The 225507-nt window shown below is 31.4% G+C and overlaps 1 protein-coding gene across 3 annotated transcripts; it reads right to left on the minus strand.

The window, feature by feature from the left end:
• Positions 1-9302: 9302 nt before the first annotated feature.
• On the minus strand, positions 9303-172233 carry LOC125067158 (homeotic protein antennapedia-like). 3 transcript variants are annotated; one of them, XM_047675548.1, is made up of 3 exons: positions 171898-172233; positions 26933-27790; positions 9303-11838 (listed from the first exon to the last, which is right to left on the minus strand). In XM_047675548.1, the coding sequence occupies exons 2-3, from the start codon at positions 27591-27593 to the stop codon at positions 11588-11590; spliced, it is 912 nt and encodes a 303-aa protein (XP_047531504.1). In that variant the 5' UTR covers positions 27594-27790; positions 171898-172233; the 3' UTR covers positions 9303-11587. The 3 variants fall into 3 exon arrangements, with proteins under 3 accessions (XP_047531504.1, XP_047531506.1, XP_047531505.1); XM_047675550.1 differs by lacking the exon at positions 171898-172233 and adding an exon at positions 76113-76558; XM_047675549.1 differs by lacking the exon at positions 171898-172233 and adding an exon at positions 47660-48381.
• Positions 172234-225507: the final 53274 nt, after the last annotated feature.

Here is a 225507-nt window from a genome sequence, read left to right on the forward strand (position 1 = left end):
ATTGTTAGTTTTTATATTGGCTTTTAATGACTGTCATTCAACGGTTAATATAGTTATGAGATAGGATATTTAAATTAACAAACATTAAATGCATGCGCGGCGTATTGCTATTCGAAAGTGAGACATTAGGGTACCAGTGGTACGGCGTGACATAAGTAAATAAACGTGACTTTAATCACGACGCCGTCATGCAAATGATGTGAACCGACCTTCGTTTGACAAAGGAAAGCGTAGCAGTAACGTCTTTCAGCGACGTCCCCGTTTCAGATATTATTTATAATTCTATTTCGCTAATCTTGTATTGTTTATATTAAGCAAGAAGTGCTTTAAATAAACAGTTCTTCAAATCCTTCAATAAAAAGAAGCGCTTTCTGCTTAATTTAACCAAGATAAGATTTGTTTTGGCAAACACATAGTTATATATTTTATGAGGAGGACACAATCTAAACTTTTGATGTGATAATGATAGATAAGAGTTTTGAAGACTATAAGCATACCTTGTTTTATTTTTAAGAAACCTACAATTTCCGACAGCAAAGTGAGGTATCGGTACTTAAAAACAAATTATTATATATCATAGTAAAACATACTTATTTATTATTTAGAACAGTAATAGATAACCCGGTACTGTTTTATTATACTGTTACTATAACAGTTCTGTTATTTGTAAACTTAATATAAGTAATTGGAATTCCGTGGGTTCTTTCTCTCGTGGTTTGGAATACTTATTGTTTCGAACAAGTTCTTTTTTCAAATAATATTCGTGGAATATTTCTGGCCAATTATAATTATAAACCGAATCTGTAAGATTATTTGACCGATTTAATTAGACGAAAACCTTACTCTTACAAGTTAATTAGACAAATTATTTCAAAAATGTTTCAACTTTTTATAATTAATGATTAACTCGTAACAAAGGTATGATTTAAAAAAATGATACTATATTTGGACACAAAATTACACTTTTTAATATAATTTTGAAATAAAAATAGCTCTATATGTATGTGTTATAAATCTTTGAAGGTATACAATATATTTAAAAAAGTAATTTTATAATTATAAAAATAAGATAAATTTGGCTGTTTCAATGAGTCCCTTTGTTAATGATGTTAAAGCATATTTATGTAACGAACATTTATTAAAAATGGTGCAGAAACTAAATTACTTTCGTGCTATTGTGAGCGATGTTACTCAAAGTCAGAAACAATATAAATTAATATTTAACTATGTTTTTTTTATAGAAGACAGTTAAATGAAACAGATATTGATTTGTATATTTTATCAGATGATATTATATTTGTTTTTGTTTAAGAATTTTAATATAGAACAAAATGTATACCTACTTATTATCGTTACAATTTATTGCGCTACCAAAATAAAACTTTATTTAAATGTTGTTTTAATACATACAATATTTCCATCCTTGTTCCTTCTTGTTACGAAGAATAAAATTGATATCTATTTCCGGGAAATTGATATGCAATAACTTTAGGACTATCACTATTTAGTTGATAAACAGATAACGTCTTTAGTTATATTTAAATATACCTTTAACATATGTTTGTAAGTCCTCTCATTGTCAATGTGTGTGAATGAATGTAATTTGACCCTCTGTGAGGGTCGTTTTGTAAATTTCTATTATGTACCTAATTATTTTTTAATTTATCTTTCATTTAATAAATACTTTTTGTTAAGCAGCACGATGGTTATTGTAAACCTTGAGTGGATAATTTGAAATATCTGATTAAATAAATTTATTTGCTTTTAGCTTAACGAGCATAATATAATGTTTTTACAAAATATTTTTTTCTCTAAATTTAAACACGGAAAGTATACCTCCTACATAAAAAAAATGTGTCGTAGTTATAAATTATTTGATTGAAAAGTATTCTTATCTGCAAAATTTTGACTGATATGTGCTGTCTCTAGTGTAGTAAGTATCGGACACGAGTTACGTTGAAGATGTATTTGTACAGCAGTTTCCATTCAAATTTCCAAGTCTAGTCGAAATGAAGAAGATTTTTTGTGACTTTTATGAGTTTTTGAAATCTCGACTCTTTGGATATTATTCAGAAGTTACAGGCTAGAATTCGTAACATTCAAATCAAATATGTTTTACTAGTTCTAAGCTGTCCAGCATTCCTAATGCTTTCAGAACGTGACTCTAACCTCAAAAACGTTTTTTTTTTTACACGGATGTACAGAGAAAAATGACTTTGTTAACTAAACTATATTTAACCGTATTTCAGGAGTTAATTTGACAAGGTTGCATATTGACAACTCTTTAACGAGAAAAACTCCCAAAATTCCGTCTGAGTAAGGTGCCTTAAAATTTCATTTGTACATATTACAGTTTAAGAAGTTGAATAATCAGTCAGTCGGAACATTGCGTTTTACATTGTTATATGGTAATTTAATCCATCCAAGTACACTCTATTTGCTCACTCAGCACTCAATCCAATAGAACGACAATCTCACTCGAACGAAAAGAGTTCAAGGACTAATGAGTTTTCATGTATTCTAAGGTACGGTAATGTAAACACTGCGAACTTCCAAATTCAGAACTGCTACTGAGAAATTATTGACAGAAAAACCCAATCACTTTTTCAGCTCGATCCGATTCGAACGCAGCTATCATCTCTACAGCTATAGACTAACAAGGCAATTATAATGATACCCTAATTATATAAATTTCAATGCAAAGTAGGTATCTCTTAATCTGTTAGCATAAAAAACGTTTATACCCTGAAACATTTTTGAAATTGGAAGCTTCATTTTGCTACCACATATTATTTTCGATTTTGAATGCAACGTTTCCTTGTAACGTTTCTGATAAAGATACATTTTAGTATTTTAATTAGGTGCATCAGTTGCACGCGTTATATTTTTTGATTTATAGATATTTCATGACGAGCGTCACCTTAAGACCTTTGCTGCCAAGTGATTAAGCCGTTACAATATGAGAACATAAATAACGCACAATGTTGTACTGTACTCTTTCAGCAACGGAGTCGACGGTCTATTCCCGACGGCGGCTATTTGCGGACTTCCGACGGTTAAATGTCGAATACCTTCGATATTTTTTTTTAAATATTACTAATTAGTAGCTAATGAAAATTTGGTACTTCCTTTGGTTTTTGGAATCTAGTAATTGTTAAAGATTTTAAGGTTAGTTATAAAAAAAAGCTTACTAAAATAGCTTTAGGTACCTACTATTTTTAGGAAGCTTTTCATTAAAAGCTTCCTAAAAAGCTTCATTAAAGAAATTTGAATTCGAATGATCTATCTTAAAATAAAATAAAAAGTAAAGCAAAGTAAGTAATGTGTGTCATCAAAAATTTTGATGTTTTCAACGCTTTTCATATTCATATCATTTTTCAAACATAATGATAACCTTTTCACACTTTGTCGGCTAGAGCTGAGCCATAATCATTAAAGTATCATTAATCGACACTTATTATCTTAGCTGATGATGTTTTAATTGCCTTGATGTAGCGACACCGTTGAAGGGCATTAAGTTTATTTTTCTGCAACAATAAATACTTTTTGTTCTGAGTATCTAATAATGATATTATCATTAAGTCGCTACAATAATAAAAACTTCAGGTATCTAAAGAATTAACTTTTTTTCTAATCGCTTTTTAATCTGTGCTTTGTTTTACAAACACATTTTGATGTTATTACATGCTTTTATATAGATAAAAACATATGTATTACGAGTTTCTATAGAAGGATCCACACGCTAAATGAGGATTAGGAGCGAGTGATGTTAAGAAAAAAATATGAATCTACCCTCCAAAATATAAATTTCTCTATCTATTGTTGAAATTTCGGGTAAAAACGATAGTTTAGTGTTCACTAGCCAGCTTTTAATATATCGTTATTAATTGAAATTTGGGGATTTAATTGCACTCTTAACAAACATTTGTATTCGCCATACAAATTGTTCGTTCAGTCAGTGGTCTCGTCACAAATGTTGAGAGTGTGTTGATCCATCGTTTTCGATTGCTTGTATCGGTAGTAATTTGAAAACGAGTTGAAAATATATTGTCTTGTAAAAAATTGTGCTCAATTTAATAATGTAAATAAATTATGGTATTCTTGGATATGTATCCATTTGCACCAATCACTCGTTGGGTTATATTTGTATGAATTGGGTCAATAAGAAATATACAGTTTTATTTTATTTTTGTTTTCTTTTTACACCCTGATTTAACAGTGACTGCCTCAAAATGCACGTAAAGCTGAATGAAGAAGAAAAGAAGCATGATCTCATACTGAAATGCAGTGATATTATGAGAGTGATGTAATTAAAACGTTCCCTCATTTGCGTAGACGCCTGTGTACCTACCTACTATAAAATCTTATAGTTTTACACCCTTTATCGTTGCCTCGATAAAAGCAACCAGAGGAACACAATTTGTAATAACATGACAATAAAAAAAACATACTTCTAAAATTAAATTCGATATTTTTATCTGAATGTGTAGGTAGTTAGTACGACAATACCTACAGATATTTCACGTGCTTATGCTCTAGGAACGAATATGTTTTTTTAGATTATATTGTATTCAGAATATAGTTATGTAGTACCGTATCTAATATGCGGATTTCCGTAAAAACTGTATTTATATATAAATTATGAAGATACACCAAATGTATGTTATTACTGATTTTAATGTTATAGAGTACATTTTCAGACCTGATAACAGGGTATATCTATATTTAAATCTGCGTAAGTGTATATTACTTGTAGTCACCTACTTCGTTCGTAGATAGGTGCTCCATACGTCCCTCTCGTTAAACTCAGTCACCCCCTCTGCCGTTTCATTTTGAGATGAAAGTAGGAAAAAAATTAACAACAAGGATAGAAATATATTACTTACCATATATGGAAAGGAGACAGACACACCTCAGTCGATGTCATCTTTAAATGCGCTTGATCTGTATCCAGCGCTGTCAAGTTTCTCAATTCATTTATTATTAGGTGTACTTTCTTCAGTATCCCATACATATTTAAATTATTTTACTCAAATGGAATAATTACATTTTTGATAGAGAATATAATGGAAAATACATAGGTAGCTTAGAATCATTGGTGTACCTAGGTCTTACACATGACACAACAATGACACAATGAAAATTATTCTTCACGACAATAGTAATATTTGGTAAAGTTGGTATATAAGCAGAGCATATTATTCTCACTACTTAATACCAACACTGTGAGAATTGTTTGATAAACGCAATCAAAGATGCATTTTTAAATGACATTTTATGTATAGGTAAGTTTAAATGTATTTGGGTTATGGAACGGTTGTTTGAAGGATTTGTTATGTCATAGCTATGACAAAAGAATTTTTAGATGTTCAAATAATTCTCAAATACATAACTAATGAAGTTGGAAAGGTACCTATTAAATTATTTTGGATAATAGCAACATTGTGTGTTAATTTTACGTTTTTAAATATTTGATTACAGATTTTTCTATTTATATACACGAAATTATATAAATTTTTCTTCTGATGTGGCCTGTATTGTGAAGTGCAATAAAAAAATTAAACAATATAATAAAAAAATCATGTTCTCAACATTAGCTCGTCTGTTCAATAGACGATAATGTTTTATTAATATTAATATGGTTTTCTATCCATAACCTTTGCTGCCTAGTGTACATTATAACAAATGAGTTGGGCTGCGTCCGAGTTGCCGCCGCTGGGGTGTGGTGGGAGCGGGGCGGGGCGTGCAGGGGAACCGCCCAAAACAAAATGGCTGGCAAACGCGCCAATTTTTGAATTTGGAATACCATGGTAGAGTCCTAATAATGAAAAATCAGTGACATTTAAAATTTTTAACTTGTGATAAATACGAAGATGAATTAAATCAATTTACCTATTTTATACAATAATTAGGTAAATACGCAATATGCAACAATTTGCAACACATCATACAAATATATTACAGTTTCAATATTATTAATAATATACAACTTAAACTAAATAGTGTAAAAAAATCTGATTAATAAATTAATAATGTGAATAATTATTGAAGTCACACTCCATTTAAAAATATATTTTATAAATTTAAATTCAATAAATTCCGTTATATCAATTTATCCTCCATTCACACACCGATAATAAATGTCATAACATAATGTCATAAATTAAAATCTTACAAATGTTCGCCGACTTCACACAGGCATCTATAAACAAATCGTTATTGCGATTTAAGGACCTATTTAAAACCTATAAATCGAATAAAATAATCAACATCGAACCTTATTGCCACCCACTTAGAGTCTTTAATTAAATAAAAGTCAAGAAGCACAGCTCTCATAAACAATTTTCTGTACAAGCGAAATGAAGAGACGACACCTCTGTCCTTTTTTGACCTAAAGTTTATTACATTTGCGAGAAAGGGAGAGAAGATATTTACGAGGTGTTTATCGATACAGCGGCGTTGATTTAACCATTGCTTTGGTTTATTGCAGTCAATAAAATTGAATGTTATGAGGCAAGGTCGTACGTGAAAGATCGCTTGTGATTTATGTCTTCATCAGAATCTATACTTTTAATATGATGTTTGGGGACCGGTTGTTTAGTGATTTTAAAGCGCCTGAAGCGACATATGAGCAAGAATTTTAGAATAACCGTTATTAATTTTTTTTAGGGATTTACTTGGGATACTTAAGATGTAATACCTATTAACGCTTTTATTGTCAGGATAGGCTGTTTTTTTTTTAGTAAAAATCGTGTAAGTAATTTAAATATATCAACCAATTACCATTCTTAGGTACCATTCTTTTTAAAAATGAGTGAGATTTTTGAAATTTAATAATCGATGTTTTATAGAGTTCCTATAAGTGTTAAAGCCCCTGTTAAGTAAAGTAACTTAAGCCTTATTACATAATAGTGGGTTTAAATCAAACCTACATTTAACAAGGTCGTTTTAGGTTAACCAATGAGCTATTGGAGTATTATAACAATACTTTTGTAAATATTTTTTTGTGAATAAAATATAAAAAGAGTTGTGAGATTTTCCGATTAGAAAATTTACCCCTAAACATAACACAACCTAATTTATAAATGAATTATAAAAGACACAGAGATAGACAGTTTACATATTAAAATAAGTACAGTTTTGTGTATTTAAAATATAAATAAAAATTATGTATAATATTCATGACAGCTTAACAAAGCATCTATCAAGTTCAACTGTACATAGTATTACATATAATTAGTAGAATAGTTTGATATTTGAATAACTGTTTTATTATTTTTTTAATTTTGTTAAACGTACTATTAATAATATATTTGTATTTATTACATGACAATTTCTATTGATAGTTATTTAATGTTTAATATATTAGAGTCATATTTTAGATGTTCAATTATGTTAATTTTCAACAAAGTTCCCATCACACAAATGTATATCTTAATTATTATTTTTTTATTAAGGCGTGCCAACATAATTACCTAGTAATTATTTTCATATCAGGGCCCCTCATTGAGAGCATTCGCTTGTGCTGTAACAATTCAGATGCGAGTATTGCATAAGGGAGTAAGAAGAACTGAGCATTACAGTGCGCAACTTGTAATGATACAATTCGTCCGACATAGTAAAATCAACCTACTTGTCTGCAAGCGAATGCTCAAAATTGAATCTGGATTTGTTATATTACAGACGAATGCTCGTTAGTCAGACGGTACCTACTGAAAGATTATGTTCAAAATCGAATCTCAGTTTCTTCAGTATTACAGACGATAGTTGGCGAGGAATCGGTCTAATATCAAATGCTGTTTCAAACTTTACAATATAACACAATTCAATTTGACAAAGTCATAAGAAAAAAAAATTAAACTCAAACACCTTATAAATATTATTTTTTACTTATTTTTAATAAATAATATATCTTATAAAATAACTTCGAATAATCATACAAGTACAAAATTCACCAGGAATAATGAATGTAAATAATAGTTAAAATTAAGTAAAAATTATCATGACGTAATTCAGATTGATGAGTTAAAATTAAGATTATAATAGATAATAAAAATAAATAGATAGATTCAATGAAAATATTTCATAGTGAACTAGTTCCTAAGTGTGTACATATGAACAACGCTATCTCAGTATGGCCGTGAACCCAATTTGAATCAAGTGCAATGGCACATCTGAGGGGCCATAAATCACACTTGGCTATCATTTGTAAGATGACTGACTGACCAATTTACTCTGACCTTTCAACTCACAGATATATTCGCGATGCAACAAGACAAATGTGTAGAGACACTTTTGATACTTTAATTATGATAGAGCATTTCTGAATAATTATTTTGATAATTTATTAGATCAAAATTATTTCGTTGTTGTACAATATTATTATTATTTTTTAAAAATCGAATGTTTACCTATTTATCTTTTAGATTTATTATTTATAATTGAATGTTAGAAAAAAACGTTGATGTCGGCACGGCGTAAATACAATTACGCAATAACATAATTTCCCTTTAATTCTAAGAATCAAACTAAAAAATCACCATCATTCAAACTACTTCCGCCACATAAATCTTATATGAAACGTCATACAGACAAATACATGGCTATTTAAAACCCTGCAAAACCATAATTGCCTCAATTTCGAACTTGTCAAAATCGCATTAGTTCACCTTACATAATGGTTCGCCTTCAGCGTAGGAAGGGAGATTATTAAATAGTCATTAGCGTCAGCCACACCTAGACAGTAATACATAAGGTTCGTGTCGAAACAAAAAAGCAATTTTAACATTCGGGCCGCCCAATCGGTCGTGACTGACACGGCAAGAGCGGAGCCTACACGCGATTCATTATTTCGTCGTTAAATCGCTACATTTATGAAATTTCCTACACGTTATACGAAATTCTGATTCGATGTAACATTAGCTTTCTATAACATGATATTTACTCGGAACTCGAATACGAAACATTTATAAGATAAACTTATCGCAACTAGTAGCGACATCTAATGGTTAATTTTGAAAACTTCCTCGGATCTTTGATGATACATTTTCGTATTCAATATTTAATGTTTTGCACATATTTTTTTTACATATATTTAAAAAAAAAATGATATTGTTTAAAGTACAGTTATATAATCCAAATTATATATATATATATATTAATGATACATTATTTAAGTAGTTTTTTTATAATAAAAGTTGTCGTAATATCTTTATGTAATATGGTCTGCGGGTGTTTTTTTTTTTAAATTGATTGGTGAAAATTGAGTAAAACAAGGTAATGGTACAATAAAAATCTGTAATTACAATCATTATGCTTTATTAATTTCATGTATTTATATATTTATGACAATATCGTCTCGCCTAACCTTATTAAGTTACTAATTATAGTTATATTTCATAAATTTTGAATTGATAGGAAATTATGGTAAATAAAATCGATCCAATTAGGCTCCCAGTAACTTTTCTACGGACCTAATTTTTTTTTTTTTAATTCAAGAACAGTCAGTAGACTTAACATTCGAAACTTAATTTAAATTTTATAAAACTAATATTATTTCTTTTTTTTTTTAATTTTACAAACCAAATATATTCCATCTGGCAAGGGATTTATTCAGATTGCACTTAGTGAAAACGTTTGTTATATTTCTGGTACAATGTCCCATAAAATGTTATAAAACGATAAACGCAAGCGAACATTGTTCAACTATATAAATACAATATAAAATGAAAATATTTGAGCAAATTTTAAATCATATTAACAAAATGCATCCCAGCCAGACAGCCATCGACACTGTCCAATTCATAATAAAGACGTGAATTAGCGAACCTAAAGCAAAATCAATAAATAAATATAATGTAAATATCGACAATATACAATTATTAATTTACATTACTTAACGAACACAGCACAAATAAAAATTATGTGTAAGAAGAAACGGGCTCACTGAGTTCTTATTAAAAACTTTCTCTAGTTAAGATCTATGTGAAAAATAAAACAATTTACAATAAATAGTTTACAATATATCGACAAACGTATAACGGATCCCGATTCCCACATCTCAGACAACACTCTGTTTCAACAGTACTTATTCGTAAGACTATCAAGTTACAAGTAAATAATTAATGTTCGATATTTACGTATATTGGTTTCGTTAGGCAATGATTTTATAAAAATACCATTCTAGTCTCCGAGACTCGTATAATTTGAAATGGCCGAATAAAATTCGCCTCTCTGTGTCCGAGGCTTTATATCACTGATCAATCAGTTTATTTTCTAACTTTGGTATACTGTGTACACTTCCCTCCCGTACCTACTTAGATTCATCTCATATAGGTTCAAATGAAGATAAAAAGTAAATTCCACCGCACCTACGAATCGAAGGTAACTTTTGTTTCACTATAATAATTACAATTATAAGTGAATTTCTCTGTATACATGATACTCGAATTTTTGTGTGTTTTTTTTTGTTAAATTTTTCATCATCGTATTGCTGCAAACTCTCGTCCGTATACAATAAAGTACGTTAAGTTTCTCAAGCTTCACCCTTTCAACTTTTAATAATAATATTAAATAGACTTCCTATGAATTTATTATCAGTTATAATTACGTATATGTGTCATCGAAAAATCGTATACATTGCACTTGTAGAACTGGCCTTTCCAACTACGAAGTAAAAGTTAAAATCAGAGAAGATTCACAAAATAAAAACACTAGTTCCTGTAAGATCGATTAGAGAACTAGTTGATTTCAAGTTCATATCAATAATATTATTCACACTAAAACAATTGTACATAATCATAAAATCTAAAAATTATCATTTTTTTTATATGTACAAAATAGCATTTCGATAGCTTAATTAGAAATAAAACATCAAATATATTAAATAATAACAATATCGTTACTAATTGCCTTCTTATCAATGGTTAATTATAAGAGGTCCTTATGGTTTTGTAATTCAATATTAATAGATTTTTTTTTTATCAATTTGTTACAAAGTGCTCGAGCCGGATAAATCAATAGTATTAAAGAGATTTTTTTTTCCGTAACTGATAAGTACATTTTACATCATGAAATCTGTTAAAATGTATAGAGAAAAAAAAACCAAGCACTTTGTTTTAACGTCAAGGAAATAATACGTCAGAGAAACATGTTTAACTGCAGTTTTTTAAATAACATCCAAACTAGGTACATAATGTTGACAATCACATCAGCGTTGATGCAGTCTTACTAATCATAGACACTGCTTTTTTGGTAATTATTGGTATTGAGATTGTTCTATAAATTAATTTATACTTAACAACTGTAAAAATCTCTTCATCACACTATCATTACTCTTTATGCCAAGTCACTAAGTTACGTATTAGTTATAATGTAATATTATCATGAAAAGTCCAACATACAATTTATACAAATTAAACTGATCTAGTAACTTCGGCCGCCGGATCGATCGTTTCAGATTCATCATTCCGGTGCACAAAATTCAACGTTATATGAAAATAAATGGACACAAACCAACTCAGTGTCGTTGGGTTAAATCTGAAACGGACCGATCCTTCACTCGGACCATCGACTAAGCTAAAGGCTTTTACTGTGGCGAGGTGGGCGGACTCATGTTGTCCGGTTCGTCTCCGGAGCCGGGCTCGCCTTTGGTCTTGTTTTCTTTCTTCCACTTCATGCGCCGGTTCTGGAACCAGATTTTAATCTGGCGTTCGGTGAGGCACAGCGCGTGCGCTATCTCGATTCGTCTCCTCCGCGTCAGGTACCGGTTGAAGTGGAACTCCTTCTCAAGTTCGAGCGTCTGGTACCGGGTATACGTTTGCCGTCCCCGCTTCCGTTCTGAAATCAGATAAGAGAAAATGTTATTAAATTCCAAAAAATATATGAGTTAAATTAACGGACCAGCCCAGCTATTAACATAACGTTAAAAACTGCATAGGCATCTCTGACAAATGGTGGTTATTTGTTAAAGCGAACACTGCCGGCGAAGTTAATTGAAAATTGTTCTGAGCTTATCAATTTGTTAATTGTTTTTGCTTGTTCGGCATTTCTCTTGGCTGTCGGTGGTACTAAGTTTAATGGATCATACGAAGTTAACATTAATATAATTATTAAATACTAATAATATCACTGATTTTGCTTTACGAGAAGATTATACTGTTTCATAATTTTTTCTAATTAAATACACATAATACGGTAATCAAATAACTATATACTAACTTAATAAAACATTGATGATGAGTACAATCTAGCTTACTAAGAGATGATGAGTACAATCTAGATTAAGAAAAACGAAACGTTGTAATTTTCACAGAAATACAAGACCAAAAATACAATAATTAAACAAAAAATAATCAATTTCAAAGATAATTAATCTGATATTGATACCTTGCGTGCGAATTATAATCAAATAAAACAAAATAAAAAATATAAAACATGAATTATTGATGGATTTCACGTATTGAGACATATGGCGTGTCTGACGATATTGCAGAAATCTGTCATAAAATATTCCTCAAACGATGCGCATATTTATCTGAGGAGATGCGGCCACATCGCTACCGAAGCCAATTAAAATAATTTAAGACGCCTCAGGGCTTTTTCATTTTGTAATCATTATTCTTCGAGAAGTCCGAAGCCCATTATACACGTTTAGAATATGCCGTGAACTGTAATTTAAGTTTCAAATTGAAAATACGACAAATCTGACGCTGAACAGACTTTGGAGCAAAAAGTGTTCGAATGATATACTGAGAGTATAACAAACTGCAACTAAATTGTAGAGAATTTGATCTTCCAACAAGATCCTCTTTTTAATATAATTAATTAGTTCCATTCATTATTATGTCGACATCAATAACCGAACTTTCGTAAACATAATTACAGATAACGATAAATGTGTAACGCATAAGACTTATTTAAATTATAAAGCAATTTATAAACAGACCTCGGGCAGTAGAAAATGAAATTTCGCAAAGTTGTCTATAATGTTGAACTCGGTTGATTATTTTCGTTTCAACGGAAACACGCAAACAACTTGCAATACAAGATAAACACGCGAACTTCGAAGAAAATCCGACACGAAACTTGGATTACATTGCGAATAACGTCGCCCTGCCCACTGTTTCCCAGAAAGACAATATTCATAACTTAGAAAAAAAAACGAATACGACGTCGCAATGATTAACGCGACGTTTTGTAAACTTTCAGTGTGACAAATCAGCGGCAAGTATCTATCTTTAATTTCTGCTTATTGGAACAAACAAAGTGTCAAGTATTGCTAATGATAAGTTTAAGAAACGATTCGGAACAGTCAAAGATACCACAGTGCATGTTCTTAGATTAGGCATTTTATTTGTAAAATCTTCACGTCTACTTTTCATTTGTCTCTGTTATATCTGCTTTGAAATTATACGTAATAAAATCGATAGCAAATATATTAAGAGACATTTTAACAAAGAGTGAAAGTGCATGAAAGGGATCCAGTGTTCCGTACAAGTACCAGGACTTGCAACATTGGATTCAAAATTATCGCCCACTTGTTGCTCAGGAAATTGATAACAGCCTCATCGTACTCGTATTTTGGGTTGCATTCGAGAATGCAAAAGATCATCAGACTTGTCATTAAAACATCCGCCAACTAGCTTTAGCGTCACTGATTGGAACGATTGAGTGAGCATCAATCAAAATATCAATATCGAATTAAACGTCATTATTATAATTTATTTTTATGTATGGTTCTAATAAATACATGATTACTTTCCTTTCATGATATTACAGCAAACATATTTTACTCCTAATACTTCAAGGGGACGATAGAGTGTTCTAAAATGTTTTAAACAATAAGCTGGACAATATTTACGGCTATACGAGCAGCATCTACAACTAAAACTGAATTTTACGTCCACCAAAAGACGTGAAGCAAAATCATATACGATACAGCTCATGAAATCCCCTTCCCAACGGGCTTTATATATTACACTGGCGGTTTCATCGCGCACTCAGATGCATAAAACATGATCCCGACGTCAGATTTAAACCGTACGTAATAAGAGCATTAAGGACGCGTCTGAGCGGGCAAGACGCCCGCGGCCCGAGCGAAACCGCTTAATTTAGTCACACGAATAAATACTTAAACGTTTTAATCGAATGTTTTGACTGACTTTTTTTATAGTTGGAAATCAAGTTAGAAATATATAGTAATGGTTATTACTTCAAAAGTGCTTCAGGAAGTTTAAACGTTATATTATATTAAGATACTTTAAATTGGAAGCATCGATGATTTAAATTGTTCTATGTGCTCCTGGGCCCTATCATTACCTTATCTAAGCAATTATTGGTAATTAGTTATTTAGATTTCTGCAAATCAATGAATATATACTATTATTTTAAATTAATCCATAACAACATCATATAAATAATAGCTAAACTACTTCTGCGTTTTAAACACAACAAAATGCTATTCACATAAAGAAATGTTGCACAAAATTCGACATTTAAAATCCGCTCTCACCACTCCCAAGGAAGTCACTAAAATAATAAATCTTTCAACTCGTGGGTAAACAAACGCTCAATTAAAACGTCGCGTTTCGCCCGCTCGTGTTCTTCGTACAGAATCGCAGTTGGGGCGTCGTACGTCGGGCGCAACGCTGCATGTGTCGCCGGGCGCGCATAAATCATAGCGGGGGAACAAAGTCAGGCTCGCTTCACAACTAGCGTGGACACGCGTGAGATTGAGAACTCTTGAAGTGATTTCATTACAAATCGAATACAAATATTTCTTTATAGATTCAAAATGGTATTGTCAATTTCTTCATTTACATGTATTTCATAAATGATTAGGCAGAAGTCCGCGAAAACTAGATAGTTTAATTGCTTTAATATTTTTTTTCAAGAAGTTATTGCTTGATTTAGTATTTTAATCTGGATCTGCACTTGTACTGCGATTGCCGAAAGATTATAAAACTAATCCTAAGACCTTAGGGTCAGGTAACATTTATCAGGATAAAGTGCGTGCTAAAATATTGACCGGGTTCATACTATCTCGAATCACATTTGTACTGATTACGTGCGCGATAGGGGGCAGGGCACAGAAGTTAAAGGGTCGAAAAATCCAGTAACCCTACCCAATGATACGAATATTTATTATTTATTTGTATAATACTTTTTTTATACACTGTACGAGAGCACAAAGAATAACACACTTAAAAGTTTAAACCTCATATTTTCGCTATATCGTCGTTTCAATGAAGTTGTTCATATTCGTACAAGCTTAGAAAGCGGTATGGTTCCTACATTAAGAACTTCGTGTTCTTGAAATGTTTCAAGGTAGAATAGTTTTTACATGCATATAAAAATATTCTAACAAAAAAACCTTCAATAGCATATAGCAATCACAAATGATTTGCTGGCAGTTACTCTTCTCCTAAAGTCATAATTAGATCATTACGAAATTTAAAAGGACTATTTCGGAATAACTTATTTCGAACAAAATAAAAGAATTTTGCGAATCTACCCGTGAAAATATAAACATCCAAATTAAGAAATATCCCTTTTTTCAAGCCGATTAATAAAATAAAAGGAAAAAAGCTTTTATGTTTCACGGTGAGGCAGACTTTCTCTGCTCTTGAAGAGAAGATTTGCAGTCCATTTTATCAGGCTGTTCTAAGTCTTGGATGCACGTTGATTATATATGGCAGAAGATAATTCAACAGTCAGATTCACGATGTTTACCTTCAACACCGAGTAAGAGATGAGTGTAACACATGAAAACTTGGTTACCCGAGATTTAATAGCAATGAAGATTCACGTGTTCTCCACACTGGGCCATCTAATAAAATTAAACAAATAATGTAATATTATTTTTAAGATTAAACGAATCTATTTAAAAAAATGTGCGATGAAGTGAGGGACGACGAAATAAATAAAAACGCATTAGGTATAAAATAAGCGTGTAAGATTATTTGAAATAAATGATATACCTACTAAAAGATATTTCGCAGTCTAATTTAAACGCTGATGTTTAACAGCGAGTTGACACAGATGCCATACAAATTAAGATAATTAAAGAAGATATAGTTTATGACACGAACGTATGAAATCGCAAGTCAAGATTTTGTCGTATACACGTACCTATTCCATAAAATTATCACCAATAAAGCATTTATTAAAAATATTTGATGAAATAAAAGCCTAAATATCAAATTCATCAAGGGATGACAAGTGAAAAGAGATTTTAATTTAATTCGTTGCGGTATCGCGCCAGAGGAATATGAAAAAAATATAGCAACAGCTTGAAGCGATATCGACAATCCATAATTCATGTCCTACAATTTCATACGTTCGGATGCAATGAAATCATAATAAAACACGATATGAACACAATCGAATTATAACTTTATTCTTCGAGTCGCTGGGTTCAGTTTTTTTTTGCAAAAGTCTGTTATTTATGCTGTTATGGAATTAACATGCCATTCTGTGTATTGCAACACCGTACATGATATCAAACGGGTATTCATATTAATGCAATTTCTCTTAAACGCTTACACGTCGTAAATAAAATTGCTGGTTTAAGCGATCGCTGGGAAGTGAAGGTCAAACTTTGCTTAATTGTTAGTGTAAGATAAAATAAGTCTTTCGAATGAATATTATAAGAATATATATTATATAATCCATATTCATGTGTAATAATATCATAAAAAAAGTATTTTTTCCTTAATTCCGTAGATTTGTAGATATAAAAAAAATACATTTAGTGTTATTTGGTTAAGATAACTTTATCCAAACAATTAATCGATTAGGCTTAGTGCAGGTCCGGGTAGGTACCACCCAGACACTATCATCAAACCACATTAACCTGTATTACTGAAGTAGGTAATACAATTACACGTACAGTACATATTATCTTAAATGCCGGTTGGTAGTGATTTAACCTCTGATCACCAAGAGGTCGCTTACACTTCTTGCAGTACTAGTCTATGGTGACCACTCATACCAGGCAATTATAAGCAGATTACAATGATTGGTGTACTATTATCGATCTAATAATGTCTACTATGTCCTTACTTAAAAGTTTACTGACAAAATCAGTGATGTATTCGTTTTAAAGGCGTTTTAAATTAAAACCTTCAACGACTGATACTGGTAATTGAATATGAATGTTTTAATATACAATAATATCAAATAGACAAACAAATATACACTATGTATATACGTGTTATACTGTTACCCCTGCTCCTTTCGTCCTTTAGTCGGCTTAGGTAAATTACCTTATCATTATTATTTAAATTTTATAATTAAAAAATATTCCTTTAATAGCCTTGATTTAAGTTTTATCGCGTAACAGCTAATCACACAAATTTTTCCAATAACAATGTTATTAGAACATAAATTTATTTATAATATTTATTATCATTCAACAAGGAAAGGTTATATATATATATACATAATAAGTATTAAAATAAAACAAAGTCATGTAGTTTTTTTTAAATAAAATATAGTACATAATATTTCGAAGATAAGGAGCATTCGTGATTTGAAATCAAATGGCGTAAGAAAACTTACTACGAGAACCTTTTAGCTTTATATTCATTAATCATAGACGTTGGGCGGACGCAGTCTATGTATACGAAGTAACAAAATATGTTCACGAACGGCCTAATGACTCTTACTGTAGTCGAATATATAGGCAGCGTATTTGTAAGTAATCGTCTTTTAGATTTCAAAGCTCTTTACGTACATATTAGACTTAAATTTATTTCGAAAATCGTTTAATTTGTTGTTATTATTTTATAATATGTATTTTCATTAAATTTCATTGCATTATTTTTGTATTCCATGAAGTAATTACAAAAGAATTCTTATTTATCGATCTATGTATGGATGTTTTCTCTTTGATTTAATATATTTTAACTAAGTTTCCTTGTGATAAGGTATTATTTATTATTTGTTTTATTTGCCAAGTGCCAGGGTTTTTTCCGCGGATGTTGGTGAACTCATACATTTCCCAGTATTACAATGTTTTGTCTCCAAATTTAATTAATTATGTACCTATCCTTAGCTGGATAATTCAGTTACTAAGTATTCCAAAATGTTATATGTGATAATGAATGAATGTGTACACATTGAAGACTCGTTGTTTTCCGATTAAAAAATATATAATATCAGCATACACTAAAATAACTAAATATAGTGTTATATAAATATATATATATATATATATATATATATATATATATATATATATATATATATATATATATATATATATATATATATATATATATATATATATATATATATATATATCATAGTGTTTATTTCGCATTCTATAATAAGAAACACAATCGGTGTTTCTGTATGTATTGAAAGAGATATAAAGAAACATGAAGCTTGTAGGCTGTATGCATACATATAATGTTCATTACCGCTGGAAGTCAACTTATACTTTAATTCTGATTATAGAATTATAATCTGAATCATCTGTCGGAATGGTGAATGTTATTATTATATATATTTAAGTGACTTATTAATACCACGCCACTATATATAAAAGGACTTTTGTCAATAACAAGGCATCTGTGAGAAAGACACGAATCGCGTCACTTTACACGTTTATTAATATCAAGGAAAATGTATTCCACGGTTGTAATCAAAAATCATAACAAAACACATTTGGTCGGACCTCGAAAAGAATTTATATCGCGAATACAGAGCCATCAGTCAGTGTTGTGTCGACGCTGATTCCCGTCGTGTTTCGCATCCGAAATGGAATGTTATTCACCGAAAATTTCGCTTCGGTGTACGCTAAAAATTACGCGACTCGAGCCGGGGATTGAACGAAATTCCGCCCGCAAAAAAGGTGTCAAATGAAATATTCAAATATATTTTAATATAATTCATGCGGCGGGCGTTTCATTTCTCTCCCTCGTAATGGAATGCTAAATTTTCAGGCGAACAAAAAATATATATTAATGCGCGTACCTAATAGCTTATACAAACTCGTTTGTTGGGTATTGTTGCGCACAATGGATGCCATAACTCCGCGTCGCAGCCACGGCCGGTGACGTCTTTGTTAGGCTGGCGAGCTTTGTTCGCCGCCCGACTCCGCCTGTCGACGCGACATCCTACCCGACCTCGCCACCGAGCCATTCACACCGCCACTCCACCATTCCGCCACCCACACTACCTACGCGTGTAATTAATTTCAATCCCATATTTTATACGGTTTCGATCTATACATACGTTTTCACTTCTATTTTTTATCAAAGTAATTAACTAGACGGGTAATAAACTAATAGCGCTTTTAGATAATCGAAAAAACAGCTATTTCAAAAATAACATTGCTCCCTTCCTCAGTCTAATTACAGCCTGTTGGAACCATTACAATAATTTGCTGTAGAAAACAAGAATGAATATTTGAGAAGGCGATAGAATATGAGTAATTGCTTCGGATCACGAAGCGAAAAGTTATGAAAGGTGTTGGCGAGGGCGATTTTTCAACGCCCGTCATGAACACGAAAATCTTAATGAAATAGAGAGTATTCAATCACGAACAATCCTGATTGTGTAAGTTATTTTTCCGACCGTAGCGATAGCAAAGATTGCATTTACATACAAGTAGTTATTCGATATCAATGTGAGGTGGTTATGAACGGACACGGAAAAATTCATCTAGTTATATTGAACGCATTAAGGGTCTGAGATGAGGTTCGCCGCGGGACGGCAGGCCCCAGGAGGCTCCCTTGCCGGACGCCTGGGGGCGGTCTCCGCTCCAGAGAATATTTGACACGGGTCTGGCAGATAGACAGCCCGGTCATGTGTGATCCCCGGGCAGGAAACGAGGGGTTTTTTTTCCGCCCGTCGATATGACTACGTATAAGAATAACTATGATATACTATGATTTATGTGCCCCCGTTGACTTGCACATGTGTAAGAGCCATGTGATACAAGGTTTTTTATTTCACTAATGATACTAACTTTTATCTCTAATGAGATACATTATAATCCATATTTATATGTTATTAAACGGTAACTACATATAATAATAGCAGGGCACATGTTACGGATACTCATTAGCTATATGGCGTTTAATATCCTAATGATTCCATGTTATTACGAATCCATTTCAATTCGAAATGCTTCGGGTTAGAAAATTGAATTTTAATACCACATAATAAGTTCGGCTTCATCGGCTTAGCGGCGGTCAAAGTTTGATTGGCATCCTAACCCGACGTTTAATTAATGTAGGGCAAGCTATCCCAACTTCGTGTGGGAGAGCGATGGTGATATCGCGATGAAAAGAGAAAGATAGCTTCTTAGAATGTTGCCAGATAATGGAACTTTCTTTCAAAGTTTGCAGTTTAGTCAATTTCGTAGTTGATATTTGGGGACAACATGCGAAGTAACGAGAAAGTGCTGACGAAATGAGACGAAAATAACTATATGTTACGATTAAATTAATAATCTATGTAATTTTTCGTTTAAGTCTATTTTTAAATAATAGATTAATATCAATGTTAATTGCCAAATAGACATCGTTAAAAATGACAAATATAAAATCTGCTACTATTCGAAAGTAATAAAATTGATAAGACCCTTTTTTAAATTAATGAAATATATTTTTATAGGGCAATACAATATTATGTTAAACATTTTCTGCGTGTGTGTTCACCCTTTTGATCGTTGCCTGTGTGTGTGTTCTCCATCGTCAGACATAAATTAATGGGATTGGCGTTTTTCGATGTAGGCGTGTAATTATAGGATGTAATGGTTTTTAATAAGACCCGATTTTTTGTTCCTCAAAAACTTTTCCGTAGTTTTTATCTATGTAGGTATATAAAACACTTTAGGCTCAGATACCTGCATAGTTTTCAACGGATATTAAAAATGCCAATACAAATATATTATCAAAAAAATAGGCTACTAGGTATATCCGGTGTCTTATATGTTTTTTTCTATGTTGTCTATGCTATTAAATTTTCGACGTTATTGTTTTTCTAAATTGTTAATGTGGAACCATGTATTATCATATTTAGTTTTTCAGCGCCATCTATTAATCAACGGCAGTACTATTACGTTGAACTTTAAAGCTGCAGTAGTTTGCATAAGACTAGTTATTAACGAAGGAATACTGTTTTGATCCTATTACTTTCATTCTTTTTAAAAAAAAAATGAATGAGTCGTATTTTAATAAGATGACTATATATATACCTATATTGATATCATATGATCGACATTTTTCACGAGTCACATTGTTCGGTGAATAAATTCCAAAAATTATAACTTACTTAAACCGGCTTTAAACAGTACTCATTAATATCCATATCTTCTGTCGTTGTCGTCTTGTCTTTATTATAAAATATTTTAAAATTAGTTTACATGTAAAAATTTGTGAATGTTGTGTACATTCTTTGGTTGAAAAACGTATCAGTGAATGTTACGAAGTCTACGTTTTTATTTTAAATGTAAAATATAGATATTGTGATTATAAATAAATAAATGATAAAAAATCTCTATTCGAAATGAATAGTTAAAAAAAGCGCTTATTTAATTTCTTAAAATAAACACTAGTTCAACAGAATACACTCAAATAAACTATAACTATTATAAATACATCGATCTAAAACTGTATTTCTATTTTCTGTATCCTGTTTCGGCGTCTTAGAACTCAAAAATAATAAGAAGAGCGAAAACCATCCTTCAACGTCTGAGGCACTACCGGGCTAAACCGGGCCGCACCGGAAAGCTCGCGGTGAACGAAATTAGAATTGTATTTTTACAGTCACTACACCCCTCTGAATAAAAAAAATATATTTATGCAAATAACAGCATGTGTAAACAAGGGGAAGCTACGAAAAGAATAGCTTTCCTTCATTTAATAATAGTTAAACAGATTTACAGACGTAAATATTTTCATATTAACTGTCACGCGCGGTTTCGCTCGCGATTTTAGAATTATTCGCCAGTGAAAAAAAGTCGCCTATGTTCATTTTATCAAATTCGGTTCTCGGGTTTGGTAGTGAAGGACAGACATAGTTACTTTCGTATTTATAATATTAGAATTGAGCTATTGCTCTTATGAAATTTTTAAACAACTTACGGTTATAGGGCGAATGTTGATTTTTTGAATTTATATACAAAAATGTTGTTTAGGACGTGGCTAGTTCGCTGTCTTCTTCTTTTGAATATCAAATCCAGAACAATAGAAGGATAAAAGAGAAATCAATGTCAACACAACACTTACTAAACAATGTTTATAACTAGACGTTGTTTAATATCAGATGAGTCTTTGTTTTATATTAAACATTTTATCACAAATCAATTATTAAAATTAGAGTTAGTATTACTTTTTCTTAAAAATTATCTATGTAGATGTGTATATTCATATAAATTTAATTATGAAGTAATGTATTTTTGTAAACTACGGATAAATGTAATACATGTTTATAATATTATATACCTATGCATTTATTACTAGTAAGTAGAACAATGTAAATCCAAGGAGATAACGATAAAAATATCCGTAAGGATAACAGACAAACATTTTCTAGTTAAATATAATTTCGTCTCGATATAAATTATATCTTACGATGATCCTTAATTGCACTATTGAAAATATCTAGTCTTCGTAATTTCACGAGCATTTCGAGAAATCAAGTTGCTTTCATGCGTACAAAGATTGAAGGGGAGCCCCCGTTACTAAAGAATCGGAACTTCAATCTAAGGAGGCATTCATCGTCATTGTTAAAGCGACAATCGGCAATCGATCAGTGGTGAATGAAATCCACAATGGCTCTTATCACCCGTGAGTAGGTAAATGGTTTCGTTCGGAAACGCGGAAAAATTATGTGCTTTCTATTATGTCATTGTATTTCCTCAATAACGCTGTACATCTTCAGCCTTTAAATTGCAAGCTTCGGCTTTAATTAACAGGTTAATACGGAATCATTTACGTGTTTCTGTAAAGCGTTTGGTTGCTTTAAAAAAACCTACTTTTTATTGATACAAATACAGACGTTAAATATTGATGTGATATTTATAAGCTAAAATGTTATCGTTACGGCGCCAATGTAGGTAGATATATAGGCAGAAGTGCCCGCTTACCATCAGGTGGCCCATTTAATCGTCCGCCTATTTGTGCAATAAATATATATATACCTACCTATATGTAAATCTTAGTGCGATAAATACTTTAACTAAGATTTGTATAATTTTTTTAACGAAAATTTGTCATAATGTGACAATTCGAAATATAAATGGAATAATTTTGTTTAACTTTAAAACTATATTATTTTCTAGAAGTCGCTGAGTTGCCAACAAAATCTTACGAACACTCATTCCGTTTAATACCAAACGATCTCGGCTTTCATTCGCAAACGTAGAAAATCAGAAGCAGGCAGCAAAACAAATTCTTGTATTCAATCATCGGGCCTTCACAAAAGCCTTCGGGCTGATAACTGAACAATGAAATGTAACAAGTCGTCCATTCGGTATTGTATGCGGAGAGGTGGTACGCGGGGGCTTAGGGGGGAGGCGATTTCCATTATATTTCCATTTCCACCTCGATTTGCGCCGACTTATCGCGGTCTACCTTCTCTCGACTAGGTAACTCTATCTTTCTGTGCCGTTAGTCAATAAAGCTATAAGCTTAAATATAATGTACTACAATGGCAATAAATTATTATGAAAATTTGCATTCTTAAGGTTGAATTTTATATGTAATTTTAACTACGGTTCCTTAATACTGTTTCTTAATACTAAGAATAATTTAAAACATAAATTCTTTTTAATTTTTTATAATCGATTGTAAAGTTATATTCAATAAAATAATTTAACAAAATCTCCAAATATATATTTCTTATTTAATAACCATTTCAGTTAAAATATACGATATGATTTTTTTATAATACTAAAAGAATATAACTGTTATATAATGTTCCTATATTAATAAAAAATAAAATGTTTCATAAGGTAAACAGGACCCATAGTTGAATATCATTAAACAATACTGTATATTTTCATTTCAAATCAAGAGTATATTTTGATGAAACGGAATTTGGAGCAAGTTAATTGGTCATACGATATCCTTTCAGTCCACATAAGCTGTATTGTATATAAATCGCAGAGCAGATGGATATTATTACATATTAGTGAGTAGGTGTAAGATTCTGTTCCTCAATGATTAACGACTTGTCTGCTACGAGCGAAGCGATCTATTTTAAAACAACATAAGCCACGTTCCCATTGGTTCATTTTTTTTTCCAAATGGCAGACGAATTTCGAAGATTATTAATGATGAAGTTTCAAGTATGTATGAGGACTTTAAACTTAGTTTAAAGTGCGGTTAATGCTACTGTTTAGAGTACGTTGGATTTTTCATTCTCTAATAATATTGTCGTCGTGTTTGAACCTTTTTCAAGTACGCTTTTTATAGTTCGTAATTATCTTTTCTCTGCATCGTCTTGATACTTTCAAGTATTCTTGTTAGTGTCTTTCATTTTTATGATTATATTTGTAAATCAATTAGTGTAATATATTTACATAATCGTTATCATATTAATTACAAATAAGTTTAGGTACCATATAAGTTGTGGTATCATATTTAAATGGTTATATTTGACATTTCTATCTAGTATTTCTTCCCATTTAATGGAAATTACGTACCTGTTACAAATACACGTATAACCAAAATTGATATCAACTGAAGAAATTGTTGATATATAATTATGTAACTTAATTATAAACCATGCTATTATTTACATAAGTTTCTTCTTTAATTCTATTATTGCAAAACGCTATAATTTGTCATTATATTAGAAAAACATATATAACCCCATTCTAAAATAATATACAATATTAATTGTTCCTATAATTGTTATCAAAATTAAATTATTTCCATTGCTTTTTTCATAACGTTAACCATGAAATGAAGAAATAGCGAATTTTTTAAACGTTCTCTAAAAAATATTTAGTACTTAATATTTTAACAACTTGTTACTATCTTTTGAACGAAATAAATGCATACATTTTAAAAGTCAACGAATATTAAATACAAAATGAATTGACCCTAAATGATATACGATCAGCTGTCGGATTTAATGCATCATCTCAAATGCTTTTATTACCTACGTTACGAAAACCTACAATAATAATAAATCTCTGTCACATCAAATGCTTGAATCTTCTTATTAATTTACTTGATCTAAGGAGGTTCTAAGAGCTGAATCAAAATTGGCACGGCTTATCTTACATGGAATCCATCGAGATAACAGTTATGACTTACAAAGGTTTCAACGCTAATTTCTTCCAATTGAAGAAGAACGAGGTTAAACGCCTTGTAAACTATGTAGGGATAGCAAAACAATTTGTGCATTTCTTTTTGGAAATAAAAGTGCATGCAACTGTTAGTAGAAGTCAAACCTTTTTATTTCCGTCCTCTTTGCACCCAAATTTAGCTTTTATTTTGAACTTAACGTACAACTTTTATAATTCGGAATATAATCTTCTACTCTATACTACATTGAAAACTCTGAACGAATTAATGAGAATACGTAAACAAATATATATTTTTTTATATAGACAGAACGAAATGAAATACAAATTTTAATGTCTATTGTTGACCTATAAAATACAAGAGGAAATATTTTAGGCAGCATATTAGTCATTCTACTTCCGTGAATGTTTTAATTTTTATTATTGAATATAATTAATAATATATATATATTCGATTAATGATAAATATTTTAATTCATTTTCTAAGATATCTTTTGGATATACTCCTTAGAAAGATGAAAGATTTCACAACGTTAATTATCATTTTCTCATAATTACGTTAGAATTCATTTTTAACCGGACACTGATCCCATAGACACTTTGTTTGGATACGTTTTTTTTTTAATGAACGTATGATATCTTATTAATAATATTAATGCGAATCGATTCGGATTATTGTTATTTACACATATGCCTAATACTGAGCTGTTTCAGAAGTAACTTTATACTAAGCGTGTATCCTGTCATAAGATTTTCTTGCTTAAATATTCTTCTTATCAATGAACTCAGTGAGATGTGTAAGAAATCTAAAAAAAAATTTAAAGGTCTTTAGCGGTTAATCCAGTAAACATGTAATTAAATCGCTTTAGTTTAGTGTTTAATATTATAAGACTCTAACGTCAGACAAATGATAACTTTTTTTGTTATTACAGTGATCGTAAGATTTAAATACTAAAACAAAAAGTATCAAAATTAATTATTAAAAATGTACCTGAACTATATTTGATATGGTGAAATGTTAATGTCAATTCAATTGAAATTTCACTTAATAGATGAGATACTCCACATTACACATCACTACTGCACTTATACATCACTCGCGCGCTTCAAGGATTGTTGAACATGCTGCCATTAGTTTAAGTAGCAAGCGCGAATGTACGGACCAAACTAAAATTGCATGCATTAGAGCACTTTCAATGATGACACCGATCACAATGGAGTAATGTAAAATCACCAACTTGCCCATAAATTAAATCTTAGACAATTTCAAAAACAGTAGGAGACGGTAGCGTAACTCGAAACCGCATTGTTCACGATCGGCGTCAGCAAAACAGAAGGTGAGCGCTTTTGTGTTCGAAGTTGTAAATTTTATGAAAAGTGAAATTCCTTTTGAATGGTTGTTCAGCCCATAAATAACCCGGGATTAGAGCGGCCGGCATTGTTTTTGGCACTTTTGTTCGTCATCAATGCGCACGTGGGGCATAAATGAATTTGCAAATTACTTTGTATTACTTCTTAGCTACCTGTTAGTATATTGTGCAAATCGTCAGACCCAATTAACTTTTACTTTTAACGGAACACCACTACCGAAAAGATATTGAGAATAGTCATACTTTTTCAATTTTAAATGTAAGATTGACATAACAAATTCACACTTACCGAACTGACTTCGCATCCAAGGGTAAAGTGGACTGGGCAGCGACGCATTGGTATTTGGCGGGGGTTGTTGAGGAGGTGCCTGTTGCGCGTGCATTGACTGTTGATGCATGGGAGGCATCTGTGTCTGATGCTGCATGTCGTCCACAGGGTACATGAGGTGTTGCTGGTGTGGTGGCATCCCATGCTGGGCCATATGTTGCTGGGGATGCATATGATGCGGCATCTGTTGTGCCTGCTCCAAAGGGGGACTTCCAGGCACTCCACCAGCCGTAGCTGCTGCTGCCTGTAGCTTGCACGACGTGTAGACTGCAGGAGTTGGGGGTTGATGACCATTTGGGCCGTAACCATCTGTTTTTGGACCCATGTGTCCCATCTGAGATGGACTATCAGGTCGGTATCCATTTTGTTCCATTTGTTGATAATACCCCAACCTGTCATAGGGTGGAAACCTTGGGTAAGGCATTCCAGGTGCTGGCTGCGCGGGGTAATGATGCTGCGCCGGCCTGAGCTGCTGGTCGCATCCCTCCATCTCGTGTCCCTGCTGTGGCACAGCGCCATAGTGCGCATGTGCTTGTTGATGATCGTGTCCACCGCCGTTCCTCATGTCTGGCATGTAAGCGTTTGAGAAATATGTCATGCTGTCGCAGTTGTTAGCGCTCATCGCGGGCCCGCAGCCCGCGTGGCTCGCGTCCGTATCTTCCGTTGCAGGACTTCGGCCACTAAGGCCGACACTATCACGCTATCAGTCACTACACAAGCACTTCGGATTCCATTCACTACACAGCAGCGATTGATCCCACTGCAGTTGTTTCACGATGTGCCAGCGGACGGTGTATCCTCATCAGAAACTCGGCGAATCTGAAAAGATCAGATTGATGCACTTAGTTGGATATAAATAAACTATTTTTAATTTGTATGGGAAATTATACTGCTATCGATCGATAGAATGTTATTATTGGCGAGCTTACTGAGTTGCCCGAGGCGTTTCGTGTTGCCACCGAACTAACTGTTCACAACAAAATGAACTGCTTACTACCGATAGCGCATATGCATTCATAAAACCTTATGAGTTTTGAGTAAACGCCTATTAGTGTCAATATGATTGCAATATGGCCCCCTACGTTTGGAATAACTAAACGGTACATTATGAAACGAACCAGCAACGAATTCCGGCTTTGTCAGAAGAAGCGAATTCAGAAAAATGAGACAGAAAGATGAAATAATGTCACGTCTTGTACGACACGTGGCTGACCCGGTGTCAGATCCTCGACATTTCGCAGCAGTTGATGGAGCATGAGTGACAACCGTACCGCTGCCCGACAACATAACATTACACTGACGTTAATTTGAATTTTGAGGGACAAGTGCCACCGAAATCGCGACGTTATCATCATATCTAAAACTACTGGTTCTTAAGTGTGAAATTTATGACGTACTTAATACGACAACTACTAGAATTTACAAAATGGCATAGCTAGTAAAATGTACACTAATATTGTACATCATGAGAAAAAAAAAACATATTTTAGACAATATCTGAGAACTGTGAGACGTGTCCGCAGATAATCTTGTTTACGACCATTTGCTACGTCTTCGCTACTGAAAAGATTCAGTACGTCGTTCAAAAGTCACGTCGTCGTATGTTTTGATATGGTTTGTTAAACTCATGTATTGAGTAAAAAATTGTACGCCTTAGTAGGTACTCGAAAATCGTACCGCCCCTAAAGGTTGCCTCACTTATTTAAAACCCAAAGAGTCAAGCTTCATTAGCGACAGTTAATGATGGCGGCCTCTCTCTAAACAATATTGTTCATCACAAATACTACTCCGTAAGTTTGGATATATATAAAAAGTAAAAATATGTTTATATTAATTAAATTCATAAAAGTTATAAGTAAATATATAGGCTTTTCCAGGTATGTCACTATTTCACAGATGCGTACGGATCTTCGTACCTATATAACATTAACCATATTTAACGAAAATACGATACAAAATAACATGGTTGGTAACGTTAATACGTTTAAAACTAATTCTTTCGAATAGCAATTGTTCAGTGCCAAGACACAATTGAAAAGTATGTCTATTCGGAAAATTTGCATGTTGAGGGATGGACAATTTAAATTTACGATTTAGCGGCCCCCCCACGGGATACAACCCTCGCATTTTTTTAATTTTCAATTTCCATTTACATTCCAACCACTAGCTGTGTCCAATCTACGAAGTACTACACGTTTAAAATATCTTGATTCATTAAAAACTTCTACATTAAGATTTATTATGCAGGGGCCTACAGCGCAGTCATATTCATGGACAACTCATTAATAATTCATTTTCTCTTAGTTTCGTGAAAATATTTATATTCTTATATAAATATAGACTTGTAATTGACTCGATTGAATTATCAATAGAACACGAAAGCCTACTTTAGAGATGAATAATTAAGTGGACTCATGTGGAGCCTGCTAAGATTCAAACCATACTTAAGTACAAACCATGATTAAAAATTTAATTAAATCTATGAATTTTAAAACAGTTTATGTTTTGAATTTGAATAAAGAAATGTATTAATCTAATTTTTAATTCTTATGTAACGCTTTGAAAGAAATTTATTGCTTGTTCGTCAAAATAATTAATGATTTATTAATAATGAAAATTAAACGATTACGAATTAAGTACAGGTTAACACTAACCCTAAACTGTATTAGTTACTCGATTGCTAATCTATTTTTTTAATCTTTAACGTATATGAGCTAATGTTTCTAGTCTGCAATTACGAGTTTACGATAAAATCTCGGAGCGAGACCCGGTTCAAGGAACATGTCTTTAAACTGACCGACGAGGAAATTAACAGACTCACGTGCTTTTGATAATTTGATAACCGAGTATGCCGGTTTGATTTATTTCACGACTGGTTCTGAGTCAGACTTAGAGCAAGGCGTTCTCATGCCCTTTTGATACGTCCACGCTGACCTATACGGCTATACGATAATTTGATCTCTACGACGATTACTTTAAGGATCACATTCGTATGCTAATAATTTGTTTACGGTGTTTATATACAACATGAGAGGTAATTAGTTTGCTACTAAGTTTATGGAAAAATGTTGTCTTCCTGGAAGGAGTCAAAGGTTGTAGTGTTTTCAAGCTCAGTATCTTTTTTAAACATAAAAATAAATAACTCGTATGTTTTGTAAGAATGTTTACGTGTTTGATACTTGAATACATTTCTTTGTAGTGATTTAATGAAAATATAATATTGTATTTACGTTCATTTCACAAATCCGACGATGTTTATTAATTATTTGACGAAATGTGCAATTTATTATATAGACTTTGTTACTTGAAATTAATTGAAATTGTAGCGGAACTTATTTTTTAAGATAAATGAAACGGATTTATTAAAACGAAAAAAATGAACATCGAATCTAATGAGAATCATCAAACGAAGTGTTAACATCGCGAAATAGATGTCTCGTCGGACGTTAAATAAATGTCCAATGGCCTCCGGTATATCTGATAGAGGTAATAAATAACTATGCTGTTATAATTGAAAAATTACATATTGGTATATCATTCGGTTGCTACGCGTTACCGCGAAAACCACGATACAGCTCACATATTTAAAGTGCTAATATTACATAAATCATACTAAAATACATTATCTAACTCATAGAACACTGGATATTAGAAGTGATACGCAAAAACTATAGCCTAATAAAAAAAAATATTCACATGTAATAATAACAATAAAAAAAAAAATCACAATTATTGTATTCAAAGAATTTGCGTTTTAAGTATTGAACGTTATTCGATGTCATTTCCAAAACAACATTTGTTCTTTGTACGTAATATAGTGTGGACCGAATTAAAAAGAATATTAATGCCATTTCTCGTTCGTCGGTCGGTAGCTGTTAATCAAATGACGATCAAAGAAGGTATTTTAGGTAATTCTCAGCGCTTGTATTTATCATTTCCACTATTTGTCAATTAGAGCGCTATTGTGGGACCGTTAAGTGTTTTTGATTTATTTTTGACGTACAGACATGAAAGCGGAAGAAAGAGGTTATATTAATAAACCTAGTTCGTAGCTAGGTCTCTAGATAGTTTTTTTTTTTAAATTGAATCATTTATATTTGCCTATGAAATTGACGTATATTATTTTATTAATTAATAAACTTCTCATTAAATAAATATTATGCATAAATCTTTAAATATATTTTACGTAAATAATTTATATTTTTATAAAAATCTTTTCGTTTGCTAAACATAGGAAATTCTTAGAAGATTTGTATTGACCGGTGTAAGGTAACTACAAGATTAATCAACAACAACCACAATGAACTAAACAAAAAAAAACATATACATCACTGTTTTAAAAATTCATAACTAATTTAAAGCCTTTGAAACAGCAACAGTCACGTGAAAACTATATTGAAAAGTATTTGAGCTACTTCGAAAGGACATCGAAACATTGCGAAGGAATAGAGGCGTATCTATGAGACATTCATTAATTACTAAACCCGGTACGTATTAATCTTAAAGTTGTTTCTTTAGATCTGCTACTAATTACGGCATTTGTTTAAAGACCTATATTTGTTTGAGTATAAATTCATCAGGACAAATATGAATCAGATTACTTTTAATTAAATGTTTTATGAGCGATTTTTATTATTTAACTTTATATTGACAGAGGACTGATAATATCACTTATGAATAGACAAACGGATAGTTTTAAGAAAAAAAAATTTATATATCATGTCAAGAAAAAAAATTGGAAATAATATTAAAAAATAGAATGATGAAATACCACAATTTCAAATACATTGAAACGTTAAAACTTTTTAATGAAACTGTCACAAGTTCTGCAATAATATAAATAATTTATTTTTTTATTTTAGTAAATGTAGGCTGTCCAAAAACAGGAAGAAGTGAAGTAGAATCGGGTGTGTATGTAGTACGTACCTACGTCATTACTTATGCCATAATTTTGCATATGTTGTTTTAAAATTCATTAATTAGGTACAAGTCATTATTTTCAGCTATTCAATACACAAGTACAAGTATAATTATTAAATAATAATATCATAATTACTACATTAAGTTGATTTTATATGGCTCACCCATAGATATCCATATAACATAGCAAACATCAAACGAACTTTTCATATTATAAAAATAAAAAATACAATTGCCCCATATAGCGTTGTGATGGTCTTCAAAATTTAACGAGCCCACCTGTACGGTTGACATAAAAAGGAATTTTTCCTTAAATCAAAAAGCCAGTTGTAAACTACCCCCCAGAGTAAATCCGGGGCAGAACGAGCTTGAGTGAAATGCGATGTACCGCTAATTACGGGACCCAACTTCTGAATTTAATCATACAAGTTGCGTTCCACATAGGATTCATAATTTTTCATGAGGTTAACGGAATTGTCATGTACACGTGACAATGTTTACGTTATTATGATGTTCGTTGTAAGGAGGTTTTAATGGGGCTTTGTGTGTTTACATTTTGTATAAATTTTTCAATCGGTGCAAAAAAAAAAGTTATCTTGATTCGCTCGTCTTTTATTTTAAGTCGGAGTAATGTGTTAATCTCTCCCAATACTATTGATCCCTCCACGTATCTTCACTTATTACCTTAATAAGGCACTCCATATCTCACACCGTGATCTTATTTTATAGCACTCACTCTACTCTTCTTATAATATGTACTTATATTAAAAATATTATTTGAATATTTCATAATAATATATAAAATATTTATATAGAGAAATGTTATATACTCTTGTCTCAAAATACGACCAAAGATTCATCCAAATATACATAATCCTGTAATCAATAAATTCTCTTACTTCCTAATGAAAAACTAGTTTAGCAACATTTTATACTGAGATAAAAATATTTTAAACTTTTTGCAGTGACATAATATATAAACAGATTCTTGTTTTATTTCGATATCCATATCAGTTATAGTATACAACACCAGGTAGTGGGGAATCTGTTAATCAAAGCGAACGCAATCAATTACGGGCCGCGCAATCAAAATGTCTCGCATTCCTGAACGGTCATGGAGCATAATGATCTTTGAAGGGTTGAGCGATATTAGAAATTAATTATCTATAATTAATTTGCCAGTTTTTCAAATTCATTATCCATTAACATTCTGCTCTTTTCACATTTTTCTTTTCAATTTAAATATATTAGTGTTCACACAGAATAGCTCGAAATTATTATTGAACAATAGACGAGAACCATATATTTATTGAATGTTTCGATAACACTCAAGCTCGTCAAAAGGTATAAAAAAATATATAATTCTAATAAATAGTGAATAAAAAGTCATTGAACTGTTTCGTTTTTGTTTATGTATTTACAGTTTTTCACTAATGCATATTTAACTGGATTCAACTGGATTATTAGTTTTGATTTATAGTCCCTTTCAGCATATTTTTATATTTAATGTGAACGTAATAAGTGTATAAATAAAATTGTCTACGATATAAGATTAAGTAATTGATTCCTCTTTTTATATAACCGAAAAGTTTTCAAAAACGTTTATAATTTTCTTGCAACCGTTGAAAGAGTCAACAACTAATGGTACCTACAGTATTTTTTATTAAAATTAAGATACTAAATCCAACTTAAAAATATCATTCAATCTCAAAAGATGTAAGTTTATTACTATACTATAGTTCATTTTAAAACACTAAACTAAAATAAGATATACTTTTAAAATAATGTTTACACTTATTTACATCCTAAAACTTGGAACATTTCCGAGTTACCAAACCTATAAAAAACCGTTTGAAATTGGACTTAAACTTCAGTAAATTCAGTTTTCATTACTTAGTTTCGAAGTAAGCTGAGCTGTTGTCGCCGTATTATTGCTGTTTAATTAACATTGCTCTCGTGCCAGCTAATTGTTATATCGTGCGAGTTGATTTATCGCAAGATACCTTTGTAATTGCATATTGCGAACTTTGTAGGCGTACTTAGACAATAGTGGTGGACCACAATTGCTAGATCTATACTGGTTAGTGCTTAGATGTTAAGTTGGCACGTGCTATGAATTATTGCATTATATTTTTAAACGACTAGTTATTATGTTATGTTTACATCAACGCAGCCGTTTGGTGATTTCTACATATTAACTTCGCTCATAAGTCGGTTATTTGTGTCATTAAAAATATACTTTCCGACTGGCATAATAAGTATTTGATACTTTAATATTTTTATACTTAATACAATTATATTGTTTGTTACATTTGAGGTGTCATTATAAAAGTATTAACAAATCCCTTTGAAATAAGTAAATATATAATAATAACTGTAGCTAAATAGAAATAAATTATTCTTTAACAAGAATACAAATATTTATTTATGCTTTCAAAATATAAATAAGATTTAGCGCCATCTATTAGTTAAAGTAAAAACTAGTTGTATAGCGACATCTATCTATCTACATATGTACTACTTTGGATATCGGGCCACAAGCTAGCTAGTAACTCAAAAATCAGTATTTGGTGCATCGTTTGTGATTTAATAAAAAAATTCAAGAAAATAATTTTAAAATGATTTAGAGGGATTTTAGTAACCCAAGGAAAATGTTTTACATCTTCTTAATAAATGTCCTTTCATTAAATATATATAAAAAAAAATTATCATCAAATTTCTTTTTTATTTAACTTACTATGTTTCCATATTATTTTATTTTTTATTTATATGTATACTATCAAAAATATATAGTAAATTGTCTATTTTGAATTTGTGAAAAAACTATAATATTTTTTAAATGCTTTTTTACTATCTGTTGTTACGCGTAAAATAACACGTGACAGCACCATCTGTTAAAAGTTAAACAAACTACTTCAAACAACTTTAAAGTTTACAAAATTTACACACTAGCGACATCTGTTGCCGAATAGGAAATAAGTTTTTATTGGTAGCCTTTCAATAATAGGTGGCATATCTGGTTTAATTATAAATAAATTTAAAAAGTATTTAAAATTATATTCATAAAATAATACATAATAATTATCACTATTTAATTTGAGCGAAAATATTTTATTTAAAAGTTAACACCACATTTGTCAGAAAAAGTATATTCTATGTTCGATAACATTATTCCAATAAGATTTTAAAAGTAACTATTACAACATGTTTCGAGAATTAAATTCCTATTGGAATCGCAAATTTTATTTGAAATGTGATTTTCAAACAAGAATGTAAAATGGTACAAGATTAATTACATAATGAAGTCATAATGATATGTTCTCTGTTATTTGAACATGTACCAATTGATTTAAAATATAATTTTTCTTTATTTAATCATCAAGGTAAGTTAAGAGAAAAAAATTTGGCTGTGTATCGTTCTATTTCAAAGTTGGATTCCATTCAAAAAAAGTAATTTGAAGCGTACTTAATCGTGGATATGTATTAATTATATTAATATATAAATGGATGGAGTATATAAATGGTTCATTAACGATTTAAGGAAAGCAATTAATAATCTCTACCCTACATGATTATTTCTTAGACATAATCTGCATTTCGTTTTGCACTTAAATTGTATTTTACTGTAATAATATTAAAAATAATTTATTTAAATAAATATTAAGGTTTGTACTTGTGCAAATAAAATCGTTTTGGCTCTACATTTGCAACTTTGAAAACTTTTTGGACGCACAGCTTATTCTAAATTCAATTTTGGAATTCCATGCTGCACGACTGGCAAAAAGACGAACGACACGGTAGGGATGGGACGGAATGAGAATCGCCGCGTCTGTCGAGATTTTTTGTGCGATTTTTTCGACGTTATTATTATGAGAAAAAATGCGGAGTCAGTAAACCGGAACGTGGGGTGGGGGCATGACGAGGGTTCCCGGTTTGATTGAAGCGGGAGGTGGGGGGCGGGGCGGTGACGTCACGCTCTCATAATAGGCCGTGCCGCTCAGTGATGGCCGCCGTTTATCAAGAACGAGTGCTAGCGCTCTGCACTTGGACTCTATTAGATGTTTGAGTAATATTGACGCGTTTGGATCGCAACATCTGATTATTATTGTTACAAGCGTTGTTTATTAAACACGATTATGTTTCGAGTAGGGAATGCATCTTCGTCTTTATTGCTGATGAAGTTATTTATCACTCATTTTTCAGAACAAGGTAGATTACTGTTTCCACTATCGAATATTTGAAGGTAAATATTTTATAGATGGTAATAATATTGATCCATTAGGTATACTTTAAGACTTAAAATATAAAAAACTTGATCGACCGTTATGTATAAATATTTTTATTCCGAGTATTAACAACACGGTTATAGTAATTCATAATTCATAAAAGTAAAACAAAGTCAGTCAGTGCGTGAGGATGGGCGGAGCTCGTCGCGTGACACGGCGCAGTTATCGCGGGAACACCTCGCGAGGCACATCACTACGCCTATTGCTAGTTGGCGGTTGGTTATGGAATTAAAAAAAATAACAATTTATGCATAATCATTCGTAATTCTTTGTTTTATTTTGCAAATCACGGGCAATAAATTTAACGTCAATCAATATTAATCACAACACAATCTTGTAAATCATTATGATTATAATTTTTATATCGACTATAATTACAATTTTATTCAGAATGCTATCAGCATTTTAAATCTTATCCGACTAATAAAACCTTTTTGGTTGATATCATTTTTAATCGATATACATTTTTAACTGTGTTCACCACTCTCCTAAAGTGATGTGCCGTTTTTAGAATTAAATATCGAAGATCGATTTTTTTGGAATTGTCTGTATTTATTTGTACGTTTTTTAAATTAAATATCAAATATATATTTATTATTTCAAAATATAAATTGCTCGTATTTATATAAAATACAACATTAATTTATTGATTAAAATGCACTATATTCAAATAATATACCTATATTTTCCTTTTTAATTGATAAGTTTTTATAATAGATTTCGTATAAAGATGTTATTACAGTTTTTATGCGTTTTTATTATAATTAAGAGAAAACTAAACTGGAAATGAACATTCATTTATAAGCACGTGTTATCATTTTAAATAAATTAGTTAATTAGCATATAAAATACATATCAATTTCATAGCAATGGAGATATAATGAGCCACATTTTGAAATTATTGTAATAGATCCGATTTTTGAAAAAAAAATAAGTAATTTTTAAATATCGACAACTAATTACTGTTTGAAGTATTTAATGAAGAAGTTTAGAGTAATAATCAAAATATACTTTATCATACTAGGCTCGGAGAACCATTTTTGTATGATCAATTTACTTTAGTTCTTAGCTATTTCGTCAATTAAATTACATAGATGTATTCATAAAATATATTTCGAATTCAAAGTAAGTATTCTCCCCAAATAATTCACAAATACAAACACCTCTCTTTTTCCCTCAAATGTATAAGCTTTAACTCAATATTGATATACGATAATAAATAATAAAATGAATAATTACAAACTTCTTCAAAACAGGTAGTCAAATTTCAAGATCGAATGTGAGTACGTTTACATATGTAACGTTACAGAATTAAACTTGAATGTTTAATATTTAAAAAGTACCTACTCGAAGGACTTCAATGGAATAGTCATCAATTGATAGAGTGACAAACTGCGTCCAGGTGATCTTAGTATAAATGCGACTCAATGTATAAAATTTGCTAGAGTTGATTAACGTTAACTCCATCCTCTTCTTTCAAATGTCAAAACAAAAGTGTAAGAAAGAGATAAATCAATCTAAATATCGAACAAACAATGTTTATAAATTGTCCCAACAATGTTCTTTATTGTAAAGTGTCTGTTAATTGTATAAAAATGGTAATTTGTATCATCGATTAGACATATAGTATATTCGTAGTTAAGTGTTTAATAATTCGGTAAATAAATTACACTTATCAGACGTATTTGCTCAGCTGAAACAGCGGGAAAGGAGGCGACTGGTATTGACGATAGTATTGTAATGAACGGTGTATTTTACAATAATCAAACATGACTAGGTAAATTTATACAATAATGACATAATCCATATGATACAAATAGTAGAATTGTAATTTGAAACGAACTAATAATTAAAGAAGTGTAACTTCTTTGGACGTGAGTTGATAATTTCTTAAATCTTTATATGTGTACAACACACACAAAGCAAAACATCTGTCACGTATACCGAATGGATTGAACGATTGATATTTATGATTTTAGATCATGTTGCATTAATTTGTATGAAGGTATAGTTTGGGTGGGTTAGTCTTGAAAGAGTGTTCACTAATAAATCAAACACTAGTACGTTTATATGGTTCAATTTTTAGCAATGTATTTTTGCAAGCGATCTTTTGCCAAAATGAAGTACTTTTTGGACGAATTGGAAGATTACTTTATTAGTTGATTGCAAAATTCATGAACTAAATTTAATTAAACCTTTTAAAGTGTGCGTAACTGCGTATATCTTTTTCGAGTATATGTTATGTGACCGTCTCCGGATGAACTCATCCGGCGGTGTAGTCTGTGATACAATTTATAAGATGGCTGTATTATAAATTGTATATTATAACTAAGACATATACACGCTGTACAAAATTATCAATGTTTATCTGTGACTATCAAGCATGTCAAGTACTGGTGTATCTGGATACTGTAATATGTATAGAACTAGTAGTCGCCTGCGGCTTTGCTCTCCTTTTAATAGTTGTCGTTGGAGTTCAAGATACAACGTACAGACAGACAGACAGTAATATTGAATTATCGATATTTTCAGCATTGATATTCATCAAATAGATTGTATACATACAACATAATATATAATTACAATCAGAAACAACAACAACAACAACACAAGCAGATATCATTGTGAAGCAGTGTCGATTAACTATTGAAAGATAACCGTGGCTGAACGGAAGTTTCCATTGACAATTCTGACATAACTATACGTGTCACCAGCTCCTAAAATGAATGCGAAATTTTTCTTCCATCCGCTATATAGAACACGTTCCAAATTCAATTGCTAGAATCGACTCAAATAAACTATCACAAGAAATTAAAAATCTATTCAAAGGCATTTATTAAAAATAAAAAAAAAGCTATTGACGTGACAATTTTAAATAAAGAACACTAATGTGTTAATTACAACACAAACTGTCATTAATTTTATACATGGTCAGTATGTAAATAAGTCAAAAAAGTATTTTACATTATAGGTGGCAGAGAGCGCAAAGTGGATCGAATCATCTCATTACGGTATAGCTTCAGAACCCGATTAATGATAATCGATTTAAACAATTTTGTATGCGCTAAAATTTATTATAACATCTGTTAACGTATTCTGTAAGGACAAATATGAATTACGGTGATTAAATTAAGTACCTATTAGTGAATATGTCACCTTAATAAATTCGATATTTACGTAAACCTTGTGTAACGATTACAGTGTTTTTATTATTGTGATTGGTTTAAATTTTAGCGTAGAATTGATATTTAAAAACTAATTAGGACGGTTAGCAATGTACCTACTATTAATGTAAATTTAAGTTTCAGGACTAAATAGATCCCGAAATAGATAAAGATTAATTTAAATGATGAGTAAGACAAACCTTATTAATATATTATTTTGTTAGTAAATTTTATGAAATATAATCCATTGTCCTATATGTACCTAGGTTTTATTTATAAGTTTTGAACATTTATAAATAATAGAACGTGTTTAAAATTTCTTACAATATTGGCATTTTATTAAAATTTTCCTCAATTTAAAAGCTTAGAGAACAAATTTTATATAAAATACAAAAGATATTAGGAACGTATCTAAACGTTAATTTTTTTACAAAAAACTAAACTTACGAAAAATTTTATAAATTCACTGCAGGAGCAGACACTGTGACTTATTAATAAATATAGATATATTTTTTCTTTTGGGAAATTTTCTGTAAGTACTTATTTGAGAACTTTAGATTTTTGTTTCAAAACTTTTAGTATCAAAGCGTCCGTACTCCGTACCAGACTGTTGAATTAATTAATGTGTTGACGCAATTCATTTTAGTGTAATAATAATTAATTATAACAAAATCACAATCATCGATTGTTTACCTACAAATTTATCATAATGAAGTCCCGTTAAAACTATTAAATATTTATTTAATTCTAGCCTAGAGTTATTTGTCGTTGTAGTCGATTCACTAATATTAGTATTCAGATGCATTAATACAAGTAATCTGTTTATTTTGGCGAACTACACTTCAATAGCAGATACCAGCGCCAGAATCCAGTCTTAAGCACACGCACTATCCAGTCTTAAATATTGTTGCATTCGTGAGATTCCATTACATATGTAATGTATTTATTAATATCATTCATTTTATTTTTCGAAGTTAATTTAACAAACTAAAGTCAACTCAATATAATCTTACTAATATTATTTGATTACAATTTAGTTTGTTCGCAACATTGATGCATCGTTCTTTTTTAATGTTAAACTTTTTGAATGAGATTACGAAATCGATTGGATGATTTCGTAATCTCATTTCGTCTCTAACGACAATATTAAAATCCAAATTTACTCCTAAAAGGGAGCGGATAAGAACAAGTAAGTATATATATTAATGTTAGTTAAAAATAAGCGAAATTAATTTATCGCTTTACAAAAATAATACTAAACACACGAAGCAACAAAACAAAAGTAACAATTATCACAAATAAAAATAGATATATTTAAACAAGTTTATACCAAATGAAGGATTAAAAAAAAAAACGCGTACTCCCGTACCCTGAAGGTCTCATATTTTTTTTAAGAATAAATTAAGTAGTCAATACAAATTTAAACGCTTTAAATTGTTTCAGCGCATTTAGCGTTTCGGATGTTTCGTGTATTGTTATTATACGGACGTATTTTAAAATAACAGTGGGATTTTAATTTATAACACAATAGCCGGCGGGAGCGAACATTGCTCATATGTAATTTGGGATTGTTTTTTATCGCCACCATCGATTCTGTAAGATGTTTAATTTGAAATTTAATACCTATGTATTAAGTACCGTTAATTGTGAGTGTCTAAACGTACGCTGTTATTATTTAAAGTATATATATTTTACTGTTATCTTTTAAAGTAGGAAAGCGCTGAGATAGCTCAGTGGTTGGAAATATTGTATCTTAAACGAAGATTGCGGGTTACAGCCAACTGAATTGGGCAAGCACCATTATTTATTCATTGCTCAATGTGTTTATAATCCATTGCTTTCTGGGCGGCGAATGAAAACGTCTCGAGGAAACCTGCATGTGTGAGATAGTATTTCTACATGCACACCCATTAACCCGCTTTGGAGTAGTGTGGTGGAATAAGCTCCAAACCTCACAAGGAGCCAGAAGTATATTTTTTTATTTAATTTTCTTTTAGATTTTAATCGATTTATTAACGAACATCAATTTGAAAATGAACATATTTTTAAATCGCTTTAGTTTAATTATACACTAGTTTATTTAATCACGTAAGTATATTTTTTACTTTCGAATTAATGATATTGCCATGTAACATCGTTTACCATACATATTATTAAGCCAGAACCACATCTGCGATTAAAGCTTATGATTTAATTAATACCAACAGATAATTAATCTTAATGTAGCCGCTGTGTCCACGATTCCGTTTGCGTTGATTTTGAATAAGGAATCAAATTATTTTTAAATACTATATGCCAGATTTTTTTTGTATATAATGTAAGACCACCATCGCCATTTATTATTTTTTTTTGTTATCTGTGTTCTTTATATTTACAGTTAGACAGAATATTATTAAACAGATTGATTATAGTTATAATGAACTTTTTTTTATCTATATTATAAATTATTTTAATAATTAATGTTTATGTAGCAACAACTATTTTTACAATCAAATGGTAAGACTTCTTTAAGTTAATTTTTATACAAGCTTAAGTAACTATGAACCGCAAGTCCGGTTAAGTCCTAAGGGTATTTTCACACGCAAGTTTTCCTAAGACCGCATTCTTAGCTTTTTAATCCGTTAACACTGTTTCGATACACTGACCTACATTAAAGTGTTAGCAGTCGCCTCGCTTGTTTGACAAGATACATTTTACATCCGGACATCGATGAATTACTTCGACGCCTGATACGGCTGCTATGTTATATACTTCAACTATTTATAGCAATTATTGATGGAAATATTTGATAGATTTATTATTGAGATCGATCTTAGTCACGTCTCTAGGATCTAAATATTTTAAATATGTTTTTAATAACCATTGTTTGGTTCGCTTTGTGTGGGTTTCGTTTTTTTTTTAAACAGTTTGAGATTTTGGATTATTTGTGATAAATAGACATTCGGCATAAGAACAATTACACATACAGACGGTCACAACACAAATAAACACCTCTTCATTTTCATAGCAGAGAAGTAATCACTAATTAACATAATGAAAGCATCAAATATGTTTGATAGCAGCCATTACAATAAAGATAAAACAATAAATTTATAAGACAATAAATAAAAAAAATGTATACCTGCATGTAAGTGTTTCATAATAAAATGACTTACCATAATATCGATACATCGAACTAAAATTGATATTCGGACGGTCCGATAATTTTACAAATTCGTTTTACAAACGAGCGGGCGTTACGGGTCTATAATGCACATTAATTTTACCGACTTCGCATGTCAAACTTGAAATCAACGCATTATCTTTATTTAGCAATTTATCTTCGCAATTCGTTTTTTTTTAATCGATAACAATGTAACTTGTGCTAAGCTACACGTGTTTCCGATGTTCGCTTTTTGTTTATGCATTATGTATTAACTTTGCCTACTGAAAGAATTTGTCGCTGGCTTTTGTGGTATGTTAGGAAATGAGTTATTATTTTATTTTTCAATTATATTTATGTATGTATGTGTTTAGATGTCGCAATCCCTAACTATACTATACTTTTAACAAATTAAAATAGTTATAAATAAACGAAATCCGCTTTTTTTGAGCTATCTATGGAATCATTTAAAATATACTTAGAATATAAAAATAGATTCAGTCACTCCATGATGATATATTAACGTTTTTAAAGAGGAACAAAAACTGTTTGTAATAATAAAATGTCACGACTGCGCCATTCCGATAAATCTAAAAAAAAAAAAACTTAAATTTGACAATGTATAATATAGAGTTAATTAAAATATTTAATGAAATACGATAGCCGGAGCCGATGACACGAACAAATGATATTAAATTAATGATACGTGGGCGTAATCATTGCATTCAAGCGTTTAGCGGCGACGATGTTGACGGGAAATTAAACGAAGATTTTAATTTGTGTACAATTTATATTTAATATTGTGTTTCTTTAAAAGAATAAGTTAAACTTAAAAAAAATATATCGCCCAGTGGATAGAATATATTATAGTACCACTGAGTAAAAATGTACTTATTATAATTCATCTCGCATGTAAAGAGGCACATGTCGAATTAAATTGTGGAAAAATATGTGCTGGATACACACGTTGCGGTGTTGGATTCAACCCGTGCGGGATCACCGTACTGGAGTACGCACTTTGTTCATAAGAATGTTAACATGTACTTTTTGACAGTTCAAAAAACTTCACCTTAAAATTCGCTTTAATTTGAAAGCTATTACACGTATAATTTCAGTATTTTTGGTTAGTTGTGTCTTACTTTAAGATTTTGACATTGCAACATAGTGAATTAAATAAACTCTTGAAATTATATAAACATTTTGATATTATGGAATACGTAATCTGTGTCAAGTATTAAGTTCTAGAATATACATATTACTTATGGGCTATGTGCAAACTTGACTAGGTAGGTACCACCCACTAATCAGGTTATTTTACCACTCAACATCTACAGTACTTTATTTTACTATAATTCGATTTGAAACTTAAGTGAACCAGTGCAATTGAAACCACGAGGCGAATAATATTTAAGGTCACATGGTTCGGCGAATTGGCGGTAAAAGGAATAATTAAAAAATATTTAACGAATCTTTATTTTTAATTGTATGTTTGTCTATTATTAATAAGCATTTGTTTGTCTATGTATTATCGCTAAGCAACTGAATTATGAAAATACTACCCAAATACGTTATAAACCCCTTAATTTTAACTACATCTACGAAGAAGATCTTTGCTGATGTTAAGACCGACACAACTCTGCGAGTTCAACATGACACATGAAAATATTTAGAGATCGAACCTGTGACCGTTAACGCACCATGTTTAACAGATCCCCGCGCTTATCAATAAATGTCAGGGAATATTCAAATAACATATCGACATTTCCGATATACATAATATCTCCTTTATTTTAGTTATTGCTTTGTTGTACACAGATTAAGCTGTAAATTATCAATTCTAATGTAATACTGTTTCAGTAATATTCCTTATTATAAATTAATAAATATATTAAACAGGGTTTAATTAAATAATGGAGTGATAATTGTTATAATAAAAAACTGTCACGGCCTTATCGCGTTTCTAATAGAGGTCGAATGTGTCTAAATAGATACAACTTAACAATGAGAAGGAATCATTTTTAATTTTATTACCAGGTAAATATAATCTATTTTATCTGTCATTATATATTTTTTTTAAATAATCTCTTCAATAAATCAAAGTGGGTAAATGAAATATTTTATTCATCCTAGTCTGGTTCGAGGTTTTAATGACATTTCAAGGTTAAAAATTTGTTCCTTTATTTCATGAATAACACAAAAAACGTTCTTCAATTTTATGAAATTATGCAACTTTCAAAATAGTCATTTCGTTTAACTACCATAGGAGGTAGGTATCACTGGTATTATTTAAGCTTCTAAACTCTTAATTGGAAATAAAGTATGGTACTGAGACTTTACATTTTTATTTATTGTTTATTAAATTCTCGTCAGTAAAACGTTTACATTGTTTTACAATTTATTATTTCTAGAACAATACAATATACTTTAGAAGTTTATCAATGATAGGGACGTTCTGACAAGTTTCCGATAGAGAATACAAATTGACGTTTACAACAAGAACTGCGATGACATTTAGAAACGCAACAAATAGCTTTATCACGATCAATGCTATAAATACTCCTTGCGTTTTAATATTTACATTTTATAAATTATTATAATACCCCTCTCGCTGTTACGATAAAGCAGGCCTTAAAGGTGATGGCATATCTAATGAAAAACGATACATGACAAATTTTGATAAGGCAAATTGTTATATTGAATAATTGTCTACAATATTTCAATTCTAATTTAAAACCTAATGATTTATTAGTAAAATGGAGGAGTCGTTTGACGGTTAACTTTTATATTGCAATTAGTAGTCTAAAGTCGTATACATCATTATGTAAATAAGGCCGTAAACAGTTCTAAATCCAAGTTATAAAGAACTTTCTTTGGTTACGCAACAATATTATAAAGGGCATACAAAATTTGTATTAAGAAAAAGCCGTGATTTCTCTAGTTTCATAGAAAGTCGTGCGCGCAGTCACGCTGCATTATCGCATCAACCAAATCTCAGTGTGAACATTAAAATCTTACATGTTGTACACTTTATTAAGGCAGTTTAAAAAAGCAGTTCACCGATGGTCAGCATAAGATAGCGGTGAAAGAGACCGTTACTATAATAGCCACTCGAATACCACCTAGTTTGAATTACATGTATATGTTGTCGGACTGAATTTCTTTAACAACGAACGCGACAAACAGCGTTGCCCTATTTTTATATTGAATATATTAGTAAGATATGCAAATATCGATATAGAGTTTAATTAAATCGATTCTTATCAATTGTGATTAATCGATATATTTAATGTGTCACATAGTTTTTTTTTTATCATTATAATGAATTCGTTTACATTTTTACTAATAAAATTAATAGAAGTAATGGTAATTGATTATGACTTTCAAGGATTGAATGAATATAAAAAATACGTTTATAATGTAACAACAAACAAACGAATATTGTGTTAAACTTTAATAAAAAAGATTTCTTATCTCAAAAATGTTTCAAATATGTGATTGTCAACATTCGTGGTTCCTAAACTAGTCTATTAGAACAATGGGTATAATAGAGTCGAATTTAAACGTGCTACAATTTCGTTTTTACTTTAATGATATTTATTGTCACACCTATTTATTTAAATCAACACTATTAATATATAGGATGTTCGCAATTTGAAACAATACATTTTAATTTTTAACCGTAGTTTAACTTCGTTTTGACAGAAAAATAACAGGTGATTATTCATAACAGGTACCTAACATAATTTAAATGTTTTTATTTTGTAACACGAAGTAGTACTAATATGAATTTTAATAAAATTTTATCTATTATTAATCTCTATTTTAAGTAATTGGAAGGGTTCTTTTATGGAAATATATTTTTTTTTTTTCTTGGTGTTTATATTGAATAAAAATACTTTTGTCACCTACATTCACTACAATTTTATCCATAAGTATAATAAGAAATAAATAATAAATTTTAATGTTTTTTTGCTACAAATTTATATAAGAATAATAAAAATTAACATAAGTATTTTCGTCTATTCCCTAACTCTTATCAGTCGATCCAAATTTTTTTTAACACAACTCATAGGTTATTCCAGAAAGATAAATAAATCAATTTTGTATATAAACGTAAATAACAGCAACAATACAGATAAGTATTTTCTCTAAAAAGTTAAGATTGTCTGCCTTATTTTTTGAATGCATTATATTATAGATTAAATAGCCGACGCTTCTACGGAATATGATAATTTAACACGCTTGATGGTATATTTCTATAACGATGGTAACTGCTACTTGTTATAATACTAAAACCGTTTTAATAATATTTATCTATCTATTACAGTGACTTATTAGTACGTTATAAACGTACACATTAGTGCGTCTTGCTTGGCCGACGTTGCAATAAGTGTAATGCATTTTGCATTGTTTGTTTTTATATATAATTTACATAAATTGTAACCTATAGTCTACAAATAAAAAGAATTATTTCTAAAATAGATCGACTAAAGTCGATTTGAATATATCTTTTTAAAATTTAATCCATAAATATTTAAAATGATCGCACATAATCAACGCCATTTTAAAAGTCAATCCTTATGTCAATCTTAAGAGATCTCAGTTTTTTATATTTATAAAAAAATGATTAACAGCCATTTTGGGGCGTCGCTAAAACTACCATAGACAACTCTATTTCGTTTGATTTTTTTTGTTTCGTGTAAGGTGATCTGTTTGATAAATGACGTTGCACCCTTAATATACCTGCTCAGAAACGGTGACGTATGAAGGAAACAATATTTATGCCTATTTATATTAATGTCTGTATTCGTTTTGGCATCCACAATGTACAAGAAAGCCGACATCGTTACAGCTGTTTTGTATTTTGCATATATTCACTTATTTTTTCTGTTTAATATAAATCATTATGTACATTTAAATCGATAATTTATTGCTGTAAGTTTATTCTGATAAATCGGTTATAAATTATTAACGTCTTGTTAGCATAAATACTTCTGTTTGAACATATTCAAAACGATTATTTAATGTGTAATTAGTATAATATCAATTCACTTATATGTACTGTACTGTATTTTTTAATGATGCATTTTTTATTTTAATTTAAAGGTTGCGTGTTATTAAGTAACTATTATATATTTTCCTGAAACTATCTATGTTAGCTTATATTATAACTCACCAATTAATAATCCACTTAATCCATTGAAAGGAACGGTTATCCAAAACTAGTATATTAAATAAAATAAAATAAATGAAATTGCTAACTACTACGTAATAAAATGTCAAAAACGAAACTCGCACTGGTTCTTAAGATTAATGTTTTCTATCTTCACATCACTATTATTCGAAAATTAACGATAATTTCGAATATCACCTCATTCTTGTCATAATTAATCGGCGTACTCCAACTCGTCTCATTAGTGTCCAATTTATTTTTTCAACTCCTCAAATAGAGTTACCATTCCGTCTAGTTGGGACCACCAAACCGCTAGCGATATTTTATTCATTCCGTTGCCCCTTAGAACGATTTTCAACGAAGCGCATCTAATTGCGAACATGATAAATAAATACTTGAAACGGGCATGTCACATATCAATCGGGAAACTGGACTTGGCGGAAGTCAAGTTCAAGTTCGCGCGAAAACTTGCAATTAAATATATCACAACGGAATTTTTGGCTAAACTTCACACGGCACCACTGTCCTTTTCGCACGTAAATAAACTGTCAACAATTTCACGATATTACATCGGTCGGTGTATAATGAACGTCTGAACCCGCATTGAGCTAGCTGTCAAATCTACGAGCCGTCATAGTCCGCTGCCATGAGTGGGTACGCACACAGACGCGCGCGCGTGCAACGCGGGACACAAACACACTGACAGTCTCCAGCCGAGCGCGAACGTACGGGCACCCACACACGGACAGTTTCATGATTCATACATGCTAGGCGTTTGTGTTGTGGCGGGTGGGAGTGCGAACATGCAGCGTGCTTTTAACGCGGCCAGACGAAATGATGCTCAACTGCAAAAGGGAATGTGAACTGTATCGGTTTTACAAAATGGCTGGTTATAAGTGACGGTACACGCGCCTATGTGGCCGATCACATGAAAGATTATCCGAATGCGTGTGAACGCATGCAGCGTTGCGCTACGGATGGGCGGGAAACGTTATAAGGAGATACGTTTTTGCTTACTTGATTGCAATCAAATGAATGATTTCTTATTTAATATTCATAAGAACTTTATTAAACAAAAACGATTATTTAGTTAAGATAATATAGATACAGCCCATCAATTACGTCGGTACAAATCTGATTTGACATTCGTTGAAAGAATAGATTTATTTTCGAGTTTATAATAATTATGATACGTATAAGAAATAGTTAATGTGACATAAGCATCGTTAATTGACATTATTTTGTATATCGTCAATTAATAATCTTATATGCAAAACATTTATTATAAAAAAGCTACGAGAGAACTTTCCTTTGATTTCAGCTGTCGCCAACACATGTGCATACCTATTCGAAGCTCTGTACGATATACGTGCGAAATTGAAATACGACTTTATGTAAATCACGATTGAACTGTTTATCGGGTGGCAGCCACGTGACAAAACAAACGATCACTAAGGTAAATGGTAATTTAAATTTCGAATTCGTTTCCGTCAGCCAACCGTAGATTATGTGAACGGTGTAAATGCGGGCTGTTCCAGCTTACCTGTAACAAACGGAAAAAATCACATTAGTATCAAATTTTCAACCAATCAGAACAGTTTTCGATTATTCAAACGACATCATTGAACATTTGTCGTATGTTTACAGGAAAAATATAATTCAAAAAGTCGTTGTCACTTGTTATCGTGTGACCTGCTGTGTGTTTAGTTCATTCGCTCTGATATGGAGACACGGTCAAGAGTGATCCAAGCTGATAAGTGGGTCAGTGCAGCGGAGGAGATACCTATATTTATGGTCAAGTTCATTGGAGTCATAAAATGTGACGCAGGGGCTCTATATCTTTTTATATTTGACGTAGCATTGATACGGCTACAATTTGTAGATGAAGAATTGTATGGCATTAAATTTTACTATTATTCTGTGAGATTTTTATGTTGCTCCTGGACTTACAATGCAATACATTTATCTTGAAGTAGTAATCATAGCGATCAATCATTTAATACGATACTATGATTACTATGATGATGACTGATGATCTTAAATCATAGCGCCATTTTGGCGCGCGATTTATTTTCAAAGGCTCGCAACAATGTTACAAATCGTACGTCATAAAAATATACATCAAAACGACGCTCTAAACGGTCGGATGGCAATAATAATAAATTTGATAAAATATTAAAATACCGTACAATTATTTAAGACAACAATTAATTAATATGATAAAAACGTAGAAATAGGTTGAATGGACTTTATTCGTTTCATAAACAAAAGATGAATAAAATTAATAAAAATTAATTTATTGCATTTTTATCGTCTACTTATTAAAAACAACATTACGTATTACGAGAACAGGGAGAATATTTTTAAATAGTGTTTTATCTGTAAAGCCAACATACTATACTATGTATGTAACATATCTATAGGAGTAAATAAATATAATGATAAATTTTTAATTGTCAGTGGTCAGACAGCTCAATTATTATTGTGAACTGAATTAACCCATCTTCACAAAACCGTCATGAACATTAAAAACCGTAACCACTTCACAATAACGATGAAGATGTTACCAATTTTCCACGACACCGAAATGATATATCTACCGTGAAATTTCTGAAAATAGACCCCCGTAACTTTTAAATGCCCTGAGAGAGTTATTACATTAATATATTTACCAAACACGCACCTATTATTACTTTTTCATGTACTCGTTTACGCATAAATTAAAAAGATGGCAGTTTTTCTTTTGTCCCTACCCTTATTTGGTATTCATATTTGATATTTTGTTAATACAATAGGACGCGTTTTTAAATAAAAAGACAAAACGTGCTCGTAAGTTACACGAATAAACCTGTTTTCAATGTATGCTGAAGATACAAATTGTGAAAGAGGCAATTGTTCAATATTCATGCCATATCTCTTATCAACCCGCACATCAACAAACTAATATGAACTTTTTTCTATAATACATAAGTGTTTTATTTTAATGAACTCTGAACACATTGCTTCAATTACGGTCATATCGGATGAAATATGACTTAAGTGAGGGATATTAAAGGGCTAGGGGTTTTAAAACGTGAACTTTGTAATGTGTACGCATCGGAGCACCCTTTTTAATTTGTCCCAACTATGGACCATGGCGAAACGGGACTTCAATATAACCTTACCCCAGTTTTTGTTCATCGAAATATTCACTTTTGCGTCAGCTAGCTATATATTATTGTACAATTTAGTCGGAATTTTCGTGTTTCTTATTGCTTCCGCAACGAATTTCGTGCGACCCACAAGTAGAAATGATTGAACCTATCGAGCATTCGCCGGCAGCGGCCGACTCCAATTTAGTTTTTTCGGATTAGATACGGCAAACATAATAACATAATTGCTCTAATAACAGGCTAACCTCGCCGTGCCTTACAATTCACTTTCCAATTTGGTTCATTTTTTTACCCTCGCTCTGTCTAAAACTATTATGATTTATTATCAAATTTTCGTGCAGGCAAATTATGGGCTCGTTTTTCGGCAGTATGCGCGAACAGAGCTTTCTCTTTCCGACTTTCGTTAAGAGTCAATACGGGATAAGGACAGAAATATTTCTATTGTAATTCCTCAGAAACCTCGCGGCGTTACATAGCTTAAGACTTTTGGATGAAATGATTTACGAGGCTTTTTCTAATTAACTCGTAGGAGTAATAATTAGTTGGATTAACATGTTACGCCATTCATATTTTTCAACGTCACTGAGACTATTAAAATAAAAACCTTGACTCGGAATTAATTTGGTCCGGTAGCTTCAGAGAACAATAGCGGATTGCTATGTACCAAAATTAATTTCGACGTAATTGTATAATTTAGATTCTCTCGCAGTGTTTATAATCTACTAGATTGATGGAAAGAATGATAATTTTTATGCGATGTTTTAAATTTTTATAGAGTATTCTTAATTTATATATACACTTACATATATGTATACAATTTATTTCCAGACAGTTTGTTTTTGAAAAAAAAAATACGTTTTTATGGAAAATTAAGGCTCAAGTTTAATATTAACGTCAAAAACATATTGCGGTGTAACTTGGAGTTTGTAGAAAGGTTTGAAATAGTGCTACCGACAAATGTTCATGACAAGCGACTGCATTAAACATGAGTGCTGCTACTAGTATTTACATACATTTAGTTTTCACGTTGGAATCCATAAAATTTCTTAGAAGGTACGAAAATATTCTTATGCAACCTGAAGTTTGAATATTGTATTCAAACGGATTTCAATTTCATTTACCATCATATCTAAAAGTAAAAATATAGTCAGTGGCATACAAAAGTCGAGAGACGAGATGGCCCAATGGTTAGAACGCGTGCATCTTAACCCATGATTTCGGGTTCAAACCCAGGCAAGCACCACTGAATTTTCATGTACTTAATTTGTGTTTATAATTCATCTCGTACTCAGCGGTGAAGAAAAACATCGTGAAGAAACCTGCATGTGTCTAATTTCAACGAAATTCTGTCACATGTGTATTCCACCAACCCGCATTGGAGCAGCGTAGTGGAATATGCTCCAAAACCTTCTTCTCAAAGGGAGATGAGGCCTTAGCCCAGCAGTGGGAAATTTACAGGCTGCTAATGTACAAATTCACATATACATCACATGCATAGAAACTAACGGTTAGTTACTATACTGTGATTTTACTTGCGTTCTGTTTGGTTTATAGATGACCATTTCCTTCTCATGATGAGTATCGGCTTACAGTTCGTCAGATTGATGACGCTTAAGGTTACGGCTTCGTTCTTCAGGGTCGTGGCGTCGATTTATGTTGCCCGTAACCTCCCTCAATAAACGTATACCTAACGTAAAGATTATTATGAATCGGTAGCTTCTGATTTTAATACTATTGAACATACAATCTCTCTGTATAATATTTTAATTATCATTACGTTATAAGCTTCTACCTTAATATATATCAACTAAAGCCTGCAAAATAATATATACTTGATAACTGCTATAAGTAATTTATTCAGTTATTTCATACCAAGGCTTCACGATTTTCAAAAATGTTTTTGAATTTTCATACGAGCGTAAAATTAGTTTTTACATACAGTAAACTGTCAGGGAAGGAAGACAGGTGCGAGCAGCGTAAATTTTTGAGAATATTTCTCGACATTCTAGAAAATTCATTTAATTAGTCAACTACAGGATTTCCCATTAACCGAGCGAATTTAAATAGACACCATTTTACCAATTTGACATGTTTAGATCTGTTCTATAAGAACGAATTCGAATTTGTTCTGGATAACATTATCGTGAAATATTAGATGTGATAAGCGACCATATAATTATGATAACAGTAAAAGTATTATGATGTATGTAAATAAATAGCGTATTACTAGTAAGGCGTCTTAAAAACGAAAGAGATTTCGAACAGAAATGCAGTTAACTGCTATCTACCTTACATACAATTTATTTATTCAAGAGTTAGTAAAGCTCAACTGTTTAACTTAATATACAACGGTATATATCTCAAAAAAATCGTAAAAACATCATTCAACTTATGATTTTTTTATTGGTTATTCGACAGAGTTATAACAAACAAAAAAATAAAAGGGTAACATCAGTTGTTCGCGTTGCATACTCCAGCACAGATATCACGCGTAGTGAGGCGGACAGACCTCCGACAAAAGACTGTGACAATGAACCAAAATAGGGTTGACGACGAAACTTTACTTATAAACTATTAAATATATTTAACGCAATGATACATTTAATACTCGCATATTATTTGTAAAATATTTTCGTCTAAGCATGAAGCGTCCACATGTTTGATTAAGACCGCATTGAACGTCGAAGTATGTAAAAATACTTTTAAGTAAATATACAACTCAATCTAGTTGAAATAGTACCAGTTAGGTATAATACATATCTTAACATACTTAGAATTAGGAGTTACTCTTGTGACCGTTCATGTATATTCGAGTAAAGATAGCACGCGTGGCGGAGCGGAAAGACGTCCGACAAACTTGACAATGAGCGGCTAGGGTTGACAGTTAATATTTACATAATTTTGATTTACTGATATACCCATAGCAACCGAAGATTTAATATCGATTTACGTTTATAACATACTAAGTATGAACCAAAGTTACATTTATAAGCGCTCATGCATATTCTAACACATCGTATTTAGTAGCGGGAAGATCTCCGTCAAAGAAGCGGGTAGGGTTTGACACGAGGTGTTTACATAATTTTGATATATCGCTACCCGTTATGAAGGGTTATTGAAAACAATGAAAAGTCTGGTTACATTGGATTAGCTATTGTATTCAAATGGAATTAATTATGGCAGTTAAATAAATAGAAAAAAAAATCAAATATAAAATATTTAGACGTGTAGTAGCCATTGCTCATAACTATTTAAAAAAAAATATACACATAGAAGCTATAAGTTTAACCTCATGATGAATTTGGTTGTTCTAAATTGATAAAAATCTCTTAACATTTACGTCGAGCTTATCTGTATTTTTATATCTTTCATTTCCTACCAAATTCAACCTTTATTTTTTCGTAATTTTACATAAATTAAACTTGTAACATTTAGTAAATTATTAACATATCATACAAAGATTAAAAAAAAGAACACGCCTTCTAAAATTGTCCTGAGGCATATTGTTTGACCTTGCTCTATTGCTTCTATTTTAAATTTAAAAAAAAGAACTTTTTATATTCATTTAACTATAGGTATATTAATACAAATGCATCGTTTATTTAAGAACTAATAAGAAATCGTCAACCCTATTACTACCGCGTCCGACACAGCCGCCCGGACACGTTTCAGGATCATGAATTATGGCGCGAGCCGATGTGACTTTTCAATTTGAAATCATCAACCTGGAATTAATTTCATTTTTGAACCCCATTATTTCTGTTATCTACAAGCGAAATCGCAATATGCGAATTTCATATTATTGCAGATTCAACAAAATTTTCTGCGGTAAAACGCAAAATGAAACGAATGAAAATGCTGAAATCAATTGTTATTGATTTCACTTCATTGTTTCAAAACTCACATGTTTTTTTGTCCCAATACTTTTTTATTTATGCCTTTAAAACATTGTAATCGTTTATGTAATAATAATATTTACACCAATTTAAGAAAAACCGATTTTAAAGCTTAAACTGCAATTACTCATGTTCACGTAGAATATACACATCGTCGCAAACTAATGATACATTTTAAAAAATAGATTGTAATTTATCAGTCTGTGGGATTAAAAATCTAACGGAACCATGTTGGATTCGTATGTATTTCACAAATCTGTCAGCGACGATACCCACACTGTGTGTCGCTACACTATTCATAGGCCGTCTATTCGGTTCGTAATCGTTACCGGTGTTGACGAAAGCCGCGCCGAAATAGATGTCGTACCGATAAATTTTATTCAAAATAAAACTCATCCGTTTATTTCGAAGAAAACGCGCGGCGGGTTTTTGTTGTGATAATCGGGGGTGTTCAGAAATTTTTTGAGCCGTAGTCGCCTAGGCGCGGACGTTGACCCGAAATTCTTCCGTAATTTATAGCTATCTATGTTTTCACGGAGCGTATAATCATCACATGATTATAGGCGACTGCGATAAATTTTGTCTTTCGGCAGAATTCTTTTCTTTATCTAAATGTGCTGCGTATCTTTTACGTATTTTGTAAACTAAAAATCGATGTCCGGCCATTTCGGAATGTCAGAAAAGGTATGCTCGAATCCCTAAAGAGGAACCTTATAACAAAGCTAATATTAGACAATCATTTCCTGTCAAAAGGGTGGCCCCACCCCCCTGGCGGGCGGGGGTTGAATGGAAATACCTCCTCGTCTCTCCAGATTTCGCAGTCGCGGTGTTCGAGTGTGAATCTGAATTCTTATTTTTTGCTTTAACTGTGATGAATGGATTTTTAATATCCTCCTGCAGCTGTCTGGATACGTTGGTCGTATGATGAAAAATACACTCCCCAAATTTGTGTATTTGTACTTAGCTCTATTTATTTGGCAATATATTGGTTATTGATGAAATAAACATTATTATTATTATATAAGATTAAATGTGCTCTATGAATTAGTCAGAACTCGTAACATTTCAATAATTGTTAAAATCTTTCAAATATTTTATCCATGGACCATATAGCGAAGCGTTAACGATTTTATAGTGTTATTTAAACGAGGACATTGAAAAATAAGTGCCTCCGTCATGTCGGATGTGGTCCGGACAGGCAACAAGACATCAGCATCCAAAGACGTCTCAATACAAGGGCTTACGGTCTGCAAAAAACGTGCCGGCCGGTCTCACGGCACGACTCTATTACTCCGCCGCGAATAAATAAAACATGATGGGCCGTTCCCCGCACATAATGTATACACAAACCCACGCAAGCTCTAAACCTCTATTATAATGAGCGTAAAGGTCGAAATGGAGCAAATATTCCTATTTCTCGGCGCTGCCTACCGTACGTCGTGTTACATGTGAGGTTGTTACTCGATCCTGATTCAGATTCTGATTTGATTCGCTCTCCTTTTTTCAACTTGTAACAATAATCATTACCTGATCTGAAATATTTATAATCTCCGACTATGGTGTGATTGATTATATTTAGTGCCACGTTGATATTATAAAAATTCTCTTACGACGCAGTATTTAAGTAAGAAATCAAACACTACATAAATATATGTACATGATTAAACAAGCTGATGCTTTATTTATCATCAGTTCGCAGTTTATCTTTTAAAATAATCAAATAGAAATCGATTTTAGTAGTCTATATCTGTCCTGTTAAAGTAATCGATTTACAAATTGTGTATCGATATATCGAAATCGTAAAGCCGAATACAACGTGGGTGTTCGTTGCGAAAATTAAAATTGCATGCACGTATACAATAAAAGTAGAAAGGCCAACGACAGTTAAACAAAAGACGGCAGGTGTTTGTTTTCGATAACGCATTCCTTGTTAGTTGGGTCAAAGCTAAAACTTTGATTGAAATCGACTTTAAGATATTATGAATAGTCGATCAATCTTAATAAATTAATTTAATAAATAGTGCATTCAGTTAAACACGTGTGGGTGACATTATTAGAAGTAATTGATCATGTGAGTAAATATTAAAATGGTTTTCATTATAAGACGGAGAACTTTTTGTGGTCTTTTCCCGGTCTTTTTTTAATTTTTCTGAAACTGTGACTGTCTGTCATATGTTTCACAATTTGGGATTTAATTGCTAGTGGATGTTTTATATTTTATTTGGTGAATAATAATTCCCAATATTACTTCTAGGTATGTTGCCAATAATGATATATAATAAATATGCCAATAATGATGATAATTCTCCAATACGACTTTTGCTTCTAAAAAATATTACGATATATTTTTTTCAGATCATTAATTTGACACCAATATAAATAATCTCACGGTACGTCACAACCTTTAGTATGTGTCTGACATTTCGCTCTGTGTGTGGCGTCCATGCATAGATTGCCTAATAGCACCGACGCCCGTGCAGACCACAATAAAAACATGTGACGAAGCGTCGGTACATTAACGCGCCCGCCATACTTGGCACCGCGCTAGCTCCGCCCGCTGGCAGCGAATCGCGAGATATCAATAGAGATGGACGTTATATCGATATAAGATTTACGCATTATATAAGTTACCACTTCCTTACTTGTATAGATGTAAGATCTAATGCAGAAGCCGGTCGGTATCGATTGAGATTGGTATCATATCGCTTTATAAACCGTCAACGGTAGGTAATAGGAATGCCGAAGATAACAAGAGATAATTCAGTACTCGATAAGAAACTCCCTTAATAAATCGAAACGTCAAACCTGCTATAGTATAGTTAAAAGTATGGAATTTTAATATCTTACTAAATACTCGAACAAAAAATAGTAATTTCGATTATACTTCTACGCCCTTGTCCCTGTCAGTTTCACTTTGAGAAATACATATATTTATTTTAAGTTGCTGTCAACTCTTGGCACAACTAAGAGCCATTAAGCAAGAATTGAACTGAATCCTAGATTATGTTATTAACCCTTATCTTAAATAAGACGTTTGTCTAATCTAGACAGTCGATAAAATTGAATTTTATTACTATATGTATGGTAATAAAATTTCACCAAGACGCACATTGTTGTACGGTGACTTCTATGAAAAAGAATTGTAGCCGATCGCAAATTAGAAAAGGGACTGGTAAAACAGGAGCAGCTGTCGACTCGTTTGGAATATTATAGCCTCAAGATAAGTGCACACAATATTTAAACGCTCAAAGGCTTTGCAATAACAATAAATTCGAATGAAGTCATGTTAAATATTTAAACACGCAAAAGTAAACAAAAAACTGATCGATTACTTTTCTTGATGAACCCTTTAGTCGTTGTGTTTAATGGTTCATAAAAATATTTAACTATAAGTTAAGCCAGTCTCATAACTACCTCATTTTTCTTCGAAGATTTATTATCCTGATAATCTAATATTGAAAAATATAATTAGTATAAATTAATATTCCAATACCACTAGGTATATTTATAATCGACAACTGATATTAATCTCATCACTACTAACTAACGTTTTGTTAAAATTTAAACGTGTACGCGCTGCCTAATTCTATCATTGTTTTTCGAATTTCTACAAGATTAATGATAACAGCGGCTGAGAATTCGTACTACAATACCACTGCCTATGATCCCTGGCACGTAAACCACACGGCTGTTCCCTTAATTCAATCCACTTGGCACTCAATAACAACTCTGCAATCGAAAGTAGCATAATAATTTGTGGCTCACTGGCTCATTTAGTATTAATTAAAGTTTAACCTGAAAGCTTCTGACAGTTTTCACAACAATGTTGCGTTTTAATGGCGGTTTGATACGTCATTGTGTTATAAGAACGCTGTGTTTGAACGTATAATTAAAATTCTACTGTTTGTTTCCCGTCACCCGCATTGTTTAAACATCTATTTTTGATTGCATATTATTTTGGAACTACCAATTAGTTAGCAAATTGTCCTTAAATTATAATAATTGGAAAAGCCGTTAAGGAATTATTATATATAATTATTATATAACTAAAACAAACGCCCAAGAATTTTACAAAGAAATGGTATCGGATATCGTCAAGGCAATTAATTGAGTGTACCCACAACTAAGGAACTGTTATGACAGCAGCATACGAGAGGTGGCACATTTTGTCAGCTGAGGATATAGTAGCGACTAATATTTATTTATTTATAACATAGAGGGGTTGTAAATTAGCGTTGAATTTACTGTGCAGCGAAGAAGCGGCGCAGTTTATTTTCGGCGCACGCGCATGATTTAAACAGTTCCCAGCGCGGTTGGAAATTGAAGCCAAAATTGGATAGTCGTTGTAGAAGTTTTTGTCGCTTTTTATTTTCCATATACTTATTCAAGTAACTTTTACTCTAGTTTTCGAGTAATTATTTAGTCATTTAAATAATAATGAAGAGGGTCACTTAGAAAATGTATTAAAATTTAAAGCCTCAGTCACAACGGTGTTATTATCTTAAAGCATATTCTTTTTGCATTTAGTAATAACATGCATTGCTATCAGTTTTATATCTAAGTCACGAAAACGGCATATCTACGTCCACTTAATATTATCCGACATACGTGACCTTAATCCTTTTTGATCTGGTAGCTTTCGCTCGAGATATTTCTGTTACAATATAATAATATAACAGTTGCGCAATTCTACTAACACGGTACTAGTGTTTTTGTTCAGTAATGAAATTGACCTTTATACCATAAAGACAAACCGCCTATGAGAAACTATATCGTGAAAGTTAAATAAATAAAATTTATTTAATCATCGCTTACTGAGCATTATATTCTTTAACCTTTTATAGACTTCAGATCATTAAGAGTCAGATATAGCGAAACGAACACATTAGTGACGACATTGTCAGAATTTACGACGCGTAGCTGTTATAGCATCGAAAGAAAGAAATTTCAATAGCTTAACGTCTGTTCGAGAACTAAAGACATAATTTATATTCTTCTGGAGGGCGCTTGACTTATGCTATGCGTATGATGAGTAATTCAGCGTTCGTTAACGATGACAAATGATTAAAAAATACAGCAAATTGGCACTAAACGTGCAAATTAATAGGAATAGTCGTCGAATGTGATAAACGGGATGTGAATAAATGTTTTGTATTGATTAGCTTGAAGAGTTGCGTCTATGGTAATGGTTTCACCTGCCTCAAATGTACCTACGTACGGACCAGTGTAATTGTACTTCGAAGCTCTTTAGGAATGCGTATGAATAAAGCAATTGAATTGATAAATTATTTCTAATTTACGCTCATTGCTGTTTGAGTTACGAATCCAAAGTCGACTGTTAAACATTTTTTTTAAGTTCCCCTTTTATTTATGTTGCTATTAACGGTAATAGTATCCGTCAGTTAGTAGGCAGGAAGGTAAATGTGAACCGCATGCATATCCAAGAAAATATTTTGCGGGGAAGCTTTTTAATTCCACTAAAATGTTTTACTAGCCAGCTTGTACTAAGCACAAAGAAAATTCTAGCACATTCTAGAGCGAGGCGCGAACGCGGCGGTGACACGCTATCGCGAAGCCACGCTCCGAGGACATAAATCAACAGCGCGCTTGTTTTACCAATAAAATTGATTCTTTCGGATCAGAGCGATCGAGGCAACGCTTATATACAACCTATATTTTTCCTTTGCTTTTAAAAACCACAGTTTGAATTTAGAACGATTTATTAAAACAAAGAAAATGCGTAACTCACAAGTATGTGTAATATTAAATAAAAATAATATTTATGTATAATAAAAGAATAAATAACTTATCGAGAACAAGCGACCTTTACGAAAAAGTATTTGAAGCATGTCAAAATATCGACGGCGAATCGAATTAAATTTTTATCATTGTGGACTGCTGCAAATTTTTTATCGTCAATCTAAACAGAATCGATCAAGTTTACGGTGGAATTGTTTTGTATACGTATTATATGGTTTTGATATAAATCAATGTATTCAATTATCAATGACTGGGCCCGCTATATAGGATCTATTTATCGGGAACACATTAAAGCTCACGCGTGCCAAACATTGATAAGTGAAAAATCGTACGCAGTGACAGCTACTCATTGTGTTTCGATCCATTGTATAGGATATAGCAGATACGTGAACTAATACGACTCATCACTAGAATTATCTGATTTTAATTCACGTATGATAATCGACTAATAGAAAATCAAAACGCTATTTGTGAATATGAAACGTATTCGCATTCAATATGCATCGTAAACATTGTGGTTTTCGATTAGATAGTCGTATGGTTTATTAATTTATGATCGTAAAATTCTAATAAAGTTTATGGTTTTATTTAAAAACAGCTCGCAGACGTGATTAATGTTTTTTTTTAAATATATAAAGAGATAAACTATTTTATAGAGCATTGAGGGTTTTTTGATATAGAGATTTTACTGTGATATACATTTTTGATCAAAGTAATTGATTTTTCTAGAAACTTAATCTAGTATTTTTATCTATATAATAATAATAATAAATTAAGGCAAGACTCAAACTTAGTATCATTTTCGTGATGCTTTGTAGTGCTCTGAGAGTTCATTTTTTTTTAAATAACGTACAGTTATAAAATTTTATTTTTTTACTTCATAAATCAGAAATATTGGGATTGATTTCTTTAAATATAACAAGACCACCATCATCACCTCAACTCTGCCACAATAATCGATATAGGTAAACTATTTCTTACGTTTCATCGCCAATTAAAGATTTTATATGTTATATCTTTTGTGCCTACAATGACATATGTACAATAAAATGAAGATATATACATATAACCAAACGCCTCTGTTTACATTTCTCTGTTTACGAGTAAATATCTGAGCGACAATTCGTGTGTACCTAGTGCTGGTTTTATTATTTATTAGACGGAAAACAGAACAAACTAACCAAAAGTGTCCACGGTACGGAAGCAGCAGGAGGCAAAGGGAGAAAATAAAGTGAAGTAAAGAAAATAGAACGACGTGAGACGAACTATGAAACTATGGAGAGTGCATTCAGCTATATAAATTTCCTTCAACACACCTACTTTAAAATTATTTTTGACGATTAAACCTTCAAAGTAGTCATATTTATTTATTTTTATATTATTAATGAAGTACACAAACACTTAATAAAAGCAGGTCCGATTAAAAGAAAATTTAAATGCATTTTTTTTAATTTATATTTTTAAACGATCAGGTTGATGTAATTATTGCGTGTGATACATAAGCCGATAGCTTAAAATGCAACTCCACAGTTTTCAAGTGACGTGCGAGCGAGAAGGCAACATCCGTTAAGGAAAGCGTGGCAGGAAAACGGGACAAAAGGATGGTTTGTAGTCGCGCTCGCAAAACTCCCGTGGGCTGCTTCTATAAGAACACATATGTAGGTCTAATGTCGATCAAAACTATTTTAAAAGAATTTTAAGATAAGAAAACTAAGAAAAACTTAAAAGTGATTTATTAATTAATACTTACAGCACGTAGTAAAATTTCGAAATGAATTATAGCGTTTTCAAATCTTAATTTGTATTGCTGATATCTTTATGGCGGTAATACTCATTTATATCAAACGTAAACGATCAGTATTAAAACTTTGTACAAAATATCAGCTTTAAGCGCTTTACATTTTATTCTTAACAATTCTATTGAATGTTATTGTGCTTCAACGTCTAGTATTTTTTAGTGTTATAGGACCGCTGTTATAAATAATGTCAATATAAAGCTAGTGAATATTTAAAGCGATTCAATAAAAATAGATGAAATTGGAACACCTAAAAAAAGTCTGTACCATAATGTTTTTTTTAATATTTGTATTAGCAAATATGGCTTTAAAAGTTTTCTTTTTGCTTTAAGCACTAAGAGCTGTGGTAAATAACACGAACAAGAAAAAACAATGAGAAAAGAGATACGGAAACGAAATTTGCTTTGTCATAAATCGTGAAATGTTTCCGACTCTTTGCCTTATTACGAAAGAATTCTGCGTCTACTTTATGGAGTTTTTTTTGGTATTAATTAAGTGACAAGCAATTAAGTGTTTTTTGTTTTCGTTTTATGATTTTCAACAATCTATTTGAATAAGGTTACGTTATCTGTACTCTATCAATTTTTCCTTAGTTTAAAGATATTTCTATCGTTCTATTTTTACTTCTATTATAAGTGTTTAATTCATTAAATCGCAAGAAATAATTAAATTTACAAACTTAAGTTATAATATTATGTTCCATTAGACATATTTGTATAATATCATTGTCGATTTTGAAAATAAATCTGTTTTGTTTTGTAACGGTGATTACTCCATTAAAAGAACAAATGTTTTTTTTTTTTTTTTAAATAAAGAATACTAAGGCAGCTGTACAAATCAAACTTTTGCCTATTATTAAAAACGGAAGAGCTTAAACGTTTCGCTCGACACAAATCCCTTGCGTAAAGATTCCATTAAGAAAATCAAAAAAGGTCTGCTCAGTTCACGGCTCGCGACTATTTTCATTTAGCAAAAACAACCCATAAATTGTCATCTTAACGAGATCTCTGTTTTTGCAACATTCGCACCCTTGGTTTGCCTAGTCACTAGCACTCTGGTGATGGCCTTGTTACTTGGGAATTATTGCGTCAGCAGCTGGTAAGTTATGTACTAAAAATTAAAAATAAGTTAGTTCGGTGTAACAATAAATAAATAATATAAATGTATATTATATTTTTTCTGTCAGAATCTATATTCTGAATCGCCTGCATAGATGCAGTGTTTTGGCACGCAAAACGGGCGCATGCGTGTCAAGACATCAGACGCTGCGCGCGAGTGCGTGCACCCGCCTGTTATTTATTGCCTCACCGATGAATTCGCTTTGTTTATAACATCTTTCATTCGAGGGCTAAGTAAAAAGCTTATGAATATGTTATTGGAGTTCTTTGCATTTGTAATGAGGAATTAGTCGTAAAAACTTGTGGACTTATGTTTATAAATCGAGTGATAATTTATATTTATTATTCTCAAGTAGCGAATGCAAATATTCAGCGAATAAATAGTCAATAAAAATCGCTTATCAAGTCATAACTTCGATACCAATCTACTGAGAATTGGCATGAAGCGAGTTTACTCTCGAGTATGATAATTAAAGAGCCGTTTCACAGTTCGGGCACCCGTCACGTGATACCATTGCCCAAATTATCCGGGCATCGTGTCATCTTGTCCCAATCCAATATGGCGCCATAAATCCTCGAAGGGGGCGAGGTGGCGGTGGAGGGGGTACGTCACTCAAACTTTCTCTGTACTCCGTCTTACGCTCTCGTCTTACGGACTTGGGGTTGGTACGGATAGAATCTTAGAGATCGTACGATATATATTTTGTAATTAATACAGTATTAACGACGTGACGCTTGTACATTAATTTAAAGCTTTAATCAAATAAATATAACAAGATGTATTAGTGAAGTCGTTTGTATTTCGGTTGCGAATCTATTTCCTAGCCAGGTTGAAACAAGTCACAAGTTTAATGAAATACGATCTATTATATAAGTACCAGTTCCAGTTTTTTTTTATATTAAAAGTTTTTTAAAAATCTATGTGCTATCGCTACAGGGCGCGGTGGCGCGTTCAAGGAATTCTCAGATAGAGTTCGAGAGGTGGGATGAGTAATCTCTTTTGTTTTTCTAAGAACATCGGGCCGGGCCGGCCTTGTTCGATTATCGGTTTGTATTCTATACAACCTTCGGGATTTTGAATCATATAATTCGCTTTGATATATATACTCATCGCTGTTTATAATTTTCGTAATGTTAACTTAGTTTTGTAAGCAAATAACTTCGTAATATGTTTAATTTACGTAATGAGTAAAACATTAAATAGATTAATTGAAATCCGGTAAAGTCATCTCGTAAAAAAATTAGTCATAAATTATATATTATTACGTATAAAATGCTTTCCAATAACATTTATATTTATATGCTCAACGTAAATAAATCCACTAATCAAAGCAATTATTTAATATGTCTGTAAAATTGTCTAGTATAATTATTTATTAGATTTATCGTAGTTGAATTAAATGTCAAGATATTAACGACTGGTAGACAAATGTATAGATTTCAACATAATTTCAGTTGATTTAATAAAATCACATTTATAACATTTTTAAATGTAATTAAACTTACACGTATCTTATTTCCGTTCGTACGAAGTTCATTAAAATCCACATGTTCCATTATTTACATAAATAATTAGTTACATATTTACAAAAATATATTACTTTACATTAAAGTAACCTTATAAATTTGTCGGATCGTGTTATTATTTTAATTTTATGTATAAATAAAATACTTTTATTAGCTGGGAAATGTCACAGAGGAAGCTATACAGTGTTCCTTATAATGTTATCTTTTATAGCGTATATTTAATATTCAAATTCACACATGCTAGTGTTCAGTTATAACCTAGTTTGCATTTACAGTTACGAGATTAAATGTCTCAAGCTCTCCGCTGACCTTAATGAAATTTTGCACACAGCCATATGAGCGGGGCGAGATACTAAACGCTAACCCGTTACTTCTATAAACAGGCAGCACCAGATTAATTACTTTATTGTGTAAGCGCGGAGCGAATCTTAAGACTGAAATGAAATGCGATACGCAAATTTCATAATCTATATGCGTGTTTCGGTATAAATAAATTTATACTTTGATACTCACGCTTAAGGTATGTTTTACATTGTTATTGTGCGTTTATAGAATAATCTATCCATCGGCTGTTACAATAATTGAGGCATCATAAAGTTAACATAGCGAGACTAAGCAGGCCTAACCTGACCGCAACACGCACTACTAAATAATTCCGAACGATCGTAAAGTAGGAAGGTATTTTATGACGATATTACTGTTATGAAACATATTTATTGGAGGTGGTTTTTAATTGTATTTTGTAACATTGTTATTTCTTTAATTAGTGTCGATATAATTTAATTAAATTGAACGTTGTTAAATGAAACGCATACCTCGTTTCGTTATTTATATATACACAAACTCCTGTACTGTTAGCACGTGAAAGCACCCAATTTAACTACAGTAGGTACTTGTACGTATGACTAAAAATTGCGTGATAACATAAAAGCAACTTATATAAATTATCTCTGCCCCGACCAGCATTGAATCAACATTTTAATTTAGTGGGGAACAATAAAAGGAATTTAATCAAATTAAGCGACGTATAATCTCGTTACTCTCGTGACCACACACTATGCAATAAGAGTACCTATTGGTTTTCAATATAGCGACAATCCATCACACCGTCTTAACTCACCGGGGGTCGACTATATTAGACAACCTTCGTCAGACGAGTTTGCGCCTTAGTTAGGTATTACCCGGACACATACGTCGTTACGTGCGTAAAATATTATATCATTACACTCAGAATTGATTAAGAGATTAACATAATATGACCAATTTAGATTGACCTTTTATGATCAATTAAAAATGGGCAAGGTTGTTTTAATGATTCATTGGTAGGTGGTTTTTAATATATTGACATGTTTGATGTGTGAATGTATAAACGTCCTGTACTAAACGGATATTTAGAAGGACAACAATCTGCTTGCGTCATTTGACCTTTGATTGATTCCAAAGATATGTCTAAATATTTCAATGCTCTAAAACGCTTAAATTGTATAGAAAACTTGCTCACACGTGAAACCATGAAAGCGGTTGAAGAATTCATTGTCTACGATAACTTAAAAAGAATCATATTCCGTGGTTTACTGCGTCATAAATTATTTTAGAATCACATTAAAGTAACAAAACGAAATTGTACAACAACTCGCTCGTAATTGCGTATTATCTTATTCATTATAAGTATTGTTTTGTCTATGGGTAAAAACTAAAAATGCAGAATTAGAATGCGTGAAGCAACATTTTCGGATAATATTTTCAAGTTTAACTATTCTACATTATACCTTATATGAAAGTAATAGAGCTCAAAGCGATTAAAATAGTCAAATATACTCTGGATCCCCGCTGCTTTGAAAAGTATAACGGCGAAAAGATCATGCGGTTTAACATTTCAAGTTTTAAGTTAGAATTTATTATGTCCATAATATAGCTTATTGTTTTAGACAAAGCTTGAAACTGTTTAGACATTTTGCGTAATTCTTAACAATGTGGTTCCTACCATGTTCCAACACGTGTTGTGAATTTCGACCATATCTAAGTTTTGCCAAATTAAATGGTATTTCTTGTGTTAAAATAGCGCACGAAATAGTTTTACAAATTATTTCCTGTAATTAATTCGGTAATTATAATTTACTACAATTTTTAAATCATTATAATGTTGTAAATTTTTATTCAATTATAAACTCTTCGATATGGAATATAAATATAAATACAGCGAACAGTTACGGCCATAGAGACATTATACTGCTGGACTTTTATAACCACGACTGATCAATTTGAGGGCACTTCCTTGAACCTTGCCCAACCATTTACAAATGACCCTCCTAGCTATGATTATTGTTAATCAAGAATCCAAAACGGAAAGGTCTAATAAAGTTTGTTACAATTCTTTAGTTTAAGGTCGCTGTCAGACCGTTGGTATTCGAATTTTAAAAAAGCCGAGACAACAATGTTAACCCGACTATCGTATATTTTATGGCTGCAGTGATGAGGCGTGAGAATTTTTAATGGTCAGACACAGAGTAGCTATGCACAGATATGGCTTTAACTATTCAATATAACCTGTGACATATTTGACATATGTTTTTAATATTTACTTCAATGGTTGATTACTTCAAATACTCAAGTCTATACCTACTTTGTAGTGTATCTAGAGCAGAGGTGGCAGAGTTATAGAAAAAAGACCTAATATCTCAAATGTCAAAATGTGACATTGAGTGATTTGTAGCTAAGCTCCGCCTGTCCCGTGTTTCAAACATCACCGCTCGGGGCAGACAGCTGAGCTCTAAGCCGTAAGGGAGCAAGCGAGTCGCATACACCCATCCCGCTCGCGCTCACAACGAATGCCTATCTTCATCTCACACGTAGGTTAAGACTATCCCATTCTATAAACGGCACTACTATTACATGGTATACTTACCTGAGAGCTTTTGTGTAAAAGTTCAACGCTTTTTACCGTTGCAGTTTGTATCTAAAGAGATTTTGTTGGAGGAGCGTTGCACAAGGGATTTTGCGCTTTTGTATCGTAGTTGTGTACCTCCTGTTTTTTTATTCGTGAAAATAGATAATTAGAAAATCGGTTATCGATTTTTGTATATAAAATAAATAATAAAAAATAAACCTATCGTTTCAAGGAATATGGATTACATGAATATAGTATAGTGGGTTCCATTTCCAGACTCATTCGAAATTAATAAAAAAAAAAATGAGTCACACCATAAACTATATATAGATTTTATTAGTAAATAAATATGGACTAAAAGATAAAATATAATAAACAAAAGCTAATAAAGTTATTACAAGGCGGCCCTTATAACATAATACATCTACTTATGTAAATTAGACCGGCGCATCATCGAAATGGTAGCTAATGCTTACGATAAATGTCCAAATGTATCGTATGAACACATTTACTCTACTTAATTGCTTATTTAACATCTGGTTTTAATGAATGGCTGCTTATGAGTAGGTTGGATTATGATATTATGTTTTATATCATGACTAGTAGCTCGCCCTTGCACCACACAGGTAGCTTCAATAAAACATACTAAAATGATTGCGTTTAAACGAACAATTCGAATCAAACATTTCACAAAAAGTTTTTATTTAAATTCTCATCATGTTTGCATAAAAAAAAAATGATTCGATTTGCAAAACGGATTCCCCTAATGACATTGATTTGCATAACATATACCGTTATGTTAATATTAAAAAAAAATGTTGTCAAGCAGATGCTTCGTTGTCCATCGAATCTGTCGTCTGAGTATGGATATAAATAGGTCCCTTTAAGTGGCAAAGCTCGCCGACGACCCTTCGCCCTTCCACTGATAACATCGCATTAGGGCACTGAGGAAAAAGTCGCCGACCGCTACTGGTTTTCGTCATATTGAATGACAGAGAATATAAGTTTGTACTTAATGTAAGATAAAATTCTTGTTCTATATTTGTTTCAATTACTCTTATAGGTTTTTACTTTCTTTAAATATACAGGATGTATATAATAATAAAAAATATAGTTACATTAGTATTGCAATATTGAATAACAATAACCGCAATGAATGTCCCACCATTGGGTAAATTTTGGCCTTATCTCCTTTTAAGAAGGTTGGCGTTTAACCGCGCTATTCCACCTCGGATTGGTAAATAATATATATTTTATTATTTACTTTACCTTATACATCTACTTGTCTTAAGATTATCTATTAAATAAAAGATTTCTGTTCATGTTTTCTCTCGAACGAGATGAATCAAAAACTCAATTGAAGCTCTTGAGCTGTAGGTGCCTACTGCGGGGATATTAATGGACAATCTTCGGTGGGACCCGCGTGTTCTTATCAATGGACCAATACGTTTTTTTTATAAAATAAAATAGTAGAAATTGAATTTATAGACAGCAACTTCGTCATTGTTAGTATTAGTTCGAACACCCATTTATATTTGCTTTGCAATACGACGGACAACATATCTAATTAAATATACGAATATACAATTTGCAAGCGAGTATTTTAATAACATTGATATTATTACAATTTGATTTTAAATATTGTACAAAAATTAAAATAAATCTTATAAAAATGTGCTCCATAAATATCACTTTAATGAAATGTTTACATAAATCATTATATTTGATCAATTATTATTTTAACAAATTAAAAATGTTCAGATTAAAAACCACACACACACACACATACACATAATTAAATTGTAAATAAAGCTTTTTTTCTTATTAAATAACTACGTGACAGTTAGCGAGGTATGAAATAAACACATAAGTACCTGATTATCTTTCAACACATCGAATACCTTAAATACATTCTGATGATAGTGCCTTCATTAATATATATTGTAAAAACATTCGTCGAAAAATAAAATCTTAAATGACATAATGATACTCGACATCTTTACACGACATTTTCGTATAATCATTATAACGTTTTTGCAATTAAAATTGTCATAAAGTTACATAAAAGTATTTAATAAAGATATCGTTAATTGAAAAATAAGGTTAAAAATAATTAAAAAATAGTCTTGAAAATGTATCAAGTAGTCTGAAAATTAAATGTTTGATAGGAGGTGGACCAACTAGATATAATATTGTTGCCGAGTAATTTAATTGCTAATTTGATGAGTCATATTTAATAACTCGGTGGCTGGTTGATCCAAATGATAAGCGTGTTTACGCCTACTTCCTATCTTCGAATTGTTTGTGTATGGTTACATACGCGTTGAGCAGGTGCTTGTAATCATACTTGTTTTGCCTTCGAATGCCTTGATACCGAGTTCTGTTCCACGTGTTCAATATTAGATAATAACATACAAAGGTGATCAATGATATACATTGTTTTTAATTGCTCTTGTAGTGATTTAACAATGTAATATTTTATGTTTTGTTCATGATGGCTATATAAATTGGTATGTGTATATTCAATAATAGAAAACCAACCTATATAGACAGGTTAGAAAATTATGATCTTTACCAAAAGCACAGATTTAAAGCCGAGCAAGCACTTATTTTGATGTTCTCAATAAATGTTCAATTTACCTCATGTTCGTGGTGAGGTAACGTACCGAAAACCATACGGTGTATGAAATTTTGTCACATATAACCAACTATCTACCGTGAGACAGCGTAGTGGATTAAGCTCCAACCACATTTACGAGGAGAGTAGGTCATATTCTAGTATTAGAATAAGCAGTGTTTTTTAAGAATATATAAAATGAAAATCAGTTAGAGTACACAACATTATCCAATAGTGAATTCTCGTCACAAATCGTTCGATTCACAGCACTTATTCCGTAGGCGTTAAATCCGCTAATACATTTCCAGCTCAGTGTCGACATCGGGCAAAAATCAGAGCGTACCGCGCCGCCCTGCATAGCAAGCAGGCGGGATTGAACGAAGCAAATTTAAGGATGGCTTTCTACTAGCCTCAGATATTAGAAAATTTCAGCCAGTACTCTTTTAAAAAAGAAACTCACCACTATGCCTCGCGATGTTATTTTATGTCTGTATTTAATCACAATAGAAATTACGAGTGAAATTTGAAATGGCAAAAGAAACATATTTTTTATCGCGTGATATCGTCTTGTCGCACCTTTCATCAGTACCGACGCAACATAACATTAGTATTCGGCTAATGTACTCGGCTTCTTAAAAAACGCACGAACTTCCCAACCATCAACTAGAACAGTAGTGACCCGCTGTTAACTTAATAAGTAAACACACAAGATCGCTACTACTTTTTATCCGATATTAACACTTAGATACCGGATTTTAAGACCATATTTGCACTCAACGCGTTAATTAAACTTTTTATAGCTATCAGTATCACTCTTACTGATAAAAATCGCTATAAATTACTTTTCAAATAAAAGTAATAATCTTTATATATATTCTTTCCTCAGAAGAAAAAACTTACGTTTGTAATAAAATCCATAAAAAATTAAATATGATAATTACAATAATATTTTTTTTATAATTAATACAACAAGTCGATAACTTGATGATGAGTGAATATTTAATATAATCTTCAAACATTCGAATGATATGAGCTATAAACGAGCTTATTCAAATAAACACTTACTATGATTTCATTTAAAACTGAATTTATAAAGACATTAAACGGACTAGTATAATAAATATCGCCATCATAAACGTCTTGATCGCTACGAAACATCCATACGTTAGATGCTGAATGAGATACATAACAATTTAAAATAGTCGGCGTGCCCTACAACAAGAATCTCTGTGTTAACAGTCACGCAATGTTGTTACACGAAAGTGTTGTCTTTACTGAGATGGGGTAGATAGCACCTAGGTTTGCTTAATTGGCTATAAATGCTGATAGAATTTAATGTATTTCCATTTAAATTTCGAACGATATTTTTCTTAAATGAATTTAATTAATTATAATATGTCAATCAATAAATCGGAATTCGTGTGTTTGATTAATTTATACTAATGATTAGTTTGAGATTTTACGGCGAACAAAAGTACAATGAGAAAAATATAACATTGATTGATAAATTAGTTACGTAACCAGTCGCCAACCCGCAATAGAGCGAATCTTTTCTCTTCACAGAGAGGAGGTCCATTAAAATTAGTGAGACATATTCAAACTAAAACAGTAATTACTTTTAAATTTGTAAAAATGTTTAATATAAATGTGATTAAACATGTGACATAAGCTTTTACACAATTTAATTGACAATAATAAAATGGACCGAGTGATTCACTGGGTTTCTTGACGACGAAAAATATAAAACCTTGAAAAACAAGAATTGGGTATTTGTATCAATAAATCTGAATAAAAAAATCGTTTTTACATTTGAATTGTTTGATATATTTTCAACATGTGTTTTTTTTTAGAAGGTCTATTGTTAGTTTTGTGTGTAGGTTTAAAAACATCGAGTAATAAACAACGGTCCTATTTAAATTTAATATGATAACTTTTAATAATAATTATGTGTATTAGGTATAAAAAATACATTTGGTCGGAAAAAAAATATTGTTGATAATCGTCACTTTGTCATACTTTTTACAATGATTGAATGAATGACTTCTCTGTTTTTTTCAAAATAATCTCATCTTTTTATGTTTAGTATCTTTTGAAGGATATGTGTTATCAATAAAAAAATCGAAAACTTGACGTTAGTTAATATAGTTCATATTCGCATTGAAAGCATATATCATAGACAAGTGATTTTAAAGAAAAAGTAATTGGGAAATAAAATTATCATAATTAAAGTGTTATTGATTTTGTTTTAATTGAAATTCGAATTAATTTGAATATCATATCATCCTCCTGCTTTTATCCCAATTTTAATTTTATTTTTAATTTGAATATCATAATAACACCAAAAAAAGCATGATATAAAAATAATGAATTCTTGTTCAATCAAGACTGTGATTCATTAATGTACAGTTTCGAATTACGAATTTAAAATTGACATTATTTTGATTTTGAAATTATACTAAAATATAGCCACCGTAGAACATTTAAAAAGTCATAAATTTTTATATTGGTAATTATTTTTAACTTAAAATAATTAAGCAAGATAATTAATAAAAATAATGACTTATGCAATACCTATATATTTTGACAATATTATTGAATTAAAAGCTGCCAAAACTAACTTGGCTACGTCGTTTTATTTAGTTTCATTCGCATCACCGAAAAGGTTAAATCGCGATGATTCTATATAAGTATAATTTTTAACTCAAACATGAAAACTCAGAAATGCAAGATGTTTGAATGGATATGAACCCTTGAGAATCTCGTATTCTATACATTGAGCAATCTCACCTGACAAACGAATATTGTTGGGTCGTAAACTCTTTATGGCTTATAGACCCACAAACCATTTTACAAAGCCGTACTACTAACCCTAATTGTTTTAATGAGATTATAGCTGTAATTACTTGTTTTATGATCGTTTCTAAGATAACTGTCACTCTGTCAGATTCTACAGTATTATTTTAGTTTATGAGCTAGTTTTACCAGTTCTGACGCGATACAATTTTAATTACTCGTTTTATAGCTTGGCTATATGTGAGACAAAATAACAAAATGCCTTTTTAACCAGATATAACGATATGCTAATTATATAATCAGTACGCGTGGCAATTAAATTTAGACGTAAAAACTAAATCTAGGCATTTGAAATGAAAAATTCAATTTATTATTTTAAAATTGCATTCTGAATTTGTTATCGTATTTTAGTTAAATTAGAATCGATTTGAATAAAAAAGTCAATAAACTTAAATTAAAAGTTATGTTCATGTCTAGATATAAGTTGATTTCTGAATAAATTAGTAATGTTTATTCGAAAAGTCGTAAGCGACATGGACCAATAAAAACGCGAGGTTTGTCGCGTGCTATTTTTTCAATTGCAATTTTCCACTGTTTTCATATTTCCGCCGGGCGTGCAATATCACTTTCGTGTTTTTGCATCGCTCACTGCCACGCGTATATTCAAAATGCCTGATTCCACCACCAGTATTTTAATTACTCGTTTTGAGAATGATTTATTACACACTCAGACGCAAATGGCACTAGCAGTGTGTTGGTGATATCAATGTTTTCGTAGTTCAAATAAAGTGTATTGCGCATAAAAAAACGTTTCATTTTTACATTTTATAAAAACACCATTTCATTTTTTATTTGAAATTAATACTTTTAGGTAAATTTATGAAATAACTTATTATCTTTTCAAATTATATCGAATATATTATAGATAAGTTTAAAAAAGGAAGTGGATCTCGGATGAGAATTTAAAAGTCACGAACGGGGTCAGGGCCCGAGACTTGTCAACGCTTGCTTCACAACATGCTCAGAATCCGTTATCTATAAAAAAATATTATTTCAAAATACCTTCTTACTGAGCATAATTTATGATTTCTAAAGTAACGACTTGTTAGGCAACTTTTAAATTTATTTATAGTGTTTATTGATTTTAATCGATAAGTTTATGATTCAATTTATTGATATGAAATGTTTAATATATTAGCAATAATTTAGATGTCTATCATTTATTGATATCATTATTAAATATCGAAACCCTTTGCCATTTAAAATTTATACAAATTACTAATTAGTACTTACATACTTTATTTATAATATTTTAGTTGCGATAGAATTGTCTAGAAAAAAATAAATTTGCTATGATTTTCAATAGCTTTTCAATTAATACAGGCGGTTTGTTCTGCTTGTTAAAATCACAATAAGAGTCGCTTTCACTTGCCACCCTGGCGACAATAACGTCAAACACAACAACAATATCTTCAGCGCGTTCAGATTATTTCCGACAAAAACTCTTGCGCAAGCTCATTCAAGTCATGGTTCGTCATTGTTACCTTTAAGGGACCTTTCGTGATGTCTTACACCGTTAGCCCCACGCGTCTTTTACATAAAAACTAGGCTAGTTTCATTTCCTTTGTATTTTTCTTAACAAAGAACGAATTATGATTTAGTGGCTTATTGTTCTTTACGTAAAATGCACGTTCCATTTATTGGTGTTTTAGTTCAAAAAGATATAATAAATTTCGGTAAGTACTTATTTTTATTTTAACACAAAATAACTTTTTTTTTAACTGAATTTGTTCCGTAAAAAAGTTTGTTTTTATCTAATGTTTTACATTGATTAATGTGATTTAACCTTAAAATAATTGTGACATGATATACTATGTGATAATAGTGTTCTATGGTTTAATGGTACATATACCTTACTAAAAACATAATTTTACTGGAACTTAACTATCATAATATTTTTAACTGTTGGCTAGTTATTACATATATTAGGTTGATAATCAACCTGGAGCATAATTAAAGTTGAGACAAAAAACAAACAACACGATATAAAGAAAGAGAAAGATGAATTAACATGATTCCAAGACATTAAATCTTTTCTATTATTGTTAATCTTGACAAAAGATAAAACGAAGTGCACTTTTTTCACTCGTATCGAACATTCCCATGGGCTTAAGACCATCTCTAATGTAACATTAAGCTGCAAATTAGGTAATGTGTATGTGGGAATATTTTCACACATCGAAAGCAAAAGGTCGAACATCGTTCCTAATTTGATGTTCACAGACTAAGATACGTTATTTATTGCCACAAAAAAAGGAAACTTGCTTCCGTTTATCTGTGTATAATTATGTTTATATGCGCTTTATGTTAATACGGCCTTGATTTGATTATCAGGTGTATTCTGTTGAGAGCAACGATAGAACGCATTTGCCAGCTCGAATGAAAACAAAAGATTTATCTTGATTTCGGCGCGAACATAGCACTGCATTCATCGGTTCTTAGGCGCTGCAACATTTCATTGCTATATTCAAAACAATCGCGAAGCGTTCGATTTACGATCGGCATTCGTACGTTCTAAATTTACATTGTTAGGGGCGGGACAAACAATTTGTGGATTGCAAGCAGCGAAGTCTTGTCGCCCGGCACTCAAATAGTGATTTAGGAGACTACTATAACACCGAAATCATGAGCTCATTGTCGACTCTCGACAGCAATCATCACTCGACAGTCTAGACGAAAAAATATATATTTCGCTTGTTTATCTTTTTAATATTGTAGCCTGTCGTGGTGCATTTATTTACTTTTTCATATTAAAGATAACGCTAAATGTGATTTTTTGTGTTAGAAGGTAAGTCGATTATAAGTGTTGTTCAATTGTATATTTTCACATGTCTCTTATCAGGAACTTACCTAAAATGATTCCAGTAATCTCTAAACGGTATGAAGAGTGGCTATATTGTTTCGGCGACTTAAACTACAATCACAATGAATTCATACAAAACTGACCCTGTATTTATTAAAAGGTAATCTATAGACGCTACAGCGCTGCTATATTACAATATTTTGTACTTTAAAAAATACTAATCTCATCTCTCTACCGAGGATATTATACAATTTTGTACTAGAAAATGAAAAACTTGTGTAGAACTATCACCGGTGGCGAGATTCACTCGTCCGTCTATATAGTGGTCCAGGTAGGAGGAGGATTTGTCGAACTTATTCAGTTTCGTGCGGTGTCGCGCGCGAGCTCAGAGCGCGAGCGTGGCGTGTCTCGCGGCGGTTCGAGCGCGTGACGGCATCGCGACGGCGGCGGCGGTGGCGCGCGACTGCGGCGTGTTCGCGAGCGGCGGCGAGCGCGGGCGACTGCTGGGCGGGCGGCGCGTCGGCCGCGCGCGGCGCACTGCCGGCCGCCGCCGCGACGCCGCCCCGCCACCCCCGCACTCTCTACTACAGTACACCCTAACGACGCCTGATTAAAAATTCTTACTAAACTTTCTTGCCGGGATAGCATCTTCTCACGCCTCTAAACGCTCTCTTTGAGGACGGCCTCTCTGTTGGGCGAAACTTTCTCCGTACCTATTGTTTTGAGCTAGTTTGAGTTTGGACTACTTGGCTTTTTTACGCTTTTCGTATAAATGTGAAATGTAGATTATTCCTGAATAAAAGCAAACTTGATAAACTTTTCCTGTGCAAACTTGGGGTTTTCTATTTGCCATATGAATTAATTTTCTTAATAGTAATTAAAATATCGTACACCAAGTGGAACACGAAGTCTAGAGCGGTGGGTTTGGTGTAAACTTGGCTGATAAATCAGCTTATAATATTTGACAATATGTATTAATAGCTTAATTAGAAAATAAACAAACGGATAGCATTGAATTAGAATCTAAACAATACATTACGATTTAACAATAAATGAGTTACAGTAGCAGCTAAGTGTAATTTTGCTCCTAGAGAAAACTACGTAAGTGTTAGATGCGTATATAGCGGATTGCCCCCACAACCTAAGTGGCGGTCGGATTACAAGCGACTCCTATGTATAGGGAGGACAATGCGTAACATATTTTTTCATGTTCAATTGTTTTGTTTGTCTGAATATACAAAATAGATATAAAGAAATTAGTAATGTGATATAATGATTATTTAAAATAGGAAAAATTATAATAATATGATTAAAAATTGTATACATATTTGTGGTTAATAAATAATCGGAAATAGATTTATTTCAAGAGCTGGTGTACATTAGACCAGCATGGGTATTTTTTTTTACTTTTTAAAATATTAAGTCAATAACTTATTTGTTAACAAATCTAATAAATGTTTATTTACTTTATCTTACAGATAAATTTAAAACAAATTAAAAAACTAAGAGCAGAAAAAATGTCAATCAGCATTCAATACCTATAGATACCGCCCCAGCGGGCTCAAAGGACCCCTCTAATCGCCCCCTCCACGGGAAAGCGTGACGGCCCACAAATATAATTTAGGTAAAACTTTCTCCCTTTATATATGTCTACTGTTTTTCACTGCATTGAATATGATTACGTTTTGTAAACATATTTTGAACACGCAATATGTCAATTAGTGAAAAGAAAAAATATATATATACCTTCTCGTTTAAAAATGGGGCTTGTGAGATTGAATATCGAACATCAAATTTCATAATTATACTAATAACTTGATAAATTTGTAGGTGGAATTTATTTATTTTTAGAGTCGCAAAGTAAAGAATATTTTAGTGGCTAAACACCTCTCGCTAAAAAGAATACCGGATCGGAAACATGCTGGTTTTTTTAAATTCCACAAGTAGATAAACAATGTTCTTGTTACAATAAATACAGCCGCATTTTGATCAAAAGGTAAGATCAAGTTACTTTTTTTCGATAGTGTTTTGAATCTGTAAATGTTTTTATATATATATTTTTTAATTAATAACTATCGAATTAAAACAATTGACATGTCAGTAATCAATATTGATTCAATTATCATAATCTTGATGAAATCTCACCATAATAAATGAATCGGCTCAATTGTATCAAACGTATAAAGATTGTAAGTAAATCAAACAGGCATCCAAACTGGAGCTATCTAAATACCATTAACGGAATACCATTGGCATAGAGTTCGGGACGCAAAACTCGCTCGTTGTTACGCTCAAAATCGCGACACACTTTTTAATTTATTTCGTCCACAAAAAGCGTTCTGCTGTTTTATTTTCATTTCAACGGCGACTTGCTCTGTAGCGGGATCTCTATTTTTATTTATTCCCTGCAATTTTTTTTTCTCATTTCAATTTCGTCCCGATCGACGCGGCCCAAGCGGAACCGAGACGAGTCTCATTTTAAATTGAATCAGTTGGGTTGAATTTTTCTTTATTGTTCCTATGTAACAATTCTAATTGGTGATATTTGCATATCGCTATTGTTCTTTATTAAATCTCTTATATAGCGGTAGTTTTTTGAAATTATTAATTAATGTATTATATTTTAAGACCCGATTTCTCTTATTTAAATAGTTTTTATTTATTCGAAAGTGCAATGTTTGTTCGAAGTAAGTGTAATTATCTAATCTTTTTAATGTATAAATAAAGATTATAAGGAGTTTAATTTTATTATACCTAGCGCTTAATAGCTTGAATCTAGATTCTAAATAAAAAAAAACAATTGAAGCTGAATACCGTCCGAAAAAGTAAATAAATATATATTTTAATATTATATTTCAATTTAGTAATAATTCAATAAAAAATCAAAATTATTTTTTAATTGTACACAGCCCGCTTAAAATTTACATTTTACAAAACTAAATGACAATTCTATCAACACTAACTTATAGTCTTCTAAGTTATTCAATTGCGTATAATATTTTCTATAACTTACATTTCATTAATATAAGTGGTATTTATTATTACTTAGCATTTAATTCAAATATATTCATTTTATCTGCGTATCCATTGCGATGTCGCGAAAACAGTCATTGATATTGACTGGGGCGATACCGCGCTAATGAATATGTATACCGGCAGGTGCACATACATGATTAAGTGTGTGCCACCAACGATTTTTGTTGCGAACATCGATATAGCTCATCAATGTACGTGTCGATTTGTTTATTGATAACGATTTTAAACTTACTTCGCTTTACTATACCGTAACGAAAAAATCTCAAATTTTAAAATTACGTATAAGAAGATCAGCATCTCTCCATGGAGTTTCCTTTCCTTTTCAAACGTTATTTGTTTACAAATCGACCTTGAAGTTATGCACTGTCGAACGTAATATCGTTCAAATGTATTTACTCAATAAATTATTAGTGTGAATCACTGTATATTCTCTATCGAAGTGAGAGGGGTTTCTAAAACGCGCATTAATAAACATTGGGAAGCATATAAAATTTCTTTCATAATTTTCTGTCAATGTAATATTGACGATAATGTTTCATTCACATATTTCTTTTTGTTTTCACCGCATAGTTGACGATTGAACCAACTTGCAAATAGCTACGATCTTGAATCAGAGCATAAGAGCCAATAAATCTAATGGATCATTCCCCTGTCGTCGGTACAATCGGCTCTTACAATTAATTACAGAACTTGTCTAACGCTTCACAGACGAAACGGTACCTACGTAACAGTAAAATAACCATTTATATAAAAATTTTGCATTGCAAAAATCATATATTTTTTTATTTCTATAATCGGCATTAAATAATTTATTTATTCGTAATTTGAAAAATATTTCGTAAATATATATAACCTCCTTCGTGTTGACATTTTTATGATAATAATAAAATAATATTTTTAGTAAGCTACTGTTGGTATGTAACGGACATTGTATCTGTACCACGCGGTGGCGATCGGCTATATTTTACACTCCGGAATTCCTTTTCATCCAGTGACGTCAGGCGTAAGCCACAGATAAAATAAATTTAACATAGTCAATAAAAATATTAATCATGCAGAAAAGCCCCCATTCACGACACTCACATAATCGTATTATGTACATATATGAAAAAAAAAAACAAACCAAAAATACGATTGCGATCCGTTGAAACGTCATTGGAATAAATTATAACGCATTTGCTTTTTTTTTAAATTACGACTTATACAAAGAGTTGCAAAGAAATTATTAATTAAACGTTATCGGAGGTTGTAAATGTCGGTAATTACATCGGTCAGTTTTGTACGCCGTCAACAATATTTAACAACGAGATAAGTGTAACTGAATATAACTGGTTTACGAAACTTTAAGTTATCTAAATATTAACTGCTCTTTTATTTTTAATTTTAAGGCGCCATAATATTAATTAGTCAGTTTTCGAAATTTTTGAACTGTAAATAAAAAAAAAAACTGTTTGCATATACATAGGATTTTATAATAAATGTAAAATGTTTCACTAGAAATAATACCAAGATTCTTTAATGAAATTCAATGAAATTAAAATAGAAATGTATGATGAATTATTATTGTTTCATTTTTCATATTTACGTATTTAATATGATAATGAAATAAGTAAAAACGTAAAACGAATCAAATTGCCCGGAATTTAGCACTCACGATAATTACGTCAAAAAGATCGGTGGCTGACATTTATTGGTGCGATAAAATGCGCAAAATCCCAGATAAATTTGAGAGATCAGTAAATTTTTCTCTCAAATTAATTTCGTAGCGTTGATTTCACCATTTAAACTGGTTTAACTGATTTGTATTTCCTTTGGCATTCAATTTGATATCATTCCCACGGTATGCTACTATCAAAAGTTTTAGATTCAAGTAGACCTTTGAATGCTAAGGAAGATTTCAGACTTATAATGTGAAATATCTAGAACAAAGCAACACGTCGAAGCTCATTTCGAATGCCGATCGTTTCATAAGAAATAATTTTATTCAGTTCAATAGAGCTGGACGCGATTTTAACTGTTTATGGCGCCGATTAATACCTAATTTATTTTCAATAAAAAATTGTTGACACACAAAACGTACATTCAAGTATTATAATTTGTTTAATTAAAAAAAAAAAAAAAACTTAAAACATTACCAAAAAGATTTAATCTTATTTCATGTGACAGACTTATGTATTAGGCGACATGTATTCAGCTTATTTTTGATTTTTCGTTTGGGATTGCTTAAATAGACTGTGACTTATTAACGGACGAAGTGCTATTTCCGTCGGACGAGTTCGAAGAGATTTATACGAATTTGTAACACGACCCAGGACAGAAGTCGAAGGAAATTTTAATTGGATTATTAACTTATTCTAGGCCATTGTCGACTCTGATTAACACGTCTATTTCATTTGTACATATTTAATTAATTATGTCATATTTTACTATTTATTTCTTCTATAATCAGCATACATTTATTCTTATTAGTAACATTTGGCAACTATTCAAAAATTTTTATGATTGTTATTATATTCTCTAATGTAAACAAAAAGAGCGCCTTATAAATAAATATGTAAGAAAAATATAATATAAAAATATAGTTTATGTTGTCTTTCAATAACAAATTTAGCAAGTTTATTTAATATGGTTCCAATTAGGTAATAACGATTTTATTCCTACTTAGTATTACTTATTTTATTTTTAGTTTTTATTCCTTTTTTATATACGAATGAGAATTGTAATGCTATAATTTGGAATATTCATTTTATAATTACTTTACATTTCGTATCAATAATTATTTATATCTACTGGAATCGGACCTTCATTTTGTTAATGAATTTTTGACACAACTTGAGATTTTATTATCTGTGGGAATAGAAATGGTAATATTGGTGCGATTAAAAAAAAAATGAAAAAAAAAATACTTTTTTTTCTATTTGATCGTAAAGATAAACATGACTCATGAAATAACGATTCAGTGTTACTAGTTATTAAATAATTAAAGCAATTTAAAGTATAAAAAGGAGATTTCTTACATTAGTTACAATATACTTTGTATCAACATTTGTTTTCCAACTAAAACAATTAGTTCAGTCAAGTGCTAGAAGCGAGCCCATTTCTTTTCTGTTAGTTTTCGCTCCCTTGCACTTCTTCCGGCCCGAAAGGAAAAAAGATTTACGTCGGACGCGTCTGGACCTTGTCGGTAAATTTCTATGGAAACCCTTATAGAAATATACCTACATTTATTTACAAATTTTCCTTATTTAAAAATACCCCGAATAATAGTAGTCAAACACTACGCCGATCCGTTTCATTTAACACGTTACATTATGTTAGTATGTACGTTTATATATGTCATGCATCGGATGTTATATCTAAATGTGTATACGACAATGTCAAAAGATCGCTTAAGACAAAATAAATTTGGAAGTCGTATAAAGCTTTCGACACTTCCCGACATTCACCGAATCCAACTCACAGCGTAAATCAAAAAGTTTAGAAAAAAAAATTCCGAAAAAATAAGAACTCACGTGAAAGTTCAAAAATATCAGCCGTGAATATAATTACGGGAGAGGACACCCGCTGGTTTCCGGCCTCATAGGTTCGCTACTATTGTACGTATTCAATTCGAACTCGATAATTGTTTGCAATCGAATTATCGACAAAAACGCTTGTAGATATTAGTATTAATGTATTCTGTCGACGTAAATCTAATTAGAATGGAAAAACGGCCTAAGTTATACGTTGTTGTTTAACAAAATGTTGGTTTAGCATAATTATAACGATTGATTTCACATGTTTAAGAAAATTAATTCATAATAATTAATATATTACATTATGGATATATTACATACATATATTATTACATACGTATTTAACTATCATGACTGTATTTTTAGATGTTGAAAAAGAGTAACTACTGAGTTTCTTGCCAGTTCTTCTCGATAGAATCTACATTCCGAACCGGGCTTTACTTAATATAGTTTGTTTAATGGAAATTCAAAAGTGTTTATAAAATATTACTTAAATAAAGTATATTTTAATTTTGATTTTGGAATGCACCGTCATTTAAGTGATCTAAAATGTTACTCCCTTGAGGATGTTACACTGGCCCACTAACAGTATTGTTATTTGGTGGAACGATCAGAATTAAAAATGAATAACTATACCTTTGTATAGTTAAATATATATGAACCTATTAACAAACTCTTTCATTTACAATATGTATGTATTTTTGTTGGGTTATCATTTTTATTCAAAAGAACAATAGTAGGGGCTAAAAAAATTCTTACGTAGTTATAAATAAAAGATCACTCGAAAGTCCTACCTGGCGGGTGACTTTTTGAATCGCAAATATCAAGTAGTAGCGCCTATGATAAAGAGATGAATTTAGTATAAAAACTTTTATGAATTTATCAATATATAGCGAACACAGCCTTATAAGTTCTCTGCGCTATCGCATAATGTGTATGTAAATATATTCTTATTCTTTGACATTAATAATAATTTCGCGATAATCTGTGACAATTGTGACAATTAATTCTTTCCTCTTGATACTCTGTGGCATATAAATTTAATTGGATAAATAATGTACCTACAGCGTGTTCTATAAGAAAGAAATATTTATGTAATAAATAGTTGCTTTCTTTCAATTAATGTGTATTGCTTACCATATTCCAAACATTTGTGCTAACATGGCTATGTTATATTTAACGTTATGCACGACGTCGCAGTAAAATAGCGTGACGGATCAAGCTCCAAGAACTTCTTCTTAATAAAATAGGAGGCCTTCACCTTTCAAATTTTGAATGCGACGCTTAGTGAGTCGATTTATAAAATAATTTATCAATGAATTGAAACTCATTTTACTTTTTTAATTTAGAAACATATAGCATTCGTTGAAAGTATTTTATGATTGTAATCTAAAGATGTGTTGATAAAGTTTTATTATCATGGAAACTGTGGTTTTTCATTAATAAAAAAACTAAATTATGATATAATATAATTACAAGGTCTTACCTCACGAGCGAGTTAAAACAATAGTTTTGGTAGAATTTTACGATAGCTAATTAAAATGATAATTATCTTGAGTAGGAAGCGAACCCAAGACCGGCTACGTAGGCGCAAACTCAGCGGTCATAAATTTTTACGCCCGCACAGGTTTACGAAACCGGGTATTTTTTAGAACATTTTTGACAGTTCATTGACCAAGTATAAGTTTAATAATAGTGCGCTTTCTATTAAAATATATACAGTATTATTTATGTTTATACTGTTTGATAGTTTATTTAGGCTGTAAGAATTTGATATCATGCTTGTGATGAAATAAAAAAAAATGACAATTTGTGTTTGAGTGAGCAAATGATTAAGTAAAATTTTATAACAGCCTGTAACCACGTCTTATACTTACTAGTGTGCATTAGCAATTAAAATGACTAATTGCAATGCGTAAATAGTTAGATTTTTATCTCGCATAAGACATCGGACAATACAGTTACTTCATGAAGCATCGGTGATCATAAACTCTGGCCACTAATTAATCTAGACAAGTTACAAAGGTCAGATGTAATCATTGTAAACAAACCTGCTTCAACGATAAACAGGTCTTAGTGACAGGAAAATACTGGGAGAGGTTATATTATAGATAAATGTTATCAAAATCGAAAGTCCTACGAAAAATGGACGTGCCCCATTTAATTGGAAATTGGAAGCAATACTCAACATTGTCTTTAATAGATTATTTTTATTTGTTTGTTTATAAATTTAATTTTGTTTTTATTATTCATGCTCGAGTTCTTTTTTTTATTGGTGTGTTGCCAAAAACGTCATTGTCAATTTTATAAAAATTTTACAAAAATTTTATAAGCTGCATCTTTATTTAGCCTTAATGTATTAATCATATTATTTTTTTAATTAAAATTCTATCATAGTTTTGTTTATTATGAACCGTTGCCTTCCTAATAGATAAATCAATAAAAAAATCCATACAAACTCACGTTAATTAACATTCATCTTTACAAAACAAGTAATAGAATTATATATTCCTCAACACTTGTAAGATTGTTTATATTTAAACTTTCCCGAATCGATCTTACTGCAAAATCTTTCAAGTTGTATATTGCACGAAAGAGCGTCTTGATTCTATAATGGGCATAGCGGTTAACATTTTTTTTTATTATAGGGCCTTGTGTTCCTCCTGGAAAAGTATCACTCTCTCATCAGCTATTCTAACGCCAATTGCCAATCACCTGCGCCCTAAAACTGGATTTTTAAAACTAAATCTGGTTTCAACAGCCAATTTGGTTCCCATTTTAGGAAGCAAGTTAGTTCCAACACAAGACTCGCCGGGCATGTCAAGGAGGACATAATTACATATATATTTTTCTTCATAATGATACCAGACACCAGGGACATAACAGCCTAGTTTACGTAAAGTTTTAAAATAGTATGATGCTAGGGCAATGAAGGTCACTTATTCACTTTCACTATAAGAAATATGTAATTCGTTTTAAATAAAATAAACAAATCGTTTTAAATTATGTCGATCAAATTATATCAATATTTTACTTTTTAATTTTCAACTCATTTCGATAAATTGATTCTAATTTATTTTCCCAAATACACGCTAATAGAAAGTAGTAAATCGTTCATCAAACCTGAATCGTGAGAAATGAATGTCAATAAAATATCTGTGATGTGACCTGCTTAATTATTCCCAAACATAATAAAACAGAGGAAGCCAAACGTCTTCATGTACCTTATTCTTGAATGCCGTTCGTACTAACTGGGATCGTGATGGGATACAAACTACTTTGATGAAAACGACAATGTTGTAAGGTTGTAAGCCTTAGGTTGAAATTTGAAAGGTTGAAATTGATGTCGTGTTTTATAACTTTTATGGGCAGTTATTGGTTATTAAATATTTATGCCAGCATGAGGAACACGAAAACAAAATGTTAGCAATATATCCTTAGCTGAACTAAATAGGAATTCGTATAAAAAATATTCGAATAAATATTCAAATTGACCAATCCTTTATTAACTACTTATTTTCTTCTTCAGAACGTCCTTGAAAGAGTATGCCAAGGATTAAAAACAAACAGTTCGGAGTATTTTTTTTAATTCCAGACATTTTAAAAACATTTGCTAAAAGCTTCGCCAGTTTCTAAAGAAAAAACCTATCTGTCCGAGGACGTTAAAAGCAATAGACTTTGGGTTCCTTGAGACTAAAGTTAAATATCCATTTAAATCTTCGACGCCGGAGCGCCTCAGGGGAATTCAGCGCTGCAGCTCAGGAAAGCGCTTTGCAGCAAAATTATTTTCTTATTAGGAAGGAAAACCAGTCTCATTTTGCAAGCAATGTCAAATCAATTTTTTAGTTTAATTGATGAATTTAAAATAATATAATTTTTCTTGCAAACCACTTTCAGATTAATGTGTTGTCATTTAAGACTATTTTTGAAATAATTATTTATCATAACAATGAATAATATTATTAATGTAATTATTAAAACCTTTGCTCGAGCATAAGAGCAAAAAACAGTATAATTTTCGTTATTACATGTTTCACGTTACTTATTTATGATCAGATCTAATCATTAAGTAATAATTTTGAAGATTAATACACTTTTAAGAAGTACTATGACATAGTACTAATAGTTTACCCCATAGTTCTAACAATTAAAAGCCAAGTTAACAAAGGAACTAACTTCTAACAACTATATTCTTCATACTAACACCTACCGTTTAAGAAAGCGCATCAAGCGACAAAGCGATACTTTCCCACCTACATAGCTCCGTCGACGACGGCACTAAATCAATACGAGCCATCACGCCCCCTCCCCCACCCTTCGAGCCGCTTTCCCGCCGAAAGCCACCACCCTTGAAAACCTCGTGAGCTGAGCTCCTACTTCTGTTCGGCTTTTGTGGAGGTGTAGCGCGAGCGAAACGTCTTGGGATTTGTTGACAATTGACAGTTCGGTTGCGTTACAGATGCTGCCGTAGATACGTCGATGTAGCAATAATTAGATTTTATATCCACATCTTTTGTTTTTCGTTATTTAATGTAAAATAAAAGTATATTACAATGGTCATTAAACTTATTGGCATTTAATCCATAAATACATTAATCATTCTTTGATGAAAAATTCCTCCTAAATATGAATAATATTCGATCAGTGTTTATATTAACTTTCTGATTAATTTAAATACTAGCTTAAAACACAAACAAATTTTTCCATTGTAAATAATTTTAATGTCAAGGTGATTATAAAGTTTATGCAAATTATAAAATTAATTATTATATCGAAGGAGATTTATTGAATGAAAAATGATTAATTAAAATTTAATAAAAAGCATTAAGGTTAAGCAGTCAAACTATAATTACTCGTAATGTTTCTACTAAACGACTGTATAAATCAAACATGCGAGCTATTGTTCGATTCGCGTTAGATTGATAATGTTGTACTGAAGTGAGAACGAGATAGGTAATCATTCATTGCTTTCTATTCATAAGTAATTTTATGCGTGAAAACGACAGATTAAATTGCACACACAAATTCCTTCAAAATTTAATTATTTATGTTGTCTGGAATTTTCCTTACGTAGTATGCATACTTAAAACTTTAAAATACTATTAAATTGAAAAGCATATTCATTCCTTATTGTAAGTTAAGTTGAAGCCCTTAAACTCAAACTCCTATAAAATTCATAAATTACCTTATATTGTACGTCTTGTCTTATGCACTTTAAAATTAGGAAGTTACTCTAAAATCGTAACTTTAATATTTAGTCACCATTCAGCTGCCGTACCTGAAATAAAAAGATATTTTAAGTAAAGAGGTTTTAAGTAAAAATTAAAATCTATTTTATACACATCTAATTTAATACCCATTAAAAATCGATACCGAATCGATATTTAAAAATGTAACGGTCTCTTTTGGATCCACGGGACAGGCGGTAATGAAATAAGCGTAGGACAAATATAATAAATCTCGCGGAGACGCGAGGGGGCGGTGGCGACTTCCTCATTCGATATTTGAATTTAATTTAGCGTTCTCGTTGTCCCTTTGTCAATTTTAATGGTTTTTTACTACTATAACAGATTTAGAATATTTTTTTTTACAAAGAACATACTTCTATCAAACACCATTGAGTTCTTACAGTAAACGCTTGCTGTAAAATCGTTCAGCATTTTCTGGGGAATTATATACATTCTACCAAGAACGATGGAAGGCGGTCTCTGGGAGGTGATCGTGTTTCGCGTGTTTACATCCAGGATTATCGGCCGCTTTAACTCACGGTCTCAATTTAAGGTTGGCTACACACTTGACTCAGTAATTTACATTGTTTATGTGTATTTTTAATAATAAATAAAAATATATACTATTTTAAATTGATCATGTTGGTAAATGAATTACATGTTAAAATTAAATTTTCATCTACAGTTTTTTTTTTCACTTATATCTCCAATTGACAATTTATTAAATCGTAGAGGTTATGTGAATATTTATTTCTAATTATATTTTATAATATGTTAATGGCCTTACTGATTAGATGATAATTATAAAAAAAAAAAACATTTACTGGCCGCATGCTGTTTAATTAATAATTTTGTAAAAATATTCATTTCAAGGAAATAAAGAGAAATATTTTTTGCTTTAAACAATATTGAACTAACGATTATTACGTATTTATATTAAGTATATAAGTATATTATATACGTTTTACTGTACTGACTAATTTGCTTCATTTATTTGATTGCTTAACATAAGATTATGTAATAAATGTTATAGGATATTAATACGTTCACAATAACATAAAAAAAAGTTTGTGAGTAAAGTTCTTCTAAAACTAATGATTTTGTTTATATATCACACATTAGGATATTTAGTGATTTCTTCGAGGCATATTTATGACAATACGATGATATTAAAACGTAAACAAAAATTGTTAGATAAAGCCCCCACTCGCTAAGTTTTGTTCACCACTTCTTTCAAGAACTGAGATTAATTTTTACTTTCCGAACCAGTGGTAAATATTTGACAATAAATAAGCAAGTTCAAAATGTTTCTAATTTCAATAAAGTTAATGCCACTAAAGAAAAAATCCAAATAATAAAATAATCATTAGAAAAAACAATTGAGTGTAGCCACAACTTAAAGAGTTGGCCGCGATTATAATCAGATTCGGGCCACGCTATCGAAACCTATCTCACTAACTTTTGCTATGTATACAGCTTAACAAGGACTTTACTTTTAAAACTCTCGCCACGCCAGATAGTTCAAATCGTGACTTACACTAGCTGAGGTATGTTATAATTACGTTAGATTACACCGAACGATTACCTACTTGAGCTACCTCGATAATAGCCGCTAAATGCGAGGCGTAAATCAAATATCTCTACACAAATTATAATCTATTCTTTTCCTCCTATTACAGTGATTTAATACCAAAAAAAGTTGAAAAAATTACTTGAAGAAACGCAATTAATTAACTTTATCTTATCACGATCGGCACTATTTAAATAGCGCCTATTTGAATGAGGCGGAATATTTAATTTTAAATACGTAAGAAATCTTTAGATCAAACATGGCTTACAAAGTTCACACGAGTGACGGGCGGGTAGGTGCGGCGAAATGGGACACGGTGGTGATGGGGTGACACACACTGTTATTATTAGTTTTTTGTCCCCCACTCTCCCCTCCTAGCGCTTCGGCCGCCATTACCCGCGTCAAGAACAGTTTTTGTCCATTTTTTGTAGCGATGAGACTTTTGTTTTTGCTACACGATCGACAGTGCAATTTTGATACACTTTCGTTACAATATTTTATGTTTATTAATACGAGCCATTAGTTTTTTAATCAAATCACTTATGTTTGTCTCTGCCCTCACATAAAATTAGCGAACAGATAAATTAGGATGCACATCACTTATTTATGTTTCGCGGTACGATAAATGTCAAACAATACAAATATCACTCAGCGGCCTTAATATATTTCGTCTCGTGGTATGGCTATTAATTTAGTCTCAGGTTATCGCTCTTTGTTACATATTGCAAATGAGAATCGATTTGTTTATCAACACCTCATTATTATTACGTAAACGTTACTATAATAAAGTAATAAATAGCACTTATAGTTTGTAATGACAGGGACGGCATTTGAATTTTAATAAGGCAATTACAACTGATAATTCGCGGTGCCGTTTCTCGGACCTCTACCCTGCGCGCGTAAATTTGCAACTAAACAAAATCCACCGGTTATTCGTAAGGTAGCCGGGAGTCCTTGAAAACTATTGTTTATAAACAAAAGTTGTTATGCAAGAGGCTATAAATGTTGAATCGTGTAAAGAATCGGGTTTTACGGCCGCATTATATGGACGGGGCGAGATAAAGCGATTGTTTTGGGTCGTAAATAAGACTGCAACAGGTACGGTGCCAACGGGACTCCACAATCACGTGGCATATCCACTTTCCCTTTCGGTTCATTATCTTCGCGAAGTCTGTTGTACTTTATACAAAAAGTGAAATATAAAATTTGTATTTTTTTTTTAATTTAAAGTTTTAGGTGCATGTTGAAAAAAATTGAATAATATTTGGGCGTCGATTCCAATTCCCGAATCAATGTAATTATAGAGTTCCGTACCCCTCATAAATATTATATTCCTATAGCTATAGGGCGCGGCCGGATTCGCCCGTGGCTATTGTACGGAGCTACTCACCATAGCAATCGGTGACGTCACGCGAATAAAAGAATGCAGGAAACGTTAGCTACATCACATGTGGAGTACAGAGAGGACATATATGTATGTCTACGCAGAGGTATTCATAATATATTGTATACACAGCCGTATTTTAATAGTTTCAGTTTTGTCAAAAAAACCGACAATCAAGTTAAGAAAAATTGTAAAATACGCCGAAAGCGCTGAATGATTTTAAATAAAAATCAGTAGTCTGAGAGTAAGAAGTAAATTCATGCAGACTTAAAAATCGATTTGTATATTAACTAATGTATGTAAGTACCTACATAACATTAATGATGAAAAAAAACAACTGATTACTGAGTTATTGGGATCTACATTCCGAATAGAATTTATTGTAATAAATTTTCAATAATGCTGAAATTATTTACTATCTCCTTTAATACATATAAACATAACATAGTAAGTCCGCTAGGTACTATATTCTCTGCGATACTCTAGCTCTACATGTATATTAAGATTTAAAACCACCTATCAGTTTCAGTATAATTAAATAAAAAAATTCAAACACAAATTACGATTTTTTTATAAGGATTAAAGTATAAAAAATTGCAAATCTTTATTACAGTAAGCTGTTGGTTTTATTTTTATTAATAATATGTTAGTATTAATATTAAAAGCCTTTATGTATCACTTTTTAAATAATATATATATGTAAGTACCTACATAACATATTAGCTTTCCATTTGATTGGGTATATTTAATTCAAGGATCTTAGAGCATTTCTCTCTTTCGTCTAATTTTAGACCACGCAAAGGTTGCATGTCGAACGACAGTTAAAAGTAATTCAGATTAAGGCAACTCCAACCTCCACGCTGTATAAAAATTGACCATGAAATTTCAACTCAACGTTGGCACAACGTTCTACAATTACAAAAGTTCGTTAAAGTTTTTATCGACATAACGAATTTATAATTCGTTTTGGTTATCTGTAATATCTACTTCTATTTCCAAATATCTGAAAAACTCTATTAAAGTTTGGTTTCATTTGATATGTTTTTTTAAATATGTATAGAAATAAATGTTAGAGAAACAGTCATGATATGATGAGATATAGATATTTTGGAAGTAATTAACATGACGTATCAAATTAAATAAATATATTTTTATTTAAAGTTCATGAGACTATAAAAATTATTAAGTTAGTCACTTTTGAGAGCATTCTAAATTACATTAAACGTATTAGGTACGTTTTAAAGTTTTCGACTTCGCAAATACTCTTGGTCCCGGTATCCCACTCATCTGATATTCAACCACCAAACAGCATTTCTTCGTATCTTTAGGGATATAAAAGTGATATGCGGAAAGGTGAATATTTCTAACAGCCTCAATGTGTTTGCTCTTGACTATTTAGCATCAGGTGGCATCCGGCTGCATACCCATTTCATAAAAGAAAACACTGCATGAGATGTTTGATTTTATAATAAAATCATATAGACAGCCCCTACGAACCCACTACTGATCCAACGACTCCTTCCCGTTAAAGGAAATTGTTTGAAGGTCATTTTACTGTTCTTTAAGATTGATTAATTGTATGTCTACATGTAACAGAACACGAATATTCCTTCACGATTTGTTTATTAAACCCTGCGCAAGAGATGAATTGTTAACACTTACTGACCACTTAAAAACACCCTAATGTTTTGTGGGATACAAACTCGCAATTTTTGGTTAAATATCATGTGTTCCATCTGGATGGTTTTTTTTTATAAATGCCACCCAGCAAATCTTGAATATATCGAAATAAATGATAGACGGTGACAACGTGTATATGCTTTACGAGATTATACAGAATATATAAATAATGTAAGATTCGTATTTCGTATATTCGTATTGAATTTCTTTATATATGTTGATACGTTTAATTGTAAAAAATAAATATATATAGCGAAAGTAGAGTAGGGTAAAATGAAGTGCAGTATAATTTAAGTTTATTACGATAAATATCAATTAAAATGACTCAAGATTTACACTATAAATAGATAAATAAGTATCTACATAGAGTTATAAAATAAAGTTGCCTTCTGTATCTGCAACGGATTTTAATGATGTATTCATAAATAAACAGTACAGTAAAGTTAAGAGGAAGGTTTATATAAATCATACGCACATTATAGAAAGTCCGATGATTTCAACTTCCTTAGCTGGAAAAAGCAAAAAAAATATTTTTAAATCTATAAGTTGTATATAAACCTTATAGACCTTATTGTATCTGCCTAAAGCCGAAACCGATAGCTAGATAAATAATAAAATTCAACCGCAATTATTTTTTTTATAAATGCATATCATATTAAATTCAATAAATAGGCTCTTGTTTGCTGTTACTTTTTTATGATATTCAACAAGGATCCGCTTCGGAAGGCCTCCTTACTTCAAGATTGCCTCTTTCCGCACGCACAACCAATCTCATCCTGCAACCTGGATTTAATCATCATCCCACGGTGTGACTAATCATTCCATTTACACTGTGATCGCATTATACCATTGTTATCAAAGGAATGAAAATAGTTATAATACTGCTATACTTTTACTTATTTTACCGCAAGTTTCTAAGACATATTATTAAAACGAACGTGAAAGTTAAGTTATTACACCTTTTTTCGGCGAAGGCATAAAGCTATCATGTCAACAATTACAATAATATACGCGGATAGCGAACCGTATAACTCTTCCGTGCAAAATGTAGTTTAACGTATAATGGAACAAGACAGACTAATTATCAGCATTATCTTGCCCGCATATCACTATACAAAGCACCACCATTTAAAGGCGCTATATTGTTCAATAAACGAGCAAAAACAAAAGGAATCCAAGAGCTTAATCTATGATGAGGGAATTTATAAACATCTGCTTGTAGGAATCCGACATGTCGCATCTGTTGCCGTCGGTTCTTTTTTCAAAAATTTCGAATGCGCGTGAGTCGGTTCCAAGTCATAACGGCAGATGTTTCATTGCTATATATGCTATATGTGTTTACATTAACTCAAACTTTAATAAAAAAACTTAAAGTATAAAATTGAATGATAAATTTCGAATGGTAATTTTTTTTATTCTAAATTGTTCCCGATACCTTTTTTTTACGGCACGTATAGGATTATGACGTAAAATTTAAAATTGCCAAACTAGATAGAGCTGGTTAGTGGTAGCGATGTTTAAAGATAACAGTAAACGGGTCATTACGACCCTTCCCTAATTTCAAACAATATTAAAGTGATGCGATGCATTTATCAAACGCTTTATAGCGTAGGGTTTTAAAGGTTTTTACGCGTATTTTATTGCTTCCTATTTCTTAATAACTTTATTTGTAAATTCGGTCATCTGTCTCCCTGAGCTTTTAAAAGTGTATTTATAAAAGTATGTAAATTTGTAGTACGTGCGATTGAAATTGTAATATAATAAAATCGTCTTTAGGTAATTTTAAAATGGCCGCGAGACATTCAAATTGACATCCTTATAAATCACTACATTTTGAAATAAATAATAACATACCAAATTACAATTTGCAATGATCGTTTATAAAGCAATTATTTATTACTCGACTAGAATGGTACTTACATTAAGTAAGTGCTTATATTTATCGTCCACAACAAACGCCTGAAGCGAGAATTACAAAAAAAGTTTAAATCAATCGATTCAATGCGGCGTGTCGTTTGTGTCTTCGAAAGACTTATTTCTTTGACCCTCAAATTCAGTAATTTAAGTTTTCCCCTCCGGATAGCATTTCATTTACCTCTTCAACCGATACGCTGCGTGGGACGGACTAATCTGGCGCAGAGGAAACCATAGAGATGCAAATGATGTAACATACTTTTATAAGAAAGCAAAAATAAAAACTTTTTTAAATAATTACATTATTAATCGAATCCAAATTGTTTAGAATGAATATCATCATGAGTATTTGAAACATACAACACACACATATATTTTATAAAATGTTGAATCACAAGCCAAGAAAATTAGATTTGTAATGCTTTGATACTACAAACTTATTCATACGTCGCGAATAAAACTTATGTTAAGCATGTATTTTGTAACAGTTTTTATAATTTAAAATTACCTCATCAATATATTAATTTAATCATATGCAAACTCATAGCAAAGTAAACGGGACATTAAATATGAAAGTAATGTAAACATCAATAGCGATGACAATATGAAAAAAATACTAATTTTTCGAATTATAATTTTTAATAAAAACTTAGTCTTTTGTGGAGGTTTTAAAATTAATTATTTATTATTTTTATAAATATTGATGTTTCAAAGTTTTTTCAAGGAAACGGAGGCTCAACAGCGCAGCAGTGCCGATAATTCCCTCCATTGATTCGTAACGCCTCCCGCGCCACGCTACAATGCTCGCGAGTGAGCCCCGACATTTGCTATTGTTGTCTATGCCCCGCTTTACTCTATGTACCTTTATTTATCACCCTCTATATGTATAACGTTTTGCGCAAATTGATTATAAAATTTCAACCAATGAAAACTTTTCAATAAATTTTCAATATTATATTTTAATAAAATAATTGGTTTATTTAAATTTACAATAACATGACATAAATATTTAATGTATAACTATAATAGAAATCAATAAATGTAAGAATAGAAGGTTTTAACATGGACTCATAATTAAAAAAAATGGTAAGCCATTTATTACGATTATGATATACCAAAGAGAATTGTTTTAATGGTGTATTCTAATTTAAATATTTAGTTTATATCAAAATAATTTATTAAATTTAGAAATAAAAAAAAAATAACTACATTAAATGATATGAATCGTAACTTTTTAGACAAAATCTTATCGCCAACATTGAATAAATTTGCAATTAATATTATTTAAATTTTTTATAATTATAACATTCAAATATATTTTTTTACATTTCATTTAAATATAGAATTAAGTGATCAAATTAAGGTATGTAAACAGTTATAACGTGGCAAATTTATTTTTCCGTATATGGCATTTCTAAATTAGTCGTTTCTGAGCTTACGATGTAAGAATTTAATCTCAAAGCTTATCGCTGTTGCTGCCTGTGTGGCCGGCTTTATATGGCGTGGTCTGGTATGTTTACATCATTGTGGAACCTAAATTGCCAAACAAAATACCTAAGGAAACTGTTAGTCATGCAATGTAATGATTATTACGAATATTGTGTTAACACGAATACACTACTGAAAATGTTTTGCATACGTATTAGTTCTTCGATGGGATCGGAAACGTTTTCTCGCTGTGTTTTATTTTGTTGATGGTACTTTTTATATGTATAATATAAAAACTCTTTATATAATATAAAATAATAATGAACTTTATTTATTATATTATTAACGATGTAGAGTTTTTCCCTTGTTTTTTAACAATCGAAATATTTCAATGTGTTAAATATTCGTCACTGAAACTCACTTAAGGGTCGGATTAATATATACCTACATTAAAATAATGATATCGTTCTCAGAGGACCGGGTTCTTAGCTGTTGAAAATAAACAATTATTTCCTTGGGGCGTTCAATGGACACAGTGGTGAAGTAACCGTAGGGTGCCTAGATGTATGGGGTATAGGGATGTATCTGAAAACAGTTTGGGTTTCTGCGTGATTATAAATATTTTTGTAAAGAATCAAGTTAGAGTTTATATCAATAATCATTTCGCAGCCTATCGATATTAATATAGAGTTTAACACTATGACAAAGGTGAACAAATGTGTTAAATTTTATACGATAAAAATTATTTCTAGGCATGGACAAACGTATCTTTTAAAAAAAAAAAATATCTTAAAAATTCGAAATTTAAAATTATGGAATGTTAAATGAAATAAATAAGTTATTTCGTTTTTTGATACGATGAATTAATTTCATTAGCATCCTTCTGGATTTCTAACGTTACGCAACCTAAGGCAGTCAGGAATCTGATCACTGACCCGTGAACCGAACAGAAAGGAAAATTTTCTTCTACAAAGAAAATACGATATAAATAACTCCATTGCCCTGCGCCTACATCGCCCTATGACAAAAGAGTTATCGGTGCGTTGAAAACAAAAATGGCAAGCTGATTTACGAGGCACGCGTATTAGCTATGTGATTCTGGGATTAGAAAAATTATTTATGTGTGAAAATGCTTATTTTAAGAGACGAATTGATATTAAAAAAAAACTTAAATATAATCAAAATATAAGTCATTTGAATGACTTCTTACAAGCCAGATGAAGGTTACTTTTTTTACTAATAAAGTTACATATAACTATATATATATATAACAACTGTATACAATTACATTCATATAAGGATATAAACAAATAAGCTTTTTTATAATTGATATAATATTTTATAAAGCGTAGTCTATTGATTTTTTTTCAGACCGCAGTCGTTTAATTGGTTTGATTTTTTTTCTAATGATGTTATTCGTACCCTATGTAAATATGAGTCTACATTTATGAGAAGTCATCGGAAACTCGGTTTCATAGTTTATCAAGTACTATTAACAAGTATTAACTCCTAGTTCGTTAAAAACAAATCCAGGAAAGTCTCAAGCTCAAATATTACAAATAGCGAAAAGATTATAAATTTTGCATAAATTATTTAAATTAAGACCACTGAAGCCATATTTACCGCAAATTAAAATCTCTTTGATATTAAATTTATGCACTTTAAATATAAGATTTATTTCGAAATTGTAAAGTGCATTAACCTTTTCATAACGGAACAATTTTTCTAAATCTCCAAAATTGTTATCATAAAAATATGGTAAGTAGGATTTTATTGCAATTTCTGAGAAATTTCTTGTTAATTATAACGAATAAAAAAAACCTTAGCGTTTATTGTAAAGCTTAGATAATTCTAAAGCCGATTTGTTTCACAGGTTTATTAAACCATTTATCTTTGTTGGTAGTTTTCGTAGGTATTTTACTTGAATTATATCCGAATCACGATGTTATCTTGTAAATTCAATTAGTGTTTTGCTAGAGGTGAAATAGGTCACCTTCATAAACAAATAGGGACTTAAGATCACGGTGTTGTGTTAATCTGTTAATGTCTTATGAATAAAAAAAACACAAAAGACTACTGTGTTTGTAGTCTATATTATACGAAGTTAAATTCTTAACTGTTAATTCTCTTAATTTTGGATCAACGTATAATTATTCGTATATTATCAGAGTTTTGTAAGCAAGTGAAGCTAACAATGATTGTGGAAAGCAACATTCTATATTCCCTAGTTTATTAAACTTTATATTTTCTCTAGCTATGAATTTTTTTAGCTATATTATCTGTTTTAAATATCATCCAGCAATTCACGTTTTGCTTACATGAGAAGAATTAATATTGTCGCAATTTCTAAATAAATTTTACACCTGAATTAATTCTTACATGTCAGATACCGGCGCGGGCAAATACGTTTAAGTATTCAATATTTAATCAATATAGATATACTATTGATAAAGCCTACTAAGCTTGCAAGTGCAACTGAACTCGATGTTCAGTGAATAATCGTCTCCACTACCGGCGTGGTTGGTATCCGGATGCACCAGATTTATACTTCCACACAAGTCCATACCCAGTGTGATCGGTATCATCGCTGAGAAGTCTTCATGCAGCTTAGGGTACAAATACACGTATTCATAGTAGAATCCTCTTCATATACGCCCAATGTCCGCCTTGAGGGCGCGATTTATGGTGTGGAAACGTCATCGGTCCCGTGTTTATCTATAAATCATATGTTTGCTTAGCGTAGACGACTAAATTTCTCGGATGTATGCTTGGATTGTCTTTGTATTTATGGGCAGGGGTGTAATTGTTTGAGGAGTGCGATTGTTCGCTCGACGTTGTTTTGAATGCGATATGAAATCTTTTATGTTTGTTAATCATTACATTGTTTAGGTACTAACAGCAACATGAGAACAGTCAACGTCAGTACAGTGTGTAAATAAAATTATTTACACCTTTAAGTTTATTATTGTTTTCCCGTAGTATAGCATACATTAAATTTTCTTCTTACACTGAGGCACACAATCTTTTTACCAATAGAGATTCAACAATAAAATGCTATACTAACATCAGAAGCCAAAAAAAATTGTAACCAACCTTGAAAATGAAAAAATACAAGCGCAACAAACTAAACTCACATTTCTTATTTAAAAACGATAACAAGATGAACTGTTACACATTTAGCACATGGAAGACATAATTGCTCGGGCTAGAACTCGTGAATTTCCATTAAAGCTCACGTCTACTTTCAACTAAGCCATAGCGGCTGTTATTGATGTAAAAAAGTACGATACAAATTTATGTTCTTGTTATTTATGCTACAACATTGTTGGGTCTTATGTTAAACGTTTATATGAAGTCATAAAAAGTAGTTTACATGTAACTATTTCAATACTGGAATACTTAAGAAAACACCTAGAGTACTAAGTTGAAATGACTTCTATAAAAATATTAGTTGGTCTGTTTTATGCGCGTGTAATTATCCGCATACCCACATGATACTTGAGAAAAAGGCGTTAATTAATAGAGTTTTTTTTATTTCTGTGTAAGACTAAATAATTTCACAGTACAATTAATTTTGACCTGTAGACTATTTCATATTTATTAAAGGAACTTATTTATTCATGGAAATCTTTACATACTTCACTAAAACAACATTCCGACTGAGGTCTACGTTATTTAAAAAAAAAAAAAGTTTACATTCGAAAATCGAACACAATACTAAATTTACTACTATTTCAAATCCTATTCATTAATATCCACAGGTAATTGAAAGAAAAAAAGCTGAACAATAATCAAAAACATCCGGCAAAGAAACGACTCGGCTCCCGTAGGAGATGAAATTTACGACTCTTATTGTCAACGATTATGCAACAGTAAAAACTAAGGAAGTCAGGTATGTTTACACCAATCGGAATTTGCATGAAGTTTGAAGCTTTCACTTTTATTGTCAGAATTAGAATAATAGGACCGTTTATAAACAGTCTTGAACCGACGCATAGTTTATGATGTTTCGAGTACTTATAATGTAACTCGGGTAGAACTCTTCTTTCGTCGTTTCAATCCAATCATTATAAAAAATAGGACGAGTTTTTTTATTAGTAGTATTGACGATAGTGCATGATGAAATTATAATAATCACAAAAACGTAAAAATCACTTTTGGAAAATGTTCTGCTAATAGATAAATTTTAAGCACTTGTGTTAGGATAGATTTTAGAAAGTGATTCCAATTGAAAACGCTTCCGTAAAACCACACGCCAAATTAATTAATATATATTTCGTATCTGCTACGAAAATTTCTTTTTGAACCGCTTATATATAAAATGTTAAGCAACAACGTTTCAGGTGTCATAACCAAAAAAATCAACTTTATTAACCGTTACATTTAGGAAGGAAATACTTTCGGGTTTGAAGTTGTAAACGTAACTAGAATAACTTAGATGCCTCTTGTCGGGCACAAACAGTCGCGCCATCTGTACAAAATCGTACAAAACTGTTGAACAATATTGCGAGACACCCCTATAGCTTTAACACGAACCATTTGCACCCTCACGCCACCCTTAGCGTACCTCAACAAGCTTTACGCTATTCTAACGCCATCTCTGGGATGGCGCATCAACTTCCAAAAAAGCATGTAGTTCACAGATTGTCCGCTACAGCAGCGCCACAGTCAGAGCTTTTGAATGAAATCGAATACTTCATGAGAAACATATTTTAAGGAGGAGAATATAGAGTTGTTTTTGCAGTGTTGAGATTGCGGTAACGTTGGACAGAGTATGCAAATTAACGTGCCATTACATGGTAATTTATTTGAAACGAATGACCACTTTGCGGTGTAGTGCATCGAGCACTGAACGTTTATATGGGGACCCTGACCTTATATCGTGTCAATTTATAGCTCGGAGCCGTTAACGCTCTTTTACGTAACAGCTGTTGTGTCTCGCGTGATGCCTTAGCACACTGACCTTGTTTATACGAACTTTCACCTGTTTCTTCATTTGTTTGGAAATTTTATAGTCTAGACTAGTCATAATTAGTCAACCTGGAAAGGCGATCAGATCTATTAACGACAATACTAATATAATTAATTATTTTCTTAATAACTTCATTAACAACTTGTTTAATTATTTCTGTAGTTAATTAAAGTTAATACATTTCGAAAATGATAACATAAAAACATTAAGTGATACGTATTAAAAAAAACGGAGGTATTTATTTTCAAAGATCATACGTTCTGGAACTTTGCTCATTAATTTAACGATTATATTTCGCTCGCATTGTACTTATATGGCGAGCTCTGATTGAGACAATCTTATTGAGTATACGAATGAAGACTTTACAGCTACACAGTATTTATGAGTTGGAACAATAAATTTGCAAGTGGCGAGATTTATGAGGACAGTGGCGGCTGCACACGCCCATATCTCGTTCTGATTGTGCTGAGAAAGAAATCGATTATAATGTTTCGTGTAATGAAATATTGGTATCTATATACATATACATACATCACAAATACCTGTGTGTGTGTTTATATACACGCAAGTGAGAGAAAATAATAATTTATATTCAAATTACATAAGTGTTCATTAGGCGCCAATAAAAACATTCGAGTTAATATGTAATGTAACATTACACTCGATAAATATTTTAATAAAATAAAACGAGTCACAGGCGTAATTGAAAAGATAAAAATCAGACAAATTATCCAATTACAATATTTTAAGCGTAATGACTATAAGAGCTGGCAGCTCGTTGCTATTAAATCATAATTCTTGGCCATGTGAATTTAACCCGATGTACGAACGCGCCAAAAGCGATGCCTTCCAAAGGTTACTTGGGAATGATATAAACATCGTAAGAAAATACGCTTTTTTACGACAACTCACCTGTCAAGTACGTGTAGACGCGACGGCTTCTTAAATTGGACATCGTCGCTGATACGAACGAACGGTTTGTCAGAAGCGAACACTAATGACCCGTGGACGATCAATTAATAAGTCCACACTTCATTATCGACCTTATAATGCTGAGAATGATAAAAAATAATATTTGTACCGTTGACACGAACAATTAAAATAGCTAGAAAGGCCTTCCTCTAAGACAAAGAGGTTAAGATGAGAAACAATAGAGGTGCAAATGTTACTCGGATATTACAATAATGGTATCGATTATAATTTGCGTGCGATGTGGGGTGAGATAGGGGCGAGAGGCGACACGTAAGCGACAGGGTTCCCCAATCGGCGACGCGATCGGCGCTTGCGCAGGCCGCACAATGCTATCGTAGCTACGATCGCGGACATGCACTCTCGCGCCATTACGATTGGTTCCCCGACGCGCCTATGCGCCGGTGATTAGCTATTTTCAATATTGTTCCTTTAATTCTTCACGTAATTCTGTTAAAGGAACCACGCACGAAGCAAGCGATTCTGGAATTATCTCAAGCCTTCAACACGACAGCCTTTAGATAAGATAATCGAAAATGTTGCAAGCGAAAACATTTTCAATGGCAATATTATACTACAGAACTACTGCGACTTTGTTTAATTTATTTTATTATATTTCATCGTCTTTATAATTATATATTGCATTCCAAGAATTTTTATCACATATTTAATTAAATTAAATGCAGTTTATAAGAATTATTACATTTTAAATAAAACTTTTATAATTTAAGTATTTATCTATCATGACTTCATCCACAGGTCATCTGTAACCACTGTTGAAGTCTATTCCCATGGTTCTACTTAACATTCGCAAACCAAAGGTCGTAAAACGACATTTAACGCTCACTTCTCTTCGCTATAAAACTTATGCTACAAATACTGCAAGTTAATTTGAAATATCTAGTTACTTAGTATTCAAAATTGTTTAAACTAATTCAACTGTTAGTAAAATAATTTTGAACGTTGACTAATTGTCACACTTAATGCGTCTTTAAAAATCGAAAACATTCTTTATTCAAATGTAATTATTTTCTTTATTTTATGAATTGGTCACTGTAGACAAGAAACAGCATTGAACTTAAACTTTGCGTTTTTTTATAAATTATATTACTGAAAAGGAATAAAAAAAATTATATATCTTTGTAAATTATATTTATATGAAAACCAACTGATGCTAAAACCTTTTTTAATTTCTTAAATTTAATAAAGAAAAAAATGCCTTATTCATTAACATTAATTTAACACAAGCTTTAAATTAATTCCTTGATAAATGTAAAGTGTTTTTAACGATGTGAAAATTGATTCAATAGCTTTAGTAATTAGAATAATGTTTCATAATAATTGTCCTGTTACTCCTTCAACGACCTTTCATTTTATCAATAAACTTTTACATATATAAATATATATATTAATATAGATAGTGTTAATTAATAAGACGATTTCGATGTAAATTTTGTGTGTGCAATATTTAATACATAAAATAGCTTCGATATTATTCTATTCTAGTGATAATTATGTAGATAAAATATTCTATTTCCGTAAATACGCATTCCTAGTATATTTATTGGAAATCGTCTCGTATTGAATCTAGATATAATCTAGTATTCATGTAATAATCGCACGTAGTGAGATAACAAATAGAATTGCAAGGAGTAGAAAGTGCTTGGCACTTGCCTGATTTAGTAAAACTGTATCGGAGTTTCTTCTCGTAGTGTAAATGTAATTTTGTATTTGACAACAGCATCTTGTACAATGTCTCGAGTGAAATTAGGTGAAAAATTTGAATTTATTAATTCGTCGTGTGTTTTGACCGAACTATGATATAAGTATTTTTTTTTTATTAATATTTTGTTTTTTTTTGTTTTTTTTATGAAATAATATCCAATTCTATCGCATATCTTTTTGAGTAGAAACATAGGCAGGTGTCAAATTTCAATTCATACATTTAAATGTGTACGATTATATGTTAAATTATATGATCTGTGATAACAAGCAAATAATTAAGAACCAATAGGACAGGTAACAGATCACATGATCGTGACAGACTAGAAAACCTATCAAAACTTCATAAGACTTAAGTACATACAATTTTAACGTACCTATGTATAATATAATTATTTACCGAAGACAAGATTCTTATACTTTCGAAAGTTTATCGAAATTTAAAATTTACATTTCATTTGATTCAGTAGAAGTTATATCAGTATAATAAAAGAAAAAATATATATTGTCGTTATAGTTGAAAGTCATAAGTATTTTCTTCTACGTTCATTGCGAGTAGAGAAATACGTTCGGGAAACAAAGTTATAGAAGTTATATCACTTATATTCAGAGAACACCGCAACTTTATCGTGATTTTATTGTCATTGTCTCAACATTGCGATTTTATCAAAACGAATAACGTTAGTACGAAGTGACTGGCATATCGAATGTTTATCACGTCTCCTTATATATACAACATAAACACACGAAGAACTAGACTATAATCTTTAAGTGAAAACACTTTTGTTTTCAATTGATTTATTATATTAATAATAAAAAAGTATCAAACACTAATATATTGTAGTTGCCGATGAGAAGATAAATAAGAAACAATTACAATTATTATTAAATAACAATGATTTTATTTTTATTTGAGCTAAAATACAGATAGTTCATGTTGTATTTTCATTGTTCAACCATAAACCTTGTGCCTGATTATACTGTTTCGCTAACATTATTAATAGATCTACAAGTATAGAATAAAGGCATACCGGGTAAAGAATACTTATGTGCAATATAGGGACATTAGATTGTTGGAACGTTGGTAATCAGATCAGGATTAATCAGTGAGTAGCTACTTGCTTGGTGCATATTGCTCATGATGCGTATTCGTTATTGGCAAACACTTTGGTTTAAAACATAGGATGGACGGTGAGCAGTTTTGTTCAGAACTTAATAAAAAATACATCGAGAGGGATAAGGGTGATTTGAACAGTAAATGGTGATATAACTAAATTTCCAGTCAATCAAACATTAGGATGTATTTAACCTGTTCGAATAATTTGAATTTTTTACAAGAAATTGTCAAAAAAAAAACAATTATATTTATCTTTGTCATCGACGATGCTATATTCTATATTTTATATTCTATTAGCAATTTATTAACAAAATCAAGATCGACATGTTTTTATTGAAGACTATTTGAACTCTTTCAAAAATAACTACACGAGTATTTACGATGATCAGTTATTAATTTTGACAAAATTAATAATCCAATACTAATATAAATTACGACAACAAACATAGAGCGCATTAGAAGCCTATAGCTAAACCGTTACGAGTGTCACGCATTACGAATACCAAGTTCGCCCTATCAACTTCTAACAAACAAGACAAGACAGCGAACACCTTTTACTATAATTGAACAAATGCCAATCAAATGCATCCGGTGGAACAAATCCACGAGCGGTAAATCTAACCTTAGTAATAGACAACAAGTTAGACGTAAATAAAAAAACCCATTTCATTTGATACGATGTTTATTTTATAGCAATAACACAAATAAACTTGTGTAGTATTTTTATGACTTGCCAAGTTTTATTAAGCTGATGAACTTAAGATTATGTTGTAATATTATGAGTTGACTAATTTTAAGTGATACCTACTTTAAAAAAAATCTGCTTAAATCAATGTTACTAGACAATTTAAATAATTGTAATATTCATGTAAAAAAATTGTAACGAAGAAGTTTTAATACGTCTCCCTGTAAATGTCGTACATACCTATATATGACATGTTCATATATATTTATAATTTTTGGTTTACTCACAAAGCTATTACTTGTTTTTTGTTGATATGCCTTTTAATAAATATGTGAATAAGGCTTACAGGTTGTCGTGATTCGATACAAATCCAAGACCATTTTATTATAGGTTATGTTTGAGGGAATAAAGTAAAGAGATAAGCCAAGCTATATCCCGGTTAGGATAAAACAATCGTCGCAAACGGACTTTCAGTTTGTGACTTGTTGTTTCTTGTATCGCTCTTAAATGTTTACGAAGTTCCTCAAGCTTGAAAAACCTGACTTGAATTTCTAAACGTCTTATAGACCAAACGTTCTGTTATTATTAGTATTTTTTTATTATTAGAACCATTACCACCATTACATACATATATCATGACTTATAAATAACATTACAATTAGGTACGTACATACGTACTTATTCAATGGGACTGACTCTTCAAATATACGATTTTAAAAGTGGAAAGCTAAATGCTCGTTCACAAAAAAAAAAATGTAATAAATTATTTATAATGAGATATTGAAAGCAAATCTAGTTCGTTTTGATAGAAGGTTGCACTAGCCCTAAGTTAGCGAGATAAGTGACATTACCAGTGTCAATCTAACGCAAAAGCTCGAGCAAGGTGTTTAATGATGCAATAATTTGCATAGTGAGCCTGCGGTGAAAACTCACGCTATTCTCACGTCTGTCCACACGAACCGTTTCCTTTTACAGTCGACGTTCTTGTTATACCATTTCATGCGATGAATAATTATAGAAATTTTGAACGTTAGTAACGAACAAGGGTCGGTTGGAAAACATTTTGTTTGGTAAATACTAAAGATGTATTTAAATAAAACTCACCTTAAAACTGGATTACCGTTTTATAAATGAAAGCACCAAAACGCTCACCTGAAAAAAGAAAAGAAGCAGGTGTAACAAACGATATACGATTGTCATAAAAATATGTAAACGAAATCATTAAGGCGAACAAATTGAAAAACGCGTGGAATCAATTAAGGGGCGCCTCAAACGTTCGGGTAGTCCCGAGCGTGCGGGCCGCTAAACCCCGGCGCACAATCTGACATTTATGAGTGCCATAAAAACGCTCAAGTAGTGACTTTTACTACTTGTTTAGTGAACATAAATGTCTTTGCCTTACCCGCGCTCAACGTCGTCCGTATTTAAAAGCGCACAGTTTCGTGCAGTTTTGCTCCTTTTGCCTCTTTTTATTTACTGTTACTGTACTGTTATGCAACTGTATAATGCTTTGGTTACTTTTCAGCAGCGATTTATGGATGTCGTCTTTTGTCTTTATTTTACCGCTGTGAGAACATGCTTGTTTTAGTTTGGCGATGTTTATAGAGCGTAATAAATCGAAAGACGTAAATTCGACTGCCACGAGCGGAGTCTCAGCAAATTGAGATAAAAATTTAAACTTAACATTTACGTCCTGTGTCAAATTTTACCAAAGTCATAAATCAAAGTCGACATACGACGACCACGTACCATCGGCTCCTGTGGCGGATGTTATCTTGATTGTGTTAACATCGACTATAAAATTAAGGCACTTACGTTTATTAATATTCAAGTGGTGTAATAATGGAAGAATATTTTAGTATTATTCAGTTGGTTTCTTTAAGGAAAGGTGGTTTTTATTGATATCGGACCGGAAATGGTCGATGTCCAGTTTAAATTGTAATCGTAATATGTTTTATCAGATGACACTTAATTTACATTGTTTACGACTTGAGTTTCTTTTTCAACAGATATATATTTTTTAATTCATTACGCAGAACATTTTTATCTGATTTATCATAAAATATTTTATTCGTTTTATTTAATTTCATTAATATTCAATTTCACCGCTCGCAATTAGCCTTATTAGATTTAGATCGCATTTTTATCATTACAATTTCTTACGTGGTATTTTTTTACGATTACGAATCGGCTTATGAAATCAGTTGTAAATAAACAAGTCAAAAAGCTGACACAAACAATTGATTCAACAAGACTAATGAGCATGAATCACTCATTAGTAGGCTTAGGAGATTCATATAAGTTTCGTATTCATAGTCAGTACTAGTTTTACGGTGTTAGGTATCAAGTCTCGGGCCACCCGTGTGGTATGACGACTTATACCTGGTGCTATCAAACATACAGAGAATTTAAATGCTCGGACGCACTAGGCGGTGAAACAATAGGAAATTTTGATTGCTTTTCGCCCTAAAACGCTAGACTACCTAGGTCTTGAAGCGATATAGGTATGTTTAACGGATCGGCGCTGTGACTGGAAAGTTAAAAGGTGTTTTGTTATCGTACCTTAAAATAGTCGGGGCTTCGTGATGTGGTGATTTAGTGTTGTTTAAATAACAACTACCGTTATATTGGAGTGGAGGCATATCTACTATTGAAAAATATAGTTGACGCTATGAATTATTTAGTTAGTCATTAATATTCGTATTTGGTATATATGTAGGTATGTGATATAGTTTTTTATTACTCAATTATTGTTCCTTTGATGATACAAATGCGATGATTCGTTAGATATTTAAAGTGTAATAATTTATAAATAACGAACTCTTTCTGTTTTCTCGACTAGATTAACTACGTGGTCTAAGTATCTAAAGCATAGCTAAGAGGTCACCTTAAAACAAGGCCTAAAATCGTAATCCTGCTTATTATGCTCTACGGGTCTTGTTTATTTCCCGCTCCAAAAGAAAGTCCTTCTGCATACCATAGTAATATATTCGCCCGTCAAACCATGCCTTGTTTTCGCTACAAATTAGACAATTAGGAGTCGGTATGTGACGCTATATCTATTAAATTAAAGCTGACTACACTCCGGTCACCTACAGCGACGATTTTTTAATCGTATGTATGCAACGTGCGAAACTCGGCGTCATTTCGCATATCAATGTGTCTGACAAATAATTGAGGGAAGGTTCGCGCGTGTCGATCACGAATAATTCGGAGGTGTGACCGGGGATTTTGAAATAATCCCAATGAAATATGAGTATTTATAATATTTCGTGTGCGCTATGGCAATGTTACAAAAGTGTTTCGTAATTTTGGACGATATTTATAGATTGTATAATATACGTGATTTAGATGACTTATGATTAAAAGATTTAATATATATAGATAATGATCACATACATAATTCAGGCACTCGAAGTATCTACCTACATGTAATAACTACGTATTAAGCTATTTCTAACTACGCTATACTATGTAAATAATCCTCATAGTCTGCCATGCGATTTTGTAAGCATTTTTATTAAGACGGTAACATTAAAGGAAAAGTGTTTATTTATTAATAATTAATCTTACATTATAATAGAAACACATTCAGTTGTTTATTATAAAAACTTCAATAACAACGTGCATCGTTAGATTTTTTTCACCCAACCCTTAAGGTTTTTTCAGATTCCTTTGTTTTTGTTTTATGATGTGTTACATAATTACCAATACGTAAAAATAAATGAACCGTATCTTCGTCAGTTAGTTACCGCAGTAACGAGATATAAAGGTTGATTATATTTTTATTATCTAAAGAACTTGATTGATAGAACCTTCTCCGACTGTTTATATTTTATATTATACTGCCTTGGGAAGGAATAATTCACACATATACTCCACTTCGTTAAAGTGTTCTCATTTCCGGTAGGTATAAATTTATACACGAGTATTGTAGATTAATTCAAAGCATGAATGGATATACCAAATAGAAAATAAAACTAAATTAGCCCATACAAATGCATCGACTTAAGCCATTTATATACATACTACTTTTTCATATTTGTAGAGTATATATCGATTGTACGGCATCGTAGATTTAAAAAAAATAAAAATTCCTTGTAATTGTGATGTACTGATGAAATTATAATTTCACAGTTTTGAAAATAACCCTGCTAAATTTGAAGGTACTTTTGTCTATATTAATTGTGTATGGACACGATTATCATCAACAGTTGATGTGATTATAAAGACACATTTCTATATCTAAGTGGGTGGTATGTTGTTTACGTCATCATTAAACGTCCCAAATGAATTCTATTAAAAAGTATTACAGCGTTTAAATTAGTCGTAAAGGTCTCATCGTACATTAATAATGACTAATATTCGCAAAAAATATGTCATACTTAGTTACTTTATTAAGTATTAAACGACGCAGATGAAACAGACATCGTGTTCGGCGGTGAAGGAAAACATCGTGAGGAAACCTGCATGTGTCTAATTTCAACGAAATTCTGCCACATGTGTATTCCGCCAACCCGCATTGGAGCAGCGTGGTGGAATATGCTCCAAACCTTCTCCTCAAAGGGAGAGGAGGCCTTTATCCCAGCAGTGGGACATTTACGGGCTGCTAATGTAAAAAAAATGCCAATGCTCATACTCTCCCGTGCGTTCAATACGCCTTACATAGATTTTCTTCACATATTAATATGCAGATAATAAAATTTTATACAGCAATAAAATTTGATTTTAATTTGACTCTAACGAACGAAACTTATAAAGGGATAATTGGGACGTTTCTTGATATTTTTAATCTGTCGAGCGATTACATTAGACCAGCGGGTTGTCTGGTGTTAAAATCTTAAAGAACATTACATTGCAACAATAAATCTAACACAAATACATAAAAATATTTGTTGTTAAACAACAGAGTGATAACACGATTTCAAAAGGTGGACTTCATTATAATATCTTTAAAACGACTCTCAAATTATAATTATTTATAACTAGCCGACCACTCTGCTTCACTTTGTCCTTCCCCGGGACTCAAACTACCATAACAAACAAACTAAATTTCATCTAAATCGATTCAGCGGTTTAAATGAAAAGAGGTAACAGACAGAGTTACTTTCGCATTTATAATATTAGTAGGGATAAAGATAATTTAAAAACGAATAATGGCAAACTGATTTATAAATCATTCGAATGTACTTTGTAATATAAATCGCAAAACTAAAATTATGTTTTTTTTAGCTTATCCTGAAATCGATTCTCAATGACAGATGACCATAGCGAGGACAAAATGAATAAAATATACATCACTTTGCATCAGGAGGAGACTATAAGTTTGTTTTCTTTATATACTTATATTATTTATTTCTGCTTTAACGTCGTCACCAAAGTCTGTTTTCAACGTTAATTACTCAGAACTGAAATTATTAATTTCAGTTGGCCATCATTCGGCGTTACGCATGCAGATTGGTATGCTAACGAATGATTAAATATGTATATCCCAATTCTACGGATACTAGGATAATCAAATAATGTTTAATTCATAATAATATTTAATTACAAAATGTTAGTATTATTTATTGTGCATCAACATAATAAATAGTCTTGATACTTTGAATGTTGACTAGTCTAATCTAATAAAAAATGTTCAAACAGTAACCAAGTTTCACTAAACATAAGTATATGTATATGTATATTTTTATTTGTTCCAATTGTTAATTATATTAATCTTAATATACTTATATTATCCGCTAACTTCACCTGACGTTGTCCTAAACCAATAGGTATATATTTGTATGATCAACTATTGCTGTAAACTAAAGGATTATATGGATTATCATGTTTTAATGGAACAGTGGAAACTTGGCTGGTTTATGTAAGACTTTTTTGGTATCAAACGTTTGTATAGCATACTGCATACTGTATACTGCATACTGTATGTTTTCCGAAAATAAAATAAAAATAAGTAAAATAAAATATTGAATTAATTTCTACATCATTAGAATCGTTTAGCGTGTATAAAATATTCTGGTAAAACAAAAAACAATCAATATTTTGTCGAAAAAAGCAATTAAAGACAACAATGTTGAACACCACTATCCACCTAAAGTCATCGCCGAATACGATCGAGATTTGTTAGCACATCGCTTCAAAATAGCGTATCACCTGTACGTTCGTTTTTACACAAAAGTGAGATATAGTGAGATAAGTGAGTTTTTTGCAAAATGACTCTGTTTAATTATATATACTGGTAATTTTAAAAATTAGTAAGATCATTATTAGGAATAGTATAAAATCCTTGTGTGGTTTAAATCCTGATATTGTTTGTTGGTTTCATTTAAGTTAAGATAATATAATGTTTGTAAAATTAATAGAAAGCAAATTGTATATAAATGTTAAGAATATCAGATCGTCCATATTTATATGACTATAATCTAAAATTAAAAAGTGTATTTTTATAGTTTTTAATTAATAAAATTATTATGTTTGCCAGTAATAAAACATTTACTATCAGACTATTCATGTTGTAGATAAGAAGCAAATTATTTAATTAAAATAAAAAAAACCATTTATGGAATAAAATACAGTTTACACCGATTAATTTATTTTACAGTTTTATTAAATTAAATGGCCTAATATTATTTATGGGCTTGTGATATTTCGGATAAGATCAAACATAATTATTATTTATTGTATTAACATTAGCTGTATTTCGGGAGTCAGTTACTTCCCAAGACTATATGCCATGAGCATAGTTTATGATCATATTAGTAGTAGTAGTAGTAGATTAAACAAAAAAGTAATAACGAATTGAATTAATAAATTAATATAGATTATAAATTATATATATTAATTTATACAATTATTCCAAATTCAATTGTTATTTTGAAAATAAACTAAAACACGACTGTCACGTTTTACATTTCGTGAATTACTTTGTTGAATTTATTTTATTTTATAATAAGAATTATGAAGGCGTGATTGTGCATAAATAATTTATTTAGTTCGGGTCTATTAGAGACATTAATATTCAATAACAAATAACCGTTAATAAAATCCAACAATGAGGTGTCACGTACTTAACGAAATAAAATTATTATTTCAAACACGCAATTTTATAACAAACATATATCGACTTAATGGAGAGTTCGAACATTTTTATTAGTTTTAAAGTACTTATATTTATAATTCAAGTCTTATATCTAATAAATTTAATAGGCGTATAAATGCTTGTTCTATTATAAAAACATTTATTATATACACTAGCTGAACCCGCGCCTTGCCAGCCGCGCTATACCTACATATGTACATCCTATAAAAATGTCCTTAAATAAGTTAAATCCTATTCTTTTTTATTTGATTGGTCAAACGCACAAACATTATTATAGTAAATAAAAAGTTAAATTATAGTAAATGTTGTATTCCTTACTTAAGAAATGATTGTTTTTTTCAAACAAACTGTCACACCCTGTTCACATCCTTAAATTATGATTTAAGTAATTAAAAAATAACCTATGTTGTTCCCCGGAACTCAAACTGTCTGTATACCAAATTTCATTTAAAGCGGTTCAACGGTTTCAGTGTGAAAAGTTACTATCGCATATGGTAGTACCAGGGATTTCGTATTCTTCTTTTAGTATATATAAGAGGAATATTGTAGTATTTTAAAGCACTATCATTTTAAATAAAGGTTTTTTAAAATATTTCTTACCACCTGAAGATGCTTTATTTTGATGTATTATTAATTATGTATTCCGATGATAATTTGTTGACAACTCATAAAATATTCTATAAATAGTGATGTAGCAAAAAGTTACCGACCACATTCGCACTAGCAACTCCATATATAAATGTTGTTGACAATTGAATTTATTAAATTGACAAATCGATCCCTATCCCTTAGAAGTTTAAAAACGCATGTAAATTATTCATTCACTTCATTTGCTGTTATTTTTATTATTATTTATTTCAGAAATTTCTGATATATATATAAATGTACATTGTACGTATTTGTTATATTAAATTAATATTTGTTCAGCGCTTACGATATTTAAAAAAAAAAAAAAACATTGAAAACCGATAAATAAATTGATTGAAATGAAAAACACTTTCCTATTTCTGTGTTTTAAGATAATTATAACCGCTAAAATAAATATTTATCAATTTAAATAAAGAAATATTATGACAATGTAGGGAAGTAAAAAAATATTCGATTCGGTAATTTCGAAAATTGATAGATTTTTATAAACAGATAGAACGAATGAATGATTTGAAAGAAATCGCAAAGTCTTAAATATAAATAAAAAATCTGTAATCGTCATATACTTCCCGGAAGTTAATCGGTGTCAGGCTGGCACCAGTGAGCCCTACATTAAAATTCACCGAACAAATGCTCCAGGAGTTATCACGTATCGAATAGAATAGAGCTATAATGTTTTATGATCCCTTGTGCGCCTTACTGGTCGCACTTCGGTGTTCGAATGTTAAATAAATAAGCATTTGACATTATCGATACCATCAAAACATATCGAACTACGCTTGAACGAAATTGAGCTGTTAAGTTGACTCGTTCGTTCCAGTTTAAGCGATCTTACACTATATTCAATTATTTTATTACCATTAATAAATATCGATACTTTATTCGATACTTTATTGTATCTTTTATATTTGTTAATTTGATGAATAATTTACTAAAGTGACTTGTTAAATTCTATTGTTGGAGGATTTCAAAGTGAGCTTCCTAAGATTTATTCGTATTAACGAGTATTCATGTACTTATATAAATGTCTTTAGACAATGATCACGAAATTTTGCTGGCCTTACCTCTTTAAGTAATATTGTTAAAATTATGTGTTCAAAAATATATTTTCATCTTCAAAAACCACCTAGTAACGCAGAATTTATACAAAAAATATGCATATATTGCGAAAAATTTACGTTAGGTATAGGTTTTTTTAGATTTACATGTTAATTAACTAGCATTTAATGTTAATTATAATTAATATTTCTTGCACGGTGAGATGAAAGTTTTTGCTGTCGGTGCAATAGATTAGAACGTCGCGGAGGGAGGCAGCCAGCTTGCATATGTTCAAGTGATTTTTCACGGCTACGGAACCCGTGTCCAAAGGGCACGCAGTGCGGTGTTGCAATCACGATCCTTGATCACGACTGGCTCTTACTATTTATTAACCCACATATTATTTATACGAAACAAACAAATATAGTACTTATAATTATCAGCTTAAGGTTCAAGCCAACAGCAAATACAATTTGGTTTATACTCATATGCAATAACATAGATGGGACGAATGAAATTAAACTCTATATCCCGGTTATAAATATCAGAATAAGCGCATTGTTTAATTGGTAGGTTAGTAAAATGTCTCTAGACCGTGTCGCTACTAGCCGTAAATGCATTAAGTTTGTTTTAGAGATAATAATCGTTGCGAATGCGAATGCTTTGTTGTTTCAAAGATAGAGTTGTCGTCAGTGATTTATTTTTGGTCAACTCTTGTTGGACTTAATAGAAATAAAAGCGATGCGCTTTTATACGAAGGCACGTTTTAAGTATCCTTCGCCTTTGAAATGATTGCGAAAGTATTTTATACGGAACTAGGCGGTGCTTGCGATTTGATCGCTATAATCTTATGTATAGATTAAAAATTTAAAATAAAATAGATATAATTGCTTAGTACATTAAAAATATATTATAAATAATTTTGGTTCGATTTTAACAGACATAGTTTAATAAATAAAGTAAACGACCGTTAAAATCCCGCTATTGGACAGTGGTACTACTTTCTAGTAGGTACTTGGTACTAGATCAATCAACCAACCCATGAAAAGATTGTGATCTGATTTGAGTTTGCGGTCATTTGACTAAAATCCGTATTACTTATAGTGTTTGGGCGAATTTGTTATCAATTGGTATTATTGTGGATAAACATTGATTTATTGGACTGGTGAATACTATCTCTTTTGCTTTCTTTAAAGTATTTATAAGCAACTAGAACTACAAGTCACGGTCTCGACTAAGGTAATTAAAAAGTAATATACCGGTGAAAACTACGGCAGGTCAGACGAAATCAAAAATAAAAGTATGTATACTTTATTCAAGTAAGGTCTTATAAATTTACTTACTCTTGTAATGTACTTTTACAATCAATTTAATGCTTAAGCAGAATCGAGCGTGAAATGTCAGATTGTGATATGCGAAATTCATTATAATAATCATAAAATTTAAAGGAAACACGTATCAAAATGGCCTGTCACCGTAAATCGATTGTCAATATTTCCAGAGTGAGCTACGAAGTGATCCCTTGCAAATTCACACTGCAGCCAATGGTTTGGAAAGTAGATACCATCGAGAAGAACCGACACGAAACTTAGTATTCAAAATCAAATAGTGATTGAGTAAAATGTGCTTGGAGGATTAAAGAGTGCTCTTTGACTCCTTTAAATAAAATTTTCATGATTTATTCTTGGAGCGCATCTGTCCTACGCATGAAGGTTTTCGTAGAATATAAAACCTCTGTATAGCTTAATTTGTGCCTCAACAGTCCGTCCATGGGGGCATTGTTTTTTTATTAGCTTTTATAAAAATACATGTCTTTCATAGACAAAGACATAAACATCACCTGTATAGGTCAATGACAATGACTATGTAACATAAAATATCTTTTTTTTTCATATAAACCTCTTGAAATGTTCTTTTATTTATTTATTAAGTTATATTATAATATATTTATTAATACAATCATATAATGAAATAACAGAACAAGTTAAATATATATCCAGCTATAAATAAATAGCACTCTTATCACTGAGCATATCAAGTGACTTTATTACATCAAGGATATAATAAGCATGACTTATAATAAATATTTCTGGGTATAATTTCTAAAGATTTCTTTATAAAATTAAGATAAGTAGAAAACATAAAATTCCATAATATTCAGACAACATCCAACAGCAGCATTCCACGAAATACGGTGACAGTGATTCCCACGCCATAGTTTTAAGTTCGTACCATTAAAAACTTGTTTATTCAATATTTTGTCAACTTTATTATACGAACCGACTTACCTACTACTTTTTACGACTGCGAATGACATGTGAAAAAAAATTCACTATTCGGTTCTAAATTCAACGCATCTCAACCTAATATTAACATATAAAAATAGCATGAAATTCTTACATATATAAACTTAAAACATTAACATAACATTAGCATTTCTTACAAGTGCCAAAGGAATTTCGTTGAAAAATATACAAGGTCTCGTCGTATAACTTTACACATTTCTTCCTGATTTTCGGGGCAAAATCAAAACAACCACCTAACCTGGTTTATTAAAATAATTTTGTTAAAGTGCGTGCGGTGCGTTCCGATACTGCGTTCTGTCACGCGAAGTAGCCAACGCAAAGTTTCCTTTGCTCTCTAAGCTGAGACCTCATATCTACTTTGAACCTTATTGCTTTGACAAACAGCGAAACAGTATGAAAAGTTCTTTTCACGAACAATGTTGCCTAATATTGTTTTTAATAGAAACGTAATCGGAGGTTAAGCCAGTCCCTCTGAGTTATTGTTGTGGCGTATTCATAAACATAGATTAAGATTATTTTAGGTGACATGGAAAAAGTAATTAGGCGTAAATGTATAAGTTCGTACGTATCTTATCGCGACGATGTATGTACACAGATTTAGTTGGCAACAATATGTCAAATGAATGTCAATAAGTCACAAGATATGCTCATAATTTATCTTGTCAATTCTATGTATGAGTTGAAAACATAGACCTAAGTGCATGGATCAAATATTTTATACTTTATTAAACGAAGAAGCTATTTGATGGAGTCATTGTTGTATTTTGTTTTATGAAAAACTAAATATTCCAACAAATTGCCTACGTAAACCAAATATGCGCTTCTTTATTTCTAATTACACTTTTTCTTTATTTTATATAATTCTACAATTCAACCAACAGTTAGAATCGCCATGTTATAAAAATTTCAAATTCTTTTTTTTTTCGAGTTTAATTGAAAAGACTTTAACATTTTAATATTTAGTAAAATTTTAGAAAAACACAGTTGTTAACAGACGCGATAACTGCGGTTTCCAACGAATTAAATTTAAGGTTTATATTATATAGAGTAGGTACGAGTGAATTTTACACTCATGACTCTATAGTTATTTATATCAATACTTATATAATTCTCTAATGTAACAATTTAAGCATAGAAAATAATCAACTAATGTATTTATTTGTGTTTTTAGTTATATTTAAAATTATTCAATGTTGTTTTCATCAATTATTAAGTAAGTATTAATTATTTAGTACATAAATATTATAATTATATAAATAATATAATATTAAATCCGTATCTTCTGCCTAGACTTAAACGATTTTAATAAAGTTTGTATTTAAAATATTTCTCAAGATAATACTAAGGTACACCGTAATGTATGGCCGAATATTGTTTATAGGTATACAATAGATCAGTTGTCCCCTTTCTTGCCAGAGCATTCTCGAAGGGGGCGGGGGGTGACATAGACAAATGACGCACAACCCTGGCGGCGGCATGAGTTATAGCCACCAATCGAGAGTGCTTCTCTGGCAGCCATTTTTAATTTTTAGGGGTGCACTACCCCTGCTAGTATTATTATTAAGAAACCATACCCATAATAGACCGAACTACTCCCAATTTATAATTGAAATAGGTTACGATAAAACTAAAACATACTCGATGACATTTAAACAAAAGTATAGCATTCGTTATCCGGAAATAGTTTATAAAAACGGCGTTAAAAAGCTCATTCAAAATAAAAAGTAATGGATTTTGGAGTGTCAATAAAATTAACCTTAACTAAATAACCGCGTAATAATACAGTTTAGCGTGTCATTAAGAGGCGGTGAACGAATTAAGCGGACATCAAAAGTGTCATAAATCACGCCCTCTAGTGCCGTTATATTGAACCACGGGACAGTTGTCGCTATCTCAATCTTGTCCACAATATGATTAACGCTTCTATTACTATTACGCACCAGTTTGCTTACATTTATATTAACGTATCAATAAACCATCGCAACTACGTAATAAAATATGGATTAAGAATAGCAGCGAGATTATGCGTTCTGGTGTCCGATTAGAAAACTACACTGTTTAGAACAGTGACATCTAGTGGCGAATAGAAGAACTAATTTGGTATAAAAAGTATTGGAATTTATATTGAACTTTTATTACAGACTAATAAATATTACATAAGTACTAACAAACGTGTTAAAAATGCCCCAGTTGATACCGCGGCAGTTTATCACAACATAAATAGGAAAGCATTAATAATTCATCGCAATGACTGACGTATTGACGTAATTAGCGCAATTACGGCCCACCCAGCATGCGAGTACTCACTATTCAGTCTAATATATTAATTATTTATCCCTTACCCAACTTAGGGCAGCAGATAAGTGCATTCTTCACCTTTATCTAGTCGAGGTTAAACCGCCTATGTAATTAAAGGTAAACTAAACGGAACGATGACAATAGACGGTCGGCCTTGTTCTCAGATTATGGTTGAGATAGGCCATTTAATTTATCCACATAATACACATACTTAGTGAGTTTGATAAATAAATGTATAATAGGTGCGTGTTTCCGCGGTACTCGTTTAGAATTATAATGTTTAATTAAATTAGTGAGGTCAAAGACCTTTTAGGCCGCAAGATTATCATTCTCGAAAGAAATAGAACAAAAAATTACGTTAATATTGTTTTTTAATATTTCACAATGAACTGTACACAAAAAAATAAATTAGAAGTGAAGTGTTTCAATGAAATTAGTGTTGGTTATAAAGTAATTATTTCGAGGATCTCTTAAGGGGTCGTAATATAGATCGAGGTCTATTTTACCCTTTAACGGTCAAGGGGACCAACTTTTGGAATGTTTGCAATTACTTCAGCTAAAAATTAAATATATGTCCGGAGTTTTAGCAAAGAATTCGTATCGTAAATAGCAACTGTTAAAACCGTTCTAAATAACATTTTACCAACAGTTCATGGAATGTATTAGATATTTCTTATAGAACAAAATACGATTTGATACAATCAATTGCAACATTAAGATAGACAGCAGTTTGTATTTCAAATAATAATTAAACGATTTATTTAAATAAATTAATATTTATAACGATATGTTTATACGATATACTTCAATAGTTATTTATAGTAGTTATGTATTATTTAAAATGAATGTTGATATCAATTTAATAAAATCAGTAAATATTGTAAGCACTTATTTAATAAATATAGAACTGTAAGGAAAGTGTTTTGTGTTACATTGAAATTCTCTGACACATACATACATGACACAAGAGTTATACTAGTATAAACTAGCATTTGTTTTATATACATATTAATAGAATATAAAAAAGGCTATTTATTACATAAGTAAATGGTAACCCTAACTGTAAATATTTTATCATATCCTTGTATAGCACAAAAGTGAGACATAGTTTTATTTTTTAACGACCAATCTTTTGTATCTTTATCATTAAAGAATTATTTTCCTCTACTTCATTATAAAAACGTTTGCGTTTTTTTTAGACAATACTCTTATAATATTTTTGAATTTAGAATGTAGAATCGAAATAGTTTAAAATATGCATTTTATATTTAGGAAATCCCGTGTAATATTTTAATTCTATTTTCAAAATATCCAATTAAAAATATCTTGTGTATGTAATAATGCAATATAATCTGTGCAGATTTATCTACACAACGGACTAGCAGACGGCTGTAACGGCGTTTTAAAGAGGTAACGCGAACGCTAACACGCACGAACGCATAAATAATTTCGGCGGGAACAAATGAGCAAGCTGATTAATGATTTACGTACCCAATTCCGTGTCCAGGATGCGCAGTACATAATCTAGCTCGCTACAATACCTACGAGAGTAAACATTTCTAACTTACACGCACACTTAGCTATTTTTGGTGTTGGAACTAATTATCATGAACTTTGTGTATACTTATTTGATGTCATTATACTGTACCTATCTATTAATATATAATAATTCAATTTTTTTTTTTTCTAAAACTAAAAAGTTGTTACTGTGCCTTACTGGTTCTTTTATAATGGTATTGAGTAGAGATGTATTATCATTATATTGTTATTATCAGCGTTTGTTAGACGAGTGGCAAAGACTACTTTATCTATAATTATTGCAAAATGATAATTTTATAGAGTTAATGACTTCATTAATAATTATTTATCTTTATATATACATAAATATTATGTACGTATATAACTGAACTCCTTCTAAACGGTTGATTGGTTTTCGTGTGTATTTGAGTCGGTTCTTAGATGGTTTGAATTGGATCTACCCGATGGCAATAAAATATTATTATAGTTGAATTTTAACTGATATATTTAATTAGTTCTTCGTTAAACTAAATATATAATACAATCCATATTATTATTCATTTAAAATAAGTAAATGAGTGAGAAAATAAATTATACTAGATACGGATATCTATATTGAAATTCGAACATCAATACATAAGTTTTAAGTGAAGAATATCATAGTTACAACGAACGATATTAATGAATAGATGATCTGTCAAACCAACGAAAAAGTTCTACCAAGAAACATTGCAATTTTATAACGCCCATATATTATTATTATTACATAATTTGAGCCTCGTATCGATATAACAATTGTATAAATCAATGATCGGTCAGGTGTTACCAAGTCCACTCCGAAGGGTCGAATACGCCGAGCTAGAGGTTTTCACATGATTTACTACACCCTTATTGACGACCTTTTAATTTCATTTCGTAATCGGGTAGGGATGCAACGGCCCCAGGGATAAAGTAACAGCCTGTAATGTCGCTCTGCTGGACTAAAGCCTCCTCTCCTTTTGAGGAGATACTTGAAACATATTCCACCACTGCTTCGATGCTGTTGGTGCATTGCGATGTTTTTAATTTCAAGTTTTTTTTTTTAAATGTCTTTTGTTTGTTATTGGTCTAAAATAAAGCTATACCATAGATATATTTACTGATAAAAAATATATACATTGAATTTTTTTAATATTTTAATTTAACGTTGAAAAAAATAAATGTAATTTCGTAATCGAGATAATATAAACCGCGCAACAATATCGGCTTTGGACACACATATCGAATTAACCGCCACGCTAAGCTAAAGCCTACAGAAGATTTACTTGCTGGGTAATATCGTTTCCCATTTAGCATCGGCACCGATATCACAATACAGACTGCCAGCCGATTTAAATTTATTTCGGACGTCGGTAACTTCCAATTTAAACCTCTTAATCCTCTATGATGTATGTCGGTATTCGGTGGGATTAAAAGTTCCACGGAAAATAACCGGGAAAACCTTTTCCGGGGCCGGATTGACCCGGCCAGAAGCGGGATTAGGCGACCGGGATTGGATATACATAAATCTCGAGCAAGGCTTTGGAGCGGACGCATTAAGCTTCTAGATACGTCATTTTGTGACGAGCGTGTAACCTCGCCGATACTAATCTCGCAATTCCGCGGGTACCGAAAATACATAATTTCAATATTAAAATTCAGCGGCGGCCGCGTCCCGCTCACAATGGTCGCTCTGTCGTGCATGGCGTCATAAATAATTCAATTTCATAGTAATAAAATACGCGTGACCGGCGCTACGGCGTGAAAACTTTTCAGCAATTACGGGTTGAATATAACAAAAAGCGTCTATCGATCCGACACGGGCGGCGGGGTCGCTGAGGCCCGTCCGACACACTCGTAATTCATGCATCAGCTTGCGCGGAAGGGTTGCCACGAGTGCCATGAGTGCAGCTTCGATGACTTATACTTTGTATTAATGCGTACCAACATAGGAATCCAATCCGCGAGGGTTAATTAATTTAGAAGCTATCTTCAATACTGATATTAATGCATGCTTTACGTTTAAGTGGTTTATTTAAGTCTCGCATATGTTTTACTGCCTGCGTAATTGAAAATGAAGATAATATTATGCTAACTCTATATTATTTATCTTCAAGTATAATTCATGTGGTTTATATTTGACTTCATATAATTATATATGAATAATGTATCGTTGTAACTGAAATTACATTTATATAACTAATATAAATATTGATGTCCTATAAATAAATTAATACTTATTATTATGCAATATTTGCACAAGGGAAAGCAATGAATATTTTAAACGGTTAAATATTCCTACTAAAGATAGAATTAATACGAGATGTATTTGGTATTACAAAATTGTTTTTTTATTGTTAACCTAAGACATTTCTGTACATTAGTTGTGAATAAAAAATATGAGGAATAGTGAAGTTGCATAGCGTTGTCCATAAATGACTGATTTATTGCTCTTTAATTACGGCAATTAGTTACGCCTCTAGTGTTATAATTCGCATTGACACGTAGTAGGACTGCCTAGGTATTACTAAAAAGTTGATACTAGCTCCGTATTGCATGTTGATTGAACATTATAACGATAGCAAAAAATAAACGATTAACACTTAATGCTACTTGTTCTGCTGAGATCCGCTTAGTCTTATGGATTAAGCTTTTCTTATTCAGATTAAGAATAAATATAATTTTTTGAACAAATTATATCAAAAATAATTTATAGAAATCTTATTTGTTTTATATGAAAATTTAAAAATTAATTTAAATGATGTTAATATTACAATGATTGTTATCTTAAAGAAATCTATTCCATACTAAGTTACCCGGATGTGTCGGCCAAGCAGCCATTAAAATTAGGGTTGGGCCACGAAACTCAGCTAGGGCTGGGCCGAGGCGCGCGGCTGGGGATCGGTGCCCGAACAAAAAAAGAACACAATCATACAACAATGAATAACTGCCGCGCAACGATGCCGACGAGATGAAAGATTTCTCAACGTCCGAATGTTCTTGTTACTTGTAACTCAATATTGAACCGATCCGTTTTATTGCTATAAATATTAAACAAACAACATCGCTGCCTTAAACAACCATAAACAAAAATGTATTTTATTTTTGCGTACGATTTTATTTCAACGGTTTCATTTTTAAATTAATATAAAAAATATTTAGTTAAAGATGCGAGTGATTCTAAAAAAAAACTGTTAATAAAGGAGTCGAAATTAAAAAGCAATTTGGAAACCGTTACTAATTTAGAGCGGCGCGGCACGACTCTCAATTTGGGGGCGCGGCTGGTGGAAGGGGTCCTAATCTAAAAGCTGTCAGTTAACAGGCGGGCAGCTGTGACCGCTATGTACACCCACCCTTATATTTTGATACGTAAATAGATGTGCAGGTATGGCCGAAGTATTTTTTAAAAACCAAAATTATACAAAAAGATCATTTAATACTAGAGGGTCCACCAAACATTATATAAATAGATACATTTTAAATTAAACATAAACTTAGAATTTCTATGTATGATTATGGTACATAATCAATTTTTAATTGTAAAAAATATATAGCAAAGGTTTATTTACGCACAGTGAAGCAAGGCGGCAACAGCTATCTAGATCTATTAATTAGGTATACGGACCTATCGCGGAAAAAATATTCTCATAATAGATCAAAATGTATCAGTCTTAGATTAGAATGTAGGTAAATAACGCCCATTTTTTAATTTTAATTGACGTCGTCACATCGCTGTCTGGTAAATTAAATGTCACTTTCGAGCGTTAAGCCCAATTAACCGAGCTACTCTACGTGTCATTTTGATTTAGGCAGTGATTCTCAAAGTATGTGCTAACGGTTTCCCCAGGGTCTCATTAGTCGGTAAATTCGACATGAACAGCAAAATTTATATTAGATAAGGCAATAAATCAAGTTCTTCCTACTCAAGCGCGAGACCGATTTTAATCTTTTTAAACATCACCTAATTCTTGTGCGCCTACGCATCTCTAAATTTGAAATTCGAATAAGTCGTAATGTGAACACCGGTCGAATGTCTTAAAGCGTTTTGTGTGGAGCTACGTAATTAGCATATGATGCTTAGTTGAATTCGATATACCATTTCAGGCGTGTCTAATTCCACGTGTTTACTTTATGGTATTATATATTTTTACATTTTCGATTGTCGATTGGTAGTAGTTTTGAGAAGTTTATTGCTATGTAAGCACATAAACATGTCGGAGTTAGGTATGCGGTGTCAAATGGTAAAAACAAATGGCGACGAATGTTCGAATTTTAAATTTTAAACAAAATTATAAAAATTATTTGAATAAAATTGAAAACGACTGTTGGATATTTCGTATTCATTCATAAATTTTAATAAGATTTTTAAATATTGATTTAATTTAAATGATTTTAAATTAATTATTTTTTCCGTTACTCTTAATTATTGTTTATGTTTCATATTGGTTTTATATTATTCTATTGTGATTAGATTAAATGAGCTGATTTAAAAACAAATTACATATGTTCTTTATTCAAACTAAAACAAATAGTGATAAAAGTATCGGAATTCGATAGAATATAAGAAATATCTATATTGTATTTGTATTTCATAATAAATATTTTTATTGCATGTTTGAATACAAAAGTATGATATGAAGTCTTCATTTAAATATTTTTAAATAAAGTGAATTATCTATAATTACTTAAGTTTTCGTTTAATTATAATAGTACAATACGGTATCATTTCATCTTGTGGAATTCATTGTAAATTACACATCCGACTTAATTAATTCCATTATCATTGTTATGTCCAAACAGCGATATCGATTATATTGTAGTGTTCCGAGTTGAATTTGCAACTTCATTCCATTGGACTTCACCATTATCTTGTCAAACTGCATTACTACATTTTTATATAAAAATCAATATAACAGAAAATTAATTTCAATAATATTTTATCGTCTTTATCGATATTTATTTCAAATCGATAATATTATAAAATAATATTTTGTTTTATGTATCGAACGGCTGAATGATGGTTTTTTTTATTTACAATGTACATGTCCCCATCCCCATGACTCAAAGTAGAACCTAATTCTTCAACCGGTTTAGGATCGCCGCCCGAACGGCTCGGTAGAGACTTTTAAAATAAACCGATTATGCAAAATAGGCCTTGTGCACGCTGATAAATAAAAATGGCTGAATAATTCAATGAAAATTTAAATATTATCAGCATAGACACAATTTCACAACGCACCGCATTGACGTATTGACGCAATTAGTATTATCAATTTCAACTTAAATCGTAAATTTTAAGTAGCAAGTTATTTTTTTAAATAAAATTTGATCGTTTCATTATTATTCTAAACGACGAATAAAGTCAAGCTGTGACGTTTGAAAAGACAAAAATGTATTTATACAATAGAAATTTCAGAGAAAGGAGAAATTTCATTATCCCATTCGGTGTCCAGTTTTTACGTAAGTCAAAATCTCTTATCTCGAAGACATTTCAATAGCAACTAAAAAACAAACAATAGAAAAAAATATCTCACAAGGCTACAGTGGAAGGCCGGACGCAGCTAAATGAAAGAAGTTTGTAAAAAGTTTGACACATTTTTAGAAACATCAGGCACGCAATGCCCGCTCTCGCGGACCGATCGTAAATTTTGTGTAGCGTCAGAATGAAAAAGGGGACATCATTGTTGAAAGTTTTTAAGCGCGTTTTGTGATTTTCAACTTAAAACCGTTCTGAATATGCATAATCATGATACGTGTTAAGTAAATTTTTAAGCGCTTAATGCTATAACATAATCCGGTTAAATAGATTAGAGCTGTTTTTTAGGCAGACGTTATTCTTGACTGTCTTCATCAAATACAAAAATACCACATCAAATACTACTGTAGTAAAATTACCTTTTTTTATTATGAAAATATAATATACATTTACGCCCTTATAATTCTATTGTGTAGCACAAAACCCCAGCTAGCCAAAAATGTTTAACAGGATACATTATTTAGATTGAGCGAGAGATTTTCCCGCGATTCCTTTAAGCAATCAGATGTTGGTTATTGCGAGCGTCGCGTCTACTCCCCCATATATTTCCTGCGCGGATAACTGAAAGAAGTGAGCTTCTTTCTACCGAGGAACGATAAGAATTTCATTTCCTCGCGGCTGAGAAAGCCTTCGCTATCTGAGGAAGTCGCTGACAAAAATACCTAAGTGATAAAAGCTGTGAATTCAGTTCAGGCACCTCGAATATTGTTCGCTTGCTATGTTTTTGGTATTCATAGCACGTAATGTTACTTTTACGATTTGTTTACTTATTAAGATGATCTCTGTATGAAATATAAAACATTTATATTATAAAGAAATAAAACTCAGTCTTTTTCGTGGAATGACGCTACATACTGGACGCGGCTTTGATTTTATGAATTCCAAACGCTAGGTCAAAACTTTGGTCTCAGACCTTTGTCGAAAAAACTTAAAGCGACCTTTGAATTTTGTTAAAGGAAATTGATCTCAAACGTGACTAACTTACGGTCGGTATTGCGGTGACACTGTGTCTAAAAGTACGGTTTCGCTTTAAGGTCCAAGATTCTGGATGACATCTTTTATCTCGATACATTCCAACTCGATCTTTAAAGACTTGGACTTTAGCCGCCAATATTTTTTGTTTGTTTATTATATTATAATTTCTACATCTAAGAAAAACATATTTTTACATTTATCTTTGATGGTTTAAGTTTATGGTTGTAGTTTGATTCTAAACAATTTGACATATAACTTACTACTTAAAATTACATATATATATTGCCATAAAAATATGTAATTTGTGAATAAATTATCATAGTTACAACATTATAATAAATTGTAAACAATTATATACCAATGAATTAATTATTGCGTTATATTTATGAACATACATAATATTGGTATATACGATATTATATACCCTATTTACTGTAAATAATTAGGTATTGGTTTTAGAAACGATATAAAATTAACGATATTATCATTAATGTAATACTTACAATTATTATAAATCCTTTTAAAGCCTTTTATAAAGCACTTATTAAAATTAATGATGACACTAATGCACTAGTAAATAATCTTCGTTATCACAGAATACACGAATACCACGTGTTCCTCTAAGTTTCTTATTAGATCACTATAATATTTTTTAATAATATAATTTTAATTATCTTTATTAATTAATTAATGATGTTAATAAAGGTTTACGCTCACTTGTTCGATACGTTTGGTCTATACAAATCCTTATTTACAACTGACACTGTTGCCCATAATATAATAGAGTCGGAACGCACCTAGCGGTGAGAAGGCATCTGCCGCGCAGTGCACTAAAATCTATTCCACAATAAACATCGTATCGTAGTTCTATTTAAAAAAAAAATTCTAACACAACTCTACGACCCCAACACTCGTTCTCAACTGTACAAAAAAGTCACGAGGTAGGGGAAAATTTCGTAAGCCATTACTACACAAAACTTTTGACACGAGTAGTGCGCTTGGGCAAAGTCTATTTTAGTGGGGCACGAGACAGCGATAGTCTAACATCGTCTATTCGATACGCGCGGAAGAGAGACGAATAGATGAATGTGTGTTGCATTTGATTAAAGTTTGGGGGACCAAAGAATACTGTGAGCAGCGGGATACCGAGTAGGTGGTGATATAGCTTTCGTAGCTCGCCCGCTCCCAAATCGAATGCGATGAGTAATAATATTTGAAAAAGCAAGATTTGTTACCTGTCGGCCGCTGGAAGATAATGCATAGCGTTTTTTAGGAGAGAAATACAATTAACTAGCCCCAAATCATAAATCATTCCGTTGTACGAATACTCCAGGACGCAGGTTGTACAATTATCTCCAGCAATGTAATGGTTACGGAAAATTAAAGTTTTTTTTTTGCCATAGAATTTTGAATAGTTCTAATAATTGCATTAACCACCGGTTAGTCTTAGGGTCTGCACAAATACCATTTGTTTTCTATTAATACTCTAGCAAATGAATCGCTAGGTTTTATTGCATCAATTATAGTAAAAGGTGAGTTCTCAATTGATGTAATTTTAAAATTACGGCCTGCCTCAAAGCCTCAATTACACCATAGCGCTCGAGCACCTCGACTCTGCAAAAGCGCCAATCGCTCACGTTTGAAAATTACCTTTCTAGTCGGTATAGAAATTGTCGGACGCTCTCGGAATACTCGTCCCGGCCGACAAATCGGGACTCGAACAACGCAAATTACGGAGCCGACAACGACTTGACTCGATTCGAAAATTGCATCGAGTTCTCGCAATCGGGAGGTCGTGAGGAGGCTAATGAAGACGTTAAGTTAAACCGTAGCGGCTTTTATAGAATGTTATGGTGTTTATATTGATTTTTATGAGTATATAATTTTATTACGGCCCTCTCGACTCGATGGGCGTTACTTGCCACTTTATGTTTTGTTGTTATTGCTCGATGTTTCTTCGTTTCGGCCGAATCGATTTTTATTCCGCGAGGATAGTCTTGAAAATAATGATCAAAACAACTAAACAAATGATCTCTCGGTAAAAAACAGACGTGAGATGTATCGGGGTCGAGGTCCGAGGGCATAAATTTGGGTATATGTAAAGGAACGTCACTATAATCAACACAAGCAATTTAATTTAAGCGACATAAACACGGGACTATCTGGCAGTGTATCGATAAGGGTGAGGTAAATGACAAACTGCGCCAGTGAGAGAAATGCTTTAAATCGGTGTAGTTTTTATTTGTTTTATCTCTGAATTTGGAGGAACACTGCGAATGAAAAATACGAACAATGAGCTCTTAACGTGGCTCACGTAAATGAACATTTTGTCTTCCTTTATCATTAAATTGTTACAATTAAACGTAAAAACAGTCATAATTCTTACGTACGTACAATAATTAATTGTTCTTAATTATAGCGTAAACTGTGTAATACCTACAGTGTTAAATTACATTATTTGAAATAATTAATAAAATAAATCTTTACTAAAACAAGTTTCAATTCGAGTATCTTTCGCTCAATAACATTAATAAATATTTATTCCATAATAATGATTGCGATTACATTGTAATGATAATAATTAATATAATTAGAACGATATAAGTACATACGTGCAACGTGTAATGTTCTTATGGAAGAATATTGAATTTAGCTGCATCGAATGAACTCGATGAAGATATTGGGGAACGGGTTTCATTATTTCTGTATTGGTTACGATAGCATAGATGTTTTATTTAGCGAAAACGATGCAAGGGCACTAATCGATTTTACGCAAGTAATTAATGTTATCGACTTTAATATCATTTAGTTTTAATCATAATCAATTTTAAATAATCTGGTGTATTTTTTTATAATGCTCAGTTATTTTATATTTCTTAATAACGAGTTATTCCTAATTAGCTCGATTTATACAATTAATTTTAAAAAATATTTACATAATACAAATGTTAGTTAAGCGATAAATTCGGATTACATAATCACACATGAACAAACGCTACTCCATAAAACGGCTATTAATACTTCAGGAGTGCCATTCCTCCCACCTAATATTTCAAATACCAATAAGCCACTAACCATTGAACGCTCTAATCTAAACGGCCTTTTTTAAAACTAATAAAAGAGGCAGTTTAAAATAGCCACCGAAACTCTCGAGTGTTTGAAGGTTCGTCCGTCGTAAACAAGAGGCATGGTCGATCAGTTCTGAGCTGACGGGTAATATGTATCATTATTACCTTCGTCTATATAAATCTTTCTGAATACATATGCTTTAATAGTTACAGAACGATTACTGTTTTATTTAATGTTATATTAGAATGTGACGATCGTTAGCAAAGATCGATAGAGCAATAAAAAATGTCCTTCGGTCATTACATTTTGTTTTTTTTTATACACCGCTTAACTGTTTTGTCAAACCTATTAGCACTTTTAGACGGTTACATACGAAAAATAATTGTTTTAATTGTGACAGTTTAAAGATGTTTTTGTCAGTTTCCAGATTCAAAAAAATTCGTTCAATGTAATTAAGTGCTTCAACACTGTGACACATAATTGTTATCACAAAAATAATTTTTGCCTTTCTCTACCTCGGCTCGCGTACGTTTTAAAGGAATCTTGCATACGGAACGTTGGAATCGTTCGTCGAATAACTTCATTGAGATATAACTTTCTTAATAACTCAGGGAACAGTGCCCGCGGTGTTGCAATGGCTTTATAATTCTGCACTGATTACAAAGGGGAGCCGGCGGCCGCAATTTTGTCTTGTACCGATCGTGCTGTACATAAATTATCAGTTATTGATGAAGACATTAAGATTGAACTCTGAACAACAATTAATAAATATTGAGTTTTCGAGTCCAGATGATTAAAAAGTTATTAATTCCAATACTTTTGCTTAAATATTATTTTATCTATAAATAAATATAAAAATCGGGAAGTATATAACCTATGAAAATATTTCCGAGTCCAAATCCTTGCAAAAGCGATACTTTCGATACGACCGATTCATACGTGCCCCTAATGCAAGAACATTAATGTTATCATTTCGATTCAAGCGATGTTTTGCTGACGGTACATTAATAAGCGATTGTTTTCGTGTCTACTTTTGCACTTCGCTGAATCTGATTTTCGAACAGGACTTTTTGAAATCCACTTCTTATTTAACGCTCAACCAGTTTCACCTAATTCCAATGGTAATAACAGCGACTGAACAAATTAAATTAATTGCGTTCCATTTCATACTTATTATAATTAGCGCCTTCAGACTTATCTTACATTTCATTTATAATACGCATTAAATATTTATTTTACATGCGTGAATACAACTGTAAATTTATAATAAACGAAACTGGTTCTTTATTATTATTGACGACAATGTTCCGATCGCAATTAGGTTTCCATTCTGTTACGATTTATTCTTTAAAATATAATCGAACAATCGTACTGAAAGACAGGTAATGATTTATGACCCTCGCGCCTCACTTTAAATAAAACATCGCCGTAAGCTTTCATCGTGTACAGGAAAGTCACGATTGTAATTTAAAAACGTCGATACGGTATAACGTATTTATTTTTATACAACGTATAAAATCATATTAAAGTCCGTTGTATCAAGACGTAGCTATTCAAGTGTATGCCATGTGACATTCACGGCACTTGTGTTTTCTAACCTACATGGGAACGAATGCATCTGTCAGTTTGTCCGTACTCAATAGCGCGCTCTCATTCATGTGTTGAGTGTATGCGAAGGGCTAGAGACAAGTCGGGACTACTTGAAATCCAAAGCTAATAGGAGGACAGCCTGTGACTTGCCTTCTAGATTACAGTGTGCCTTGAATAAATTTATCAATTGAATAAAATATTTAACGGTTTTTACGTAACAAACGTAATATACGGTATGTTTTAAACATAAACATAATCGCGTTACCAAACACAATGCCGTTGGGAATGTTACATACTAGTTTAAAAAAATAATCATTTAAAACTCATATGTGAATGATTTATTTATCTAGAAATTAGTTAAACTCGCTTTGAGAAAACGTTAAACATTTAAAATTTATGTACATGCCATGAATATTATATACCTACTCAGCCCAACAGTTCCGCCGTCCTTTTTTTTTCTAGTAGCAGAAAATAACAAGTACCCACTATGTAGCAATTTACGTTGTTGCTAAAAATACTTTATGAGTATTACTTATTCATGTTATATTTTTTTGTAATTATATACGAAAATAGTCTTTATATTCATTGATATAAACAACATTTAATTAAAATGCATTTTAATTAGATTTACAGATCATGCACAGGACACAGTATTCCGGGTCCAAGATAGTTTATGAGTTTCATTGTTTCAACAAACACCGTCCTATAGTGTATGACTCCGTATACGCTGGAGGATTCGGTACTATTATTTTATTGACTTCCGAGCGACTTGAATAATATTTCGATGTGAATACAATTTCGTTTACCGTTTCATACTTAGCTTGCTATATGCCTTCTTTAATTAGTCGAGCAAGCATTGGACGATTGTATTATTTGATAAAAATATTTTCAATTATCTTGGAACATAAATGTACATTTTGATCAGTAGGCTACCTACTGATGAAAACGTACATTTATGTTAACACTAGAAGTAAGGATGATAAGTACAGAAATTGACGATCACCGTAGTCGAGTAGCGTGTACACCGGTTTTCATGGGTACCCCACTCCGAGGTCCTGAGTTCGATTCCCGGCCGAGTCGACGTAGAAAAACTAATGTTTTCTATGTTATCTTGGGTCTGGGTGTTTGTGGTACCGTCGTTACTTCTGATTTTCCATAACACAAGTGCTTTAGTTACTCACATTGGGATCAGAGTAATGTATGTGATGTTGTCCAATTTTTTTAATATTTTTTAGAAGAATTTAAGGTGTTGGTGATTAATAGGATATAATAATCAACTATATATATACTAGCTATATACTAGCTAAAATAGAATATCATCGCTCTTGCCCTTTGTTAGTCACATAGTCGCCAGAGTTGATCTATGTTTGGTAAAAACAAAAAAAATATGTTTCTGTTTGTGAATGTTAACTTTGTAAATTTAGTTATTTACCCGACGAAAATAAAAACTTGTCAATGACTATCTTCGATGACATGCATGTGACGCCGTGACGAGGCGTGTATGCGGCGTATGCGAAAATTCCCCACATTGCGTATTCGTTGTATGCATGCGTCGCGGTGCGCTGCTGAATAACAATCGGCGAACGTTGGCAGTGAGCCGGTGATGAAGAGCCCCTACCATTGGTTTCAGATCATGATAAATATCTGAGAAATAATTATTACAATTACTCACTCAGCTGCTCAAAAACAATGATTCTTTCTACTTATATCTGCATATATATAATTTTAGTAACTTTTCTTCCGTACATAGATTTTCTAAAAATATTACAATATCGCAATAACCTTGTTTTGTAGCCTAAACAGATAACTTAATTAAATTTTCGTTCTATTGTGAAGTATTCGTAGATATACTCGTAAATAGAAACCAATGGTATGCTTTCAACTGGAGTAATCTTGGCAGTTTCCAATGGACAATGATGTTGACAATGAGTGGGCTGATATGTTGGCACTTTGAGAGGCATGTCCGGTATAGGTAGGACATGGGAACTTGTGAAACCGTATTATTTATTGTATCATATCAATATGAATGTGGACTTGAATTGACACGCGATTTCGAGTAACATTGATGTCTTCCTTCTCAATATTGTGCTGTCAGTGATAGACATAAGAATGTGAAAATCGTAAGCAACCTGAAAGATGAAATTAAAAGATATGTACGTCCATTTCCCGGCTAATGTATGTCCATTAGATGCGAAGATGTACAAATGGAAATGGACCTGCTGATTGGTTGCAAAAAAATTACTACTTTAAATTGAAAAATTAAAGATCTTTTATTCGTCTAAATTAATATTTAAGTCCCTGGATATGCCAATGAAATGTTCAAATTAACCAGTATATGAGAGTTTTATGCTGGCTACTTATAATTACGTTGGCTTACTAAATTTTTATTAGAAAACAAAATAATAAAAGCATAGAAAAGCTCTTTTCAGCTACTGGTGAATATTTTTTAACCTAACCTCCTACAACTATACTATAGGTGTGTGAGCTAAGTGCTAAATTTCCTGTGTGGTGGTTGGTTTCCTTTTTGTTAGAAACCGCATTCCGAATCTGTGGTAACAATTTTAAATCACAATAGATTTTTAGAATAGCGTTAGTTCTTAATAAGTGCTCTAATAGATTTTTTATGCATTGGTGATTTAACATGTAAGGTACTGAAGCTACGAAAATATTTGTTTGAAATAAATTTTATTTTTGCAAAAAATGTAATATACCTTTTATGTAAATTTATAATAGTATTTTTTTATTTATAAAAGAACTCAACGTCTATAACAGAAGAAAAAACCCAAATTATATAAGAACTAGTTTCTTGGAAGAAATCCCAGTTATACAATATTATCCGCGACGCATCTAATCGAGGAGGTTGTGGTATATAGACGCGAACGGAATATATAATTGCAACTCATTTCAATATCTTTCTACAATCATAAATAAAATAAAATAAAGTATATAGGACTATCGGTATACAAAGAGAATTGCTTCACATAGACAGACGTTTTAGCTTTACCCGTATTTGATTTATCCGTCAATTATGATAGACATAATAAGATTTTACTCCAACTAAATTAGTTATAAGGCTACGTGCATACGAAAAAATATCTTCAAGTCATATCGCCTAAATGTTTTGAGTGAAATCGAAGCCCTTATTATAGTCCAAGGCAACAGTCATAAATTTCGCTTATTTTTCATTCGAGACAGGTAATTTTAATGCATATTTAATGGACAATTCTTGGCTTCAAATTCACTAAGATAAGGTAGTGCTATAATGCATGCAGCTTGGCTCTGTATTATTTATCGTGTGATTTTTGGCAACGAGCGTTAGCCCGCCTGCTTGGCTCGGCTAGATTTGCAATCTTCATAATGCATGCACTTTTGCAAACATTGCCCGCGGGCAGTTTTTTGATATATCCAATGTGACGCGTGCATTGTGAACGACGCTTTAGGTCTTACTCGAATATCTTTTTCGATGTTTTTGAAATTGTTCTTTGTCACGCAACAATGTTGCAGGTTACATTGGGTTTGTTATGATAGTCTGTGAACGTTTGCCTTGATATGCTTAGTACATAACTTAAATTTCATATGGCCTGGTATAGCTTTAAAATAAAAATAATACTTAATTCAGAAAACGAATACATATTATATGAGCTTAAATGTTTAAACCGAATTAGTTAAAGAAATAACTATTAACTGGTTAAATGTCTAGCCTATTTCAGTGGGACTTGTTATTTAAAATAAACAAGTTCTTAAAATTGTTGACACACAAATATTAAAACGTAGGTATACAAAATTATAAGCCACATTAAAAGAGTAATATCTAAAGTAATTAACCCTTTGTAGCTACTTCATGTGCCATTAACCTCAGAATTTAAAAGTCTTAGGCCCTCGACTTATAATCATAAATATTTTAATGTATTCTATTTACCCAAAACCACAGCTTTCTCTTGATTTCATAACACCCAATGCATACCTGAAACGAAAATGAATCATACTTATTAATTAGGTACTCTACATTAAAAAAAGTACTTTAATCATAATGCAATGCGCATTATAAGTTTTACATGTCAGGCCCAATAAAGAGATGAAGGTTTATAAGAGATTTATATACAGTGATTTATATATGTACCAAAATACCGATCGAGTTAAGCACCGCCCACACTCCGGGTCACCCATAAATCATACGCGACAACTCAAAAATGCCAACTTCAAAAACATGTTTGCCTGGCCAGTACACGCACGGATGGAAAGACAAGAAAAACAAACGTAAAAAATAAATTACTTTTGTATACCTCCTTTCTTTCCCGTTGTCGGACGCCGAACAACTCATAAATCACAGAAAGATAAGCATAAAAAGATTGTATGAGGTGGGTACACGGTAGAACTAAACTTTTCGTATTTCGTTATCTTACGTCAAGCGGGACCTCAATATAAAAATATTAGACTCTCCGTTCTATGAAATAGACAAAGATTCGTTGAATAATCTCGTGGAATCCTCAACATTTTTGACGTTTCGTAAATTTATTTTGTTACTCTTTTATAAGTACGAAAGTTTCATTTCAATGGAAGAAAATCATAAAACGTAGCTAACTGAAAATGTTAATATGACGGTATTTGACTTTCATGAGAGTTTCGAAGTGAATAAAAGATATATCTTATAATACGATCACATTAATAGTTTGAAAATATTTGTGAATAATCATTTTCAATCCTATTAAAACGCAAAAACAATTTTTTCATTATTTTAGTTCCATAATGTACACCTACCTAATATACCTATTTCTGATATATAAATCTTATTTTATACTTTCATATTTTAGAATTTCATGTGTAAGTTATTCTCATTTTGATTTTAATATATTGCAAGTCTATGCTCAAAATAAAACGTAAACGTACTTAAATATAAAAGAACGCATTTTTTAGCTGTAATTTTTTTTTATAAAAAATGTTTGATATAACTCTACTTCATCAATCAAGACAATCAAATATGAAGAAGCGTTTAAGAATATTGTAAGCGTGATTGAAATGTTCCTGTTTAATATAAAATCTTAAATCACCCACGGTGACCTGTGCGTTTAACAAATTGCTGCCGTGTACCGCGCAGCCACATGAGGGGCCATTTGTCAGCCACGACTATACACGGGCGCCTACTGAGCAATTAGATTTGTTAGCTTGTACCCGAGCAGTTTCATCACGCCCCCGCTCAACAACAGATGCTTGGACTAATAACCTCTCGAAGTTTCCCCTTCGTCCCCTCGCCCCGGCCCACCGCGCTCCTGAGCCACCCCAGCCTCCCCCAAGGAACCCAACTAAGATAGATTGCGCCACCATTCTTGCAATTTTCCTGTCGTATCTTGCCTCGTAAATTCCTGGTGATATATTGGTTTGGATCTCTCGCGATGCGACCAGGAGCATACTCGAAATATGATAAGAGTTATTTATTATTGTTCTTATTGGTTTTCTAGGGGGGTGGTATGTAAAAGAATTCCATTATGGGGTGCAATATTACTTATTGATTGTCGTTGAATACAATATCTGTTTTACTCTTGATGTACATATATATTCGAACTCAAAAGAGCTTAAACCGCGTCCATAAATCACGTGATTCACCCTAAGGTATGTAAAAACAAACACTTGATTTATATGCACGCATGCGAAACGAAAGTGGATTAAACGTTGTAACAAAATTGTACAGTAAACTCGAAATTTTCAGAATACCACAATTCTCCGAAAATTAAATAACGGAATCTTCATTAATTTTGCGCCAGATTAAAAACATTCGAGGCCCTTTCATTGCAGCAGGCGCCACAATTTCCATATTCTAACAGCTATAAATTATTATTCCCATCTGATGCCACCATAAGTATATTTAGTTTTACAAATTATAGTCTATAAGATCTGAACCTAAGAATCTATATCCATTAGTTCATGTTGTTTAATCTCTGAACTTAATTCAAACGATATATTGTAAGTCTGGTATATCTATCATTTTGTTTGTTCAATACTGAATAAGCAAATCAATACAGATTAAGCAATATATCATAGATTAGTACTATGTTCTTCTCTTGTCAGTTGATATTTGTCGAAGGCATAAACAATCGGGAGGAAGCCGTTTCCTCGTCGACGACGGAAGCGAGTCGAGTGTCGGTACCGGAACTGTTATTGCCGGAACGACTACTACATCCGCTCGTGTAGACTTCAAGTCTACTGACGTTTAAACGCTGAATCTTGATTTTCTTAAGTGTTGGAAAATTCGCGAATTAATAATGCCCTTTTTGTTTTTCTTTTAATGCGTCTCATATGTTGTTAACAATATTGTATTGTATCTATCGCAAGTATTTCTACATTATATAATCAATTTCGATATCCCCTCGTCGTTTGACTTACTTCGTCCTGTATTAAATACTTTTTCGTAAACTTTAAATTACATATATAAAAGAAAAAGACCGACTAGCAAATGAGTTGATTCATTATCTAGTGAGTTATCACCACCGCCCATAGACAATGGCAGTAATATCGCCTACCGTGTAACTATTAGTATACACTATCACTGATCATGGGAAATCAGATGATATGTATTTTGTGACTTTTTTAAATAAAACTGGCTCACTCTCCTCATTTAAACTTTGTTTTGAAATCCTACTACTAGACGAAGTTGGGCAAAGCCTATTAGTGAATAGTTTAAAATTTATATTAAAACGATACGTATAAAGAGTCAAGAAACACGCACGACACAGATATTAAAACTTTTGTTTTTTATCACTTTCACAACTATGTTTTCCTGATCCCTTTTTAGTAATTCCTATAGACGTCTCGTATCGACAGACTTATGACGATTATACAAATATAATCCTTATTTTTATCGAGTTAAGAATTGAAATCGAAATTAATGACATATAACTGAACAGTGGCATTTAATGCTCTTCACGTGCAAACATCACGACCTATTTAATTTTCTAGTCGTTGTCGGACTTCCCCAGTTTCGCCTCACTTTCGCTTTTGCCTCTAAGGTCACTACACTGCTCTTTGCCTAACCTGTCCTTACGATTTAAATGTTTACCTACGTGTCGTCTTACATCACTAACTCATTTACTAAACTAAGATTTATGTCTCTAGATAAATAAACTGTTTCTAAACTTGTTTTTAGCAGCTATTTAGTGAATCGATAAGCCTTGAACTTTTATTTGAATAATGCAATTTTATCATTATCATATTATGAATCAACAGATGACAATTCTAAATTTTATATTAATATGAGAATTTTCCAAATTAGTATATTTGAGCAAATACATTCGATTCGCTTTATATATTAAGCTCGTGATGACATTTTGGGTACGCCATTTGAAAAAATACAAATCGTACCAATATTAAGAAATGTATTCTAATTTAATCAGTTTTTAAAATAGTAATGTAAAATAGTAAACAATAGCACAATTTATTTAAATTGTGCTATTGTTTTGGTACAATTAATTTAATATATAGAAAAAAAAGAAGAAGAAGCTATGTGGAAACCGGCTGTCATTATATGGGCATGTTATGCGGAGGAATGAGGATCATGTTGTGAGGAAGATCTTGAGCGTGGATGTGGATGGATATAAAGGTAGGGGACGACCAAAGAAACGATGGATGGATTGTGTAAAAGACGATATGGTTAGAAAGAATGTTACTTGTGAAATGACCTCCGACAGAGAAGTATGGAAGTAAAAGACATGCTGCGCCGACCCCAAGTAAAACTGGGATAAGGGCAGGAAAATTATGAATTTTATGTATAGGAAAAATATATAAAAAACTATTTGAATTAATCAAAAAGTCATGCATATTTCTTCCACTGTATCAGATGACAGATGTTACAATCGGGATAGCTGCTAATAATTAATTAACTGATTAAATTCTGATGATAAAAGAGTTTGGGCTGACGACGACATGCCGATCTTAGACTCATTATTGTTTAAGACCAATTTGTCGTGAGCCGCTCAAACAACCTTTTAACACCGATAAAATTGTATTAAAATTATAACGACAGTATTTCATGATCCCCTCGTAATTCAGACTTGACGGCATTTTATAACCTTAAGAATGGAAATGGAATGCAAAGGATGCGAAACGATTTTTAATATACTCAACACCCCATTATGGATGTTTTCGCACCCTTGGTCTGCGGTGACATTTGAGACCCAAGGCTCTATGAAAAAACAAAGCTCAAAACATTATGCAAATGGCATTATGTTCGTATTTTTGTACGTTTCGCCAATTTTATGAGCCGAATAGAAAGGGTTGAGGGGTTAAGACGAACTGGGGGTACTGGATAAAAGTTTTGATTCCACATTGTCTATTGCGGTTTATGTGGTGAATATAATTTACCCTTATATCATTGTAATATGTATCACGCAATCATGTCTTTTTCTTCACAACTATGAGGGGTGACATCAAAATGTATTGTTACCTAATTATTTTTTTACTATTATTTTTAACATCAAAATATTTATTCTTCTGTACTTCTGATATATTTCGAATGAATTAAATTAATTAAGGTGTAATTGAAATGAATGATTAACGGTTATTGGTAAGCAGAATCTGAACATAGAATTGTAAGATTAATTTTGTATTTCATAGGCGTACTCGTACAAGGTGAACATCTAACGTTCCACTTTCTCGAACACCTCTCCTATAAGTACTTCTAAAATACATAGATCTATTGTAGAAATATCTTATCGCACGATTAAAGCATCTAAGTTAACATTTAATCTAATATATTTGATTATAATTAGTTGTTATTTTTCTTTAGATGTCAATAATACAAAGCAAACTTTTGAGTATAAATTGAATCTTACAATGAACACGAAGCCTATCACACATTATTTTCAATTATCCAGAATATCACTAATATAAGTTATTATATTAAAATAAAGTACCTAGGTCTCCTAGGTAGGTCCTGGCTAGGTTACCTAAGAACTATTGCAATTCGTGTTGACAACTCGAAATTTGATAATTTTCTTCTCCACAATTGTCAGTTAATTTGTCTCCACAGGCCGTATCTCACTAATGTTTATGGAATGCCATTATTGTTTCTGTTATATAGGTTATCAAGTTGCTGCTAGATCTCATCAGAGATTTGTCAACGAGGTTGATAAGTGGTTTCCTCAATTTACTATCAGACACAAGTGAACTTGTCGATCATTTACCTTCTTTAAGTTCAATCAACTTAACGTATAGAAGAGAGTTTTGTGTAACACTAGTATGTAGAAAAATAAAAAGTCCATATATATTTTTTTATTATTAACCATTTATACGATTTTATCAGTTGTATTTTCGATATTTACTTTATATAAATTAATTAAAAACTGTAGTAACCCTATCGGTAGCTATAAATATATACGAGTATAAATACACGTTTGATATAAAACTCATGTAATAAATAAGGCGAAGCAAAATTAAATTGTCTCACACCATAAGTTTCTATCTATTAGATGTTAACAAAAAAACAAGCTAATTTAATTACTATTTATGCGAGAAAATTTAAATATGGAAATTACAAAATTAATAATGTAATTAAGATAAAATTAAACCAGTAAATTGTTAAACGAAATAATGCTCTTATTTATGCTATTATTTCGAATTTATGCATACAAAAATATATTTAACGGAAAGTGTTACTATTTCATCTTGTATACGTCGGTGAGGATAATTTATTAAGTTCAGTTTCCTTTACTATAAAACTATTTCAAGATCATCATCAAATATATGTATGTATGTATGTATATATAAGGAACAATCTTAGTTAACATTTGTGACGCATTGATGATACAGCTTTGTAAGGAACGGCTAATGTTCCTAAGAGTGTCTTAGAGCTTGTGTCTTAAAACAAAACCACAATACAAGCCATTATTTTAATACTAGAATGTGAGTAGTTGGTAACAGTCCAGACGAACTAAAAATCCACCAATAAATAAGAAATAATGAAACTTTTTAAAAAGACATATATTTCGATCCGTCAACACTTCCAGTCGGATTCTAATCAAAATTATCGTGCAATTTCGTTTCAACCAGAATGTGTTCAAATGTCAGAATGATAAATTTACTGTATTCACATGTATACACTTTACAAATGACTCACGGAACGATTCTAACATTGAAATAATATTCGAGAAACAAAAAAAAACAACAAAGTTTTATAAAGCTCAAAATAGTGGAAGGTTAGAATATTGAATTAGATAGGTATTTCCAAGCGGTATATTTGTGTAATCTGTGGAATCTTAAGTGATTTTTAGGTACATTGTTTTGTGAGCCGTTTTAAAAAATCGTTATCTTTTTAACGACTCATCTGCTAATATTTGCCTGTCGTGAAATTCAAGCTATTCGAATTAAAAGACGAACAATTTTTTTTTATAATCAATGTACCAACGAGTTTAGCATTAAAACAATAAAGATGATTAAAATTTAATATTAAATTATAATAAAATTTGAAATGCCAAAGAAAATCAATTCCTTTGTCCCATCATTATCATTGTCCATGGAAAAACACGGGGAATGCATAACTATTAAGACCATTAAGGTAAGATTTTGACGATATTTTATGTATCATAACTAATATGCCATTTAATTCAGATATTCCGATTGTTGAATGTATTATACAAACATTACACTGTCAAACTTATTCGTGTCGTGGTACTATTCTTTATAGTTATTCTGCATTTCTGTATGGAGTTTTCTAGGACTATCTACTGTTCTATGACGATATTATACATCATATTCGTTGTTTAAATCATAAAGGTTCAACTACACGTTTAAATAATATGGCTCGTCCTTAAAAGATTTATGTGAGACGGCTAAGAGTTAGACAGCAAAAAAATATAAATGAAATTCTATTAGTATAGTTTTAATTTATTAAAACGCTGGTAATTCAACGTGGAGGAGCGCGCTTATGTAAATAGATATAGATTTGCGGATACATGTGCTATGGATAATGTCTCAGAACTTGGAAAAAGGTATTATATACAGGGAAGTTTTCTCACGATGTTATCCTCATTGATTGTGAACGAAGTTAATAATACAAATAAAAACACATTCAAAATATCTTCACTGCAAGTCTAACTCAGCATATCCAGTTTAAAATTAACGCAATATTTTCAATAGACTATCTAAACAACATAATCACCATTTAATAAAATAATAAAAGTCGTCCTTACATAAACAGCTGTAGTTACTATTTCGAGTATATAATTAAATAAAACCAATTGCATAATTTCATTACGCAATGACAATTTATACAATTATACTATGCAACAGTTACGAATATATAAAGTTTTAATCTAGTAGGTATTGTGTTCTAACATCCGATACGTCATTTGCATATCCCACACATGTGGTCATAGACAAAGGGCATGGTCCCCGTATTTAATTTTCATAAAACGACCCGCTTTTAATAGGCAAACGAATAATATGTTAACCCTTTCTATTTCGAAATTGGTGTTCGACTAAAATTATTTTAAAATTTATGCGAAATATCTGATCATTTATGTATAATATTCTTATATATAACGTCAAACAATCACCGGCGAATGTCGAATGACGAATATATTAATTATACATAGTTATATCAACGCAGTTATATACATATACACATATTTTAGTTTTAAACTTAAAGAAAATTAATAATTTTCGATCTTTTTTTCGTAATAAGGAAAATTATTTCCTTAGCCATGTCAAGTAATTAAATATAATTAAATTATAGTAGTTATATCGTAAATTAATTAATTGGCCGGCGGCTGTTATTACAAAAGTGTTGTAAAGAAGAAGTAATTAAAATAATCGATCGTAATTAACATGAGACAGAAAAAGTTAAGTCGTATGAAGCATAATAAATTTAATATAATACTAAAATAGAAAATACCAAAATATATTTTTTTTCTTTTTTAACTATATTAATATTTATTGATCAAATTCTATATCGATAATAATTATTAACAGATAAACTTTAACTTTAATTCGAGATAAAAAAACAAAACTTGAAGTACACTTAACTTTAAAACCAAGTATCCGCATAGTCACATTTTTTGCACTTACGTAGGCTATTTACGGTTCAATGAAACCTTATGTCTTAAAAAATAAAGCTCACTTTCGCTCGAAGAAGAACCAAAGTCCTGTCAGTTTGTCTTTATCAGCTGCAGCCAGTGGCCGATGCGCCGAGTAAATTTATTAACTGTGATACGCATTCAGTGTAGCGAGCTAAAAGGTGATTTTAATTAATATTAATTACCCCCACACCTCTAATTAATGTAATTCGCGAGATAAGACGCCTCAGAGTTGTCACGCCGGGTGGCTTTGCGTCGGACATGCGAACATTATTATGCATTTTATATTAAAAATGCACGATCAATCAAAGATTTTGCTGTATCGAAAGGCTATATAAGTTAACTAAACTAAACGAATTTGTACATTTGCGAAAGTCGGCAGACCAATAAGGCAAGTAATATCGTTTTCTCAAATTTCGATCTATGAAGTTAAATAAAATTGGATTTCCTTTATTGTGTAGGAGTATTTACTGATTATTGTTTTGATTCCGTTTCATTAAACTGTTGAACCTTTTAAATGTATTAAATTTAGACGATTATTTTAATCGTAATCTTACGATTATTTTAATCGTAGAAGAAGAAAGACAGGCGTCTCATAAACGAAAAACATACGTTGTCATGATTCTTTCTCATTAACCGTTTTTACCGAAAAGCTGATCAAGGAGTTTAGTTGATAAGAATATATATTTGGCTATACATAGTTTATATATACTATAGAAATAGATTGAGTAGTTTATTCTTACAGCTTAAGCGGGTCTTGATAATACTTATTTTACTAGAGCTTGCAAATAATAAAAAAACTGCTATTCAATGCGTATTTCAATAATAGAAAACTGCAATGAACGTCCGAAGGAAATTATTATAAACAGGGATACCTTAACCTTAGAATATGATACCAAAAATATGCTTTATTCAAGTAGTCTTTGAATTAATTTTAAATGAAAGAAGCACAAAGGTGCTTCGAAGAAAAATAAAACTACCACCTTTTCAGAACATAGATACCCTACCGAAAATAACGGTAAAAAACTCAGTAGTTACCCTTATCCGAGATTTGAGTACAAGGTGATGTCAATTAAATAATGTCTTGCCTAAGAGACATTAAACAGTAGTAAATATCATATGATATCTTTATTAATCTCGTTCACGTGCTATTAAAATAGCAACATAAAAATCAATGAAGCATCTAATGGCATTTTCTAATAAAATTCTTACCAACTTCATTCGATACAGCAAACAAAGAAAGTTCTTTAAACAAGTAAACAACAGAACTAATCAACTGGCAACAAGGTTCCAGTAGCGAATTAATCAAAGTTTAAAACAATCCCGTGTAGCGGAGTGAGGCTGTGCTTGTATACCTACTTATGTGAACGACGTAACTGCGTATTGCACACTTAAAATATATTTATTATATGTAATATTTTACAGCGAAATTACTATTTTTATTATACTTATAGATATGCTTATTATAAATACACTTATATGTATACCAAAATATATTTCATAACACTTTCATTTTACAAAAGTTTTAAATTCAGAACTGTTTCTTAAATCAAAATTTAAAAAATATTATAAACGCGTATATCGTAGGTATATGAATTATTTACTTCTAAATATTTTTATATAAATTGCGGTTTTACTACAAAATACAATGGGTACGTGCGGCTGCAACTGTATTAAGGCGGTTCGCGTTCATTCACATGTGGAACAATACCATACCTATAGTATTCATGAAGTAATTAATTTATAAACCGAGATGGCCCAGTGGTAAGAAGACTTGAATCTTAAATTTAAACGTAAAATTGTGGGTTCAAACCCGGGCAAGCACCATTGAATTTTAATGTGCTTAATTTCTGTTTGTAATTCATCTCGTGTTCGGTGGAGAAGGAAAACATCGTGAGGAAATCTGAGTTGGTTTATAATCAGGCATACACCAATCCTTATTAGAGCAGGGTGGTAGAATATGCACCTTCTGCTCTAACGGAGAGGAGGCCAGGAGGCATGGTTACAGACAATTAATTTAATTTTTACTTTTCTTTCTTATCATCACAGAACGTATCTTAAATTGTACTTCGACTACGCTTTCATACGTATTGTTCGTACGTATTTTAAACATAATTCATCTCTGGTTAAAATATTTTCAACAATCGTTATACCAATATTTATGTAACGAAAGCAATATTATCATCAACTATAAAGAACTGCTAAATAAGAAATTACTCCGACCGACAGCTCCGTAATTCTTCAAGATGTCGAATCGGACTCTATCTTTAATAACAATCTTATTGGCTCTCAGCGTTTACACTTCGAAATAAAATAACAAATGGAACAACTTTATAAAGCCTACTATAAGTTTCGTACATAAATATGTATTACGCACTCGCTACACTCAAATTTCGCCACCGTGTGCTTCGTATTGATATATTGTATTGTTTATTGCGCGGCCGAATCAAAACTTGATATATTGTGCGGCGCGTGTGCTGTTCGCGAGTAACTTTCATATTTGGTAGCTTTATAGAGTTAACGTTAACTAGATGAGGCATTATGAACATTCAGCACACTAATACAAAATTTACTAATAAAATAATACACGCAAGTTTTACGATACGTTTACTAAAGCAAAATAATGAATTTGTGACCTGAAAACTTACATTGCAAATACTTTATTAAACGTAGATACATATTAATTCTTGATAATTGATGATAAACATTGTTTTCATATAAAAAAGAATGATATATAGGTTTTTCACTTCAGTTTCACTGTGATTTAAAGATGAAAATTATCTCTTTAAATCCAGTACAGATTCCAACACAAAGAAGTTTCAACACGGCTTAGATGCTTTTGCTTGGCTAGTGTTGCGTCACACCTCTTAAGCCTACGAGTCATTTGTTCTAACATTAATTTTAAAGCAAGAATTAATTTTGCCTAACTCAATAACAAACTGAACAACAATGTACGTTCATTTCCATAAAGAATCTGCGCCCAAGGCCGTTCCAGGGATAAATTCATGTAACCGAATGTAAGATACATAGATGTATGTTTGAGCCAAGGGAATAGTTGGGATGAGGAGGATAAATTATTGCTTTCTACAACTATGTGTCTGCGCCATGTGTTATGTTAGACACTGTTTTAAGTTGCCACATGAATTACGCGTTACAAGTTTAGGATCGATATAACCCGGGGCTTTTAACTTGGATTTAAGATATGATAAATCGGTTTGAAACCTTTTAAAATATCTCCGTAACGATTGGTCCAAAATTATAATCCTCAATTTTATTATGTTATTTGGAGTAGATCTTATAAAAATGTTAAGTTACCTTTTTTAATTCGTAAGATTTACTTCATTGTTCAGAAACAGCATACCTTTGTAAACACAGGTTTCATATCTGTGAGATACACTTAGACAGCATTTTAGTATAATCATTGTGTCTTTGCGAAAATATGAGTACCATTAAAATTGATGACTTATCTATTTTCAATTTTTGTAGTCAGCTTGATGTAAAATTTAATCTTACACATATTATAACAGTCCTGAAACTTTTGTATGTACAAAATAATAAAAAACTATATTTACTTTTTTTAGTAAGGTTATGAACAAATAGATTTTTTTTTAAATTTAAAATGCAAAGTACTATATACGTTCATAAAATATTTAATCGGAGTTATTTTGAAAGCTTACTTTTGTGAACGTAAACGGCTAATGCATTTTAAAAATTCCTTAGTCCATAAATAAAAAGTTAATTGGGTATATATTTGTTTAATGCGGATACCGTGTCAGCCGAACTTTACTTTTAACTCGAGAAAGTTTTAATGCATAACGTACATGTACCCTCACGTACAACACGTGTTTAAATTATACAACAATAAAAAATTTAAAATAGCCTATTTTTACTAGCCTAAGAAAATTTCTAAAGTTTCTCATGTGACGACTATGCTACATATAGAATTCCAAAGGCTTATCAACGCACAGTTTTTACTAGGATAATCTATATCAGCAGACATGGGCAAAAATCTAAGCAAATATTTTGTATTTATCATCGAAGCTAGCCCAACCAGGATGCGGGAGGAGTAACGCCTCATCTGTGGCATGCTAGAAGGTATCTTAAAAATATTTTTTGGAGAGAAGGGAGATCGCCAGAATGCTGATTGCAAGGGCACTTGTTACATTTAACGAACATCCGGAATCGAAGAACCAAAAAATAAGACGAAGCTTATTTATTGTATATAAAATCAAAATAAACTTTACTAACAAAAGTCCTTATGAATAGTCATTTTATAAGAAGTCACCCTTTATTCGAAATTTAAATTCTATTGAGAAGTATCGGCAAGAAGCTCAGAAGTTGCTCTTTTCTAACAATTAAATCATTTTAATTCATTATAATTTATCCTGTTTGAATCCTATCACGATAGCGCACACACATGGGCACTGTCGTAAGTCCCGCGCAGTAATCATGTCTTTTTGTTAGCCTCAGCGCTCAAAATCGGTCAGGAGGACAACATTATTACCAAGGGCTTAGCACAAACCACTAAACATTCAGTGTGAAGGTGAGAATGTCTATGGATAAAAATACCAATGGCATAAAATCTCGGTTGTGATAGTTGATTGCACATTGTCAATCGACAGTGTGAGGAGTGGTTTATATTTCTTGCAGTGCCAGCGTTTATTGGCCAAGCTGACCTTGAATCACTAATGATCACGTGAGCCAATTCCTCGTCTGCCTTGCTAGACGAAAACAAAATATAACAAACAAAATACAAGAACAGAATTAAATTGCACGATACGCTTAACGCTAATTACTTTCTCTTCTATTCTCTACTAGACTGATGAGTTAGTATTAGTACATAAGCCAAAATAATCTTGTAAACATAACTATCATACAATTTTATAAATAATTTCAATAAAAATATAACGTACCTATATTTAAAAATACCATCTATAGTTACCAAAAATAACTTCGTTTATTTAGTATTCATTTATTTTTGATTATCACTTTATTACCTTGTTACTTTGTAAATGTACTTGTATTTTATTAACAATTTGAATTCAATTGAAATTATGTTGTCGTTAAAAAGATAATTTACATCTATTTTTAACATTAAGTTAATTTCGATAGTCTTTCGAAAATTATCTATGTACATATTTCCATAATTAAACTAGTTTAACCGGTTATAAGTTAAGTATGTTCTATTGCAAATCATAAAGTACTTAACCTGTAACGCCAGTATATCCTATGTATGAAATTGAGGATAAAATTAAATGAAGTTTCATTATCTCTACACGTATGGAGAAACTCGTTATCAGAGCCGATTCGATCAATCGAGTACGATTATGGGATAAATTCGATTTGTATCCTCTATCTTTTTAATTTATTTGATAGATTTTTCTAGACTATATATATTTTAGTGAACATTTTAAACTTTTCTATTAATAGTCAAGATAACGTTTTTTTATTCGAGCTACCAATATTTAAAAACAAAAAATAGTATGTGCGTGTGTGTGTGTTGTCTACGAGTTCATTGATATCCATTATAGAAAAATTTAGAATTTATGTTCATTGTATGTAATCAATAAATGTCTATGTATTTAACTAATTTTATTTAAAAATACAATATATTATCTTATATCGTGTAACAATAAACAAATTTTATATTACAATTCTTCTCAATACACTATTACGAATTGGTACACTATTATTAGAATTTTAGACACCGAATTAATGAAATTCCTATGTTAGCAATGAATTTGGCTCCACTTTTAAAATAAAGTAGGGAAACGAACAGTTTATTTACGATGGAAGAACAGCATCAGCAAATTACCAGAAAAAAAAAATATTAATGCACTCACAAAAAACGTAATAGAGAACATGCGTCGACAACGCGGCAATATATCAGTAGGGCGTTGATTCATTGGCAAATAAAAGTCTACGCCACAGGAGGCGTCGCGACAAAAATAATTTCATACATCCAAACATTTTCCGATCCATTTGAAGCACGTTCAACCGCTCGATTGTTGTAATGGACTCAAAGACAATATCTCTCGAGTGAAAAAGCGTCAATATGCTCGCAAACATCTCGAGGGTCAGACATTATGTCGTCATTCCACATTCCAACTTCAACATTCATAAAAAACTTATGCGTTCAATCGGCTGCAGCGGCTTTATTATCTTCTTATATGATATCGATATTATTTTGTATATTTTTCGCAACTTACCCGTAATAAAAACCAGAATTACTAAGTTTAAAGAGGCAACTAGTTGCCTTAAATATTCCTTGCCTTTATTTATTTCAATTTTCATTTGATTATGTACGAATGTAAAAAAAACTATTAATAAGAACACACTTGTGTCGTCTTAAGCGATGAAAAACGACAATGTTAGGTATTTTTAATTCCCTCCTCCATTCCACATCTTTAGGGGTCAGAAAGGGGACTAAAACCTAAACGACTCTCGAACCGCCCCTGTCTCCAGCACGCCGAACGGGGGCAGATAGTGTCAAAAAAAGATAAAAATAATATAAATTGCTCCTTTGCAAATTCTCCCCCTATGCCTTATTTTTATTTATCTGTTTGATATTTACGCACTAACATCGTTTAATTTCAACTAACATTTATATAAAACATAACATAGAAAAAATAAGCAAAGATAAAAATAACTGCATCTCATAAGAATACCAGACAAATAAAAAATAAAGATTAAAATAGTTCGTTCATATTTTATAAAATTCTTTATAAATCGCGTAATAATACTATGTAATTTCCATACAACTATGTGATTTATACCATTAACGTAATACGGTGGCCACGCGCTGTGTAATGACAGGTTATTTAGAATGTAATGACATAGATTCAACGATAAAACATTTTTTCGCAATTACAACACCTATCATTAATTATAATCTATAAAGTAAATATAAATGTGCAATTTTATAATATAATACGTGTCAATTTAGTAGGAACTAGCTTGATATACTATATTATGACAATTAATGTTCTATATAAAAATTAGCGTTATTTTTTTTTTCATTGTATTTTATTTTTTTTAAATTAAATACCGTAATATCTTTATAGAGATGTGAAATATAATCTAATTAAAATATAAATGAATTAAATAGAGTTTTGTTTTTAGAATTGTGTTATTAGTTAACAATGTTTTAATACGAACATTAAAAAATAAATTGCAATAAAATATTTAAAGAGTTTATTGTGACAAATACCCCCTGGTAATAAACGTTGTATGACGTAAGTTTACATAATTATTCGTCTTCTTTTTTCGAAAGTCAAATTCGTGACGTCAGAAAGAAACAAATTCACCCGCTTAACAACGTTAATAAGATACGACATTACTTACGTTTAATTTTTCTTTTAATATAATCGTTTATTTAGCAAATGTAACAATTGTCCCTAGTGCCTCCGTTTTTCTTATGGGGTGTGTAAGAATACAGATCACACAAAATATAGAAGACGTTGACTGGGTACATTAAAATCACATTAGTAGGAACATCTGAGGGCCCCGCGATTTATCTCTAGCGGTACAAAAATAAATTAAAACAATTTTTGGGAGTTTTTTTTTATCTCATTTAGATGATGGCAGAAATTAAATTATATGGAAATTATGATAACAATGTGGAATGAAAGTTTAATCATTGATATTTTCGTTTTGTTAGACATGCCATAGATTAGATTAAATGGATTTTTAATGTTCAATTTTCAAATAAATTATTACGCGTTACTTATTAAAAATAAAATATAATCATACGATTAAGAGTAAATACGTCTCTTTATATGAGAACACGTGCAGGCGACGCTATTTATTGGCAAACTGACAGGCAGGCGTAAACATACTATATCTGTCAATAAATTAATCCAACTATGTACACGACAAATTACTAAATCCATACAAATAAAGCTATATTCATCGATCAATTCGCACCTAATACATTTTTACGGGTCATAAACATATTGTCACTTCATCAGCTCGACTATGGTTACCAGCCGACCGCACGGTCGCAGACAGGCTCGCAATTTGCCTCACGAAGGCACGTTTAATATTAGAAGTCCTGATTTATGTCCTGCCCCCATAATGAAGTGTCTCCACACTACAAACGTGTGTGCATCGCACTAATTCACTACTACCGATTAGAAGCGGCTATGGAATGTCGAAATTCCGTCCCAACTAAAAATATATATCCGCGTATTTGCGATACAGTTTATGTAATTACTATTTATTCTTTATACAATTTATAAGAAGGTACCGTATAACCGATCCTCTTTCAATACAATTTTGTTAGTAAGCGAATGAAGAAATTTTATTTATGTTTGTGACCTTTGCAACTTTCTTTGTTTAAATACCATTACCCTCGCTTATTACATCAAATATAAATATATCTGACTCTTTAAGTTTACAAAACAATTTTAATGAATATCATACAGCTATTAAAGCAGTCTAATAAATAACTCGATTATAATTTTTCCTTTCTTTATGAATTTAACTCATAATCATTATAAACTTATGCTGTATCAAAATGGTGGTGTATAAAGCGTGTTGTTTATTTTTATTTGCATTAAAATAACAATAGATTCGTTTTTAATAATAGTGGATTAAATATTTCACTTAAATAACATAAAAAATAAGCGCTGCTTGCACTAAGGCACGCTCGTAAGTTCAAAGCCAAAACAATGTTGTATATAATCCTTAATTTATTTTCCGACAGGGCTGTCTCAACAGAACGGGGATAAGTTAAGATGGGAACAGCACGTTTATCTTACAGCAGAGAGTAAATGCAAGCGAACCGTATAAATCCAATTAGTTTAAGATCTCATTAAATCAATTCATTTCTCGGACAGTAATATATAGACGCACTTGTGTCTTTGTTTTCAATGGCTGCTATCCAAACTATTTGTTATTTCTGATTCCGTTTCTTACCAAAAAGTCTGTTAAGAACGGAAAGGCGTTTGGAACTGTGTTTACCTTAAAGTAAATTACGACGGCGTAATAGGATGGACACGAATAATGTCTGTTTAACACACACGTCCTTGATATACTTCAGGAATTTATTTTCGTAAGCTTCGATGTGTTGTTATTATTCTTTTAATAACTCGACTACTCCCTTTGTAAATTTTATTCCGATCACTTGTATGACTCTTTCGTAACATTAAGTTTCTTGTATTTTTTGTAGTTTATTAAAAAGCTATTACGTATGTGTCAAACACTTTTATTACATTAAGACATTTATTTTAAATTTTCTAAGTGACTTATGAACAGCAATATCAAACGTATATAGTATAAAGATATATGTATGAACATAAGACTTAGAAGCCGAAAGCGGTGAAAGCAAAAGTACCTGACCTCACTAATTACCAAGTGTTATAAATGTTAATCCATCCAGAAATATATTTTCAGTTGCCGGCAGATCCGATACAAAAGGCCGTTGGTCGTTGGAGAAGCAATAAATTAGTGGAAAGCTGCGAGCCAGGATTTCCCTTGGGTTTATTCTCACTCAAGAGCGCTACACCTAATCCAGAAAGCCTTATTATGCTACCCTTAATACAGTGCTCAAGACTACTTGAAAATTTTCTCGAGAGTAAACGGTTTAGTTTGGGACTTTTTCTTTGGTCATTCGTGGAGAGTTTTGTAAATTTTGCTTCGTTTGAAATTCTAAGGACGTCGTACTGTTCAAAATGTAAAAAGTTTTACTTTAAAATCATCACGTTTTCGCGAAACATGTAACGTTTATTCCACAAAGAAACAAAAATAAATAAACCGTTACGATGTATTATAACATGACTTATAAAGAAGGAAGGTCTCTATAGGACGAGTACGTCTGTATTCTTCATAATATGCAAATTGCATGAATTATTCCCGTGTCTGTGTTTCATGCACTTGTCATTGTTAATAAATATTAATAGATATTGACAGTGGTGAAGTTGGTAATATATTGTCAAGTGAATGCGCTATCTACATACGTCGACATTTGTCCGTTATTACCAGTTCCTCGAACTACTCGGCTACCAATTTCTCCAATTTAAATTGTCTATGAGCGCCGCTCGACTGAAGTCAGCCGGCGCATTCCGCGATTATCGAAGGCGCGGACGCAGCGGCTGTTCGCCGCGAGAGAAGGATAGCTATATTGACAAAAATCACGCGGGACAAGGACGCACTCTCACGCAATGCGCGTCCGTTTTTTAATAATTGAGCCAGGAATGACGATAGGCACCCAGTAATTTTAAACATTTTATCGAGCTGGCAACCCTAGCACGAACAGTGGTCGTTTAATTTGTTTTCTGGTGACTCATATTTAAATCCAAATTTCGAACAACTCTTGGACTAATTATTTAAATCGATTTTATTAAGTTACACTCTTAAGTTCTCGTACTTGTAAGCATTGCGAGAGTTTAATGAAATCGGTTGTTGCGTCTGGAGCAGGCATCAATAAAGATAAGACGAGTCATTTCGGCTGATGCTTGTGCAGTTAATTCTGTGTTCAATTAGCACGCGCAAGAAACGTCGCTCCTAATTTGAGCAGAAGCTATAATTACGCCCCGTGCAGTGATTGGCCAGTCGCTTGCGCTTCCTTTATTTGCCGGCGCGTCTTGTTTGTTTCCTAATCTATGCACTGGCTAGTCTATCTTTAAAGTGAGGCCCGCGAGAGTGTGGCGACATCTTTTATCGCGGGTCGCGCTTCTGTTTTTGTTTGTTTGTTTTGAAACTGCGGAGCAATATTGCGCTCATAAATTATTACACAGAGAGATTTGTTTCCATAGTTCTGCGGCTGCAATACATCAGCGTTCGCCGGATGTTAGTTTATGTTGACGCTCGCTTTGTGTTTGGCGATTTCGTGCTTGTCAAACTGGACAGACGTGACAATTTCAGCTTTTATATCTTATCGATTCAAAACTGTGATAGCAAATAAAATAAATTTAGTCCAACAATTATGAGATTTCCGACGTCGACACGTTCCTAGTATACGATAAAACTACAATACATTATCTTGAAATGGCACAAATATTCACGAGTAGATACGTATATACCTACCTATATACCCCCATAAGGCCAAAGTTCCATATTAATTTGTAAGATAATTTGACATCAAACTATACAAGTCAATATTAATTAGTGATGTGAACACTTTGCATATAGTATCGAATGTTTAAGAGACAATTTCATATTCAATATTGTGTACACAAAATAAACGTATCAATAACTAATAGAACAGTTATTACATGAAAGCTAGGAACTAAAATATCACAGATTGAATGTTATTGATAACTCTTTTGTTCCCATAAGATCTCACCATCTTTTACCGCTTGGCAAAAACCTCCAGTTGATCCTAAACGGTTTCACTCAAATAACTTCATAGAGCTGTTAAAACAACCCGACAAAAATAAATAATAAAAATATTTGACATTTAACATATGTCTCGAACGCCCGTATTTATTACACACTTTGTTGTCACTTCTTGTTCATTAGTTCACATATTGTTAGGCCAATAAATTAAATGATCCAGGAAGAATATAATAGGAAAAGATTTATGGCATGCACCGAGAAGTTTTATCCGGTCGTTTTTTAGGTATGTTGCAGTGAAAATATTTATTATAAATACAAAACATATATAAAATTAACGCCTAAATAAAAGTTTTAATTTGTTTGCAGGTTTTGGCAGCTCTTAGTTTATCTCGAGGTCGGCCCGACTGCGTAATGTTTTACGGTATGGGGCGAGACAATAATGGCTTGCTCATAACATTACTCGTCCTCGGCCTCGTACCATGCGACGGTTCAGACGGCAAGGATTTGGACAAATCTACTTAGTTTCGAAGTAACTATTTCGTGAATAAATTGATGAGGTTATCATGGTATAGGATATTAAGAATAAGTACGTTTAGTTCGAAAGAAAGAGCATTGATGATGAACATTTTAAGAACTATTAAAAAGGGTAGCAAGGTATTAAATCACCTGCGTCTCTTCTCGTTACCATTTAATTTACCGTATTAAGCTTTAAATCCACATGTACTATACTTAAAATTTAACTCAGAGGCTCGTTAATTCCAATCATGCGCTGTTTATTCAAAAATTTGTATGTTCAAGCCTACAAACAATTTGAGATTGCGGCGATAAAAATAATGCCTATCATTCATTCAGTAGACCGTCTCAAATTTACATAGAATGAGATGCGCCTGCGCCTAATTAGACAGCGCATTCGAAACATAAGTCATCGTTGACTTTATGTCAGTCTTCATGTGAGTCTCAACGAAGACAGACGTCACACTTGTGTATGTTCATGTTATTTTCGTCTTTGCATGAATCTTACGCAGGGATTGACACTATTTTAACAAAGATTTATAACGGGGAACTGTAAACTCTTGAATGAAGTATATCCGTAATAAAATACGGGCTAGATATATTAAAATGTCAAAGTCGTGCATTCAACAATGGACTATTTTCTTGGCATCAAATGTCACAGTACAGCTTAAGTGTAAATCCAAAGTTAATATAATATTTGATTTAAGAAACTATTTGTATTATTATAGTTAATTGAGTTGATTTATTATTATTTTATTATATAATTACGCTAGAAATAGATTAATATATTATTGAGGTAGGTTCATACACGATACAAATGCAAATACCAGAATAATAGTAGACGCAAAAACTTCGACGCCTATTAATAAAAAAATATTGGACGTAATACGAAAAAAATATATTAAAAGCTGCATGTGAAGAACCAACAACTTATCAAAATGTCAAAGCAATTTACATTCCAATTAGGCAAAACAGTCTAACGTTGTAATCAGACCTAGAATCGCCTACTTGAAACTATCCATAAATATTGAAGCTACGAATCAACCGTTCTCAAAAACTATACACATTTATATAGAGACTACTTCCTGTGACTTTACCCGCGTTTAGGGGGGGGGGGTCCTAGGAGTTTGTCCTTTTTCGAACGTATATTTAACGATGATAAAGACAAACAAACAAATAACCAAACTCACTAACTGCTTTTCAATTTGAGTTAGGGTGGCATTTTTAAATTTGAAAGATTAGATAAACATTCCATATCGATAAAATATATTAACGTTATAAAAAACCGTGAAATATTCTTTGATAGTGTAATAGGGCGTACAAAAATTTTTTTGCTCAATAATACTTAAATATTTTATAAGAATCTTTTATAATACAGGAAGTTGATGCTGGGCTAAAGCCTCTGCTCTCAAGGATCAAGATTTGACTTGAAATATGTAACTTTTGTTCATAAAAAACTACTATTAATCTATGAAATAATTCTTAACAGTAAATATCTGCATTAAATAATACATTCAATGTGTTTTAAATAACATATACCATGCTTGATGTGGTTTATTTTAATATATAAGTTAATTATAACAATAACAATTTTATTATGACTTAAATTATTTCAATTAATTTAGAAGGAAATCTGCGCCCTAAATGTTTATTATGCGCAATTTAAACCACAAGATTGTTTTGAAGAATCCCGTAAAGGTTAAAGGGAAGAATACGATATATTAACTTAAGTATATTTATTTAATTTCAGAACGAAAAATTACTTTCTTTTAATAAGAGCCCAACGTTTAATTGCAATATAATTGACCTTTGACCTTTATTACTCTACATTTTTATGTAGGTACCTATCTACCTATGTATATAAAATAAGTGCTCAAAAAACTAAAGTAAAAAATACTAAAAGTAAATTTACTTTGAAACAAAACCGAAAGCTACACACTTGATTGATGGTTAAAAGGCAACCGTCACAAATTAAAAAAAAAAATCAATCCAACGACAGGGGCGCAGCGGAATCATCAATTAACTATATTTCTCTGAGGATTTTACAAAATTATGTGAACTCAAAGCCACTAAGTAGACACGATCACACTAGAGAGTTTATGAGCCATTAATAGCCTACATTACATACAAGTACCTATTTATGTGCAGGCAGAGTTGCGTGAACAATTTTAGCAGCGGTATAATTAATTAGTTAATCCTATGTGATATTTAGATTTATGTCCGAGGGCTTACGACCAAAGAAATGCTATCAATGTACATATGCTTTATAACGGAGTTAATATGCTTTATGGATCTGGACTTGTTTTGAGTGTTAATTATTTATTTAATGAAATTAGATAGTGACTTTCCTAATTAACGGAATTATTTAAATTTATCGATGCTAATACCTATATCTATTTAATTATGTTAATTAAAGACGGTGCTTTTGTATCGAGATCGTTGACATTTCATATTAAAAATAGATTCCATATTAAATTCAGATAAATGGATTTTAAATTAATATTATCAATTTTGCTAGGCTATTTTATAAATAATACAAGTACCGAGCCGCCTCCATTTGGCCCGCGGTCCGATAAAAAAATATATTAATTAGTAGTTCGTTAACAGCGCAACATTTATGTCGTACCCCAGAATTGAATACGTCTATATTTACAAAAAGGAATACAATGTGATCAGTTCGATTTAATATTTACGGATGCGAGACAGCCGCAACCCTCATAACAAATTTTCGCTTAATTTATCCACACTCTTATACACTCCGAACCGAAGGTGTCCGCAAAATTTCAAGTTTCTGTGGCTTATAGTTTAAGCTATGCGTGATACTCACACGATCCTTTTCTACATAGAAAAAAAAATGTATAAAAGTACAGCGGGAAAATAATGTCAGTTTTAACTACATTCTTAATATTAATTGAACAATGCAATTAATACAAAATTAAATGAAAATGTACGTGCGTGTGGAGTCGCAAAAGTTGGGTTAAAATGGTCGTTGTTTCCTTCGTATTAATAGCGTTGAAATTGAAAGTAACTTCTGTTTAATTATAGCGTCTATTTAGGTCCGCGACTAATCAGTATGAAGAGCGAGGTCTCAGTACAAGGCACTTAGACAAGTTTAATAATTGTTAGCTGTGATAGCGATACAGATAGGGATCATAGTAATCGACTTAGTTTAATATTCGTTATATTTGAAAATCTGATATTGTTATCAAATTATTAACGTAAGTTCATCCTCGATTAATTTTCGATATATTCCTGTTTTATTCTGTCCGCATCTAGAGAGTTGATTCTTAGTTTTATATATCAAGATCTTAGTTTCATTATAGAATGTCGCACTACAAAAGAATTAAAATATACGAGTCAACTTTATTATCTTTGTGTGCGTGACGCTTGACAATCTCCAAACGTCATACTACTTTATTAGTGTGCGTGTATATTGAATACACGCACACTAATATAACTATAGTTAAAAATGACCAAAAGCTATTGGACATTTTTTTAATTTGATAGTTTCCATCAACACATATAAATTATCAAAGATCAATATCATCCGATTGAGATACACATATTATTTAATCCAAACTTGCAATCCAGATATTTTGATTCTAAAATTATGTATATTTTATATGAAGTGTATCGTTTAATTCGGTAATACTAAAACCGAATCGATGATACCGACATACACAATTACTATCAGCAATAAAACCATTATTGAAAGTGAATTTAATGTGTTCCTTTAAATGATTATAGGCTAAAGTAACTAATAAATTTCATAATATCTTATATCACATATTATTATTTATAATAACTAGTTTACCACTTACTATGTTTATTTTAAATATAGGTATTATGAATCACTCAACGTAGATAGCTATCAAAAATTTGATTTAATCTTTATGTATATACCTAAATCTTCTGAACGCGTATATGACTGAACTGATTAGGAACTGAACTGTTCCTAATCAGTTCTACCAATTTCAAAGATTTTTTTGTGTGTATTGGTACCCTCGGTGGTTTGGATTGGAGCTGTTAGGTGGCAATGCTATCGGGAAGTAAATAAAATAAAATAAGACTTATCTCTTTATCACGCATATTTAATTATACCTACCTAAATTTTTTATTTTGGGGTAAATATATTTGTAAAGATAATTAGGTATATGATTGACGTCGAACGGCGAATAAAATAAAAATATTATTTTCTAATATTAAGTGTTGTAACACCTATATCGATATAATTATAGATAATATAACCATATTTTTTTGTATGTGTTGTGTGTGTTGGTATGACATGGTACAGTGGAAAAACGCGTGGATTTTAAATACGAGTTGTAGAACGATTTAGAATCGAATATTTAAGATATTATATTAATTAATTCGTATTCGTTTTTTATTTTAAACATTCACATGTTAAGTAAAAAATCTATGATCACCTAACACTTTACTACTACTACCTTTAACAAATATTTTTACATATATACCTGATTATGTAAAGATATTTGTAATAACATATTTTGTACAATTCTCATAATATACATAATTGTTTATCAAAATAATAATTCTAATCTATTTTAATAACATAAATCTAATAACAATTAATTAAAGAGATTAATTTAGAGTATATTACATCAAAGACATATCATTTATAAGATAAATAGTGCTATACGACTGCTATGTATAATAGGTAGTGATAGCTTTTTTTTTTATTAAAGTTCTGAACAATAAATGTCTAAGGTGTCCGAGCCGCGGGTTGTGAATTACCTACAACGTGGTTAATTGAAAATAATTTTATACTTTGTAGACTGAATATATAAAACGTACAAATAACCCTAATATTCCTGAATACCTCAGCTCCCGCCTCAACCTGCTTCCTCCTTCAACCCGCTCCAGGCGTTCTTGCATCACTACGATGCTCGATGTGCCTCGGAGTAACAGCAAATTTCGACTTCAGTCGTTCACAGTACGAGCTCCGCTACTATGGAACAAACTTCCTAAATACATACAGGACAGTACTACTATTGATATATTTAAAAAACGATTAAGACAGCATTTCCTGACACAAGTTTACCCTTCATCATAAACTTTGATATTAATATGTGTGTATCTATGTATATTATATATATATATATATATATATATGTGTGTATTGGTGTATATATTTATATATATATATGTGTATGAATGTGTATTTATATAAATATTTTTTTTTTTTATAAGCAATGATGCACTACATTGCCCGCTGATTGACTCTTATCACTCACCTCCATAGGTTGACTGGAAGAGATCTCTTTTAGAGATAAGTCCGCCTTTGCTTATGTTTTCTCTATTTTGTTATTTTCTGTAATGTCTTTTTAAGTGCAATAAAGAATATATATATATATATAATCGTTTAAGGAGTCACATCACTAAAAAAGTCTTTTTTCGCACAGTTGTGTTAGAAGCAGGCGATATTGTGAAGGTTAGTGACAATTTATTAGTCAAAGGAATTTGAGAATATTTTTACAAAGAACTGATGTGAAATAATGTGGAAACATATTTAAGGGTTGACCACACTTACGTCCAAAAAAAAACGAATACATCTGTGCAACAGTTAAACTTCAACGTTTGGTATCGCTTCATACCGACATCAAGAATGATTAAAAAAAATACAAATCCATCTAAATGTTACTATTGTAAAAGTAAACATTTCCTACTGCCTCTCTCAATAATAATTTTAGTAACTTTTATTTTTCAATTCAATTTATACACCTATATTTAATTTTACAAATCTTTTACTTTACTTGGCTGTATATGGGTTCTATATCTTAAAAGATAAGTGTCATTATCGGATAAACTGTTATGATGTTAACATTCATAGTATCCGCTAATGTTAAATACAGAAAAAAAAATCGTATTCTTAACTATTTACGAAATATATGAATATAATTACATCTAACGCTTGTAGATTTTATGTAAAAAAATACAAATGACGTAGGTTTACACTTCTACTGACGTAAATTTAACAAAGGTTAAAGTAGATAATGATGTACATTTTATAGTTCGTATATAAATCTTATTACGTTTTGAAATCTTCTTGAAATTTGAATTCTGATAACTAAATTAATAGGTACGTCTAGATATATTCAGATTTATATTTAAGAAAATGTTTATTACCAAAGTGTTCCTTTTCAAAGTTACGTACAATGAAAATAAAAAACAAGCGACTATCGCTCAAACAGATTTAATTAGCGTTTATAATTAGAAATAACAAAAAATAAGTCAATTACTTTGTAACGGTTAAGCGCAATGTTAAAGCCGTCGGTTTTTTGCAATTTCTATATAAAACATATTCAAATTATAAATGCATTGCTTTACGCTTCAGTGATTTTTTGTTTAAAAACAAGTTAAAACTTTTTCGTATTTTTAACATGCCAAACATTACTTTTGGTTTTGATAGTAATCGCGAACAATGTACATTTTACCGTAAACTTTATTAAATTAAATTCTCTCATAAATATTAATGCGGATAGTACCTACACCGCGTATACGAGAAAAGTATAAAAACAGATCTATACGTGCTAGACCACCTATAATAATAAATTGGATAGACGCGTTTATACATGCCTGGTAAAGTGGTAGATACCTATATCCGCACCTTGCACGCACAAAAAGTGGAAACAATTAAGGTAACATAATATAATAACATAAGAGCCATTTGTCAACCAATACAAATTGCACATTAAACCAATACTGACAAAGATTAAATTCCATTGAAACGAATTATTATCGATATTGTTTATTGACGAACATCACATGGTATTCCACGGCAGGTTTCTTCGCTGCGATGCATTTTCATAGAATTGCCAGCGTTTTTCCGACACCTTTCAATTGCGTGTATCGAATTCTAGAAAGCGGTGTACACTTTTTTTTATTTTAATTGGATATGGTATATCAAATGTGATTTTGATATAACATTTCCACTCATGTCGTTATCGTGAACGGAACCAGCTATGATTCCTAGGTGTGACTGACGTAAGACAGCGTATTAAAAAAATTTACCCAATTATTTACGCCGCCGTAACCGTATTTATTGGTTTCCGTAAACACAATTTTTTATCCTCGCTTTCTTTCTATTACGAAGAATCAAATCAACTTTGCAAAAAATAGGACTTTGTTATGAGAATTATTCTTGACTAACTTGTAGTTTTTATTATGGATTACTTGTTGCGTGTATGTTCAAGGTTCTAGGGGAATCCAATCTTATAATGGCATGCACTTGCTTGTTCTTCATATAGTTATCGAACGAATCATTGATATCTTTAAAAAAACTTTGAGCACAGAAGTAGTTATAATTAGTGAAGTAGTGCATATTATCCCAGTGCAATCATGGATTTCTTTTAATCGACGCTTATAAAATTACATGCTATTATTTTTTTTATTGCGTAATACAATAATGAATATCGATTAAATAAAAATAATTTATGTATTTTTGCTCTAACTGCAACTTAAAATGTGGTCTGAAAAATTCTAAAACTTAGAACAATCATTTTAGAACGGTTTTATTGTTATTTTACACCATTTCTTTCAATACTGGACATGCTTACTAATCTAGACGGGTAAGTAATTCCTTGATAGTTACTCAGTTTTGAAACTGGACAGTCTAAGGTAGGCAAGCTTATATAACGCGTGAATTATAAAATCAAAAGAAACTTCATATCACACACTATACTTAAAAATTTCAGCTACAGAACTGGAAGTTGCCCGCAAATGGAATAAAGTAGGAGCATAAATAAGAAGAGGTTTTGCGGCGAGCGTTGTAACGAGACGAGGCAAGTTCTAGGAATTCTTGGAGTTGGGAATACTTCAAGTTTTGAGAACGAACTTGAAGGTGCGGTTACAGTCGACTTACGAGAATATTCAATTAAAGATACGGCTTATACAAGAAGTCAGTCGCGTGTGGATTTAAAACTTTCATCTAATATTGTTAGCTTGAATTTATGATACTATAAGTAACTATATCCTCAAGAGGATTTTCAACATTGATGTTATTAACATATGTTTATTTATACTGTTTTTAAGTGCCATGAACTGCTATACCCTTAGAACAATAGTTTTATGAACATACCCGTTTGAATTTATACAAACGCCTGCGTTGGGGGCACATATTTAGGAATCTTTTTAGAAAGTTAAAAATAAGATAATCAGCACTGGGCCTTGGCTCGTGGCCCACATTGTCTCAGGGGTTAATAAAAAATTGTCATTGTCATAATTATATTCCAGAATATGACTTGAAATAATCAATATAATTTGCAAATAAACGTAGGCTGAACGGCTTATACCGCTTGATTAAACCGTATCTATTACATGACAATTAGTCGACATTAATTATTAGGTAATTTTTTTGTTCATGCTAAATGATTAAATTGATGTAAGCAAATAATTGTGAATAATTGTTTATATTAAGCTTCGTACCAATTTTATTATGACAATACTATAAAATAAATTATATTAAACAATTATAAAAGTGTACACGTTTTATTTTCACTACGTACTTATATTTAAGTTTTCTTTTATAGTCGGTCATCCAATTTAAACAAAAAATAAATGCAGCAATACAGAAAGAGTTTCAACTGTTAAGTTTAGTTAATCATCGTTATTTGTGATAGCGTTACACGTTATGTTTTAATAGTAATTACAATTTCATAATAATCGTGTCATAATTCGCGTGTTTTAAAACCGAAGCAACAATAAGACAATGCTAGTCGGTACAGGTTCCGCTCCAGTTGTAACTGAACTCAAGAACTATTTAATATGCGAGAATAAAATACGTTAACGCGAGTTATTGGCTCAAGCCAGTGAGTGTGTAGTGAACCTTAATTATTTATTTATTTTAATTGTACCGTGTTCGTTGATTCTTGATTCTGTTTTTTTTTTTTTAATTATGCACACACTTGTCGTAATCTTGTAATAATTGCTAGGTTAAAGCGATATATATTTTTTAATTATTTCATTTAAAATGTCATCATGAATACTTGATGTAAAAATATATATATATTTAAAATATTATGTCTCCTTATATGAATAACTGAATTGTCATATTTTATTTCATGTTTGTTTTTATTTCATTGAAGATAAAAATTCTTGAACCAATATTTTAAACATAAAACATTTAGACACATTTAAAATACAGTTTTAATATTACATGTATGTAAATATATGATTCATGGGTATAATAAATCAAAACGTAATGGAAATAAACTAAAACAAAGACATTGGGATTTTCTAGATGAATCATACCTAACTTTGTAGGACCACATGAGATATAAGATAAAATATTTAAGTTGGTTACTTGTCTAGAATACCATTTCTGATATATAGCTTTGTTTCATAAACCCGATTACGATTTAATATAATAATTCTACAAATGCAGAAGTAGGTTAGATATGACTTAACAAATTTTTGCATAATGTTCTGTGATAATTGCGAATTTCTGTTTCGGATTATGTGAAATATATCCGTTGTTATTAGTTTCAGAAACGTTTATTGAAATTGTTACATTTAAGTCATATTTCTGAAGCTAAGAGATAACAATATTTTAGGTAACATTTATAAGCTTAGCAATTATATATGTATGATATAAATATATATGTACTTAAGATGCGAAACAGATTAGTCCCGTGACACATTGATATTAACATTTCAATTAAAAAAATAAACAACTTTAAATATTTATAAGGAAAGTATTTTTAAAGTAATCATTATAATCATACACTTACTGTAAAATTACGGTAACTATTAGTACGGCTATACGCACTAACCGTATTTTCATTGAGGTACAATTATATGGACATGCGATAAAATTTTCACACGATTTTTAGTTTCCCACAAGCGCACAATAAGGGCGACTAAAAGTGAATTGAGGAATCACTATGGCTCACGTAAGTCGTTTGGAGGTTACTAGGCTTACTTAAGACCGGTTTGTCACATGGCTGCAAGCACGTGCGGCCTCCAGGAACTATATAGCCATAATAAACCATACGTTTATACCGACTGAATCAGTTAGGATTTTAACGGTTCGGTCGCGGTATGCTTTCTTCGAATGTCCGTGGGTCATATGAAAACTCTGCGAGACTTCAACGGAAAATATATTTTAAGAAATTGAGGTATTTATTGAAATATTATAGGTATTACTACTCTATCATCTTAGTCGGTTTAAATAGATATTTAATATGTTCTATTATTATAAATTAAACAATCTACTGATCAGTTGGTAGGTACTTACTTACTAATTCAAAAATACTACATATAACTAAAGAAAAATAAATATTCGCCAGTAACTTAGTGAAAAAAAACTATTGAATCGTCATTTAGTTAGCTATAACCGTTTCTGTGTGTCTTAGAGGAATATACAATGTCTTTAATTAAACGAATCAACTTTTGAGAGTATATTTTGATCAAACTCGGGAACAGAAGTTCAAAGCCGGGAGGCACGCACGGGGTGAGGCAGCCCTCACAAAGTTATCGCATTATTCAAGCGAACGCGACTCTTGAGTAATTTTGAAATATTACAATTTTCGAGCCGCACCACCACACTCCTTCGACGGACCGACAAAGTTTCTTATGTATAAATAATAAGAAAGTACCGAGCCACCCTTCAGGGCTTAACGAAATTAGACAAACAATTTAAACGATTTTTTTTATAAATTTACATTATCTTATATTTTTGAAATATTTAATACGTTTAAAAAAAAACGTTTTAGTTTCTTTACTTATTGTTGAAAATGTAAACATTAACATTTCTAGTCATTGTAAAGACGTTTAAAACAAGTATCATTCATCGAAACAAAGGTCAAAGAAAAGAAAAAAAAATAACATGAATAGAAACATGAAATCGCACAGAAGCAATTGAGAACAGTTAAATAATATATATTCTAATTTAAAACAATAAAAATCTCAAAACATGTGTTCAGAAATTAGATAACAGTAACGAATTATTAAACAAAATACAGCAATGTCTAACAGCGACCGACAAAAAACGGCAAAATGTAAGCTTTTGTGTTATAAAGTTGAACAATGCAAAGATGCAAAATCAACTGAGCCGTTATATTTACAATTTTCTCTCGAAGGTCCGTTAAGTCGTAAAAAAGTAAAGAACGTACAACAATAGAAGTGTCCCGTGGTAAAAGAATGTGTTGCACAAATCGACGCAGGCATTGTCAATTTTAAACAATTCACCTGCTTACAGGTAACGAATTATTATGGTAATCAATTGTACAATGAATTTATGCGTCGATAATATTTTGAAGAATTGTGGCCAAAGTAACATTATAGCACCTTGCGTTTATTTATGGCTCTATTTGTGAGGTTCATTACAAAAGTTCGTTTCCGTGTTCTTTATCTTAAAATACTATCATTCGACAAGAGAATTTACTGCTCTTAGGGATCGTACGAAAAAAAAATGAAGCTTGCAAATTCTTAGTATTATTTCATTTTAAAATAGAGTGATATTTCAAAACAATTAATTCACAATAGATAAAATAAATTAGTTGTAAACGAATGCATATTGATTTTTTTATGAGTAATACCGAAGCAAATACATCGATTTGTCGTATTATCGATATTACAATAATCGAATAATTAACACTTTGTACGCGAAACGAGTTATTGAACAGATGCGGCGAGTTTATGATGGCTAATAGAGTTTATGGCTTTTTTATTGACATTAATGTTCTCTTGACTCCGGCGTTTACGACCGGCTCATTCATTATCGAACTGAGGTCAAAACATCTTTAAATCATAGACAAAAATATGGACAAGATAGATTTGAGCTTACCAAATACATACTTATGTTTATAAACTAAACTATTCAAATTTATTTTAATGCAATCAGTATGACATATAAGCCTCATAAAATGTTTAATTTTTTATTATTGTTATAATCTTGTGTTTTGAAGGGCTAAAGATATTGGAATATAAATATTTATTGAGTACTGTTTTAAAAAGTGGATTGTAATTAGTAATTATTTAAATAAATAAGTTATAATTCGTTTTCATATATTACTTCGTTTTATAATAATAATTTGAAAAATTTCCATTATAGTATAAACGATTCAATGATGTTGTAACATACAAGGCACCAATGAGAATACAAACGACGCGTGCACCCACACCGTACAATTTATAGCCTATAGGATAATTATGCGGATTTAAAGCTGAAGTGCGGTGCTTTACGGTCCGGTTTACGGTTCCTCACGGTTTCTAGCGATAAGCCAATTTGCGTTTTGTTGCCGGACCGGTGGGACGGAATCCCCGTAATATGCTACTTCGATCTAAACAATCGGCTATTTGCTTATTCCGTCCGGCACGGGGACGATCGGTGACGTTTGATGTGAGTGCAATTTGTCTCCCGCGACGTGTTTCAAGTAGATATGATCGTGAGGCGATGCTTGCATTTTTAACCATTGATTTTTTTACGAGTACCGCGGGAGGTAAGACGTTCACCTGTTTGTGCGCATGTTTGACGCTTCGAATCGATTTTTTTGTCGAAATTAAAAATTCGATAGCGATGAGTTGCCGCACGTGAGCTGCATACGGCGCTCGATTTAACAGTACAAAGTTGCTTTATTTATAGACATTCCTGTTTGTCTTTAATTTATTGGCGTCTTACCATGCCTTTACGTATGTGGGTATGTCCGTATCATTTCTTTTAAAAAAATCAGGAAGTTGATTATTGGTAATAGTATTCTAGTTATGTTGAAAAAGATATTCCTTTGTTTCGTTTGAAGAAAATCTTTACAATTAATCATTAAAAAAGGTTATTCTACAATTTGCCGCATCTAAATGGTGTGTTTCCCATTTAAAATGAATATACGATAAACAAACATGAATTTTAATCAAATTCGCTATAGGCAGATGCTCTTGTGGACTTATACGGTAATAACGACTGCCAACCGGCATCATTGGCACTTGGGACCGAACATAAAAAGTAAGAATTGTTGGAATCACTCATTAACTTATTAGGATGATAATTTATTGGTTCCAAGACAATTTCATGATATCTATTATATTTATCTACTGTAGTTATTACTATGTAGAATAGTTAACTATTCTACATTTAACGCAAAACTATGTGGCTTATTAAAAAAGTTTTTATTTTTCTTTTTTTTTTTTCAAATTAACTAATTATATTAAGAAAACTTGAATAAAACATTTAAAGATTTATTACCCGAATAAAGTCTCTATTTTCAATGTAAAACATCAATCATATTTATTCAAAAGAAGTCGCACATTAATCATTTTTTAATAATACGTTTAATAGTAAAAGTTTTATTTTTTATATAAAACTCGCTTAGCGAAATACGTACTTAAGCGGAATAAACCGATGAATGGTATAGATGCACGCAATACTTAACTAAATACCACGTCATTCAAGTGTATTTCGAGTTTTATTTTTCCACATAGTTTTGCATTTTGATTTTATATAAAACCAAGTGCTGTTAACCGCACAATAACCGTTACAAATTATATTTCAACCTTAAAATTGACTTCTTCAACAGTTGAATTTACAAATACTATAGTAAGAAGCGACACTGAATAATAAGCTGAGATTGAGATCTAACAGAGGTGATGTGAAATAAGACGAATATGGCTATACGCATGCGCAGAATTTCAAAGAGAGAATTGCGCTCGCGCAGTCGTCGAAACACCATGAACTAGTTTTTTAACTAGTCTTGAGGAAGTTCGGTCAAGGAATGATGGGCTTGATAAACTGGCCTATTCACGTTTTTGTCTTAAATCCGTTTATAAAAATAATGTGTCTACATTTCAACTTGTTTTACACGATTCATTGCGAGCTGGCACTAAATTAGATTGACACTTTCAAACGTGTTGGCACAATGCTTGTGATAATTTTCTTAACGATGTGTGGGAAGAAGTAACAGTGATGATTAAATTTTTTATCTTTCGAATTATGTAAAATTTTTTTTTCATATTTCTGATGTCCAATTTCCTCCAAGAATATTTCATTTGGAACATATTTCATACATACGTTTTTAAATCAAACTACTCTCATTATAAAAAAAAAAATAATTAAAAATGACACCTAGGTGAGTAGGTACATTGTATGTTCATGACATCATACCTTCATACTACATATATACTAGATATGTGTGTTAACTGTTCCTATTAAAAATTAAAAAAATACCGTATTGACAATTCTATCTCCAAAACAATACAACAATACTTACTTCTAGCTCAAAACTAACTACATAATACCTATTCTAATGTAATTGAGATATAGTTCTATTATAACTTTAAAGTATTAGCTAAAATTAATTATATTTATTTTTTTTAATTTCAGTTTACAAGTAAGAAAGTCATTTTATTTATATATCTATCTCATTCGTCTGTTTTATGATAGAAATAACGGATGAACTCTTGAAAAAATATTACTGGAACTTAACACTGACTAATGAGGTTGGCTTCAAAAGTTCACAAAAATATTGTAGAGATATTTGATAAATTAAATAAATAGTTCTTCTCTAGATTATAAAAACTTATTTATGGTAGGTATTATGTATTAGATATTTAAAAAAAAACGGCACAGTATTTATAAAATTAGTTTTTTTTTCTGCAAGTGTTATACATGATTACATTCAATCTTCAGAAGATAAATGTAATGTATTAATTATTATTTAATAAATAATATAAGAGTCTGAGTTTGAGGTCATATATAATATATAAAGAATTTATTTATTGGATCTTTAATACTTAGTGTAAGTTTAAAGATATAATTAACAAAAACAAGATACACTTAAAAGATGATCATTTTTTTTCTTTCTCAAAGCAAACAATCGAAGCCTTAAACTTCAAAGCATAATTGCATTTAGGTATCTAGTCTTGGAAAGAGTCATTATAGGTAAAAAAAAACGCAAATCGGATAAATTTGGAACGTTCAATTTTATCAGAAAAAGGCTAAAACATATCATGGATCAAAATTTATTCAAAACAAATGATGTCTAAAAAATATTAAATATACTTAGCAAACACTTTGCTGTTCTGATACAACTCATAAAGTACAATAATAATTCAAAAGAAAACAAAGAGCTTGATAAAAACGTGTGATAATAATTTACTTATTATAACTGTAATTATAGAAAGAGAACTAAATATTAGAAATAGCGCCATTAAGTTATTATTGTAAATATTAACAATATTTTTAAACACATTTTGCAAATAAATACCTAATAAGGTACAAACTTGACTAAATAATATACAACCTTTTTTGTATTACTAACGAATTGTTTTTACTAGTTCTACAAACTTACTACAATTTTTGATTACTAATTACTTCATATTACCAAATACCTACAGACATTCCCGACTTTATTACTGACATTGTAATGTTACATAAAATATGTTTTCAAGATTTATGTTATTATAATTACAACGAATATAAGTATGCCCATTGTACTTCATTAATAAAAACTTGGATGTCTATTTCATTTGACATACCTATACACCAATTCCTTATCAATGACATTCCAAAAGCAATTATTTTTTTTATCTAAGTATTTAATGTTTGTAGAAACTCGATAAGGTCTATATCATCTTCCCAATTGGATATATGTATATACTTCTTATCAAACCTTTTTAATAGATTCTTAACCAATACCTTTTACTTATGAAAGTACTTAAGAGTAATGAATTTGTTTTTGAATACAAACGAAACTGAACTGTATGTAACCGATATAAAGTAGTTATTTGGTTTTAACGCATCTACAGTAATTATGTGTATTTTTAATTGCTACTGTAAGATGATAATGTATAGGTAACTTTGAAATCATTCTAAAGTAATTAAATGATAAGGATTGAAATTTTGAAGCAAATGAAATCTACATAACATGGTTGGAAAAGGTGAATATTCTATTTTGTACCTTATGCCAAGGAAATAAGTACCTTGCTTATGCATTCATATAATTTGAGCAATTATCTATTACCCCAAGTTAGTTGGAACTTTTCATGATGAACTCCCATTAGAAGCCCGTATTACATTTCAAAAGAGTTTTTTTTTTTAATTTTACTTATAACCTTATTTGTTTATGAATAATTTAAAATGCAATATTTATGTTTCGGTGTGCTCAAGCGTTATGAAAATTATCAATTAAATCAATATAAGATTGTATTTACAAACTGTAAGCTGTTTCCTAAACATACTGTTATTCGATTACTTTAACAGCGGGCGGTTCTATTTATTACTTTAGAGTAGGTTCATTTTATTGGATTGTTTAACTTCTAAACTTATTTATAAACTGGATTAACGACTTGCAGTAATGATACGATGAGTTCTAAATCTATTACGTTTTTATATTAATTGATGATTTTAATTAAAACCTACAAGTATATTAATTATTAAAATACTCATACAAGTATTATCCAATTTCCTAATATCGTTATGATAGCAAAAGAAAAATCGCTACTTTTAATGCATCGTAAACGCTTCCGCCATTAGTGTAGGGCTATTTATTGCTAACGCATTGAATTTAATAGGCGATTACAATCATTACCAAACATCATCATACGGCGAACCGTCGCCGTGGATAAGTTTGTTTAGTAAACAAAACTTGTTTCGGACCCTTTACTCCCAAGCGGGTAAAGTTGGGAGCTATAAATCGGCAATAAACTCACCTTAAGCGGAGCGGCCGCCGTTCGCCGTCGGCAAACGGGGTCGCGGCATCCCGCTTGGTAAAAACTTCTTCACAAAACTCACAGTTCTACCGAATAAAAGAGTTCCGAGAGTTTCACTCGTCAAGTCACGTGTCAGCGTTTTAGACAGGGCATGAGCGCAATACGTAATGTGTCGGACGCACGTGGGTAAGCGGTGCGAGCGACCGTCAGGTGCGGAGGCGAGCACGTCGTGTTGTTTATGGCGCGGTGTGTTACGCAACGCGTAGTCGCCAAGGCGCGCGTCAGTAGAGTGTGCCGACCGATGCTTTACGAGCGACGCCGCACCCCCCGCCAAGCGACGCCGCACGCCGCGGCGCCGCACTAAATCTGCGACCAACAGAAAAGGACACCACCACCCTCCGTTAATCCGACACCATTGATGTCCGAGAGACAACGTTAATCGGAGCGATTAATTGAACGGTCCGTTCGAAGCGCGCGATAGAATTGTATCGGCCGTGGTCGCCCGTAGCACGGCCGATCCGAGCAAGTGCGGCGTCGTAAAGTTTCTTGGTGTATCGTTCGATGCACCAGACGTTGATAGCATAACGCGCGACAAGCAAGTTGCTCTACTTGAAAAAATATATATATCAAATGATTTGGTGATTTCAAAGTATGATCTGAAATGTAGATTAAATTTAACTTGGGTATTCATTTTAAGTAAAAACTGAAATAAATTACCTACTTCGAAACAGAAATAAGCAATTAATAAATGCCTAATAAGTTCAACTGCACAAATAATATCATTGAATTTATGATCACAATATATAAGATATAATTTACACATTTATCCAGGCTTTCTCTTGTACTCCGTTCATTCGCGAAAAGTAGCAAAAATATGATGCGCATGCGCATGCACGTGCTTGATACAATATAAAAATATTGGAATTGTAATTATGTTAATTGTACCTTTTCCAGTAAGCCATAATGATAAATTAAGTTAAAAAAAGCCATTTATAAAACTCATTCATATTATATGCTTTACATGATGTTAGATATATGTACATATTTGTAATGGAGTAATAGCGCCGAATTTTAACCAAACTTTGCACTTTCGAGTAATTTGTCATTTTGCACATGAAGTGAAACCCAATGACATTACTATAATTAAAAGAAAAGTCCGCGATACTATACGCGTTACAGTACTTAATGTATCCATATACAATCACTGGTATAAGTATATATTATTATAACCACTATACAAATTACTAGCGATAAATACTATAAGACAACCGATACAAAAACATATTACCAGTACAAAAGAAGCCGATACTATATTTACTGTAATTACATTCATAAATACGAGTAGGTAGGAAATCTATTTAAAGATAATTTTTGCTTTTTAGTTTATTATAACGTGTTTTAGTAAGTTTTTTATAAACTATATCGATATTATTTTATTTACATTTCAGTAAATGTAAATAAAATAATATCGAATAAAATATATTATCATAATTATAAATATATAATGTACAAGAACAATGTACAAGATATGTACAAGAAATAATTTATGTTTTTATTAAGACCTTACGTTAGATATTTCAAATTCAAAATTTTATAAGTACCTATTGATTTTTTGTATCACAAAAAGGTACTGTTTTTTATATCTTCGGTTTTTAATTGATTAAACAATTTATTGAAATGTGACTAATTAAACCAAGGAAATAATTAATAGATTGCAAATTACAACAATTGCACAGTATTGCATATTTTTATAAAACTGCTAAATTTGAATAAAAATATAAATAGGTATCGTTTATTTATAATTTTATTCAAATTGGTTAAAAGTTATTGAACTTGTTATTCAAGACAAAGATATTTAATTTAAATTAAGTGTGAATATGAATCTTTGGAATTAGGTTTATTTAACTAGATTTAGTTTATTTTATTTTTCTTATTGAATCAATTAATTGGTAATAACTTATATAAGACCTGCTATATCTGGAGATTTTATTACCAATCCATAATATCATGATAATAAATTCGTCAATTCTCATGAATAACGTATTAATAATAAAAAAAACAAAAATATGGCTAAGTAAAAAAACATTAAAATAAAAAGTGCCCAAATTCAAAAATATAATCATAATACTAAATTTAAAAAAAATGCTAGATTTAATTTAGGTAATATGTATTTTGTGAAAATTGTTACCTTATACTTTTTTTTATCCAAATTTAAGTCAGCAGTAGGTAAAAATATTTGATACCTGTACAAATACAATATTATTACTAAAGGTTTAGGCAATAAGTTGAGTCCACCAATGAGAGCGTTATTTTTGGGCGCCATCTTCTTATCCCCACCAATGTGGATGCGTTGAGATGAGCGTCAGTCTCATCTGTCACTGTCGCAGCGATGTTGTGTCATACCTTATGGTGTAAATAGTTTGCATATACTTTTGAATTATATAAATTTGATTGGTGTTATCGAAATTTAAAACTTTGTAATAAAGTTTTATGTGTGTTATGATCATGATTATTTGTTTTATTTTACAATATTTTGAAAGTCGTAGTAATAAAGTACTTGGCTTGCTACTTTTAATTATTGATGATTAATATTTCCTCCTAATTAAGTGTATATTTTTTTTTAATCAAATTATTATGTTGGAATATTTTGTGTGTTAAAGATTAAGAAAACAATGGTGTAATAACTGACTGACCGTTGCATATAAAATATTTTTACTAATAACTTTTAAGTAAGCAATAAATATTAGATATAAGCAACAATCTCGGTGAGTTCCTATCGCTGGGTATACTCAGGTCTGATGTATCTATTTTTTTCCAAGCCATTGGAAATAAGTAACCAAGTACCTTTAATGTTTCTGAATGTAAACATTGGATACAAAACTAAACTTTGGACTAGGAGTGTCGAAAAATAATGATTATCAAATAAAACTTGCATAAAAATATTTGTGCAGTCGTTAGTTTTATTTCTCATTTGTACGTAGGACAAACATGAATTAACAGTTTTGTTAACATCAGATGTATAAGCGTATTGTTTATGAAAACTCATCATTATTTACCCATCCGTTAGATTACTCTTGTGACAAATATTTAATATTTTACAAATAAAACAAATATTTTAACAATTATTCTTTTAGTACATTCATTTGTAGATTATAATAATAACCGAAGAGAAAATCTCAAACACTGGATATTTTCAAAATGATACTGGTGTATTTATTAAACATCCGTCCAATGATTTTATGGTACATTATATTGAAAATATAGACCAGGTGCTTCATGTCACATCTCAAATTTACCAATTCACTACACCAACACTGTGTTTAGTATACTTTTATTATATAACAATAAAGTTAAAAAACTAAGTATTTATGCAAAAATAGGTCCCTTAAAATCTTTTATTGCCGATTTTTCGAAATAAGTTTCTCAGGTTTTTGTTTAAGTTAATTATAGACAGATACACTACCACAATATATATATTTTGACCTCATATTCGTAGGAAGGTACTATAGGTACAACGATGCCCAGTAGGGCATCGTTAACTATGATCACTGATCATATACTTAGGTAAAATCTTGTGGAAAACGCTGCATCTTAAGAAGATTATAACGCGATTTGTTAAAATGCTGCAACACCATCAATTGAGCATTGAATAAGAGTGTGAATTTTAATGTATTTGTTATGTATCTTTGGTATTTTATCACTTTTAGTTTTAAGCTCTATAATTAAAGAGCTTATAGCATTAATCCATTCACCAATCCAAGCACTGCAAGAGAGTATGATATAAGTATTATCTCTCTAATAATTATGTATTATACTATTTGTATCAAGAATTTCATCTATCGAATACAAGTGTTGAAGCAAAAATAGCCTTATAATAAGTTTGTTTAAGTGACGATACCTCCAGAAATAGGAAAAGTCCAGATATATAATTCTCTAAAAAGTTGAAGCTCTATTTTATACTTTGTCGTATAACAAATGCATAATGACGATGCATGACCTTAACAATAAAACAAATAGTAATCCTATCCAAGATGCAACTTTTATTTTACCCTCTCTTGCTAGAATTTTTACTAACGAAAAAAATTAATATCCTTATTATAACCAATTTCTATGTGTCTAGCTTTAAAAGTAAAGGTAAACTTCAGCCTATCTTACCTCTGTAGTTCAATGCCATTGTTCTATCTGTTTTAAAAACTCAAATGTAAGTAGGTACATATATGTTTTTTTTTATTTGAAACTTATTTTCAATTCAACTTAATATCAATTGTCATGATCCCTAATTTAAAACTACCTACTTTAAAACAAACCTACAATTTCGGTACTTACAAGATATTTTAAAAGCCTTATTTAGTAAAAATTAACAATTATTTTTTTTAATTTTCTCTTTAGTTACACGTAAAGATTACGATTATGAGGAACTTTACCAAATGTGTCTTGGAAGTCTGAACTTGTAAGTTCGCACCTATCCTTGAATCTTAATATTTGGTTTACATTAAATTAAATTGAATTTGTTGCTAATTAAATGTAACTTGTATCTCATGTATGTTTTTTATGATATGAAAAAACGTTAATTTGATTTGAGTTATAAGTTCTTGTTTTAATAAAATAAAATACATCTAAGTAGAGCATCTTTCATGTCATTGCACAGTACATTTCGTTCGCCACATTCCTGAGCACGTTTGAAGCATACCCTAAACAGCTGATTTTAACGATATACTCTCGTCTCCTTTATCGCGCAGTAAAACAGGCAATAAAACAGAGAAAACTATAGTTTATGTGCTCCCTCTCAAATCGCGCGGATGGCGTGTGTAACCTACATGCGGCCATTTCGAGATTTACGATCTGGGAATTGCGAGTTGGAGAGGGATGAAAATATTACACTCTTTGCCGACGGTTAACTTTAACGTAACGGACCTGCTGATACACCGAGGACAAGGTTTCTACAGAATATGCAAATTTATTAGAACCAACTCCAGCAAAATTCACTAATAAATAAATACATTAATATAAACTTCATACAATTATAAATAATTTCTATTCTACATTACTTCTACAATCTGTGAAATTATAAAATTGCTTTAAAAAGTGGAGTTTCATCTGAAAAATAACGATATACACGCGCTTTAAGTCGCATACTAGCTCATTTCATTACATCTGTGTGTGTAAATTGAACTATCCGCTTGGGACTGTTGAGCGTATAGCTTTCCCTTTTGTTTGGCAGAGTTATGGGCGAGTTAGAGTGAGAAGTCGTAAATCGCGGCATGCGGCCTGAAGTGACATGTTTATGGGCGGGGAGCGCGTGCAGCGTGGAGAGGGTACGGCAGTCGCGAGCATGGCGCCGTGGTAGCGGAGCTAGCAACTATGAAAATAAATAAATAATTTAAAATAGTAATTAAAAATATTCAATTTTTAAGTCGTTTCTTTATCTTGTCGATCGAGTTTAGTGTTGATTTAATTTTTTCTATTCGGTCTTTCGTCGATAATGATGGTAGAATGTAATAAATTTAATTAAAAATGGAGGTATATTATCTTTATCAAAAATACGGTGTTTTTTTTAAAGTACTAAATCAACCCAAACTAATCGGGAAGTAATTACAAGAGCCATTACTAACTAAAACACATTTACGAGTCTTATCTTAATATCTTTTTACAGTCAGTAGCTATCATAATTACTTGTGTTGACTGGTACTCCTTACTTTATTAAAGTCATTGAAGCGAGGTTCTACAGGTGGCGACTTAGCGGGAACAGCCCTTAATCCAATAAATTAAAGGCCCACTTCACACCAAATTCAGTTTCTAGTTAAATGACTTATGCACGTAGATGTAGGATGAAATGTTCAACTACTGGAAGAGTTAGGCTTATATAATCTGCTATTTATTGTATAAGTTTTTATATTTATTTTATATGAGATAGGAGAAGATCAAGCGATGAATACTATGAAACTCATATCTTTGGTTATATACAGATAATGTAATTATTAAAAAACTTTATAATAATATATAGGTACGTTTGTACCGAAATATAGGTAAAGTTTATAGATAGGTACACTTCTACTGAATATGAATATTGAAGTAGGCAAACATACAGTTATAGAAATACTTTTTTGGTACAATGTTTCAAAAATCCAAGTTTGCAAAAAAATAACTACCTTTTTTGCAAATGGGCCACTTGATGGTAAGTTGTCACCACTGTCCACAGACATTGCGTCGTAAGAAATTTTAATAGTTCCTTGCTTCACCAACGCACCACCAATCTTGGAAAATGTGCCTTGTGCCTATGGGTACTGGCTCGCTCACTCTTCGAAGACTACTTGGTGCTAGAATATATGATGAGTGGGTGATACCTACCCAGATGGGCTTGTACCAAACCCTATCCCTAAACTGGAATAAATATGCCCAAATACTACTAAGATATAAATAAAAAATTTATATGCATTACTTTTCATACAAAGGCGACTCTACATGTAAAGTATTGTTAATACTTCAATTAAATGGGTATATGAATAGTCAATTGAATTACAGATGTAGGAGATTGGAATGAGTCATTGAATTAAATATCTTTAAAGAACTAATTTATTGGGTATTATTTTATCGATGTGGGTGTTTAATACTTCTAAGTATATTGTTGGTTTCGAGTTTCGACCGACTGTATCGGAACTGAGCTGTTTGTGGCTGTGCACAAATTTCACCTGTCATACTAGTATGCAATTATAAATAAAAAATAATAAACTTTACCATAAAATATATAATTTTATCTTTGAAAAGCGAGGTATGAAAGAAAAATTAAATATAGTTGAGATGAAAGTATAGTTCAGAGTCGAACCTGCTAACTTACATGCTCTTGGTTGCGGATTGCATATTGGTATGAGTATTTTTGTCGGGTTCTCAAAATGATTTCACCAAATACAAGTTTGATTAAAAAAAAACACTTTAAATATCAGTAGTGCTTGAGTATTTGATACGAACGGTCTCGTCAAAGTTCAGTTCTATTCTATTTAAAATTAATTATGATTTACTTATTAACTACCCATTCACGCTTCGAATGGATATAATAAGAGTCTACTCAAAACGTTTAAATTTAAGGATAAACGTACAAAGATTTTATTTTAATTTCGATTGGATCAAGTAACTCCCCAGGCATTCATATACAAAACAATTCGACAAATTTAATCTATCCAACAAACAATGAATTATTTTTCATCAATATCATAAATACACAATCTTAATTTATTATACTTGTAAACTCACACATAGGTATAATAGTTGTTTTTTGACTTAGAAAATCATCAAGAGAAAATATTTCTTACTATGCCAATTCTATAGACCTCGCACGAGCCATCAATTTACTTTCCGTTCTATATTCATATGGAAAACCGTTTCCAATACGGTGGCATGGTATTCCATATAACAAAAGAGACAGTATGGAGTTAATATGCAGATTAATATACTACAAGTGTCCTACCCCGGCCCTGTTCACTAATAAGTGATTCCACTTCAAGTCACGATGCGCATGCGTTCCTTCGATGGAAAGCTAAACGAATGATCTACTCATTATCCCTGTCTCTTTCTCACACATAAACACGTCATTAAAGTGTCGATAACTGTAGAAAAAAAGGTGTGAAGTTTGATACCGAGATATTAGTATGGGAAAATATACGGCTTATTAAAAAGAAAAAAAAGTCAATGTTTTGTGTATAAAGTCATTAGAGATTTAGCCTTGGGATCAATCAATCCATTATAATGGAAATTGTACGAAGCAATTAATCAAAGTGTTTTTCTTGTGTGTCTCTTAACCTTACAAAGGCCTGTGTGAATATTTCTAGACTAAGCTATAATTGAAGATTTGCAATAAGAGTTTGTTTTAGTTTTATCTACCTATTTACGCATAAATTACTTGACATCGAAAACGTCTTCACATTAAAAGAAAAACTATTGCCGCTTCGGGCATTCTAATAGGCTATTAATAAAATTCAGCGATGTATTGAATTATTAAAGTATAACTTAAACACCCTGTAGGCATATCGGTAAAAAAAATAAAGATTTATTCACATCGGATGTTGTGATATGAGCTTGTTTTAGAGGCAATTTTTTACGCAACGATATTCAAATTAACCGGACGACATTTGACAGTAAATTATTACCAGTAGATATTTAAATTATTCATATAATACTTTATATTTATTTTACAGCCATATTAAGACTTATATTTGTATAAATTTTAGCGTACACAAGTTGCAAGAAAATGTGAGAATATTTTTATCCTTTTGAATACAAGACGTAACACACTCGTAAATATTATTAATAACGCTAACATAGCAAACCAAGCTAAAGTTTCATTCGTTCACAAAAGGAGAACTCCGCTCCATGTAACCTATGCATCGCCATCTATCTTTTTCCACAAAAGCCGGACATTATTGTTCGGTCCAAACACTCCTAAATCTTCGGAAAAGTAATATATTTTCGTTTTGCCCAGTGCGGTGTACGGTACATAGACGCCAGTCAGTACGCTCCGGTACTTTTCTGTATCTACTAATGTTTTATACATCGCTCGTGTTCGCAGTAATTCTTTGACGCCAGTCGTCGGTCCAGGGCAATGGAAAAGAGCACAAATTTTTCTCTGACCAGATCGTATTTTCTGTAACCTTTGCCGTTTCGTTTAGGACGGTTTTAAGCAAACACCGCGATTGATGGGAGCGATGTGTCACTTTGCGTGGACTAAGTTTTATTTAGTCTAAACAGATATCGAAATTTCTGCTTTATTACCTTAGTATAAGGTCGTTTTTGTAAATCCACGCACTAAGGATTTCATTGTTAGGACAACAACTAAATATGAATGTCAGTGCCTTCAATGTGTCGCAACATTCTTTTAACACAGTGAGATTGTTTCATTTACGTTTTCACTCTTACAGATACTGTGCCTACCACTCTATCTGTTCTTTACATCCTGTAACCTAAAACATATTTTAAGCAGCATAAATCTATTAACATTTTTCTACGTGAGATAAAAAACTTACTTAAATAACTCGAAGCGAGTTACTACGAAATAATTAAAAAAATATTCTGTTCTCGTAACCACAGCCTTAATCTGCCTCTTCAAAAATGATTCTGAGTATTACGTAATGGACGCGCGTAATTTGAGAATAAGCCCCGTAAAGCAGCGTCAAAATATGTAAAGATTTTTATCTTTTCCGTAAAACGGCTTGGGAAAAAACATAAAGAAGGTGGTGTCACCTGATCCCGACAGGCGAGATTTATTGGACTCAGTGTGGCCGTGGCCTTAGGTCGGGACCCAGAGTTATGACGCTAAGAAATAATTTACCTACATGTGACAAGAAATAAAAGGACCGTGGATAATGATCGCGGATGAGTCAGTTTTTTTTCGACCGAGTTCCTCTTTCGAGTTTGTGATACTTCGTTTTTTGATACGGTTCGTTGATTCATTGTGATGTATCCAACATTTTAAAAATACATAATGTGTTTTTTATTTAATTTACGAGATCTTCTGTCGACATTTAAACACATGTTTGATCTAAGAATAAGAATTATGGAAATTTGCTTCGGTGTAGCTTGTTTACATTGAAATAAGTGCCCGTAGCAGCGATGCTAATAATTATTGCATTTAAAATACATATCATGTTAATTTAGAGATGATTTTAATTATTTATTCGTTTAAACATGACTTCCAACTTTTTTTCAGAATATTAATTTAATTGACTATATTTGCTAAGAGCTATTCCTTAAATAATCTCATTACAATGTAGAGACCAAAGAAAAAATTATAGAACCTATAAACTTATATCCGAGTATCCAATACAGAGCAACATAGGTCCAATAGCCATGATTTTATGCGAGCAAAATTGAATCTTATCCTCGTTAACATAAAATACTTTTCGTTACTCTTTCGGATTGAGATACATCATCGAGGTCGGTAGGTGTAGGAGCTCAAGTTAAGTGGAAGAAGTCCCTGAGAAAATTGGCACAAGTGGTTTTAGCTACGTCGGGAGATCGGAGGGTGCGGTTCGGAGAGGGGGGACGAAATAAAGCGTAGGCAAATTATAGACGAATCTTCTAGAATGAATTAATTAAATATAGTATTTACCTCATTAAGATTCCTTTAATTTTTATATGTTTACTTAAATGTTTTGTTTCTAATAACTTTATATACCTAAAAACTTTATCTTTATAATATATTTTTTTTAAATTTAGCTATGCTACTAAGAAGCTAAATAAATACGCTCCTTTGTTAATTATAAAGCAAGTTGTATAAAAATAATAATGAGTTAAAACTTGCCAAATTGTTGTTTAAATGGCAACATTTCTAAATAATGAATGAACATAAAGTGCTAATGTCACAATCACATATAAAAATATGATCAATCTTTAATCTTTAAGTGCAGGTTGCACTTAAATGAAGGTAAAAAATTTAAACATGTTTTAAAAAATGACTAAATTTGCGTAGACTTAATTAAATAGTTTGTCACATCTAAGTACCACCGCTACTCTATGAGCCTCTTATAGGGGCGGCCGTCGAATGTTCGCCCAAAGATAGGGCTCGCGACAAGACGTATTGCTGCTTACGAAAAATTTTCAACAGTAGCATCTATCGGATTGGCCTCGAACGGAAAATAAGAGGGGACATTGGCAAATAAATGAACGCTGTAAATTTCCCTATGACAATAATACAGGTCAGCGAAGATTCGTTTCTGAAGATAGCCGCCATTATTAATGTAAGAAAAACAGTAAAAAGGCCCATTGGATATAAAAGGATGAAGTGATTGACGAAGTTTCGGTCGAACGACACGATTATTAGTTGTTTGACGTCCTATATAAAAGTCATGTGTGAAATATTTATCAGTTTCCATATATAATAGCTGTTCAATGGATGTTTATTGGGTGAACTCGGACGCTATACGACTTTTATTTCTTTATAAGAATTTCCGCGTTTAATAAACGAGTTCGTGTTTCAGATGATTTTTATCGACTGGTTTTAGTTACGCTTTTATTCACTTGAGTCCAATAAAATATAATAAATCATTACATGATTATTATACTTATAAAAAAATATCAATCGACTCGTTCTATGAGTCTTATTATACTTATTAATAACTTTTTCATGATCTCAATTCATGTATTTTATCATCATAAGTAAAACAGCTGAGGTCGAGATTATAAAGAACGATATGAATTATGTTTTCCTTCTTAGTAATTAATGATGTGTCGCTATGTTTATACAAATTAGATACAAAGTACTTGAATCAAATAAAACTTTAACAGCAACGACTTCAATTAATAATCCAAATCACACGTTCGGAGCGAAACCGTCGCGGATTTTTCTTCAAAATTTATGTCCTCTGCCTTCGTGGAGGGAGGAGGGGGTTGGGGGGTCGCGACTTCATTTCGCCCACGTCGTTTATCTTGAGAAACATAATTCAGAGACGAAGTCCCTGTCAACTTATTCCTATTCTCTCGCCGAAGCGTAAAATGGGTGTTTTTCTTTTTTACAGTAATAATGTATATCGTTTCTTTATTACGTAAGTATCAATTTCATTTATAGAGTCATGAATATCTGAAAACTTTTATTAACTGTATGTTCTATTGTATTCATAAAGTTAAATCTTAGAATTTTTGAAAGTAAAATAATAGTTTGCAAGCATTGCTGGCCAGCGAGCAGTCCAGAGCAGTATTCCATGCTGTTAAAGAATTGAACATTAATTTACGCCACTCGGCCCAATTGTAGGATAAATGCATCTCAGAATTGAAAACACGCAGTTTTATTGACTGTGTTTTTTTTTCAACCATTTAATTAATCTTTTTGACAGTTTTCCTTAAAATTAACCTGTATTTCAGATCCACGTCTGTATATTTTGTCTAAATTATCAGAATTCGTAAATAAAGAAACTTCTCGCAAATGTTTCAATAGGTTCTGAGAAGTACTGAGTTTTTGAGAACTTGGTGAATTCACTAGTTCTATTCACATGGGTGCATATATGAAACCGGAGGATAGAGCCAAGGTGGACCAGTCACCTAAAAGAACAAGCAAATCGCGTTTTTTTTTAATTTTTTCTATCTTTTGTAAATAAATTTGGCGTGTGTCGTTAGAAATTCTGCCATATCCTACTTGTATTAGAGCAACATAGTGGATTGAATTTTTAGAACCTGGTCCTTGAAAGGACTGAAGGCCCTCGTCCAGCAGTGGGATATATACAGGGTGTTATTTTAATTTTACTTTCTTGGTACATGATTAAAACAAAACAAAATCGGCATTAAAACCTGAAATAACACACTTACAGTAACAGAACTCGCATAACTCATTCAGTAACCGAATGTAATGGCGATATGATATTGGGTGGGACGTTATCTATCGTCTGCCAGTCTGCGGCTCATAAATAACAAGCATTCATTACTCCCCTACAGACGTTAGGAAAGTATTTAATACAAAAATCACTATTATACTCCTAAGTGGAAGGAACCATTATAATGACAGGAATCGTTATTATATTATTTCCGAGAGAGACTTTCATTCTTGAATAGGAGAACTGATGCTATAGGTAATCTAATCTACTAGGTATGTTGATATTATAAATGGGAAATAAGCTTATTTTTTTCTGTAATATCGCTATCTGATTATATTCATTACTCTATAACTCATTCTTAAATTCTTTAACATATCTTTTTCTATTTTCTCCGATATTGAAATAAGCGAATATCGCCGAAAGACGATATGAAGAATAATGAAAATACCTATGTACTTGTTACTTTATTCATCTATCAATAAAAAGTCTTTCTATTGTGCTGATTTTATCATTCGTTCGCGAACACGATAGGAAAAAAAATACAACTTGGAATAAAAAATTGGATAAAAGGCTCAAAACTTTGAGCGACATCTACCGGTTTTCTTTGACACGCCAGTATCGCCACTTACAAGAATCGTTGCCTAAAAACGTATACGTCACGCGTATACCATCCTTAACCTACACGGCTATACGTACAACCAATACGTCATTTGACGCAATAACGGTCAAACAATAAATATTGCTTTGCGCAGACAACACGCGTAAAGTAATATATGAAGTTAAGAATAAATAGGCAATTTAGCGCGGGACGCACGTTCGCCCGAATATTGTCGAATATTGCCGACAACGGGAGGCGAATTTCCATACCGTATCGCGATTCGTGGGGCGCTTTTATGGGGTAAAAATTAAGTCGCGATCGCAGTTAAGTGTTCACTTTCAATTGGTTAGTTTGATTGAAGATCTCCGAAGATATTTGAAGATAGAGTTCTTTTGCTATTTGCTTCACTGTAAGAACTTTAAGTGTAGTTTGTTACTCAACAATTATATTTTATTACTCCTTTAAAAAACCTTTAATTCAGTTTTATAATAAAATGATTACAGTTCGTTTAGATATAATAAACAAAAAAAAACGTCAAAGTGATTAATTTTATTTATGTTTTTTACAAACAAATTTGTTTTTGTTATAAGATTTAATGATTCATATTTGATTACGGTAATAGATATTCTTGTACCGCAAGAAGTCATTATAAACCAAGCTTAGATTAAATAAGCAGGAGACACGTTGCTCCCGACGTAATCTAATTTACCTGTCAGTGTATCCTAAGCGTAATAGAAGGCTCTACGCTTCACTTTGCAAGTGCATTACTTAAAATCACTTTCACTTGCCCTCTTAGAAATTAAAAAAATATATGCATTATATGTATGGATTTTTATTAGTACCATTTCAAGAAAGACTATATAGAATAGTTATTTGGTAAATAGATAAAATTTAGTAACATCCTATTAATGCACAGCTGCTGGGCTTATTACGGAAAAGAATAGAGAGTAGTTCAACACGCTGCTGGAATGATATAACGCAGATGCAGACTTAGCTTTTTGCTCATGAGGTTTTCCTTTAACATCGAGTATGAGATGAATTAGGAACTTAAAACAAAGCATTTGAAATCTTTTGCACTTGCTCGAATTAAAAAGCTTCAACGTAAGTTTCTTATTGATACCTATATATGTAGATATGGTGATGGAACTCAATCTTACCTAATTCGCTCTAAATAATTTATATTTTAAAATGTAAAACTTCAACTAAATAGTAGTTAACGAGCATAATTATAGAACGAAGATCATTTTATTGGGAAAATTGTTTCAATAAAATTTATCTTTTCCATACAATACCAATACACATTAATGTGTATAAATACACATTAATTAATTAGTTCAAACTAATGTGATGAGTTGTGATTTATGCGTCATCTATACAAAGAGGGAAAGGCAAATTAGTTCAGTAGGTACTTTTTTCTCATCTGTTTTACAAACATTTTTTTTTTTTTTGTTTTTTAACCGGCAATATTAGTTATAATTTAACTATAATTTATCAAATACTACCGCAAGGCAAAAAAAGTTACTAATCTTTAAAATATTAGTATTTTATTTGTAATATATAATTTCATTATAAATATTTCTACAAATGTATTTCTGATATTGACATTATGTTAACCGAGAGCAATTACAAGTCTAGCATAAATCCGCGAAAGCTGAATTGTATGGAAAAAGTTCCGAAGCGGTTATAAATCTCGCTGTAAAACCGATAGAAATGAGAGAATTTCCCATTAAATCTCTCTAACAGGCCGATAGGTGGCGCTTCGGCTAAGCAGCGAGAAGTCTCTGGAAAAACACATTTTAATAAGGGGTTTCTAAGTAATACTTTATTACTGAATCAAACTATTTTGATACTTGAATTTCTTAATATTTGATTTAGGTATTTATTTACATTATTGTTGAAAATATTTTATTTTCAACCGGGTAGGTATTCATTTTAATAATTTCGTAGTTACATGAAAACGAATCAATATAAATGCATAATAAATGGTAAATTTCTTCGTATATACATATATAATACGTTATAATATATGAGTAGGTCATATATATGCCTGCAAGGACCAAGACTAATCAGATCAGCTAACGTATTACAGTGGGGGTGCGAGTGTGCGCGAAACGAAATGTGGCTTTAAAAATTTGGAACACAATCCAGCTATTTGTCTTTCCAACGTCTCTTATAAATCAAGGAATAAAGCAGCCAACAATGCTTTATAGCTGAAAAAAAGAACCTACATAAGACGGGAAAATACCATACAGACCTTTGCACATACATACATTATGAATGTTAGTATTGCGTAAGGAATCGCTTCAAGATACGTTCCATAACGCCTTCTGGTTATTAAGTGGATTTAGATGAATGGTAACATTGATGATATTCATATTTATTCTAGTATTGATATTTTTGAATCTAAAATAAGCGTAATTTATTACGATAATTAGAATTAAGAGTGGACGTATATAAGGATTAAGACACTTACATTATTGATTACACTTCCATAAGTCACTTATAGTTTTGATCACTTGTCTGTAATGTCATAAGGCACTTTACATTTTATAACTATAACCTTAACATTAAAACTTTACTTATGTCCTTATTGTTCTGTCAAAGAACGTATAACCGATTTAAATATAAAAATCGTTATAAATATATAAGGTGAATTGTTAAAACTAACCAACTAAGGGAAACATATGTATATTATGAAGCAACAAATATCTCGCTCATGTCTTTTATATTTAGGCCTCTTAATGATGGTACAACCTTAAAAAGGGAGGTTCGACATGTGCACATTGAACAAGGATAAAAAGCAAAGTAATGTTAAGTACCGAACCACAATGTTCACCAAGAAAAATTTACAAATGAAGGCGTATAAATGCTTTGAAGTCTTATCCCTTGCATCTGTGTAATTGTACTGAAAACGATACAAAAAACTAGTTGTGTGCAAAAGGACTTAGGTCGGGTAATTATTTATGTTAATAACATCATACTATGCCTACTATTTAGTGTCGGTAACGCTCAGAGCTGGTCAATCCACTCGGGCACCACCCATCCGCCTGCTATTCTTATAGTAAGCAATACTTTATATACTAGGGTACAAAGAAACAAGTTAAATTAATTAGTGCAACACAGGACAGCGACTAAATTCTTAAAGTTGGTATGGTAAGCATGTTAGTAATGACAATGCCGAAATATTTGATCGTAACCTGAAATGACATCTGCTTAAAAAAAACTAAATAAAAATTTTAGAACATTAATTATTAATCCGACTGTAAAACAGGGTACAAGGCATTTGGTATATCAGCATGTCTATATACAATACAATGGTATGTGCAATCCCAAAAATCCATATTCGGCGGCCATTTTAATATCCAACGTCATTATTTAACGCGCGTCACATCCGTCCGCACTAGTCGACGCATTCGCAGAGTTATTACCGTGTAACGCACTATATCACGGCGAATTTACGACAACCTGAATATGATAGATTTTCAATCCGGCTTCCATAATGTACGACGAAAAACGTTCCACTGTCAAAATAGAGAAATAAATAAACTTGTGACAACCAATTAATAACTCGTAAAGTGTCAGTGTTGAGGACGATAAAAAAACTACGGGCCAGGATAAAGGGACAGAAAAAGGCGATCACAATGGCGGAATGAGGAGAAAAACGCTTGTAAAAAGCCCGATATCGTCCATAAATTTGGACGGATCCAAAACAAATCGCCCTTATTCATTACACGTATGACTTATTGCCTCAAACAAAATATAATGCACTTATAAAGAGAATACAAAACGATAGAATCGCCTCCATTGAAATCATGTTCAATTTTTAAAAAATCAATCCGAACAATGAGCGAAATTCGCTTCATCGGTCACGTGTGTTGACTGATTGAGTAAATTAAAGGGTTTAAAAATGTTTAACGGCTTGTTAATGTATTTTTGTATCGTAAACACACTGCGTTAAAATTTATTAACGTTGTAAAAAAACATTATGTTTTATGTATAACTTAATAAATTGAACGAACACGAAAATTACCTATTACGCTATATTAACTATTTATTAATTTTGATTGATTCGATTCAAACTTGTCACGTCAATAGTCTTAATTTTGTACGATAAACGAATGTTATATATAACTGGCTAAAACGTCTTTTAACATTATAAAGATATAAATAAATTCAATTCAAAAACATGCAAATCGAAGCAACTCGAACGTTTTATTATCAGATATCACATAACGATACCTTCATCAAACCGCGTAAGGCGTAATGCTACGTCGAATGGAGAAATAAATGGTGCTCAAATGTGTGACTTGAGATGCACAAAAAGAGGAAGAAAAGTAACGTTCAACAAAATGATAAATTTCCCGCCCGATGTGAAAAAGTGAGCATTTATTTATGACGCTGTGAATATTGCGGTTTCGACGAAGGTCATTATCTGATCCTATAGTGCTTTTAGTACATTTATAACAGGTAATTTGTATGTAAGATAATGGCAGCATATTTATAACAACACAAGATAATTGAAACTATTCTTAATCTTATGTTTTTTGTTGTAGTATATAAATTAATTGGAATGATTATTTACTACGAATATCCCAAATTTGGGCACAGGTCTCCTCTCTTCAGCATACTTCAGCGTTCTGATCGAACATTCGTGAAAATTATATGTAGCAGAATTTTACTCGGCTTATGCTGTTTTTCTCGTGATATTTTTCAGTTGTTCTATCTACTGAGCCATTTCTGCTGTATTTCATTTGTGTTCCTAGTTAGGAATACAGCTATCCGTTTATTTACAGCCTTTTAGATACCACTCGAAAATTCCAATTATTAAATATTTTTTGTGCTCTGATTATGGTCTAATCGCTATCATAGTGATGTACACATCTATAATTGTGACTAATGTATACTGTTATTTGTAATTGTAGCATGCATTGATAAAACTGCATAAAAAAATTACTTTATATATTAAGAATTAAATAATTATTAGTGCTGAGTATTAATTACATTGGAGTAATTTTTTTTTATATATTTTTTTCATAATAAAACAAAGGAATTGCTAATATTTAATAAATACTTTGAAACTTACTTCATTTTTAATAATTGATATTTGAAGCTATTAAATATTCGATATCTCAGGCGAGTTTAAATTAGGCAAAGAAAGAATTTATCTACCGATCTCCCATGGCTCAACCACAAATCACGTTTCTACTTTGAATGTAATTGAAAATACATTACGCAACCAAATTAAAGTGGGAAGTGGAAGTGGTACAAGTTAGGAGAGAGGGCGGCAGGTGGTACTCGCGACATCTCCCTACCCGCAGAATGTTTTGGCATAAAATATCGTTTCAATTATTTACGTGAAAGATTTATGGCACTTAGAAAAGTGCGCCGAGAAAAAACTGCGAGCGACGTGTGTACGAAAAGCGTTTTTCTTGGAAAACTTATAATGGGTATGAGAGTAGGAAAACTTTTCAATCTCTTTCCTATGGTAATTTGTTTTGGGTTTATAAAAGTATTACTTTGTGGTATCTTTATTGAATAAATAATTATGAATATGTATGATGTAATGAGTCTATATAAATAAACTGAGTTATTCTCTTTCTATAACTTTTCGATCATCCAGTGAAGTTGAAACTTTGTACAGTTGTTGTTGGCGTGGCAAAGTTTCTAATAGTATGAAGGTATCATTAAAGTACAGAAGGTGGCGCCCGAGTCGTATTGCAAGAATACGTCTGCTGTTGTCAAATGAAAGTAAGAAATAGAGTATTGCGAATAAGTTCAAGAAAAATATATGTATTATTCTTTACAGATTCTTTAATTTATGTAAGTCCGTCTATGGATTAAACTAAATCATGTTCATATAACTATTTTTAATCGACACAAAATTTCAAAGTCGTTTAATAAACGTTCCCGTTCAAAATGTCATATAATTTAGAATACGACAATTTTGGACAAAAGTGCCGCGTCAATAATGTATTTCGATTTTTTTTATTTCCCGCGGTTGAGGTCTCTGCGGATACTGCTAGGTAAGTCACTCTATTTGCTTGTATTTGTAGAGTTATCAAAATTCAATCAACCATCGTACCTAATATGAGCACAGAAAACACATTATATAACAGAATACGCAATAATATCCAGCAATTTTTAGTTTTTCATATTATATTTACAACCGCAACACCTTCATAATTCTAATACCAAATAATATATCGATAAATTCTTATATTTATTCATACTCATGACTCACTACATATTTGTCTTAAACGATTATTAGAAAATGAGTATTTCTCTGTTTATGTAAATGAGTTTGTTAATAAATCAAGCTAATAAATCTCAAAGCAATGACATTTAATAATTATCGTACTTGTTAAGAAATAACATTCATAACTGGTCCTAACTATTTAGTATATAAAAACCAGTTAGATCTAATTATGCACAAATAAAATTAGCTATATTAATTTTGTTTGAACATTCCAGTCGCATACTTATACTTTGACATAGTTCTATTCAAGTAAAATTTTGCTTAAATGCACTTTTTATATTGAAAATGTACACCTTTAGTATTATTAACTTTTATGGATGCGCTATTTTTATATACGATAAGTGTAGGCCTTCGTTCTTGTGAAATTTGAACATCGAGACAGAATTATCTCTCGTAATCGAGAATTTGTTTTATTTGGAAAATATTCACATAAAATATACATACTCAGCTATATTTAATATCAAAATAAATATATATAAATAGTTGATATGTAACAGGAGTGAAACTTATTTGTATAAAAAACGTATTAAAATTACAGTCCTAAAAAATTTTACCTTGTTGCTCCCAATAATAGAAAATTTATATACAGGCCTTTGATACTGGCTACTAGGTGTTGGTACAGCAAGAAATAAAGTATTCTTTACCGTCAATACGTCACCAACCATAGGATCTAAAATATTTCCATCGTGACTATAATCACACTGACTAAACGTCATCCAAATCGGAACACTGGAAATCGGAGTATTGATACTTAACGGTTGAATAATTGATAAATCGGTCGTACGAACGGTCCTGGACAAAGCTACCACGTGACTATATATAATGTAATATGACAGGTGACTTTCAAATGTTTTCGAATTCCAATTTACATAAGTAACAATTAATTTTATTCTTTTTAATTTTCTTTTTTGGTCTTTCTTGTTCATAAAAACGAATTAACACTTCGTATGTATAAGTAATCGTAGAGAGCCGTGTGAACTCGCAAACAATGATAATTCGTATGACATCACGACACATAAAGCTCAACGCATGTTTATTTTTCATTTACGACCTCGATCAGGGCTGTCACAAGTGAACACATAATATAAAACCATAACTAGGATTGAAAGACATAAAAATCATAGAAAATATATTAATATTATCTATTTTTAATTTTGATTTCTATTATATTTTAATTAAAATAATTCTCATGTAACAAAAAAAAACTCAAAAAAAAAAAACTCAAATTCCTTTATTCAATATAGAAGCACTACACTTTCTTATTGATGGTCAAATTAAACACTACCACCGGTTCGGAAAAGGAAACACCCTGACCTAAGAAGAACCGGCGCAAGAAACTCAGCGGGTCTTTTTTTTTCGTCTAATTAATTATATACATAATTGTATATAAATAGAAACAGCCAGGAGGCGATCGTTTCATTCCCAAGGTGTGCTATTAAACATAAACTCACTAATTGTATAGTAACCTTTCGCACACAAGCGCTCCTTAACAATTTTTTTTATTTTCGCAACAGAAGCATTTTGAACGCTTTCTGGGATCCTGTTGTAGAAGCGTATACATTGCCCCACAAAAGAGTTACTGACTCTATTAGATATTTAATACGTACCTAGTTCTCGTTCGTTCAATGATAATATCAATTAAGTAATAGATATCTTGTTGACATCGCAAATGTCAAAACATGAATATCAAAACAATGTATTTATTCTGAAATTTTTGTTAGCATTAAATATGTATTTGATAATTTATGACGATCTATGAAGTTAAATCTTCAGAGACTAAGCGTCCTTGTACTTAGTCTTAGAGTTATCTACATAAAAAATAAAACAAAAGAATGTATTTAAGTTATAATTATATTATTATTATACAGAATATTTTTTCAAACTCTGACTGGGTACTATTTGTAAAAGCTTTTAACCGTCAATATTAGTAATTTATTTATTAAACACTATAATTTAAATAAAAAACTATTAACATTTAAGATTATAATAAACATGATTATGCATGTAAATTGTATAATCCAATAATGTATACGACACGTAATAGTTCAACCCACTTCTTCACGTAGCTGCGTGATAATCTTCAGTAAAAATTTAATTGAATCTTGGAAGCGGGCACAGATGGGCATTGTTCGCCCTTAGGACCGTCTATCGCGGTACGGTATAAACGCCATACTCGGGATTTACTATTAAGGAATTATTTAAGGTATGATAATAAGGATTTTTGGAAATACGCACTGTAATTAAAACACTTTTAAGCAATTATTATATAATACTATAATGCCGTAGACATTGAAATTGTATTTATTCTGAAAAAAAGAGTCCTCCGAACTATTTATAATATTAGTTCTGGGACATTATTACGTGAAAATTTTAAGATACAGGTTTATTAACGGCTGCGTCACAATATATGTATTTGTGTAAATAAAAATAATTCAAAATTGTTATACGTATGTATAATATATAGGAATAGGAAAATATAAATGCCGTTTGACAAATTAAAAAAAAAATTGATTAATAAATATTATTATTCATTAAAATAATACTTTTGGTAAAAAACTTTTCGATTCGGACCCCAACACAGGACCGATTAAGAACTATAATTGTGGATACGAACATGATTTTAATTGGTTATTGTCATGGGAAAAAATTAAAATATGCTTTAGGTACTAAACGGAAATTATAATTAAACAGAATATCATAAAGCAGCAACAAAAAGGCGAAAACCGCTCTAATAATAATTTGTTAATGATAAATAAACTCATAAATTCAGACGCGCTCACGAATTTGTTTACAGCAGATTCACATTTAAGATATCCGCCGGTTAGTCTCTAATCCCGGACAAGTTGCTGGCGAAAATTTTAAATCCACGGACGCTACTGGGGTTTTAATGAAGAAAAACTTTCTGATTTTGTCACATTTTGTTTTTTTTTTTTTTAACATAAATTTTCTTGTATTGCGGATTTAGTCTGATGAAATCACATAAAATATTAGATTTTAACTATGAACAGCAAGTTATCATGTATGTTTTTATCTGTAAAGTAAAGGTCCGTAATTTAGAAAAGATATATAAGTTAATAATGATTGTAAACATTCCACTAACAAGAAAAACCATATCCAGTTAAAAATGATTCCATCATGCTGATTTACTATGGCCTGATATAATTCAGACGGATATTTCTTTGTCACAGTTATCCGAGATGTTTTCGATTGTTTTTTCTTTTGATGTGATGAAAGAAATTAAGCACATGAAAACTTAGTTTTATTTAACTGAATTTGAATATGAGCCACAGAGTGGAATTTACTAGAACACTCTTATGGACCATTTTGGCTCTTTTTACCAGCGTCTAGGGTTAAAATTTATCCTGTTATTTACCTCTCGGTATTTCGAGACTCATCCACATTTCAAATTAGGGATTCCTTGAAGACGAATTACGGAAGCTTAGCATCCACAGCGCCCTTCCAAAGGCATTATGCTAAGGCACGTAGTCGAATGTTTTCACGTACCCCCTCATCTCGGGACCAACCCCAAATATAATATATCTGGCAAACTTAACATATATTTGTACCGTAAATCCTTTTAAAATATCGCTCTATTTTTGTCTGTTGACTCGAAATTTAAGTCAGGAACGGTATTTAATGAATGTTAATGTCAACTTGGATTCGCGTTTCGCAATTGGTGTAACGCCGCGCGGAATTTGTGTTTTGGCTGCTGTGTATCTAAGCAATAAAGTAAAGGATGTTTAAACATGCTTTCAGGAGCGTATTTTACAAGATTTTCGCCATAACATCATTGGATTTATACTCAGCTCTTGCTTACGTATATCTTAATGTATGTATGTACTCAGCGCATGCTTAAATATTTTAATTAAACACATAACAGAAATTAGGTCCGACATGAGAATTGTATAAAAGCAAGGAAAATATGCAAAATAGGGTTCTAAAGAGAGACTTTTTAAGTAAAAACCATCCATCTCGGTAATTACCCACAGCGCTGTGCGGTCTGTTCCATGTAAAATTTCAAGGAAAAAAATGGAGATTTATCGAGAGCTTAGAAGACGTATGGCGGACGATTCGTAACCTGAAAATGGCCAGGCTTTACCCGTATTTGACGTGGCGTATAAATTGATATTTATAAGAAGGGACATAGACGCCTAGCACGTTTATAGGGATTCCCTTTATTGCGCCGGCTTGAAGGGCGAACTGGTTCCTGTCTCGCCTCAGGTTATTATGAAATATACCAACTCTGTGCGACTTCAAAATGTCGAAGATATATTTATAGGGAAGCGAGCGGAGGAATTATCGGCGCGGTCGGATGCGGGGGAAGCCATTATTATCCCTTTTATTGGTATAATATTTAATTTTGGGCCTTTAGCTAGTCCTGAATAGTAGTTGTGAAATATAAATCGGGGAATTATATACATGATACCCGTGATGGGCCTTTTAATGTGAAGACCTTAGTACTTATTTTTAGAGGTAACATTAATTTATTACTGTAACGTCTCGAAGAGTATCTTATAGTAAATATTGTATAATATTCTTTTATAAAATATATGATCGAGTTTTATTTAATATGTTCAAATTGAAAATTGTCATGTTTAGTGCCTGTAAGTATTATTGTCACATAGCTATTATTGTACATAAAAACTCGTAATAATAAAAAAGTTTAATTATTTTTAAAAAATCCTCCTGTAAAAAAATAAGTAAGGTATGTGTTCATTTGAATTAATGTTGTACATTAATCTGTAAGTAGCCCATTTTTAGGTAGGTATATACATATATTTAATGGAATTGTATGCGCAATCCTCGGCATAGTATCGAGTACTATTACCACTAGGCCACCTCGGCTCATTAAATTTTAAAAATAATTTATAACAATTATGAAATAGACAACAAAGTAATTGGAATAAAAAAAATACTAATCAGTGAATTACACAGGTTTTTACGCGATCAGTAAATAATTAAGTCTCTTTTTCCATTGTCTAAAGCTGCACTAAATCGCTGTACGTTAATAAATTATTGTGATCGGCTGCAAGTTTCAGGAGGTCAGAGGTGTTCAGGGGCGAGGCGGGCCGCAATTATAGCACACCAATGTAAATATACTAGATGTGACTATTATCGCTCTAAGTTTGCAGTTAACGATAATAACTATCATATATCTATAAGTCAATTTTGTTTCAATTACTTTTGTATATAAAATGTGATTAATTATACTTCACAAGACATGTAACTTTAATGTACTTTTAAAAGTCACAGTATGGACTTATATTATTGTATAAGCCGTTTTATACTTTGCTATTACAGACATCTGTACAATGTGTATTTAACGCAATGACGATGATCAAACATAGTAGTTGCTCTTTTTGTATTATAAGTGTATTTTCAATTAAGATTATTTATCCATATGGAATCAAAGAAATACAATATCCACAATACTGGATGGTACGGTTTTGTACAAGTCTGTCTCGGTAGGTATCAGGCACTCATCAGTGTTGATGTGTTCCGGTCGAAAGATGAGTGAGCCAGTGTAACGAACACGAGGGACAAAAGATCTTAGTTCCTAAGGTTGTGTGTTTTGTATTTCTTACAGAGCAAATTACTCGTCTACCTATACCATAAAAATATATATATCCAGCTTTTTACTGTAAATAATCTTGTATAGAGTAACATGTATATACCTAATTGATAAATAATTTTATGTGAAAATATTACATAAATTTCAAAATATTATCAAGGAGCTTTAATGACTATAATCCTTTTCAGATTTATTAAAAAGTAAAACTTTTTTTGAGTTTCGTTTGCTTACAAAAGATATAAAAACTTTAAGGTCTTTAGAATCCTTTAGATTATAAGACAATGATTATGTTTATAGCTCAATAAGACATGAATTAAAAAGTAAATAGGTAAACAATAATTTAGGTTTGATTGCATCGAATAAAAATACTGTACTTCAAATACTGTAAAAAGTTTTTAAGAATTACTAAATGTACCTATGTATGGATTTCAAATGCCTAATAAGTACCTCATACTAAAAATAATCTATACAGAGCTTTATAAAAAGAAGATATGATATAAGCAAAATACAATGCGTATTTTTAAATGTACTAATTTTTTAACAAAATCATAATTAAATATTTTTTTCCTTTTAATTGTACATTGTTGCTTCCAGTAAATCTATTCCGTGTAGGGCGAGCGTCACCCGCAGTAGATAAAGTGAAGGCCCGAGGCGTCACCCCCTGATTTATGCAGCAGCCCTTATCCAAGATTACGATGACCGCGATCCACTTGCTTAACTTAATAGTATCATGTATATTGTACTGTATAAGTTACATGTGCTCCACGATTACATGTGCCTTTTGTTTAACTATCATTTTATATATAATTTATCAATAATACTTTGGTATATAGGTCCGGAGGTTAGTTTGATGTTGGAAATTTTAATATATTATATAGTTTTATAGACTGTAAATAGAAATCGTATATCTATCTGTATTGAAATGAAAAAATCATACCTTGCAGCTTACAACACATATCAATTATAATGACGTATCAAAAGATATAAGTTTGCAAGACATATATGACACGTTAGCGTGATCAAACGAAGCGACAATGGCTGGAAATATTTATGAACGTGCGACCAAGCACCTGCTGGTTCGTTTTGTAGTTCTACAATAGCTACCGAGACACTGACGTCTGACGGTCGTAGACAGTCCAAGTATGTGATATCATCTTATCTATACTAACGTTATCATTGCAATATCGTTTTCATACAGATTAAATCATAATTTAATTATATTTAATTAACACAAATAATGATCATTATAGCTGAATGAAAAATTCCTTTAATATCTTAATATAGTTTTATTAAGTTTGTTGTCATTTATTCTCGATAGAATCTACTTTCCGAACCACTAGTAATATTTTATTAAAATTAATTTTGAGACATAGCGATTTAGAAATGCTTATTAGAAGGCTACTTGAATAAAGAATACTTTCATTCAAACCGAGCTAATATAATTACTAGCACAAAGGAAATAACTCAGATCCCTCGGTTGACAGCACTCTAGTAATGTAAAGAATGTCTCATTGCCTCTTGTGATGCCAATATCTATGGGCATTTACCATTAAAATGTACTTTGCAGAATACATTAGGTCATTTATAAATCAATACATTTATTTGATAATTTCAAATAAATGTATTATATTGAAATTTAGGTAATTATTTAGTTTAAGAATGAACTTTGCGCGTGTATTTTTCACTATTATTAAGTGTATCAAATTAGTCAGATACATTTTCTTTTCTTTAATGACTTCTTAGACCGACAATGTGCCTCTAACCAGACTTAAGATTAGTGCCTTTAAATATACTGGTTAACTCGGCCTTCGAGTATTCCATCTAAGCTCAGCGGATAGCAGACATGAACCGAAATTAAACCGAAGACTGTGAGTTCAAAACTAGGCAAGTATCTCTGAATTATTGGATGCTTAATTATATTTAATTTTGTAGTCGACGTATACGTATTAAAGCTGATTTGATCAACCTTTAACCCTTCACGTCAAGATAACAGTCTTTAAACCAGTAGTTAACAGACAACTTTACTTATCCGAGTTGAAACTCGGAGCATATCAATACAAATTACCAATTTATATTTGTCCGTACAACAATTGATCAGTAGACACCTCTAACGGGCATACACCAGCAATAAATATTTTCTGGTTTTTCTATTAAACCAAACGTTTTGGTTTTAATATTATCCATGGGTTACAATCTATGACTGAATTCGTGACCGAATGCAATTTCGCCGAAACGTCGAACAAATTAAGTGTATGTTCGTGAAATATTTGCCACAACGTAGTTGAAATGACATCAGTTTTAAAACACCTATTCCATATCATTCGTTTAACATTGTAAATGCATTCCGTCATATAAAAAGATGATTAATTTTAAAAGTAAATTATATTATGTACATATATATTTGACAGATAAAATGAGATTTAAATTAATTAATATTACTATAAAATCTGTAAAATCGCCGATAAATCGTCGAAATTACAATAAAATATTGAAACCATACAAATTTATAGCGGTCGAAATAAATTTTCTTTCAAAAACACGAGAGCTAGCAAACCATTTTCACAGCGGCTTTCCACGTACAAAATAAGAGTAATGTGTTTGAATTTGATTATAAAGATCAGCTCGGATTTATAGACGGTATGTTGCAAAGGGTGTGTATTTATTAAAATGCTAATTTTCGTTCCTCCGGCTTTGGATGCGCTATCGGGCTCCCGCACGCTTTGTGTACAGCCTTTAGATTTATTTCATATGCTTATAATATACTACCGGTTCTCGGCATTAACTCGATTCTACATCGTTGATATTGCAATAGAAATATTTGGACACTAGATAATTTATTTAATTGCGATTCCTAATCGAAACATGTTTTTATTTATATCGATGTTGTGAAACTTGTATTTTATTGAAACTTATAAATCCAGTAGCTTTAATAGCAAATAAAAATACTATTCTGTTATAGATAACATATGAGGTCTTCGTCTTATTTTAATCAAATAAAATTCAGATACATATTGTCATGTATTTGTGTTATGTATAACTGTAGTACAAAGTTACCGTTTAAGTTGGGGAAGGCGTAAAGGGGTAGTGAAAACGCAAATTCAATCATGGGAGATTAGAGGCCCCTTAATATTTTAAAGCTTGACCGCCGGCCGCTAACGTGGAATCGATTCCCCCTCAAAACAAAATTATATATTATATAACCATATATTACATCTCGACTAATTGGGGTCGCTTAATATGGCTTACCGACGTAAGTACGTAATTTATTTCCTTTTCCTGTAGGAGCTACGCTTAACTCAGTGACCAACGCTAAATTACAACGAACAAAAAAAAATTAAATTCAATGTAATATTCGTTATTTTATTGAAAACAAAATAATAATATATTTCTTTTTTATTAACGATCAAATCTTTTACTTCTTTATTTAAACAAAGGTATAACATTAACTTACCTATTTTTGGTTGAGATTACCAACCAAAACTTGATAACCATAAAGTCGAGAACTTGATATTGTCAAAATCTTCATTTGTTGTATTGTAATATACTTATAACAAAAATATTATACGCAAATCAACATGTTTCAAAGTTCTAAGCTTAGTTCACCCAGTTAGGGTACGAGCAGTGTAAGGAATTAACTTATCCTTAATAGGAAAGGAGGCTTTATCAAGTAGTTAGATATTTATTATTATATTTATGGGAATTAGAAACCATCGCAATGAACTGAAAGTATTATTAGAATATGACTCTAATATAAAAAAGTAAATTGGGTTACAAAGGTATACAACTATGTATAAATACAATTTATATCCGTATCAAATTAAACGTTTTATTTTTACTTTTTAATTTCGGTTTTGACAAAGTTATCAGACTCAAATTGTGACTTTGTAAAATCGAAGCATGCGATCTCTACGCCTTAACCCTGATGCGAATAATACAATTAAAAAGACCATCATTGACTGTTACTATTAACACTCTCCATAATACACCCTATTACATTAATAAATAAGGTTGAAATTGTCGCTTATTATCGAACCGGAGGCGAAGCACGCAAGCATCTCAATACGGGGTGCAAAATAAAAACTAAAGTTAAACTTCGTTTAACATGCAAATTTGAAAGTCGCCACGACAGAATGAGCGTCGATACTTAATTACTTGTTTAATCGTTCAATCTCGGCGAATTAAGGTGTGTGTAGAATCACGAAATTCGGTCGCTGGACGCGTGCGGACAGTCGAGAGCCGACGCACAACCATCGGACGGTCGTAATGTTTTCGATTCTCTTACAATTTAACGATAAGTTACAAAGTTGTTGAATAATCGATTTAAATATAGCACATAATATTGACTACCTACATTTTAAACAAAGAGCAAAATACAGTTGTTATTATTATAAAGTGTGTACACATGACACGTGTATAATATGATATTATGATATATTTTTACCTGCTCATTTTATCTGTATATAGAAATTGTCTTTTGTCATTACAAAATAAATGCCTTTTTAAAATATACTATGTCTATTTTCAAGTTACCAAAACAAAAAAAAGCATTACTTTTATTTGTACCTGTCTGTTTATCCGCAAGTATTTTCAAAACAAAAGTAAGTATATTCTTCCTAATACCTACTACAACAAGATCTAAGGCTTAAAAAATCATACACTAAAAGGTGAAATTAAATGAGAGGCTGTAATAATTAAATTATCTACTTTATCTTACTACTTTACTTTATTGGCATTGCGGTAATACCAACTGGGTATTGCGTAAATTAGTTGAAATTTGACGATAATTGTTGATGACGTCAGAAAATATCATGTCAACTGGGAGCTTTAATATATAATAATATTGATTAAGATATAAAAGTTTTATGTAGCCCTTATTCTAACCGTGCGAAACAGAGACAGATAGCTTTTTAAAAATAAATTAAAACGAAATAACACGGATGCGTTTTACGTAAACAGTGTCGATCAGGCCGACATTCTTATCGGAAGCTGTGTATCGCGTGAGTGAGTTTCAAATGTTTATCAGATATATTCGAGTATGTAGAAAGACTACCGGATAAACAAATCGACAGAAAACATATAAATACGAGCGATACACTTAAAGTTACCAGTGTATTCATATTTATGTAGTGCAATAATTTTGTAAGCAAAACAACTTTTATGATTTATATTTGAATGCATGACTATTTTATAGTCTTTTATTCTTTCATAGCTTCGTTCTTAATTTTGTTGAGCTATATTTTTTAGCTATGTCATATTAAAGTATTTTTTTCATACATTTTTATACGTTTTTTGTAAGAATAATAAACTTTGACTGTTCTCATCGGTTTAATACTTTTAATTTTTATTCCCTTCTAAAAAAAATGGATGCGGAAACAGCAACAGTTCAATTGTCAGAATTGAATCTGTGACTTTTATATTAATACTAAAATTACATCACATTAAAAATAATGATGTTGGTTTTTTGATAATAGTTAAGGGAAAGCGCGATTTAAAAGGAGTCTTCCACTTATCATCTACTCTTAATGATAAATAAGATAACATTTTCAGTATAACTAATGATAATACATCGTTAGAGAATATAACGGTATATAATGTGTTTGATGCAAGAAGGATTTTCACAAAGTATGTATTGTTTACTAAATGATTCAATGGATTAAGTAACAATATAATTGTTACAAACTGTCATTTAACTTCACCTTTTAGTGTATAATGGTTTTGAATTTTTAGTCCGTTCCACACAACTGAACTGGAAACAATGAACTCACTTTAATGTTGTTGACAAAATTAACTAGTATATATGTTACTGTAAAAGCTCGAACTACGTTAAATCATAAGATTTTCCAGTAAAACCTAAGATTTACCGACTATGAATGGTAAATGTCCATAAAACTTTGGGATTCGAACTTTTATCATCATTCACTTAGTAAATCTTAGGATTTACATGTTAGGTTAGGTTAGGTTGGAATCGTCAGGGCGTCACGGAAGCATGCGAAAAATCCGTCCGTCGAAAAGACGGAGAGGGTACCGCTGGTTTTTTAGTGGGTATTCCGTTGATCGGGGCGCACTCGGCGCCCTGGACATCGGCGAGCCCCACATACCCCCCCACTTCCATCACGTGGGGGAAGCGCGTAACGCGTTTTTCCAGCGAGAAAAAAAAAAGGTTAGGTTGGAATGATAAAAGTTCCGAAAAATGGGGCCCCTTTATAATAAATACTTACATTTACCAACTCATGTCGGTAAATCTTAGGTTTAACTGGAAAATCTTAAGATTTACCTTAGTTCGAGCTTTAACAGTAACATATATACTAATTTTACTCATTAATTACACAATAAACAATAAATAACCGATTTTTGTAATAAGTTGTCAGAATTTTTGATAAATAGAAAGACTCCTAAATGAATAATGATAAAAAATGAACGATAATAATTTTAATAAAGATCAAAGTTCAATTCAGTTTATAATTTATATATGTGTAGTATGTATATATTCTGTCCATAGATCATGTGTGTATTTGCCAGTAGTTCCAGCTGTAGTCCAGTCCGAATTGCGGCGAAACTGAAGCACGTCCCTCCACTGTCGTAGCACAAACAATAACTAACATGATAAATGTACCGAGATCGATTTATTGCTTACTTATTTTTGTACTTTTTATTATATCCCGTTCGCAGCTCACTATAACTTCTGATTTATGCCCCCGAAAGGCGCGACGAAAACAATTATAAACAAACATAAATAAAACACGTTTAATAGGAATATATTATATACATTCTAGGTTTGGATAGATCAGTAATATCATAGTATGAGCGTTTTTATTTAGGTACTTTTTCATATTTCAGTATAGTGAGTTCCAATCTTCCCACCGATGGGCAAAGAACTCTCTCATGCGATGGATTGATCATAATCAGATATAAAAACAAATTAAGCACTTGAACGTCATACTTATCGAATTCAAACTCACGATCTCTGGTTAGGATCGACGTATTGCATCCACTGTGCCATCTTCGGTATATATCGTACAAGCGAGTCACCGACGCAAAAATAGTGAAGAATAAGTAAATCATTTTATGTATATTACGCCTCTATCATTATTCGATAGCGGCTACCTCTACATTTCAACGATTGTTTAAACCGCGGCAATGTAAAATAACAAACAGTCAAGTTTACTTTCACGTTTATAATTTTAATATAGATATAAAGAAATGGATACGAAATAATAAATTTAAAAGTTAAAGTAATATATTGTCTTTGTTGTGAATATTGATGAAAAAATAAGTCTTTTCAAATTAGTTTCGATTAGTTTATCTGATGAATAATATTCATATAATATTTTATACATAAACCATGTGATAGTTCTATTATAACATGCTCATATTATTTTCTCGATCAGGTATATAACTAATTGACGCTGCAAAATGAAATTAGGAAACCCGTGAGGCACAATCGTGAAGTCATTTTTATTATAACTATTTATTTTGATCGACTATTAATTACTAAGTAAATATTGTCAAAATGAGTAGTGCCATATGATGGCATCTCTTTCGTACACAGAAGTAAATCAATTGTTATGAACTACAAATAACTTTCCCACTCGAAATTTATAGCGAAGCAATCCATTCCTACCTCTGAAACGAGAGTTTTGCCAATTATTCGAGCTGCGCATCGAAGAGTCCCGCCTTCTCTGATATTATATTTCTACCTACTTGCCACCGAACTGAAAATAATCAAAACTTTTCTCATAAAAATCCAAAACAAAAATGCATTATTCATATTCGCTACTCCGCGTATCCGTGCAACCAACGAAGCGAGAACCTTCGGTTCTCTTTTATTTAAACAGAAAAAGGACAAATAAGAGAAGATTAAGAATTTTCGCGTATCAAAGTAAAATGGATATGTATAGCGCTCGAGAGGACATCGTGAACAAAGTATGAAACTGTATGAAAATACATAAATATTGTATTTAGGGAACGTATTAGACTCGAATAAATTTGATAAATAGCAGTACAATAGGTTTCAAGCATGTTTATACATTATTTATCTATAGCATTTAATCTATGTATCTAATTTATAAATGCAAAATTATTTAAAAATCAGAATTAGAATTAGAATACTTTGACGATGAAACAAATTTCAATTTTAGAATGTATTTATTCACATACATATTACGTCTTCAGTGAAAATATATCGATTCGATTTATATGTCGCGTTAATATTATCAAAAGCACAAAACAAAATTGTATTTTCTCTGTGGAAAAGCAACTATTTTCTAAATTCCCCGAGCACGTCTGCAAGAGTCTGCATTGCCGGTCTTGGCGCAGATTTATTGGAACTCTATCAAAGAAAAAGTTCTCGCTGGCAACCCGCTAGGCGCCGTGACAAATCCGCCGGTCTAAGGAACCTTTTACATATTACCTTTACACTGCAAGAGAGGTTTTAGATGATAATTTTAGGGTTTTATTTAATTATTTTTTTTTTGTTTAAATTGTAATTTTGCTTTGTCTGTGAAATCACTTTATTATGTCTAATAGTAGTAAATATTAAGTTGGAATACGCATTAAAATAAAATATCTAATTTTAAATATACCTATCCATTATTTACTAATTTATATTTTATGTTTATATATTTAATCATAAATTTATTTATATACTGACAGTTCACCCATAATTAAATATATACATATATGTATATTATAATATATTATTAGTTTGTAGGCAGTTCATTTGCATGCCCCAGTGACAATGTGCACGATCTGGAACATCCCGTCCTTACCAAGTATAATAAGTATTAGATACTGAAATTTTTAATAATTATAAAAAAATGCGTTTGCGCAGCACTTCAATAAAGGCTAGTCTCATTCCAGTATGACACCCACTTTGCTAATTAACTTGTATGGTATTAATTTGCATAGCGTTACTGATTTTACAAATTTATTAAGATTATTATTTTAATATTTTACTTGGTGATTTATTTGACCTCTAAATAGTAGTAGAAAGTATTATTGCGTTCCGGTTACTCAATGTCATTACAGCCAAGAGCCAAACTTAGTCTCTAAGGTTGACGCATTGGCGATGGGTTAATATTTATCACAACACCGATGTCTAAGGGACTGAGAAACTTCTTATAAGGTCCAAATTAATCATAAACAGACAGACAATCAAATCATTACGATGTGTAGGCGTCCTTATAAAGGGGATACAGTGCTATTCTGGCATGCAGGCAGCTGTTTAATACACTGTCAATTGCAACGTAGCTATTTGTCGATTTAAGTGCCTGAGTCGTATTTTTCCACCAATGCACACTATTCATACCCCCACTTCCCCAAGCGGTAGAAAATAAATAAGATGCAGTTTTCATATTTGAATTTTTTACCATATTTGAATAAATTATCCTGTGGGAAACAAGGTGCGTAAATTTAATTAAGAAGGTTTTTGTAGACGTGTAATTCAATTTTTTTTTATTTTTATATAAATATTTGGATGTATAAAAAGTCCTTTGACTATCCGCTAGAAACGTTTAATTTCTTCTGATAAAAATTGTTAACATTAATTAACTAGAACTGTAAGATAGTTGATATGATAACATTTTAAAATGTATAGTCTAAATATAAAAGCGGACTTTATTTTAAATATATACGAACAAACCATGTTCGCAAGCTATGTATATCATTAACAGTGATAAGTTATAGGTTTAAAAATAATACTTATACTCCCGTTTACGTCTGCAGAATTCACAGTACAAATATATAATTTATCACAAATACTGCTACAACTCAGGTTCATAAATAATAAATAATTCCAATAATAAAAAACCACATTTAAAAATATATATTTAATTATATATGTAATTACAATTAATGTATGTATCCATGTCTTGTTGTTATTGTTGTTACTACTGGTTAAATTAAAAAAAAAAACTTTTTTCAGTTCATTTGTTTATGTAAATATGTGTGACGTATTATATTTCTGAAGTTCTATGTAATTGTATCGTAGTAATCGCGACCGCACACATCGAAATAGCTCGGATTTCCTCGAAAACTATTACTAACATAATAAACAATGTCCGAACGGTGAATAATTGTTTACCCCTCAATGTTTTTTAATCGTCCCACGAACTGTAAACATGTTTACGTTCAATACATATTTCTATTTCTCCGTCGAGTTAGTTCTACTATTCCTGGCACTGATACAAATCTAGTTGGAAATAAGTCTTTTCGTACAAAATGCAAAGACGCATTATACAGTCTAATGCTAACAGTCAGTGTAAACTGTACGGAGAATAAAGATCAACATTAGCATTAGGATAAAGTTGTTAAGCAGGTTTCGAGACGAGTAACATGAAGTTTTTTTTGCGTCGTTAAAAATATTCATTCGTCCAAAATATTCTACTTTATTATAAATATTATATGCGATCTAATTAAGTAACTATTCTTTCTTTCGGATGTACAAAATCACATCACATGATCTAAATAAAATATCGACATAATAATTAAAACAGTTGTAACAATTTAAACTATTGGTTCTGAAATATAATTAAAATTTACATTTTGTCAACGTTCTTGTTGTTGTACATTGTAGTGAAGTAGTCTTATGACATATGACAGGCAGACAAATAGACAGAGATATTATTTTATTATCTTTTTAACACGATATTAACTGACTACATAACGAATAAAAACTTAACCCGTGCGGTGTCTAAGATATTTATAATATTATATTTTTTATAGAAATAGCGAAAACTATATTAAAGTGGTGTTTACTGAATTAAAAATTTATTTTTTTTGCCATATATTTATATACAATAGATATATAAACCAATTAAACTATTATAATCTAAGAACCCAATGAATGCTACTCGCTAAGAATACTTATTTTTATATTCAACTAAATTAATTGTAAGAAACAATTTAAAATTTAATAGTTTTATAATAGTCTAAGCTTAAGCGGTTTCACTCACGGGACTTTAATGTCTTTGCTGAAACTAAGTCCATTTTCTAGTTCTTAGTCTAAACCGCACTATCAATTTATTTCCGAAACGAAACATTACAATATAATGACCGAATGAGGGAAGTTTATTTATTTACTTAAACATTCAAACATGAGTTTTTCATTGTATTATAATAAATTGTTTTTATTTGAGCCGTGCATCTTCAGCACCACTGAATTTTATGTGATTAATTTGTGTTTATAATTCATCTCTTGGTGGGCGGTGAAGGAAAACATCGTGAGGAAACCTGCATGGGTCTAATTTCAAGGAAATTCTGCCACATATGTATTCCACCTAGTCTGGATTCCATATATTCCACCACGCTGATCCAATGCGGGTTGCATTGGAGCAGCGTGTTGGAATATCCTCCAAACCTTCTCCTCAAAGATCAGTCCAGCAGTGGGAAATTTACAGGCTGCTATAATGTATGTAATTTAAGCGAGTATTTTCTTAATACAAGGATTTTTGAGAGTTAATTTAGACTGAAATAATAAGTGTAATTGGCTGTAATTTTTCCAAAGTTTACACAACATATACTTACGCTACTATAAAATTTGTGATGTAAAAGTAATATTCCCGAACAAATGATTCATCCAGAGTGAAGTCGCATTGTAAAAGGTAAAGACTATATTTCACCGATTAATTTTCGTTCTGTGTTCTTCTGTTCTGTGTTATTCTTGTAATCCTACTCAAATGAGACATTCCAACATCTGACATTAAAGGTTGTCTTCTGATAGAGTCAAAATAGAGGAACGGTGACACTTAATCAGTTGTGCATCAAACTTTCTTTATAAAAGTCAGTCAGTTCTTATCGACAATGCAAATAAATTTATATGTCTATATGAATAAAAACATTTTTATTTGATTATTAATGAATGAATGGGCATTATATTAGAAATATTAAAACTCGATGAATATATTCAAAAAATGATGATTTATTCTGGACGTTTCTACTTTGCGTGATTCCTTTGGACGTACATCAAAGCATCCAGTGTAAGTCCCGCTTAAGCATCGCTACTAAATTCACGTATGCTAAGTTGTTTCGAATGACAAAATGAGTGCGACATGTTGTTTATAATACGGATAGCTCCATCGCGCATTACGTATTCAGTCCTTATTTTTGTTTCGTCATTTATTACAAAAGCCAGAGCCGCTTTATTAAGATTCTTAGTACATAATAATTTATGGCACGTTGCACCCAAGCCAGTTTGACTCAGATTAAATTGTGGGAGTTTAGATAATTGTCATGTATAGCTAAGTATGTCTACATGATCAGTGTGCCGGTCATCTGATTTGTGCCCTGTCGCTCTATGGAAATTTCCATACTATTGTAGATAGAGTTTTAACTTTGTCTAGGTGGCCTCTATTACATTTTAAATAGTGAGTTGTATAAATTGCACTATTGGTACATTTTGTTTTTGTATAGTATATGTGTAGTATTCGATAATAACTACTTTATCTTATTTTTTTATTTACATCACACATTATTAGTATATTATAATATTTCAAGTGAGATTTCATTTCATTTATCCCAAAATACTCAGTTACAACCCGGAGCCTGGAAGATGTAAGCCTGTACCCTCCCGTGCCTCGGAGCGCACGCAAAGCCGCTGGTCCTGCACCTGAACTCTTTCCAATCGGGTTGGATTTGTCGACCCAACGGATTATGTGAGTATAATAGTGTATCTAAGTTTGCGCAAAGACTTTTGCACAATCCCTAATATATCCCGTGTTAGTTAGCTGTCCGAAATTTGTCAGTACGACATCATCATCAAATCAAATATTATGGTTTATTCTGACATTTCAAGCTCGTGTTCGGCGGTGAGTTGCGAATTTCTTCTTACAGAATACTTCTACTTGTCTAGATACAATTATTATTTAACCTACTTTTCATAATGTTTACTCTGTCTTTAGCTTACTTGTATAATCCTTTATACGTATGAAAATGATTGTATTAGAATTACATTACACATTTCAGAAATCAACAATTACTATAAATGTTTGAATAAGAAATCTCCTAAAATCTTATTAATCGAATACTTGATCAGAAATTATAGGTTTAAGTTCACACGATGGTACTATTCAACTTATTCTTTCTAGAAAATTCTAGAAAACAAAAATGATTTTTAAATGAAATGAAACTGTGAACAGCTTGTTGGTAAGATAATATTCGAATGGGCCAACGGTGATTCGTTAAAAATTAAGTTAACATTTGGGTCTAAATAAATTTTAAATTTCGTCCTCTGATTAATGTATTCAACCCCTCGTCTGTGTTTGTAATTGTCTCTTACATTAGATATAATGCGAACAATGCACTCTGTTATTATTCGTAGCATTCAATGGAGTTATTTATTAATGTCATGGTTTATGATATTTTCATGCTTAATGAAAGCTGATTTATCATTTATTTCTCTTTTTAATTGTCGTTGTAACCGCAAATAATCATGATCAATTGGCAAGTATTTAATATTTTGGAAAAAATATATACATAATAAAAAGTGGTCATATTGGTACATATATTATTCTTCAAATTCGTGTTATTGATGTAGTATTTAAATTTCAGTTCCATATTTAAAAAAAAAACATATCAAACTCTAGTTTCACAGATCGCCCAGTATTTAGAATATGGTAGGTATATCTTAATCGAAGTTTACGGGATACTATCCTAACACGTATAAATTAAGTATTAAGAATCTCCTACAGTACTGAGATGTTTAAGATTCAGTTTAAAAGGAATAAATTTACGACAAAATTTATAAGAAAGTTAGCAAAATAAATAGGGGACCGTGTAACCGGTAGCAATTGTATGTTATTAAAAGTAGGTATATTATCTCTAATACTTAATTATGTTGCTCTCATATTTGTAAAGCAACGTTGTAAATTTAAGAAGATAACTGTAAACCACTTAGTAGCACGGGGGAATTTGCCGATTTAAAATGTTACTATTTTACTTAATTAACTGCTTATATTAACATCGCAGACCTTATAAATAAGTTTCTAGAGCATAATTTAACAATAAATCCTCTCTGAAGCGGGACATGCAAATTGTGTGCGAGAAAATTAAAAGATGATAACGCTTTTAAAAACTTCCGACGGACGCGCCGACGGTGGGAACTTAACATGATTCGGTATGTTACCGTGGGCTTCGTGTCACACTTTGTTAATTTCTGTATTTTTTAATGGCGGACATGTTCTATGACCGTCATTAAAACCATTAAATTTTTTAAGTACCCGTTCACTCGAAATTTGTTAACCTGTCATTATTTTATGGTGATTGAGCACGTACTAATTCTCGCTGACGATAAAAAATTGCGATCGGTAGATAACCGTTGAATTTACATTGTTATCGTCAGTTCGGTTCTAGATGTCCACCAGCATTCAGCCTCCGAGGAGTCCACGAATACTTCGCAATTATCAATTAAGAGGAATCAAAACGGAGTCGTATGAGCTTGTAGTTTTTGTTCCGAGGCGACGGTATGTTGTCCGTGACATGACTATATGTGTGACTTAACGTCATAGCCGAATTAGGTCGCTTTATATTTAAAAACGAGTTTCGTTTTTATTTGCTGGAATGTTTTCGTAATTTATTGTGTTGTAATTGTATAATAATAATTCCAAAGCGACCGAAAAAGCATTTTTTTTTTCGAACTGCATGATTTCCAGAATGACGACAATGCGGCTTAGTATTTTTAACAAAAATATGACAGAATTACTTAATGAGTACCTTCATGGCATATCAATTAGTAACGTACATTGATGAGAAACGATGTCGTCGAAAAATTAATTATCAAAAAGAAAACAACTGTTATTCAAACTCAAACTCAAACTCAAATTCCTTTATTCAATATAGAAGTATTACACTTTCTTATTGATTGTCAAATTAAACACTACCACCGGTTCGGAAAAAGAAAACACCCTGACCTGAGAAGAACCGGCGAAAGAAACTCAGCGGGACTTTTTTTTACGTCAAATTAATTATATACATAATTGTATATGAGTAGAAACCGCAAGGAGGCGATCGTTCACTCGAATATTACTAAAACAAATATCAACTAGATAGACATTCACGTTGCTGGAAGTATTGAATGTAGAATTAACTCACTTTGTGTAGTGTATGGAATTTAATTAACTGGTTCAAAACTAAAAGAGCAACCAAATATCTATTTCATGTATAATTATCATTTGCATGCAATTAGTAATTTCAAGGTAGGGGTAATTTATCGAATATCTGTCGAGTGATGGAACTGCTACTTATGGTAGACTGCAGGATGTTTTTGCACATCCTATAATAATTATTATAATCACTTTAGCTGTATACACCAGTCTTATGGGCATTTTAGTAATCGTTACATTTTTTAAGGTTTACGCTTTCTAAGCCACTATCTGGGATAATTTTTTGGTCCAAGTATATTTTCTGTGAGTGCATTAAGAGTGCCTAGCAGGGTTTTAAGTAGACTTTTCGCTTCTAACTTCTTCTGCTTATGGTCTGCTGACATTTTAACTCAAGTGTATCAATTGTTTTAATTTTATTTACACCTACCCAAGATTAAATGATAGGATCAGATGAATTATTAACTTAAAGATAGGCAAGTTTGTGAAAACCATTTTCCCTTTTTAAATAACCATAATTATGATATAATGACGCCAAGAGTTGTGATTATTTAACATGTGTGCAGGTAGCGAAGTGACGAAAAGTATCGCACTAGATGACGTCACAAACACTTTAAATATGTAGCGGGAAAAATTTTATATACGAGGGTTGACACATTCGACATTATACAAGCAAGATTTTACTTGTTTGTATAATTTGACCTGTTAAGATAGGTTTGCACAAGTTAACTACCTATTCATTAATTATTCTACCGCCAAATAGTGATCATCTGTATTGCTCTGACCAGGTCGGAAGGATGAGTGAAATGTTGGTGAGAACTTACCACGGGACTATAATTTTCCTATGTATGTAAAAATTATGTGATATTGATTTATCGAAGAGTATTTTCTTTGGGCGCGATGAAGTTGTTTTTAAATGTTTGGCGGTAGAATACATCATGAATCCCTTCCACCATTAAGTCACATAAAAGTAAATATTTTTAAACAATACGTAAAGATAGAAAATAATTTTATGAGTGATGACTATTTTTGTGATAAAGTAAAAAAATTACTACAAAAAATGTTAAGTATCAAGAACCTTAATACTTGCTTTTAAATTCTAATCTAAATTATAAGTAGTAACTACATTTTTATTCATAATATTTATTCTGTTTTAAATAAACTTCCTGCTAACGATAAAAAATACTATGCGAGATAATTATATCCTTCAATTCTATACAACGGTCTTGTAGTTCGTTAAGGGTTAGCATGGATACGGAGGAAAAAGAATGATATATGAGATATGCAAATGACGAACTATGCATTATATGAAAAAGAATATTAACTTGGCATTTTTCACAACTTTGTCGAAGTAAAGTATTAGAAATTGTAATAAATAACCCGAGAACCTCAAACATCGCCATAAAATTCAGTATAAAAGCATTATGGTCACGTTCCGGGGCAAAGTCAACAAATTACTCATTGATTTGCAGCTAATGAGAAAACGGGCGACCGATTCAGCGAGTCGTTGTAAAAAAATTAAATGTCCCCCGTAAGTCCGTAAGACACATAGCCCTGAACGTGTCTGCTGAGGTAATTAGTGGAGATACTAATTTACATTTGTATTCAAAATTCGAGCTCTCTCTCGCCATTCGCCGTCGTCTGTTTATTCTCATCCCTCCTTTTTTTCTGCGAAGCGTACCGCATTGCTGTGTTTCGCGTAAAAAATTGCGCGGTCCCCTAACAAATGTTCTGGAGTCATTGTCTGCTAAACAGTTAAGTTATTTGACAAAAATTTTTAGTTAAATTTCGAGAGCTATTACATTACAACACTTTCCCTAGCAAAGCCATGACTTCAGTACATATTCCTCAACATTTGCGATCAATTGTTACGTATGTACTATTTTATAATGACAAGATTAATAAAAGAAACTCTAATGATTTCATTTCCATCGTGGAAATGAAATCATTAGAGATCTGACCCGAAAGAGTCCTAATACCTTTGTAGGAGGAATCCAATGTATAGAATTTTGTCAGTTGGTTATACTTTTTACAAAGTTTGGACTAAATGCTGCGACCGAATTTTATAGGCCTTTCCAACCAATTAAGCTGATATTTTTAGTCACCAACACCAATAATAATCAGAACTACTTTAGTATAGAGATCAACTAAACGTATCTTCTTAAAAATATTTCGTAGTACTAATTTATTTTTACAATAATCAGAAACGAAAACAGTGATATGATTAGCACACTCGTCGGCATTTGAAAGTGTATCCGAACATTGTCGTTACTCACTAAATATTATCGGTGGCTGGGCAGTCGGGCATTCGTAATGAAAACATGTTGTTTTTAAGCAGATTATTAAACAAGACATGAATAATGGTCTCGCATTACGCACACAATAATAAATGTTCGAAAATAATACGAAACGAACCATTAATGAAAGCACGTAAAATCCATTTGGCATTTTCATTTCAATTTTATTTAATTAAGGCTTATGCGCAAAAGTCGGCGTAATATTGTGTTTTAGTGTTGTTTATCGACACATTTTAATTAAACTGCACAGAATATATTGAAAGTGATTTATGATGAAAGTAATGATGAAACATTTCGAATAAATAAAAGAAGAATTATGTATTTAATTCACATTTAATTTCAGATTATTATGTACATATGTACCCAATAAATTAAAAATTAAATAAAAATCAATCAACATCGTTTACTATGTATCAAAGGATGAATTACTATATAGAATACGTTATTATGTTAGATACCTATAATTATTGTAATAAGAAAAAAAAGATAGAAATAACAGATGTAAATGAACGACTGCTAGAATAAAGCATTCTTATTTCTTTTTGAAAAGAAGCCTTGAGGTTTAATCCACAACGCTGCTACAAGGACTGATGTGGTAGATTTTCATTCGATAAATACATTACCTTCAACCTCGAGCACGTGGTGCTTCCAATGTTACGGACAAGCCATCGATTCGCAGTTAAGATTCACGTGTACTAACCACTAAGCCATCTCCGTATATATCTATCTTAATCTATATTTGGTTGTTATACAACACACAACTCTCTCCTATAGAACAGAAGCTGAGACAGGCTTAGGTTAGTTACGTCACTATTGAATAAAAAAAATACATATGCACCCGATTTTTAATTCACAGTCAAACTTATTGTTAACACTAGACTGAGGCAGTTATATGCAGATATAAATACTTTTCAGTCACTAATACAAATCGTCATATCCGATGTTTTTTTATAATCAAATATATTTATAGATAGTATTTTATAAGGAATAGATGAAATAGATAAGCATTTTCGAACGTGGACTGCGTTGGGTCTAAATCTAAAACAATACATGCCTGTGAATTGCGCGTCCGGTCTACAAGCCGAATTCGCAATTGTACTATGTCTGATTTCAAATAAGCCGAACTATGTATAGACAATAGTATCATAGACTAGTAACAGCCATTTCACATAGATACGACTTACTACGACACCAATACTATGTCACAGTACTGAACCCATCACGATGTTTCTTCATCAACTCCGGATACGGTTCTTTGATTATAATGATTCATTAAAATACCAGTTTCAAACGGAAAACATAAATATATAATAAGGAAACGTTAAAATACCATCACCTATGGAATGGAAAATGATGTAGTTTATTGATTTTTATGTATATTTAACAGTAGGTACTATTTGATCAACAATCTATAGAATTAATTAGTAGGTATAAATATTTAAGATGTTTTGAAAGAAACTTTTTCAATAACATATTATAATTATTAGAGACCATTTTGTTAAGATATTAATATATTAATACACATATTTTCATTATAATTAAATAGATTGCTATCAAAACATGTTATTGTACATTTTTGATAATTTAAAAATAAATTTATACAACCAATTTGCTTACTTAATTTTTTTATATTTGAGTCAAACGGAGTTATAAAGGTAATTAATATTAATGTGTGTGTAAACGAAATGTTGTTAGAATGATGTAGCCGGTCAGTTTGTATAAGTTACGTTACAATGGTGACGTCATGTCAGGCGCCAGAATAATCGAATTAATCAATAGTCGATATGTGCACTATAGACGTGACCGATCAACCGTCAATCGGCAGCTAGATATATCGCTTTGCCTACCGCAGACTAGCTTACAATATTTACGATCTGATGCAAGATAAAAACTAAATTAATCTATGAATTATCAGAACATTAACTTTTATGAATGACAAAATAAGGGCAAAGCGAATAAAACAAGTGCTTTAAGTGCTGAATTATTGAAGTTCGTTTGCACATTGCAAATGAACGCTGCTTGTTTTTTTGCCTTTCCCTTAAATACTCACGCTTTATATTATAAGATGTTATATATTTTAACGAAATTAATTTACGTCTATTGTATTTCAGCGTAACAAAATATTAAAATAAAATATTTTCTGTTTAATTGTCTCTGCATCATATTCCACAAGAAACTACTACACCTTAAGTAGGTATAATTAAAAAATAAAATAACAAAATTGTAATTTATTATTGTCACGTCAATAGTTTAAATTTACAGCAGATTAAACTGCGAAGTGCAGCATAATAGTATTACTTTACATTACTCGAAACATTCTGTATGTTAATATAACTTTAATATATGAATATATATATATGAATTAAGAAGTGTTATCGGCTACGAATTAAAAAAAAAATCTTCTAGATTATTATTCCAATCTGAGAAATAGATATGTCTGAAATAATATCTGAGATATATATTTATATATAGGTGTATTATCTATTTCTTAATATTCCTAGAACGTCATTTCTCGTTTTTTTTCCAAAGATAATTTACACTAACACTTTCGGTTATTTATATTAACGACATTTATAATTAAGAAATGTAAGATGTTTTTATTTTATTCCTACAAGTAACACGCGATAGCTCTTGAATAAAGAAATAAATATAAAACCTCTTTATCTCAAATCATTTAAGGCAATAATTAAATATATAAACATTTTATTGAAGCAATTATTATTAAAAAGGACGGAGATGTAATAATTTTACGTATGTTTTCTTTTTTGTATGTTCTTTTTACATACTAATGGTTCTTTTATAGAGATAAATTTAGTACGAGGTCTTTTATAAATATAGACATGAATTAAAATAAGAGATGACATGTTCTAGTGAATAGAACCAGTGGTTATAACCGGTTATAGCTAGTTCAAATTCTCAAAAATAGTCCTAGGTAGTTGTTTTAAGTGCTAAATTGTATTAGAATTCATCTCGAGGTCGGTCGCGAAGAAAATTATTTCAAGGAACTGTCGTGTGCTCTAAAGAATTATTGATTGTTGAAATTCTGAAACATGTCTCTTATATATAAAAATATGTATTTATTTTTATATTTAAGACTGAGACACAGAACTAAGACCGATTTCCAAAAGTTGGCACATATTAAATAGTATGTGTAGTTACTTAATCACAAATTCCAATTTAAAGTTTAGTTAATCCTCGGTAATTCTCCTTAGTTATCAATAAATGGGCTATTTTGCAAGATGTTTGTTGTTTATATTTATATAACTTAATTTATTATAAGTTTTGTGCAAGTCCGTCTCGGTGCGTACCACCAACTAATCATGTATTCTACCGCCAAACAGCAACACTTAGCATTGTCGTGTTCCAGTTTGAAGGGTGAGTGACTCAATGTAAAAAAGATATAACATCTTAGTGTACAAGGTCGGTGGCATATTGGCGATGTAAAGGACTGTTAATATTATCTTACAGTGCCAACGTCTATGGGCGGTGGTGACCACTGACCATCAAGTGACCCATTTACCAGTCTGTCTAACTACTATAAACAAATATTATGATAATAATAATTCCACTCCAGTCTAGTGTCCGCAGTATTTGCAAACTCTATGATCCTGGAACGAAACTTGAATCAGACAAATATAAAAAAAAAATTGACTCATTTAATACACGGCAATCTTATCTAAAAGTGGGAAGTTCGAATCCGGTAATAAATAAATTTGATGGAACATGAGCTGCCAGTATATGTATCATACATACATACAAAAATATTTGGATATACATATTGATATCCTGATGGTATTAACACTTTTATTCTTATACAATTATTCGTCTCAATCGAGGAAGAAGCCTTTGTTCGGCTTTTACTTACCACGCAAGTACAATTCATTTTAAATAGTTTCATATGATAACGATACACTTTATACACTCTAATACATAATTTTACTTTGACCCTTATAAAGAAATTTCCCTTTAAATTAATATCAAATAAAATCATGACATTATAAATAATTTACAAAAATAAATAAAATATCTACGTGAAGTAATTGTAATAAAAATTTCAACGTAACTCATATACTACAGACTACAAGACTAGGTGTTAAACTAAAGAAGTCGGTGACGCATAATCAACTTGTTATTCAGCGAAACGGCATCAAACAAAAAAACATGTTAGTATTCAGGGGCAACTGCTGGCAGCGATGATTGACAGGACATTAGGAAGGTATGGAGACTACAATTGCTCATGCCGGTCGCCTTGAATTGTCATGTTGATACTTTCGCACGTAGAATAATGATCGTTTGAAGTTAAATTGATGCTAATCGTGTTCGTTTTATGGTACTGCATTTTAAGGAATATATCAAAAATATAAATTCTCGCGTGGGAATATAAAATTAATATAATGTCAAAGCACATCAGTTATACGATAGATTAAGTTGGATTAAGTTTTTTTAATGAAAACTACTACAATAGTACAACTACTCTATGACCAAACCGCAATCGTTCGTATTGCCGTGGTTTGGTCAAAAGATTGAGCAAGTCAATATTGTTTTAGATACGGGGGATTGCATTCAGTATAATTTCCAGGATAATTGTCCAACGTTGATTATGCTAGCAATAATGTCAATTTCTTACAGTGTCACAATATTTGAGCGATGGACTGACTACCTATATCCTATGGTACCAATATGTTAAAATTTGTATGTGTGTGAAACTTTTTCGATACCGGATGAAATGGAAACTCTTCGAATTCTTTTTTTTTATCTCATAGTTAGACAAGATAAAATTGTTGCAGCCGTTTAAAAACCAAGAATCATTCGTATAGACTATATTTATAAAATTTGTAGCAATCAAATATAATACATTTGTTTTATATAATATAAAGATTACGTGACCTAAATATAAAAAAATATATATATATGAGACATGCTGTACGTCGCCAACAGGTTCCGCAAGTGGAGCAGCGTGGTGAAATAAGCTTCAATACTACCTTGAGAGGAGATCAGGCCCAGTGGGTAACTCATAGATTATTATTTTACTCTAAAATTTAAACATACTTACAAAGTTAGTAATATTATGAAAATAAAAGACATTTTCAACAATAGCACAATACGTGCCTATGGTACGTAAAAATAATCATCGATCATTCACAAAAAACATTTCTTTATAAAAATTTGCACACAATAAAAAACTTAAAATCACCTGTAAATGCAAATCTGGTCATAAATATGTATTGTACGTTTTTAAAAGGTATATTTTTATCTTCACCTCGTGCCAGCGGGTGGTACACTTAACACAATATCTGTGAATAATCAGACCACATCTAAACCTCGAAACTCAGTATTTACTTTTGAATTACAAGTGATAATAACATTTAGTGCATTCATAATAGAGTTTATAGTTAATTGTTAGCATTTGTCTTGAGGTATCACCGTAGGTTGCCATAGAGTGAAAAGCAATTTATCGTCTCCTTTGCAATATAATTGCGTAAATCATGCATTTATGACAGAGTTGGTCAAAGGCTTCTTTGTCTACGTGCATTCCAGCGGTCGTACACTCGTTATTGTTACAACAAACATTATTATCTGTATTTTGTTTTATTTATTTTAATTTTTACCTGAATATCGTAAAAAGTTTTGTCGGTGCAATATTACAGATTCACAATTCAGCTGAATATTGCAAATTTTATCTTGTATATATGTACTTGTATAAATATATAAATGAGAATTAAAAATATGCTATTTATATTTATCTAAATACTATTATTATGGTATAAATATGTTTACATTTATTTTTAGAAACGTATAAATATCATAATTATTATAGTGGGATTATACCTAATAAGGAAATTGCAGTGTCATCCGTGTGAATAATTTAATACTTTAGTATAAAAAGTCATATAAACTTAGCTCCACATTTGCTATTTATCGCTGAACAAGATATCAGTAAATAATCTTCATGTATTAACAATTTGATAAATGAATACGAAGTTGAGACATAATCGCAATAAACTTGCGTCCTACGCAACAATCACTCAGCGAGGTGTCAACATTATCGCGTTAAGGCATTAAACCCGATCAAAGTTTATAGCAGCACTCAACAATCTATTAGCAAATAAACTATAAAAGCATGAGTAGTGAAGTTAAAGACTTAATTAGCGGTCGCGGCGGGGACCTGCGCACGCGCACCGCGTTTATCTTATCTGCCGTACTTGCACGATTCGCGGAGCATGTCCGCACTGCGCGGGAGTTGTCTTTCTCGATATTGTGGACAGAAGGATTTATGTTCTCGTACGTGAAACTTATATTTAGTTATGTTTGCTTAGAATGCTCAAAGGTTAATGTTCGTTCGTTTTTTTTTGTTGCCGTTCGAGAATAAGCCATAAAAGTGATTGATCCAAGAAAGGGGGTAATTAAAGCAATTAGTCAATAAAGTATGGACACGTTTAGTGTTGTTTTTATTCGTTTTAAATAGAAGAAGTATATCTACAATTTGATGACGATCCCAATGTATCCGTAAGAATTTTGGGACCTTTAAGGAAAGAAGTAATTATGTTAAAATGTTTAAGGAATTGGAGTACTTACTAATATTATAAGAGGTAATTGTAATTTACAAATAAAACATGTATCTTATACTAGTTCATTACATGGATGCGGTGCCCCCTTAATAGGTTCATGTCGGAACAGGATGGCTTGTATGTGGGTTCTCTCCTCCAATTAAGATAACTCAATATGTCCGTCGACGGCGAAATATGGATGCGCGTACACAAGATAGCTAAACTTGAAAGAATTTACAAATTATTGATAAGCTTATTGTCACGGTTTTGTAGGTTGCTCAATTTAAACGTATTTATTATTGTTTTCCAAATATATGTATTTTATGAGTATATAATTATTCATTTATAGGCAATATATATTGACATAATACGTATATTCTATTTTTTAGTGTACATTTTATTTTTAAAAACGAATTGTTTTTTTTGGCGATATATGAAAAGAATTAATGAAAAGGGAGTTATTAAAATATTTTTTTTTCTTTATAAAGCGGTACTTCATGATTCTCTAATGGCTGTTCATGAAATAGTGTGTATTTTTAAACAAACAAACTGAACTATCGTCAACATTAGCGTGTACAAGTTGCTTTAAATATGTTTATCGGAAAATCTAATAAAATAAAAAAAATAGTTAGACTTTATATAAGGTCAACAAATGTTTAGTATAATAATGTTTACTTTATAATATGGTTAACCATTCTATGTCCCAATTTAAACCATTCAATGTTCATTGGCCGACTTTTAAACTAGAGCTTAAGAATATTATAATATTATTTTGTAAAGTATCACGGTTTTCCGTGTCGTTTGAAAATTTACTTATCGTAATTTTTTTATTGTTTATTTATTTTACCTTCAAAAAATAAATGTGATGATATTTTAATTAATTAAAGTTGTTTGATACTAAACTGTTGTACACAAAAACTGTTGTATAATGGAGCTTGGTTCGTGTATAGAGAATGTCTATCAATAGGAACTAGGATATGAGATTTATTTATATTGGATTGATAAACTTGTAGACACGTGACCGCTTTTCACTTACAATAAGGATGTCAGTCATTCTCTCATATTATTATGTCCTTACAAGATGTTCTTAGATGTTTTTGTTATCTAATAATCGATGATTCAATACTTTTATACTGAATATAATTGTATATTTAAAAAGAAAAACGATGTAAATTATGATGAATATGTTATATTCGAAACTGATTTCTCCCTAGGCTGGCTGTCTTGACAGAGACTAGCACAGGAGATATTATAATACACACGCATGTCATGAGAACCAGAACTCAAGGTACCCTTGTTGTGACACACACACGCACAGACTTTATCCCCATTTGTGATGTAAAACAAAAAATGCCGAGATTACATTTAAATCAAATTTTACTACATTCATTAAGCAATGTACCCTTCATATACTTATAAGCAAAAGGTATATTGTGAACATTGTATAAACAAGCCATTAAATAATTGAGAACGTCAATCAGATCTGTATGTGTAAAACTTTTGTTATATAATGATATAAATTAAAAGTAAAAAAATTAACTTCAACTTAAAGCACTTCTTTCCTAGTTCGGAGTTGCAATAATTAACCAAGCATCTTCAAATACCAGTTAACAAACGACTGTAACATGAAAATACTTAATTAAAGTACCAAAATCCGATATCAAAACATCAGAGCGTCACGAAACCCAAGCCACCTAATAAAGTAGGCAGTCTCACGTTCCTAATTAGACCGTTAATTATAAACCTCTCATGGAAGCCTTAATTTCAACATAAAAGACTATCAAAGTTACTCCAGCTTTTCCACGGATTTTGTTACTAGGCGTAGGATTAAACATGCTTTATAGTTTTAACTTATTATAGATATTTATAGAGATAGCCCAGTGCTTAGAATTCATGGATTTTAGCTAAGAAGAACGAAGGTCAAATCCGAGCAAGATCTAATTTTCATGTACGTACGTGTGTTCTGTTTATAATTTATAAAAAATTTAGAAAACCAGCAAGAATGAGGCCAACTTATTCTACTTGTGTATCAAACTGGGTCATAGTGGTATGAGCTATTCCTTAAGAGGAGAGGAGGACATTGCCCAGCAGTGACATATTACTGGATCCTACTTAAGAGATATTTATCATACTTTTTATTCGAATTGTAATGAAAATCATTTTATTTTTCTAAAAATATCGACTTGGCTTAAATCATCATTACATTAGAAATATTTAAAAATTCCTCGGTATTTCCGATTCGTCTGATTAATTATTTATCACAACAAATAAAAAGTGAATTAATGGTAATTAGCAGAAGTTGATAAAATTATTTTTGATTTGATAACGTAATAAAATACATAACTTTAAATTAAATGTGTATTTATCTTCTATTTAATCCAATATATCTTGGTTACATAACAAAATGAAATGCATATAATTGGCTATACATGATAAAGGTAATCAATTTGTTATTAAGAAGTCCCTTTTCTAGATTTATTTTGATTATTTATTAATAAAACTAATTTATTAATTACAACACAAAATAACTTAGTAAAAAAAATGTTCCGAGTTTTTACTCTACACGTATTTAATTAAGCAAAGTCTTATTTCAAAACTACAACGATTTTTTTTTTGTTACAGGGGGCAAACGAGCAGGAGGCTCACCTGATGGAAAGTGATTACCACCGCCCATGGACATCTGCAACACCGGGGGGCTTGCAGGTGCGTTGCCGGCCTTTAAGGAACGAATACGCTATTTTCTTGAAGTTTCCCAAATCGTATCGGATCGGAAAAACCACCGGCGAAAGCTGGTTCCACAGAGTGGTTGAGCGAGGCAGGAAATGTCTTGAAAATCGCGCTGTAGTGGATTTTCGGACATCTAGGTGGTACGGGTGATATTTGGAATTTTGACGACATATCCGAAGGTAAACAAAAAACTAATAACAACATATATGTGTTGTAGTTTTGAAACTATATAAATGTATAAATCATTAATTAAATCGTCAATTTTTCTCATACCCATGTCTAGTGCTTGTTGCGATGGGTCTTTCTCTTAAATAATGTGTATTTGCACATGGTCCTTCCACGGGTAAATTTAGTTAATTGAGTTATAATTTTTATAAAATACCAGACTTATGCCAATTTTTGGATATTCCTGATACAGAGCTTAAATCGCTATGTAGCCACCTTAAAGTTTGACGGATTCATTTATGTCTGTAGATGTCACACTTTCCTTACGAAGATTAGTTAAAAGCACTCGGTAAACAGAGAAATTAGCTTATCAGGTCTAGTGGCAAGTACTTAATTTATACCTTAAGTTAATTTCGTGCTTAGCAAGCGAAATAGTCGTGACGAAATCTAAATATTTCGGATGAAATTCAGCCACATGTATCCAACAAAATGCACTGGAACAACGAGATGGAATAAATTCCAAACCTCCTCCTTAAATGAAGAAAAGAAATAGTAGTGGAACATTTACTGGATGTTACTTTTTTTACTTTTTACTAATAATCCTTTTGCTTGACCCAAATTACTTGACCTCATCTTGTAGGTATAATTAAATATACTAAACCATGATCTAGAAGACTGTCCTACGTAAGACCCGAAAGTGGATTCTGTACGGTCGAGCGAATGGCTGAATAATTGCAGTCCCTCACCAGGTGGACTTGAGTCATTACTCTAACTGTAATCCGGAATACATCCTGATTTATTGCGGCCGCCAGACAAATTTACGTGTTTTATAAAAAATGGGGCTTATTCCGCTCGTAAATAATAGAAGATCCCCGAAGATGAGTTCCGTGACGCAGTATGTTTCTTGTGTTTTGGCTTGCGTAACTTTGTGTTTTCCTTGTAAAGTTATTTTTACTGAACGAGAAATTATGACGGTGTGATAAAACATTTTTAGAATATTTTCTAAATCTCAATATGAAACGCTACTTCCTCATTCTCGGCTTCATATTTGTTTTCGTGAAATACTGCAGTATAATTATGGGTTAATTAATGATAAAATAGAAACAGCTCTCGTTATTTTCAAAACGCGACGAACAGGAATAACATAGACGTACTTAATTTGAGAATATACCCTAAACTTGAATCTTTCCATTTCGCTTCAAGCTATGACATTAAAATAGGCAGATACACATTTTTCAGAATATTAAAATGCCTGTATAAACAAACAGTATGCAAATATGGTTTGGATTCGCTTGGCAAAGCTTCGATCCCCACGTCCCGGCCTCGCATGCACACTTCCTGTTTGGCACGACACCACGGCTACTCTTATACCTACCTGCCAAGCGCTATTTTCTAGTAGGTATCATATGTTTAAGTATACGACAAAGTTAATACCCATATGAGTATAATAGGACATAAAATACGTATAAATAAGGATAGATTGCTTTTGTATTGTTTTCCATGAAAACAGGATAGGATATATGTTTATTTTTTTTCATTATAAAATAGGCAAAACAAAAATGCTTTGGATTATACTATGCATCTGACTACATTGTACACGCCTCCTTCATACCTACGTTCAATTAACAGTTTGTCGGATTCGTTGACTGTTGTACTGCTTCGCTCCAAAGGGCTGTAGGTAAGTTAGGAAGTTATATAATCTTCAACCTATAACGAGTCTGATTCAAAATTGATATGAGACGGATTGATAGTTAATGAGGTTTGTAGATTCAAACAAACTCTTCAGCTGTTAAGATCTGTTGATTTCATTTTTACTCGTTCATAATCACAGAGGTGAGTTTTTACACATACAAAGCACTGTAGATTTTAGGATCTCATTTCTTTAAAACTTATAGTATAATCTGCTTTATCTGTAATTAATATGAAAATAAGTATGTTAATTTCAAGCAGACAGACAGAAAAAATAATCTTAGTATTTTTTTTAATACAAGAACAAGTCCTGTCAAACGCAAGACCATATTAATAACTCAAAGCTAAAGCCAAGTTCAACACGCGCACTGCG

Source organism: Vanessa atalanta, chromosome 11 (assembly GCF_905147765.1).
Source record: "Vanessa atalanta chromosome 11, ilVanAtal1.2, whole genome shotgun sequence".
NCBI classification, from domain to species: domain Eukaryota; kingdom Metazoa; phylum Arthropoda; class Insecta; order Lepidoptera; family Nymphalidae; genus Vanessa; species Vanessa atalanta.

Bases quoted from the DNA above. Each gene is read 5' to 3' on its own strand.
- LOC125067158 (XM_047675548.1), bottom strand. From the start codon at position 27,593: ATGAGCGCTAACAACTGCGACAGCATGACATATTTCTCAAACGCTTAC. The intron at 11,839-26,932 runs GTAAGTGTGAAT...ATCTGATTTCAG, and splicing joins TTGGATGCGAAGTCAGTTCG to AACGGAAGCGGGGACGGCAA.